This window comes from Polyodon spathula, chromosome 22, assembly GCF_017654505.1.
Source record: "Polyodon spathula isolate WHYD16114869_AA chromosome 22, ASM1765450v1, whole genome shotgun sequence".
NCBI classification, from domain to species: domain Eukaryota; kingdom Metazoa; phylum Chordata; class Actinopteri; order Acipenseriformes; family Polyodontidae; genus Polyodon; species Polyodon spathula.
Genome location: NC_054555.1, coordinates 27648775 through 27898693, shown reverse-complemented (window position 1 = coordinate 27898693; position 249919 = coordinate 27648775). Strand labels below are relative to the sequence as shown.

At 41.7% G+C, this 249919-nt stretch overlaps 14 protein-coding genes and 1 pseudogene across 29 annotated transcripts in view; 12 read left to right on the top strand and 3 right to left on the bottom strand.

Moving 5' to 3' along the window:
* The first annotated feature begins 6521 nt into the window (after positions 1–6521).
* Positions 6522–35240, top strand: LOC121297518 (serine/threonine-protein kinase TAO3). Of its 2 annotated transcripts, XM_041223870.1 has the most exons (20): positions 6522–6593; positions 11655–11843; positions 12486–12557; positions 13031–13132; positions 13338–13383; positions 14123–14219; positions 14495–14608; positions 14974–15065; positions 15587–15680; positions 17140–17221; positions 18760–18927; positions 19559–19756; positions 22697–22831; positions 25607–25843; positions 28552–28680; positions 29358–29561; positions 30888–31133; positions 31338–31550; positions 32525–32707; positions 34001–35240. In XM_041223870.1, exons 2-20 carry the CDS (start codon positions 11712–11714, stop codon positions 34157–34159), a joined length of 2703 nt encoding a protein of 900 aa, XP_041079804.1. In that variant the 5' UTR covers positions 6522–6593; positions 11655–11711; the 3' UTR covers positions 34160–35240. The 2 variants fall into 2 exon arrangements, with proteins under 2 accessions (XP_041079804.1, XP_041079805.1); XM_041223871.1 differs by lacking the exon at positions 6522–6593 and having other exon boundaries at positions 30894–31133.
* A 2020-nt stretch (positions 35241–37260) lies between these two features.
* On the top strand, positions 37261–45475 carry LOC121297519 (V-set and immunoglobulin domain-containing protein 10-like). Of its 2 annotated transcripts, none has more exons than XM_041223873.1 (9): positions 37261–37568; positions 38995–39303; positions 40869–41174; positions 41597–41887; positions 42180–42467; positions 43104–43217; positions 43460–43472; positions 43652–43788; positions 44070–45475. In XM_041223873.1, exons 2-9 carry the CDS (start codon positions 39006–39008, stop codon positions 44132–44134), a joined length of 1512 nt encoding a protein of 503 aa, XP_041079807.1. In that variant the 5' UTR covers positions 37261–37568; positions 38995–39005; the 3' UTR covers positions 44135–45475. The 2 variants fall into 2 exon arrangements, with proteins under 2 accessions (XP_041079807.1, XP_041079806.1); XM_041223872.1 differs by having other exon boundaries at positions 37261–37682.
* Positions 45476–45570: 95 nt separating this feature from the next.
* LOC121297521 (WD repeat and SOCS box-containing protein 2-like) lies at positions 45571–52102 on the top strand. Of its 2 annotated transcripts, none has more exons than XM_041223875.1 (9): positions 45571–45782; positions 46515–46686; positions 47113–47369; positions 47854–47985; positions 48983–49083; positions 49207–49379; positions 49766–49846; positions 50035–50157; positions 50267–52102. In XM_041223875.1, the coding sequence occupies exons 1-9, from the start codon at positions 45734–45736 to the stop codon at positions 50484–50486; spliced, it is 1308 nt and encodes a 435-aa protein (XP_041079809.1). In that variant the 5' UTR covers positions 45571–45733; the 3' UTR covers positions 50487–52102. The 2 variants fall into 2 exon arrangements, with proteins under 2 accessions (XP_041079809.1, XP_041079808.1); XM_041223874.1 differs by having other exon boundaries at positions 49742–49846.
* A 505-nt stretch (positions 52103–52607) lies between these two features.
* LOC121296878 (replication factor C subunit 5-like) lies at positions 52608–60691 on the bottom strand. The gene is made up of 11 exons (XM_041222768.1): positions 60543–60691; positions 59760–59824; positions 59132–59268; positions 58699–58778; positions 58286–58359; positions 57694–57853; positions 57377–57458; positions 56956–57085; positions 56564–56641; positions 54800–54854; positions 52608–53087 (listed from the first exon to the last, which is right to left on the bottom strand). The coding sequence occupies exons 1-11, from the start codon at positions 60587–60589 to the stop codon at positions 52991–52993; spliced, it is 1005 nt and encodes a 334-aa protein (XP_041078702.1). The 5' UTR covers positions 60590–60691; the 3' UTR covers positions 52608–52990.
* Positions 60692–62413: 1722 nt separating this feature from the next.
* On the top strand, positions 62414–136834 carry LOC121297441 (kinase suppressor of Ras 2-like). The gene is given in 22 exon segments (XM_041223767.1): positions 62414–62674; positions 71310–71450; positions 72237–72387; positions 81786–82287; positions 92969–93171; positions 99612–99681; positions 101254–101337; positions 102219–102286; positions 102580–102612; positions 104435–104553; positions 107655–107759; positions 107762–107831; positions 108489–108530; positions 108953–109019; positions 110311–110359; positions 110679–111046; positions 116876–116972; positions 117765–117898; positions 125514–125648; positions 127805–127934; positions 128667–128800; positions 132153–136834. Coding segments are annotated over 22 exon segments (2886 nt in total). The 5' UTR covers positions 62414–62497; the 3' UTR covers positions 132160–136834.
* A 12174-nt stretch (positions 136835–149008) lies between these two features.
* Positions 149009–175443, top strand: LOC121296840 (nitric oxide synthase, brain-like). The gene is made up of 30 exons (XM_041222684.1): positions 149009–149177; positions 152031–152117; positions 152336–153171; positions 154972–155089; positions 156724–156861; positions 157426–157553; positions 158180–158342; positions 158714–158805; positions 159334–159475; positions 159843–159982; positions 160720–160894; positions 161586–161687; positions 161987–162181; positions 163035–163120; positions 163421–163565; positions 164642–164746; positions 165011–165069; positions 165374–165490; positions 165877–166051; positions 166446–166584; positions 166888–166966; positions 167085–167281; positions 167830–167999; positions 168249–168459; positions 168970–169057; positions 169427–169548; positions 169946–170094; positions 170296–170490; positions 171150–171268; positions 171458–175443. Exons 3-30 carry the CDS (start codon positions 152468–152470, stop codon positions 171471–171473), a joined length of 4269 nt encoding a protein of 1422 aa, XP_041078618.1. The 5' UTR covers positions 149009–149177; positions 152031–152117; positions 152336–152467; the 3' UTR covers positions 171474–175443.
* Positions 175444–178212: 2769 nt separating this feature from the next.
* On the top strand, positions 178213–183133 carry LOC121297063 (leucine-rich repeat-containing protein 74B-like). Its single transcript, XM_041223073.1, has 7 exons — positions 178213–178246; positions 178814–178956; positions 179225–179357; positions 179926–180132; positions 181305–181414; positions 181731–181838; positions 183098–183133. Exons 1-7 carry the CDS (start codon positions 178213–178215, stop codon positions 183131–183133), a joined length of 771 nt encoding a protein of 256 aa, XP_041079007.1.
* A 787-nt stretch (positions 183134–183920) lies between these two features.
* Positions 183921–190214, top strand: LOC121297329 (protein NipSnap homolog 1-like). Of its 3 annotated transcripts, XM_041223588.1 has the most exons (11): positions 183921–184141; positions 185361–185491; positions 186035–186080; positions 187243–187337; positions 187769–187839; positions 188313–188453; positions 188968–188999; positions 189231–189325; positions 189646–189729; positions 189926–190014; positions 190127–190207. In XM_041223588.1, the coding sequence occupies exons 1-10, from the start codon at positions 184053–184055 to the stop codon at positions 189988–189990; spliced, it is 849 nt and encodes a 282-aa protein (XP_041079522.1). In that variant the 5' UTR covers positions 183921–184052; the 3' UTR covers positions 189991–190014; positions 190127–190207. The 3 variants fall into 3 exon arrangements, with proteins under 3 accessions (XP_041079522.1, XP_041079523.1, XP_041079521.1); XM_041223589.1 differs by having other exon boundaries at positions 185364–185491; positions 189926–190214; XM_041223587.1 differs by having other exon boundaries at positions 189926–190214.
* Positions 190215–194815: 4601 nt separating this feature from the next.
* Positions 194816–205124, top strand: LOC121297325 (cytosolic arginine sensor for mTORC1 subunit 1-like). Of its 2 annotated transcripts, none has more exons than XM_041223580.1 (9): positions 194816–195359; positions 198196–198266; positions 200157–200350; positions 201793–201928; positions 202235–202355; positions 202697–202810; positions 203190–203272; positions 203647–203741; positions 205037–205124. In XM_041223580.1, exons 1-9 carry the CDS (start codon positions 195247–195249, stop codon positions 205103–205105), a joined length of 996 nt encoding a protein of 331 aa, XP_041079514.1. In that variant the 5' UTR covers positions 194816–195246; the 3' UTR covers positions 205106–205124. The 2 variants fall into 2 exon arrangements, with proteins under 2 accessions (XP_041079514.1, XP_041079513.1); XM_041223579.1 differs by having other exon boundaries at positions 194819–195359; positions 202232–202355.
* A 378-nt stretch (positions 205125–205502) lies between these two features.
* spring1 (SREBF pathway regulator in golgi 1) lies at positions 205503–227115 on the bottom strand. Of its 6 annotated transcripts, none has more exons than XR_005947151.1 (8): positions 226534–226626; positions 225719–225875; positions 225167–225318; positions 224828–224941; positions 224368–224652; positions 217764–218066; positions 217507–217637; positions 205503–205579 (listed from the first exon to the last, which is right to left on the bottom strand). XR_005947151.1 is itself a non-coding variant. In XM_041223585.1 (6 exons), the coding sequence occupies exons 1-5, from the start codon at positions 226624–226626 to the stop codon at positions 224569–224571; spliced, it is 600 nt and encodes a 199-aa protein (XP_041079519.1). In that variant the 3' UTR covers positions 223939–224044; positions 224555–224568. The 6 variants fall into 6 exon arrangements, 3 of the variants coding, with proteins under 3 accessions (XP_041079519.1, XP_041079520.1, XP_041079518.1); XR_005947153.1 differs by having other exon boundaries at positions 217764–218060; XR_005947152.1 differs by lacking the exons at positions 205503–205579; positions 217507–217637; positions 217764–218066 and adding an exon at positions 223939–224044.
* Positions 205683–215578, top strand: LOC121297327. Of its 2 annotated transcripts, none has more exons than XM_041223582.1 (3): positions 205683–205762; positions 213716–213852; positions 214195–215578. In XM_041223582.1, exons 2-3 carry the CDS (start codon positions 213721–213723, stop codon positions 214687–214689), a joined length of 627 nt encoding a protein of 208 aa, XP_041079516.1. In that variant the 5' UTR covers positions 205683–205762; positions 213716–213720; the 3' UTR covers positions 214690–215578. The 2 variants fall into 2 exon arrangements, with proteins under 2 accessions (XP_041079516.1, XP_041079515.1); XM_041223581.1 differs by lacking the exon at positions 205683–205762 and adding an exon at positions 212553–212972.
* Positions 218192–219776, top strand: LOC121297062 (leukemia inhibitory factor-like). The gene is made up of 3 exons (XM_041223072.1): positions 218192–218216; positions 218355–218533; positions 219390–219776. The coding sequence occupies exons 1-3, from the start codon at positions 218192–218194 to the stop codon at positions 219774–219776; spliced, it is 591 nt and encodes a 196-aa protein (XP_041079006.1).
* rnft2 (ring finger protein, transmembrane 2) lies at positions 226735–234054 on the top strand. Of its 2 annotated transcripts, XM_041223578.1 has the most exons (11): positions 226735–226813; positions 227202–227287; positions 227922–227971; positions 228241–228716; positions 228807–228883; positions 229032–229132; positions 229895–230048; positions 231589–231738; positions 231997–232062; positions 232377–232478; positions 233109–234054. In XM_041223578.1, exons 3-11 carry the CDS (start codon positions 227925–227927, stop codon positions 233241–233243), a joined length of 1308 nt encoding a protein of 435 aa, XP_041079512.1. In that variant the 5' UTR covers positions 226735–226813; positions 227202–227287; positions 227922–227924; the 3' UTR covers positions 233244–234054. The 2 variants fall into 2 exon arrangements, with proteins under 2 accessions (XP_041079512.1, XP_041079511.1); XM_041223577.1 differs by lacking the exons at positions 226735–226813; positions 227202–227287 and adding an exon at positions 227294–227496.
* A 4036-nt stretch (positions 234055–238090) lies between these two features.
* On the top strand, positions 238091–248289 carry LOC121297061 (annotated as a pseudogene).
* Positions 248290–248363: 74 nt separating this feature from the next.
* LOC121297517 (calcineurin B homologous protein 3-like) overlaps positions 248364–249919 on the bottom strand; it is a 9780-nt gene continuing 8224 nt past the window's right edge. Inside the window, exons 7-8 of one of the 3 annotated variants that reach the window (XM_041223868.1) lie at positions 249901–249919; positions 248364–249463 (exon numbers count right to left, since the gene is read on the bottom strand). The exon at positions 249901–249919 is cut by the window's right edge and continues 29 nt beyond it. In XM_041223868.1, the coding sequence (XP_041079802.1) occupies positions 249386–249463; positions 249901–249919 (97 nt within the window). In that variant the 3' untranslated portion in view covers positions 248364–249385. The other 2 variants (XM_041223867.1, XM_041223866.1) reach the window with 2 other exon arrangements.

Sequence of the window (249919 nt, the reverse complement as noted above, 5' to 3'; positions counted from 1 at the left end):
AAGAGACCTGTGCAAGGTGTGGAGCACATGGAAAACGAGCCTCCCCTGCACGTTCTGGTCATTTTCTGATGTGTTCTGGGTTATGGCGAGTGAGAGGACACTGTTAAACTCAGAGTGGATAAACAATAAACTTGCTTGTATTTATTACAACGCAAACTGAAAGCTGCCACAGGGAAGGGAAATATGACTTGTGTTGCCTCGCAGTTTCACCTTGTCTGGGTAACAAGCTCTGGTGTGTCTTATTAAACTCACAGTGAAACCAGGAATGGATCAAACTGCTCTGCAATGAGAGTTTTGTGTCCAGACTTTGCAAATCCAGCAGCGACAGACTTTCAGTCTTTTCAGATTAGTTACTACTGTATCAGAGCCTTTCACTTAGTGACTGTACATCGGACCATACTCTGTCAGAGCCTTTCACTTAGTGACTGTGCATCGTACTATACTCTATCAGAGCCTTTCACTGAGTGACTGTGCATCGTACCATACTCTATCAGAGCCTTTCACTTAGTGACTGTACATCGGACCATACTCTATCAGAGCCTTTCACTGAGTGGCTGTGTGCATCGTACTGTGCATACTACTATCAGAGCCTTTCACTGAGTGACTGTGCATCGTACTATACTGTATCAGAGCCTTTCACTGAGTGAATGTGCATCGTACCATACTGTATCAGAGCCTTTCACTGAGTGAATGTGCATCGTACCATACTCTATCAGAGCCTTTCACTGAGTGACTGTGCATCGTACCATACTGTATCAGAGCCTTTCACTGAGTGAATGTGCATCGTACCATACTCTATCAGAGCCTTTCACTGAGTGAATGTGCATCGTACCATACTCTATCAGAGCCTTTCACTGAGTGACTGTGCATCGTACCATACTCTATCAGAGCCTTTCACTGAGTGACTGTGCATCGTACCATACTCTATCAGAGCCTTTCACTGAGTGATGTGCATGTGCATCGTGACCATACTACTCTATCAGAGCCTTTCACTGAGTGACTGTGCATGTGCATCGTACCATACTCTATCAGAGCCTTTCACTGAGTGAATGTGCATCGTACCATACTCTATCAGAGCCTTTCACTGAGTGAATGTGCATCGTACCATACTGTATCAGAGCCTTTCACTGAGTGACTGTCCAGCGTACCATACTCTATCAGAGCCTTTCACTGAGTGACTGTGCATCGTACCATACTCTATCAGAGCCTTTCACTGAGTGACTGTGCATTGTACCATACTCTATCAGAGCCTTTCACTGAGTGGCTGTGCATCGTACCATACTCTATCAGAGCCTTTCACTGAGTGACTGTGCATCGTACCATACTCTATCAGAGCCTTTCACTGAGTGGCTGTGCATCGTACCATACTCTATCAGAGCCTTTCACTGAGTGACTGTGCATCGGACCATACTCTGTCAGAGCCTTTCACTGAGTGGCTGTACATTGGTAAGGTTTGGTAAATTCTTATTTAAAAGGACATTTCCTGTTTCAGAGTATACTATTGCCAAATAGGGCAGCTATGTGTAACAACTCATATTTTTAGAATAGACTTTTTTTCGTAATGCTCTAGCTTGCGGTACTATGAATTTAATAAAGATGTTTTTAAGATGAGTGTTTCTAATGAATGCGGTTTCCACTGTATACTCAAGCCACCCAGGAGCATTGCACCTTTCCACACCTCAATCAGACATGCAATTACAGTAAAACAGACATCAAGACGCCTCATGGAATAGAGTCAATGCAGCGCTCCTAGAACCAATGCAAGTGATCCGGTTTACAAGGCTCATTGTTTTTGAATTGGCAACTGACTTTGTGCATTATGTACAGTTTGTCATGAGGGTTTATTGATCTATTACTAATATGTTTTTACAACACATAAAAAAAAAAGAGTAATAAATCATGTTTTGCAATAAATATTCCCTGGACTAAAGACCAGATTAATACAGTGTTTGGCACCAGTTCATTTAAGAGCACCTTCTGTATATGGACTATGGACATCAATATCCAGGAATGAGCCAAAAACAGGAAGTGCATTGTTTACAGGAGCTGTCAGACAAACAGAGCTCACAGTATGGTGTGTGCCCTCTCTCTCTCTCTCTCTCTCTCTCTCAGGACAGCTGCATACATTATGATGACACCTCTGTAGTAACATTTTCCATTGTGTAGTAGTTTATAAGCATGGAAACTGTTCTTCATCATCAGTATGATCTGTGTAAACTCATAATCTGAATTGCACTGCTGCAGATGGTAATGTGTTCACAGGCACTAGGTGTGCTGGGAGGCAGTGTCAGCCAGGTATGTTGCTCTGTTACTGTACATGCAAGAAGAGAATTCCTTGGGTTCACAAAACCAGTGTAAGCTATTTGCTGTAATGCAGTGTCTACTCTAAGCTTCACTTAGAGAGAGGATATAGAACAAAATGGAATTCCGAAACTCACATGGTGTTCTGTACGGGATCATTAACGAGGGATCGTCTGCATTGCAGAGACAACGAAAAGTAGGGAAGTTTCAGTTTCATGTACTCTGTCTACACTCCTTAGTGCCGCACAACACCCCTTTAACTTAGATATGCAGGGATGGAAAGAAGACTCCTATTGCATAGCACTTTCCTTTTTGAATTACCAGTCCAGTTCAGAACCTCAATGTGCTGTGCCCGTCGGAGCTGGCAGAGCACTGTTTCTGTGGCTTAGTAAACTTGAAATAACTAGCAGCATTCAGAAGCTACACGTGATGTGTGTTTTTCTAATGTCTGATATTTTCCAGTCAACAGAAATGAATTCATGCTCACCTCCTGGTGCTGTAAGAAGACTACGTCTGTAGTCGGGTTCCACTTGTTTTCTTTGGCCAAGGTGTCTCCAATCCCCCCTACTTGCTTCAACTCTGTCAATACCCCTGCAACACAACACCTAGAAAACCGTGTTTACTGTATACAAGACATTCATGTTGAGAGAGCCAGCTGACACGCAGCTGTGCAGGATCAGCTGTAGCGTCAGTTTAGCACGCTTCCTGCTGCGAGCGGTCAACTCGGAGGGTTAAGGGAGTGGAAATGCAACAGCTACTCTACAGCACAGGGGAATTCATTCTGTGCCGCTAAGTTTTGCCTGCCCGTTTTCAACACTCCCCAAGGGACACGGCAAGTGGCAGCTCTGCCCGTTGTAGAATCCAGTCTCCTCGTTCTTCCGAGCGCCGTGTTCTTGCATTCTTGAACTTGGTGGGTGTGCAAAAAACTTGACTGCTGTGCAGGGCTGTTGATTTTCCACTGTTGGAAATAGCAAGTTGTTGAACATAATAATGTTGATCGTTAAAATAAGCACATTAATAAATATTACCGATATTGCTTATTTTTTATTAAAGCCAAGATTTTCAGTCCAACTGTTTTTGTTTTAATAGTAAGTAAAGCACCCGAAGACACTTCAAAGCTGTCGTAATGTTTCTAGACATCGCTTGCCTCATTGCTGGCATTAAAATAAGCAGGAACACTTTATTAGATTACAACAGTTCTGAAAACAAATGTCCAGCACAGTTATGAGAGTCGTGTTTCCAGTCTTGCACTGATGCTGTAGTTCAGTCTACACATGAAGGTGTTTTGTCTTATTGTTTTGTCTTATTGGAGTAGATAAAGTTAACTCCAGGGAAACATTTTAAAAGATTTTAAAATGAGATCACACCAGTAAGGGAGACTGGTGTGCTAAGTTTATCAAATGTTTCCTTTTCTTCAAGCTGAATCCTGTATGCAGTAAACAGCTGATACTACACTCTACTGAATACCCAGACACTAGTGCACCCACCCTAAAAACACACAGGCACATTGGGTGCTTCAAGACAGTGTTTACACTACAGTAACTATAGGGAAAAACACATTGTCAAAAACCAGAGCTATTTTTATGCCTGGTTGAGACACCGACTAGTTTTACTCGTATCCCTCTATAGTCACGAAACCCCACCATACCAGCTGCAGCACTATTTAAATCAGAAAGCCCTGTCGATCACCTCTTCAGAGCCAGCCAACATCGGATGAAAAACTTGAAAGGGGGCCCTGTTGGCAAAGAGATATTTTAAAGAATGTTTTTCTGGCGTGTTATTGAAGAAGCCAGCATCAGTGCTATGACGAATACCACATTGCGTCTTACCCCTAAGACAGAGAATTCGTAGAGATGTTCTGAAAGTGTCCCGGTCGTTTTGAAGCTCTGTCAACAGGTTTCTGGGTAATCTTGTTCTTAATTTTGCTTTTCCCCATCTTCATAGTCCTGCCTCACTTAAACTGAGGGGACACAAAGCCACTTTGCAACTTGGAGCTTGGTTTCAGGGCACCACACTGCACACCACGGGAGACTTGGGGTTTGATACAGCAAAGCTGCCTCAAACTAGGTCTGGAACCAGGTCTCAAGCCACAGTTCCTGACAGTGTGGCTTCTTGTTCCCTCTGCTTTATTCCACAGAACTGAATCCCCTGGAACATGCATCCAGTACATGCGCAATGCTCAGTGCATCTCGTTAGTCACATCTCATCTGCTTTTGTGCTTCGTTTGTTTGTAATCTGGTTAAAAGATGAATCAGTGAAGGGATGCTTTCAGTCTGATGCAAAGGACACTAACAAATCTGAAGCGGCTTATCTAGAATGCTTGATTATTAAAAAGACATAAGCTGCTAAGACAAGCTGGCTGCACAAAAGTCCCATTTTAAACTGAGTTGATTATAAACTGCATGCCCACTTTACTTTGGAAGCCATCGTTCAGTCTGCGCAGACAGATGGTTTGTGCAGCGACTCGAGCACGTTTACCCCATTGATCGTGCTTTTATGGAAGACGTTTGACCTGACTGCAATAATCACTTCCAAGTGTAACAGTCCTGCTGTGTAAGATCTGCTGTCTGACAGCGCTGCAGTTTAAACTGAGGCCTCAGAGATACTGGGAGCAGCACCTTGCTCATTAGCGATTTTAATCTCCTCCCTTCCCCACAGGAGCATTCGGGTTTGTAGAGCAAAGGCTTGAAAGCTGTGCTCAAGCATTAAGTGGACTGTAGCTACTTTGTCGTGTTTTAGATGTGTTCATTATTTATCTGAGAGAGTTATGTTTTATTTAAATTGGGAAGTGTTGGAACGGACTGTGTGTTGATCAGACATGTTTTCTTTAAGGTGGTCATAGCTCTCTCTCTCTCTCTGTATTTCCCATGCTCAATAGTGAGAGAGAGGAATTTGTAGAACGTTTTGTTTCTGATCATTTCAGAAGCAACTGCACTATGTACGGAAAACCGTGGTTCTGTTCAATTGATCTGAAGTGGTGGGTCTGAATCGCACCACGGTTTAGATCGTTACTGTAGGAAACAGGGATTAAAATAAGAGTCTTATTGCACAGCAGTTTATGCAAATGGATCAAACAGCTACCCATCCCTGTGATAGTGCATTTCTGTGTTAATTATTGAATGGCTGTATTTAGATCACCACTGTTTCGACTTACTAAATCAGTTTGACCACAACTGGTTTCTCCTGATCAATATGAACAAGTCTTTTCCCGTAAATACAATCTCAACTTACAGTACATTTATCCTGTCTACTCTGTCCTGTAATACTGCATGCTTGACACAAAGCAACTGCAAACAGAATCAACTACATTCTATATCTTGGAGTTATCAGCTTCAGCGAAGTGCTACCAATTACCAGACAATAACCTTTTACAGGGAACCGAATTAGATGTGGTTTCCTGTTTCAAAACGAAGCTTGCACAAGGATCAGGAGTTTACCTCTAACCCAGGCTCCTTTCTTCAGTAATCCTCGGCTCTATTGGAACACCTGTCTTGGCAACAGGTACAGGTTTCAATTCACAAGCTGACAACGTTGCAGAGTTGATTTGATTGGTGTGTTTCAGGGGGAAACAAGATGCGATCAGTCTATTCAAGACCACAGAATGCGATGTGCGATCTTACACAGATTTGCGTTTCATTTGGCGAGCAGTGATTTGGACGGTGAACAGCTATAGTTCAAGTCTAGTGTTTTCTGGTGGGTGATTTCAGGTGGGAGTGGGAGTAAGCTATAGGGTACTGGATATACAACATTCAATTTGCTGGTTTCTAACGGGTCTGTTGTTGGTGGCACCTCTTGGCTTGGGCAGCATATTACAGTTTAAAAGAGATCGCAGCATGGCTTGCAGTGGTTTGTATCTCTCTCTGTTCTCTTTGAGGCAGACACGTTGTTATTGGGATTAACCACGGCTCCAAGTGAGTAGTGTAACTATTTTAATAGCAGCCTGTCAAACAAGAGGGATTCAAGAGAGGTCTTACTGTAAATTAAGGAGCTGCACAATTGTGCGGTGTTATAAACAACAAAAACGCTGGAGCCGCTGACAGCGCATCCCGCTTTGCAGCCTTGATTAGCACTAAACTAACTCTCTCATATTTTAGAAAGAATGATTTGTATTAGTAGCATGTTCTGGGCTGCTTCAAACCCTCCCGGATTTAGTAAATTATTTGCCTTGGTTCTGATTTTCAGTTGCATTGACTATTCTCTTAACTTCTTCCTTTTCTGTTTCTAGAGTACTGTGGTGTGTGCCGTTTCCAAAGGACAGCCTGCTGAGGATTTCCATATATTTACATTTTAAAGTAAGTGGAAACTTTAAGCACTACAGCAGTTGTATAAATTACTATGAGATGAAGATTAAGATCAGTGAACTCATTACGACTGCTGGCTGTGGCCGCTTTTTATTTTACTGTGCATTTTAAAATACTAACATGCAAAGGGCCTCATTTATGAAAGGGCTCTGAATGTAGCTGTAATGTGCACCATAAATCTAAATTAACTGCCCCATTTACTAACAGAGAACTCATTAAGATACATGCAGTAGCGTGCACGCTGCATATACTGCGAGCTGTAATTTACTCTGATGTCCAAGACTTCTCTGTGACCACCATGATATCAAAAGCCCCAGCAGTCCAGCTGTATCTTTTGGTCAGTGGCTTATTGTGAAGATGGAGGTGGCTTAGAGTGACCGGACAGGAGCGATCGACAGACTCAGCTCTCCGCAGGGGACATGCAGAGGCAACGCAAACTGAAACTAGTTAGATATTCTAGTGGAGGAGCTTGTTTTAATAATATATAATACTTGATAAGTATACTTATTATAATAATAATACCTGTTTGGTCCAGCGTTTTATTTAACACTCTATTGTTTGTACCAATGTATTGATCTGTAAATTACAGTTCTAACATTCATTCACTTTTCTTAACGCTAAATATAACCTGTTACTTGCAGGCGAATTTCACTGCTCACTTTAATGCAAGTAATGCCTCCTTGATGCCAGATAGATTTCAGCCCAGAAAAATCATTTTAAATAGTGCGCCTATCAGTGGTTAAAGCCTGCTTTCCAAACTAACTGATGATCGCTTTAAGGTGCACACTGTGATTTATCGGTGAACATGGTGTGAATAAAGCTTGTCTCATTATTCAGAGCGGGGTGCCTCATTTAAATACATTATCATTACCATACAAATCACATGTTCATTCTGATTACCAGAGCGTGGCTCAGTAAAATCAGCGTGCGCCGGGAGATGCTCACGTGCTGCACACTTATTGCTTCGTGCCCGTTCGGAAATGAGGCCCAAAGGTTGTTAAATTGTGAAGTCAGTGCACTTTTAGGTAGGAGACTTGATTAAAGACAAATATTTCTACAAGACTTTGTAATTGTCATCGAGGTGCACAGTGCATGTCGTCTACTTGTTGCGCACCGCAATGAGATTTAATAACCCGTGTCTTCATCTCGGTTCTGCTCACATCTCTTTCCTGCTGCAATTTCCTGCAGCACTGAACCCAGTATTTATATCTTCACAGCCTGCTGTCTCATTGTGAGTGGTCTGACCCCGTGTAGCCTCTCCACCCATAATACGAAACTGGTCCGTTGTAGAAACCAGGTAGAAAGGAGTATCATTTAGGGATCACTCTTGTGTCATGCGCTGGGGACCAGGCTCTTCTAAGACTTTTTTGCTGTGGACATACGTCACTGGGTTTGATTGCAATTTGCTGTCTCTGCACAGTAACGTGTAATTAATGTCTCGTTTACATTAGAATGTGCTCGTTGTACATGTTAGATAATATACAGTAACAGAAGCGTTCTGGTAAACCGCTTTCCAATCCAGATTTGGCAAATGTTTTAACGTCTTCCTATAATTAGCAACTGCCGCATTAACAGAATTGCTCTTGGAAGTGCGGTAACTTGATATAGATTGTTAAACCCGTGACTGAGGCTCAGTAGTAAAAATGCTACCTGCTGTATCGCTCTTGAGGACGTGCCAAGTGGATATTCCGTTTTTTTATTCAGGCTAGGATTTGTTCCGTTTTTGTTTCCACGTTGCAGTTGTCAGAGTGGCTCTTTTGGAATGTGCTGCAGTGCTGCTGTTCTCCATCATGGAGGAGGCTGCATACACTGTTCAGTTAGCAGACCCTGGCATTGAAATGAGTTCCAAACAGCAGCACGATTCGGATTTCGGAATTCTCCCTGTGTCTTTCCAGCGAGTGCAGTTGGATAATTATCCAACAAAACCAAAAATGTGGCCTCTGTGTTCGTTACGTACAGAGCATAGCGTAGCTGCTTCTAAGCTCTTAACGTTTCTGTAATTCTGCACGGCTTATGAAAATGTGTTTGTATACCAACTAAGCAAGAAAGTGAAATCTCGGTCCACACGAGCCGCAGGGTGGAGGACACTGATTTATCTTTCTTGTGTGGGGGGTGACTAGAGTTTTGTTTTAATGAAGGAACAGCAGTGATTGAGTGTTCTGTGAAGCATAACTGTGTGTGTGTGTGTGTGTGTGTGCGTGTGGACAGCTGTGGTTCGGGTTAATGGAAATTAAGAAGGTTGTCGTTTTAATGGGACCACTCAACTGGAAATCCGTGGAGTTTTTCTTTTTAAAGGTTAAGTGATAAACACAACCACACCCTTTACGTTCCTGCCAAGAATTTCCAGCAGCGTTCACGCTGGCACATTCTGTGTTACAGTCTGGATGTAGTCATCTTCTGTGCATGTGTTTTGATTTGCCCCTTCATCATCATCTGCTTATTCAGATAGCTGGGCTGACTGGCTGCTTCACAAGCTGTTGCATTGAAATGTGTGTTATGCTGGCAATGCAGGCTGAAATGTTTGTCTGCTGCTCTTGGTTCCTGAGGGTTACACCCCTGTAAAACATGCCATAAGCAGCACAGCCTGCAAGGCGCAACCCTTTCTGTATCATTTTAGTAATCGGTGTGCAAAAGAACATTACAGTGGCATTGGTGGATTCTTTGTGTTTCTTCATGTAATCATGCAAACATTGCTTGTTCAGGTCAGGGATTGATGTTGGTTTTCCATGGCTGTCAAAGACAGTGCAACATACCATGTTCATGACATCTTCAGCCACCTGGTATTCCTGCAGTATGAAATATTGGAATCTAATGTCAGCACCAATGTGTGTGTGTGTGTGTGTGTGTGTGTGTGTGTATGTATGTATATATATATATATATATAAAGAAAAGTCTGTCCTTATTTCCACAGGCTTTTATCCAGACAGGAAACTATCAGAAATGAAATGCTAAAATGAGACGGAGACACACTTGATCTGAATATTGAATTTTTTGCGGCCCATTTTTATAGGTACGGTTTGTGTAGTCTGTGTTCAGCTAGTGTCTTGGTAAGCATAATGATTACTGTGTTTACCACGTAACCCTGAATTAAGACACAGTTCATGGTGCTCCCAAAAATAAACATTATATTATAAGGAGACTCTTTATACAGAACTGGTTATAAAATGGCACATTCGTGACTTCTATTTGCCCCACACTTGTTATCAGGCAGAACACAGCTAGCATGTTCTTGTAACTACAGCGTTATAGGGGAGGCTGTAACTGATCTAACGGTGCCGTATTATTGATTTAATCAAGGGCTTCTTTTGTCCGAACAATGTTTTTGTTATACTGATAACATGCTACAGAAATATAAAGCTGAAGAGCTCGTATTTCCTTCTATATCTAAAATGTATTTTGCATGCGTGGCACTCTATACCTGGCATACTCACTGTGTGGACTCGCGCAATGTGGTGAGCGAGCGGAGCGATGTAATATCTGCTCGTACTGGCACACTTCATGACAGTACCTGAATTACTAGACGTGCTCACAGGACAGGTCCGCTGTGGCTTCCTGGACCAGTCCTGCTATCTGGAGAACGTAGTACAGTGTGTGGCACAATCCATTCACAGGAACTGAGGGATTTGTTCTTAAAGCTATTGCTTGAACTGAAATGACCCTGGTTCTTGGGGAAATTATTTTCCCGTGGCTATAAACAAACTGCAGATTGGGAGATGGGTAAATTTGATGCACTTTAGTTGAAGATCATAGTTGGCACATACAGATCCACACTCAAATAGACTTTGAGCACGCTTTAAAAACATGCCAGTCCACGCCTCTCCGACAGTCTTGGGCGTTCAGAGGGTATGTACTGTACACACGCCCAGGATTTTGAGGTTTATGTAAAATGAATCTCTTTTAGACAATACTGTGGCGTTGTACTTGTTCGCCATTTAAAGACCAGGGATGAGTTGAGAAATCTAACAAAAGGAACCCTAAACACAAAAGATGGTGACTGTTGCTTTAAAAAGTCGTGTCTCGTTGTTCCTGCTGTCGCTCGCAGCCTTGCCTTCGAGCTACTCCTGCCTGCATTTCTTAGCCATCATGCACTGTTTTTAGCCCGTTGGCAGCTCAGCAGTCAGGTGTAAAACGCTGTGAGCCTCTTGTGGAGCCTCAGGAGCCTGTGTGGACGTGCTTGAATCACACGCAGGTGATCTGGCGCACTGCAGTGAGCCTTGTTAGTTTGGTTGTACTGCTTTTCCCAGGTCTAGAGCAGGTATGTTTTCTTGCATTGTGACGACGACGAAAAACATTGTGACGTGCAAGAATGGCAGTGGGTTTTATCTACACTGCTGGCTTCAAAGACGGATAATGGGCGGATACTTTTTCTGTTTAGTTGAGTATAGCATGGATTGCCTTTTAAATTGAATGTATTGCACGTTATTTCAGAATAAAGTTAATGTTTAAGTGTGTTCTTAAAAATGTTCAGATTTAATATATATGTATTTTTTTTAAATAAGGAAATGCTCAAAGTATATTTAGCATTTTAAATTACTTGGTAGTCTTCTTTGTTAAAGCTTAGTGTGCCTTAATGTACAGTCAAAGATGGGAGCTGAATTAGCCATCAGGTTGTGAGTGCTGCTTTGTTAAATCCCGGGGCGCAGTGGCCGCACAGTGTCACATGGTCTACCCTCTCACATGTTCCAGTGGGAAGTAAGCTTCAACGCACAGTACACTGTGCAATCATTGAGGACACATGCTTCACCCAATGCTTGTTTGTGATTTATGAACGACAATATGCCTGGCTGTTGTAGAGCAGGATTATCACAGACCAAAAGTACTGGGCTTTTTATTTGGTTTAATGTATACATTTGACAGCTATTGACCCTGTTTTTTTAAGGGACTTCTAAAAGGACTTTGTGTCACTGTACCTTTAACCCTGGATTTACTGTAGTAGTAGAGAGCAAATCTGAGACATGTAAGTGTTGGAAAGGGTTTTAACCACAAGGACTGTTCAGACTATCAATGTGCATTTTATTTATTTCGTTTCTTTTTTTTTGTTTGCATTTGCAGGTGCTGATTGCCAATGTCACTCTTGTCGATGACACCGCAGGCTGTGTTTTGGTCATAATGCCGTCCTCGTCACGGAAAGGAGCTGCGAAGGACCCGGAGGCAGCTGACCTATTCTTTAAAGAGGATCCAGTGGAGCTCTTTTCTGACTTGCATGAAATTGGCCATGGAAGTTTCGGGGCAGTTTACTTTGTGAGTAAATGTGTTGGTCAGGGCTGTATTACAAGAGGGTTCATTTTTCTTTCCCCGTTTAGTTTCATTTGCCAGGGTCGTGCCTGAGTTCATTAGAACAATCCTGTTGACTGCTTACCATTGTGCAGGATTAGAGTGGGAAAGAGTCTTTTTAAAGTCAATGCGGAGCACACTGTTTTGTCTGTGAATCCCTAGTGATCCACTGCTTGCTGTTAGCAGAGCCTGGTCACCGCAGTCACTGATTGTGACAGTAAAGAAGGATCATGTTGTTGTGATTAATTGGCTTGGGCAACAGCTGTGCTGATTACGCTGTAGTGGGTTGGAAATGGGGTTTACGTGGACAGAGAAGGGAGTTTGGATCAAAATATCTGTACCCAAGACTGTTCTGTCAAAAAGTGACAAACTGGTGTGCAGAATGTCCAAAGTTAATTCTTGAATTGGAAGAAAAATTATTATAAATGGACGAGTTCAAGGTTCAAAGTTGACTTCTCGTGCAACAGGTTTTCATTGATCAGTCACGGGTGTTGTAATTACCAGTATGGCAGAATTAATCATTAATCCATAATCATTATCGTCTGGTATGATTTTAATGGGGGGGGGGGTAATAAACGGGAGATGTTTATTTGCATGTGTTTTTTACAGGCCAGAAATTCTCGCACAAATGAGGTGGTGGCGATCAAGAAGATGTCTTACAGTGGGAAGCAAACCACAGAGGTGAGAGCCTGCTGCCTGGTCACCAGAAAACACAAGCAAAGCCTTTTCAGAGTGTGCTTTTCCTGCACTGGCGTTCTGTAGAGGGGCTTCTGAGTTCTGTTGCAGGGGGCGTCCACAGAGGTGACAGTGTTAAGGAAATGAGGGGCTTTCAAGGCATTTCGTATTCAACATCAGAAGTGAATACCTAAATTAGCAACACTGAATATGTGAGCTGACATTTTTAAGCTAGAATCTCCCTGGAAATTTGTAAAATTTATATACTGTTACATGAAAACAAATTCTGTTGCAACAACAGAAACGGATCAATATGTAGGAAACGTGAAGCATCCAAACTTTGTAGTATTACAAATAAACAAGGCATTTTACCCCCCACTTCAACTTCTGCTTGTAGCTCTGGGAGAATTCAAATCTACTGGTAGTAGTTGCTGTTGTTGTTGTTATTATTTTTATTTATTTATTTTTTTTACTTCTAGAAATGGCAGGACATCATCAAAGAAGTGAAGTTTTTGGTTCAGCTGAAGCACCCGAACACCATACAGTACAAAGGCTGCTACCTGAAAGAGCACACTGCCTGGGTAAGGAGAAATGTGCACACAGCGCCGCCCTTGTGTCGCACACGTTGCATCGCGGTTCCAAACGTTGTTCATCGAGAGGATGAAGTGCCCATATTATGCTTTAATTTCATAATGAAGCACACGGTTGGAACAAAGATAACCGTACAACAAAGTAAACATTAAAATAGACACAAAGGTGACTCCTTGTGCTTTCTCATTGTTTCAGTTGGTCATGGAATACTGCCTGGGATCAGCTTCTGATTTAATAGAGGGTAAGTTTATTTGTCCCTGCAGCCATTGAGACAAACACTGCTTTTTACTGCAGTGACTAAGCAGACTCTTCAGAATCAAACCTGGAGTTGCTTTCAAACCTGGGGCAAATTTACAAAAGGATTTGGAAGCTCTCGAGAACAATATGGGTCCTACTTTTTTTTTTTTGATGTTTCATACCACACCCTCCAGAACAGGGGTGCTTTTTAACACTTTTGATGTTCTGTAGTAAACCTTTGGACTATAAACATTCACGTCGGATTTTGTTAAACTCCCTCGTGAAAGGCCTGCGAACTGATCCAGTTTCATTGAACAAAACAAATCCTTTAATAAATGTTTTATTACTGCTGTAAAAACTGTAAGAGACTGGCAGGAGCAATGCACATTAAAAAAGAAAAATTGCTTTAGTGAACTAAAGTGTTTTTGGACCGTACTGTCTGTTTGTATAGGTTTGCATATTGATAATGGGGAGAACAGGAAATGAAAGCAGCAGTGCCAGTGCATGTTACATCTTTCAGTTGGAGATGTTAATGTAATGTTAAGCTTTCCCCTTGTTAATGTTAAGCTTTGCCCAGAGTCCCAAATTTGGTTTCCCAGCATTGACCACGTTTGGAGTGCAGTGGCAATAGATGTGCTAATAGATTGAGGACAGTCCCTGTTCAACATATTTAGTGTAATCTTCCCAGTTTCAGAGATTATTCACTGCTTCCTTCAATTTTTATTTTTATTTTTATTTTTTAGTTCACAAGAAGCCGCTTCAAGAAGTAGAAATTGCTGCCGTTACCCATGGTGCCTTGCAAGGTCTGGCTTACCTGCATTCCCATAACCTGATTCACAGGTGAGTGGATATCTTCACTGTTCATTCACGTGCTGTTTATAGACAGCGGGGACACTGACACGCACGCACGTTTGTGCAGCTGATGCTGTAACATAGAGAGTTTGTACTGACGACCGCGCCAGCAGTGTGCTGATTGCATTGAGGTGTGGTGCCTTGGCACTTTGACCATCTGAGCAACCCCCAGTTCTTCCACTTGTTTGAATTTTTAAGCGTTTCAGTGGATCCTTGGAAAAACTCAGCTGTTTTTAAAATTCTATTTGTTTTTCATCCTTTAGAGATGTCAAAGCTGGAAATATTTTACTGACAGAGCCAGGCCAGGTGAAACTGGCAGACTTCGGCTCTGCTTCTATAGCCTCTCCTGCCAACTCCTTCGTGGGAACGCCTTACTGGTAAGTGACAATCCAGATTCCCAACTGTCACCTGCACAACACTGTACAGAAATAAAACGCATCACTCAAAGAAGAGCGGGCCTGTGAAACAACATCTCTAACAGTGTGTGGGGCTGTAAGTCAGTACAATACCAGGATTGCTCCTAATTCGAATATATAAACGGTGACAGTTCAATTGAATAGACCCCAGTACAGTAAATCAACAACCAATCGTACCCTTACAAAAGTGTCCCCTAGTAAAAGCAAAGTGTGATAAAAGCCTGGTTACACATGGTGGTAACACATGGTATAACAATACAAAGAGCGTGATGGCGCTGAGCGATTACCATGCAGTTTATTGTGGTGTGTGTTTGTTTTTTTGACAGGATGGCTCCTGAAGTAATCCTGGCTATGGATGAAGGAGAGTACGATGGGAAAGTGGATGTGTGGTCTCTGGGAATCACTTGCATCGAGCTGGGTGTGTAGGAGACTGACTCTGCCTGTGCCATCCTTTCCTACTGTTACGATTGACGGGTCCCTTGATCTCTAAGGAAGGACCCGTACTCCAGTTGTGCTTCAGGGTTTTAGAATGCGTTACCGTTTTAGTGTTTAACTTCACAGCCAGTACTTTCACTTTCTGTGCTATAATCACACCACGCCATGTGCGTCGCTGAAGAGAGCGTCTCCGTTTCATTCCAGAAGCTTGGAATGGGACTGGTTTGTTTGTTTGTTTGTTTGTTTTTTGCTCAGATGTTCTGGCACAGAGTATTGAGAGAATGTTGTATGCAGAGTCTACCTTTTTTTAACTTTTGACTTCAAAAAGCAAGTCAGCCCTGACCCTAGAAGCACATTGTGAACGGTTCGGGTAGATTGCATAGGGATTTGAATAATTGAATAATGTAATGGTGACATTAATAATATGGTTAATTTAGCAATGACACAAGAGATTAGGAAACCCTCTTTGACACACCGGATTAAATCTGCTTTCTGTTTCTCAAGCTGAGCGCAAGCCTCCACTTTTCAACATGAATGCAATGAGTGCCTTGTATCACATAGCTCAGAACGACTCCCCTGCACTGCAGTCACATGAGTGGTAAGCGGACTTGTCTTTATTTTTTTTGTTGTTGTTTCTGCCCTGAGCTGCATTTTCGGGTGATCGTAGTCACAGACGAGGTTGAAGTGAAGCCTGCTATCTATCACCCAAAGTAATCTGCATGTTGGCTGTGGTCAGGATGCTGCTGCTAATGCATGGATTGCAGTTTAATAGCAGGGGCTGGTTCGGGGAGTGTTCTTGTTTCCTTAGTAAATAGGTCTGTGTGACTCGATGAATGCAGCACTGTTTACCTTCACATTGAAATGAGGTCGGAGAGGCTGTGGGATAATGGCATGGCTGAGTGGCAGTGAAACTGGCTGTTGTGCTCAATATCCATTTCACAGCATGCACAGTCACAGTGCCATGGCTGGTAAATACTACAGTACAAAAACAAGGTCATGACTGCAAGGGGGGATGCAGGGGGCGGGGGGGATACCAAAAATAAAATGACTTTTGACCTTTCGTGTGTTGGCCGCAGATAGAGGGGATATTAAGTAAGTGAATGTGAGAGAAAAAGCGAGAAATCTCTTTTATTACGAGACGAGCGAGTTTCAGAAACGCAGCGTATAATCTGCGAGGGCGTGCTGTGCAGTAGTGGATATCGTGACTTGCTAGCCTGCCTCTTGATATTGCACAGCTGAAGTGCCGACTGGTGTATCTTCCTCTTGGCACAGTGCATGTGGAAAGCAGAAGGGCAGAGCAGATGCTGCAAATGTGGGACCTCCGCTAACAAGCAGTGTGGAAGGTCTAGATTAAAGGCAGACATAGGGTCTCCAGAATAATCTTTTATTCAAATGTACTGTATTGCTGGGAAAAATACCTAATAGTTTAGATTAAAAATACATTATAATAATGTTTTCTGAAAACGTGACAATATGAAGTCATCTGCCTAGGTCGCTGTGCAAACTTTTTAGTTGCATCACCTCTCAGAATGATCTAAGGGCAAAGTGAATGCAAATATAACATTTGGACATGCTGCAATTCGCATAGTTTGACTTGAATTCATTATCTCCTGTGACCATTTTAAATATAATTTAAAAAATGTGTTTGTATGGTTTTAAGCTGATGGAAATTGATTTTTGAAAACTGTTCAAATTGAATCAGGTAGAATGTACAGTGTGTGTGCGTGTGTGTGTGTGTGTGTGTGTATAAAACAAGTTGAAGGTTTAAGTGTGTGTGTGTGTTTGTTTAATTCCATGCATTCCTTGTTCAAACAAGCAAGTCCTATGAATACACCAAGCAAATAAGAAGCAAGCAAAGCCAGTTTTATTACAAAGGTGAAATTCTGTAGACTAGGCTATTATAATAGAATACCCTTTTAGTCAAACAGTGTGCAGCATTAACAGATGAAATGTTCACCATCTGTGTCGTGCAGTTTGCAAGTCACTGTGGTTTTGTCCTGCGTACACCTGCACGTTTTCCCCTCCTTGAATCTGACTTTCCACGTGCATTTCAACAGGTCCAATCCTTTCCGAAGTTTTGTTGAGGACTGCCTACAGAAAATTCCTCAGGACCGACCATCTTCGGCTGATCTGTTACAGGTAAATACTAATTATTATTATTATTATTATTATTATTGACTAGAATCGCGATGGAAATATCTGTATCAAACAGTGCCTAATGCGATAGAGATCTGAATTGAAAACAAACTCTATTTAACTTTCCGTAATTGACTATATTCCAATTATTATCGCTTTGTGGTACATTAGTTAGAGTAAGTTGTACAGTAGCCTGTTTAAGTAAAGGACTGTCCTTCAGGCCATTATTTTGGTAATGCTTCCCTTCGGTGTGGATGTGGTGTCACATGGCAAGTTTATTTTTACCTTGTGAGGCAGGTAAGCAGTTTCCGAGATGAACGGCTGATGTTTGTAAGTAGTAGAGCTCATCTTTTCTTTATCAAGTGGCTGCTATAATGATCTTCTAAGTAGTTTAACTGAGCTGCCAAGGCTGAAGTCCTTGTTTACTCTGTGTGCTCATCATCACATCCCAAGCTGTTCATGAAGTGATACAGAAACACACCTCGCAGTCTCTTGCACGGCAAAGTCACTTTCTTCAGGTGCGTTTCACTGATCCAATCTGTTACACTTTCTTCAGGTGCGTTTCACTGATTTGTGTAAATTGTGCACCTGCAATAGGTGGCTGATCGCTCTGTTTTCCGAGCTTGCAGGTAATCCCTCATCTTTTAATAGTTTTATGTTCTCGGTCGTCTCGCTTCACAGCACAGCCTTCTAGTGCTGCCCTGCAAACAGGTTGGTCATTGTAGTGTAATTACAACGACAGGCTAGTGGACGTGATCCAGGAGATTAATAAGGTACACTCTTAATCCCAGTACGTACTGACACTAATATCTAATCATACTGATCTGTTTACATTTTCAGTAACAGTCGCCTTTATGTTGTAAAACAGTCACCTATTATTCGCAGAGCCTTATTGACTGTCATTGTCAGAAATGCAGGCTGTTTTTTTTTTTTCCCTTCTAATATTCATGCACATGCTTTGCTGTTGCATTGATATTTAATCTGCATCAGCTAGTTTCAAAGACCTTGATTAGCACTAACCTCCTCTACTGTTCCTAAGGTGAGGTTCCATAGTTAAACCAGCCGTTTAACATCTAGCAAATAACCATGCTGCATTGGTAAAGACCCCAGTTGCTTTTCTGATTGTTCAACAAATGCTAAATGATTTCAAAAAGCTTCACCTTTCTGGTATATTTGCAATGTTTAAGGCAGCGGATGAATACAAAACCTGCTGCAGCACATTGAGGAAAGAAAGAACATGTCAAAACGTACCTCCACTGGGATATAATAGCACATGGTAACGGCCAATGTTAAAAGAAAATGCCCCGTGTTGGTCTAGTACTGCAGGCCCTCTTTTTCAAGGATCAGTATCCCTCACGTGTAAGTGTTTTTCACTCTATAGGATGCAGAATGTGTTAGGACCGGTGTTTATGATGCCATGCAGAGCTTGTAGGGGTTTGTAGTTGAAATATCGCTTTCTTTTTGGTTAAGCGATGTTGTCCCTGCGTCATTTCTAAGGTATTAAGTCACTGATGGATTTTCTTTTCCTCTCATCCCGGCAGCATGCCTTTGTTATCCGGGAACGGTCCCCGACGGTCCTGACCGACCTCATACAGCGGACAAAAGATGCCGTCCGAGAACTCGACAACCTTCAGTATCGGAAAATGAAAAAAATCCTTTACCAGGAGAGGCACAACGGGCCGCTGACAGAGTCCCAGGAGGAAGAGGAGGTGAGGATAACGAACCGCCAGCACAAGACGATGCAGCAGACACCTGCACAGTTCATCAAGGTGGTCCAAGCTCTCGGCTCCTGAAGCCCCTTCCCAAGCGCAGGGAGAAAGCCTGCGAGGTGACCCGCTGTCCGTGTCACAGAGCGCAGCGCACCATGTAATCGAATGGCCTTGTGCTTGGGTATTCGCTGTTGTCTGCGAGATGTTTTCAGTAACTTTCGATTTCATATGTAGCCCATGCACCTGTTTCCCAGTATAACGCACCCCTGTTATAATGGAAGGTAAGTGCAAAGGAAATTTTCATTACAATACAGCAGCATGGTAAATTGTCACAGTAACATTGATAAAATATAGTGTTACAGTAAAGCCTTGTGTGTGGATGTGTAACATACAGTACTCTTGATAAAACTATCCTACATACAAGCACGTGCACCTCTCTCCCCTTATTAGCAAGTGTTATTTATGATATTTCAATTTTTTTTTTATAAACACTGATGAAGGCGCTAGCCTGGACTTTCACCTACTTCCTGTGGCGTCTTGCAGTGTTACAGTCCGAGTTCAGTGTTGTGTGCTGCTAGGACTAGGATTACGGCCCCCTTGCTGAGTGTGTTTCTGTTTGGGGGTGTTGCAGGACAGTGAACACGCAAGCAGCAAGATGAACAGCCTGGGCAGCAACCACTCCATCCCCAGCACGTCGGTGAGCACGGGGAGTCAGAGCAGCAGTGTGAACAGCATGCAGGAGGTGGTGGACGAGAGCAGCTCTGACATAGCCATGATGCACGACTACGACAGCACCTTGGAGTCTGAGCCCTCCGCCGTGCCCAGAAAGGTCAGTTCGGAGAGACCTGCATGGAAACTAAACCTGCAGAGAGAGGGTGCGCTGAGAAACTCGGGATGGAAATATAAAAAAAAAAAAAAAAAAGAAAGCATGCTACATAGCAGTTTGAGTCATTGTTTGTTTTGCTATGAGTTTATAAGACAACCCGAGCTTGTTACCTATACACTGTGGCTAATGAAGCTTGTAGTAAAACCTGGAATGGGTGAAACTGCTATGCAACAGGAGTCTCATTTCCATCCCTCATTTCCAGCACTACTCGGATAAGATCCCCCTTATCTCAGACGGTTAAAGGTGAAAGATACTCCACACAACTGCTGAATGCCTCTTTGTTTTTATTGTGAATTTCAGTGCTGTCCCTTTGTTTAACTGTTGTGTCATGAGTTCCAATCCTTCTTTAACCCTTGCTCAGTATTCTTTACTATTCTGCACGACTCAGACCTGCAGAAACGGGACTGCTGTCATTGTGTGCGAACAGAAGTCGGTGGATTTGAGAGTATTTCATCCTAACAAGGAGGGCTGCTCTGTAGAAGGCAGCGTATAAGCAAAGCAGATCATGTCCGTACCTCACTCTTCACTCGTGCTACTTATTCAGCCGTCCTGCTGATTTCCATGTGCTCGTCAAACACTGAAACTGAAACTGCAGAAACATCAATGTTTCTCCTTCACCCTAGAGCTGGAGAAGCCAGTTTTTCCTGTTGGGTTATCGACTGCCCTGCATCCTCCTGCACTTTTCCATTGTTTTTGTTAACCCTACATTGCCTCAACTGAGGTGTAAAGAACGTGTTTTTTTTTTTTTTTTTTTTTGTTAAAAATGATTTTACCTTTAACTTATTTTTTTTTTATGAATCCCAAGTTTAGCTTTGTCTTGCACGGGCACGTGGCAAACGTTGTGGTAGCAGAGCAAGCACCAGATTGCTTAGGCAAATGAAGGAAATATGCATTTGATTAAACTTTGCATGGGCATTTATTCCAAGGAGTTTTCCTGAATACTGCGTCATCCTTTTTTCAAGGTGATCTGAGCTGTTAAGATTATATCTTGGAAACGACATGCAAGCGTCGGGTGATGTTATGCATGGGTATTTGTTATTAGAGTTTTGCATGCAGTAGATTAAAAAAAACTGCTTATCCAATTGTGCGGAGAAGTTCTTTACACAAGTTCAGAGAGTATGTGAATATTTATACTTGAGTGTGGAGGTGGTTGTGCCTCAAGGTTATCTATTTTTCTTTGACTGATGGTATTAATTGTGTTTTACAGACATACAAAACCAAATTCACTGTCTCACGGGCTGGGAAACAATCATACGTTAATTCTGTATTGAAGGATAATTCTGGCAACTGTTAAATGTTGTTCTCTTTTAAATATGTTAGCTTCTTATATAGTGCAATTCAAAAGTAACAGTTAACGAATATGAAATCGTACCCAGACTACATCAAGATCTCAAAGTAACACTGCATGCAGTTATAATTGCTAGCCTAAAAACTGGAGTGATTCTACTTGTATGCTTGGGGCTTTCAATCACTAACCAAACTTGTTTGAATTCTGTACTGTGTATGAAATTACCAGCCCCTTTTATACCATCCTTTACAAAACAGAAACAAGTGCAATCATATTGATCCGGGTTGGAAAGAAGACTCCTATTGCATAGCGATTTCGCCCATTCCAGGTTTTACTATGAGCCCGATTAGCCACAGTGTATAGGTGACAAGTTCAGGTGTGTCTAATTCAACTCATACTAAAACCAGGAATGGGATCAAACTGCAATGCAATGGGAGTCTTAATTCCATCCCTGGTGGGAGCAGCAGTTATTATTTATTAGACCTCTGTAGTCAGTAAATGGGAAGAGAAAATATACAGAGAACATGACTCCAAACGAATTGAAATGACCACGTTGTTGATGTCATGGAAGAAGTAAGAACCGACAGGGTTTTGATGCATTGCCTTACAGGAAGGGGACATTGAGTGCCATTGTCCTCATTTGAGGACAGGCTACTCGGTAACTTTTAACTGCCGTCTCCCTGGTGTTTTAATTGTCTTTGACTATTTTGTTCCGATAACTTACTCTACTTTTGTGAAGTGCAAAAATTAACCCTAAATCTAACGGTTCATTCCGCAAATACAGCCCTCGAGAGGCTTCTCTGACACCACAGTATATAAGGATACATCTAAGTGGACTGTCCTCAAAACAGGATGCAGCAGATTGTAGCCAAACCGAAGGATTACGTTTGATTTTTAGAATGTGTATCAAATTACATAAATACAGCTTGTGTTCTGATTTTTCAAAGAAATTTGGCACTTAATGGGTTAAACATGTCACTGTCTCTTGAGAGAGAGAGAGAGAGAGAGAGAGAGGGGCATAGAAAGCGCTAGAATCTAAGCCATTATGTCCAGAAAGCAGCACAGCGCTGGTGTGACTGCTAAATCTTTAGAGAGATTTAAAGGGATGATGTCATTACCACCTTGCAATGTTCACAGAAACCCCAAACCTTCAGGACACTTCATTTAGCACAAGCCAGCACACAGAACTGCAGCAAACCTGGGTCTGCTGCCTTTGTGATTTCGTTCAGTGCAGATGCATGCCTCGCTTGGGGATACCTCGTACCTGTGACAGCGGCATGCTGAGAAAGATGTTAGATTTTCAATCGCTTGGAAAGTGTGTTGTATAATACCCCCCCCCTCCCATTTATTAATTTTTTTCTTCCGCGGTGGAAGAGTCTGCCGGAGGTTCAGGCAGCATCCCACTAGCGATCAGCTGACTGTTAGCTAGCCTACAATGTGTTGCTTATTGATTGTACTGTGCAGCTGCAGGGAGTAACAGAGGGCTAAAGGATGCATTTGAAACGGTGCCTGTGTAGACAGAGGGGTGAACGAGAGGCAGCCACAGAGGAAAGAGCACAGCCGGACTTTCTCCTTGTTTTCATGCATTTCTGCAGGATCATGTATTCGTAAGGGATGAAGCAAGCTACAGGGATCCCAGGCCTGAGCTGCGGCCTACCTTGTCTGTCCAGAGCCAGGCCCACAACTACAAGAACCGAGAGCGCTTTGCCACAATCAAATCTGCGTCTTTGGTAAGCATTTCCAGAGCCCCGAAAGAACGGGGTCGTCGTTTTTGAGGCCTGCTGTTGTCATGGCAACGAGGCCCTGTTTTAATAAGCACCTTGTTTGCTCCAATTGTGAACCAGCCGTGTTCTAAAAAAACTGCTTTTTATAAAAACCCTGGATTGGAATATCTGGAGCTCCAGTGCTTATTATTATTTGTATTTATTTATTTATTTGTTTTACTTAAATATTTGATTAAATTGTGTGTATTTATCTATGTGTGTGTGTGTATATATGTATATGTATATATATATATATATATATATATATATATATATATATATATATATATATATATATATATATATATAATGTGTGTGTGTGTGTAGTCCTTTATTTTAAGGTTTCTAATTGTTTGTGGGGGTGTCTGTTTATTTTCTAAATTACACCCTAGCTTTAATATGAAGTGAGCAGTAGAAGGCAGACCCAGTTGCGAATCTTCATTCCTGATATTGGCAGCGGTCGTGTTGTGGTTAATAAGCCTGAGAGGCGAGGTCAGCTCTGCAATAACCCTGCATATTAAAACAGTGATGTCACCTGAACAGCATGCATGCAAATGACTTCAGGTGGTGGGTCTCAGCCCTGCTCCGTTGAGTGCGAAGTTACAGATCCGGAAAGCAGTAGGAATAGGCAAGCATCCTTCGCTGCGTGGGAAGATGTGGGCAGCGCCGGGATCAGAGGTCGGGAGAACAGGCTTGCTGTCCCTTTGTCGCCAGGAAGCGCTGTGAAGGGTCAGGGATCTAGACATTATGGGGATGAAGCAATGCCAGTTCAGCTTGTGCTGTACCCAGATCACACAGGCTTGGCACTAGTTCTGCTTTCTAATTTTATTGGGGTCAAAAGGACCCCAATTTCAGTTGAGGTATTATCAGTACTATTAGTTTTACAGCGTTATTATTGTTGTCAGTATACCATTGTATTGGTAGGAGCATTAGTGTAGCTCGGGTTGTAATAGGAATACTGGTAAGTAATAAGTGTGATTCATACCAAATTACTGTTTGATATGCGGTCTATATACAGATCAATGTAGCATTAACCCTCTACGGCCCAGAGAATATTACCAGAACTATTTAATGCTTATCTTCTCAATGTCAAATATATATTGGACACTGGGCAGCAAAGGGTTAAGCTGGATTTGCAATTAGTTGTTACAGTGTTACAAAAAGAACCAGGCTAGCTCCTAATCAAAGCAAACTCTAACTATAGTGCTGCTGGTGATTAGGACTGAGCTGTATGCAAACTAGCTGGTGCAGAGGTGAAGGTGCTTTGCTGGGAGCTCTGGCTTTGTGCCTATTGGACTTGGGGTCAAAATAGCCATGACTAAACCGGCATTCTGTTCCTGCCAGCCGTGGAGCCATATTAAACAAGGTCTCCTGGTGTACGTTAACAAATGATTTGAAAGTGGCAGTGGAACGCTGTGCTGCGGTGGTCTCCCGGAAGACAATGGGAGGCTCAGAATCTCTCTGGGTTCTGTCACTGGGGTGGTGGCCAGGCCGTTCTGTATGGGTTATTATCATTGCTGTGATGACGTTAGTCTTTGTGCACGTGCTGGATTAAAGAAACTGGAGGCTGACGACGTTCTCTGTTTAACAGGGTGGAGTGGACAAGCTTGAACTGCAGTCGCCCATGCTGTACCCGCTCGTGTTCCTCGGAGAATTGTTTTTGTATCAAGCTGAGGGAACATGGAGCCGTGTAATCGTAGCGTGATCGGTAGTCATGCTAGTGTTGTAGCAGGAGGGTAGTACCGTCTCTACGACCGTTCAGTCGCTGCTGCATAAACCAGAAGATTGTGACGCTGCGACGATGGAACAAGAAGACGCTAAAATCAGCACCCTGCCTTTTAAATAGTACATGAATCAGTAGGGCATTCAGCTCATTTTTATTATTATTTTTATTAAATGATATACCGAATATTATTCATAGCCCTTAAAAGATCTATATTGTTTTTAAAGCGTGTGCCCCTACAAAAAAACAACAAACATATTTTAGGTTTGTGTCAAAATATAAATTATTCTTGCATTGTTCGCAAAAAACATTAATCCCGCTTCTCCCTATTATAATCCTCAAAGCTTTGTGTTCAGATTTGATCTCTGCGTTACTCCCCCCCCCCCCCCCCCCCCCCCCCCCCCCTTTTTTTTTTCTTCTTTATTTTTTCTTTGTACTTTGTAACACTTTGGGGTGTTACAGGGATCCTGGAGAGCGGGGTGCAGCGCAGGGCTTTGGGGTGTTACAGGGATCCTGGAGAGCGGGTGCAGCGCAGGGCTTTGGGGTGTTACAGGGATCCTGGAGAGCGGGGTGCAGCGCAGGGCTTTGGGGTGTTACAGGGATCCTGGAGAGCGGGGTGCAGCGCAGGGCTTTGGGAAACCACTCTGCCTTGTAATCAGGATGCTTGGCTTCAGAATAGCGTCGGGAAGCTATTAAAAACTACAGGACGAGGTTAATCCAGGGAAAATTTTATCCTAAAACTAGTTCTGAGTAGTGAAAAACAACATATAACAAATATATATGTAACTATTAATCTGTGCCACACAAGGTATGTGCTTCTAGGAATCGCCGTCTGCCGTTTTATTTGGTGCGTTTGTGTTTTTTTTTAATGGAAATACAGGCTGGTCTAGCAGCGAGTATGAGCTGTACTGTGGCTCTGGTGTTTAGGGTCGCTCTCTTTCTGTTGGGAACGTCCTGGTTCCCTGACTTGTGGTGCCTCTCTCTCTCTCATCCCCCTCTCTCTCCCTCTCCCTTAAAAGGTTACGAGGCAGATCCATGAGCATGAGCAGGAGAACGAGCTGCGGGAACAGATGTCAGGATACAAGCGGATGCGACGCCAGCACCAGAAGCAGCTGATCGCTCTGGAGAACAAGCTGAAGGCCGAGATGGACGAGCACCGCCTCAAGCTACAGAAGGAGGTGGAGACTCACGCCAACAACGCGTCCATCGAACTCGAGAAACTGGCCAGGAGACACGCCCTGTACGCCGACAAAGAGGTGGGGCAGCTGGGGAACTGTCATCGCGATGGGGGCTGGCCATTGGGGTTTATTGACGTTTTGTTATTTAGCAGCGATTTTAAGTTTGAGTTGGAACGTAACCCACAAAATGTGTCTTCTACTAGGTTGTGAAATAGAACAGGCTGGAGAACAGTCGTAGTAGAAGCATTATTATTATTATTATTATTATTATTATTATTATTATTATTATTATTATTGTCTGAGATTGAAGATCAAGGTGGAAGATAATGGGCCAGAGCATTGATTTTATTCTGCTAGTTGGTTCTTGCTTTATGTATTAGTGTCCTCATTGCTACACATAGTGTGTTGATCACGATGGTGTCTGCTTACTCAGTTATTGCAGTGCACTCCTACCAAGCAATCTTAAGTTTGTAAGAAGGGTCAGGTTAATTCTTAACTACAGGGGCTGCTTCATATTTGTGGCGATCATCCCTTGAACCACAAGCGGGTCCACAGCATGCAACGTGGATCCATTAGCGTCGGTATCCGCTCCTGTTCCATTCGTTTTAACTTTTAGGTTCTTGTTACGTGTTTTGGATTTGTGGATTTATTTTTTTGTGCTTGTCTTGTTTTGGATCATGGTATTGTTTTTAATATGCATGGATTGGTTTTGTGATGAAAGAACAAACCTCAGGCCTGAGTGGTAACCCATCTTTAGGAATCCAATTTATTACATTGCAATTCATCTTATATATTTTCTGTAAGCGATTTGAGCAGTGCATGAGTCAACTGTCAGTTGTGTTTGAAAGCAGCAAACAATGAAGCATTGACTATCGATTTAACAAAAAAAAAAAACTAGAGGGTTAATCACAGAAATGTGTTTCTTTAGTCCCGGTGTCTGCACTGGTGTAAAAGACAAAGCTTGCTTTAGTTGTATTGATAACGTTATTTGTGCCACCCACATTTCTGAATGAAACGTGAACGTAACATTCATTAGCATTAAGCAGACTATCACCTGTGCAACCAGACCATTTCCGTCTAGAGGACTAAGTAGAAGTGTTTTGGTTAGTGGACTGCAGTGCAATGCAATGAGTGGTTCGAGTCCTAGTCCTTCAGGGACTGCAGTGTACGTAGAGCACTGATTCGAATGGAATTCACCAGGCTCCTCTCAGTGCTGTGATCTACTCTCCCCCCCTTTCATAGCATCAGATAGAGGGCAAGGCTGAGGTGCACTAGCTGAGGAAAGGGAGAGAGGAGTCCTCCTATCGTTACCCTAACCTTGTGGGTCCTGCTTTTCTAATTCCAGCAGTGTCGCTGTTGTCACCTTAGCAGGCACTTAACATGCAGGATGCAATGCAACGAGAAACCCAGGCTTTATAAACTCCTGGCCTACAGCGGCTAATTCCATTGAAAGGTCTTCAGTTCCCCGACTCCCTAAATAGAGGGCACTGGCTTTCTGCAGTGGACAACTGCTTCTTTCCATTTGCTAGTAAATGATGGATTTCAAAGTGACAGGAGAAATAGTGTTAGATCAGATTAGGGTTTTTAAGACCAGCCTAATTTCGCAAAAAATAACACTTCCTTTCCATGAACAGAGGTCTCAAATCCGCCTCTTGTCAGGCAAGTAACTGCTGGAAAGCTCTTGTGCAATCTCCCTTGGGGAAGGGATTTGGGACGGGGGGAGACAGGGGATGTGAAACACCAGCCTCTTGACAAAGCACTGGTTGTGTGATTGTATCATTTCCTATGTGATGACATATCAAGAGCAGCCCAGCAGCTTCTTCCTGTGCGCGGCATGCAGTGAAAGCAGTCTAACACACTGCATTGAAGCATGCAGTGAAAGCAGTCTAACACACTGCATTGAAGCATGCAGTGAAAGCAGTCTAACACACTGCATTGAAGCATGCAGTGAAAGCAGTCTAACACACTGCATTGAAGCATGCAGTGAAAGCAGTCTAACACACTGCATTGAAGCATGCAGTGAAAGCAGTCTAACACACTGCATTGAAATGTCAAGCTAGCTGGCTTTTAAAGCCAGTGTTGTCATTTTCTCACGACAAGGTAGCGATTTTGTTGACACATTTCATTGCATTGTGTCTTGCATGTTAAGTGCTTATGTAGGGGCTGCTGTTCTCATTATAAAAATGAAACCAAATGGATGAAACCGGAAACACATTCAGTACTTCATTACGCTACATTAATGTGAAACCCAGAAGGAAGTTTCATTTTTGTGAAACTGGTTACATTCATTTAGAGATACAGATCTCTTTCATTTATTTATAAAATTTCTGCAAAGTGTTCCCAGACCTTGTACCTGTGACTGCTTGTTAATCAAAAGTGAAGGCTTGGCCAGTTTAAAAGCCCATTAAGTTGTTGCACAGAATAAGCCTGTAAATTAAGTCGATTTTACTGTGAACACGTTTCTCAGTGTGATTGAGATACACGAATGCCCTAACAGGGATCAATTGAATTCTTAAAGGAGAGGAGACAAGTTAGGGTAAAGCACTGAAAATCAGAAGCCCTAAATGTAATGCAGACATGTGGGTTGTGTGTTTTTTTTTTTGTTTTGTTTTTTGTTTTAGCAGGGCAACTTCTCGAGCTCCACAGAGTTCACACACACTGTTAAAGAGTGACCGGGGATATTCTCCGCTGCATTGCTAAAGAATCTCATCTGATTTGCAGCGTACTGCTGTGGAGCTGAAATCGAGCAGTAATGAGTGCTTTTTGTTTTTTTGCTGGTTTGTTAGATAAAAACAGCGTCAGCAGATGAGAAAAAGTTCCAGCAGCAGATCGTGGCCCAGCAGAGGAAGGAGCTCACCAACTTCTTAGATAACCAGAAGAAGCAGTACAAGATGTGCAAGGAAAAGATAAAAGAGGCTTGTACACTTTTCTTACTACCCACGGAGAGATAGACTTGCTGCTACAGAGTATGGAAAACAAGACTTTACTTGCGCTTTGAGCACCGCTTCAACACCGCCAGCATGTTCCCCTGCAGGCTTTTATAATTGTCTGTTACTTCAATGGATGAGAATGAATAATGGGGGATGATACTCCCAGAATAATCTGTATAAGAGCCAAAGCAGTCCTACTGTAGATGAGAGGCCTATAGAGAGGATCAGTATAAAACCTGGGGTGACTTTCTGGTCGTTTACAGATTCAGTTCAGTCACATTGGTGTTTATAAACAGTGCTGGATACTGAAACCAACCCAATACGCTATAGCCACAAATTGTAAGTGGTACAAGCAGTGGCAATGTTTCCACTCAATAAGGGACCTCCCTCTTCAGTGCTGAGGGAGCAGTGCAGGTTGCTATACAATCTCTGGCCTTTCTGTTTGAGTTGCCTAGTGCTAATTCATGAGCTACTGTCCCTTGAGCTTGAGACCGGCAGTAACACAGAGATTGAGGGTAGAACCGAGGTCTCCAGTGGAAGGGCCAGTCCAGTGCATTAACCCGCTGTGTGACCCACTGGTGGCTCCCAATAAAGAATGTACCAGGCGCACACAGAGTGGAGCCCTGTAGTGTAACGGCTGCCCTTTGGAACCTGTGTTGCAGGAGATGAATGAAGACCACAGCACACCCAAGAAGGAGAAGCAGGGGCGCCTGTCCAAACACAAGGAGAACATGCAGCACTCGCAGGCAGAGGATGAGGCCCAGCTGCTGAGTCAGCAGAGAGTGTACTACGACAAGAACTGCCGCTCCTTCAAACGAAAAATCATGATCAAGAGGCACGACTTCGAGCAGGAGCAGATACGAGAGGTATTCACTTTACTTGCTGGAGAAGAGGGGAAGGGGGGGGGGTGTCTTATTTTTTTTTAACCAATTTTACTTCATCCTATCTCAAGGTATAACTATCGGACACTCAACAGCGGTATATGAGATGAGTATTGTTTTAACTTGTATGGACAAGAATAAGGCAGTGGTGAAGTTGTGTTACTGTAAGGCGGCAATTGTGTGTTTTTTTTTGTTTGTTTATTAATTTTTTTTTTTTTAATGGTCTCTACCCTAAAATTCTAGGTGATGCATAACTTTTGGCCACATCTGTACTATAAGTGTATTCATTGCTATTATTTTTTCATCATTGATCTCAGCCACTAGACACATTCTGTTTTTTCTTGTACAGTATTTTGCCTGCAGTAGCAACAGACCAAGCTAGATAGTAATATAGATGCTTGTTTTACGCCAGCGAATTGTAAGAAAGTCCATTGTTTGTCAGGAATGGAGCAGGGGGCACTTTTTGCTCTCATGGGTTGAGTTTTGTGTCGTTACCCTAAATGCTTTTATCCGCAAAGAAGATTAGAAACTTAAAAACTAGGGAGGTGTGCAGAAATCCCGAAATCTGAGAACATCTGCCTCTACGCAAAAGCAGGAAGAAACACAAACCCCTCTGGAAACCACATATAGAGTCCGACAGAAAATGAGAAACCAGTGGAGCACACCCCTCCCATGACAGATTGATGCTGTGTAACTGGGATCCCTGTTTGCAAGTGTGTTTCAGTCACAATGAGCAAAGCCGTACATCTTAAATACTGTGATAAAGGGCTGAATGGACTGGCTGCTTCCAGAAACGAGGTAGCATGAATTGCTGGTAACTAAACTCAGTCCCAGTAGTCCTGGGTCTGCTTTGCGGCCCCATGCCCTGTTTACAGTGGTAGATGTTTCAGAGCCACTATTTTCGGCTTCAGAGCCACTATTTTAAAACAGAAATAAAGGACCTTTATTTAGTAACAAGTGGAAGCGGCCAAGGCACATTCTTCAGCGAGGAGGAAGTACAGTTTTATTTGGTATAAAACTAGCAAGAAACAGCTTTGTAGCAGCCAGGAGAAGGTACAGTGTTGCTCTCAGCCCTTCTTCTAGCCCTTCTAATTTTAATACCTTTTAAAACATTTTGTTTAAAGTCCTTCCACTTGTTGCTATGTAGGGTCAAACAATTTCTAGATGTTGTTTATGGGTGATGTTGACGGTTGATGATGGTGATGTTGGTGTTTGATGTTTTCTGATTGGTTAGTGTTGGTGGTTGTTGATTGGTTGATGGATGGTTGATGCTTGATATTTGTTGATGGTGACATTCCTCTCTCTACAATGAACCAGGAACTCAATAAGAAGAAGACCCAGAAGGAGATGGAGCACGCCATGCTGATCAGACACGACGAGTCCACCCAGGAGCTGGAGAACCGGCAGCTGAAGACGCTGCAGAAGCTGAGGATGGACCTGATCCGCCTGCAGCACCAGACTGAGCTGGAGAACCAGATTGAGTACAACAACCGGAGAGAGAGGGAGCTGCACAGGAAGCACGTCATGGAGCTGCGACAGCAACCCAAGAACCTGAAGGTACTGCTGACCAGCAATCCAACCCAGCCTAGCCAAACCATCCCCACACCAACCCCTTGCAACCCCTTGCAACCCCACAGCAACCCCTCACCACCCCACACTAACCCACACCAACCCACACCAACCCCTCACCAGCACGCAACTCGCAACAAATTGCTTGTACCTTCCGCCACATGACGTGTCCTGTAACCGTCCCTTCGACAGGTCTTGGAGATGCAGATTAAAAAGCAGTTCCAGGACACGTGTAAAGTGCAGACAAAGCAGTACAAAGCGCTCCGGAATCATCAGCTGGAGGTCTCTCCGAAGAGCGAACACAAGACCATACTGAAGGCACTGAAGGAAGAGCAGACGCGGAAGCTGGCCATTCTGGCAGAGCAGTACGAACAAAGCATCAATGAGATGATGGCCTCGCAAGCAGTAAGTCCTTATGTTGTGATGAGTCTGTACTGGCAGTTTTGTTTAACTGTGTTTTCCCAGATGCACTTTTAGCCATTAGGGCTTTGCTTGACAGCAGGGGTGGCCAATCCTAGTCTTGGAGAGCCACAGTCCTGCAGGTTTTCAGGGTCTCTTTAAATCATAATCGCCTAAAGACCTGGGGGGAAAAAAAGTGAGTGTTCCTCAATTACGAGAATAATTGATTCAGTGAAGTAATTGGCATAGAAATCAGAAGACCCTGCTGCTCTCCAGGACCAGGGTTGGCCACCCCAGGTTTAGAGCATAGCCCAGGAATTAACATCCTTCAGTAGGCAATCCAGTCTCTGCTGTGAGAATGGATCTAATGGGATTGAGCATATTGCGCAGCAGAAGAGACTGATGAATACTCGCAGTATATATTAAACTGTTATTTTATATGATTGATATGCATCAACTCCAGTTTTTAAATAGAGTTGAAAATAGATCACAAAAATGAATTGTTTAGTATTACAGCAGCCCCCCCAGGAGTGATTTATCACCCTTCGCAAAAATAAAGACCACAAGCAATACTAAAAGAAACGAGTCAAATTCTTTGACAGACGTTTTGACTCAAAGTTTCTAGCAAGGTCTTCACTGATAAAGACTTCTAGTAGAAACATTCGTCAGAGTATTACTTGAGGTATTATTTTGAGTTTTATAGTTACGGTAATAACCACTGGAATAATGCTTATTCCTGGATGATGTTAAAGTAGCAACCTTGCTTCTACTTCATCAGAGATCTGTAAGGTCGGTATCATCTGAGTTGCTTGTGTTGCTATCATTGCAAGAGTCCTGAGCACACATGAAGCATTGACACCTCTGCAAACGTGCAGAGGAGGGAAGAACAAGCCGCTCTTAGTCGTAGAGCATGCAGGTCTGTTTGCGGACGCTGTTGTCAGTTTTGAATGGGACCCGGGCTAATCCTGTTGGTTTTGCAGCTGCGACTGGACGAGGCCCAGGAAGCAGAGTGCCAAGCATTGAAACACCAGCTTCAGCAGGAAATGGAGCTGCTCAACGCCTACCAGAGCAAGATCAAAATGCAAACCGAAGCGCAGCACGAGAGAGAGCTGCAGAAACTGGAGCAGAAGGTGTCCCTGCGGAGAGCCCACCTTGAACAAAAGGTATGTTTGCAACTGACACAAAGCAGCGCCGAGCCCACACAGCCCTGGATCCAATCCAAACTACAGTGTCGCCATGGCCTTAATAAAGAAACAGGGATTTCATTCAGGTGACAGTGGGCCCTATTCACGAAACTATATATATATTAAACATCCTATTAGATTTAAACTGTTTTGAAAATGATTGTAAACTTCAAATTGTAATGGTCAGGGTTTGTAAATGTGTTGACTGTTTGAGAGGATTAGACGTTTTATTGTCACTTTGTTTAATAGTCAAGCAGTGGATGTGCTCTCTCTGTCCCTGTGCTGCAGGGTGCAATACCTGCTCAGCAGCATTGCATGCTAAGCTTCTATGTATCTATAAGGCTGCCCGTCTCTCCACCTGCAAAAGCTATGAAATCACATGACTAGTACCCATTGGAATTAATTCTAACCAGTTAGGAATCTCCTTTTGCAGGTGGACAGACTCTTAGTACTTAGGACTTTTAAGACTTTCTTTTGAGTTTAATGTAGAAGCAGTTCTGTTTCGGTACTGGGAGCAATTCCCCTGATTTCCTGTTTATTTAGCAAACCTTTTCTTTTAACACCTGTCAGTGAGGTGCTGCCCTTGTGGAAATCTGTAGGAATTACTTACGGTTTCTGAAGATCTGGCGCCATCTGCTGTGCAGATGTAACATTACAGAATACATACAGGTTGTACAGACTGACCGAACTGTTTGTCTGGAGATTTTTTACATAACACTCTGCCCCTGTGGCTATGCATTTAGTGACACTTATAGGTATGTTAACAAGCATGTGTGATTGCTCAGTAATTGTGTGCTGTATTTACTAGAGTAACTGAGGTAGAAATCTTGATTTTGTATTGTTATTTAATAAGACAGTACAATACAATATAATAGTTTGTTTTTATATAGCGCTTCTCATGCGCAGCATCCCAAAGCCAAAAACTCAAAGCCATTGGCCAATCAGTCCAGTTCAAAGACAAGCACCTCAAACAGATTTTAAATGTGATTCAGAAACACTTGACTGCTCCAAAGGCAGGAGGCATAACCACTAAAGACCTGCCTAGCCTCTCCTGATTTTCAGAGCACTTCTAGGAACGACCAGAAGTGCAGCAGTCACTGATCTCAATTATCATCATCATCATCATCTTCTCATTTTCCCACTCTCTCTTCGTAGCTGGTAGGTTTTCTTCTTGCGGTCGGCTGCCCACCTCTCCCCAGTTCTGCTCCTTTTGCACCCAGGCTTGGGCGGAGTGCTTCGCTGATCTCACTCATGCTGTGCTTTCTCTTTCAGATTGAAGAGGAGCTGGCTTCACTTCAGAAGGAACGCACTGAAAGGATCAAGTACCTGCTGGAACGGCAGGAAAGGGAGATCGAAACCTTTGACGTGGAAAGCGCCCGACTCGGGTTCGGAAACTTGGTGACTTTGGACTATCCTAAGGACTATAGATGAAATAGATCTGCCATAAAAAAAATAAACCTTCGCCACTTCACACTGAAAGACGGGCTCTCTCCTACTGACGTCACCTCTGGGCTAGAGCCTGTACAGTCCTTAATAATCAGGGCACTCTTGCAATGTTACAAGTCAATGCTGGATAACTAGTGTTGTCTTTTAACACAATGGTGAAGTTTTGATGTTCATGTGCAATGATACTTTTGGTGAAACTGAAAAAAAAGTGGATGTGCATTGCTTAATGATCATGCATTAGAAATTGTCAGTCTGTGCAAAAAAAGACATTCTCCTGCAGCCTTATCTTCTACGCTGCTTCTATCTTGGTATTTGTTCATCAGGAAAAATTTTATTAAGATTGAGCAATTTGATACGTTTGAATATGAACTCATGATGTACATATCAATAGATACGGACGTTACTTCTGGGAAATTGTGATTTAACAAATGCTGGCTAAAGTAACTCGGGGCTCGCATTGAACTGTATCATAATAATGTTCTGCTGTAGCAGGATATGTGAATACCACACATGCGTCAAGAGACCCAGGCAGCATATAGGGCTTGGAACTGTTTGTGTATTTTGTGTATAGAAGGATTTATGGAGAGCTTTTACTTATTTTCATATTGTATTTTAACTGGTCCTCAAATCGATTTTTTAAAAATATTTTTTTGTTTTGTTCAGTATTTGGAGCTCTAGATCTTCTATTGGAATTTTCCATCCTAGATCATAGTATTGCTTTATCCACACTTTCAAGCTGTGTATTTTCTTACAATAAAATGAATCAGTACAATGCTTTATTATTGCATGCACTTTCAAAAGAAATTCAGGTTACATAAAAAAGCAAAGCATGAGTCTGTCAAGAGCTTCTAATTATATTTGTAAATAAAAGTGCTTACCATAAGTGTTTGATTAATTGAATTAAATGGTCAGCTTGCCATTGCATGCTGTGCTTTCAGCTCCATAGTCTGTATTAAGATTATTTGTCTAGCTTCCGTATTCTCCTATTGGAAGACACCCACAGAACACAAAGGAAGTTGGTTAATCCCTTCATGCATGACATATTGAATATAGATATACTTGTTTGGACACATAATAAATAGGTTTCATTTGAAAATGTTTTCCATTGCTTTATATGGGGGTAACGTTGCATCCGCATATGAGGTCATCATGCATTTGTGTCTAGCATGTGTCCCGGGTCGTGGTGTTTTATAGGTCTATAGATCCTATTTACATGCAAATGGATTTACAATAACAGAGGCAGTGTTGTGCACTTGAAGCCCCTGTCAGTAATCTGGGGCAGCAAAGGGCTCTGAAAGCTTTCGTCAGCGTGCCTGTGCAGAACTGGAAGTGTCAACGCTACCCCACACTGCTCTGAAAGCTTTCATCAGCGTGCCTGTGCAGAACTGGAAGTGTCAACGCTACCCCACACTGCTCTGAAAGCTTTCATCAGCGTGCCTGTGCAGAACTGGAAGTGTCAACGCTACCCCACGCTGCTCTGAAAGCTTTCATCAGCGTGCCTGTGCAGAAGTGGAAGTGTCAACGCTACCCCACGCTGCTCTACCCCACGCTGCTCTGAAAGCTTTCATCAGCGTGCCTGTGCAGAAGCGTGCCTGGAAGTGTCAACGCTACCCCACGCTGCTCTGAAAGCTTTCATCAGCGTGCCTGTGCAGAACTGGAAGTGTCAACGCTACCCCACGCTGCTCTGAAAGCTTTCATCAGCGTGCCTGTGCAGAACTGGAAGTGTCAACGCTACCCCACGCTGCTCTGAAAGCTTTCATCAGCGTGCCTGTGCAGAAGTGGAAGTGTCAACGCTACCCCACGCTGCTCTGAAAGCTTTCATCAGCGTGCCTGTGCAGAACTGGAAGTGTCAACGCTACCCCACACTGCTCTGTAGTTCTACAGGATTGCTCAAAAAGATACAAGTGCTGCTTTTGGCATTAATAAGGTTTGCACCCTTTTTATCCAAAATGCAAATGCATGATAGATTCATATGTCGACTGTTACACTAGTGCGACTATGCTGTCATCACAACCTGACCGTTTGAATCCTGTTTGCAGCACACTTGTAAAGGCAAGAAACCGTGTATTTTTATATAGCTGCAAAAGGGTCTTTGTCACTTTTAAAATTGTATTTTTAGCCTTGGAAAGCAATCCCGGGTTGTGATCTTACCGGTTCCTTTGGGAGGGCCAGAGCCCACGTAGTCTGACATGACACGCCCGCTGCTGATGTCATTACCCTTCATGTTAACAACAAGGAAATGGTGCCACTCCCTAAATTAAAAATAAAGCAACAATGACTTCTTGTGGCTCTCTTGCATTGGTTAACCCTGGACTGTCTGCTCCCATTCAGAGCTTGGGAAGAACAGTTTTGCTGCAGCTGCATGCCCAGTCTTTCCATGCATGGCCACCTGTCCAGTTTGAATCCGCAGAAAGATCAATACAGGCTTGCCTGCCCCCATCGCCGCCATACAGAATTGCTCCTGCTGCTTGCTGCAGTAAGGGGTTTAATGACACATTACAAATACACCCCTTCATGTTTTTTTTTGTTTTTTTTTTAAATCGCAGCTTGTTGCAACATTACATCATCTATTTTGAGCCTGAGATTCACCATGCAAAATATAGGTTGACTCCATTCAACTAATTATGTGACTTCTAAAGACAATTGGTTGCACCAGAGCTTATTTAGATGTGTCAAAGCAAAGGGGGTGAATACTTATGCAATCAATTATTTTCTGTTTTATATTTGTAATTAATTTAGAACAATTTGTAGTTTATTTTTCACTTTGACATTATGGACTTTTTTGTGTTGATTGGTGGCAAGAGCTCCTAATTAAATCAATTTTGATTCCATGTTGTAACACAATAAAATGTGGAAAAGTCCAAGGGAAGATGAATACTTTTGAGAGCCACTGTACTTGTTTGAAATTTGCTATTTATCAATATATTTGTGGAAAATCTCGAAATATGGTATCTCTCTCTCTCTCAAACACACACACACACAGTTGTCGAGACCCCACTCCAGTGTTGACGGCAGTATTGGGACGTGCATGTGTTTTTCTGTGGTCACCGTACCTTTAAGAGCAAGGTGGGGCTTAGGTGCGCTCTTGAAGCAATTAGGATCCGGAAGAACCGATGGCAGATCTGAGAAAGTGTGATATTGCAAGGATCGTAAATGTGATCGAATAACAACACAATGTAACGCACAGAAGCACAGCCGTGTTCGCTGTCGGTCACGATCACTGTGCACTTGCACACTTTATGAATCTCAGACTGGGTTGTGATTGCAGTTTCGGTTTGAGCGGTGCGGCAGCGCGAAGCACGTCCTGCCGGTTATTCGCAGGTGGCACCCGAGCGAGTGTAGCTGTGTGGTCTGCCTTTGTTGCGCAGGGAGGAATCTGAGAGAAGACAACTCGGTTATTATTATTTTTTTATATATTATTTTTAATTCTATATGAAAAGAATGATGTGGGGAGCAGCTGTAATAACCGTTGCCGTGCTTTGTCATGGCGTGCGCTTACGTGCAACAGGTAAGACCTGTTCCTTGTTGTGTGTGTGTGTGTGACGTGGGGGGGGGGGTGGGGGTGGGATGGGGTGGGGGGGGGGGTGGGGGGGGGGTGGGGGGGGGGGGGGGGGTGGGGGGGGGGGGGGGGGGGGGGAGTCTTTTTCACACACACTATTCACCGTTTACCCCTTTGGTCTGTCGTGGTCCACACGAGTGAACACCAGATTTCCTACACAATTCTGAAGTTACATTTAAAATACGTTGATATCCATTATTATTATTATTATTGTTATTGTTATTAATAATATTTTTTATTAATGATAATATTAGCTAGTTGTTTATTAAATAATTGCTTTTTAAAAAAATAATACATAACTAAATAAATGTTATTTGCTGTTCGTGTTGTTTTCAGCTAGCGTGCCTCATTCTGTGTACACGTGACTATATCACGACTATATTTTTTTCTGCTGAGTCGCATGATTTACTTCGCTCAGCGATCTCAATAAGTTTATTTATCCTACTAAAGCACAGTGCCCGCTAGCCAGCAATATCTCCATCACCGATAGACCATGACGATTTCATTGAACTAAATCACACAACAGTGCAAATTAAACATTCGTGGGCGGCATGTTTTATAATCTGAGGATCCACCTGTAGATAAAGCCAACATTCTCACGCGTTCCTCTGTTTTTGAGTCTTATAACAACTAAGCAGATAGATATAGATATACGTGTTTGGGCATGCATCACAGCCGCATAACAGCCCAGCGGGATCCCTCCTCTTTGCAAGGTGTTCCAGGGATGAATAGTGTCTCTGAAACAGGTGTTCTGGAGTCACTCATGGGGGTTGGCAGTGATTGGCTGGATTTGATTTCTGCATATTTTGTGGGCTGGTTGTGAAACAATTGCACGTTGTATATATAGCATAATATAGCAATGTATTATATGATCTTAAAGTGAAAACAATAACATTGTGACAGTCCTTAATAAAAAAAAAATCATAATAATAATTCTTACTTAAATTAGCATTGTTTCACCTGCCAATGGAAAATTCTGGTTGTGCGTGTAGAATAATAACTACAGTCGGTTTAATGAGGTTTATAACTTCGCTCTGGGAGTAAGGACTGCCCGCTACACACACACACACTATTAGAAAGACCTGAACCAGTCAGTCATCCTGCCCTGTAACAGCTACCTGTGATGGGGGTCCACTGCCTCGCCCAGCATTCCAGGTGGTGCGGACCCTCAGATGTTCATCCGTACTTCACAAAATCATCACTGAAAGATTCCTTGTACCGTACACGTGAACCTGCAGCTGGCTTTGTTCTCTTTCTGCAGATGCTGCTGAGATGGTGACAGTGGACAGGCTGGCGACGGTGGGAGAAAGCATGGTTTTGTCTTGCAACAACGCCACGGTGAATGCAACCCCTGGTGTAACAGAATGGTCAAAGGATGGCAGGCTTGTCCTGCGCCACAACTCTACCTCCACGGAGAAGTTTGTTGTGGACAGCCGCCTCTCCATTGTGAACAACAGGGACTTGCAGATCAGCAAAGTGTGGGGTTCAGACGAGGGCGTGTATGTGTGTAATGTAACGCCGTCAGACATCAAGGAGCAGAAGCAGCATGGTATTAAATTGGTGATAGTCAGTAAGTAAACTCAGGGTCAGGGTTACAAAGCTTTTTTTTATATTTCCAGTACAGGGAAAGTGCACCATTTTTTTCAGACAACTGTCCAGTTTGTATTCATACTGTAAAGGTAGGTTCAGCACAGCCAACTGTGTGATTCTTCTTTGAAAGCTGTCTTGCACTTTATCATCCTGTGAGTCAAGTCCTGATCTTGGTTTTAAATGACTTATTTAGGCTCTGATGCAGCTCAGTAAGCACGTACAACAACACCCTTGCCCAGTTACCTGCTAGTCACCTTGCCCAGTTACCTGCTAGTCACCTTGCCCAATTACCTGCTAGTCACCTTGCCCAATTACCTGCTAGTCACCTTGCCCAATTACCTGCTAGTCACCTTGCCCAATTACCTGCTAGTCACCTTGCCCAATTACCTGCCAGAACACTTTATTTTAAGGACATGCAGCAGGTATGAAGGAAACAAATAAGAAATGAAAAATGGAACACCTTTTTTTTTCTTCTTGCGGCCTCTCTCGCAGTACAAACCCGGGCAGAGCCCTGCTCAGCAGGAAGGTTTTCTTTGTGATGCTTACTCTGTTAGTGCTGCTCTGTTTCTGCCCAGATAACGTCCACAGAAACACAGTCATTGCGCATTGTCCAATGTAAAAGATTTGACTTCAGTACAACGTGCCCTGTGTCGTTAACTGAAGAACCATTTAAATAGATTACCCAGGGCCTCCAGGGGATGCAGTGGAAAGCGGAGGTGTGTTTGTAAGTACACAGATACCGCATCAAACTGTTTGTATTGAACAGTAAATGCACTGTTTGTTGTGGTTTTTTACTTGAATGATTATTTCACAAAATGGGCAGGGTCTTCAGTTTTCAATGCATCAGGGCTATGGGAAAAGCATTTCTACTCAACCAGGCACATCCGAATGATTTTGGTTTAGCCCCTAATGGGTTGCCAAATGTACAAGAGATGCAGTAATGAGAAATGAATGTCAGTTCTCTTGTTCTGCATGATCACAGCTTGATGAAGATGTCATATAGAACATACTCACCATGCTTAAACTGTGCTTTTAACACGTCGCTGCTCCTAATCTCAGATTTCCCAACAAAACCAGTTCAGATGATACAGGCCGATTCATTTACCATGCGTGCTTCTTTCTTGCAGTAAATCCATTTGACCCTGATTTTGATCAGCAGGACTAATTTTTTTTAACACTGTCCGATACCGGAAAGAGCAAGCTCGGCATCTCATTGACAGTTATGATAAAAAGAATAACATCATTAACAACTTAAACTAACAGTATACAAAAATGAATATGTTTCTTCTTTTTTCCCTGTTGGTTCTTTGGATATTAATATTTTAGAGGAATGCGTTTTGGAGTGAGATTTCCTCGGAGTAGTAGAATATTGCTGTGACAGATTCAAGAGTGTATTGAAACAGGACACACCTAGCTCTTGGCTGACCCCAGTGGACAGAGATTGGTTCTGTGATGTCATCAATGCAAGGGGTGTTTCTTGTTGTTTTTGTGGCACACGGTTCTCACTGCGGTGACGTTTGGGTCTCTGTTGATTTCTCTTTGCAGGTGGCCCAGATGCTGTATCTGTTAATATCACACCCGCAGTTGTTCTTCGCAATGGAACATATTACACAGTCCAGGGTTCAGAGGTCACCTATACCTGCTCCAGCCAATCCTATCCAGCACAGGAGCTTTCCTGGGTGTTTGAAGGGCTGGCGTCGAAGCCTGTTAAGGTCGCATCAGGGAAGGGAACCTCGCTTGGCTTCAAGAAGATAAATGTTATACCAATTGACCAAGGGAACTACAGCTGCTCAGCCAGAAACCCTGTTTCTAGAAAAACTGTGACGTCAAGCATTGCAATGCTGGTTTACTGTGAGTAGCTTTCAGCTTGTCTTTTGTCTTGTTTTTTAATCCTGTTGTAAAGGCCATTTGAGGAAGAGCCTTGATACCTTATTTGCAATGTCACAGCAACTTGAAGGCAACCCGGAAGAAGCCTTCTTGTTGAAATTTATTTAGTTGCTGTTAGTTTTTCTAAAGTTATAGAAACACTGTGCAGCTCTGGCCTAACACTGTGCATCACCTAGAATCTCAGGATTGAGAAATAATAAAAACTATATGCATGATTACATCATGTAATCAAAGACACTACAAAATGATATCACCATAATAGCAGTACAGTGTTTCACGTTAGATTTCTACAGGTCACACTTTTCAGTTCAATATGTTAACGTAGCATTATTCAGCAGGGTTCACTAGTCTTTTGGCCGCAGCTGTACCTTGTCTTTCATTTTCAGATTATCCGCGCCATGCACCCCAGTGCTCTTTTGAAACGGGGAGCAACGCCTCTGATTTGCTGCTGCACTGCAGCTGGACCGGGGGCTACCCTGAGCCCACACTGCAGTGGAAACACGACGACGAGGAGACTTCAGGAGACTGGCAGCCTGTGCTCGGTGCCTCTGCAGCGAACGCCAGCCTGGATGTGACGATGAGCAGGACCCAGCTGCACGACGGACAAGTGCTGAAGTGTGTGGGGGAGCACCCGGCCATCCTGCCCAGAATGGAAATCTCCTGCTCAGTAAAGTTAAGTAAGTGTTTAAGCCTTTTAGTCCTCAGTAATCTTTGTCGAGCTGAAGGTTGAACTTCTTTATTGAGTATGCAAGTGATTTAGACTGGGACCTAGGAGTCCCATGAGGTTTCAACATTTCCAATGGCATGTGTTGACATACGCCACTAAAATAAGACCTTGAGGTCCCGACAGGACTGAAAGGGCTCTTCTGAAATCAGACTTCATTTAAAAGGTTTCTTTTCAGAACAATGACAGTGTATGTTTGTGTCGGGTCATGCTAACTTGTCTGTGCCCATTGCTTACTGTTACAGAGGCTCCTTATCCAGAGGGAGAGCCCATGGTCACTGGGATCAGCAAACAGAATGTTACCTTAACCTGCCAGGACAAAGACGCCCGCCCTCCTCCTAAAATCACGTGGCTGAGGAGCATGAAACGGGAGGAGATCTTCCCCAGCTCCAAGTACATCATCTCTCAGGGCAAGGCTGTCTCAACCCTAGTAATAAACAGCTGCTCCAAGGAGAACGATGAGGGCTTTTACTTCTGTAGATCAGAGAACCCTGTGAGGGTGCGGGAGCTGGAAGTGCGTCTCTTGATAAAGTGTAAGAAAAAAGAAAAGACGATGAACCCTTTCATGCATGCATTATTACACATAGCTGGGAAAAAAAGCCCATTTGAAGTAGTTCTGGACAAATATGGGATAAAAAAGGCATCCTCCCATGAGGTCATCGTGCAACAATGGTAACACGCTCTCTATATGAGGTCATCGTGGATTAGTGTCTTCCACATGGCCCATGCATGAAAGGGTTAATGACCAGACCCTTTTTTTAATCTGCTCATTTCCTGATTTCCACATAATGTGATTTTTGTGCTCTTTCTGTTTTCCTGCTTTCCTGTGTTTACACATTTTTAAAAGCATTTTTTTAAAGCTATGTGTTTGAAATTGCAATACTAGTTTCTTCAATGCAACAAATAATTGCAAGGTGTGACTTCAGAATGCTGCTTGACTTGATAGCGCTTCTGTTGTGAGCCCAAATCACTCTGCATCCACTTTATGAATGCAAGAGGGTGATTGAACTTCCCTATAACAAGTCACGTTAGGAACTGTTTCCAGAAGCCTCAAGGTGTCAAATGAATTCTAGTTTTACATTTGCTTTTTTAATTTATACAATAGGGGAATGATCTCTGTAGTATTCAAACTGTATTGTAATTAACCTTTTTTTATTTACCTTCAACAGCTTCTGCATACAATGTTGGTGGATTAATTGGGGTAGTCCTTGCCATTGTAATTGTTGGTTCTGGGGGAATAATTGGTGCGTTTGTGTATTTGAATCGGGAAAGAATATTCCTCGGTAAGATCTATGTTTGTTTGGGTTTTTTTCCCATCTGATAGACCAAAGTACAGTTTCTATGTGATACGCAAAACGTTCTAATGTTAGCTCTCTGATTTCTTTACCCTATGCCTGTTGTAACCTTACATTTCATGTATATGTATATGGATGAGTTCTTTATGAAGATACAGCACAGAGAGATTCTTGTAACTTGGATTTTCCTGGTAGTACTAAAGCTTTTCCATTTGCTTTGTGTTTTTTAGGACACCCTGTTCGGTGAGTATCCCATACCCCTAATATTAATATGTTCTCATTGACTCTGCTCGCATGTAGAAGAAAAGGTTTGCATTCTAATATAATTCTGTATACAGTACGTGGAAGTGTGTATAGTTCATGCATCCTGCTGTTTGTTTGTAGACTGTGTTAAGTGAGTTTGTGACTGTGTCTGAGTGCAGGAGCGAGGAGAGGAACGATGTGCTAATGCTGGTGGACTCGGATGACGATGTCCCGTTTGAGGATGATATTTCAGGATTAACTTCGGTAATCAACGGGCACGCCACGCCAGTGTTGAACAACCACCACACTCCCCACGGTAACTACCCTATTATAACCATCACGTAGGCTGCTGTAGATACAAGCTGGTGTCACTCCACAGGTCAGAGTGACTACCCATGAGTGGGCTTACTGGCTTATATGGGTGAAGATGTGCTTGTAACTTGCGTAGCACCCTATGCTATACTGAGTGTGTGTGTGTAATATACAGCTATGTCTGCACTCAGTTGGTGTCGTGTGTTCATCAGTGCTGCCCTGTGCATTGACTGCGCTTGGGATAATGTCGGGTTGTAATGCTGTGTGCTATACCTTGCTTTCCAGCCGACCGTGAGGAACCACAGATCCACGACGAAGAGCCACCAGAACAAGATATCACAGACACATGAAGAAGACTCGGCCGTTGTCTTTTCTAAAAGCAGATGAACGCACAGCTGATCAGGGAGATTGCCTTTTGTTTGTTTTTAATTATTATTATTATTATTATTATTATTATTTTATTATTATTATTATTTTTAATAAATAAAACATTTTTATATTAATGGCAGTAACCGATTTGGAGGAAGGGGGAGGGGACGACGACGACAAAAACCCCAACTTTTGCACAAAATTTTAGCCATCATAACAGTATAGGGACTTGTGATTATAGTTATGCTTTTTATATTTCACTGTTGATGTCTTGTGGTAGATAATACGTGTGTGTGTGTATTTTAAATACAATTGCATTTTCAAGGTGTTCAGGACTGTTTATCTTATTGTGTATTCCTATCTTATATAATTGCACTGTAATTTATTTTCTGCATTGAATTGAAATTCACTTGTTGGTTCTGTCTGAGGGGCCAAGTGCTGTCTTTGTAGTAGGAGAAACGCACATGAATTAATCGGACCATGTTTGCAGAAGCAGTTGTCTCAGCACCCCACACCTGTTAAACATGCGTGCCTTGGTGCAGCCGTGCCGACACGGAAATCGCATTCTTCACAAGCTTAAACGTTTGTGAACAGGATATATAGTCTAAAAGGAACAAAACAATTGCAGCTCCATACACAGCGGTCTTGCAGGAACGAGCAACTCAATGATTTTCTGAGAATTTATTTAAACGTTTTTACTCATTTATTTTTATTTTTTTAAAATTGCGGTATGAAAATGTGCCATTTTTATGCATGCTATAAGCATGTGGATATTTATTATTTTATTTTTGAACTTAACAAAAAAAATCTTATTTGTTTTTATTTCATTATTTATTAAAACGTTCGACAAAAGTAATTTAGTTCCGTCGTTTTTCACGTTGGCTGCTTTATTTGGCTACACCTATTCTGGAGGCTGTGTGAATTATTTGTTTCCCTGTTTTGTTTTCCTAGTCAAAGGAGATCCTTCTGCGTTCATTTCTAATCTAATTTGAATACAAAATAAAGCGATATACTGTATGTGACAATACAGTAAATGAACTCGTATAGTGTTCTGTTTTACGTTAGCAGATGAAAGGAGGTAAGATGAAGAAGCACTAGACAGCATTACTGTCTTTATTTATTCTGTGTATCAGAGATAGGGAAGAACAGTGGTTGCCATGGATACCGTAAAACCACGTGCACGTGTCAGCTGGTAAAACAGGAAGCAGGTTCGTGTTGCACAATCGACTTTTGCACAGGGAAAATGAAACTGACATTTTGAGCTAACGCTGTGCTCACGGGTCTTCTAAAAAGTCGTGTTATTTAACGTTTTTTTTTTTTTTTTTTAAGAGTAGTAGGCTATACGTTTAGTTTCTCTCGTTAGGAATGGATGTTGAAGTCCTTCAATTCAATATCTATACTTTTGATCGGTGCAGTGCGAGCGCGACTAGGGGAGTCAGGGTAGAGGTTATCGCAACAGCTGCCGTAAAAAGTTGACAAGTTAGTTTACTTGTACTAGTTTGTTCTCAAGCCTTTCGCTGGTCATTGACTGCTAAAGACCACTCATTTACCTGCAGGTTCAAAGTAAAATCATCGTACACATGGAACTAATAATTAAACCAGGAACGAAGCAGGACTGGAGACAACCAGGTAAGCAAGGGGGCGTGGCGGAAAACAGTCTTTCGATTGTGTATTTCATGTTTGCATTCCTAACTGGACCTAATGTGCAGGAACTAATGCCGTGGACCATTCCAGTGTGGACAAAAAGACAAAACAAAACAAACAAACAAAACCTTAATTAAGAATGTGTCGTAAACGGTGTATAGTGGATTCAGAAAAGTAGTAGTAGTGTTGTTTTTTCGGGGTGACATAAAACAGAAACCACGTCGCTTTATTATGAAACTGTTGGATACTATTTGCAGCGTGGCTACAGTAGAAACGACTAGAATAGCTTCAACGTGGCAGACACGGAATACGGTGAAACGAGTGCTCAACCCAAAAGGGTTTTCTTTTAACTCGGATTTACTCGCATCGCGGTGCATTCTGGGATATGTAGTCCTAGACCTCTGAAAAGACAGTGGTCACCGTACCGTGGCCCAAACTGTCTCAGTGAGCCGGGATCCTCTTTTGCTACTCCCAATCCAGTTAACATAGGACAAAATGCAATAGATCATTTTGGATACCAAGCCATTATGTCATTATGCAATGCACACAAGAGGAGGAATGCAGCCTGGGAAGTGACCTCACCTTGATTTAATTATTTTAAATTCATAAAAGCATATGCTATTGCAGGTGACAGATTGCCATGTTCTGATTGATTGTATGTTCTGGGATGTGACGCTGCATGGTGACAGCTAGCTTCTTTTTCAATTCTCCAAACAGAGAAAGCAGTGTTGATTGGAGAGCTTATGCCAGTCCACCCTCAGCCCCTGGAGCGCAGGTCAGGCTGTGAGACTTGGAGTGCTGAGTTCTCCCCCGATGGTTCCTATTTTGCTTGGTCGCTGGGACACGGAATCGTGAAGCTAGTCCCGTGGCCGCTGGAGGAGAGCAGCGGGTAGGTCAGATTCCAGCTGTTCTACACGATGCAGTTTCTGCACCTCATGTGCGTGTGGGTGTATGTGCTTTAGTTTCAATTAGAATGTGTGTGAGAATCGATCATGTTAAATGTAGATTTGTGTACTTTGTTTCCTGGGTCCCATATGAAAACAAACTGGCTGCGCCACCTTAAGGGGATTTTCCTGGGGTGTGTGTGTGTACATTTTAAAATTAATAAATACAAATAAATTCATTTTGCATAATGAAACTTAAACATTTCAATTTTAGCTAATAATAAAATGCAAGAATGCAATTATTTTGTGGTTTATTGTGAAAGGTGTGAAATTAAATTCAGAAGCTATACTCTATCTATCTATCTATCTATCTATCTATCTATCTATCTATCTATCTATCTATCTATCTATCTATTCATTGTATTTTGCAGGAGCCCTACTAGAAGTGCAACACGGTGCAAGAATTACTTCTGTAATGCAGGATGGCAAGAAAATGACAACCCCAAGGAAAAGACCCTCGAGTGTGGACAGACTGTGTGGAGTTTGGCTTTTGGTCCACGCTCATCGAAGGACAGAACTTGCCACAGACGTGATTGTCAACTGGCATCGCTTTCTCATCTGTTCTCAAGCCTGGTTCTGGCCACAGGTCTTAATGATGGCCATATCAAAGTGTGGGAGGTACTAACAGGTAGGGAAAAGCAGAAACATTACCCTGCCTTGGCCAGGTAAAGAACAACTTCTAACTGCTGTAGATCAGAATCATGGTGTGTGTGTATATATATATATATATATATATATATAATGTAGTGTACATTGTAGAGTGGCATGCCAAACTCCTCTACATCACTCTGCCTCCCTGTATTCTGTCTAGACTGGAAGCAGTACACTTTTGTGTACATTTTCCATCCCACACAATAATGTGTTGCCTAAATGAGACCCCTGGCTTGTGTTGTTTGATCTATAAAAGCTGCATCTCCCAGCCCCCCCCCTTACAGTGTTTGTGTGAGCGCAGGTGTTCTTATTTTACTGTTCCATTTATTCACAATCTTACAGCACACTGGATGCTGGGAATTTATAAAACTCTAAAGAATGACGAAGATGGCTTCTGCTTTTTTATATGGTAAAGTTATCTGCTTGTGTTTTAATTTGATTTTATTTCGCTACCTCGGAAGGTCATCTCCTGTTCAATCTAACTGGACATCAGGACGTGGTGAGGGATCTGACCTTCGCCCCAAACGGAGGCTGGACACTTGTCTCTGGTTCTCGAGACCAGACGATACGAATTTGGGATTTAACAAAAGATGGTAAGATGCTGTTATAGAGAGGGGCAGTGTGTCTGTGCGTGTGTGTTTGTGTGTTCCACTGTCTTGTGGCATATTTGAGCTTCCATAGATCTTTTATTACTGAGGCTTCCTTACAGGAGAGCTAACCATGCCCTTGCCTTCTGTTAGCACTAGCAACGTCTCACAAGTTTGTTTTGTCTTGTATGGTATATTTTGCACTGACTGGCCAAAAAAAAAATAATACAAAGCTCCAGTATATTAATGTTTTCTTATTTGCCCTGCATGCAGCAGTTTTGGTAATCGCATTTTGAACAGACCCATTGATGTACATTGTAGGTTAACCTGCTTAAATGCATGCAAGTCAGATGCCAAAGCCAAGCATTTGGGGAAGCTATAAGAAAGGCTAACAAGATGCTCGGATACATTGTGAAAAGTGTTGAATTTAAATCAAGGGAAGTAATGTTAAAACTGTACAATGCACTAGTAAGACCTCATCTTGAATATTGTGTTCAGTTCTGGTCACCTCGCTATAAAAAAAAGATATTGCTGCTCTAGAAAGAGTGCAAAGAAGAGCGACCAGAATTATTCCGGGCTTAAAGGCATGTCATATGCAGACAGGCTAAAAGAATTGAATCTGTTCAGTCTTGAACAAAGAAGACTACGTGGCGACCTAATTCAAGCATTCAAAATTCTAAAAGGTATTGACAGTGTCGACCCAAGGGACTTTTTCAACCTGAAAAAAGAAACAAGGACCAGGGGTCACAAATGGAGTTTAGAAAAAGGGGCATTCAGAACAGAAAATAGGAGACACTTTTTTACACAGAGAATTGTGAGGGTCTGGAATCAACTCCCCAGTAATGTTGTTGAAGCTGACACCCTGGGATCCTTCAAGAAGCTGCTTGATGAGATTTTGGGATTAATAAGCTACTAACAACCAAACGAGCAAGATGGGCCGAATGGCCTCCTCTCGTTTGTAAACTTTCTTATGTTCTTATGTTCTTATTTCTTGTTTCTGCAGGTAAAACAGTCCATGTGCTGACTGGCCACAAGCAGTGGGTGTACTGCTGTCGGGTTTCCCCTGACTGCAGCATGATTGCCTCTGTTTCCGGAGAGAACTACGTAAGCACAGAATGGCTTGCATTGAAAACAGCAGGTTGGGGTGTTCTGTCTCGCGCCGCGTTCTTGTTGCCTGTAAACTGGCAGCCTCCGGAGCCCCACGCTCTCCTGTGATTTCTCCTGCAGGTGTTCCTGTGGAGCATGCGATCGTACACCTTCATTAGAAAACTGGAGGGTCACAAGAACTGCGTCATATCCTGCGACTTCTCGCCTGACGGAGCTCTGCTGGTGACGGCGTCCCTCGACACACAGGTGTACCTGTGGGACCCCTACACTGGGGAATCGGTCATGCAGTTAAGGTGAGCGAAAGTAAAGCACTGCCCGTGCCATGTACGAGTTCACACTCTACATTCTTACCCATTTGCAGTGTGTTCTGAGATTCTAACAGAGTCTTTGTTTTCTGGTACAGCAGAGTGCACTGAAAGCTGAACTTCTGTATGAAAAGAGACACCAAGGAGTTCTATCGCAGTGTAACGTGATGAGGGGTATTGCAGCTTTAAATCAAGCCCTCTGAGGCACAAGCAAGGCTTTGTTCTTTCACGGTGTTAACTGCAATTGAGTGCAGTTACATGTTATCTTATATGTTACTTTAGATTTCCTGTTTTCAGTCACTGGTGATGCAGTATCTGTCGCCGTCGTTATTATATTTCTATTCTTTCAGCCATTGTTTTCCTGACCTGTACAGTTATGCCGTCTGCGCTGTTTGTCTGAGGTCTGTGCGCTTCTCTCCTGAAGGCTTATACTTTGCAACAGTTGCAGATGACAGGTAGGGATGGTAAAACAATCCTTTATAAAATCTCAGAGTACTGCACTGTTGGGAATCTTTGATAACGAAAGCTGTAGCGCATAGACTTAAAACAACGAGAATTCTCACGAAAAAATAAACTTCCAAAAGTGAGTCGGAGATACTGCTCAATTGCATGCAGCAACTAATTGTTGTGATTACATTTCCAGGGACTTGAGGATTTGGGCGTTAGGAATGGACAGGCCAGTAATAGAAAGCCCAGTGCCGCAAAATCCTGTGACCAACGGCCTGTGCTGCGCTTTCTCACCACAAGGGGGAGTCCTTGCAACAGGGTAACCCGTTCTGCTTTGATACACCCATTGTATAGTTAAACCAAGGCAGTATTCCTGCTGTGCAGGGTTGGAGTCGGGTAGGTTTCTCACTCGCTTCTCATTGGCGCAGGACGAGAGATGGGCAGGTGCAGTTCTGGAGGAGCCTGAGGGTCGTGCCGAGTTTACGGCACCTGAGCCGCGTATCCCTCCGCCAGTCTGTGTCCTCCCATCAGGTGATGGCGCTGCCCATCCCCAAGAAGATGAAGGACTTTCTCACGTACAGGACTCTCTTAACATGCCACGAGAACAACTCTCTTCATCACTTGCAAGAAGTCATAGCCCTCAATTAATAACCATGGTTTCTGACAAAAAAGCACTTTCTTTTTCCTTAGAATGTTATTGGTAACAGTGAAATCTAGATTTTTTTTTTTTAATCTTTAATTTTCAAAGCATATATTGTAAATATTTTGAGATTAAGTATAATATTTCTTTAACAATATTATTATTCAATTTGTTTGTTTTCACTGCTGCAACACAAATAGAAAATCCCATAAGGGCAGGAACAGCTTTAAATCTATGTATTTATTTATATACTGAACTTCTTTACCATTGCACTCATGTCTTTGTCAAGCAGGCACTTCTGACGCAAACTAGCTTTTCTTTTAGTACGGTTTGCAGTGCAACTCTAGCATGTCTGAAGAAAAAGTCTAAAATTTTCATTTTGCAGTTTTGTTGTAGCTAGAAAATGAGACATGAAGAACGCACTGTATATTCAAGTTAAAACATGAAGCAAAAATTAAAACATTACTTTAAAAAAAATGTTAAAATAACTCTGAGAATTGAGGTGGAAAATAGCAAGTGATTGAGTGCATGCTCAGGGTTTCAATAAATCAGCCTTATACTTGGAGCGATGCGAGCCAGACCCTGTATTGAATCCCCCAGCAGACACTGCAGATTGGTACTTGTGCTGTCATCTTCTCTGCAGCAGCAGCCCACAGCGATGGCAACAGCATAGGCTTCAATTGTTCATAGCGGGGGCTCCTTATTCTCGAAGCAGCTTCCAAGAATGTGGCACATTGCATTGTGTGATTGAGGGGACTGTTGTTGAGGCACAGCAACTGTATTCATGCTGGCAAGATTAGACAGAGAACACGCAGGCTGCTGGGAATGCCTGCACCTTTGCTGGTTGTAAAAATTTGTAATTTAGCCTTTCGAAAGTGAACAGTGCCATGGAGGGCAGCCTGATCTTTCTACACTACTCGGTGAAACTGGTCTGTTGTTGTTGTAACCACTAGCGGGACTACTTCAGAACTTCTCTTAAGTTTCGCATTTTTCTGTTTAAATATTTCGACATTTAATACAGTTCACTTTTTGATAGATACCTGCCACTCAGTAATCTCTGGCATTTCTACACGGGCGGATGGACACACACTGACAGCTGGCCCTGTTTAATCTTACATTGTTGTCTACTTACTTTGAACAGCGACTGCCCAAGGAGTTTTGACAAGCTTAAGACAGCCTGCAAATAGAGCTGACACATTTCTCTTAGCAGGTTGAAAGAACAGAACTCAGTGTGAGCATTTCCTGCAATAAAGGTTGAATGTTATTTTTCACTCCACCCTTTATATTTAAAGTTGTTTAAAATTGTATTTATATATATATATATATGTTTTATGTCAACAGAATAAAGCAAGCTAGATGTTCATCCTTGTTAACAAAACCACGCCTGAAAAATAAACTGGGAATAGAAAGTGTATAAATTCACTGTTTAACTTTCCATAAATATTTGCTGGTATTTAACAGTGCAAATTATTTATACTAGATGCTTTCAGCACATCTAATATTTTTACAAGGGTGACGCACAAACCATTCGAGTGCATAGTTAATGAGAACAGAGTTCTAGTGTTGTGTACATGTGTCGTTTTCACAGATTCTATTCATATACATTAAATGCAGTGATTGAGAAAATGAATAAGCGTGTCAATGCTCTTTCTTGTACTGGTGTCATGTAATTTGTAAATCTACTGTCCATCATTACTCAGCAGGTTTCATTGGACTTGATGAAGCACAATTGGGTGATGCAAAACTTTTGGCCACCGCTGTGACCTGGAGTTAATGTTTGAACACTTTCTAAAAACTACCACTAGGTGGTGCACTCTAACAAATGAAGGGCACCTGACTTGATTTAAAAAAAACAAACAAACAAAAAAAAAAAGTTATTGAGAAGGTTCTGTGAGCAAGAGGTTCCGGTTTACATATGCAATATTAATTCAGGTCTCTGCAGCAGAGCTTACCTGCAGAAAAGTAGCTACATTTTAACACTGAAGCTGGGGGGGGGGGGGGGGGGGGGGGGGGGGGGGGGGGGAATTGTAGTGTAGGGGGGGGGGGGGGGGGGGGGGGGGGGGGGGGGGGGGGGGGGGGGGGGGGGGGGGGGTGGGGGGGGGGGGGGGGGAAAAAAAAAAACAAAAAAAAACCTGCAAAATGTGTTTTATTTATTTCCGTTGGACTAACATCAAACCCCCATATTGCAAGATATAAAACAAAAAAACCCAAAACAACTGAAGGTAAAGTATTGTAAAGCATGAAACGGTTCCTAATATATGCAGACACAAAGCATAAAATGGCTCCTGCTTCATCATCCTCTCTCTTTCTAAATTCCATGGGTCTTATTTTCAAAAATAGTTTTTTGTTGTCTTTCGTTAACTCCAACAGTAATGAACAAAACAGAATGCTCAAGAGACCTGCACGCACTTAAATGTTTGACACTAGTTTTGCAAGGTTGTCCAAACAGGAATTAAAGGTGGTCCCAAGCCTGCACCGGTCTGAAGAGCTGAAGGGAACAGTCCCATTCTAATCAGGCTTCAGCTGCCACCATGTCCCGCGCCACCTGAAACGCTGCGATCATGGAGCTCAGCTGGATCTTCTCGCTCGTCCCAGACGCAAGCCTGTGCCTTGGGTAACATACGAGAAACAAGCCCATCAATACATGCTTCGCATTAAAACATCCCACTCACTTGCACTTTATAAAACTTATGGAAAGTGTTTTTTTTTTAAAAATCAAACAGATTTTACACACGGTCCCCCGGGCTGCATGCTCAGTTAACAGTTTAGCACAGCCGTCTAAACTATGACGTGGTCTGGTGATGCTAACTTTCCCCATCAGACTCAGTTGACAAAAAGGAGCAAAAATCAAGCACTACAAAATACAAGCAAGCAACGTCAACTTGTATAGCACCTTCCCACTGGTAACACTGCGTCCCACTTCAAAAAAAATTACAAAATATATAATTCAAAATTATGGAAGAAAATAGGTTCAGCATTGAAATGAATGTTCATCCGAGAGTCCTGTCTGGTGACTGGAACTTTAAATAGGTAACGTAACCCAAACAAAATAAAACAAACAATGATAACAAAACAATAAAAAAATGAAATAAAAACCATAACCAACCCACACCACCAACAAGCTCTAAAAGAAAAAAAACATGTCATTTTGATTCTGATGAGCAGCAACAGGTTCACGTTTATATGAAACATAACTGAGCACAAACAAAACCGAAGAGTGTGTGAAACGAGGGCAGTACAACACAAGCCTTTAACAGTCTGACCACAACACCTCCCCAAGCAGGGCCGCAGGTAACACTTCACACGCAGAGTTAAACGTTGGTACTGGATGCCATTTCAAATTACTGCGACCCATTTAAAAGAAATCTGAATCATCAAACAGCTGCCATGGGGGCATAACAGTACCTCTTAGAAACGAGACCACTGCTCTGCTTCCTGTCCTCTTGGTTTAAAGTCTATACTGAAATACACACAAAACTGCAAGCTTAATGTCACTGAACTAATAATAATAGTAAATAAAAAAAAAACAGTCTAGCAATGAACACAGGTAACACACAGCTCTCTGGTATCATTCAAACAAGTATGAATGACACATCTGCAAGCTTGATCCATCACGGGAGCAGAGCTGTGCTCTGTGCTGGTGGTCGTCTGTAAACCGTGCCATCCCAGAATCTCTTCATGAGCCCGCTGGCCAGCGCAGCCCCGGCGCTGAGGGACGAGCAGCTTGTACAGGCAAATCCTTCTGCTTCCACCCAGCTGTGGCTGAACAATCGCTGTCATAGTGTGTAACTGATGCAAGGGCTGTCTGCAAAGGGGTATTGCGCAGGGGTTAAACTACGAGACACACGGGGCCAGTTGGTGGTTGCGATTTAAGAAGAACTTGGGATACAACCAACAACTAAAACAGGAGAATCAACCTCTAAACCAAAACCTGAACTCAGACAACCGCAGTGCCCTGGTGCACAGCACTTATAATAGCAGCACACAGGTTACTCAAAATGAAGAGATGTGAGTTTCACAATGTGGGGGGAGGAGGCTGGCAGTTAGGAATTGCTCATCTATACCAATCTCTTGATCTTTATCCCCTTGGTGTTTTTTTTTGTTCTATAATTGTATTTTCCCTTACCCAGGACCAGACCACACACTTGCTCCACTTAGCTTGCATTGTTATAAAAGCCGGTAGGAAACGGCGTGCCGCTGAAAGTTGAGAAGATGATCCATTATGTTCAGTAAGCTGCTCCTCCGAGCTAAATGTGCTCCCACTCACTGTGGAGCCACACCTTTTAAACAGTCATGGCATTCTACACACTGAAAAACTTACTCAATATTTGCCATCTTGATGAGTAAATGGATTCGAACTGAAGCTGGGAAATCAACTGTTGAAAAAAAAGAAAAATAAAAATAAAAACACATATTACAAACAATTTTTTTTAGATTTCAATTAGCAACCAGTTAGCAAAGGAATGCCTGTAAAGAACATCAATTTTGGGATATTAAGCAGACCACTTTTCTAAATGCACAATTGTACTGGAACTACAGCATCACAGTTATGGCACACACACATCTTCTATTCTACCCCAAGTAATTTTTAGAATCGTCGAGGCTCTGGAAGCAACAGAAATACACAACACAGCTGTGTAGATAAATGCACCACACAGAGCGTTCCAAACGGCCAGACAGGCTAACAGACTCTTCCAAACAGCCAAGGTGGATCAGGAACATGGAGAGGGCAAAACAATGGGCTTGTCTATTTTTCAAGACATTTGTTTTTTCTTAAATGCAACTGGGACATTTATTTTCTGATATAAAATCTGGGAAAAAATAAATAAGAATTTTGTCTTGATAAAAGGAATGTTGTAAATCTGAAAGAAAGCCACTCATGTTCGCTGCTTATAACCGATGGGAATTTTGATCTAAGACAACCTATGAAGCTAAAATACCTAACAACTTGTACAGCAAGCGCGCCTTCCCACAACGTTACAAAGTTACTCGTTTAAAAAAAAACAAAGGGGGGGGGTGGAAATTCTATTGAGCATCTGAAGAATAAAAGACTGCCGAAGAAATCCTTATTTTGCTAACTTCTACAACGCTGCCCTCTCCAAAGCCACCAGACGGCTCCTCCTACGAGTGGAACAGTATTGTTGTTATGGAAACCACAAAGTGTCTCCACGGAAACCACGCAAGAAAACATCCAGCGTCACCAGGCAGATGGTGTCAAATTCAGGCCTAGGCCTCTACTGGGTATTAGACTGCGGTCTGTTGTAACAAAGCCACTGTGTTAAGATTGCACCCTTGAGATAGGTATCATTTTATTTATTTATTTTATATATATATATATATATATATATATATATATATATATATATATATATATATATATATATATATATATATATATATATATATATATATATATATATACACACACACATACACACACACATATACACACATATATACATACACACATATATATATATATATATATATATATATATATATATATATATATATATATATATATATATATATATATATATATATATATATATATAACACACACACACACACACACAGTTGTCAGAGAACACTAAATACAGAATTGTGCCAGTTAAAACAAACTACAACTAAAAGTACTGAATTCTGAATGTCTGCGTCTGTCTGACTCACCCTTTGACTGTCTTAAAAGTCTCAGGCAATCTTTTGAAATCTGGATTACCTGCTACTTAATTAGCAGTCCCCTCACTGTATAGTAAACAGCTGAGGCACTGCCGGTAACACTGCACTGGTTCCCATTCACCTTCCCTGCAAGGGACTGGACTGGAAAACGCTCTGTCCCAGTCTCTCGATGAGAGCGACGAGGCAGGCTTTTATAAAACACAAAAAGCAAAATGCTTAGGCAGGACAGATGCCTTTGAATGGGATCTACCAAAATACCAGCGGTCTGGAGATCCTGCAAATGAATTAATACATGGAAATCACACGAAACATGACCTATCAAAACGTCTATCTGAATGCTTGGGGATACGCAAGAGTCACACAAGATGAGTAAGAGAGTGCATCTGATGAATATTAAAACCGTCACCTCTGTGCACCAACAGGTGGATCTCTGTCAGCACGTCATGCAACGCCAAGCCCTTCAGTGTTTTCAGCTCCATGATGTCTGCCGGCAAGAGAACGCTAAAGAACTTGGTTTAAACGAGCACGAGCAGATACAGCACACACAGCTGCTGCTTTTCTATAACGGGCTGTAATTATTTAAACCTGGTGGCTAAAAAAATAAACAAAATAGGGACACGTTTACAACAAGGAATGGGAGAGTCAACATTCTATATAGGAGGGGAATAAAAATTACATTATGAACAAAAAATAAGTAAATCAATTCCAGCATGGATTTGATCAAACAGTCCCATCAGATATGCCCGGTTTAGACTGCCGCCCTCACCCCCACACACGACCAAGGCTTGTAAAGGATACTATTGTACGCTGTGGAGAAATCCTGGTTCAGCATCCAGTCCAGAATGTTAGCAATGTCTGCCTTCAGAGGGTGACCTGTGCAGGTGTACACTGTATCCTCACTCACGGTTCCATAAGCCATGCTGGTACTCTGTTTGAGACAACGCAGTTGAAGACATTAATGGTAAACACACTCATAAGCCACGTCCCTAGTGCAACACGTACACTTAGAACGTCGCTGAGAGTGTGGATCTGCATTCAACGTCACGAATTCTAAACAATCAAACCACAACAGAATCTACATAAACAGATTAGATACGTTAATCCCAGCTTCGCTCGCAGGCCTGACAGAGCAGAGTGAGAGAGAAACACTCTCCACTGGATTAGTGGTAGCCACCGAACACACACACACACACACACTGACACACACACAATACTGAACCTGTAAAATGTTGAGTGATCGACGCATGTCACCGTTAGACAGGGTCACAATAGCCTTCATTCCATCTGGGGTTACATCAACACTGTGAAAACAAGTGCATTAGTAACATCCATTCCCTAGCACAAAGTGCTCTGAATCACCAGCATGCACACGTGACCATTAATAACACAACAGTCAAATAATTTGGATGCTCTACAGTGTAGAAAAGGCAGTCCAGGACTAGTGCCAGTCAGGGTCTGTGAAAGCAGAAGTCAAGGTTTCGTACAATACTACACCATGAATTGTGTTTAAAAGGGTCACTGTGCAACCCAGCTCACCTTTCCTGCTCTATAACATATTCCAGCCGGGGTACCATCTGCTCCTGGGTCAGGGGGCCGAACCGGAACCTCGTGCATCGAGACTGCAGTGCAGGAATGATCTTTGACAGGTAGTTACAGATCAAGCAAAACCTGGTATTCTCGGTGAACTTCTCAATCACTGGCAATAGAGAGGGAAGAACATGTAGGAAAAGGGTCTGGGAGAAAGTCCAAACACCAGATGAACAGCACGCACAGACCCCAGTTCAACACTCAGGTTTAACAAACCACATTAGGGACACACCAGCATAAAATACAAGATCTCCGGGAAGCAATTAAACTGTCCACACTAAGCTATAGGGCAGGGGTGGCCTTCCGCTCCTGGTCTTTGTTCCAACCCTGTTCTAAATAGTTTCATTGAACCAATTCAGCCTCCATCCAGACCCTGAAGTAGTTAAACACATAACGTTACCTGTTAAACCTGGAGTGGAATAGCCCTCCAGGACTGCGATTGGACACAGCTACCACAGAGGTTACAATCTCAGCTCCCAAGCCAGCTCCTCAGACCCGCAGTGCACAAGCAGCAAGCTGATGGTTCCACTACATTTCTTACCTCTTCTCAAAGCATTCTGAGCATCCTGGGTCATGGCGTCGGCTTCATCCAGTATAACTAGTTTAAATCCTCGACTGCAAAGGGTAGAGAGCATTCACTTTAGTGAACAGATGGGTATTAAATAATGTGCTTGGCTAGCAGGAAGCCCATCACAATGGAACATGGTGGAGCAGCACTGGCAAGCAGACATATTTTAAAACACAAACGCAAGGAGATGAACCCATTGTTTACTGCAATTAAGAACTTCTAGTCACATGCATGTTGCTTTAGATAAAACTACTAACTGTACCTAAAACAGGAAAGTTACAGTAACACTCCATCTAAATGCACAGGCTATGAAGGGAATCTCATTCACTCTACTGGACAAAGAACTCAACTTTGAGAACAGATCCCCCCAGTCCCGGTCTACATACTTAAAGATGGTCCTGGTGCTGGAGAAGCTGAGGATCGGACCCCGAACAACATCAATACCTCTGTCATCTGATGCATTGAGCTGATGAAATAATACACAGAGAACAACATTAAAACACTTCTCCAGAACACTGCTACAAAACAGGCACAGTTCAAACCTTCATATTTACCTCAAGATTGATGCTGTATTAAATACATTCAGGAACCATTTCAATCTGGCTACACACAAATGATTTCTGTATTTAATTCTTACTCAAAATACGACTTGATTACCTTTTGAAACAACTCTGCCCTTTTCTATTCTGACAGATCGAAGTGAAATAACGTCTCTATACTTCGCAGAGCCGTGCTGATGGGTCTCCTCACACATGGTACAGTGGAGGGCTCCCTGTATCCAGCGGATTGACTCCGTCACTAAATTTCACGCAGCATTACCTCCAGGACCATGGCGTTGAACTCTTTCTCCTTGTAGAGCTGCTTGGCACAAGCCAGGATGGTAGAGGTCTTCCCAGTCCCGGGAGGCCCATAAAACAGGAGATGCGGGAGCCTCTCTTCATTGATAAAGCGCTGAACTAAAAGAATAAAAAGGATTAAAAGAAAGGGTCAGATAAACAGGGATGGTAATAAAGCTCCCAGTTCACAGCAGTTTGATCCATTCCTGGTTTTGCGAGGAGTTTATCGAGACACACCAGAGCTTGTTACACTGTGGCTAATCAAAACTGTAGTAAAACCTGGAATGGGTGAGCCTGCTAAGCAATAGGAGTCTCATTTCCATGCCTGATTAACCTTTAAACAGGCTGTAAAAATAAACAGTTATTCAGATCAGTAGTGTTTGATCTACTCTGTTATCAGTTTCAGATTTATTATTATGAACTTTTCACCTTCCTTCACCACAGAGCTTCTGACACAAACAGTTTTGCATTTTCTGAGAGAAGTGTGCCCTGATCTACCCTCAGGAGCTCGGATAAAACAGACTTCCTTAACTCCCTGTGGTATACTCAGGTATGTGTTGTTAATCTGAATTAACAACGTCATCAAAACCTCTACAATTTACAAATATTACTTGTTCCTAGAATGTCCTGATGCGAGATCAAGTCCTTCAGCGTCTGCGGTCGATATTTTTCCACCCTTAAAAAAATAAAATAAAATAAAATAAATAAATAAATATTTTTTAAAAAAAAAAGTTATTGCACATTTAATCGTTTATGAACTGACAACTAGATTTAAACATAAAAAAGTAACTTGGACTGATTGATTTAAAAAAAAAAAATTTGGAAGATTTAGAAACTATATTAACATAAATTTAGATATTTTATTAAACATCTCACGTAATCAAAGAAACTACCGCAAATGTTTACCGGAAGCCACAACAGTCGTACTGTATTACTTCATGTTATATTTCAAAATGTGACATCGAAATCGAAAACTACAAACGGTGTGTAATTCACAATGTTAACGTAACATTATTAAGCAGGCTTCACTCGACTACACGAAGCAAAATGCGTTAATTCTAATATACAGGGTCATGCAATATGCAAACCAAAGCTGTACACAACGCATTAAACGCGGTCGCTATCAGACTTTACCTTTATTGTACTGTTAAAAATTATCTGATCGTACTGGGAGCTACAACGTGCAACACACCAGCCTATCTGCTCAGTCCACATATCGCAAGTACAGTGCATTTCGTAAATATGTACTACTGTCTTCAATCGCTGGCTTTAAAACCAATATTTGGTTTATTTCTGTATATCTGCCAGCGCGCATGTGTCGTACCTAGAGAAACGCTCCCATTAGTGTAGCGCTCTCTCTCTCTCTGCACATTAACTGGTAATATTGGACTTACCACGGAAGGTTTCTAGACTGCAACTGGCTATTGCAAGTTGAAGCCATTTTATTTTTTTATTTTAAGTGCTTTAAACGCAGCACAAAAGTGAAACAGTCTCCCGGGAAACTGCAGTTGGCGCGCTTTCCCAGTGAAAACGCACACGCCTTCTTTTCTCTGCTGTGCAAACTGCTTGATGGCAGCGCGCTAGCCAATCAAATTTAGTCTGCTAGCAGTGTGGGCGGGGCTGACTCCCGGAGCGTGTTTACAGGTTACTTAGCAACAAGGCCGTTAAGGGGACGTGTGTGCCTGAAACCTCACTGCTTGAATATCACAACTGGCTAGGTAGGGATGGTTTTTAAACTCACTTAAAGAAAACGATAACACTTATGTACACATCACAAACTATTACTTTATCCCAATTTAACAATAACACAGAAGTACTGTAATACAAATGTAAACATGGATTTGCTATTGGCGTCACCGTTAGCAACGCATTGCTAGCCCAGCAATCCAGTACTGGCAGCGGGCTTTCACCCCTGAAATATTGAGAATTACAATCATACATTGTATTGGCACGTACACGATATTTGCGTTCTGTTGAAGGAGTCATCATCCTTGTATTTCTTGTAATAATTGTAGCAACTCAATGGTATTTTGCATGCTCTGTATATTTGCCTCTCTCAATGGTATTTTGCATGCTCTGTATATTTGCCTCTCTCAATGGTATTTTGCATGCTCTGTATATTTGCCTCTCTCTCGTTATCAGTATAAATAATGAGATGTGGAAAGCAGAAGATTACCCCTCCCCCATTTTTCCTTCCTTCACAAGAGGTTTGTAGCTAACAAACAAAACCCATGAATATTTAATGTCTCGCATTCCTATTGGCTATATAGCTCTCAAGTGTGCAGTTTTGAAAGAAACACACTATAGCACACACGCCTTTTCATTTTTATGGTCCGACACGAAGTTCAAGAAAGTTCACAGTTTGCTTTCTTTATTACAATTCCTGTTCCTGTTTCACTTTCTGGTTCATTTTTACCTCGGCTGTATCTTCGGGGTCAAAGACTCACCACCACCACCACCAGCAGCAGCAGCAGCATGTCAGTCAAGAAGAGGGGGTGATTAATAAAAGGAGAGAGGTGTGTGTGTGTGGCCAGTGTCCAGATTCATGTCCCTGAGGTGTCTGCACTCAGATAAGCTTGTTTTCTTATTGGCCCTTTTATTTATTTATTATGGTCAATGAGTAGCTTCTTGGTAACTCTTGTTATATTTAGCTCACACGCTGGCAAGCTGAAAGCAGTGATCTCATTGCACCGAGGGAAGCCTTATTATCTCGCGAGAAGCCTCCCCTCTTCCCTCGCTCGTTGCTGCTGCCGCTGCCTCCGTCGCTGTTGCTGTGCGCTTGATTGACAGGCAACATGTCGGTGTGGCGAGAGAGAGCCGGGATGCAGCTGCTGTCAGAAGATACGGGAGCACCTGCGCACAAAGCATATACCAGCTCTGAATAGAATATTAAAGCACAGGTTCGAGTCTGCCCAATGTGCAATGCAAAACGAAATATATATATATAATATTTAATGGCAGGATACAGAAATCTGCATGGAGGTAACCGGAGGAAGCGCTCCGTTCTATTTTTTTCTCTCGCCTGAATTTCTTTATTATTGTCAGTCCTCAGCAGCATCAGCACCAACCCTACCTGAACTGCTCCGATCAAAGCAGTTGCTGTCTCTGACAAGAGATTAAAAGCGACGATTATAATGGAGTCGTCTTAAAAAAAAAAAAAAAAAAAAAAAAAATATAGTAAAATATATAGTATTTTTTTCTAACCATCATTTTTTTTTTTTTTTTTAATTTGGATCTATTTAAAACAAATTGGGATGTTTTTGTTTGTTCGTGTATTTATTTATTTTTATTAACGCAATTTACAACAACAACAAAAATAAATAAATAAAGGACCATTGGCAAGCAAACTATGGACGAGGAAAACATGACAAAAAGCGAAGAGCAGCATTTGAGTTTGCAAAAAGCCCTGCAGCAGTGCGAACTCGTTCAAAATATGATAGACATTAGCATCTCCAGTTTGGAGGGGTTAAGGACCAAATGTGCCACAACCAACGACTTGACACAAAAAGAGATGCGAACACTAGAGGTAAGCCGACATTAACAAGCCCTTAATCATTTAATATATATATATATATATATATATATATATATATATATATATATATAAGAATAGAATATATCAGCAATGAAACGGGAAAAAGATTCCCCATGTTCAATATATATTATATAGGAAACCTTTTTAATGAGTGTTGTTTCAGACAGATTGTTTTTTGTTTAATGTGTGCGGATTTGTTTGTATATTTGGGGTTGCTTGCAGTGATAAATTCAGTGTGCTGAAGTGAGCCTGCGCGTTCTGCAGGTGGTGGAAAAAAAAAAGGTGGCTCGAGAAGAGAATTGCAAGCCCGCTTTCACTGCCAAGGCCGAGGACTCAAATGTCTCCAGCGTTTCAAACGGCACAGCTAGCGTGTGTTTTTAACGTGTTGTTACGAGATAAGAAACGCAGCAGAGCATTTTCAGTGGTTCGATGTGAATTTACATTTGTAACACCGTTTTTTAAAATAAAAAAAATATATATATGTTACGTAATAAAATACGTGTAATTCAGATACCTTTTCTTTGGCGTAACATATAATGTACGACTTCTTCACTTTAACGCCTGTAAGTGGTGCATTATTTACATACAGCACAACTGTTCATCAGTCGTTTTAGCCACAGATTCCCCAGTGGGGTTGTGATGTAGGCGGGGAATTAAAAAAACAAAGAAAAAAACAAAAAATCCCAACGTATTTTGACAAAGATTCAAACCGAATAAGCGACCGTCTGATTAATTTCAGTAGTTTCAGTCGTGCAGTCTGAGGCAGTTGTTTTAAAAATTCCACTCATCTGTTGTGGGGCGAGCTAAGTTGAAAAGACACTTTATGAAACGCCGAGTCTAGGTGTTTAAAGTTAAAGAACACATTTTGCACAGATCACGAGTACCCTTTTTAGTTGCTATGTCGATTATCTATTGCATGTTCGTTTTATTTCTTAGATGTTATTAATTAAAAAGCACATCACATTCTCTTCATTATAGCGACTGCTGTTTCAGTTTACAGCAAGATGTAGAATTGTTTGCTCATTTTATTAAATATTTTTAAGTTCAGCGAGTAAGAGGAACTGCTAACCGTTTTACAAGTTCAACCTGCTGCACGATTTACATGTGACATGCTTGGTGGTGTTTTGATACACCAGGAGAGCGACACCTAGCGGTTGAAGATTTAAAAACTCACGGAAAATGGGTTTAAAAACAATATTAAGAGCCATATCAAGGTTGGTTTAACACCTGGAATGGATCAAACTGCTATGCAACAGGAGTCTTATTTCCATCACTGGCTACTAGCAGTTTGCATTTTCATTTTAGAAAGAAAAGTGTGTAACACAGTGGTAAAGGCTTTGCGAATATAGCCTGAAATCTTTTAAAGCATGAGCTAAGTTTTTTTACTCCTGTACTGTGCAGTGCAGTGGTAATGCAGTACAGGCATTATTTACTTTTGCTTCAGGTTTCTTTGCTAAGGGTTTGTCTTCCACAGATAGATGATACAAAGTGTGCAGTGGAAAAGCGTGGGAAACTGAAAAGATTAATGTGCCATCATCTTTACAGTGGTTTATTCCTAAATAAACTTATCAGAGTTCTGTCAAGCTGCCTGGACCCAACAACCATACACAAAAGGTTTTACACACTAATCGTCTATCACGGTGAACACTACAACTGACAGGAATTTACCCTGAAAAAAAATCTCCTAGACCCCCTGTAGACATTTCAGATTGGATTTCAGACACTAGCCTATGATTTTATACAGACTTTAACCTATACATTAATGTAGTTCGATGTGAGTTTATTTAACTGTACAGGCTTGCATGCACTCTACACCTTGTGGCAAATCTAAAACATTTTCATCTTACTGATGAACATGAGTCCAGCTTCAAACTAGGAACTTTGGAACCTCTTGGAATGAACATTCTTTTCTGACATAAACATGACATCGTCCACACTATTCCAGGGATAGAAGGAGGTCCTCTACTGTGCTTTTCCACGCTGATCTTGCTGCAGAGAGTAGCAGAAACACGTTTAGCTTCCAGACAGTTTAAAAAATGAAAATATGTTGAGAATCAGGTATCAAGATTTGAATAACAAGCAGGGTGTGTGTGCAACATGTCAGTAATTAAAAACAGCAGGTATTGCAACAATGCAGTTAAACCGGTCAGCCCAGCACACGTGAGCCAGTTTAACTTTTTGCATGTTTGCATTTGTGTGCCATGGAAATGTGCACATTGCATGCACACGCAGCTAGTTCATTGCCACGCAAGTAAGGTGGCCACCTTTGAATGGTGCATTCAGTCATACAAAATGAAGATATGGTCCTGGCATTGCTACACTTGAGTTTAAGTAATGTGGCTGAGGTCTGTGGCACATGGGATCAGTTGCAGTGAGAAGTGTTACTGTATTTTTTAGCACTGCATTCTGACTGCACTTTGTTACAGATTATTCTATTGCTGTGCTGCCCAGTTGTTACTGTAATTGGGTAGGAGGATAGGATGTGTGAAATGCAAAAACAAAAAGGTTAGCGAGCTTGGCCAGGGAAAGGTTACATGCGTGCACTTCAATGCTGCTTGCAAAAGTTTGCAAGCAACGTGTTGGGAGTATTTTTTTCTTGTGGTTGATCTGCATGCTGGGCTTCAGTAATGCCCTAGATAATCCTAAAGCAATCCATATTTTTCAAACTCCAACCTTTGCCGGCCAGATGACGTGCTTTTTAATTTCTTACTCTGAGTACCTCCTGAATAACTCAATCCCAATGTATTAAAATGACAATCTTTTCAATATATTAGGGATTCCAATGAACTGACTCCACCTGAGCTGCTCCACACCAGCCCTCTGTTAAAACCTCTTTCAGTCCTTTTGAGTTCTGAAGATCTCCCAGTGCTTTCGGACAGCACTCCATTAAGAACATGAACTCAATCTCTTTGGTACTCAGGGATTACTGTGTGGTGAAATCTTGAGTCAGATACTATGGAGAGGTGCTGAACTATATGACAAGTCACATGACCAGCTGTGCAGTTAGCTGCCTGTAGGCTGTAAAGGAAACATTTTGATAGCTTCTGTATCCTAGGCTGCCCCTGGGAAATAAAAAAAAAAGACTTATTAAATAATCAGTCTCTGTGTTACTGGTGACTGTGGGGGAAGAGTACAGCTGCAGAGGTCTGTGTGTCGTCTTTAAGACGTCAATCAAAATGCACAGTTACCCAAATGCTGAATCCAGGTAGCGTGCAAACCCAAATGACCAGGTAGAAGATCGTTCTCACCTGTTGGTTCAATGGGAATCCTGCCTCTACCGAGGTGCATGACGGAGGATCACGGAAGCCCGCAAAGCACAGAGAGCTTTCGAAATCCGTAAGCTTTGTTTATATCAGCAGCAGACCCAGATCAAACTGATTTGAACTGGGAAGGTGCCAGAACTTGATCTGTCCATCCCACACTGAGGGTGGGATTTACTAGAGGCAAGTGGGAAAAAATATATGTAGGCAGAACAGAAGGGCTGTGAGTAAATTATTCTGAAATACTGGTTGAGGAAATTGTATAAAAACGTGTTGCACTCAGGTGAGCCTTGATTTGTGTTTAACGCTGTGTTGCAGATTTGCTTGTAGACTGCAGAGTGAGATCCGTTTGCTGTTTGATAGACTCCTGGTACAGATTCAAACATTGCAATAGATGTACGAGCATCCAAACAGGCTTGAGGAGCGGAATTGTTGTGCCGGGTTTTCTATGCATTCCTCCACTGCACTGCGACATCATTTCAAACTCAATAGTACAACAGGAATGAGAATAAGACTCCTATTGCATAGCAGTTTCACCCATTCCAGGTTTTAATACCAGCATTATTAGCCAGTGTATAGGTAACAAAACCGGGACTGGCTCACACTGCTATGCAATGGGAGATTTAGTTCTATCCCTGTACAAGATTCCACCCACTTCTGGTCCTGCAGTCAAATAGCCTGAACAGGAAAGCACAGATTTCAAGTTTTATTAGCAGATTTCAACTGGATATGTTGCTCACTTATACTTGATCAGAAAAAAACCCTCAAATGAGAGTTTTCGCGAGTGAATGCCTTGTTTCTATCAAAGCGGCATGCTGATTTGATTCATCCTCCTCTGTACTGTGCTGTGGCAGTATAAGTGCTTGATTGCTGCCATCTGTTTCTGAGTTACATGCATGCTGATACTGCAAAACACCGGTCGATCAATGCAAACAGATCAATACCGTAGAACTGCTTGTGCAGCCAGATGAGCCCGGGAGGCAAGAGCAGAGCTGGCACTGCCCCAGGCCTGGGGTCTCTGAGTCCAGAGAACGCTCTGTTTGTTTAGTAGGGATTTACCTTCACTTGCTGGAAATTTGTCAGATTAACAGTTTGCACTCTGCGTATCTGATCTGTAAGCTTGCGTAGCCTCTGGCTGAAGGAGACTCTGTGTTTTCTCCCTGGAACCCACACTGTCCTTCCGTGAGCGTGGATTTGCTTGCAGTGTCCGAATGGGATTTCTCTAATTGGAGTGCTGGGTTAGCAATGGAATCAAACGTCTTTCACCTCTGGGATAGACACTCAGGTTCAGTGCACTGGCAGGGATGGACACTTCAGCTGGAGATGCCTGTGCATATGGGAACACTGATTAAAGTTAACGTGATGAAGAAATCACTTCTGTTTGAATTGTACTCGACTGTAATAGAGTAAAAAGCAGAGAGATCGCTCACATTTCTCAGTCAGTTTCTATATGGACTTTGCAACATACAAACCAGAAGAATCAGCTATTGGCTTTCTGTATCCCATGCAGGCAATGTAATGTTGAATCACATGTTAATCTATAAGTTAAAGTCTGTATAAAATCATAGGCTAGTGTCTGAAATCCAATCTGAAATGTCTACAGGGGGTCTAGGAGATTTTTTTTCAGGGTAAATTCCTTGCAGTTGTAGTGTTCACTGTGACAGACGATTAGTGTGTAAAACCTTTTGTGTATGGTTGTTGGGTCCAGGCAGCTTGACAGAACTGTGAAAAGTTTATTTAGGAATAAACCACTGTAAGGATGATGGCACGCTAATCTTTTTAGTTTCTCACGCTTTTCCACTGCACAGTTTGTATTGTCTGTCTGTGGAAGGCAAACCCTTAGCAAAGAAACCTGAAGCAAAAGTAAATAATGCCTGTACTGCATTACCACTGCACTGCACAGTACAGGAGAAAAAGACACATGCAGAATAGACCGTGGTTAACTGTCTTAAGAGCTGGCCTGTGCGTTGGCTCCAGTGGATGATGAAAGGGCAATCTATTAAAAGATATTTTTATTGGACTCTTAAGCTGTAATTGCGTTGAGGGCTCTCAGGAGAGGTTTTTAGAATGTGAGCATAATGTATCATTAATGATGTCCAGAGAGCAGTCCAGATCTTTACTACAGGATCCCCCGAGTGCTGTTGCCTTTCACTTAAACGTTGGTTCCCATGCAAACCGAGTAACTCAAAACTGAATTGCCTTTGCATTAGTGGTGTTCATAATTGTATTACAGTTTAAGGCCGTGCAGCTAAGTTGCTTCCTGTCCCCACGTCATTTTCTGGAACATATTTACAGTGCTGGAATGAAGGATGCTCTAGAACATATTTGCAGTGCTGGAATGAATGAATGCTTCTTTATGCTTGATACATTAGGTGACAGTATCTGCAAAGAAAGTGGGTTTTTTTTGCTGATAATAAAATGGCATAAATAAGAAAACTGCACAAATTGGTTACATGAAACTAGAGTTGCAATCCATAACTAGTTTCCTGTTGGAATGTGGGACTGGCAGTAATCAACAATCGATGCCTTGAGAAAGCCTTAGTGTTCATTCATGTGCATATGATTATACATACAACGTAATGCATACATTTGCATTAGATTCTGCACAAAACTCAACACAGAACAAATACAAGGAGAAGAGCTTTAGACTAGCAACATAAAAGTCCTGGTGATGAATAAGCAATTAACTGCATCTCTACATGAATCATTTCAGAGTTTAGAGGTGGTGCTGTTTGCTTGTGAATTTTATTTTGACAGTAATTGAACAGGGTTCTCCTGGTTGTATGAGTTCAGATTCTTTATAGTCTAATACCAGTATGCAAATTGTTGCAAGTTTAAAATAACTTTACTGACTCCGGTGTGGAAAGGGGGTTCTGAACAAACTGTTCCAGTGCAAGGAAACTCATCTTGTTAAATCCACCATGTTAGAGGGAAGGATCCCATTGACCTTCACAGGGATTTTCAAAACCATCTCCACGATACTTCTCTGTTGGGAAGCAACCCGTTTCTCGTGAGGAACTCCCGCCTCACAACACCGCACTAGCTCTGTCCCATCTCACAGAGGATTAGAACACACTGTCTGCCGTCACATAATGCTCCCAATTCCACAGTGCAAGGCCATCAAAGGTGTTATACTGCTATTGGTTTTGCAGTAACTTTACTGTAAGTTTTATTATGCATGCTTGCAGTGAGTAGATGAGTAGGGGTGCGTTTTAAATCATTACTGTGCATTGCAGGGATGGAAATAAGACTCCCATTGCACAGCGGTTCCTTGTTTTATTAGATAATAAGACACACCTGAGCTTGTTGCCTAAACACTGTGGCTAATCAAGTTCGTAGTAAAACCTGGAATGGGTGAAACTGCTAAGCAAAAGGAGTCTTATTTTTACCCTTGGTTTTGCATGAAGCATGTTAGTGAATGTGGAGCCTGCACATTTGTGAAGAGGTTTACAATTTATTCTAACCTCAGTGGTGTTTTCCCATGGAGCTCTACTGGTGTGCGTTCCACTTACGTATAGGGCTGGAACAATAATCAACTGGATATGATTGATCATTAATGGCGTCTTGCTTTTTATTCCAGTGCAAAACGATTACTACAAGATAGTTGTGTTTCAGACAGGTATCATATTCCTGGCAGCCCTCTAAAGGTCAAAATGTTTTGTGCGCATCTTGTCCTGTAGACAGCCTCCTTGTGCGCTGGATACAGGAAGAGAGAGCTGCATTCTGGCAGAGTTCTTAAATGAGTTCCATGTAATTCAACCAGGAGTTTCATTCAGTCTCCACCCTGTTGTGGGAGAGAGCAGTGGAATGGCTTTATTTTCAAAGCTGGCTTGTGAAAAACAGACCAGGGGATAAAAGACTGTATGTGACAAACTGCCAGATAATTAGTGGGAGTTATAACATGATTTTGAAGGTATTATAGTGGAGATTGTCGTGATCATTGTTTGCCGATAATCGAGAACTTAAAATGCTGTTATTGTCCAACACAATGGATACGGCTGTAGAGCTTGAAGTGGCTGATGGGTTCTTGCTTTCTAATTGTGTCATGATCTTCAGAGCAGATGGATTGTAGCTTTGAGGGTGTTGTTAGGGGACCTGAGAGTTTGTAAAAAGGTTTTTGGGGTGCAGGAATATTGGGATTGTATTAGGAATATTTCTGCTGGACGCGATTCTCCCTGTGGGGGTCTGAGGGTTAGATGCATTGTATCATTGTGATTATTGTGGTGTACTTTTAAGTATAAGGAAGGGTAAGGGTTTGGACTCCTGTGCTCTAGAAAGAAGAGCAAAACTCAGCTGGGTTCCACAGAGCCTGCGTGTCGCTGTTAGCTTCTTTACCAAACAATCTGGAACAATTCACTTTATTTAATCCTTTAAAATGTACCACATGTACTCTGAACTTACTGGCAGTGCAATGAGACGTGGGAACAGCCTCTAGTACAGTCAGAGCTGTATTACAGACCAGTTGTACACGGGGACCGCTTGCCTTCTGAGACCGCTGTAGCGACAAGGGTCACTTCAGAGCACCACTCCAGCGATCATTGTAAGCAGGTTTGAATGTGAATGGAGAAACCCCTGCTCCAGTGGCCGCACTGTGGCCGAGGGAGGTAGTGCAGCTCCGCAAGCATTTAAAAGCGTGACTGTCTGATTGCTGTCGATGTGTCCCTGTGCTGGTTACTGTACTGAAACCTGTGCTTTTACATGCGGTGTATAAATAATGTGCAGCAATTCTAAACCGCTCGTGTTTTCTTCAGAAGTGTTTTGCTGCCCTCTAGTGGCTATCTTGGAGTTGTACTGATTCCTCAAGGCTCCTCCATGTGCAAGCCTAGGACATTTACCACTGTGCTAAGCGTGAAGCGTTTTGTTATTGTAAACTGAAAGAACAAGCTGCTAATGATTAATTTAGCACAGTACTTTGTGAATGTGACTTAATTGCTGTGCATATTATTTTAATTTTATTATTATTATTATTATTATTATTATTATTATTATTATTTAGAGTATCACAAAATGAGCTGTTAAAAACCTGCGTCAAATGATACTACAAAATATCACAGAAAAGTCTCAACGGACGCTGGAAGACAAAGAGTCTGATCCAAGACCTGCAGAAATAATATCTGCACTGCCGCCTAGCTTCTGGCTATATCAGTGATGCATTATTCTTCACATTTCTATATTACTTCATATTTAGAAACACTTTGATAAGTCCCCCCATCCCCCGTCCCCCCAGATTACTCCACTGGGAATACTTTGCTGTCGTTCACAAAAACTGTAGTTGCAGTTTAGAGGTGTTCACTGTAATCTCTGCTGGTGCTCCTCACTAAGCATGCCAATGAGAACCTCGTCGCTTGTTTGTTTCTGTGTTTCAGGGCAAGCTGGTGAAGTATTTCAGCAGGCAGCTCTCCTGCAAGCGGAAGGTCTCCCTACAGGAGCGCAATGCAGAGCTGGAGGGCTTCCCACACCTCACACACTGGTTCCGCATTGTCAACATGCGCAAGGAGGTCACGGAGGTACAGCTAACATGGCTATGCCCTTTACACAACCCTATAGCAGCTGCCCTCGAAAGATAGCTGGGCTGTATAACTGTGAAAATGTAAATGCTGTCCTGCAAGTTTTTTGTTTGTGTTTTTTTTTGTTTTTTGTTTCATAATAGCATCAAGCAGCAGGAATTACGCTTAGATTTGACATGGTTCTGAATAAGAGAAGCACATCACGTGATCCCTAAAGCTGGGGGAGCAGCACGGTTACAAACAGTCTTCCAGAAATGGGGCAATGCAAAGACCTAGTGGCATTCGACAGAGGCGCGATAGATAGGGCAAGGCAAGCAGGCACCTCAGCATCAAGGACAGTGGTGTTGGTCGGCTGGTAGAAGACATCGCTCATCAGAGTGTGTCAGCAATGTGAAAACGAAGGGAAAGTGGCTCCCACGAGAGAGACAGCTGTGTCCACAAACAGTTTGTGACAGACAGGGAGAAAAGACGGTCAGAGAGGCTTGTGGGTCAAGTCTGAAATATGATTGACTGAATGGATTAGCAATCCATTGAAATAGCCTTCCAGCACCTTGTGGAGTCTATACCACATCCCGTCAAGACTGTGATCAGACAGCCTTCCAGCACGTTGTGGGGTGTGTACCACATCCCGTCAATGCTGTGATCAGACAACCTTCCAGTGCCTTGTGGAGTCTGTACTACATCCTGTCAATGCTGTGATCAGAGCCTTCCAGCACCTTGTGGAGTCTGTTTTGTTTAGTGCTGCCGTGTTAGTAACGCACCCCTCTTCTCTCGGTGTGGTTCCAGGAGATTGGTCCAGACGAGCTGACCCTGGAAGCCCTGCTGGAGATGAGTGATGAGCAGGTGTGTGAGACCGTGCAGAAGTACGGAGCCAGCAGTGAGGAGTGCGCTCGCCTCAACGCCTCCCTGTCCTGCCTGAGAAACGTCCATAAAGCAGGTAAGGAATTCGGGTTATTAGTCTGCCAAGCGTGCCGGCTCTCAATTCAACAATACATGTATAGCAATCGGTGTGGCAGGGCAGCTGATGAGTGTGACAGTTTATTTATAAAATGAACAATAAAAACAAAAGTAGGAACATTAATAACATTTGGAATTAGAAAGGACAACTAAAAAGCAGTTCTATTGTATAATAATAGTAATAATAATAATAATAAAAAAAAAAAAACTATGCTAAGTTTGTGAAAATGTGTTTCAGTCTTGCTTTAAAGCAGTAAGAGTCCCAGGTTCTCTTGACGGAATAAGGCAGAGAGTCCCATAGTGTTGGAGCCTTACAAGAAACGACCCTTCCTCCTGTACTGTTTCTATTCACCCTGGGATAACCAGCAGCCTCACCTCCTGGGATCTAAGAGTGCGAATAGGAGTGCATGGGGTCAGCAACTCCTTCGATAACTGGCTGCTAATCCACTGAGGGCTTTATACGTTATATGCAAAGGGTATTCGAAACTGCAAGAGTAAACCAGGCCAAGACAGGGGTTCACGTTTTCTGGTTTTAGTTGGTATACTTGCAGCGGCATTTTTGTCATATCAGCAGTATGTGCCAGAGAGTGTAGAAGAGTAAATGGCAATGGGTAGTTGAATTCAAATTGCACCCGTGGTATTGAAGAGCTCGGGTTTATCAGGTAAGCCTGTGCAGGGTGCGCTCAGGATCGTGGTACAGAAAATTAAAGGGACTGTGCCATTAGCGCATTTCCAGATACAGTGAAAACTGTAAAGTGTGACAGCATTGGGTACACATGGAATTAACTAATTGGTTACGCTATAAGGGTGACACCAGATCATGCGTCACATTTTAACAACAATTATTTATTAGTTCCAAATACCACTTTCCATTCTACAATACAATGCCTCCAGCATTAACAGAGAGAGGCAATTGATAAGAGTACCTGCCCTGGACAGAGCACTCTGATACTACACCGATGGTCCAGGTGCTCTGGAGGTATTGGGAGCTTCTCTGTGTCGCCTTTATCCCTGGTGTTTATACTGATGATCTAGAGGTATTGGGAGCTTCTCTGTGTCTCCTCTATCCCTGGTATTTATACTGATGATCTGGAGGTATTGGGAGCTTCTCTGTGTCGCCTTTATCCCTGGTGTTTATACTGATGATCTGGAGGTATTGAGAGCTTCTCTGTGTCTCCTCTATCCCTGGTATTTATACTGATGATCTGGAGGTATTGGGAGCTTCTCTGTGTCGCCTTTATCCCTGGTGTTTATACTGATGATCTGGAGGTATTGAGAGCTTCTCTGTGTCTCCTCTATCCCTGGTATTTATACTGATGATCTGGAGGTATTGGGAGCTTCTCTGTGTTGCCTCTATCCCTGGTATTTATACTGATGATCTGGAGGTATTGAGAGCTTCTCTGTGTCGCCTCTATCCCTGGTGTTTATACTGATGATCTGGAGGTATTGAGAGCTTCTCTGTGTTGCCTCTATCCCTGGTATTTATACTGATGATCTGGAGGTATTGGGAGCTTCTCTGTGTCGCCTCTATCCCTGGTATTTATACTCTAGTAGGCTCAGAGACTACAGTTTATTTCTGTTATCTTACTAATTATAACAGAAATGAGATATTCAGCTGTTACTCCACTCAAGTGCAACCAACCACTAACTACTCTCTTTTACAAGATCACTGTGGTTAAGAGTGAGAGCTGCTGTGAGTCTCTGCAGTATCTCCTGACTCTGCACATGAAGGAACAGCGAGAGCTGCTGTGAGGCTCTGCAGTATCTCCTGACTCTGCACATGAAAGAACAGAGAGAGCTGCTGTGAGGCTCTGCAGTATCTCCTGACTCTGCACATGAAAGAACAGAGAGAGCTGCTGTGAGGCTCTGCAGTATCTCCTGACTCTGCACATGAAGGAACAGAGAGAGCTACTGTGAGGCTCTGCAGTATCTCCTGACTCTGCACGTGAAGGAACAGTGAGAGCTGCTGTGAGGCTCTGCAGTATCTCCTGACTCTGCACATGAAGGAACAGAGAGAGCTGCTGTGAGGCTCTGCAGTATCTCCTGACTCTGCACATGAAGGAACAGAGAGAGCTGCTGTAAGGCTCTGCATTGTCTCCTGGTCTCCCCAGCTCATGTTAATGGAGTCTCGGGTGACAGCAGTAACGTCACAGTAGAGCTCATCAGGAATTCTGGCTTTACCAGCACATAACAAACCAGATACAATAGCATGCACTCCAGCCCCCTCCAGGATTATTAAAAGGTTGCAATAAAAAGTCCCATTGATCTTAAAACACCCTGGGAAAGGTCACACTCACAGACCACGTGCAACCTTTCTCTTTCGTGTACCGGCATTAGAAGATGCCATGTTGATGTATTACCTGGAGATTCAGCGGAGTGTGTTGTAGTGTCATGTCATTATTTTTTCAGCAGAGGGCAGCAGCGATTCATATATCGCTCAGAGGAACTTGATTCCCCAGCAGCAGTATGTAGAGCAGATACACATCACAGCAGCATGTGTGTACTAGAATTTAATACAAATGTATTTATTAAGAGAATGAAGACATTGTGGTACATATAAGAAATGATCATACCTGCCTTTTCGTGATGCAGCGTATACCCAGCGCATAAGATGTTCTCAACAATCACTTAGAGAATTGGGATAGTAACAGGAAGGTGGCAGTGGTGGGATTTGAGGTTTGTAATATACGCTCCAGATATTTTGGAATGAGTCTGATGCAGTACTTTATTACGACCGGAAGGTGGGGGTGTGGGCCTATACAGTATGCTCAGTTACAGCATATCGGTCTGTTGTACAGTGCATCCTCTCTAAAACCAGCCTGCCATCTACCACACTGCTCAGAAAACAACATTCCTGCCACATACAGAACACTGTGTACCTCTAAACCACCTCCTCCTCTAAAGCAGTGTTTTGGTGTTTTAAGCACCGATGATATGAAGGTCAGATTTTGTCTACCTTGCAGCAACACAGTCAGGACACTGTGCTGAGGATACTGTTTCTGATCCGTTCCACTAGAGGGAGCTCTTTGACAGTAATCCTGGTAATCCTGTTGAGAATTTGCTCAAAAAAGTGCTTTCTAATTATACTGGGAGGTGTGAAGGTAGTTTTAAGGTCTAGTTTTAAGGTTTTTAAGAGTGTTCCACTCTTCCACACTCTCTGCATATATAGAGAGAGATACTGTGGGAGAAAGAGACCCCAGACACACACAGAATGGTTGTAAATGCCATCAAAAAGGAAATAAAAAAGCAATTCAAATGAAGCTTGTTACTCTTTAATTAGCCAGTTCTGTTTGAGACAGAAGAAGTGGGGCATTTCTGGGGCACTGCTAGTTCAGAACCAGCACCCATCCCTCTGCAGAAAGTGCATTGCTTCATTTCAAGCCCTTCAATGTGAAGGGATGGGCGAGGCATTGGGGGTGGCACTGCTTTTGCTCCTGCTGCTAATGACATCTCTCTTCTCAGCTTCACAGACTCTGCGGAGAGACTAGCAACGCGCTCTGCCGCCTTCTCTTTACTGTAGGTGGGACTGTAACTAGGTTAGAGAAAGCAATGCAACGGGTATGCAAAAAAAACTCCTTTGGGTCTTTAAAAAACATAGTGCCATCTTCAGGGAATTGATTAATAAAAGCATGAAGCAAGCAGATGTTGCTTATTATAGGCTGTACCCGTAGGTGTAATCTACACGGGGGGGGGGGCGTCACTTTTTCAACCACTGGGAAATGTCCCCGTCACATTGCAGCAGTACTGAAAGGTGTTTCTAAATGACTTTTTCATATAATCATATAGTCAGTACAGCAGTCTCCACTGGGACCCAGCGGAAACGCTAAACTGAGGCAGGGTTGGCGCGCAGTGCATTGTGGGTGATCTCCAGCAGAGAGGAGAAAGCAGAGCCCCATAGTAAAGAAGGTTTTTTTCTTTTCTTTGTGAAATTTCTCAATTGTGATTCCGTTTCTGATGTCTATGGTCTCAGTTCTATATAAGAATATTTCTATTTGAACATGGGGATCTTACTTGCTGTGAAATACCACCCCCTGTCCTCCGAAGAGGGAGTTCGCGACTGCAAAGAGGCGCCAATCTGATTCAATCAAATTTATTTTTTCTAGAGCCACTCTGTAGCCTTGGCTATCCCCAATAAATGTAACTTTCTTTATTTGCTTTGTGGTGCTTGAATCCCCCCACAGTTAAAGTAGAAAAATCACTGCCCCATTGGTAAGGAGTCTGGCGATAATACTGCTGATTCTAACAAGAGGTGTGGTGATTGAACAGTCCTTTAATAGAGAGCTTGTCCTAACGCATTGAGATCCTCAGATCTGTCTCTGTGATGAAGGGGATTGACAGAGAGCAGCTGTAGTGGTGAACTGGTCAATGAAGAGAGTTTACATACATCAGTCTCTACAATATAATAATAATAATCCTTATTTTAATATAGCACCTTTCATAGTGGACCACTATCACAAAGCACTTTACAAGATACATGACTAGGGTGTGTGAGCTATGCATCAGCTGCAGAGTCACTTACAACAGCGTCGCACCTGAAAAGCAGAGCACAAGGAGGTTCAGTGACTTGCTCAGGGTCACACAGTGAGTCAGTGGCTGAGTTGGGATTTGAACCAGGGACCTGCCGGTTACAAGCCTGTTTCTTTAACCACTGCACCGCAGCTTAGCTTTGTAGATGAGGCTCTGCGTATATTTGAAACGCAGCAGGCAGTCCCATTAACATGTCAGGATTAGTGTATTAATATTGATGACTTTGAATTAGCACAGGTTAACCTTTCATGTAATCCTCCTTTCATTTCCACAGGCGATTGGGAACAATCCTAACGAGTCATGCTTGAGCTGTGCAGTAATTAGGATCAGACATTGTTGGGAAAAACGTGCTTGTTAGCTTTTTCACGTATTTAAAGACTATTGTTAATGCACAGTAAGTATGCCGATTAAGATAAATCCTTCTATAAATATGCAGCCATAAATCTTGCTCGTTTTCAGATTGCTTTGTCATGGTGTTCGAGCTTAACCCTGGCCTGATATAGACGCAATGAAAGCCTCTGTGGGTCAGGGGAAAAATCTATGCAGCTATCTCACCGTAACATAATGTGCTCACAAGGGTGAGCTTCTCAGATTATATCTTTAAACCTTAAGCTTACATTTCACACTTAAGCACCACAGTATTCTCATTGATCAAGCTTTTAGCTCTGGAACGCTGACTGTCTGTCCTGGATACATTCTGACAGCAACTAAAGCGTTCTGCGTAACTGGCTTGAGCAAATTTTAATTGAAGTTTAGTTAAACAGAGCTGTTGTGATTAGACTGCCAAACACCCAGGAACCTCAAGATGACTTGTAAAAATCACATTGCAACAGTGTGTGTTGAACAAAGCTACACAGGCACTATGCTGCGTGGAATTACTTTATTAGCTAGCACACCTGCAATGCTAAAATTGAAAAAAAGCTGCTTTATAAATGTTACTAATCACAATTTCATTTATTGGTTCTTGCTAGGGGTCATAAGGGAGCTGCAAATCTAAAGTAATTCTATAAATTCTATAAAATGAATTCACTTTGTAATTTTAAATGTACTTATACAGTTTATGATTTGTCTTTCGAAAAACGTATTGATGCACTTTTAAAAAATGACACGTTAAACTATGTGATCTTCCGTTATTGCTTCTGCCAGTGCCTGCTTCAAAGCTTACAGAGCAAACGTTCAGATATTTCAGCCAGTGGAGCCTATAGCCACAGCCACGCATGTGAAGCTGGTAATCAGGCGAAGTGCTCTTATAAACTTCCACGTGATCTTTTAGACAAGAGGAAAATGAAGGGGCAGGATTGTTCAGTCCCCATCCATAATCCCTGGAGCCTCGGACCACATTCTTCGGAAGAATATTTCTTTTGATTTAATTTATTATATGGCTCGGAATCTCATTTGCAGTCATTGCCTCTGACATTTTCTTTCATCATATTGAAAAAAAAAAAAAAACCCCAATGAAATAAAACCTTCACAGTCTTCCCACGATGAGGCTGGGCAGGACCCTGAGTGGAATTTATATTCTAAAACAAGCTTGAGTGCAAATTGCTTTGGAGATGTTGAAAGAGCATGGTGAGAGAGTGTAGTGTACTGTAGAGTTTCACAGAAGCCTCCTTACCTTCTGTTTGCTAGTCTCCTGTAGGTAGTCACACACAGACACACCTAGTAAAGCTACCTATCCAGATATCAATAACTAAGACGTTTTAACTTAGGAACTTGTCAGTAGTCTTAAATGGTTTATTATTCATTTTAGAATTATATTGTTTTTTTCTTCCTTTAGATAACAATTAACTTTCCAGTTAAGTACAAATGGTTTTATTGTTAGCTAAACGGCCTGTGTACGGCAGACTTCTGGTCAGGAGACAGACACTTCAGTATCTCTGAATCTCTATCTTTAGTTCTTTGAACGAACCTGGTCCAAACCCTTTGCGATTCTGTACACTGCAACAGCCATATGAATCCCTGCCTAATCAGATCCACAAGGTATAATCTGAAAGGGGCATGCAAAGTTTCTTTTCAGGTGTTTTTCATTATTAGACAGCATAATTAAAAATGCAATGATGAGCCTCATCAGTTATGAGACGTGTAGCAGTTAGGCTTGTGCCGGAGCTCTATCCCCCGTGCTTACTGAGGGCAAGACGTGGGGTACTTGAGTGATCATCTTCACAGAGTTTCACTGCAGAAGGGCAGCCAGGGTCTCGCTCCTCGAGAGCTCTTCATTAGGGGCTAATTGTACCCAGAAAATCCCCTCAGCTGTTCAACATGAGTCACCTAAACAAAATGTTTTATTCAGGAGGTCTGAGCAGCGTCGTGTTCGCAGGCAGAATTAATGAGAAGAGTGTGAGGCGCATACCTGGAGGCTGCTGGAACAAGGATCAGGGAGAGGAGAGCTAGGAGTGGGGAGAGAGGAGTGGGGAGAGGGGAGTGGGGAGCAGGGAGCGGGGAGCAGGGAGCGGGGAGCGGAGAGAGGGGAGACGAGCAGGGAGAGGAGAGCTAGGAGTGGGGAGACGGGAGTGGGGAGAGGGTAGCAGGGAGCAGGGAGCGGGGAGTGGGGTGAGGGCAGACGAGCAGGGAGAGGGGAGCGAGGAGCAGGGAGAGGAGAGCTAGGAGTGGGGAGACGGGAGTGGGGAGAGGGGAGAGAGGAGAGGGTAGCAGGGAGCAGGGAGCGGGGAGTGGGGTGAAGGGAGTGGTGAGCGGGAAGCAGGGAGCAGAGAGCGGGGTGAGGGGAGAGGAGCAGGGAGATGGGAGCAAGGAGCAGGGAGAGGAGAGCTAGGAGTGGGGAGACGGGAGTGGGGAGATTGGAGAGAGGAGAGGAGAGGGGAGCAGGGAGTGGGGAGCAGAGAGCGGGGTGAGGGGAGAGGAGCAGGGAGAGGAGAGCTAGGAGTGGGGAGAGGGGATCGGGGAGCAGGGATCGGGGAGCAGGGAGCGGGGAGCAGAGAGTTGGGAGCAGGGAGCGGGGAGCAGAGAGTTGGGAGCAGGGAGCCGGGAGCGGGGAGCAGGGAGCAGGGAGCGGGTAGCAGGGTGAGGGGAGAGGAGCAGGGAGTGGGGAGCAAGGAGCAGGGAGAGGGGAGAGGGGAGAGGGGAGAGGGAGAGGGGAGCAAATCATTGTTATTTTATGCAGTATTGAGTTGGCCCTGGGAAGCCGAGCCTGGGGAAAGGTTGCGGATGTTACCACACGCCACTGCTTCAGAGAGAAGGATCAGTGTCTTTCTGGCAGATGAGCTGTCACTGTCATGTTGATGGATACATTAAGGTATGCATTTCCATACGGCATCTATGAAATAATGTGGTATGCGCCAGATAGAGAACACACACACGGGCAAACAAACACACACACACACACGCTCACACACACACACACATGCTCACACACACACACACGCACACACACACGCTCACACACACGGGCACACACGCTTACACACACGCTCACACACACGGGCACACACATATACACACACGCTCACACACACACACACACGCTCACACAGACACACACACACATGCTGGTGTCATTTTTACAAAATACTGGTTTGAATTAAAATGTATGTACTTACAGCAGTCTTTAATCATAATTTTTGTGGTAAGATCTGCAGCGGTACTAAAATAAACTTGTAATAGAATGCTATTAGTCCATTTTGGTATTGCTACAGTATTCAGGTGTGTATTACTTCAATTGTTCTTGAAGGAACGTATGAATTGCATGATACGCAGTAGGAGGTCTATGCTATTAGAACCCTATTCCTCTGAATTTCAATTACTGAGTGCACTTCTCTGTGCTCCAGACAGTTTAGCGTATCATGTGAATGCAGAGAGAATTACAAATAATGACTGCTGGCAAGGAAAACTGGTTTCATTTTAATAGGAGGACAGAATTCACAGCGCTGTCATGCAGATAAGGGGTAGACAAATCAATTAGTACAGCAGATTGCAGTGTTTACATTTTACAAATAGACTGCGGTTACATTTGAGCCCTTGCTGATTAAAACTCTGTAATTAAGACCTTCGTTGTATAGCTACCAAGTGCAGAAAGTTTATGTACAGAAGACAATAGGTTTAGTGACAAAAACCTGTACAGCAGAACTGTGCTGCTCCGATAGGCACAGGCTACTCTTGTGGTTAAAAGCCTGAGATATTAGATTCTGAGTTTGATTACCCACTTCATTCCGATGCCAGCGCCTTCAGCAAGTCAATTTTACCATGTGATGGGAGTGCTAGAGTAAATTCAGCATGTGATGGGAACATGCAGTGCTAGAGTAAATTCAGCTCAGACACACACCATGTGCCACCAGGCAATGGCATAACTTTGGTTGTGTGTTGGGGTGGGGTTGTGGTAGTTTCTGTAGCTGGAGCATCTAGTAGTAAAATGATAAATAAACGTTCATTTGATTCAGATTGGCGCCTCTTTGCAGTCGTGAACTCCGTCTTCGGAGGACAGGAGGGGGTATTTCACAGCCAGTCTATGACAATAAGACCCCCATGCTCAAATAGAAAACATTTTTACAGTTTTGAGACCATAGACATTGGCAATGGTCATTTACAATTAAAAGAAAAAAAAAAACCCTTATAAAAACAGTTCTTCACTACCTGGCTGAGCTCTCTCCTCTGTGCTTGAGATCACCCACAATGCATTACGCCCCAACGTTGGCTCAGTTGATTGGTGTTTCCTCTGGGTCTTTGTGGAGACTGCTAGCGCTGATACCAACACATTATTGAGAAATCAAAGCGTTAGGGCTGCTGCAGTGTGCGGGGGGAGCCACTAATGCTGTTTAACCTTTTAGAAATAAGAGAAGTTGTGCATACTTTGTAACGGATATTATAAATAAATGGCTTTTTTTTTTCATTCTCCAACAGGAAGCAGCCATTCCAAGCAGGACTGGGCCATCCAGTGGCCAACATCCGAAACTGGGAAGGAGAACAACCCCATCAGCCAGCCTGAGCCCAGCCAGTGGATCCGCTTCCACCTGTCCCAGAGCCCCAAGGTCCAGTCCAAGTACAATCAGCACTACTGCCAGAGCCCGCAGAGCCTGGGCCCAAACTACATGCACGTGGACCGGCTCACGGTGGAGAGCTACCCTGGACTCTTCCCCCCCTTGGAAGGGCACCGCTCCTTACCTCCGTCCCCTCGGCAGCGGCACTTCGCCCACACCCCTCCCCGGACCCCCCCCGTGCTGGCCACCATGACGCCCCCGGGCACCCCGCCGGTGAGGAGGAGGAACAAGTCGAAAGCGCCGGGAACGCCCCCTCCCGCCTCCCGCAAGCTGATCCACCTCCTGCCCGGCTTCACCGCGCTGCACCGGAGCAAATCCCACGAGTTCCAGCTGGGGAACAGAGTGGACGAGGCGCAGACACCCAAGTAAGCATCGCGCGTCTACTCCATTCCGCTCTGCTAGGCTTGTGTTAGTCTCATTCATAGTTTCATTTTAATCCAATAAAATATCCAGTACAACCCTTGTCAAGTCTCTAATCCATACTGGGAAAATGCATTCACAGTAAGTGAAATGCCCCAGTATAAGTATACATTTTCTTTAACCCTTTCATGCCCAGCGACCTCACATGGGGACGGATACAAAATAAAACTCTCTTCTAGTCTTTTTGTGGAGACACATGGAAGACGCAAATATATGATGACCTCTTATGAGGATGCAATCTTTTCCCTATATAAAGCAATGGGAAAAATGTTCAATGAAAAATATATTTATTAGGAGTCCAGAACTACTTTAAGTAAACAGAGGACACACCATGTGGAGCGGGGTCGTTAGTACAAGGATGTTAATAGCCTCAAGCCCCTGGACTATGATTAAACGACTCAATTTAGGGCTGTTTTCCCTAAATCAAGTTCAGAATGGTTTTGTCATTTCGATTTTAATAAATGCAAGATAGATTCTCAGTGGCATTGAATATGAAAAAGTGATTCATTGCTCTAAACAAAAAATATGACCATGGTAATTACAGAAAGTGTGATAATAACCTAATTACTTAATGAAGTAAGTTATGCCTCATCAATGCAGCATATTGGAAAGCAGGGCCCATTGTCCTCCCCGTTTCAGGGGTGTGTTTGCGTTGGATTCTGCAGCGGTTCTGAATTGCCTCACAAGGATAGTGATAACAGAGGGATGAATGAGGGACAGCACTTTTGAAATGAAAGCCTTTTTTCTTGCTAAGGTTCCTAATCTCGTTGTGATGATGACTCCCAGGTACAGTTCCCATGAGCACGGTGTGGTACAAAGCAAAGTCAACGAAGTTCAATTTAGCACATGAGTGTGCCATTTCCATTAAAGGACCCTTGCCTGAGTGTCCAGTGGGAGTAGATGCTCATTTGTAGTGTCAGAGCGAAGCTACAGTTTCTTTCCAGCTTCTCATCCCCTAATTAATAGGGACTATGTGAAACGCTTTCTCAGCCCACATATTAGCCTCTTGACATTTCTGATTTTCTGCAGAAATGGACAGGTGACAGCATGCCCCTGTGTAATCCTCAGCTGCGTTCCTTAAGGTGTATTTATTTTTTATCTCTTTCACAAAACCTGCAGTAATGACAGGAATAATTTCTGAGGGTCAGGGGTCTCCCCATCAGTCGATTCCCGTCTCCCGTTTTTGATTCTCATTTTTGGGAGTGCTCTGATGTTTCGGCTTTGCTAACAGCAGCGTTGGATCAGCATGATCTAAAGAAGGATCAGAAATGTACGAGGTGGGCATAGCTCCGTTCTGATTACCTCTGTTCTGTCAGCTAGCAACAGCACCGGCTCTGAGGCATCCTGAATGAATGAAGCATCTGGGACCGCATTCTTCACTGAGGATTTCCAGCTCATTACTGTCCATGCGAGTTTCTGTGTGGCTTTGTCCATCTCTAGTCGTTTGTCAGCCTCTTTGGCGGATCCTGCATTTAATTAATCTGCCGCAGACAGACTCTGTAGCTGTCATTTGATCTGTCGATAGGTATTAGAAAAGTGATACCCGGACTAGCGCATGTGTTAATTGCCTCCGACGTTGCACTCTGATATGTAGGTCCAGAATGAAGCTATCGACAGCTGCTCTTGAGAGCAGATGCATTTGTGTTTTGTTTTTCTGCATCACTGTGAAATATTAAGTTCTAAAAGTATCAGCCCAGTTAGTTTTTTCTTGCTGTAATTGGAATACACATGCCATTGTCCCCAAGCATACAGAATCCAAAGAACAGCAAGCGGGCTAATTAGAAAAATATATATGGTCTTGGTATCATACAACCCTTAGATGGTGCTGCTGTGCTTGTGCAAGCTAATTCCCCTCCTGCACAAGTTGGTATAACGTCCATGCACTGGGGGAGAGTTATAATTATTATGTGGTCATCCTTGAGATACCGGAGGCTCCAAATCTTGGTTCAGATTGGTAATGGAAATGTCTTTATGTAGGTTACCTTTTGCTGGAGTTCTTTCTGTGGTGGTTAGTTATGCTAATGATAATAATGCAACAGTAAGGACATGTATTTTTACTGAATGGAACATAACATGCAGAGTGTGCTCGGTGAACAATGTGCAGTATCTGTGAGCCGCTGCAGTGCTTTTGAAGTTGAAAGGCAGTTTTTCTCCACGTCACCGTCTGTAATCAAATAACATTTGACCTCATTACTCTTTTTTCATCCATTCCTGTAGGACTTTAATTAATTTGTATTGTGCAGCATGTTAAATAACAGTGTTAGGAGGCTATATAATGGCTGGATTCTGATCCGGATGGCTGGATTCCGTGATTGACTTTATTACAGCAACGCTTTCTGTAATGAAGGGAGCTGTAATTTATTATTCCTTTAATAGCGTGCTGCTTATATTTAGAAAGGCGTTTTTCTTTCTTTCTCTCAATCCAAATTGAATCCCTTTGATCTGTGCGCTCAGAGGCAGTGTGCCATTCAGATCTGAACTCCGCAAGGCTCCGTGTAGGCAGCTTCGACTCAACAATTAGCATGTTCCCAAAGGCATGACGACTGTTTTGAGAAGTGAAGAGGAACAAGTTGACAAAGTTCATTATAGCTTTAGGCTTCAGGCGGGTTTCTCACATTTCTTCAACAGAAGCATGATTAGTAAGAAGCGGCCGGCATTCTCAGGGCGCCAGATACCTACGGTTCATTTACTCGCTGTTGAGTGTTTGGATGCTGCTGCTTACAGTGGACATCGTGTCCAATGCAAGTGTAAAGGCATGCTGGCATCACATTGATTTTTTTTATGACATTCCTTTTGAAAAGGCATTGCTAATTTGACCTTTCCTGTGGTTCTCAGTTGCTTAAACTGTGTTTTCCAAGACCTGTAGCTAAGGGAACATCACTGCTCTGCCCTGAAGCTTTTACAAATAAACATTCAGCCTGATGAATGGGTTAGCATGTCTAACCTGCATGGCAGTGTGTTAGTAATGGGGATAAACTCTGTTATTTACTCAGAACAAACCTACAAGTTGCAGGTTGACAGACTGCTGCTCTAGTCGCTTCCAGTATGCTGTTCAGGGGTTCCTAATAGTACGAGCACTCATTTGTAATGTTTATTAAGCCTCTTTTTTCCAGGCTTTCCAGGCTGAAGAGTAGAGTGAGGTTGAATTTTTAAGTACACCTAAAGAAAGACGGTGTTCTACACAGGCAGTACATGCACAGGGAGGATGATCTGCAGTAGTTTGAAGAATCTATATAAGATACAAAATAGCTTATCTTCCAATGATGTTTACCCCTGTATTTTAAAAAAAAAAAAGTGTTTTTTCTCAATCGCGACGCTAACCCAGTGATAATGTGAATTGCTTACAGAATAGAGAGTAAATAACATCTCCCTTCATCTACGACTTCAGCTTGGGTTTGCCTGTTTTTGTCTGTTATCACCCCTAGAGAGAACAGAATGAATTTGCAGCACACAGACTCGGGATCGGGACGAACCCACTGCCACTTACACTTTGCACCAAATAAGAGTGAAGGGCTCGCTGCTCATCTCATTTCTGCTGCTCCCTCAACAGCCCTTTAAACAGAGCGCTTCCCCTTTTATTAAAGTGCTTATTAAGACAATTTAGTAAAACTATTCTACCTTTTTTGCCTGGGTTTTACAACAGCTTTTACTATTAAAGCTTATTAAGATAGTACACCACAGGGAACTTTGCTACATATACTATATAATATGGTTATAGATGGCTGAGAACTGTGCAGATTGATTACCTGCACTGTTTACATCACTACTGTGATATTGACTAGCTGCTTCCACTGAGGCTTCAATTACACCTTGTCTCATTCGTACACAGCCGACTCAATCAAAAGCTGGCTCCCAAGCATCTCCTATCTCATACACTTTCATTCTGCGACAAGTCATTGCAGTTAACAAGATATGAACTGTAATCTAATCCTCCCGTGTTGATTTGTTATGATGGATTCAATGGAATCGCAGTCCTGTTTATTGGATGTAGCTCGGAGGGAACTGTAAATGGGTAGCGTGAATGACATCTTCACCCAAAAAGCAAGTAAACAGAAGCAGATGGCACACACTGCTGTAAACACAAATGCAGAGAGTTAGTCAACAAATTACATGTTCCTGGCACCAGGATACAATAGGAGGTCTTTTAGAAAACTGCTGACACCTGAAATGCAGGAAAGATGCTGTTTGAGCAGCTATAAAAACACACAATGGCAGGGTGTTCGATATCCGCACGCCAGGGGGTGTGGTGACGATAAACAGCCTCGTACTGCAGATTCTGCACCCTATTGGATCACCCTGGACTGTGTTATTGCACTTATAAAATGGCACTGCCACCTCACCCAGGTGGAGCTGTTGTTCAGCGAACCAGGGCAAAGGTGTGAGTGGTCTGTTTCTGGTTTGGTGTGCATGAGTCCTTTTCTGACTTGGAGTAAGCAGCTTGTAGTTCTTAATAGTTTTACATACAGTACACTTGCATGGCAACTTTGCATCCAGACCCACCTGCTTAGAGATTGCACGCTGTAGCTGTTTTGTCGACCCCTGCAAAGCTCTATGACATTAGGTGTCTATACAGTGATCAAGCCAGTGTTTGTGGTAAAGAAGCACAAAAACTCTTTCCTGTGCTTTTTAGGTTGGTATTGCTTTGCCTCTAAGGCTGAAGCTCAGGTAAGGTCGATAAAAAGGACATGGGAAGTTAAGAAAAATGCTCGCCTCCCTGGCTGTTTAAAATACTGAAACGACCCGAGGATGTTCAAAAGAGCGATGTGAAAGAAAAAAATGAAAAAAAAAGAAAACAAAACCACTCACAAAAAAGGGTTTTACTGCGATAATTGAATCTAAATGTATCTAACGCTGTGTAGCTTGGCAACTACGAAGAATAACATTTTTTACTCTTGCACCATTGTTGTACCCGTGAAAAAGAAAGAACGCAGTAAGTTCAAATGATAAACATCCTGAATTAGCTGGGGCTGGATATTTCAATCTGCTAGCGAACATATGAAAATGAAAAGCATATCATGCACATTTTATTCATATTTCATTTCCTTCCTGTGTAATAATGTGTGGGTTTCATATTCCTACACTTCTCTATTAAGTTTAGTTTGCAATTTTTTTTTTTTTTTTCAAACTGAAGAAAACTTATACAGGCATATTCATCCCACCAGGGACGTGTACAGACATCGTATCTCAGTGTCTCCTTCTGTCAGACACGCTCATCACAGACTGGCACACAGTATTCAGATTCTTTAACTTGTTTCCCATTTCTGGGCAATTATGAGAATAGATGCGGGCTGTCAGGCAGACCATAAAAATAAATGAAATAAATTAGTTCAGTTTTTGGAAAGAAAAGCCATTAATCTGAATGCTGTGAGTCCACACAGTCTATAACAAGGTGACACTTCATAGCTGTTAGTGGCACTTGGCACTGTGTGTTGTGCCTCAGAAATCTCATCACTGTTAATTGCTGCATTGGCATTCAGTCTCTGATAATGCTGCGTGGTAAAGGGGTATTAGCATGTGCTGCTGAGGAGGTAATACCTAACAGAGTCTATTCCCTCTAATGAAATACTGCGCGCCTCTACACGGCTGCAAAATTGAAGGCATGATTATGAATTTATATGAGTGTTTAGGTGCCCACTGTGTCGGGGTCTGGAATCCTTTTGTTGCTTGTGCATAATTGATTTCTTCAGCCCGGACGCTTGTGGAAATGGCAGCTGCGTGGTTAAGTGAGCGTCTGGGGAGGTTCAAGTGGCCGCAGTGATGTCATCTGCTTTAGGACGGGCAGTTTGGGATTTTTAATTTTGTTTGCGCTTTCGCCTTTCTTAAAGCCAGTAGCTGAAGTCCCACGAAAGCCTTGATGTTCCCTTACCATCTTCCTTCTTTATATTCCCTCACCGTAACTTCAATGGCAAAACAATTCAGGGGTGCCACCCCTGGGACCAGTCTCCCAAATATCCCATCATTGATCACAGTTGATGAACACAGAGGCGCAGCGCTGTAACACTAGAGCGCAGATCACATGTCCGTTCTTTATTCTTTATTATTGAAAGAGAACAAAGTTAAAAACAAAGCAACGTTTTGACTTTCATCGATTCTTGCATGGTTACATCTGCACAAAGGCAGCCACAAAGGTATGAGTCATTGGCCCTGATGTTGAGTCTGTTAGCTGGATCTGAAAGAGGGATGACCAGGGAGCTGAACGGGAATTAAACATGTTGACGGCAGCACAGCTCGTTCAGTTGTGACAGAATTTCAAAACACCTCCTCTCTGAAAACTGAGCAGCCGCAAGCCATGGAGAGACCATCACGGATACTGAGCATTAATAATCTGCAAGCAGAGAGAGAGAGCGAGAGAGAGAGAGAGAGAGAGAGAGAGAGATTCCATGTCCAAGTCAAGCACTTTGATTTGGTTCGGGACTGGCTTGCTGCAAGTTTTATGGTTCGCACCAAGAGCCAAAAAAAATTCTAATCGTCGATCTTAATCCATTAATTGTAATTTCTTGGATCATTTTTAACTGGCATCTGAATGGGTTAACGTTGAACTAAACGCTCATCTTTTAATCTAAACAGTAACGCAGCACAACACAGGCGTGGGGCACTTGCACTTACAGTTCTTAGTCCTTGGATTAAATGGCAGTATATCTAAACAGAATTGACAGCTACAGCATTGAAGTCGGGGCCCCTTTTGTTATGAAAAGCAAGCACTCAGACAGTGCCTGTGAGTCTTGTGGGGAGTATTTCTGTCTTCAAGAGCATGCACAGTAGCTCTTTTAATGGATTGGATCTCCTGGTCTTCATCACAAAACCATTTTAGTGTTCTGTCTTGCTGCTTACAGTATCATAGGCTTTATTTTTCACAGCAGTAAATAATGTAACAGAAAGTGGGTCCCTTTACCTGTACTGTTAGCATAGGATTCTTTCCAGGTGGGTGCTGTGAGCAGCACTTCCACCCACAGGTCGTGATGTGTCAGGCTGCTTCAGATACTGCTTCAGCTGTGTCCGCTTGCATTGAGGGGACGTGGCTTCTAATGTGGTACTGCTTGCACTGAGGGGACATGGTTGTTTGCAATTCTTTTTTTATTACCTATACTTTTGAAGGGTTGCTGTGAGGCTTGACAAGAGCAGCAGCACAGATTGGATCCCTGAGTATAGAAGTGGCTGAAAACTGAACTAGTAGCAGTGTTAGGGTGTCTTTGAAATGAATTGAAATGTTTCCAGGCAGAGCTTGGTTTTATCTCATTTCGGACTTGTCATAATGGCAGAACGTCTTATCTTGTTAGCAGATAACATGTGCCATGTACAACAGCACACTTCTGTTTAATAGCAGCTGTTTGATCAGTAGACTAGTCACGCTCTGCATTGAGCCTAGCTGCCTTTGGTTTGTGAAGCCCTGGATTTATCAAAGATAAGCCTATTGTATTTGATTGGTAAATAGATCAATTTGGAGTCCAGGGACATAGACATTGGACCTGAGGATGCTGCTAGCCAATAATATCCCCATTTAGCTGGATTGAGTTAACAGATCATCAATGTATGGCAATCCAATCAGAATAAATATTGCTCTGCATTCACAGTATTTATTGCCTGAACTTAGCATTTCCGGAGGCATTTTCCTCTCCCCAGCTGAAAAGTAAATTGAATTGAGCCTTAAGTGTCCAATCTCAATACTCCCTGGAAAGGTGTAAGAATCTAGCTAGTGCAGAGCTGGAAACCATCATGGCACAAAGTAGCAGCCTGAACCTATCAACCCACTGAACTCACATTCTGTAGAGGAGGAGTACTGTGTGTCACCCCCTCTCTAAGAGTGTCTCCTGTCATCCCTCAGAGATATTTAGCTTTAAATACATTTAGGAGCACAGCTGAAAGCATTGTAAATTGCCACTGACTCTGACAGTTATGACACTCAAGAGACCTCTCGGGATGTGCAAAAAATTCACCGCCAGTCACTGTTATTTCTTAAAACCAAAAGAGAAAGATGTTTCAATAAAAATGCACTTTGTGGGGAATGCTAAAACTCTGCAACCAACCACATGTCTTTCTTACTGGGAGCTCAGTTTATAGTATCGCCGTGACTTCTGATTGCACTGCTGTTATGGAAAACATTGCTGGAGAAACAGTTGATTTGACCTCAATGTTACTCACCCTGGACTGAGCTAAGAATAGGAAAGCAATTGATTTCAACAGCAGACATGTGCAGTAAATACAAATATATATGAAAATACAAATTAAATGCGCTTGTGGTTTCCTAGCCCTAGGAAGATGCCATAGAGTCTTCTTACAGTGTTGGTTTATTGCACACGAAGAAAAGAAATGAAACACAGGGTATTGTGACACCTCAGCTTAAAGAACTGTTGCCCGTTGAACTTATTTGGAATAGAATTGCCAGTGATATGCAAGGAACACAGCAAAGGAACTCAGACCATCTATGGCGGCATTTTCCAGACTTGCAGGATGACTCACTTGAATGGAACGAAACATTCCTTGCATTGATGCTGTGTGTGTTTCCAGGAGTCTTTTGCTCAGAGCTGAAGGTGGCTATTTTGGTGAACGCAGAATTCAAAGTAATATAAACTGATGGAACCTAGCTTGACTTTTAATAATGCACAGATGTGATTAGACGTGCCAGTTTTAGTTTTAATAATTTGTGCTGCTTTGACCTTGTTGTTCTTATTGATTTCCACTGTACTGTAAATGAGATGCCAGCTTGGTTTTGCAGGGGTTAATATTTAAATGGTAGTGTTTCATTATATGTAGTATTAATTAGCACATATATGTGCATTGTAACTATACCAGGACACATGTAATAAGTGTTTTGCTATAAACATTGCCACCCTCTTTTGTAATTACACATGCACAGTATATTCCCTTGTAAAAGTTTACCATACTGAAAGCACAGCAGTGTAATACAGTGTAGTGAAAGCATTGTAAGCCCAGGGAGATATGGTAAAGCATATTAATAAACATGGCATGCCATGCTAAACTATGGTAAATGCAGAGTATACCCATGGGAAAAGCAGGGGAAAATTGCAAAATGACCATGCAAACCAAACTCCACAAACTATGTGCACAACTATAATGTAATGAACTAATTACCATTTAAATCAAGCAAACACACACATCCTGTAGCATAACATATAATTTTCTTAATGCAGTGGGAAAAGGCTCATAGGAACACATGCTGACATGCATATGAAAGCAGTGTATGAAATGGATCATGACTGTAGGATCAGCCTGCTTTATTGAAATTCTTTGAGAAACAAAAACAAAATGATTGAGTTTGGATGCAATTGCATTTGAATCTCCGTCTCATCAAGTGTAAGCCAATGAAACCGTGTCACCTGATTAGCCCATGGTTATTATTCTTTACTGGGTTGGACATGATAGGTTGCAGGTGTCTGATGTAAATAATAATAGGCGATCTGGTAATAGCTTATGACTGGTAATTGCTGCCTGGAAAAGCAAACTGCTAACGTTATCCTCTTCAATCCTGAGACCGGGTTTGTTAAGAGAAAATGAAATTTGCTCGTGAAACGTGTTTTTTGGTTTACAATGAGACCAGAAAAACATACAGAATATGAGACTGATATCTGGGACCCCGAAATATTGAAGGTTCAGTATTCTGAATGCCTGTACCCGAGGACTCTCTGCCTGACAGTAACACGGTCAGTTTCAAATGAAGTGAGGAGGGAGTATCACAAACCAACGAAGGTGCTTGTAAGGGCTCTTAAACTACTCTAACAAACATTCTGAACAACTGCCAGGGCACATTTACTCCAGAAGAGGTGCTTTCCATTCTTCTTGTATAAGACTGGAAATAAATCTATTGATCTAGCAATCCTTTTCTCTCAATCTTACCATCTATCACTTGTATTTACAGATCGGCAGACATGGAGAGACAGAGTAACACAATTCGATTTTCAGATGTTATGCAGAGCAAATGATATGTATTTATTTTACTTAAAGAGCCATGAACTGGACTGATTATGTGCAACCCTCTGATTATTTTCTGATTTTATTTTCTGGTACAATACTAAGGAAACTAATTACATTTCAGGTAATTTGCAAACAAATGAGAAGAGAGATAATGATAGAGCACTGTAATGGTCCTCTCTTGCATTCCAGCAGCTTGTCTACACTTGGTGAGCAATTTCGATGTTGTTGTTTATTTAACAGAAGCCTTTATCCAAGGAGACTTACAGAGACTGGGGTGTGTGAACTAGCTGCAGAGTCGCTTACGTCAACATCTCACTCGAAAGCACAAGGAGGTTAAGTGACTTGCTCAGGGTCACACAGAGAACCAGGGAACCTCCTGGTTACAAGCCCTTTTCTTTAACCACTGGACCACACTGCCTCCTACGTTATAAATTGCTAAGGACTTGTTTGCACACACTGCAATTTCAATTCAATATGTTTTATTTATATAGCGCCTTTCGTACCACCATATCTCAAAATGTTTTACATGTTGGAAGCAGTAGTAAAAAACGACAAAATAGCAATAAATAATTCAAATAATAATAATAATAATAATAATAATAATAATAATAATAACTTTCACCACCAGTATAAGAATATGCATTGTCGCCTGTTTTTTTCCTCCTTCTTTCAATGCTACTATTTTTTTTTTTTCAGAACTAAGAAGAAGACCAAACCCCTGAATCTCAAGATCCACAACAGTGTGGGGAGCTGTGAGAACATCCCCTCTCAGCGCTCCCCTCTCCTCTCCCAGCGCTCCCCTCTCCTCTCCGAGCGCTCCCTGCGATCCTTCTTCGTTGGGTATCCCTCTTTCCTGCCCTCGACTCCGCCTGTTCACAGCGATGCCACTTTCTCTGCAAGTAAGTCCAGGTTTTACAAGTTCTTCGGGAGTGCGGTGGAAAATCCTGGCTTGGTGGAATTAAATTAAAACTGTAACGCTGACAGAGCCATTGAGATGCATCAGACATGTCATTTAACAGCCCTGTAGAGACCTAATCATTTAGATTTATTCATGGCTGGCGTCACATACCTTAATATATATAAACGGTATGTCTGGACAAAAGTCTACAACATAACATTTCTGTAGTGTCTATGGTAGTACTAAAGTATTCATATGGCCCCAGCTTTGTATTAACAGACAGATGTATGGAAATTCCAATGCATAGTCATTGCCTCTAAATGAAGTCTAACAATAAACACCTGGTCATTTAGTTAGTGTGATATACTGTGCATGCATATTGAGAAACAGATTTCACACAGGTTTGACATCACATTATGAGATCTGCACAGTGTTTCCTTACAAAGCTTCCAAAGGGAAATGGGATTCAGGTTTTGAATGTGGGTGGAAAAAGGATGGGGAAAGATATTACCTCATAAAACACTGGCTCTGCAATGATATTTAGTTCCTGTAATAAAATTTCGACTAACTTACTGTGTTATTAGGATAGTATTGACTGTAATTTTGCATAATCGGTCACATGGAAAATATAAAAGTTTCTGCGATTTAAAATAACAAAAAAAGCCACTTTCACTAAATGCTGCTTTCCACCAACTGCAGCCTTGCTCAAATCCAAACTAGGACATTGGTGTCTTTATAATTCAGGACCGCATCCTGTCAAATCACACTTCTGACTAGCTTCCAGAGAAGTATGAATAGATGGATGGCCAGAGCCTCTATCGTAGCCAAACTGCATTTGCATTTCTAATCATTTTCAAAGGCAACGTGCCACCGCATACAAGCTGCTAGTCTGGCCTCACATTAACATCGTGCCACCGGAAACGATAAAAGTGTCGCTCTCGCAAAATAGGGGCCTCGAGTGGCCCAAGATGTGAGTAGACTGTAAATGACAAAGACACTGTCAAAAATAAAAATAAAATACTGGTCCAGACGGAACCCTATAGTGTCAGTGCTAACACAAGTAATGGGTTCCAGCTCATTGCAAAGCGTGCATTGTGCTACTGTATAGATTGTATACTATGTACTATATATGTGCTTGTGCTGGATTCTCCCCCGAGCGCAAAAGAAGCCAAGAAGTGGCTTCAGAGAGTCATGTTATGCTTTCCGTGGATGTTTGTCCTGTGTGTGTTTGCTGGGCTGTCACCCTTTTTTATATTAAATTCTGTTTGTATTATATTATATTGTATATTAATATGCATTTACCTCATAACCGGAAAAGAATTGCTGAAATTGAATGCGACATTGTAGAGCAAAAACAAAAAATGATGAATTAATGCTATATTTAAAATAAAGGGAATTTTAAGTGGAAGCAATGTAAAACATATTGTAGTAAAAGGAAATAATAATAATAATAATAATTGAAATTCAGGAACCCATCATACCTGCAGATTGACCTGCAGTACTATTGCAATATAGCTGTGATTGTAATGCTGTGATAATCTTCACAACTTTGTATCTTTATAGAAAAAGAACTCATGTTCCTTTCCTTGATCAAGCAGTTTTAAAAAAAGAAAACAAGCCGACGTACTTCATGTGATGCTACATGAATCTCTGGGATTGAGCGCTCCCTCTCTTTGCTTCTGCGGGCTGCAGGAACGCCTGCTTTCTTCTCTGAGTAGCTGTAAGATAAACCAACAAATTATCTGGCCTTCTGCACCTGCATAACGAGGAGAGCAGACTGCGTTTCACTACCAGTTTTATTTTGGCACACCAACGAAACTGATATTTCTGAGGCCGTGCGCAAAGCATGCAAGAGCAGTGCCTGAGATGATATTCCAACATATACTGTCTGAAACGTATGGCATAAATGACCATGTTTGTATTTCTTCATATAACAGTAAGTATAAATGACTGTATCAAAAAGGTGCAAAGCAAAGCAATGCATCAGTGATGTTTGTAATGAACAGCACACAGTCCACGGTACAGCACAGTGTTTCCTTCATCTGTTTAGAGGTATTTATAGAGAATTTTTTTTTTCTGTAATATGGTACAAATTATACTTTCCGTGCGTTTCAATTTTGAAAGAATATTCGAACATGAAAAAAAAACCCATCACCCCGGCACTGGAAGATAGTAACAAAGTAAATGAATCTTATTTTGGACTCTTGAGCACATTTTGCTGTGCTGCGTTGTGTGGATGGTGCAGCATGGAATCACAGTCGTTCTGTGACTCTTTGTAAGGTGAAGATTGGGAGTTCTGTGTGGATGAACCAGGAGTGAGTCTGCATTGTCTGGCGGTAGTAGAGGCACTCAGCTTGTGTTCATCTCTCCTCTCAATTACATGGAGTCTCAGTGTGCCGTTGTTCATTACTGAGTGCAACTGGTTTAGGACTCAGGAGGATTATTATTCAAATCCTAGGCAGGCTTCTGAAAGTTGAGTTTAATAATCTCCTCTCCTATAACTCGCACTTAGTTAATTATACTAAATGTCAGAAGGACTGTTGCTTCTAATTAGACATATTGTAATCATCAGACTGAAGAAAGTGTATTTCTAAAAATGCAGCCCACCTTATTTTCTAACCTTTCCCCATTCCCACCCTGTCCACACGCTCAAGCGGGGGCCGGTTCTACTTACCCGTATGACCTCTATGGAGTTTGACAAGCTGCCCTGCCAAAACTTATAAAAAAGAACATTATGCATGATAGAATAGATACAGAGATACGGAGCTTAATGTGGTGTAATTACACACGCAGTGACTGAAGGGGATATTGAACAGCAGGGTAGGTTTTTTTATTTCGTTTACATTCCTGCTGGTGTGCTGTTGGGCAGCAATCACAGACATACATCTTTGTGGGATGAGTAAGGTACAGTATGTTTATCTTCTGAAGTAGATGTAATCAAATAGCACAGTACCTCTTCATGTCTTGCATTGGTTCCAGTTTTCTTGTCGCTATTAAATCAAGTGGTTTGGAGGACAATTGCCAAATTCTTTTATGAAAAAAAACAAAACAATCCCTTATTGAAAACTCTTACCATAGATTTGATGGCTCCGCTGATCAAAGAGAAAGTGTTTTTTTTTTTGATAGAATCCATAGTGAGAACAGGCGCTGTTGTATAACCCTTAGCCCTGTTGTGCTTATCTGAAACGGGTTCTATATCTGATCAGAGGCTTTGTGTGGGGAACGCTGCTCAACATGTAATATTGGTTTCTTCTGAAGAAAAGCATGCTGGGAATGTGTTAACCCATTTTTCAAAAGAGCAATCACTTCCCACTCTGATTTTAAAACTTGCTCAATCCCGACAGCCAGAGTCGGGCTCTGCTGACCAATGCCTTTGACCTTATTAGGACCCAAAGCAAGGCAATGCTAAGAAGATTGAGAATCAATTCAGCCCATGTTCGGAGTGACTGAACACCCACAGCTCTTGCAGGACACCTTCCCCCTCTGTGCATGTCAGGCATTCACGTGACTCATTTATGTGGGTACATAATAGAAATACACCAGTGAGGCTTCAAACGTAATGCTCACTACATTCTAATAACTTCCTTGTGTCAAAGGTGGCCACGCCTGTATATGGTTTCCATAGAGACAACAGCTATCTTAATAGCCTAAGAAGGTTTTTTTTGTAATTGAATATACATTCTTTATCTGATCTATACATTCAACCTAATTTATATTCCTGTGAATGCTAAACAGCTACACAGCGTTTAGGACACAAACCTCTACCTAGTTCTGGTGTTCAATAAAAGGTTTCCTTATTGATCTCATGATGCATGAGCACCAGAAGCAGCTCTTTTATCCACAGAGCCAGTTTTCTGTCCTGAAGACCGTGGCATATTCTTTTCTTTTTCTCTGCAGTTTGGCTTTGGGCTTCTGTTGAAAACCCTTTTGGTTTTGAACTCCCAGAAGGATCGGTCCAATTTTCCTCAACCTTGTGCCCGGCCTCTCTTTAACAGTTACCAGAAAATGCCTGAAGTTTAGGGCTTTATGCATCACACAGTTAGAAAGTAGTTTTTGCAAAATAATCTCCAGCTTCAGTGTTTGAAAGTGTTTTTCATCAATCGGGCTATAAATAATTATTGTTTAACCTTTTCCCAGAGGAGAAAACAAAACAACACTTAGATATCTGGTCTCTCAAAAGAGTACAGCTTCACTCGAGTGCTCGCCAAGATGTAATAACAAAGTACCTTCATCTGAAATTCAACCCCTCTAATGAATACCGAGGGTCTTAGTCATGAGCTCAATTAGAAAGAAGAACTAATTACTTTAATAAGGCTGTCTGTATAAAAGCATTGCTAATTTATTTAGATCACTTTTCTTGCTTAATTAAAATAATTAACAGGAAGTCAGGCTATCCTTGTTTCTTTTATACAGAAAAAAGAGTACAGTGGACAATGGAAGACGAGCAGTTACAAAACTTTCCCCATGTCCTCCATTTTGTAACAGTGACGCTAATTGTGAAGGATTTAGTTGTTTTTTTTTTTAACCCGGTTTTCTCCCTAATTTAGTGTGTCCAATTATTATCTGTATCCTCGGCTCACTGCTCGCAAACCCCCCGCTGACTCTGGGAATGGAGGCTGGAGCACGCGTCCTCTGAAACGTGCTCCTGCCAGTCCGTCATTATTCGCACTGCGGATCCACAGCGAGGCCACCAGACCAATAGCGCTGGAGGACAACACAGATCTGGCAGCTCCACTGCAGAACCACAGGCGCCCTGTCGGCCACAGGGGTCACTTATGCGCGGTGAGCAGTGGATTCCCCTGCCGACCTAAACCTCCTTACCCGGGCAGTGCTTGGCCAATTGTGCACCTCTCGAATGCACCTCCAAGTGCTACACCCCTTTGCGTTAGTGGCTGGCTCATCTCTGTGTATTAGCCACATTTTGACCAGACAAATCCTGCTTACACCAGCTCAGGTGAGGTCATTTTTATCGATGCTTTCTTAGACAAGAAAACATTGTTTCCCTGATAGCAGCCACGTAACAGCATGCTTCACACAGCTGCACTCCTAATTGTATTCCTGATCTTTTTAATGAACTCCTTACACAAGCACTGTTAGCCTTCATAACACGTCTTCAACTAATACGTCAGTCGTTTAAAAAAAACAAAAAAAACACTGATTTCAAATTGCAAAGGCTGAACAAACTAAGATAACGTGGTAGCATTCTGCTAAATCTTTTTTTTGTGGTTGCAGTGTGGGTGGTTTTATGTGTGCGGGCATCCCAGGTCAGATGGGATGTGGCCTCGACCTTCCCTAATGATGGTCACTCTTTCATAATTAGGGTAATGCATTGACTAGTATTGCCAGGTAGGGTTATGCCGCGTACGGGCAGGCGTGAGCTCAGAACGATCTATGTTTAAAACCTCTGAAACGTTACCAAACAAGGAGGCTGAGCGAGTGGTAAAGATGCTGTAGGTTAGTGCTGATAGCTCTGCCATTACTTAGCATTTTTATTGCTCCTTGCTTGTGCGTTTAATGAGTTCCTAAAGGTCTTTGCATCCACTTTACTGTCATAAATTCAAAAGCCCTCACACACCAGTCCTATGAGAAAGCACATTAGACAGCAACCTAAACAGTATAACCCTTTGTTCTGATCAGCAGTGGTTATAATAGCAGTTTAACTCAATGTGTGTGCATGCATGCGTGCATGTGTGGGTGTGTGCGTGCATGCGTGCATGTGTGGGTGTGTGCGTGCATGCGTGCATGTGTGGGTGTGTGCGTGCATGCGTGCATGTGTGGGTGTGTGCGTGCATGCGTGTGTGTGCATGCCTGTCCATTTATGCTGAACTTTAGTACATGCAGCGGTAAACAGTTTTTTTTTTTGATGATGACAGCGTGATCTTCTGAGTAAGAAATCGTTCCATAGCATCTCTTTAAAAATAATAAAATACAAAGCCCCAGATTTTACCATTTAAAAAACGTATTTCTGTGACCCCATGAGCGGCTTGACGACTGTGGTAACCCTGCTTCAGTAGGAGTTACAGTTTCCACACTATGACAGATGGTTTGCTGTTTTCGCAGTCACTTTCTTTTAAAAAGCAAGCACAGGAGCTAATGACCAAAGCCGTCATCTGTGCAATTTTTAGAAGTATCTATTCCGGGGAAACATTTCTTGAGTGAAATAAACAATTATCTGTACAATGTTCAATGTTTTCGAGTTCCTTAAACATTCACCTTGATTTCATTTCAATCTCATTGCTTTTCCTCTTCCAGTTTGATGCATTAAGGTTGTTTAGGTATTTGGAATAATACAGAAAAAAATGAAATGCTGTTTTATTCAGTGGTTTATTTTGTATCCATTTATTTCAATCAATTTGTTAAACCTGGCAGTGTCTCTGTCTCTGTTCCAGGATTTCAGTCCCTGGATTGTTAATCTCGGCTCTTGCTTTTCTCTCCATGCAGACACACTGTCAGTGCCTCGATGGTCTCCTCAGATTCCCCGTAGAGATCTGGGGAATTCAATAAAACACAGGTAACGTTTCACCAAGAAGAAAAACGCATCCCAAGCGAAATGTCATCCTAATTACTGTAGACAGCCTCGCTTGAGGTCAGTTTCATCACAGGCTCCCTGCATGTATTTCACCCTGACAGTGATCAATACGAGGATTTAAAAGAACTGCTAATTCATTTCTTACATATTTAATCGGGGACACAATGCTAAAGTTAGTTCTTAGTGCATGTGGGTGTTTTCTTCAATTCTTGACTGCAACCCCCCCACTCCCACCCCCAAAAGTAAAAAAAACAAGAAAAAAAAAATCATGTTTGTTTTTGTTAATGCATCCAAGATATGGAGAAAGTTTCTGATGAAATCATTTAACACAATTGACTGTGCATCAGGGCATGCAGGCTTATCTAGTTATCCTGATGACATATATATTAAGGAAATGCGGATTCCATAGGTTGGTAGAAATCTGTATGGATGGAGGGTTTAAACTAGTTCTGTACCTTTGACATCAATAATAAAGTGCCCTGTCTTTTGCTAGAATAGAAAACAATAGTGTGACGCTATCCACCCCCATTAAATCACAGGCTCTTATTGGATTAGCTATCAGTAGAGATTATTTTGAAAAGGAGCAGACACTGATATACAAAGTCAAAAACAAAGACAGTCTGTTTCATTTTAGGCTAGTCATTTATCAGCATGTCTGCCGTTTAAATATCATTTTTCTAGTAAGAGGAGACTATTAAATTTGGGATGAGGTGAAATGGAGGGGCCGATGACAATACGCCAATTCTGTCAAACAGCATTACTCATATTCTATTGCCTGCTGGTTTGACAGTATTAAGGTGAGTGATGGGAAGCATATCAGAGCTGAGCACTGCCACTCAGGCAGTGATGAAGGGACAGGCTGCTATGATTGCTAACTACTTTGTGAAAGAGGAGGAGTGCAGAGGTGTTTATTCATTGTTGCACATATTTATAATTTTTTAACAGCATGCTGTTGAATTAGTTTATGTCGGCTGTTGAAATACACTGTCGGGGTCTCTTTTCATCATCAGACTGAAACAGTAACGCTGCGCTTTATAAAACACATTAAGATCAGTTTGTTTGTATTCAATTAAAGAACAGATCAGGTACACTAGACTGGTATCTTGATGATTATTAAAGCACTTGCAATTAACATAATTAATCCCCAAAGTGTCGCCAATTGTTATGCAATTTATCATCAGAGTTAAAGGGGAGGTCGTTTTAACCCCAATATTCTTTTGGTTTTTTAGATTGATAATTCATTTTTTATAAAACAAAATACAATACTACTGCTACTACTACTACTAATAATATAATAATAATAGTAATAATAATAATAATAATAATAATTGCAAGCATATTGCTGCTTACTTCTACATATTCATATATATATATATATATATATATATATATATATATATATATATATATATATATATATATATATATTATATATTCTATATACATATATTTCTAGTCAGCTACTTTCTCTCATAGCCAGCTCCAGTGATATTAAATATAATGGTCCTATGGCAGTATAATGTGAGCTGCAAATGTCTTCTATTTCTCTGGCAGGTTTTCCACCAAGTACTGGATGTCACAGACGTGCATAGTATGTGGGAAAGGAATGCTGTTTGGACTGAAATGTAAAAACTGCAAGTATGTTCCAAACTTTAAATGCTAGGTTTTTTTTTATGTTTTTATGGTCTTTTCTGTTTCAGTGACTGCCTCCAAATATGTGGGGCAGCAAACCAAACGGATTCCATCTGTTAGACAGGTACACACAGTGTAGAAATGCCCAGGTAACCACAAGTAAAAGTGGACTGGAGACAAGTGAATGTGAATCATTTTTAATATCTTCATAAGGGGCTTGTGTTAATGTTAATGTGTTAATCTGTGTGGTGATATTTTAACACATGCATACACACAGAGACTCTGTATACAGAGAGCATGCTTTCTCAAAGTCAATGAAGCACGTGCTAGACAGGAGAAGAATAATTCTAATAATTCCCTGGGGATCTGTCACTATTGCAAGCATGATAATTAATTAGCATCAGATCTCTGTATCAGCGCTGGCTTCAGTGTTACCTCACAGGAAATTTCTTAATGGCATGGTCCTTCTGCATTGCCAAGGCTTTGAGAAAGGAAGCAAAGCTGACATTTCTGATACTGATATATATTTAATATTTGTTTAATGGAAAGTGAAAGTCTAATTTGCTCCCAGACCTGTGGCCTTGTGCCTTGAGCAAATAAAAAAAAACAAGTAACATCAGCAATTTGTATTTATTTATGCATCTATAGAGGTGTTTGCAAAGCCGAACGCGTTCGTTTGTATAATTTATCATCAGAGTGTTTTTTTGTTAGCACTTCGGGTAGGCAAGAGGACTGAAAGTGTCAGTCTTGGCAATTACTCCTTTAAACTGATCGTTTTGCAAAAGCTTTTGCAGTTGGCTTTATATTCATTTTCACTGATCTTTCATTCACTTTGACTGTGAATCGTCCCCAATATTTTAATTTGTTTTAAATATTTTGTCTTGTAGGTTGAAGTGCCACAACAAATGCACCAAAGAAGCCCCACCATGTCATTTACTTCTTATTCAGCGTGGAGGTCTGGATTCAACATAACTTTCTGGCTCAGTTAGAGCTTATTGTGTTTCTGTTACAATGTGACTTACTGTAATAGATTGGCAATATACGGTATAGCTGTTGATGCTGCCAAACTGTTAAAAACTTTAATTTAAAGACTTAAACTTGTGTCTAAGTTGTTTGTTACTAGTTAAAAAAAAGAGTGCAGATTTAATTACGATGTAAAGATCTTAATAAATCTGCCCCTTGTTTGTTTTAAGGAGAATTAACTGACAGCAGTATTGAGTGACAATGCATTTGTTTCTTTGAAATTAGGAATCCAGCAGGAGGGCAGCCACTTATACACAGGTATGGATGAGCTACAAAGCACACCGAACCCAACACTAACTCTGCACTGCTGCTCCCTTGCAGTTATGCTCACTCCAAAAGTTGCAATGAAAATAAAAGATCAGCCTCTGACTGCCAATGAATTACCAGATTTTGCACTAAGGCAGTGAGGAGCGGCATGATGTTGTTCCAGAGATTTCAAGACCTGTATGCATCCTGGCCTGTTCGTTCCGCATTATTTTCCCTCATTGCAGGTAAAAGTGAATAGGGAAATGCACGAGTAGCCACTTAACTCCAGTGAAGGATGCAGTTCAGTAAGAAAGAATGCCCCTGAGCCACTGAACTGTGCCAGCAGGGCAGCAGCAAAGTGCAGAACCGATCATTAGAAGCGATTGGTTGGTTGGTCTTGCTTTTTGACCCTAACCAGCCTCACTTCATGATATTCACTGTCTTGTTTGACCTTTGCCAATGGAAAACCCTTCAAGGAATGTCCGTCAAGTTTACTCCGTGGGCACCACAGATCTGATATCTCATTACCAGGAAATGACCGTATTTACATATACGGTCAATTTAAATAATGCACTTTGAACAACCTGTAGTGGCCATGCTGATGGAACTAATAACCCTATAAGGCATTAATTCCCATGCTGTGTGATATAGCTTCTCATTGGATCCAAATGAAGTCAGCCTCAGTTCATGATGTGCCTTCATACAGGTTTATCAGAAACATAGCAAAGTGCAAAAATACTCTGGTAAACTGTTTTATTGGTAGACACTTATTTTTATGTTATTTATTGAAGGTGTGTTGAACTAGGATCTCTTGAGTTTGAAGACGCTCCTGGACGATAGTAACTAGAGAGAAAAAAATATACACCAATCATTATGTATTGTATTGTATTGTATTGCATTGTATTCCATTGTATTGTATTGTATTATACACAATGCATTTGGAACTGAAGATGACTGTCTCTCTGTCTCTCTGATACTACAAATTCTGATTCCCATCATCCAATTTTCTCCAAGTTGAGATATTTTGCTACATTTGAAATGTCACTCTGAATGTCATACACATTTGAAACGTCACTTGAAATGTCATGTTTATTTTCCTTATTTTTGAGATTATTTTTTAATTGGGCACTTCACTTTGCCACGTTGTATGTAGCTCAATCTATATACCTGACATACACCAACGTGTGACTGTTCCAGCAGAGTGTTACAGCACTAGTGCTTAGCACAGAGAGAACACAAATCCAAACAGAAACAGAGGCGTGCAAAGAGCATGCCATCTCATGAGGATTCTTAACACACTATGACATGCCTCTTCCTGATGACTTCATGTAAGGGTTTACTGTAAACACGAGCGAATTCAAGTGTAAATTATACGTCAGCTAGCTTTAACAATACTTGGGTTTTGCTTACCCACCTTCCACTTCTAAAGGGCTTCTGTCTCTTCATTCCGAATTCTTTTAAACTGTTCCCTTCCCGTTGACACATAATTCTGCAACTGGGGCAATGTTTGTTCATATAAACTGCATTTATAATAGTCCATGTGTTTCTGCTTTTATCAGTTAATGAAAGATATGAAAAGAAAATGAGCTTAATATTTCATATCATAATGAATGACCTCAGGTATCTTAGAAGCTATTATTTTTTAATTACGCAAAGTGAAAAATAATCCTGTTGTTTTTTCTTCTTTATAATTGATAATAATGCCTGCCATGCATCTCGCTCCAGCCCCAGTGTCTCTGTCCAGGGAGGATATTGAAGCCCTTTACCTTCTCTCTCTCTCTCTCTCTCTCTCTCTCTCTCTCTCTCTCTCTCTCTCTCTGTTTAACTCCTACAGCACGTCTCGTTCGAACTGAATCTGTCCCCTGCGACATAAACAACCCCCTCAGGAGACCCCCCAGGTATTCAGACCTGCACGTCAGCCAAACGCTCCCCAAAACCAATAAAATTAACAAGGTAAGCCCCTCCGACAGCAGCGTGTGTTTCTGTGGGTTTCCATTGGAGTGAAGGGAGAGAGAGAGAGAGAGAGAGAGAGAGAGAGAGAGAGAGAGAGAGAGAGAGAGATCAGTTTTTTATGGGAGCACTGAGAGATCTTTGACTGTAGATCCATTACAGAATTGTAAAAAAAAAGCCAGTCTACTTTAACCCTTTCAGTGCCGCCGGGACCTCAAAGTCTTATCTTATTTTAACAATGTATTTCAACACATTCTCAGCTTTTTCCAGCCGAAAAAACAAAGTAGAGATCTTATTTTAACCAACACATCGGCCAGGGTCCGACATTACAATTTTCCCTTTCCAGTCCGATGTCGGACCCTGTCCAACATCATCAAAAAGATGTAAACCACAGGTCTCTAGTCGTTTTTTCTCTGGAAAAAGCTGAGAAAACATTTCAATGGCCGATTAAGACTGATAGGAGCCGAATGAAGCCGAAAAAATAAGGGCGTATCTCATGGCCCCATGCACCACAGAGATAACACGGACATAAATAAAGGAGATAGCTGCTTCTGCATCCAGCGCTCAAAGAATGTCACAGACACTTGGAGAGCTTTTTGAGATGTTATAGTAATAAAATAATGACTTGGATCGCATTATTGAGGAGTTTGGTTATAAAACGAGTGATCAGGAGAGGATTTCTCAGTATACACAGGTATGTGAAAAATACAGCGAACAAGGGTTGGGGCTTGGCTGGAGATACAGTATTGGGTGCCCTTTTGCGATTCAGTACCTTTTAAACCTGTTTTACTCTGAAAAAAAAAAAAAATTAAACAGTGCGTGTAAAATAAACAGCGTGTGTGAAAATAAATTGGACCTGATGCGCCTGACAAGTGCTGAATAAATGGACCGCAAAGGGTTAAGAAAGGCTGCAGGGTTGCATTCACGGCGTAAGCTGTGAGTCAGTTCCAAAAGGGAAAACCGTTATTGTGTGACCTTTTATATTCCAAATGAAATGTCTCCAGGGAGTAGATGCACCAGTCTGATCTCCTTGTGCTGTTGTCTATGCACGGCACAACAAGATAACCAGGGCCTGTTTTCAACCTGGCTCACCCCTGCCACCCCTGCGCTGACTCGGGAGAGATCAAGACAGAAACACACGTCCTCCGAAACGTGTGCCGTCAGCCGCCCGCTTCTTTTCACTATGCAGGCCACCTCAGAGCTACAACGTCGGAGGACCACACAGCTCTGGGCAGCTTGCAGGCAGGCCCGTAGGCGCCCGGCCAGTCTACAGGGGTCACTGGTGCGCAGTGAGCCGAGGACACCCTGGCCGACCTAAGCCCTCCCCACCTGGGCGGTACTCAGCCAATTGTGCGGCGCCCCCCTGGGACCTCCTGTCCACGGTGGGCAGTGGAATAGCTTGGACTCGAACCGGCGACATCCAGGCTATAGGGCTCATCCTGCACTCCACATGGAGCGCCTTTGCCTGGTGCACCTATAGGGATCCCCTTTAGCTCAATATTCTAACCAAAAAAAACCAAATGTCTTGATAGAATTCAATGTTTTTGCTTAAATAAGATACTGTTTGATAATCTCTTTTTTTGTGACAAACTTGAAGTGCACATTAATGACGCTCCTTTTAGCCTACTCAACTTAAAATATCTCCCTCTCCTGAAACATGTTAAAATGATGAAGGCCTGGCTATACTGAGATAAATAATTATGCATGCCTTGGGAACATATCAAACCGGTAATACCTGATTAATGCTGTTATATTTCTATTTCAGTGTGCATTCTGCAATCTGTTTTTTCAAAACCTGTTGATCAAATTCTTTTTTAGACATGACGCACTTTAAAATGGACATCAGTGGTCCAGTTTGAAAAAGCAAGACCTTTAAAACGTCTGTGGTCTTTAGGTTCTTTTTACATCTGTTCATTTCATGTACATGTTAATGGTGGTGGGGGTGTGTTATTAAATCAGGAGAGAGCAGATCATTTATTGAAGTTGTCAGGATCCTTGTTAAAAATACATCTGAAGAACTTGATGGAGCTGATGCGTGCACCCCAGCACATTCTCTTCCTGCCAAACTGTACTGTTAGAGAATCATGCCTAGTGGGGGTGTGCCCAAACCCGAACCACAAACCCCAAACCACACCAAAACCCAAACTCATTTCCAAAACTTCTAAACATTGCACTCCTTTCACATTCCTTGATTTGTTTTTTTACTTGAACAAAAGCAATTCTATTTATTAGTTGTATGACATATTAATAAAATAAAACACATGAACATATGTATAAAAAAACATCTCTGTTAAGATATTAGCTTTAAATAACAATTTACATCTTGGACAACCTGTACCGTTTTGGTGTTCAAAAAAGTGATTGTTTCTTTTCTAAATGGACAGCTTTTGAGCGTGCAAGCTGACTCTCCTAATATCTTCAGTACAGAAGCTAATATAAACAGATTTAACAGCCAACATCATTATGAAAGCTGGATGTAACCTCTAGAGAGGACAGTCATTAGACGCCAAGTATTTGATTTGTTATAATAAAAAATATGTAGCAGAGTGAAAACTGAAGATGCAATGTCTAATGTAAAAAGGAAGGAAAGTGTGCTGTAAGTAAAAAGCCTTCCTTATTAACTAATTCTGCAAAACAGGAGGACTGTAGTCAAAATGCATTTGCAGAGAAAGTGTACTCAGTGGAGCTTTAAAAGGTAATTTATTTTACATTGAAACTAATGAACTGGAGGATTCTAAGCAAAGAGCTATTTTATGACAGGGTATGCGCTAATGAAACAAGTTCAGATGTTAATGTTAAAGGAGCACAAAAAACAAGCTTCTTCTCACAAATGCACTGCAAATAGGCTTGATAATTGTGCTTATATTTACCACTCCAGTTAGTGAATATATTACACACGCACTTGCAAGGTACATATGAAGAAGGTGTTGCAATAACTGTTTAAAATGCCATCTAGTATTGACGGCACGGCAGCAGACAATAGCAGGTTCATTGGTATTAACAATTGTCGATTCTTTTTATCGCCGATGAAACGAAACACGTGGTTAAAGCCGGTGTCTGCTGAGGATGGCAAGCCTGTTTTAAAATGTCTTTTTTTCCCCTAGGATCACATTCCTGTTCCCTATCAGCCCGACTCCAGCAGCAACCCCTCGTCAACCACCTCCTCCACGCCGTCATCACCAGCACCCCCCCTGACGGGGAGTGAGGTCGCGGTGCGCCCCCCTCCCCCCTCCACCCCTCCCCACAATGCACCAGGCAGCAGAAGCAGTTCAACCTCACAGGTATTTGCTCTGAAGCTGTGTCCGTCATCTACTTTTTCATGACTCTGCCAGCTTCAGTTTTGTTATGTAGGACTGGCTTTGTATAACTGACAGACCTCCGATGCTAATGGCTGTTTCATGATTGCTTTAATAAAACCTGGCTAGGCAGCCTGGTTCTGTTTCCTCGGATATCCACTTGAGGTCTTGAAAAGATAGTGTTTGTACACACAAGCCAGTCTAATAAACAATATCAACTCTTCTCAATAATCTCATGAATCATATATGAGAAATCATCCAATCACAGTAAAGGATTTTTCAGCATGTCAGTTACATCTTAATCTTGTGTAAAGATGTCATCCCGTGCATAGAGTTCAAAAGTGAAGGCTTTATTTTTGTCATGCAGAACGGTAGTTCATGAGTACCGTCGTCATTTTTGTCACTTATCATATAAAGTAACACATGTGGTGTGAAGGGTGTCCCTTATTCTAATAGAAATGATTGTGCAGTTTGAGAAGCTAAAACTCGCCTAACAATCAGAGACACTGTATGCTGCACAATGTAATAACTTAGAATAAAGTCTTCAAAAGCTCACACTGAGCCTAAATGAGGACTCGCATTGAACAGTATTGACACTGGGGTTGATTGCTCTGCTTACAGTCCTATTTTATCTGTTTCCAGCTTCTCATTATTACAGGTACAAGCAGCAGTTCATTTTTCCAGGTAAGTGAGGTATAATTGCCCATTAATTCTTCCCATAATGCACTCAAACAAGCTTGCTCGTTTGATGTTACCTCCTCCCAGCCACAATCTAAGTGCCAGCTTTTTCTTAAGCCATGTTTTTTTTGTCCCTTAATTTTTGACATTTGGGACTTGGTAGTGATAATGAAGCAAGTCAGGCGACTTTCTTTTGTCCCGTCACTGTCTTTAACAGAGACCTAACCCTTTGATAAATATTTGACTAGCCGAGGCATGAATAAATTAATTCCGTTTCTGTTTAATTTCCTGAGATTTCAGGATTCTTGTTAAATAAGCGATGCGTTCCTGCTTTGAGGCCCCCTCTGATGGTTCGTGTTTCTCATTTGATGTAGAAATAAAGGTTCCCTTTGAGTTCCCTGATTCCTTCTCTCATTTCTTCTTTCCAGATGTTACACCAGAGGAGCCAAGTCGGGCTCCACAAGTCATTCTTCATCCTGTCAATTCTGACTCAGCGTAAGACAGTTTCTCACACATCTGCACCCCCTTGCTTAGCAAGCATAGCCTGATAATGGAGATATAGAGCTTTTGAGTCTTGCATCTTTTTAGAGAATCACTTATCCAATTGTGATTAACCTGGCTGGTTGTTGAGAGATTCTGGAGATACAAGGAGTGTCATCCACAAGTACATCGAAGAAGGCACTAGTCTACTTCGGTTAGTTTCCAGTGAGGGCTTGCATCATGAGAACCGCTTATTAATTTGTTGTAAAAAAAAAACAACAACTTTTAAACTGGGAAATGTGTTCCGTCCCTCTTGTGTGTTGACACAAAGGATTTAAATGGTTACCAATTTACTTTTGTGATGAAAATAAATTCATTTAACTTGTGGAAATCTTTCCTTCTCTTTTATCCAGTCTCCAGCAACCAGCTACACATTCCTGAACAGTATGGGCTGAGCGAGCAAAGGGAGGGAGGGAGAGGGGGTTGGCACTGACTGCTTGCATTTGTGCCTTTGGAGATTTGATACAAGAAGAAGATTAAAGAACCCACAACAGAGCCCTGTTGATCAGTGATGTATTAAATAGCAGTAACGACGAAAGCAGGCACTTGTTTGGTGAATAATAATGATGCTCCTCTGCCTCTGTGATTGAAGAAACAGACGCGCTCCACCTTAGAACGCCCCTCATATTGCCAGACACCCAGCACTGTCACGGATGATATTCTTAAGAAGGAAGATGGCCATGAAAGTTCAACAGGCTGCTTTTGAATTGTGATGTTTTTGCTGCAGTTTGAGATGTACAGTAAATGAGAAATGTTCCATTGTGCCATTAGCACAGGTTCCTATTTCTACAGTTAGCGTGGGACTATTGATGTAGCGGGCAGCACAGTGTGATACACCGCTGTTGCGGATTCTGTCCTGTCCCGTTGGTGAGATGAGGTTAAAAGCTCTATAATCACGCATGCAGACGAGTCCGGGATCGATTGTATTGTGGTTAAGGTGCTCGCTTGCAGTGCGCAGGGTTGCGGGTTCACACACGGCCTCCATCCTGTTACATTTCTATTTAAGCAGCCAGGGAGGGATGACATTACAGAACAGTGAATTAAACTTTTACTGCAGAGCACTGGTTTAGAAATAACCACTTCGGAATGAAAAGGAGCAAAAAGAAATGTCATTAACTTTCTTAACTTCATATATATATATATATATATATATATATATATATATATATATATATATATATATATATATACATACATACATATTCATACTATTCACCGCCTTTATGTTTTGTTTTTCAAATTTTAGCAATGAAGGGAATCCCCTGCTTCAAATTGAAGTTGAACCTACATCAGATGTGAGTTGGTAATTCAATGCAGGTTTATTCTGCAAAGTTCATATTGCATTCTGCACAAAATGCTATGCAACGTCTAATTCTAGCATTGATCGAATTCCGAATATATAGCATGCCATTCATATAATAATACACGTGTAATAAACTCCAGCTTGTCACACATACATTTTTTGCCAATTATTACAAAACAAAAACATGTGTGCATGCGTGGAATGAAAACCTTTGGTTTTTAGTGAGTGTGTGTGTGTGTGATATATGGCTGTTTATATGTAGATTGCATGGACCTGCCCCCCTGAATCAGGCTATGTCGGTGTGCTTGTAGAATGAAGATGGTAACGATGAGGCCGAGGACTCCGAAGATGAGTTTGAGGAGATGAACCTCTCTCTCCTGTCTGCCCGGAATTTCCCCCGGAAAGCCAGTCAAACCAGCATCTTCCTGCAGGAGTGGGACATTCCCTTCGAGCAGCTGGAGATCGGGGAGCTCATCGGGAAGGGCCGCTTCGGCCAGGTTTTCCACGGCCGCTGGCACGGCGAGATAGCCATCCGGCTAATAGACATTGAGCGGGACAACGAGGACCAGCTCAAAGCCTTCAAGAGGGAAGTCATGGCTTACCGAAACACCAGACACGAGAATGTTGTGCTTTTCATGGGCGCCTGCATGAGCCCGCCGCACTTAGCCATTATTACAAGGTAAGCGAGCCCGCGGTTCTGAAAAAAAATAAAGCGAAAAGATTCTCTAGTAAAAGAGCTACAGGTGGAATGAGCCAATCAGGAGCTCGCTGGATCGAATCCTGGTTGTGACGAATTGCCAGTCTTGGCTGGGGAACCCCAAGGAGCGCTGATAGGTCTTGACGCTCCCCACCATGCTTCAAAACGTGGATAAAATTGATCAGTTTAAAATAAGTTAATAAAAGACTTCTAAGACCAGTGTTCATAGTAGAGTCTGTCATGAAATAACCCAGCTTTGAGTTTAAACACTTGTGCAGGAATAGCAATGCCTATGGATTAGATTGCAGGGTTATTCGTTTTGGTTTTACTTGGATTTATAGCAATTAAACAATGTATATTTTGTTCTAAGGCGTTCTTGGAGTTGCATCATTTTGTCATGCTAATGAATTTGATGTGAGGACGACAGAAGACAAAGAAAGCTTCCCTTGATTGAGAGCTAATTGTGGGTCAGGAAAGGGCTCTTTAATAATCTGGTGTTAACTTGATGAAACTTGTTGTTGAGGTTGAGGCGGGATGTGGAGATGCTGTACTTGTGAATTAGCAGTTGAGAGCCTCTGTCTGTGGTGGTGTGTGAAACGCCAGGCTGAATCACACTGCCTTGTCAGAACCCTCTCTCAGGGGCCTGTCACCGGCTGGGATGAGAGCCTGTTTCGAGTTCCATACTCAATCAGACAATGGCTCTAAGAGGAGTTAGTGCCTAACTAGTGTGCACCTGGGACAAGGCTGAGAACAAACTAGAGCTGGATAGCTATCGATAGGTAATGAGTGTTAATTAGGGGGCTCTCTGTTTGCCATTTAGTGGTTTTTTTGTTTAGCTCAAGAGCCTATCAGTTGCAAAAGAGCCAACAAGTGTTTAAATTGATTCATTTTGTTTGTGCATGCTTTTGAAATCATTATCTTAACAAATGCTGTAATAGCGACGATAAGGCTTGACACGTTGATGTTTTTGCGAATTGTTAATTTCCATTTATGCAAAAGCATCATTAGTCAACCACTGCCATTTTCAGGATGGAACGACTATGGTTGACCTCAATGAACCCCTTGCTGTTCTTATTGTGTTCACACAAAGCTAGCTTTTACTCTTCAGTCAGTTTCCTTCTTGTGCTTTCAGAAGCAAACGGTACCAGCCACAGGTACCAAATTACCCACACTGCTTAAATTTGGTACAGGCTCATCTGTCTGAGAGAATAACAGCACCAGCAAAGATATGTTTTATTGTGCAACATTCTGCTTTTTGTTACAGAGCAAGCACTGAATGAGAATGTGAGCCTGAAATGAAAAAAAAAAAAAAAAAAAAAAAAAAACATAAAAGACGTCAGCGTTTCTCAGCCTGAACGCATCATTTGTCAAGCTCAGTAAACAGATCTCTGCGTTTACATGTAATTGAAAAATAATACAGTTTGCGTGGCCAATGCCATCAATAAAGTCTTAACAGGACATACCTTCACAAAAAAGAGATAATGCAGTTATCAGTGTCCATCTAATTGACTGAGAAATGAAGAAAAAAACATATTATCGACCATCTGGACAGTAAATGTAAAATATCAGAAAGATATTGTAGTAGGATGCGCCAGTGTCTGAGAAGCTATACGCAGTGCTATGAGAGGGTTTCGGCTTGGTACTCGTTGGATCCAGTTTGCAGCTGTGAAACAGCAAAACGGATCATCCTGGAGCTGATTATTATTTTGTTTCACTATGAAGAACTGCTTGCCTCACTGTCAGTCCTTGTCAGTACCCAAAAACTGTAGCCCCGATCGTCAGTTCGTGCAGGGTCTAACGCACCCCACTTATTTTAATAAGCAGGGGGGAGATCATTGCTATAAATCCAGGAAGTGGCACAGAGCATTGTGTAGTACAGGCTAGGCTAGTTTTGTAGTTAATGGAGCTTGTTGGAGGTTGTGAGTAATGTCTCACAGTGCAGGTCACACAGACACACAGGCAGGCAATACCTGCTGAAGATGTGCAGCGGAGAGACATTTCAATAAAGCCCTCACACAAAACACTTTTCTGCAGCCAGGTCAAAGTGGCTTGTTTTTTTTTCATAGTGTTTCTTTTTGAAACAGTGTTTGTTACATTTCTTTTGTAATGATCTTGTGTGTAAATTACCCCCCCCCCCCCCCCCCCTTACAATAATTCTGAGTTGTCAACATGTTATGTTTTAATTAAAATAAGGCCGTTTAATTGAAGTGTTTTTTGTTATATTACTCTTGTTCTGCTGTTCCAAATTTGTTCTGGATAAAAAATGTATCATTAAAACTCAGCCAATTATTTCAGTTCTCATTTCATGAAAAGCCAGTGGAATAAAAAGAAAAAATAATAGTTTTTAAATACGCACAGCATTTGGATTTCTAGTGTTTTTAAATATGCACAGCATTAGGATTTCTATTGCATGTATAATGTGCCTCATTGTAACCTGAGTTTCAGTTTATTGGTTTTTATTAATTAAATTTTTCAGTGCTTATTTTTACCTATTTTCGAGTTTTATGTAAATAGTTTTCTTTCTGGGGCTTTTCCTTTTTATATACTGTAGGAAATTTTTGACTATTTTCCAAAATTCTTGGACATTTTTTTCTGTCGCGAGCAAGAACATCTCGTTTTAAATCTCGCAAGCGTGTCATAATCCTCCAATAGAAATGTAGAAATTTGCTGCCACTCAGTAGTTAGGGAGGGTTTAAAGTATTCAGAACGAATCAATGCGAGATACAAGTCAGGAAGGCGGGACATTGCCCAACTGCATTGGGAAAGGTGTGTTTTGTAGGTTATTTATGTATTTTTTTCACGTGGAAAGGGGTGAAGTCTACGTGAATTGAGTAACCATGTCCAGTGTTTTTCCAGTGTTTGTGGATATACACCCATTTCATTTTTGTATCGGGGGTGTTTTATTGTTTTTTATCGGTAAAGCCGAAAATCAGAAGCCAATTTCCTGGGCAACCTTTAGCTTGAGATGCTAAAACAGTCTGAAGCTGCTGCAGACAATGTGAGATTGTTTTAGCATACCTTGTGTACAGTAGCTTCTTTGTAAGCTAAAACCTAATTGAAGTAATCTGGACAAGTGACTCATAAGATATTCAAACCTGAAGTGAGTGACTCATTCATTAAATGCATGACTGAAGTTGTCGCTTGCCAGAAAGATGTTTTTTAACAAGCACCTGATAGAATATAAGAGGAATAATTTGCCTGCACTGCCACTCTAACCACTGAGTAAGCTCAGGAAGCATGTATCACACTCTTTAACCATTTATTTCCCATTTTATTAAAGCACCACTGTGCTTTACCACTTCCTTTAGTAAAAGCCTAGGAAAGTGTAATAAAGTGAAAGCATGCCATAGCATAGGCAAGCATTGCAAAGCCCAGAGAGGTATGGTAAAGCATATTCATTTTTTAAAAAAACATGGCAGACCAGGGTAAACTGTTCTAAATGCAGAAAAGCTTGAGAAATCTGCTAAATTACTGCGCAGATTTACCATGATAAACGTTTATAAACCTGGTAAGAAGAGCTCCTCAGTAAGCGCTCAGAAAGCAACCCTCCAGATAGTTCCAAACTGTTGCATTAAAATGCAAGGTGTCTGATGTCTAGATACGCGCTGAACCAAAATGATAAAACACTTGGGCCAGTCCTAGTAACCACAAATCCAGCATTATCATTTTTAAGCAAGGACTAGGCGATGCAAATCACCCAACCAACTCGGGAGGGAGTCTATTAGCCTATACTGTATGCAACATTATACCCATGGCCACATGAGCCCATGTTCTGCAGCTTTCTGAACAGGTGCAAGTAAACAACAGTGTGATCAAAGCGTGTGCTGCTGCAGTGACGTACAGTCCAGGCATCCGGCAGCTTCCCGTAGAGCAGATGGGAATGAATTGAAGCCAGATTGCACTTCGTTGCACTACGACTGTCCAAAGGGACAGTCTTCAAAGCCCCAAGTCAGAGGAGTCGCGAGCAGGGCCTAAGAGACAGAAGAAGAAAAAATGATATTCTTACCAGATGCATCTCCAGAGCTACTTGAGGGAATGCTTTCTCTGTTCCAGCAAGCGCTTTGCAAGGAGAAGTTTCCAGGTGTGCCGGCTCCGCTTTACCCAGGGCGGCCACGGGGAATCATTCTTTTTTTTTTCCTGCTGAAAATGACCCAACAAATTGCACTTGACGGTCGGGGGCCCACAGTGTCGGTACTCTGACAAGGCCACACAGCCTCTTCCAGTCTTCCACCCTGGAGTCAAAACATGTCAATGCAGCTGTTTAATGTATCGTTCATCAGCATGTTTCCCTCCCAGTATAACTTGCTACGGATGCCCCTTGTTCTTGAATCCGTTTCTGTTTTTATTTTAATGAATGGTGTACTTTGCAAACCACGTGATGTACAGTAAGTCATGCTGACACACTCTTCCATGGCATGACACCTGTACAGGTGCCAAAGTGTCCTTCAGACTGGAATCCTAGACGTTTTGTTAGGTTCAATTGAGAGCCCCTGAGGCTTACTTGATGTTGAAATGATCGAGATTGGACGAATGCCCCAGTGGGAGGAGCACGATCTTAGGGAGAGTGTCGACAGCAGCAGGCTACCGGAACTTTTGAACATTCTAATAATTTCATTCTATCTGAGTTGAGTTCCATCGTGTCATTCTATCAGGTAGGCTTGTATTTGCCTGGACTCCCTGTATAAGAACATGGGAGCACAAAGGAATAGCATTGTTGAGGAGGCAGTTGTCTCTTCGTACACATCATATTCTATTAGGACCTGGGTTTCAAAGTATATTGTAATGCATGGCAAGTGGATACGTCATGGCATTAGGCACAGCAGGCTGCTGCGAAAGAATAAAGTTTATTTTATCCCTGCTGTTGTTACATAGATCAGCTCTCTCCTCGGGTCATTCATGAGCCATCAGGAGCTTAGCGTCACTGGGCTGTCAGAGCCCAGCGGTGTGTGCGTTTTCAAGACCTGTGGTGGAATTGCTCTGTTCAGAGTCGCAATTCGCCCCACCAACTGGGAAGGAGATCCCAGTGGGGTATCAGTCACATTTTTTCTTTTTGTTTCACATTAAACTAGGAATCATTTAAACTCTTCCATGTATATTTTATAACAGGATATCTTTTATAACAGAATATGCTGCCCTTACTATTTAACCCTATTTCTTTTCACAATTTAAAACATATTATATAAAAACACATCCGTTTTGTTCAGCTGAGAGGCTTTTGAAGGCAAGAAGAATGTGGTTAAAGATAACTTCTGTATAACGTGATTTCACAGCAGTAGAACAACATTCTCATTATTACAAGATGTGACCTGGGAAGAGAATTTGCATGAGGCTCTGACCTCTTCATGAGCTTTTTTGTGTTAAGACTTGATGCCAGACTACTTCTGTATAACAAACAGCTATCATTAATGGACTTGCCTGTACAGCTTTTGGAAACACTAATACTAATATGTACATCATTAAACCCTGATGAAGAGTGCTTGCTGACAGTTCTTTGTTCCACGACTTCATCACAATGAAATGCACAGTGGCATCTGTTCAGTTTACTGTATGTGAACAGTGACACATTAAAGTATCGCTGTCGTTTAAATCCTTCATATATAAACTTAGTTTTTTCACATTTTTGAAGACACTAAAATGCCCTGCTGGATGTTTGGTTTTCGATTTAATTAATTATTTAAACATTGGCAGTGTTGAAATCTGCTGTCAATTATAGCAATTGAATATTCGTCCATATCCTTGAGAACAATGTTGCCCGTACCCTATAAAAATGATGGCTGTTTGACTGGCACTTTCCCTTTTTTAATTCTCCAGTTTGTGTAAAGGAAGGACCCTGTACTCTGTCGTGAGAGATGCCAAAATCGTCCTGGACGTCAACAAAACCAGACAGATCGCGCAAGAGATTGTCAAGGTAAGAGAATCACAAAGAAATAGCGTGGTTGAAGGGTTTAATACAGACTTTTTATTAATTTGTATGATTCCATAGGAAATCATCTTGTTAGTTTAGACTTAATTGGATATGTATTAGGGAAATAATTATCTAGGTTGCAAACGGCTCGTGCACAGCAAATTAACATTTAAACACAAATTAGAGGTTTCAGTAGAGGCTTCTCGTAATTCTAGGGGGCGAGGCTCAGTTTGCTAATCCTATTGGTTCCTTAACCTATATAGTACAGGCTAACCTTACACTACTAGTTCTGCAAGTCTTTCTCCTCCATCTCCCCACTGCCTCCTTTACAACTGTACCTCCTTTCTGGGGTTTGGTGGTCCTCCATCACCCGGCTTTGGTGACCTTTGACTGACATTGGAGGTCGCACCTCAAACGAGGGCGGCTCCTATCGGTCTCGAAGACGAGATCCTGGGTCAAACAATTAGTCATCCCACACTACACTTTACATCTTACAATACTGAGCTTCGATCTTTGAATAGATAATGCATACTTATTCATTCCTTCTCTGTAACCAGAAAGGTAACCCATGGGTCACTTTACCTCTGAGGACTAAGAGACTGATGCATACAAACTGAGAGGTTTAGGTAAATGCACTTGGAGCACTTTGGTTCATGTTGGATGTCTGTTACAAATGTAATCTGTAAAGTGATGGCTAAACCACACAACAAGCATCCCATCTAGATCCTGGTTTTCTTCATGTAGAAATTACTGTAACTATCTATCAATTATATTATGTTCTTTACTCTGTTTTAGGGGATGGGCTATCTCCATGCCAAAGGAATTCTTCACAAAGATATGAAGTCTAAGAATGTATTCTACGACAACGGCAAAGTGGTCATAACCGATTTCGGTCTCTTCACCATATCCGGCGTCTTACAGGCGGGCAGGTAAAGCAAACCCTAATCACTTGAAATCCTGAGAGAAGGTTAGCAAGAGCAAATGGCAGATAAATTATTTGCTAGATAGAACATCGTAAAATTGTGATAATTAGCTATACCATGAAAGACAGCCCGGTCTTTAAAATAAATGAAAGAACTTGAGCATGAAGATGTGTTCTTTGAAGGCAGTGTGGAGAATGTTTGTTTGTCTTCCATGTCAATGAAGGGTGACGAGCACCTGAAAGCCCTTTCTTCCACCTGTATGAACAAAACATCATCTTTTATGAGAGGTGTTGGGTGCCTGACAGCTGTTTCCTTCCCAATGACAATGCAACCCTGTGCTGCTGAGAAGAACACATCTTTGCCTGGAGGCCTCTAAGTTCTCCTTATGTATATGTGTGGCTGTTGTTATGATCTGGCCAGAAACCAAAGCACAATAAACCCCCATATTTCACCCAGTGCTCCAATGGGTAGCTCATTGATCCCACTCTGCACCTGGTTGGCTGCTGTGCAATAAAAAAAAAAAAAAAAAAAATGTAACATTTCAGATTGGTGAGATCTTTTTGTATTTATTGTATGCAAAACATCCAAGAAGGAGACACAGTAGAGTACTTGCTGTGAATCTCAGAACTGTCCTTCTGAGAGGGAAATTCTACAAATGCCGAACTAGCGAGTAAAGAAAACACACTCTAAGCAGCTCCGGTGTATGGAAGCCTTGATTTTAATTCATTTAGGTCCGGAAGAAATTCAATTGGAAGGCAATCCTCTGCCCACTCATAAAGAGCCATGTTTTACAGTAATGACCAATCTCATACAAAACCCAACAAAACAGGCGACTGGATTCAATACATTGTGACAATTACATTGCATCTCTGGGCACAGAGCTCACATACGGTATTCTAGATACTCGCGGGATCAAAAAAAAATATGTTTGAGTAATTGCAATAACACTACTCTTATTGATTGCAGATAGCATAAACATTTAATCTGGAAAGACACTGAGAAAGTTATTTGAAGATATACAGACTCTATGTGTATAAATCAAAAATACTGAAGGCTTTGCATATGAAACTGGGCACTGATTCAGGAAAGCCTTTTGCGTCAATCTTTGTTTAAGGCTTTGAATTGGCTGATTCAAAATTAATTCACACGCTGAAATGCAGCCCAAAGAGCTTTTAGAAGCATAATTAAAATATAATGCGATAGCTGAGCTTTAAATCACTGTGATTCACCGTGCAATTATATATAAAAAAAAAGAATAATTTAATTGAGTTCTTAATCATTCTCCAATAAAACCGGAACTAAAACAGAATGCAGATTATTGTTCCCATTTTATGAAAAATAACCTAAATCCAGGAGCTGATTGTTCAAGAGGTAAATAAGATGTTCAGGAATTAGGAAGGCTTATTAAACCTGCTTTCCATGCTTTCCCCACGTTTATTACACCCTTCAGTTTTTCTTATGAAAGCTTTTTTTTTTTTTTTTTTTAAAGATTTGACACGTCCTCCTGTGTCAAATGGACTGGAAACGCACTGGCTGGAGGGAATGTCTGAAATATGAATATTTCCTAAGGCATTCCTTTAGTGAAAATAAATGTGATTTGTCAGGATTAGTCATTTGGCTTTCTCAGCTTTAGCTGCACTGAACTTTCCATTGTAACCTTTGATCTTTGGTGGGGGGGTGGTTGTTGACACCCTTGATACACGGTGTCTTCTCTTGAGTACTGCATCCTATTAAAAAATATATAACGCATTGCTTAAGAACTGCATTTCAGTATACTGTTAGGGATAATTGATTTGACGATATTCTTTATTAGATTAACTGTTACAAACAAGACCTCGAAAGCCGTGTGTTCAGGTGCAGATTTAAAGAAGTTATTTGTTGACATTTGCACAGCAGACTAATTGTCGGAATTTTGGAACAATAGAATTCTTATTTAGTGCAGAAAAAACATCTTTAATGGAATACTGAAGAGGGACACAGTAACAGCAGTGATGACATGTAGGGTACAGCAGGATAGAAACCTCTTTTCTCGTTTAACGAAACTTGGAAAACAAGCTTATTTAAATTTAACAGCCCTCCAGCCTCATAATGGGCTGCACTCAAGGCGATATTTCAATATGATTCCTGCAGCAGGCTAATGATATATAATGTTTGAAATGAACGTGTGTATTTTACTAATGCACCCTATGTAATGCATTCAGTGAAAGAGTATGATTTTTGTTCTTTTTTTTTCTTGTGTCGTAAAGACATCAGTTTTAAAGCACACTGAAAATTAAAGGGATATGTGTGGGTTGCCTTAATTCATTCTGCGTACGCATTCCTAAAGGGTCAGCTTCTCTCGCATGGATATTTATTTAATTTAGAAGCATGCTTCAGAAATGTATCAAATGTGTTGCTTTCACTTCAAGATCTGCTTGCCTTTAGAACCAATCGATGAATTCTAAAGGAGCACAGCTGGGGTACTGAAGCATGCCGTTGACAGACTCATCCAGAATTCTTTTCTTTTCCTGGGTTGCATGGTTGAAGGGATTAACATCATCTTTTTTTTTTATTTTGTAGAGCTGTCATCTGTTTTTCTTTGGACTCACATTTGGCTCGAGGGTGCTGTAGTTTCACAGCCCATGCATGTTATAAGTAGCGAACACGAGTTTTGGAAGACCTGCTTGTCATTGCATATAGAATTGGATCACCACTGGTGTTCCTGGCTTTTGTTTTGGACCCATATCATGACTGATGTAGCTGGCTTTCATGTGACGTTATTCAGCGCTAGCTCTTGTCGCTAGTAATTCCTGATAAAAACACTTTAATTACGTGACCCTTCTTACAGACAGTATTCCACAGGTGGTAGAGCACATTCCCCTGTATTGACTTGTTGGACTATCTGGTAACTACAGTCATTAATGATATGATAAAAGGTTCTGCTTCAGTGGTTCAGATGGAAACATGTTTCTCAGCTGTGTAACACTACAGCAGTCTGTGCCATGAGTGTCAAACTCAGTGACCACAGTGTCTTCTGCCCTTCGATTCACCCGAGCGCTCAATTACTTAATTAGAGTTGAGTATTGATCTCTTTATCTCTACCATCACAGTATAATGTAAAAGATAGCTAGAAATCAGAATTGTTTTTATGTAAATCTCAGTTAGAACAGGGGCCACTTTAAAAGAGTGGCTTCAATGTTGTAATCAGCTGTAATGTGTCACAACCAAGGGCCTTTTCACACAAAGGTTCGCTTGACATTTCACCATCAGCCACATATGAGTGCACCGGCTCCAACTGACTTGCTGATAGAAAAAGACCAGTGGAAGATATTTCAGGTGTTCTACATAGCAGAAGAAACTTTGAAAAAGCAGGACTCTGTAGATTGTTAAACATTATCTAAAGCAAGAGAGGCTCAGAAATTTGGTCAAGTCCATTTTAAACTAACCTACTCAAATGGAGGTGTACAGTTCGTTATCATTTATCCTGTTTAACTTGTTTCAAGTTCAGGGGGCGCTGTACACCACACTAATGTTATATATACAGTAAGCTCTGTGTACGTGCGTGCCAGTCAGATAGCAGTGTGCGCTCAGCAGTGTGTGGGGGTTTCACTTTGCACACCCTCCCAAGCATTTTCCATGCTGTAATGAAGGTGATTGTAATAGGGATTCATGTCATTGGGAGGCAAAGTGGTTCAGCCTAACCTCAGAGCCAGATTTTAACAGGCAGGCTTCTAATGAGGTGGAGTGCAACTGGGTAATTAGAGCTTTTGTGGTTACTTGAGTGATCAGATGATGATTAAGAGATCAGCAGAAAGGTGCTGTACTGTGTGGTGACTAGTAGAAATGCATCACTCCAGTGAATTACTGTACATTCAGTGCTGGAGAGGGGCTGGCAATTAGAAAATAAAATACCCTGTGGAAACAAACCAGCTTTTACTGAGGTAGGATCCAACTGATATCAAAGACACCATTTAAGTGAAGCTGTAGTCCTCGGTACGGAGGAAGGAACCAGAGTTAATAACTAATAACCAGTTTCTTTTTTTCAATCAAGTGTTTTACCATCTTTATACCGAGGTTTCTTTCAAGTTAATTTGAAGGTGTTGCCCTGTTTTGGAATGCTGCAGTGTGTGCCCTCACTCTTGGAATAACACTGTGATGTATGAAAGATGGGCATCGAACCCCACTTTCCCCACGTCCCTCTCTCAGCTATCAACTGTCCGCTCACTTGACATTCCACCATTCTCACAGGCGGTGAGATTTAATACAAAATGTTCTCCCTGCTGCTCCACCCCCTGGAATCTATTACTGAGTAGCACTGCCACCAATAGACTTTGCAAATAAAGGGAAACAGCTAGAGGTGTGTCTGTTCACTTTCAAGTGAAAGTGTTTGGCTTGCATCACTTTGATTCAGCTGGACTTCTGACCTGCAACTGGAATTGCATAGCTCATAGGTTTTGCTCAGGTATTTTAAAACGCAAATTTGATCTCAATCTAATAATGCCAAAGACCTGTATTTTCCACTATGGGCAAATTGTCCATTCGATAGTAAATGCGTAAATAGTGATTGTGTTCTCATGAGTGCTTTACCTTTAGGATACGACAGTGTCTCCTGTGAGAGACTAACAGTCCCGCAAGGTTAGGTGAGAGAGCGAGAGTTCAGTGGACATGGGGGACGTATGTTTTGTTATACTATATTATGTTATTAGAGACAGCGTGCCCAACACCTCTGTGTGTGTTGGATTGACACTGCTACAGAAGAGAGGTATGTGTAACTCGAGATCTAATGCAAGTCTTCAGGTGAATTCCCTGAATCGTTGTGTCTGTGTGTTGGTGTCTCATCGAACCTGCAGTCCGCAAAGGACAGCATGAAGTGGGCAAGCTATTTTAATGAATATCCTACAGCCCTGTCCACCACAAAGTAACGTTCAAGAGTTGCAGTGATGTCAGCCTTAACAGGAACTGTGTGTCCCTTTGCAGCTGCAGGAAACACCACACAAGCAAACTTGATTCCATTATCATCTCAAAAGACATTCACCAGTTATCATCAGACTCCGGCAAGCATGTGGATTGGATGACAAACACGTGTCCGTGCTTAACCTGGGCAATAATTGTAGCTTTGCCTAATCAAATAGAACGTACTGTAATCAAGTCATTTTAATTACAAGGTTTCTCATTAAATTGAATGTAACAGGAGGGCTTTTCCGAGAAGCTTCTCAGTTGTAATATGAACCCTTATTATAGTGGAGGTTATTTAGCCAGAGTTTTAGCCTTGAAATTTGACTTGGGATTCTTAGTTGCCGTAAAGATTGGCCCATTAGTTTACCAGTAGTATAAAAAATAAACGTTTTTAAATGTTAGACAGAAGTTTTGACAAGAAGTCTGTGTCAATGTTCCGATATTTCGTGAAGGGCTTCGTTCATAGTAGGTCGATTTCCCACAACAGCATACATGTCTTGTGCTTGCATTGACCGGCACAGTGTAATGTAATTAAAGCAGTCAAAGTAGAATGTACCTTGTGAGTTAGTTGGATTGCTCTTGTTTGGTTTGCAGGGAGCAAAGTCACTGTTTTTGACAATTGCTGACTAACAAGTCAGGTTATTATGAACCAGTTCCAAGCTGGGCATTGAAAGGAACCAGCCCTTGTCAGCTGGTTATCGTTGTCAAAAGTCCTGTCAGAAACAGTGTTCGTATTTCATTCAGGGATTCTCAGAGAGCCCCCCCCCCCTCCATTTACTGAGACAGGAGTTGTGTGGGATTGTGATGCAACACTTGTGGCTGCGCTGAAATGGAATATATTCTCGTTCAGAAATCCAGTCGATGGGACTCGTCAGTTCAGTCCAATTCCTGCTCCACGCGGGCAACAGGATCTGAACCCTTTGAGAATGCAAACGATCCGAGGCAGTGACACACACAGCAAAGAACATCACTGCGGTGCAACTTAGCATTCTGACAGTTTGTTAAAATGTCATGGGAATTATTTAAACTGATGAGAAGTTAAAAGCTGAGTTTGTTGGAAGTAGAAGTCTAGACTTTATTATACAGAGTTCTTACTGAATCTCATTTCACAGCAATGCATAAGGCACTGCAAAACAGTTTGACCGTCCCAGTCTTTAAACTGCAGTTAATCAAGCTTACTGTTTTGTAAAAACGGAAACTGGCAGATACAGCAATTTCTGAACGGGATGCTTATTGATGTTAGTAACTGACTTCTTGGTCGTTCACGAGTGGGGGGTGAATCAGATCGAGGTGTTTCAAAATTCAGTTTGAAACTGCATACACTGTCGGTGCCTATTGCTGAATCTGAGCAGTTTAAGTTCAATAGTAACTCAAAACTGTAATGTTCCAAACTACATGTTCCAAACTACATGTTCCAAACTGTAATGTTCCAAACTACATGTTCCAAACTACATGTTCCAAACTACATGTTCCAAACTGTAATGTTCCAAACTACATGTTCCAAACTACATGTTCCAAACTGTAATGTTCCAAACTACATGTTCCAAACTACATGTTCCAAACTGACATGTTCCAAACTACATGTTCCAAACTACATGTTCCAAACTGTAATGTTCCAAACTACATGTTCCAAACTACATGTTCCAAATTACATGTTCCAAACTGTAATGTTCCAAACTACATGTTCCAAACTACATGTTCCAAACTGTAATGTTCCAAACTACATGTTCCAAACTACATGTTCCAAACTACATGTTCCAAACTACATGTTCCAAACTACATGTTCCAAACTGTAATGTTCCAAACTACATGTTCCAAACTACATGTTCCAAACTGTAATGTTCCAAACTGTAATGTTCCAAACTACATGTTCCAAACTACATGTTCCAAACTACATGTTCCAAACTACATGTTCCAAATAATGTTCCAAACTACATGTTCCAAACTGTAATGTTCCAAACTACATGTTCCAAACTACATGTTCCAAACTGTAATGTTCCAAACTACATGTTCCAAACTAAATGTTCCAAACTACATGTTCCAAACTGTAATGTTCCAAACTACATGTTCCAAACTACATGTTCCAAACTGTAATGTTCCAAACTGACATGTTCCAAACTACATGTTCCAAACTACATGTTCCAAACTACATGTTCCAAACTGTAATGTTCCAAACTACATGTTCCAAACTACATGTTCCAAACTACATGTTCCAAACTGTAATGTTCCAAACTACATGTTCAAAACTACATGTTCCAAACTGTAATGTTCCAAACTACATGTTCCAAACTGTAATGTTCCAAACTACATGTTCCAAACTACATGTTCCAAACTACATGTTCCAAACTACATGTTCCAAACTGTAATGTTCCAAACTACATGTTCCAAACTAAATGTTCCAAACTACATGTTCCAAACTGTAATGCTTCCAGTGATTCTGACTGGTTCTTACGGCAGATTTTTTAATCTGGCGTTTAATTAGATTTTGTATGTATTCTGTGTTACAGGGCTTTCAGGTTAGCCGCACTCACAGCAGGTAGGTAATTGTTGCCTCCCTGTTTCACCGAATGTCAGGGCGTTTACTCTGAGCTGCAGACAGTAGCCGGCACCACCTTTATCGCAGCAGTAAAGCAAGGTTTCTTTGTGCTCTTTTCAAAGTGTTTTTCCTTCCATGTCAATCTTGTAGCAGGCGAGAGGACAAGCTGAGGATCCCCAGCGGCTGGCTGTGTCACCTGGCTCCTGAGGTCATCCGACAGCTTTCACCCGACACAGAGGAGGACAAGCTCCCTTTCTCAAAGCAGTCCGATGTGTTTGCATTTGGGTAGGTTCAAAGTGTTTATTATTATTATTATTATTATTATTATTATTATTATTATTATTATTACTGCTTGCTGCCACATGCTACCTACTGCCGCCCTCACTATGTCATGGTTTTCAAGTTTCTACAGCGCTTGAAAAGTAACATTTTAATCTCAGCATCTTTATGAGTCTACAGCACTGGAAATGTATTTGGTATGATTTCAGGTATAGATGGAATGCTGTTTAAGAAGTATATACTGTTCATGGTGGATCGGCCACATGCACAGGAAGTAACACATTCTAAACAGCATCTGATTAATACATTTCTAATGAAATCCTTTGTTGATGTTTCCTTCCTAAACAGGAGTGATTCAGCCTCTCACTTGGCACGACACATTTCAGTAAAGATCTGACGCCAGCGCTGTATACTGATTGCGGGCTGTACTCTGAAGCAAGCGAAAGCAAACGAGACAAACTAGCACGAAACAGCTTAACTAGGAATGCACACGTAATATCCTTGAAGCAGCTTTAAAAAGACCCAGAAAGGAAAACAGAGCAGGTTTATGATAACGATAACTGGTTTTATTGTTATTTATTTCACCAGGAGATTTACCCATTGAGGTCTCATTTACAAGGGGGTCCTGGAACTCAATACAAAGACCATTACAAAGTACAAAGAACCCAATAAAAACAGGTGTGGCTCAAAGTCAATCAGCAGCACACAGAGATCTCAGAGCAGTATAAATACGACCTGTGTGTGTTTGTTAATGTGGACTGAGGGAGAAGCATTGGCAGGAGGTTCTATGCTATTCCACAATACAATCTTCAGCTGCTGTGGGTTTTTTTTTTATCACGCTAAGCAGCTGGCAATAAATAAAATATATATTTTTTCTTTTAGTTTTTTATTACTTTTTCAAAAGCTGCTATAAGGATAGCAGCACCCTCATTTAAATTGAATCCAAGGGTGACTTCCAGGCACTCCTGCAGCAGCTGAAGCACTGTTCCGAGCAGTTTCTTGGTAATTGTATACCGTGTCATAAAAAAATAAAAAAAGTTAAATACTTTACTTTGACGTTGATTTCTAAAGGCTATTTAGGTTTGGTATGGGCATCTGTTTCTGTATGTACAATCTGGCTTTTAAAGGGCCAGTAAAGAATGAGACAGTTTTGTGAATGCTGTTAAATTACACTTAGCTTCTATGTGGAATATACTTTGAAGTGCATTGCCAGACAGCTTGATCTTATGCAAGTGATTGAAATACATTTAGCACACTCTACACCAACTGCACTAGCCTGGAATAGAAAGCGGAGTGAGGCGCAAAGTAAGTTTGCGGGCACAGTGCCTCCCACTGCACTGGTCTAATGACTCCTAACGCAGTTGCATTTTCAGATGTCACCACATGTGGATGCTGGTGGTTCTGGATGGCGCTCTGATTGAACGAGTCAGTGAGCTCTCGTTCTGTTCCAGCTTGCCCGCTCACGGCTGTCTTACCTTGGGGAAACCCTTTGGCACAATCCTTTGGCACATGGAGACAGATTGTAGGATGTTTTATTTTCACTGAGCTGCAGGAAAGCTCCGGTGCCGAAAGGTCTTAGTTGTGCAGACACCAGAAACGTTCTCTCTGTCTCTCCAATCACAAACCCACAAAGGTGCATTTTGAACCAGCCATTCCTACAGTATGCAGTGAATTGCTGTACCCAGCCCAGAAAGCATTGCAGAGTATTAATAATAACCACATGAAGAGGAGAGTAGCAGAATAAGCTTCTGTATTTAAAAAAGGGTTTTCTACAGTTACTGAGAAAGAAAGACTTATATACTCATATGCTGATGACCTCTTACTATGGTACACCAGAGTAAAAGCATATCAGAGTGTGGTAAAGCACAGTAAAATCACAGTGTATACATGGTAAATCATAGGCAAACATTTACAGATAAGTATACTGTGGTTAACCATGGTATAAACCAATTCATAGGACAAGCATGGGGATATCAAGGAAAAGCAATGTTCAGATATGCTATGGTAAACTTGGAAGACCAGAAAAGAGTTCTCTTTATATTTGAAAAAAAGAATTGGGTACATTTTGCACTAGAACTTTATAGCCCCCAAACTAATTTCCCCAAACAGAAGCAAAGGGTCACTTGCTGTAGAAGCTGTCATGTGCGTCTGTGTGCTTCCAGAACTATTTGGTATGAGTTACATGCACGCGAGTGGCCTTTCAAGAATCAACCAGCAGAGGCGATCATATGGCAAGTGGGAAGCGGAATGAAACCTAACCTCAGCCAGATCGGCATGGGGAAAGAGATATCTGTGAGTACAGCAGCACTGTGGCTGCCTGAGCATGTACCTAGTACCCCAGTATCTCTGTAACTAAAGAGACTGCGAGCAATGCAAGGTGTTTCATTTCTGTAGATAGCCTTGATAGTGTACAGCTTTGCATCACCTTACAGAATGAACTCATTTTACTTCATGAAGTCTAGTGAAACCTGCTGAATAATGTTATGCCAACATATTGAATTACATACCGCTTTGTAGTTTTCCATATACTTAACGAATAACTGGCAAAAACTGAAAAATGGGACATTTTGAAATCTAACATGAAATACTGTACTACTATTATGGCTTCCAGTAGGCTTTTGCAATATAATTTTGTAGTTTCTTTGATTACATGATGTTAAATAAAATATCTAAATTTATGTTCATATATATATATATATATATATATATATATATATATATATATATATATATATATAAAATTCTAGGTAATGCAACACTTTTGGTCACAGCTGTAGATACAGAAAAGAACCAGGCTGAACCAGGCAACAGAGTCCTGTATTTAGACTCACCTCTGAAGAGTGCTGACTCTATACTGTAGAGCCCTTTGCCCGGGTCCTGGCCTTTGAATAGTATTTAGATTTGATACTGCACACTGGTCTCTTTATGAATACAAGTCATAAGGATTTCATTTCAGAATTATTATTGTTATTTTTTTTTGCAGAGTAATGGCAATTTAAAATATAAACTTTTTTTTATTTCCAGGACATCCTGATTTTCTGCTGGGCATTTGAGCAGGAGGAGAGACTGAGCTTCTCCAAACTAATGGAGATGCTTGAAAAATTGCCAAAGCGCAATCGCCGCCTATCCCACCCTGGACACTTCTGGAAGTCAGCTGAGTATGTGAATGAGTTAGGAGGAGCAGACTCTTACACTGCCAAGCAGGCAAGCTAAGCTGAGTATGTGAATGAGTTAGGAGGAGCAGACTCTTACACTGCCAAGCAGGCAAGCTAAGCTGAGTATGTGAATGAGTTAGGAGGAGCAGACTCTTACACTGCCAAGCAGGCAAGCTAAGCTGAGTATGTGAATGAGTTAGGAGGAGCAGACTCTTACACTGCCAAGCAGGCAAGCTAAGCTGAGTATGTGAATGAGTTAGGAGGAGCAGACTCTTACACTGCCAAGCAGGCAATCTAAGCTGCCTAGACAATGTACAGTGTGTGTCTACACTATACCTATACATAAAAATTCAATGGTCACTGTAATTAGAATCCTTGCCATTTTCTCTGCTGGGGACAAACCATTCTTTTTCTACCACTGACTGACTTCATGGCAGATCTTGCAACAGCTATACACTTCCTTTGTTTTGTCACGAATCCCTGCGTACCAATTCTCTGGCAGGTACAGGCCTGTTGACAGAATAGATTTGCAGAAAGATAGTTTTAGTTGTCAACTACGCAGTGCAATTGTTTTTCTTAAAACTCTCCCAATGGGTTTTTGTTTCATGGTCATTTATGTTTTTTGTTTGAGACTTTTATTTGTGTGTGCGTGCTTGTGCGTTTGTGTGCATGCATGCGTGCGTGTTTGTGTGTGTGCGTGCATGTGTGTGTCCAGTGCATTTCAGTCATCAAGCTTTTGACCTATAGCTGCATACATAAAATGTTATATTTTTTGACGATGTACTGTATCTATAACATTTTATAAATATCAAACTAGCGGAACAAAAATATAAAAAATACCAGGTGAAATTCCTATTATACATTTGATACAGGATAAAGGTAATCAGAAACCGTTGAATGTTATAAGAAAAAATGAATGGACAGTTATATGATAAAGTAGCTATGACAAACTAACACATTAATTTAGATTATCTACATCAGTGGCTTTCAACCCCAGTCCTCGGGGACCCCTGTGTCTTCTGGTTTTCATTTGAACTGAGCTCGCAATTGCTTAACTAAGCCCTTAATTAAACTAATAAGTAGCTTAATTAAAAGTTGCAGATTTCAAATTATTTATGACATTTTATAGTTAAGTTAATGCAGTATAGATATCACTGATTAAAATGTGCACAAAAAAAAAAAAAAAACTGAACAATGTTGGGGATACATCTATAAATGAAGTAAGAAATGATTTAATGATACAAGAGATTTAACGGAGATCTTTTGCTGAATATGTCCAACTGTTTCACACTTTATGTTGGAGATGTATCTTATTGGTAATGGTACAATGCTTGTGATGTGCAGTAATGTTAACGCTTGTAATAAAGACAAAAATATTTAGATTTCCTGCAAGATGCAGCGGTTAACATGAATCTATAATCCACAATAATGTTCACGCGCGGATTTGTGGAAGATGCGTTGCAAGGTGCATTACAATTTTAAAGATGAGCAAATGAAATAGGGATGTTACATAATTAGTTTCCTGGTCATCATTCATAAAATAGCCACGATTGCCCAACTCAAAAAAGTAAGCTGTCAGTGAAGTGACAGACGTGCTTTCACAGCTGGCTGGACAGGTACAATGAGGTGAAGCAGCCAGCCCCAGGGTCAAGCAGTCTGTCAGTGGATGTGCTGGGAGATTAGCTGGGCTAACCCTGCTCCTACTCGTCACTCTGAGCACCAGACCACACTACAACACAATAGGAAATATACAGCATGTCTAATGAAGAACACTTTACTTATTTCATAAGGGTTCCACTTTGTTTTGTAATACTTACTGATAATTCAGTTGGTACATTGTCAATTGCCCTATGTCAAGAAGACTGATAAAGGCAGTTTCTGACTGAGGGTTGAATGCTATGGATGAGTCCAGTGAGGTACCTGTGATGGTGGGATTCACTTCTCCTGCCTCAGAGGTGCCTGCTTGCTCTGGGTGAGCTTCTACTTGATTGCAGGCTGGCCGGCGAGGGACCAAAGTTTGGCCCCTGCCTCGAAAGCCCTTGTGAAGTCCAGGCACTGAAGATGCAATGCTGGCAGCTCTGTCCTTTTCTGCCTCTGATTGGATCCTCCATTACTGCTTTCAGAACTGACCTCGGCTTTACTGCAAATGGAGACTAATTAGAAGTAGAAGCTGACATTTCTTTTTCACGTAACAGAAGAAACGATGCTCCTAATTTGTCTGGATTTAGCAACGAGGGGAGAAAGTGGACTTCAATCAGAAGTAACTTGCGGAGAACTGTGTACTGTGAAAATTCTCTGTTTTCAATTCTATGTATGTACCCTGGTTTTGGGGGAATTTTAATCCAGGGTGTAAAATGATTTACTTGTGACTTTGAGTCCCACCATATTCTCAATTTTTCTCTTACTCTTTATTTGAATGAATATTAGAACATTTCAACCCTGAAGTGCTCTCTATAGCACTGCACCCGCAGAGCCAGTACGCTGCTGCATATATAGCGATTTGCATGGGCTTCCAGCAGCGCAATCATAATGAAAAAGGAGTTAAATATCCTGATTCCAGTCCAGAACACAGGCCCTAGAGAGGCAGGGAGAGTGGAGGCGGGCGGGGGGGGTGAAGGGTTACCCAATGGCTAGGGGCGTTCCAAACCAAGCACTGGCTCTCTCCCTCTGCTTGGCATTGTCTCTCATCTACCGTGGGCAAACAACTGGAAAGTAAAGGCCTAATTGTTGACCTTGCCTGCCCTACAGCATTCCCTCTGAGCTCCGACTGGCAGACAGGGGAACAAACGATGTCTCTGTCTCTCCCACTCACACTGACCTTTGCCCCAGCTGACTGGCGCAGGGGTCAGCAATGCCCATGCAAATATTCTTTTAGTTTGTGGGGGGGTGTTGTTTTTTTTTTGGGAAAAGCACACACACACACACACTAAACTCTCAAGAGTTTAATATTGGAAGCCTCTAAAACTAAACACAAGCATACACATCATTTTTCAGACCTTGTATCATCAACATGTGTACCTCGTGCTGCTTAGTGGTCTTTTTAGAATCTGTGCAAACTGACATTCCAAGTCAGTGTGTTAGAATATTCTACCTGCTTTTTCCTGTAGATTATAAAAAGGCATTTCCTGACAAGGTGGTAAATTCTGCAATCTAAGTTGTCAGACTCTGCTGCTGGTAGCAGATTGTGACAGGGAGGCACATTGTGGCAGGGAGGCACGTTCTGACAAGAAGGCGCATTGTGACAGGGAGGCACATTCTGCCTGGCCGCCTGGCCGCTCGTTCCTCTGTTGTTTGAAGTGAGCCGGGAATGCGTACGTACTTGTTGACATGTTGCTATTTGTTTCCCATGCTGTAGGCTGTGACAGATTGAGTGATGGGACTGTGCCTTTCTTGCGTGATGCACCTCCCCCTGTGCTTTACTCCCTCCCCATCGGCCGTGGAACTCCGGAGGCCAAGAACCAGAGGGGGCCGCGGACTGAATCCAAAACAGGGAAGCCTCACCACTCCCCACCCCCAAACCTTCCCAAAAAATTACCTGGTTTTCCGACGCTGTATTTCACTTCTTTTGACTTCTCGTCTCGTGCCAGTTGTGTTAGTTTGTATTTCATTTCACGTGTGTGTTTTTTTTATACATATCATGTTTCAAATATAAAACATGTATTTATTGATGTATTTTATTTGATCCTCCCATATCCTTGTTTGCTCTGCATGCCTGTGTGCCTCAATAGGCATGAACATTGCACTACTATTCAGAACTCTGTGGATATCATGAATGCCTTCACTGTGAAATCCATGGATATTACTGTTTCGGAATGACATTACCACACAGTAATATGTGAAAGAAATGTTTTCTCCCATTTCAGGGACTCGTTTTTAATTTCTTTCTTTCCTTTTTCCTCATGTTCTGTGGTATTCACACGTGTGTGACTGCTGGAGTTTAGTTATTTGTTGGTTTGTTCTGTATAAAAGGTGTCTTTATACTCGTACGATTTGATTTGCAAATCAGGTTAGTGATGTGGTCAAATTTTATACTTGTATGGTTCTTGTAGATTTTACACAGATTTTACAGTAACTAATTGGCAAGTTTGATTTTCTTTGCCTTCATATTTCTGCATGATAACAAACACAGAGTGTGCTTTATCATATGCTGGCTAACATTGTGGTAAAACAGTAAAGTTAAAAATAATAATACTAATAAAATCCTCACACTGGTCTTTTTGAAGCTAATGCTCCTAGATCATGAACTCCATTTCCACTGTGATGTCAAATAATGTAACACTCTAATCTGATTTTAATCTAAGTGTATGGTTCTGCATAGCTATGTCTTACAATGGAGATGATGGCACCATCATGTTGGTTTAATCTAGACCCCCCCCCCCCCCCCCCCCCACTCCTCACTAAATACGAATGCCTACAGTTAACATTCAGTGTCAACTGCCTGTTTTAAATCATTTTTTCACCTGTGTCACTTCTTTCTGATTGATTGGTTCGTTAGTAATCAGTTCCCCATTCCAATTTTAATTCCCTCGCAGGAATTGGAATTGATGTTTTAGAGATTTCGTCATTGTCAGCCTCTTTCATATGATACCCATTTAATGGCATTAACATTGACTTCAGTGTAAAGTGATGTGCTGCCACTGTGAGAAGCTCATTTTGACGGAATGCTGCCAGTTGCAATTGTGATCAATGTGTTGGAATCGATTGAAAGGGGGTGGCAATGGGAGCCGGGAATTGAAAGACAGGATTGGACCCCCAGCTCTGGTTGGGATGCCCAGGTGAATGCTCTTCCCCTCCGCTAGTCCGTACGGGTAGTGCCAGTATTGCCACCTCATGTTCATTGGGATTGCACTGCAGGGCATCACACGAGTCAAAGAGTTTGTATTGCTTGCTAGGTGTCTTCTTTACCTGCAGATCATTCTGATGGTTATCTTTTAAACTGCAGTTTTAAGTGGGGATACCTCTGTGAGGTTATGAGTGAAGCTACATGGTTTTTGTAACGCTTCAGCTGCAGTGCCCTCACTAGCATCTGACTGCAAACAGTGGTTGCCGACTTACTTAAGTGAGATTGTCTCCTATGCTAAAATAACATTGTACAAAAGACAAGCTTACCACGTGCAGAAAAGGTGTGCGCTTCACACTGGCTTGCAATGCAGACATTAGGAAAAGACTCTTGAAAAATTAAACAGCCAATTAAAAAAGAGGCACACAAATGAAGGTTTAAAAGAGTTTACTAGCTTTTTTTTTTGCACTTTGGGAAATGTTGGAATGTTTTACTAGAGAACAAGGACAGGCTGGAGAAAACAAGGCTATGAATACAATTGTTTTGCACATTTACTGTGTTTCTGCTAAACTAATTTCACCGCATTAGAACTCAGATACTATATTAACAACATGTCATGTTCATCATGCTGTGTTTCACTCAGCGTTCCCATGACAACCTATGAAGCCCTAGAGATAAAAAAAAAAGAGAAAGTGATAGAAAAGGGCATTTGTTTTTCTTCTTTATGACAGATTATTAAGACTGAGAGTCTTCTCACAGTTGGAATGGTCTTTAAACCCAATTAAAAAAGGGCACATTTGAATTTGATCAGACTGTAGCATAAACCTTACCCAGCACATCTGTTATAATCGACACAGCTTTTCAAAAAATATGTATTTATTAAGAAGGAAAACATAAGATATTTATAATTATAGGCACATAGTTTGAAGTCTAAGGCATTGTCTAAAAGAGGATTGGAACAGTATAGAAATAGCAAGAAACTCCTTCAGAAAAACAGATTGCTGCTCTGTCCTGCAACGCCGTTTTTTCTTGATGCTTATTGAATCCATCTTATAATATGAATCCTTCCATAGTGTTCCAGCGGACTGTATGGGGCAGGGGGATTACTATTCACGAGGTTGTAACATGTGTAAACACTAGCTTGTGATACTGTGATACTCATTGTTAAACAATGTCAGTCAAACCTTGGCTTTTACCAGCCAAGTCTGTAATTATATCATATAAAACAATTGCAACAACATTGTAATTACAGCGTAGTTTTATTATTTCTACCGACACTACATAGACACTGGATGTGGGTCAGTGTTGCTAAGAACTGTAATAACATTTAAGTAGCACTTGAATGCAAGTCTCTTGGTCATTTTTTCCGAGCATGGTGATGGTGAGATGGCTGCATCATGCAGAGCGTGGCTTCATTATGGGGGGTGGAAACTGCAGCTGGTGCATAGAAGGGTTCAGTGGAACATCAGGGTTCTGTTTTAGCAAGGCAGAGATTCACTGCAAAACATCATGACTATTCATTCTTATCATAAGAACACTACTCATCCACTCAGCGTGCACTAGAGATAGAAACACTCATTTCATATTCACAAGCATAAGCACTGAAGACATTGGAAACAAGGGTAGCACACAAAAAGGCAACTGTTTACACAGAGAGAGAGAGAGAGACAGAGAGAGATAGAGAGCGAGATGCACACACATATACTCATTCACGTGTACATAAACACATACACACACTGTATATACAAGTCTTAAATAATATTCCTTTGAAGTGGGGATTCAGACCAGACTTCATTGCCCTGTCATCATAAACCTGTCATTTTGTTCTTGCATGTGCAATAGCTGTACCGTTGACGCTACAGGAAGACAAACAAACAGAAGTTATTAGGTATTAGGTATTAGGACACCTTTTTCTTGATCCCCTTGCTGTACTGTATAAGAGAGAGTGGAGGATAGTTTAGATTTGGGAAACTCAGCTCTCTTCTAGTCTTAATATAGGGACAAGTGGAAGACACAAATGCATGATTGCCTCGTATGAGGGTGCAGTTTTTTGCCCCCATATAAAACAATGGAAAAAAAAGCAATATGTGCCCCAAACCACTTTTTCATCTATTTTCAATATTTCTTGCATAAAAGGATTCATTTGAAATTTGAAACCTTTGTGCTTGAGAAGGTTTTTTTTTTTTTTTTTTTTTTTTTTTTTTTTTTGTAGCTATACCTCAATATTTTATTTTTTATTCCACATAAAAAAGTACTGTTGTACCTGTAAAGTGAAATCTGGGAGCATGTTCATGTTTTAGTTACATATTCATAATGAATATAGAGATTAAAGGCATGCTGCCTTCTGAATATTTTTCTAAATAGGGGTGGTTGCATCATATTCATGCACACATATCTTCAACTGGACTTACTTTATTAATTGACTTCAGAAATCACATTAGACCGATTTGTTACAAATGTATAATTATGGGCTTCATTAATTTAATATGTTAACTGAAAAGCATATTTTTTATACATAAAATATTTGAAACTGGAGACGGTGAGCTGTTCAGCTGATGTGTGTGGGTTTTATTTTGAACTTTACTGAAGGTTATCGTGTAACTTTACATTCGTTTCTGCAGCATGATTGTAATTACAGCACTCTGTGTCTGGACCCCTGCTGAAATGCTCTGTTGGCTTCAATTCGCTTGCAAGTCACTGTTTGAGGTCACAAGTGTCAGTAACTAGCATGTTTTTTGTGAATAGTGACTTTGAAAGCTTTGTCAAATGCAAAAGCCTACTTCTGTAAACTAAGAAAAAGTATGTTTTATAGTCTTAGCCTGTATAGTGCAACCAGCTTGATGTGAATTTTCAGTGTTACTTTTGATGACTGTTGCAGAATGAGCTGGGATGATTATCATCTTCAACAACTTAGCATCCTCCTCCTCCTCATTATCTATAGGGTTACAATTGTTATTATTATTATTATTATTATTATTTATTATTATTATTATTATTATTATTATTATTATTATTTGCTGTAAATGTGTTTGAAAGAACAATTGTCTCTGGTGCAAAGATGTGATGGGTCTCCTCTGTAAATTTGTACAGTAATGTTTATAAAGTTTTCTACACTTTACGAAAGTATTTATAATTTCAGCTGTTCTACTGAATGTCAGCTCTTTAAAACTGCAGATACTGTTTGTTACCATTGTGTGTTTTTGTGCCGCGTTTGGTGGGGTAATGATGTCTAAATTATTTATGCCAATAAAGGATTTGAGAACTGTTTCATCACATGAGTGTGTTACTGAAAGCTGCCCCCCCGGTATGGGTCTCACTGCCAAGACAATGCCTGGGGCTAGTCTTTGCCAGGTACATCTGATCTCACACTGCTCTGCAGACTGGAAGAGATTCATATGCACTGTAGGGTAACAGATGTATGTTTCACACCAACAGATACATACTGAATACTGACCAGTATGACTGAAACGTATGGTCCTGATAACTCTGCTGTGGCCTTAGTTGAATGCAAACCAGACACCAGAATCACAAGCCTCGTTACAACATTTTATAATCATTAGAAATCATGATACACACACACACACACACACACACACACACACACACACCCAGCTCGCACACACACACAAACAAATGTCAAAAGTAAAAAAAGTAAAAAAAAAAAAGATCTGAAGCAAAAATAACCCCTTCCACTTATATATGTGTAACAGAAAATAGATTATTTGATTATAAGGAGGTGTGTGTCAAAACACCTCAGATGAGAATCTAAAATCAAACAAAAAAAATATAATGCATTAAAAACACATATTTAGAAGAAGCAGCTAAGCCAAGTAGACAAGAAGACAAAACATCAGACAGAAAATGCACATTCTAGATTGACCCCATTATTGCAATTATATTAGATTCCTTAAAGACTGGATATACAAACAGAAAGTGATCAGTTGAAACTAATCAGATGACTGTAATTGCTGAGGGATATAGTTCATCCTGAGTAAGTAGATGAGAAACTAAACTCAGTTCCAATTAAATGGCAGGACACGGTCTTATATAATCTATGCATCACAGGCTACCATTAAAAAAACATTAAAAAACTTAACGACAAGATTGCAAGCACCAACGGCCTCCCTATCCGTCTGGAACACACTTTCCAAAAACCCTCTTTTTAGCTTCTCTGCTGACTTTGATCCTTGATCTACCTTCCTCTTTGAGTCAAAACCCTGGAGTAGCGCCAAGTCTTCCAAATGTCCCATTTTCTGAACGTGCCCTGAGATTCTTCTAAGCTTCTAGACACAGAAAGCGGCGAGGGTATGGAATGGGGTTGCCCGGCCATGTTGATGCTGAATCAGTGGGATCCTTTAAGACCTGACTTGACAAAGTTTTGAAATCAACCAACTGCAGCACTTGGAACTGGATGAGCACTGGTGGGCTGAAAAGTCACAGATTAAACGCAGAGCGCAAATTATATTAATACAGGCTTTACAAAAAGGTAAACAAAACAGAAGTAATAATATGAGAATATGGCTGTCTTCAGGCAGACGAGAAGAACACGCAGCTCCTAATTAATTTTACAGCAACTGGGGTTTGCTTTTTGCAACAGTGTACAGACTTACCAGCTAAAGTTTATAAGGCAGCCTACTGACACTAAACACCAGCTCTCCTGGCACTAGCTGGCAGAATCCCTCTGTAACTGGTTCTTCAGCTCTCTCTTTTATGTCCACTGCAGGCTCGATAAGGTCTAATTGACGGATGATAGTTATCGATTGCCATCAATTGGCAAATAGCGCAGACCCATCCAGACACCATTCCAATTCCAGGGGAGGCTGAGCACTACATTACGTCCACAATGACTCTTATTACCAAGAAATAGCACATAACACAAGCCAATGTGTACGAGCAACGCCACCCTAGACAGTGCAATAATGTCTCTCCTTACTCCTGCAGAGATGAGTCCTGTGCAGTGCTTATAAACCTTGGTGACAGTCCTGGAATTTTGTTGCTTATCATTTGGTGCCTCTACCTGCCAAGCAGTATTGCAGAGTAGCCAACTGACTTTATAATTACCCACGGAACAGAAATATACAGTAAACCCTGTGTATGCTCACCAGCTCCTAACAGCTGAATAGAAGAGAAGTAAATGACACGAATTTTGAATAAGCTACTATACTTGCCTCACAGGTACTTTATATAATTGACACATTTCCTTAACGAGGGCAAGCCTATGCAATTTCTATATAGAGTGAAATTAAAGTCAGATAACAACCTCTCCAAATTTATATACATAAAGATGTTTGCCATTCTACCGTCAACATCTTGCAATTGGATCAGCATTCTGTAATGACATCCTGCATGCAGTGGGTATAAAGAGGTGACACTTCCATAGCTAGCTGACAGGCCCGCCATTTGTTGCTGTGGCTCATGCAGAAGCAAGGCAATCTCCCTCAGGTGTCAACCACCAGATAGAAATATTGGCAGATGCATGATGTGCTTTCACCAACATACACGTACACCTCCATATTCAGTAAGGTTCAGCATTGAAGTTCTGGTTTCATGCACATAGCTGAGAAAACTTTGAAAGGAAAACATGCATTTCAACTGCTTTTCAGTGTTTTACATAACTGATTTATGAACACAAGGTCATTGCCCCAAATCTAATTGTGCAAACCAGCATGGATCAGATTAATTGACTGATAATTCTTAGTGTGACAGCACTGAAAGAGTGGATTCCAGTATGATATAGAAGCCACAGAAATGCTACATGGTTTTGTTTTTAATGAGCAACTGCACTTGCCAAGGAAAGAAAATGGCATTTTTAAGATTCCAATAGCAACTGTTTAGAAGGAGTCTAGGAAACAGAGACTGTAACTAGCAAGGGCTTGAGGTCCTCAATAAGTGAATGCTGCATGCTGTATTGAAAGCAGGGTAAAGTGTATTTAAGCATTGCATGGTAAATCACAGGAAAGCATGACCTTTTAAATATGATAAAGAAAGGTAGGAAGCATAGCACACTACAGCAGTACAATTTAGTATAAAATTAATGCATAACTGTAAACTTGTAAGGGTGAGCTAGTAAACTAGTGAATAGAATAAAAATGGGGTTAGTTTCAGGATCCATGAAAAGATATATGAATGTGTTATATAAGGATTATAAGGATGTTTATTGATTATAACTGGAAATTAAGTTTATATATTCAGCTTACTAATAGATTCCGTGTTGTGAAATGATGGTGCTGTAATGTATTGGTTTCAAAGGCATGTATTTGTTACCTTCTATTTTAATTCTAAAATGAGGTGGGCTGAAAAAAACTGTCTAAATCAAGCATGATAAATACACCCTTGACAGGCAAATACCTGTTCTTTGTGAAGCACACCTCACTGAAAAGCACAGCTCTGTTCCGTAACAATGCTTTTTCTCGGCTGGTAGCGCTATAAATCTGCACACAATTGCCTCAGACCGAATGCAATGCAAATTAATAGAAACCTATTACCTTTGTCTCTTATTGTCTCCCACTGACTACTGCAATAGACTGTTAATTGACTTTTGACACGCTGAGGCAGTGAGTTGTACAGTAACTCGCAATACAGAAAATAAGTTTTTTTTTTTTTTTAACAAAATCATGAACGCAATGCAAACAAGAGGTAAGAAAATTGATTTTAAAATGCTAAACTAATACACTTAGCCAGAGTAGCTCACTACTATATATATATATATATATATATATATATATATATATATATATATATATATATATATATATTGCTCACTGCCAGATCCCAAGGCAGCACAGTACAAGGTCAGTTATAGAGGCCCTGGAAAGAAACACAGTAACCATGCAAATGACAAAATTAATCTAAAGCTAAAGTAACACATGCAGAGCTAGATAGGCATGGTTACATTGAAGTTTAGGTGTACCTGCTTCTCACTGAACACGCTAATGATGATGGCATTGTTTCTTCAATAGGTGTTTTTCAAAAAACAAATTGCTCACTGAATAGCTATGCACAATCAACTGAATAGAGCTAAAATGAGCAGTATGACAATGGAAAAGCACGGGTCAGCGTGTAAACTCACCCAGACCGTAGATCTAAAACAGTCATGTTAGAACCTTTCTGTCGACCTAAAAACAATGACATTGTAGCACGCCATATGACACCCAAACAAGCTATTTTCATCAGGAGCATTCCACTTACAAGAAGCTCAAGAAGAAACAGGCGTTTGCAGAATATTTGACAGTGGAATTAAAAAAGCAATGAGTTTGATTTCTTTGGATGTGTGCATCCCTTCATTGTGGCTCAAAAGGATCTCTAACACAAAGTGCACAGTGTAAGTGCTCTTTGCATGTAAGGGCAGTTCTGAATCACTTAATTTATAAATAAGTGATATTTAATTTGCGATGAGGTGCTGCATACAGCATTGGATCCAGCAGTGCTCTCCCGGTGTTTATATGCAGAGCATTCAGAAGAGATCGGCACCTGTTTCTCTGGAGGACAGTGTTTGCATCTGAAGCATAGAGGCAATTCAATTTGTAATTATGTTTGTGCTTCCCCTGAATGTTCAACAAGGACAGGCACAGATTATAGAGTATAATATATAGATATAAACACCAGTATTTCTACACACAACTTCCTCTTTTTAGTATAGGATTCATAATTATTTTATGACACAAAAGCTCTTCAGGTGCTTGGAAAAGAGAACAATCCTGCCGCAAATCTCCTTGTGAATCTGAATAAACAAACAGGAAACATGGGGACAATAGCATGCTGTTTTGCAAGATCACACAAAGGCAGCGGAATACAGATCTGCTTTAAAACCTGCAGTCCAGTAAACGCATTGAAGTCCTACTGCACGGCTCCTGTAGCACATCACTGCTTAATGAATACAGCCCTGTGTACGCGCTGGCATTATCACCAAAGCAGAGCCATGTAACATAACAGCACTTCATTGGGGTTGCATTGGTTTTGATTTCCGCTCAGTCTGGGTGGAAGCCCATTGAAGCTGTGTCAGACAGTTCTGGGTTGCGTGACCATCTTCTGCTATGGATGCTGTTGTTCTCTTCTGGTAAGATAAGCTGTCCGCACCATAACTACCCATTCCAGCTGACCTGATCCTTTTGTGCAGCGATTAAGACTCAGTGGTGGGGGCTGCCTGCTACATCGGGGTCGTGACACAGCAGATGATTTTCACGTCATCACCTTGACCAGTCTTGTGTAGTATTTTTATAAGTCCCATTCGTCCACTTTGATGATGTCCACAATACATATCAAACTCCTTGACATACATTTAGTGCAGTAGAATGTTGAGGGCATGACCCTTGCATTCCAAACTACTCATTCCGGAATGTAAAAATGACGTTTCAATGCAATGCATTTATCAAATGGCACCACATCAGAAATGAAGAGCACAGTAGTATACAGTAAGTGACAATGCCCACATGAGCACAGTTTTGAGGACCACTGTCCTAGCCACTTCAGCAAAGAACCGGTTGGCTATCCCAAATAATGAATATATTATTTCCTTGTCGCCTTAGCTAACAGGACCTTCTTAAAACTGAATGAATCTGCTGTTCCATTAGAACTTTGCTAAATGTCTCTGCGGGCGTGACGAATGATCAGGATTTCTAAACACTGCCCTCAGTAATGGAGGTGTGTGCAGTGCAGTATTCGAACCTCACCCCCATGCTTGCTAACAACAACCGCATGAAGTATTCCACGGCAGGCGTCCTTCATCAAATAAGCAAACACAGTCACTGTGATTCGGGTCTCAATCATTGGGGTCACTGCGGAAGCCCTAATAATGACAGCCATCATGATGTCAAATGAGTTCCTTAATCCTGGCAGCTCAGTAATGCACTGTATGGCAGATTTTTTGATTTTGTTTTTTTTATGCCGTCTATAGATGCACATGCACCTGTCATACCCATGGCAGCTCTGGTACCCTTGCAGACTTGTTGTCAGTCTGTATTAATTTGAATGAAAATGAGTTTGTGCTATGTGATGGAGTCATTATGCCTGCAGCACTGGGGCTCCTGAGAGTGCTAGCCCTGGGCTCAGTGCTCCTTGGAGATGTTTAGCTCCTCAGTACAGGAAGTTTTCAAACCCCCATACTGAATATCGAATTCATAGCTAGCTCCGCTTGAAGTGACAAAAACAGTGAGGTAAAACTTCAACAAAGTCCACAGCACTGTTAGCACACGTGTAAACATCTCAGCAGACAGTATTTCATAGTATGAAAGTTCTTTGGAATTAGCCTCGAACATTTTTGTATTATTATTATTATTATCATTTATTAATATTTTTTATTGAAATACCCCCCCCCCCATAGTAATTTATTAGAAAGTCAAACTAGTTGAAAGTAAAATTAATACTTCACTGTGGAATGCATGAAAACAGTGCAATAAATCAATTTCAATTGTTACCAATGTTAATGTGTTTTCAGTTGTTATTATTATACAGATTAGTGGAGTCACATCTGCAGCTGGGTATTGAACTGTTTGCCTCTTCCTTCAGATTTATGGTATATTAGATTTCAACAGTAGATATTAGGAACAGCTCATTGAGCAGGTGGTACACATCAGTCCTGAGAATCACTGAGCAGTATTCCCAGACAGGGAGAAATCACTCAGCGAATAAGTAGCTGAATTCATTAATTCAGATATTTGCATAAATCCCAACTACTCATACAGGCAGGTATTTTATGAATTTTGTTAGTTACTGTAATAAAAATGGGGAATAATAATTTGGATTTTGTTAATATTTCTGCATGGTTTATTTGCAGTTAATTTGTCTCTTTTGGTACTGGGTCTTCTATTGAGCACGTTGGGTGAGCAAGATTATTGTAACGTGTCAGCTTAACATTTACATTGTATTGCCAGTTTCCTCTGAACTTCTACAATGCATTCTTATAGTGCACAGAGAGTATCTCCATTCTTCTCAATACAGTATAGGTAATTAACTTTCCAAGAACGTATTCACGCTCCAGATCAATTCATGTACTGCACCAGAGTGTTCACAATGTAACAACGTGATTCGACACTGCTGGTTCCTTGTGTTGTGCTCCTCACCCTATCTTAATGCATGATGATTCTGAATTAATGAAATTAACATTATCCTATTCTATGGGAATACAATACAAGCTATGTACTTGGAAACTGAATTATTGGTGTCATAAAAAATGATGCATTTGTGTGCTTCTTTGTCGGAACCTGCAATAGAGAAAATCTAAACTGAGCTTTCCCAATGTGATTTCATGTTTGTTTTTTTATTTGTTAACATACAGTGACAAAAATACTTCAAAAATAAATACAAAACAAATAACACTCATACCGGAGTTATCTTTTCATAGGGGTTGGGGAACAGAATGGCACAAACTGCCAACAACTTTTGAGGTCTGAATTGAAACAGGATAATGATTACAGAGCTCTGTTTATTCTGGAGTGTTTTGGCTCTCTCTTTTTAAAGCAAATGAACTATGCAGATGAACTATCGAAAGCAGGAGGTTCAGTTGTTAAAAGCAGGAAGGCAATGTCAAGTGGAGCTCTACAAGTTACTTAGCGTCTATTAAAGGTCTCTCATGGTCCTCGTTGAGCCCACACCTATTCTCAAGACAAGCAGTATATATACCATCCTCTTTCATTAGACTGTGTGAGAGGCAATAGCCATTCTCCCATGAACGTACTCAAACCATTGGACTCATATGAGAGAATGATGCACGTTGTCAAGGCTCAAAACTCCTCCAGATCAATTTCATCCTCCTTATTCATGCATTACACAAATAATCCAGGAAAATAGCTCATCGAACTGGCCCTGTCACATTTCAGTAACATTGGGTGTCAATGGACTTGCTGTAGGGGTGGAAATAAGATTCCTATTGCATATCAGTTTCACCCATTCCAGGTTTTACTACGAGCTTGAATAACCTCAGTGCATAGGCAACAATCTCAGGTGTGTGCCTTATTACACTCATAGTAAAAGCAGGACTGGACCAAACAGCTATGCAAGAGGAGTCTTATTTCCATCCCTGCCTGTACCATTGTCCAATAGTACAGGGTCATTGCCATTGTAGTGCCACGGCATTGCTGAAGATCACTTTGTACTGATGTGTGTCTCTATATTGGCAGTCAAGGCTGTTCCTCAGTGTTTCCTGCGTTAGTAAAACGAAAGGTTCTGGCATCTTGGCTGAGGTTTAATTTGTCTCAGCTGCTTATTCTGCAGGGGCATCTTTCACCACCCACACACAGACGCTCAGACACACCGTACACGTCCCACTGCCACCCGTGTGGCTTAGAAGTCTGTGATATTACACAACGTTGAACTTCTGCTTTTTAAGGGAGCGCACAGCTGCCCTTTGTAGATATTGTCAATTCTCTTTCTGCTGTCTTAGTTTTCTCCCTCGCTCAACTACTGTACAGCAAACACCTCCTTTTGACAAAATACAAAAAAAAACAAACAAAAAAAAAAAATAATATAATGAAATCAACATACATTTTAGTTTACGGCCTGGGGCATATCTGCATATTCAGCAGCACTGGTTAAAACGAATATCTAATTGTAAAGCTATTCTGCTAAATCTCTTTGAAATTTACAGACATTCATTTCCTTCACATATTTGTCAAAAAAAATCTGCAATATGAATCACTGTCTAAGAGGGTCCCTCCTGGGGAAAAACCCCAGCAGGGGAGAGGTACACTGAAGGGGCAGCAGTATTTAGATCATTACCCTAGAATACAGTGTCAGTTATCTAGTAGCTGCAGGGGGCATTAGTGCTGAATTGCTGCTCTATTCAGAGGAGACCTGATTGGATCTGTGAGGTTGATAACTGAAACGTTTTATTAGAACCATTTAACACGATGGTTGCAGTTAAATACGGGTGCCACTAGGAGACATCTGCTTCTAGGACCCTACATAGTAGTATTTTGATCCTGACTGAAACAGGCACCCATGCCTGCCTCCCAGTGCACACTGAATCTTCTTGTAACACTGTGCAATTTCTCTATTCTTTCTTCCACCTGCAGTATCCTAGTCTGACACCCCTGCTTATGAATCAGCAGATCTCAGTGTGTTTCCTGCAAAATCTCCTCAAACACACCAGTGAGGTCATCTCACAAAAAATTACAATAAGTGACGCTTTTATATTTTCCATAAATCCTGCATTTTATCAGGGAGCAGCACTGATTTTTTTTTAATGAATGACTTTGACTGTGCTTTGAACTCTGCTGAAAGAAGGGCAATTGCTACAACTCCTCTCGTGGCTGTTTCCTCCAGCTCTTTACTGTAACTTTCTTTCTCAAAACATAAGCTGGGAGAATGGAGAGGCAGATTATAAGGTACAGAATGAACAAGCTGTTTCTGTGTGATGTCATTTACAAAGCATTCTGTCAGAAAGCATGCCTCTCCTGCTTGGAAGATCTCTCTGGACTTGATTCTTGTATTGCAGAATGTTACACAGGTTCCAGTTGTACAAGTTCCAGGGATGCAAAGTTGGGAGTTTAGAAACCTGCAGATGCCAGTTATAGTTCAGAGACTCAGCCAAACACACAAGGCTGGGATCAGAGCAGATACCCAGATTTTCTGGATACCCAGATCCAGCTACAGCTCATTGGTAATCTAGATCTGACTGCAGTATACATTGTTTTCCTTCATGTTGTTGCTGAATAGTTGCACACCACTCTCACGCAATTTACAGGTCTGTGAATCCAGCACATCTAAGCAGAACATCACACTTTTCCCCATATGTCAAATAATCCATAATTATTCCATCAGTTCATTGTGATTCTTTCCCAGTTACGTTCATTCATGATATTTTAAACCTTTTTAAAATGAATAATACACATATTCTTTAAAAAAAAATACAGTTCTATTCCACCAATACATGCTACTTTTTTATAGATGATTGTATCAGGGGCAAAGTCTTTCAACACAATAATAATTGAGTGAAAAGGTGATTTATCTAAACATGCAAGGTTACTGATAAAGTTCAGGCATGTAAAAGAATAGCATTCTGTCTGATATATTCATTTCTCTGTATTGGAACATTTTCAGATATTTGTTTTTTGCACAAAGGACCTCGTCAATGTGATTGAAGCCACATCCTTCCTAAATTAAACAAAAAAATGTGCTACCTTGGGCAATGCATTACCCAGTCTCTCAAGCAAACATTTCCTGTGAAGAACCATGTGTTTTGATAATGCAATCGCTCATCATGTTGGAGTTTGTTCATTGGTAATTCAGGATTCCTGCAGTGCATCAACATGTATACGCTGCTCTAGGAAGTAGTAAAAGAAGCAATGATATTATGTCACTAAAACACAATAACCCTCTTGACAAATCAGATTTTCCTGGCTGCAAGATTTGACAGCGCTCATACATCTACGTCAAGATTGGAAATTGTTCCTAGTTGAGCAATCGGGTCCTCTTTCCTGTCATCCCTTATAAGCTCAGAGTAATCAAATAACTCTTTTTTGAAAAATTCAAGACATCCGCTACGTATTATTGTATAAACTTTGTTTTTGGGTTATCTCAGGTATTATTGCTACATAATAGAAGGTGGCAAATCAGTTGATTAATTCAGATTCAGAACGATGCCTCCAAATAGTGCCCAGCTGGAAATGAAAGGGCTGGGGTCATGACATCAGTGATCTACCCACCGCACTCCCAGTCTGGCCTCCGCCTGACCTCTTCAGTGGTGAAGTGGACAGGCAATTGAAACGAAGGCTTCCATACAGAATGGATCAGCTCTGCCATCATCCCAATGAAGCATGTTAAAACAGGGATGGGAATAGTACAGTAGTTCAATACCTTCCTGGTTTTACTACACGTTTACACAGCTAAGCCTGTTACCGATATACACCATGGCTAATCAAGCTCATAGTAAAACCTGGAAAAAGTGAAGCTGCTATGCAGTAGGAGTCTTATGTACAACCTGGCCGCAAGGACAGGAGCAGAGCTGTCCGTCCTCTTTGGGTAAGAGCCACGCTGAATACCAGGGAGTTCTTAGATAGCCATAAAAAAACATCACTTCTAGACACAGTGTCTACTCATGAAATGTGTTGCATGTGTGCTTAACACACTACATCAATATGCTGTACATAGACTGTACTTGCTTCAACCTTAGACTGCAGATTGTCCTTGCAGTCTTTTTTAAACCATTAAACTGCCGACTGGATACTACAAAAGTATGTGCTGGACAGCCCTGGTCTGGAGCATTGTGTATCTTTTACATTCTGGATTATGATCAAGACCAGTGAGGGGCTGTATCCCTTGCAAGGAAGGTTTAGCAAAAACATTTGAGAGCTGCCTCAACAGTATCAGGTATCACGTATATATATATATATATATATATATATATATATATATATATATATATATATATATATATATATATATATATATATATATATATATATATGCCTGCAGAAAACCTTATTGCAAAATATGATTGATATCCTTATTCTTTCAATTCATTTGATTGTGGGGAGGGCATGCACAATTTACCACTGTTTTCTGCTTGGATGATTTTGTAAAATAACGTAGCTCCAAAAAAAAGTTATGTAAGAGTTGGGCTCTTGAACACTGTGCGTTATCATGTGATGCAGAAAAAACTTTTTTTTTTTTTACGCCTTGAAAAATCAAGCACTGTCCTCGTCGCGGGAGACCAGGCTCATGGGTTAAGCAATAATAAATGCAATCCCTTTATTGTTCGACTGTTTGCAGAAGTGCAATGTTGTTACAGTACACCACTATGCATAGCTAAGGCTTCTCCCAAAGTGTCAATGAAATGTGTATACGCTGGAGAATACATCATTCAAGTTTCATCCTTACCTGCTTTCAGGTGTTCTGCGCCGTGTTTCTCCTGGGAGGGAGGTGGGCAAGTGATCAACTGGCATTAACAATGAACTGCGAGAATCTTTCATCACTGTGTCTCAAAATGAATAATTAACGAAGTACGTATGATAACGTTCCAGGAACAAGATAACCTGGACGTAATTATTATTATTATTATTATTATATTATTATTATTATTATTATTATTATTATTATTATTACATCCAGCGCAAAACCAGAGCAATCGTTACATTGAATACTTTACAAGTTGAGATTGTGTGCATCACCCAAGCACAACCCTCGTATTTCTACCAGTATATAACAAGAAAATACTACCAGGCGAGCCTCTGGGTTCATTTCTTAAAGGGAATTCAAAGTACTAGTGTTATAAAATAAGCTGCAAAGGTCTAGCCTTCTACTGGCATGACTGGCCACAGGTCGTTCTGAGTGAGACAATGTGATCCATGCACTCTCATAGCACTGGATGGACGTCAGGGCTAATTCGTCTCTGTGATGACAACACTAAAGGCTGCACATTATAAAATAAATGCCTGGTCACGATCTGGACTGAGCTCATCTCAGGGTCCCTGGGTTACATATTTATACTGCTTCCTTCTCTGAGGCGCGCACACTTACGCTGCTTTGTCAATGTGTCTGCTTGAAGTAGCTGGGAAGCTGCAGAGATCGAGATCACTAGTTTAAAAAGACAGACAACAACGGTACAAAGAAGACAAGCGGAGAGAAGGTGGAACATTTACCGCACTGAGCTTCATTTCTCGAAAGGTGAGTTATTGCCGTTGCTTTATGTCATTAATCTCAAAATAGGATATTTATTTGCGATTGGGAGAGTCTTCTAGTTTCATTATACTTTGACAATTTTAGGAGAGGCAAAATCGCGTTGAGATCATTTTAGACATTGCCATCAAGGTTATTCTTGACAGGTTTGCTGTACCTATGGTGTGCGATTATTTGGGAAACTGAATTTACTTTTTTTCTGTTTTGGAAGAACTTTACTGTCATTTTTGGATGTGAAATGTACTATATATATATATATATATATATATATATATATATATATATATATATATATATATATATATATATATATATATATATCATAGAAGCAGTTTTATTTCTGCAGGCACAAGCACTATTCCCCATCTGATCTACGTGTATAATTGAATATATTCCCATTGAGACAATATGAACACAATACGGTTTATTTTCAATATGTTAAAGTCTATACTTGGTGTGCTCTCGGTACAATACGAGTGTCTTCAATTGAACAATAGTAGTAGATTATTAATAGTTTCAAATGCATCAAGCCTTAATGAAGAACAATCACAAAAGCAAAATCCACAGTTCCAGGGTCGGTCATTATTTATATGATTTACATGTTAATATTTGTATTTTAAATTTGGAAGACGTTATAACGTATTGTACATTTATCCTGCTGCGAATATTGATATATTTCTCTGACTAAAGACTCAGTGGGAATCTAACACAGTACTACATGTACAAGAATGCTTGCAGAAACTTTCAAAAGGTTTCAAAAGTGTAAATACTAATACCGATAGTGCTCACAAACTATTGTTATATTCTGACGATGCTTCTCTTTTTTCTGTTGGTGTGTTTTGTGGGAACGCTTTTTGGTAGTTGTTACAGTAGAACGCTAGATCTACAGGGGCTTTTAATAAAGGGGTTTGATAGATTTGTAATAAATGAAAACACTTCGTGGGTCTCCCCTTTCTTTGGACCTCCAGTACTGAACTGGGTCCCTTCCTTTCTGGAGATACTGAATGTGCTTTTGGCATCACATTTTGAAGGTGATCCGAAAGAAGGAAGACGGCGAAAGTTCAGCGTAAAATAATGGCAGAAGGGAAAGGGTACAATTAAACACTGTTCATGTTTGAATACCCACATTGGAATATAAAGGGTCTGTTTTATTCGAGTCTTTTAAACGCTGACTGTATTAGTAATAATAATAATAATAATAATAATAATAAAATAATAATAATAATAACGGCAATTGCAATAACGGTAATTTTGTACGTTTTTTTTTTATTTTTTTTTAAAACATTGAGTAAATGTTGAATGTGTTGAAATTAAATGAATGCGCGCTGTATGTTAAGGGGCTTAGAAACGTTTAAAAACATGTTAGATATAACTTTATTATTGAATTGAAAATAATTAAATCTACACCACCTAAAAACAGCAAATCGTTTATTAGCACAGCATTTAATTGCATGGAAACACAGAAAAAAAAAACCGCTTCACGATTAAACAAAAAAGAAAAAGTGTTTTTGACAAGATACAAAATACTTGACACAAAAATGTGCATGTGGATACTGTACAGTGCAGTGTGAATGAGATGCATGTTGATATAATGATGATTTGAACTGTGAAATGAAAATCTAAGAGACTAAACACATCAAGAAAACACAGCTGTATCTATAGGAACGACATGCCTCGATGGTTAGCTAGCACGGTACTTTCCTCACCAAGCAGGGTCCAGTCTGAAATGTCGAGTTTCCTGAAGTAGAAGGACTGCGCTGACCATGGTGCTGAAATAGTGTCGCGGCTACAAGGTATTTTATCTTGCGCTTTGCTTCGGAGCTTAGGGAGAAAAAGGACACTTTCTATATTGAAATCAACACCTCGCGAATCAAAGTAATATATCTATGTATATGCAGGTGCCTTAAACCAAAGCGTTGTTTGCTGAAGAAAGCCTCCTGGGGTGTCGGAACGTAATAATATAACAGGTGTATAGTAGATAGGCTATTCATCACACACTGTACGTGTAAGGATCCCATTTCTGAAACGATCTTTCTCTGAACGCAACAGTAGAGCAACAGCTGTCCATGCAAAATACACCATCGCAGTAGCACAGAACTTTGCATTACAGTCAGCAGTTGCGTATTTGCGTAATTGCGTTAGAAAACTATACTATGTATAATTGCACAAATATCGTTTGCTTAAACATACCAACAAAGAGGTTTCAGGTTGCAAGAAAATGGTCAGAAAATAACTATGCGTAGTATTCCTTTGAACTGAACACACCAGCGCAGTGATACTGTGAGATCAAGCCTAGCCAAGAAATGTTAGCATGCAAACTAGAGTACAACAGCAGAATATCTCACTCACAGGTTATGAAACTCTAATGGCTAACAGCAACGGGGAATGGTACACAAGCAAAGTGAACGGCACGATTATGTTAGTACTGACAATTTCAGTTTCTTGTCTAGCTTGATTGATACAACTGTCATTATTTAACCCTATAAAGCAGTATGCAGTTCACCGGTACACAAAGCATGGCATGCCTATGAATTCTTTTTGTTCGTGTTATGCACCTAGATACAATATTTAAGTTACTGAACGCAATTACATTGTTTCCTTATATTGTTTTTGTTACTTGAAACCTATTTAAGCTGAATTATACATGTAAAACACAAACTGTGTTTATTCAATCATGCACGTTAGGACCGATGTAGATTGAACATGTAGCATGAAGCACATTATAAAATATGAGGTCCAACTTCAGTAGCTAGATTTGAACAGTCTGATTTGTCTGCTCATGCCAGTATTGTCAGAAAACAAAACCCTAAATGTCATTACATTATTTCCCTCTGACCCCAGCTCCATTTGAAGACCACTCTCTGAACCCTCCTTCTGCTAAGACTCTTTGATTCTACTTGGTGGATGTACAGTGTGCCTGTGGAATCAGTAAGGATAATCCTTAATACATCCCTGTCATGCTTAACAATCGCAATCTTCCACATTATGTTTTATACAATTTGGTTAAATATAGTCAAAGATATTGCTATCTAATAAGACTAGTTATTATCTCAATCACACTCATTCTAGACAATCACTGAGCTATTAACACATTCCTGTGACTCTCTGTTTGAGCCTCATTTAACATCTCTTTATTGTCTTCTCAGGAAAGACAAGCACCGTTCTGAAGAAGTGTGAGAAGAACCAACATGTGATTAAAACCTATTCTTATACCAATTCAAGTAACAGTTTCTTCAAACGCGTTTAACATTGAATCATCGTCCGCCTGAAACCTAACCATGGAAGATACTGATTTCTGCGTCCAGCAGCTGCAGCCCAATGTCATTTCGGTGAGGCTTTTCAAGAAGAAGGTTGGTGGCCTCGGGTTTCTGGTGAAGCAACGTGTCTGCAATCCTCCCGTCATTGTATCCGATCTGATCAGGGGAGGGGCTGCAGAAGAAAGTGGTCTTGTTCAAGTAGGAGATATTGTCCTAGCAGTTAATAACAAGCCTTTGGTGGAAATGAGCTATGAGAGGGCTTTGGAAATGCTGAAGAACATCTCTCCAGAGACTTACGTGGTTCTGATTCTGAGAGGCCCAGAGGGATTTAGCACTCATCTAGAGACTACCTTCACTGGAGATGGAAGATCAAAGACTAGCAGAGTCACCAGACCTCTGTTTCCGGTGCCCAAGGTTATCGATTGTTCTACACCAGCAGGCATGCAAAGTAACAAAGAACCATTAAGAGCTCTAGACCAGGAACCAAACCCCCTCATTCAGATCAATGGCGTTGAGTCCTCCTTGATCAGCCAAGATATTCTGAAAGAGGCTGATGGCTCAACAGATCACAGTCTCAACTCCCGTACCAATGGTGGGGCTGAAAATAATGACCTTCTCAAAGAAATTGAGCCAGTATTGAATTTGCTGAAGAAGAGTAAAAGGGAGATCAATGGGGAAGGCGTACATAAGACTGAGAAACGAGATGTGGAGGTCCAAGTGGGCAGGTAAGGAATATAATAAATATATAAAGGGCTATTTATAGTGAACATGTTGTTTATGGGATGTAGCACCTAGGGAATTGATAGGATTTCATTTTGTTAAATTATTAGCTTTTTAAATTGAATTTTAAATTCAGCAGTGCAAAAGGTATTGATTTTAAATAAGAGAATTAATGTAATGTTTCTAAATTACCTTATAATAATACTATACAAGAATAATTTGCAGTGGATAAATGTGAAGCCTGTCATTATGTATACTTATTTAAATGCTGTGAGGTCTTTATCTGAAGCCTAATTCTTACCTATTGTACATAGGAACACTCCAATTAAAAAAGTCACCAAGCCCTTGTATACTGCTCATGTAGATGTCAGTGGACTCCTGACAATTTGGAATATAAAATACTACATTTACATAGTGTGGTGCAACCACATTGTAAGATATTCAAGGGGAATCTTTTTCAAAGCATATTACTGTAGGTGAAATACTGTGGCTTTGGTTCTTGGTGTCTAAACAACTTTATATACTGTATAGAATTTGATTACCCTGCGAAGGTCCAGATGAAATCAGATGGCTGTGTATTTAGGTGAGAGTAGGGGTTCCTAATCTTATCACTTATCAATTGTGCCACTAGTAAGATGCAGTTGCTACACTAGAAAAAGAAATCACTGGCTTTCATTGAAAGAACTAGGAATCGTGTTTATTTCAGACTGGGACTTTGTAAAACTGAAATTGGGATAAAAAAACAAATTGTAGAACCAAGCCTTCCGCCTTCTGTTCTTAAAGAATAATGACGGGTGTCGCCTTTTGTGTTTTATGTCATCACATGAGAGCTTTCATGCTCTTAGACCAATAGAAAAGCTTATTTACCAAAGATCATGTCTAAAGAAAAAAAAATTGTAACTTCTTGGCAATGAAAATGAACTCCAGGTTGCTGGCACTCCATTAAAAGTAATCAGCTCTTGCTCCCTGAGCACGGTGCTGGTCGACAGGGCTTATTAATCGCTTGCACTTGTGGTACCAGGTTTTTACACAAATTGATTGATGCCCCCGGGTGTCTCAATCCCCTGCCATTGCAATCTTCACCTGTTTGTCACCAGTCTCTTGTAACACCCATAGACTGATAAATAGTGCTATGCCACACTGTTGTACTGTATTTGTCTGTGGCTTGGTGGGTTGCTCACACTACCACGCTCCTTTCAAACCCTGATAAATGCACTCAATGTGCTCCTAACTAACAATGCATCTAGTCCTAACAGTTTATAATGCACAGCAACAGCCTATCTTCATGAACACACCTTCAGAGTGTATTATGCATTATATGTGTCATAGTTTACTTGGCTGTGCTGCGCAAACTGCAGTGGCGCTCATGAGGTGTCAGTGGGTTAGAGCACTGACCCCCTGCGCGTCGTATCAAAGTTGAAATATCTAAGCATGCCAGAGAAAGCACTGGGAGACCCATTCCTATTGGGAAACCATAAGCTTGGGGTATACCTTGGTCAGGAGAATATAGTGTTTTTAGTTTCCTTGTGATCACCTTCATTCACCTAAACAGGCAAACAATGACATGCTACTGTATTCTAATTTCAAGCAGTCAACACCTTTGTGGTACACTTTCAGATGGCCTCAAGTCCAAAAGACTGTTATATGAAAAACACTCTGATTGCTGATAGATTAGGTAACTTTTTCCCATTATTTTAAATTATGATAGAAAGCCATAGGAGTCACTGCCAACCAGGTGGATTTTTCATACAAAGTGGCGTCCATTGCTTCAAAGAATCTGCAATGACAGTGTCGTGTGTTTACAGGGAGCTGGCTCAGGAATCGCTACAGCTGGCCGTGGACAATGACAGAGTGTTTGATGACCTGTGGGGAAAGGACAACATGCCAGTGGTCCTCAACAACCCTTATTCTGAGAGTGTGCAGGTACAGTGATAACAACACATACCCTTAGGGGTTTCTAGACAGGAAAGGAGTCTCCAATAATTGACATTTCAGGTTATCTTAATCCGGACGCCTTCTCCTTGCAGCTGGCTTCATCCCAGGAGGGTGGCTCCCAGTCTAGTTGCCCTGCTATCTGGCATCATGCTCATCTATTCATTCACCGCCCAGCTTTACATGAGACACCACTCCAGTGGATTGCTATAAATACATGTTAAAAATTGGATCTCAGTAAATAGAGTATGAAATCCTTCTTCATGCTCGGACACTGTTGGAATGTTGTATCAATTAACATCAGTTTACTGTACAAATAATCCTAACTCTATCCCTAACCCTAACCCTAACCCTAACACTAACCCTATCCACAACCCTAACCCTATCCCTAACCCTATTCCTAACACTAAACCTAACCCTAACCATATCCCTATTCCTAACCTTAACCCTAAGCCTGTCATCGTTTGTTAGTGGATTTCCACAGAGCTCAGTGTATGCTGTGGACGTGGCGATGTTGTTTATTCTGCTCAGAGTGCCATGTCTGAATCTGCTCAGTGTCTATTTCTGTCTCTGATTCCTCCTACAGCTCTCCTGCAAGCGAGACACTTTCATCTTAGTGACTTTCTCCTTTTCATTTCTTGAAATAAGTAACAGAGTTTTTAATATGAAGGCAGGGAGTAAAGCTTTCATATTTCACCCCTCCCTCCTCATCTAGCCACCCTCCCTCCCTTCCTACCAGACCAATATAGATCACTTTTCTGTCAGGTCAATTGGTGTTATTTCCTGTAGCGTTTAGCATTACAGAATAATTAGCCACATCTGCTATTCTTTGGTTACTTACTGAAAGTAATCATCAGCCATTATTGTGAAGTCCGAGAGCCGTGGCCAATCAAAACATGAGCTTCTCAGGATCTCATTGTGAGCCTTCTTAGACCTTGGCATGTAATTGTTAGAAAAGGCAATGCTTCTGACAGAGCATCTCTCCATTCCCTTTTATTTCTTGAGCAAGCACAGCAATTACAAAGTAATTAAGCCTTTTTTTTGGTAGCTATACTCACTTTAACTCCATTTCAAAATGATTGATTTCTTTTTATATACCCAAGTGCACAACAAGGCTCTTTTTTTGCGTGAATGAAGTCTGGTTCTATTTAATTTCCAGGGTGGATGAATTGCAATCATTCTTCAATCAATGGCTATACTGTGTAAAGATGCATCACTCACTGACAACTTTACCTGCTCTTTTTTGTAGTTGCACATTTTGCTCAATGATGTACTTTTCCTTTCAACACAATATTGTTAAACCAAAGTATTCAATTCATAGAAATCAAAGGGATTGCAAAATAATCTGCTTCAGACCGTCTTTTGTTTTGTATCTCATGGCTCTGCCCAGCTGCCTACATGTATGGTATGAAATGGGGTTTAGACAAAAAAATGAAATTTCAAACCACACACTGGATCCAAAACCTAGAAAGTTAACTTTTCTCCAGTTTACCGTTAGCGTGTCAACCTCAGCGATAATAATACATCATAAACAAATGATTTCAAACCAGGTCAGTCTAACAAAGGAACTCTACCATGTCTGTTTGGTTTTGAGATTAGAACTTGTGGTTTCATATCTTCTACAGATCTTGCCCCCAGGAAGAGTATCCCCTACCAAGAATTTGCCAAATGGCAGCCCGTCCAAGTCTCCTCGATTCATGAAGATAAAGAACTGGGAAACTGCCTGCGTGTTTAATGATACTTTGCATTTAAAATCAAGTAAGGTAAGGCTGATCTGTCTCAGGTTTATGCTAACATTAGCAGTGGCTTATATCTCTTCATTAATGCAGTGTAAAGAAAACCAAACTTCTATCATGTTGAGCAGTTGAAGAGGTATTTCTAATGTTGCCTAGCTATAGTGATAGCACGATCGAAATCTCACCTGACTGGGCTGCTCCTCCCTGCTTATATATGAAGCTGCTCTCCACAATGACTTCAGTCTAATGTTGCTGTTATTCAGTATCCAGGAGGTAATTGAAGGCAAATGCTGCATAGCGTAACAAGGCTGTCAACCTGTCCTTTTGCACTGACCCGCTGCGGAATAGTTCTCTGCGAGGAACTGGGTTGTGTTAATCACATGGCAAGTGGCTTGTCAATACAAAATATATCAATCTGAAAATGCATTACTTTTACATTTGAAAGTATATGGGTTTGAAAGGAGGCATATATATATATATATATATATATATATATATATATATATATATATATATATATATATATATATATATATATATATATATGATGGTACAATTTCTGCATTTTGTGTGTTTTTTCCCCCTATGCAGTTGCCAATCTGCACAGAACAGGTTTGCATAGGCTCTGTGATGACCCCAAACCAGCATGTGAGAACAAATGAAGAATTACTCCCACTTGCAACTGATTTCATTGACCAATACTACACTTCCATAAAAAGGCAAGACAGGCTCTATTGTTGACTATGACTAACCAGCTTTAAAATCTCCAGTTACAGCAGATTATCTTAAACTAGGGTTTTTAAAAGTTTCCTGCACTCAGGGTACCATTTTTCACTTCTTTCTCTTATTGTGCAGTTAAACTTTTGCATTTCATTTTATCACTTTAAATTTACAGTGTTATGTGGAGATGAGGAGATACATTGTCTCAGGATCTAGACATAACACATTTGTATTTTTTATGTCCTCAATGAGTCTGATTTCTTTGAAGGACAAAATCCCTTTCTAGTCTGATCGCTGTCCTGCTTTACTGATATTGTACACACCCGGTATTAATGGCAAATATATCCTTTGGAAGGGACACGCTGTTCAGCACAAAAGAAATGGGGGCCGATGGAGGGCTTTCTTGTTTGTTTTTAGAAATGATAGATCAGCGAGGAAGGTGCATCAATGAAAAGGTTACTGGTGTTAATTGCAAGCGGAAAATTGAACCTTTTTTTCAAACCTTAAAAAGTGTTTCCACTTTTGAAATACCAGTGCATCTTTTTTTTCTTCAGCTGCAATCAGAGAGGTGTGATTCTGACAGGCATTTCCTTTCCTGTGCTTTCTTTACTGCTTTCCCTCCCAGATTTGGCTCCAAGGCTCACGTTGACAGACTGGAAGAGGTTACTAAAGAAATTGAAGTTTCCGGGAGCTATCAGTTAAGAGACACTGAGCTCATTTATGGGGCTAAGCACGCCTGGAGGAACGCAGCCCGGTGTATTGGAAGGATTCAGTGGTCCAAACTGCAGGTCAGCATGGGCCTCTGTGTTAGCATGTTCATGCACATTCCTCTTTTTCAAAGGTTTCAATGCCTTTCAAAGGCAGCCCTAATTAACTTAGCATGAGAGTTGCATTTTTAACAGGGATCTATATCAAGGACGTTCACTATAAAGCAACGGGCTTCAGTGCTACGGATCATGGATCTGTACAAGAAGCAAACTGGAACTGCTGTGTTACAAAATAATTGTTGGGGAGAGTAACTTGTTTTTGGTAACACATAAACTCTTTCTTTGATTTTCAGTTCTGCCAGTTTCATTTGATCCGCAATTTCAAACTTATCTCCTGGCATCCAGGCACGTCAGTTCTAACTGCGTGTGGTACATCTTTTCTTTCTCTCCAGGTGTTTGATGCCCGGGACTGTACTACAGCTCATGGGATGTTTAATTACATCTGCAATCACATCAAGTATGCTACCAACAAAGGAAACCTCAGGTGCGTCCCTAGACTCAGGGTCCAGTACAGGACAGCAATGCCGCATTACTGCAAACAAATGCTTGCTTTACTATATTCTACATCCACTTCATTCTTGTTCCGCAAGGCTCTTTGTAGTCACTGAACATAAGTATGCATGGGTGCCAACCTGTGGGGTTGACGATCTGCTGCAATGTAATTCTATTTTAACATTATTTCAGTGCATTAATAAAACAACAAGAGGTTTTTTTTTTGTTTACCGTTATGATGATGCTTCTTGCATGAGCTCCATTGCAGATGCAACATGAAATCTTACTTTTAAGAAGTTCAGAGATCCCACTGGATCCCACTTGCAATATCACATTAACTTAAGTGTGATGTTCTGGTACCTCTGTCTTAATATAGCATTGTGTATCAGGGAACACCAGTATATGCCAGTGCATTACAAGTCAGTTCATTTGTATATGGATTAAACTCAGTAATGGACAGCTATAACCCGGAATCCTGTATTTCTTAATGCTGAAATATCAATGCATGTTTTGTTTTTAGATCTGCTATCACTATATTCCCCCAGAGGACAGATGGCAAGCATGACTTCCGCGTTTGGAACAGTCAGCTGATCCGCTATGCTGGCTACAAGCAGCCGGATGGCTCTATTCTGGGAGATCCTGCCTCTGTGGAACTAACTGAGGTAAACGCCTGGATATAAAGATAATATATTTTAACACATCTTACCTTGAACGCAGTCCTGTTCACAGTGGCACAGCACTCGCTTTGGGATTTTAAAATCATTGCACATAATCACATGACTCATAGGAGACACAATGATTGGGAAAGCAAGCTCCACCTACCTTTGGAACTTCCTTCCTTTGCTTAGTTTTGTAGTACAGGTTTGTTGCATGATAAACCCCGCAAGCTTTTTGAGCTAATATTCATGAGTGAAATTCATGGAGGAAGCGGGGAGGCTGACAAGTTAATTATTGACTGGATAGAAGTTGAATAGGAAGAATCAGCTTGAAAAGAATGTGTGCATTGATCCACAGTATTGTGTTGTGCAGATCTGCATTCAACAAGGATGGAAGCCGCCTAAAGGACGTTTTGATATCCTCCCTCTCTTGCTTCAAGCCAATGGCAATGATCCAGAGCTCTTTGAGCTGCCTGCAGATCTGATCTTGGAAGTGCATATGAAACACCCCAAGTAAGTGTGCACACTGGAGCCGTGCAGGATGAGAGCTCAGAGTGGGCACGGGGCGGGGGGTGCTTCTCCGGGTTGCTAGGGTGATGGATAGATGGCTTCTCTGCCACAAGCTCTGCAAATGGAAATGTTTCATGCTAAATGAGCGGGGGAGTCTCCTCATGTTGATATGGGAGCATGGTTAATAATAAAAGCAGGAACATCAATGCAGATCCTTCAGTGCCAGGCGTAAAGCTGGCTGCTGCCCAGAAACATGCGATAGAAGACTTTGACTCGCTGGCCGGCTTAAATCCTATGAATGATACAACTGAGCTTTATTTATTGCATGAAGCCATGAAACGCATTATTTAGAACCCACATGCTAAGCTCCAGTTTAAGCCACATTCCTACGTTCACTTGGACAAGTTTAATTCACAGAGAACAGCACAGATTGAATATCACAGCTTATCCTCGACTATCAAGTGAAATAATATTCTCTGGATATTTAGTTCCAGCGTTTTCAATGGGCAATGAAGTATACTTTCCAAGATGGCACATGCTGCTTTACTGCGTCTCAGTGTTGCACCGTACTGTGTTGGCCTGACAGTTCAGGACTGCAAACCAAAATCAGAGTCTCATAGGGTTGTGTGTTTATTTTCTGAAACCTTTGTAACAGTTCGGCAACTTGTGTGCTTTGCTGAAAAACCAGTGGTGATAAGAATGCATGAGGTGGTTTCAAACCCGTTTGTGTTTTGCGGCAGGTACGACTGGTTCAAAGACCTCAGCCTGAAATGGTACGGGCTCCCGGCGGTGTCCAGTATGCTCCTGGAGATTGGAGGTCTGGAGTTCACAGGCTGCCCCTTCAGTGGCTGGTACATGGGAACAGAGATTGGGGTCCGGGACTATTGTGACAGCTCTCGCTATAACATTCTGGAGGTACTGCGGGCTGTGGGGTGTCTGGTGTGGGTCTTTGAGGTCACAAGAGTCTGTTACTTAGACTGGGATGGGTGAATATTGTTTGCTGATCTGAAGTTATGGCACAGGTGCAGAAAGATGCCGAAATTAAGTTTTACATTTCAGTGTTTGTTCTGACTGATACCGTCAATAAAGAGCTTAGCGCTGCTGTAACAACTAAGTGTAAAAGAGAACAACAAAAAAAAACTGTCCACACATCAGCAAGTAATGAACTCTTACCCAGACGTGTATCCCAGCTGCTGGCCAGGTCCCATTTGTTTTGTGAACACCTGATCGTTTTCCTTTCGTCTCTTTTTACAAGCATAATAGAGGCACTTTAAAGTAATCATCTGGCTGATTTGAATTCACATGCAGCACTTTGCATATCAACTAAAATGTAAAACAGGGCCTTGATGAGAACACTGGAGACCCCTTAGTAAGATTTCAACTCCATCACCCACCCACATGTCAGCCTGATTAACATAGCGACCATACAAGAGGCACCAATGCTTTTATTTTATGAGGTTTTACATCACGCACTCTGAGGTCCCAATCATTGTAATCTGGAGCCATCATGCTGTTTAAAAGGACGCTTATTATAGATATGTGTTGATTTCTGTACGCTTTGGGTTTTTATAATAATATTACTGTATTTATGTCCACCACCTCACAGGATGTAGCTAAAAAAATGGGGTTGGATACCAGAAAGACATCGTCTCTGTGGAAAGACCAGGCATTAGTGGAGGTTAACATTGCTGTTCTGTACAGTTTCCAGGTAAGTATATTTGCTGTAAATCTGCATGGTCTTTTTTCAGCTATGCATTTTCCATTTTTTCAACTGCAAATATTGGACTGCATTGTGCCAGTGTGTATTGGTTATAGGCTTATACCACTGCTATATGTCAAAATATTGCAACACCCTGATAATCGTTCACAGCACTGAGCTACTGTTGCACCTCATTTCATTGTTCCAAAAACTTGATATCATTCCCCCTTTGCTCTGCACCTTTATCTTCGTTTCAAAATTCAATCCGGTTTGTTTCTATTTGTATTTTTTTTGGTTTGTCGCTGTAGAGCTCGAAGGTCACCATAGTGGACCATCACTCTGCCACGGAGTCCTTCATGAAGCACATGGAGAATGAGTTTCGGGTTCGAGGAGGCTGCCCCGGGGACTGGGTGTGGATCGTGCCTCCCATGTCAGGAAGCATCACGCCTGTCTTTCACCAGGAGATGCTAAACTATCGCCTGACTCCCTCCTTTGAGTATCAGGTAATTCGAATGAACAGTGAGCCCATAATTAGAACAAAGCATACGAATGAGAGGAGCGCGATGTCTGTCCAGTTCCTAGTGGCTGGCTGATCCCTAAAACTTTGTCAAGTCCTCAGGGATACCAGTGATACAGCATCAACATTGTGGCACACTTCCATGTGTCTCCTACCTTACTGTAACTTGGTCTCCACTTCATTTCCAACTTTGTCCTTTTAGTGTCCATTTTAAAAAACATCAATCAAGTTCCACCTCCACACACTGAAATCCCTAATGATCCCAGGGCTCTGCAGTTGGCTAAACATTTAGTACCATTCCAATAAAGATACTAATAAGAAACTCAGGCTACATGGGGACCACAGCGCTCACACAGGGTAGCCAGGCCACAATCCTTTCTGTCTGCCAAAAGCATAAAATGCAGCTTACTTTTTTTTTTTTTTTTTTTTTGATTATACCTCTCTATTTTGATTTAATGTAGTTTTGGGTGAGAGGAGGGCTAATTGTATTGTCTGCAAAGGAACCGTGTGGTTTCACTGCTAATGCACAAGGCAGTGCTTGAAGAAAGGAAGCAGAGCTATTAGTGATATAACGAGTCCTGCTCACAAAAAGAATATTAGCCGTGAATTATTTCCCTAGCAGCGACTATACTTTTAAACATCTGTTTCAATTCATTATATAGTCTGATCTTGCCGACTGTTCTTTCACACCAGCCTGAAAAGGTTTAATACATGTCAAATTTTAATTTATCACAGCAGATTAAAAAAAAAAAAAGATTGCAGCATGATAATGAAATAACAAGTTGAAAAAGATCCTAATGACTACAAGTCTGACTCTCATAGTGATCTGCCTGTTTTAGCCTGACCCTTGGAATACTCATGTCTGGAAAGGGGTTAATGGGACACCAACCAAAAAGAGGACTATTGGATTCAAGAAGCTGGCAAAGTAAGTCTGAATGAGCTGTTCTAATCATACTCCGAACCTTACTTTAACAAGACACACAGCTAATACACTATTCATTCTGCCTAAATAATGCAATTTAAGTGAGCACTTTTAAAGGCAAATCTTGTAACTGTGTAGGGAACTTGAACGTTGGATGTGAATTTCCTGCACATGTCATTTAATGAACTGGGAGTATTGGGTATTGTAATGTTGATGGGTTGTGGCTACTTTCAGAAGTTCTGTTTTTGTTAATTCACACGCAGTACAGACAGAAGTTTAATCAGTCTCGTTTTCTTTTTACAGAGCTGTCAAGTTTTCTGCAAAGCTAATGGGCCAGGCTCTGGCTAAGAGAGTCAAAGCGACCATACTGTATGCCTCTGAAACTGGGAAGTCTCAAGTCTGTGCAAAAACCCTGTGTGAAATTTTCAAGCACGCTTTTGACGCAAAGGTAGCTAAACTTTCATCAAGAATAAAAAAAACATACAAAAAATGTGTTATCTAACGTGGCAGAAAGACAGAGGGAGCATATTTGAATAATATGTGCAAAAAGAAAAAAAAACACTTAACAAATAATTCTGTGTTGCATCTCTAAACATACAGTACATACAGCTGGGTTTGATTGTTTCTTTTCATTTATTAAAAAGCACAAAACATAACTTGCCAATGTTAACTGAACAGCATTTATCAGACTTCAGTTTTCTTGTGAAACATTACAAAAGCCAGAAGGTATAAACGTTCAGTGAAGCCTTTTAAATTGTATTAAAAAAAGAAAAAGAAAGTGGTCATCTGGCCCCCCAGGGTGAGTAAAGGAAACGTCTTTTCAGCCAGACATTCTCTTTTAGAGTTACTCTTTTCTGACAGCTGGGGTGAATCAGACAAGTGAGAAATGTCTATTAGTGTCCTTCCTGTTTTAGCAGAGAGGACAGCAGAGTGAGGCTCTTCAGTGCCTGGAACATGCGCCCCACACTTACTAAGCCTCGGTGCTAGCGAATCTCCTGTGGTTCATTTTGTCTTGATTTAACAAGCTATCGCAGATTCTGGAACACACTGTGTCAATTAGATAAGCATTCTGAATGGTGTTCAAGTGAAATCTAAGGTCAAGCAAAGTGCATCCAGAAGTCTCTATACTGTGCCTACAGCGTACTGCCAAGCCTGTTCCCAAAAGACCCAACAATTTAAACAGCTGATATTTATGCTAAATTAAACATCATCAGAAAACACAATGCTCCTCTCACGAACAGGGGCTTACTGATTGATTGAGTGAATCCAACCTGAAAGACAAGCGCGTTTGAATTATTTAAAGTGGGAGCAACATTTATTCATCAAATCTAGTTCCATGAACTAATCATTTTTAATTAAATGAAAGCAATCCGTTTAAAAAATGTATGTGCATTGCAAAGAAATACAAATTCATTCAAATGAACCTCTAAGCCTATGGGATCTTTACTGCTGACATACAGACTGAAAATCCAATAGCAGTAATGCCAATACAGCTGCATCTTTCTATTGGTGTGTGCCATGTAGGTAATGTCTATGGATGAGTATGACGTTGTGCACCTGGAGCATGAAACCTTGGTGTTGGTGGTGAGCAGCACATTTGGAAATGGGGACCCACCTGAAAATGGGGAGGTAGGTACACAGACTAGTATTGCCAAGCCTGTGATTTCATTTGTTTCCATTGCAATTATACCATACCCTTATAAAAGCTTTCCTGTTGTTTTATTATACTTTTCTATATTTTAGTATGGGAAACTTGTATAAGGGGGACACCGAGGAGTCTAACAATGGAGGAAAACATTGCAACAATAATTTTAGTAGGCTGGATATAAATGTATCCCATTAGCAGGCTTTGTAAAAGAAGATCCTTTGTTCCCCCTTTTGTTTCACACATAGAAATTTGCCAGTGCTTTAATGGAAATGAGGCATCCACACTCCAGCTCTGAGGAGAGAAAGTAAGTACAAATTATAATGTGTTTCCTAAGCAGGCTTACTAAATTGATCATTGATGCCATGCAGAAATCATGTGAAGACATTGAAAAAGACTACTAGACGAAACATTTCTACTGCGTTTTAATGCTTACAACACAGGCTTCACTGAAATTAGATACAGCAACTAATTTCTTTCTAAACAGTTTACCAGATTATTCCCGTGTGCTCTGCAGCTTGTTTTCTTTGTTTAGCTTGTTTTTTTGTTTCGTGGTTTGCCCCCCCGTCAGATAATAACTTGCTGTCAATGTTAACAATCCCCCCTCACAGGAGTTACAAAGTGCGCTTCAACAGCGTCTCGTCTTACTCGGATGCTCGGAAATCTTCCAGCGATGAACCCGAGCCTCGAGATAACTTCGAAAGCACTGGGCCTCTAGCAAACGTCAGGTAAGACATCCACTCCGAGACTGGGACCCGAAAGGCAGCGGCTACATGCAACTTCAATAAATCCACGTGCATGGGTCAAAACTCAAAAGGGAGTGCGACGGCAGCCAAACTGCAAAACAGGTCTGCAAAAACTATATCTCTATTTAAACCTGCGTGATCTCCAGTAGCTGATTAATGTTTGCCATCTCATTACAGAAAAGCAAACAACAACTGGAGATTCAAGGGAGATTCTTGCACACACAATTAGTGTTGATCTAATCAGAGCACTTCTTGCCCGAATCATTTCCACAAAGTGTGATGGTTTAGAATCTCGTGCAGTAGAAGTGGTAAGACCAGTGCAGGACACCTGCTAATAAAAAAGAGTTTGTCTTGTCTTTAATTTGCAGGTTTTCTGCGTTTGGCCTGGGATCCAGGGCCTACCCTCATTTCTGTGCCTTTGCCCGGGCGGTGGACACTCTGCTGGAGGAGCTGGGCGGGGAGCGCATCCTCAAGATGGGGGAGGGGGATGAGCTCTGCGGACAGGAGGAGTCTTTCCGAATCTGGGCCAAGAAGGTGTTCAAGGTACTGTAGCGCTGAAGCATGTCTACGTGATCACCGACACAGTTTGGGACATTTGCAATGCATTCTGGAACTTGTAGTCCCATTTTTTTAAAGAGATAAAAGGTGTCTCACCTCATAGGGAAGCAAGTAAAGAAGACTGTCCCAAACTGTCCCAGTGAACCCATAGTCAGATAAAAGGACAGCTTTGTACTGCAGGACACTCTTATTAGGCTTGCAGAGAATGCATATTAGTAACAGGTGTTCTGTATATTAGTAACAAAATGACTTAATGATGCTCCACAAAGTATACTGTTATTGGACAATATTCAAAGTGCCTGAGTGCCACACCTCTATATATATGAATGTATGAATCCTACGTGGTTTTTGTCTCATGTCTGCCATGTGCTCTGACTAGGCGGCCTGTGATGTGTTCTGCGTGGGGGACGATGTGAACATCGAAAAGGCAAACAACTCCCTAATCAGCAACGACCGCAGCTGGAAGAGAAGCAAATACCGCCTGACCTACACAGCCGAGGCGCCTGAGCTCACACAAGGTACCTGCTGACGATTGCAGCGGAGTGTAAAAAGGCTGAGCTGCACTAAGTGAAAGCATGGTATAGTGAAGTTTGATTAAGGTTGATAAAAAAAAGCATGATTAGCTGTGATGCAAAGTGAAATCCTGGGGAAAGCACAATGGACAGCTGCTGCTTTTTATTGTTCACCTTCCAGTTGCACCAAAGATTGGTTATGCAATTATAGACCTCTAAAGCTCTGTATACCATGGCTCAAGACAATCTTACTGGAGACTTCCCGATCAACTCAATATTCAATTTACTTTCAATTTGCTTCACCAACAGCACTCCTCAGCATCCACAAAAAGAAGGTTTCTGGCGCAAAACTCCTGTCTCGGCAAAATCTGCAAAACCCCAAATCCAGGTACGTTCATCTATTCTAATTTTTGGAACATGGTTCACTTTATTTTTAGTATTGACCAAATATACGTGTTTCGATTAACCGCGCAAACGGTTTAAATGTGGGACTGTGCTCCAAACAGCAGCCGTGCCACAATATTCCTGCGTCTTCACACAAACAACAGCGAGGATCTCCGGTACGAGCCTGGAGACCACCTGGGGGTCTTCTCAGGGAACCACGAGGACCTGGTCACGTCCCTCCTGGACAAGCTGGAGGACGCCCCTCCAGTCAACCAGATTGTGAGGGTGGAGTTCTTAGAGGAGAGGAACACAGCTTTGGGTGAGTTACTTTCAGCACTTTTGTAGTAAGAATATAGATCTGATAGAAGAAGGAAACTAACAGCCTGGACCTCCAGCCAGGACTGTGTGTAAATGTGTAAAGACCAATTCAATTACAAGTGCTGAAATGTGAAGCCATTCACGAAACATTAAAACTGTCAGCCCCAGAACTCATCCAGGTTATTCCAGTACGTTTCTGGATTGGTTAATAAATGGGGGAGGGGGCTCTGTTTTAGCAATGGGACAATTTCTCAATGATAGTTTGCCCTCATTTCGTGTGTTGGCCCCCAGATTGTGTTTCTTTGTGAATTTGGCACATTCAAGTGGGAACTGCACAGTTAAGTTTACTGCGATAGTTTACATTTGTACAAATGTTTCTAAAATGTGGCTGGAGAGAAGCTGTGAGAAGGTTCAGGATGCAACGATACTGAGCAGGGATCATTTAAAAAACACATCAGCTCCCCGAGACTGGTTTAAAACAATGTACAGCATGACCTCGCTTACCGGCTAGGCATTGATGCTATTATTCTGTGGTTGGTTTCTTTAAAGGTGTTATTAGTAACTGGACAGACGAGAACCACATACCACCTTGCACCATATTCCAAGCCTTCAAATATTTCCTGGACATCACAACCCCGCCCAGCCCTCTCCTGCTCCAGCAGTTTGCTTCTCTGGCGACGAGCAACAAGCAGAGGAAGAAGCTAGAGGTTCTGAGTAAGGTGAGTTCTCCCTGGCGTTAGCTCAACAGGGATCGATTCTAACAATCCAACCACATATTTTGTTTCAACAAATGTCTAAATCTAACCATATGGTACAAGTGGCTGCATCCTTATCAGGAAGAACTGGACCGCATGGTAAAAGTACAGTAACCACAATGGCAAACTCCCATGCAACATTCCAAAGGTTTTTTTTTAAGGAAGCTGGGATCGTTTCCCTCTTTAACCAGTGGCCCGCGTCCTGTTTTCCAGGGGCTGCAGGAGTACGAGCAGTGGAAGTGGTGTAACAACCCCACCATCGTGGAGGTGCTGGAGGAGTTCCCCTCTCTTCAGATCCCCTCCACCCTGCTTCTCACACAGCTGCCTCTGCTGCAGCCCCGCTACTACTCCATCAGCTCCTCCCCTGACATGTACCCGGGAGAGATTCATCTCACTGTGGCTGTAGTCTCGTATCGCACAAGAGGTAGGAGGGCTCCTCCCCAGGGTCACTCGGGATTAGCAGTGGCCAAACAGTAACGCTTCACAGTGTGTTAAAATAATAACAGTTGGAATAAGGCTATTTATCAGCTTGCTAGGGTTGTGCCACTGCTCATAATTGCCTTTAAGAAGTATTTATCGGCAGGTAATAAACAATTCCATTCATTAATGTGTTGATTTAAAAACAAGAAAGGTTGTCCTTCCCTGGCTTTTACAACCAAGCACCAATCAATGGCATTAACTTCCACATTCAGTGTTTTAGAAGCTGATTGGAAGCGCCTTTTCCTCTCGTCCGGGGAGCTGAAATTTTTACTGCCGTACCGAGGCCGTAAACGGACAACGAAATTCATTGCCTTTGAGTTGTACTCGATTGTAAAGGCGAGGGAAGGACAGCTTTTCTTGTTTTGAAATAAACACATTGATGAATGGATTAATGTAATACCTACCGATACATACGTCTAGTGTGCGGTGAATTTCTGATCTGTTTCACTCACAGATGGTGAAGGACCTATTCACCATGGGGTCTGCTCCTCTTGGCTCAACAGGATAGAGACAGATGAGACTGTGCCATGCTTCGTAAGAGGGTAAGGGGCCTCCTTCCTATTAATAACACGGGATTGTCTTGCTAAACTTGTCCCTTATTTTTTGATGCACTGGTATAAATAATAATTGTTTTAATGCATTGCTTGGAGGAAAGCAAAAATCGTCGTGGTCCAATTCAGACCTGTCTAATCAAGTTGGGAGTGTACTTCTCGGACGGAGGTTTGTCAAACAAAGAGTGCAAGAGAAACTTTTTCTAGAGCCTGTTGTGGTTTAAATGTTTAGAATTCTTTGTCCTTGACATTCAGTGCGAGATCTACGCTCTCAGTGATGTCAGAAGTGTGGGTTACTGGTAATGGGTTCCAGTGAGGAAGTGCCTTAGAATTGTAATGATAGTAATGATAATGTTCTAGAGCGCCATCATTCCGGATGCCCAAAGATCCGAAGGTGCCGTGCATTCTGGTGGGGCCGGGAACTGGAATTGCTCCTTTCAGAAGTTTTTGGCAGCAGCGCCTCTACGATATTGAACACAAGGGTAGGTATCAATACTGAATACATGAATTCAATAGTAAGTCATTTAACGCAGCACATATCATGTAATAATCCTCAAAGAGAGAGAGAGAGAAAGAGAGTAGGAGAATAGTCAGCAGGGTGCACACACAGTTTCCACCACCAATTCAGGGCTAAATATAAGGCAGATTGCATTAACGCCTACCCAAGTGGCTCACTGATTTAAGTACAATGCATTACTGAACATTTGGAGTTAGATTTGACAGTCAAGTGGGGGCACATGAAATCATAGGCATCTGAATGATTTAGCATAAAGAAGTACTAAGATCAATGGACAGTGGCCTATTCTGATCGCCTATGCTACCAGCTACCCGAGTGTGCACATGTCTCTCCAATACATGTATGTTTGGTTCTTTTCTTAGGCATAAAACCAAGTCCTATGATTCTTGTGTTTGGCTGCCGGGAATCCAAAATCGACCACATCTATAAAGAAGAGACCATTCAAGCCAAAAATAAAGGTGTTTTCAAAGAACTTTACACAGCATACTCCCGGGAGCCTGGGAAACCAAAGGTACAGTGCTCTATTAATAAAGACCATCTGAACATCAAGGGTGCGCTCCCTTAAAACACAGAGAGAGAGAGTGAGAGAGATAAAGGGATTTAATACAAGTTGGACTGTATCGTTTCTTCTTGAAATTCACGCTAACCTTCTTGCATCAGTTGTATCTAAGCGCTGAACGGCATGTTGATAACGGCTCTCATTTGCTCTCAGAAATACGTTCAGGATGTTCTGCGGGAGCAGCTGGCCGAGCTGCTTTACAGCACCTTCAAGGAGCAGGGTGGCCACGTGTACGTGTGTGGGGACGTGACCATGGCTGGAGATGTACTGAAGACCATCCAGAACATCGTGAAGCTGCAGGGGAACATGCCCCTGGAAGATGCCGGCTTTTACATCAGTAAACTGAGGGTAGGTGACAACGAGACTTAGAGATGCAGCAATAAATCCCTTCACTGATCACTGATCATTGACCGAGCCTCAATTTAACATTCCCTGATCGCTGTCCTGATACTCTATTTGAAGCCTCATGCATATATTATATTACCAGCACATGTATGTTCTGTGTTGTATTGGAAGGCTTTCATGAAGACTGCATGTTACTTTTGCTTCTTGCTTTTTAATAATAATTGTTTCTCAATGCATTGCCTGTATTATAATACTATGTGTATGTTATTGTTCACATGTGTGTTTTCATTTGCATCTGACGGCTTTTTGTCGACACAAAACTTTGTCCTTGCTTTCGAATAAGAGTGAGCTCAATTATTCAAGTAGGACACGGATTGTTGATTGCACCTCTAACTTGGCTTCAGTATGGCTTTCTCTCAGCTGCAACTGCCATCCTCAGTAACCATGGAGAGAGAAGAATCCGTTCGCGTGGGGGAATCACAAGACAGAGCTCTCTGTGACGACCCGCCCACTCAGAATGCTCAGCTACAGCAGATTTCTATTGGCTGCTGTCATTGGACGTGATTACTGGACACAATGGATCCTTTCCCTCTGCTTGCGTTCCAGAATCTGCAAAATCGACACTCTGACCCTGATTATTATTATTTGTTTTGTTTTTTCAGGATGAAAACCGATATCATGAAGATATCTTTGGTGTCACACTGCGCACCTATGAGGTTACAAACAGACTCAGATCAGAATCTATTGCGTTTATTGAAGAAAGCAAAAAGGACTCTGATGAGTAAGTATTGCACACAGTATTATATAATGATACCACATCATTTACTAGTTATGGGTAGCAACATACTGTTTTTGTAAATTAAAATCCTTATAAATACATGTTCCCAGTCTTTTAACATTTCCCTCTTCACTTCTTTGCAGTCCTATGAATTCAATGGTCTTAATCTAAATGCCTTTCCTTGTTCCCCAGGGTTTTCTGTTCCTAGTACCACACAGAGTCTTTACCTTGTACAGCCACCAGGGGGAGCTCCTGGCGCCCAAGCTTCGCACTGCAGCTCATCAAGTATACTGTGCCAAGTTTTATACTGAAAACGTGCCATCACTATTTTCTACAGGAAATGCTTTGTACCTGTCCGGCTGTGTAGTCGTCCTGTGTCTTTTCTTTTTTAAATGCGTCTGCGATGACTGTTGCTGAGACAACGGATTTGGGTCTGCTCGAATTCAAGCACCGATTTATTGCATGAGAAGAAATATGTTATAGATTTACTAGTTTAATGTTACAATGTATGCCTTTACTTTAAAAAAAAAGAAATAATAATAAAAAGATTACTGGCCCTATTTACAAAGCTAACTTACCTGTACTTAAAGTTTTGTAGGCGTGAAACTTCTCTAGGCAATGGTTTAAGCTTTGTGAACAGGGCCATATATATATATATATATATATATATATATATGGTTATAACAGCTGGAAGTAAGGGCTGTTATGAAGGGGTTAAATCATGCTGTTCCATTGCTTATACAGTAGTATGTTTTTTTTTTGTTGCACGAATCTATTTATTTGGGGGTGACATTACAGCTAAAACACTTTGGTGGCTGAGGCTTTTATACTTAATACCCACATGATATAATTGTGCATTCTCTGAAGCAATGGTCTTGATTAAATCACCATGCAGTGCTGCTACACTGCTTCCTACAGAGATGTTATTTAATAGCACCGAAGTGCTTCTCTGGCTATAGAATCCGCTCTCTAATTCCGAGTCAATCCCAGTCTATTACTACTCAATGTGCAGTAAATGGATTGTTCACACAGGAGAGTCTTTCAATCACAGGATGTAATACAGAGTAGTTATAAGACACAGGCTATGGCTGTTGCCCATGCAGAGATCCTACAATCAATGCACAAACTTGTGATCTATGGCTGTGCAAGCCATTACTGCAACAGTTAAAGCTATGGTGAAGTTTAGGAGGTGGGACAATGCCCCCCTTTTACCCACCAACCAGGGACCCCAAGGCATGGGACCCTAACCATCCCTCGCTCACCAGACACCACAATCATTTCTTGCAAAGCGTTATTGATATCATCGAAGTGCATTGAGCATGGAAATCAGCTTAGAGATCAGACCACCACTTATGTCCACTGGAAAACCTAATTGAACTGGATTTGTTTGGTTTTGCAATCCTTCGTAACAGATAACCTTAGAGATGAGACCAACACTCTTGTTAAAAAGACTAAACTGAGACCTACAGTTAGTCATGACATTATTCCTACAGTATCGAACCAATGGTTTTAGTGGATCAGATAGAACAAGTGAAAAAAGCAGAGGTGATGAAAGCTTGCTGCAATTAGTGATGTGGAGCCTAATGCAAGCAGAGAGCCATCGTGTCCCACGGGCATTGCCTGATTATCCGTGAAGGAAGTCTTTTATTGGTAACTGTGAGTGTCAGCACATTTACAAATGCCAAGAGCGAAGGATTAGTGTGTCACGTGGTACACAGGCTGGTTGGAAAGATCAGTCAATCCGTGGACAATGTGAAGAAGGCAGCCTAGCAAAACCACTAGCAGCCAGGAAGTATTTGAGTATTTAAGATGTAATGTATTTATTTTATTGTATAATGTCGGTCTTCAAATGTATGTCTGTAAGGTGAAATAAACACAGTGATTATTATTTATTAAATTGTTAATAAATTTCATGAAAAGCATGAACGAAAACAAAAGATATCGATCCAAACTCACACATATTATTTAATATCAGCTAAAATAAAATCTTCAGAATATTTTCTTTGTCAAGGTTACAATGAATCTCTTCATGAACAGTGTTTACTGCAATGTATTCAAATAATTATTTTTTACTTGCATGTGTTTCAGTCTAATACGGTCTTGTAATGCAACTGAAAGCATGCTACCTTTCTCACGACTTATGAGTTGCAATGATGCGCGTTTATGTATAAAGCAGATCTTCTGTATTATAACCTGGGCGCATGTTTTATGCTGAGGCTATTCAAAACCCTCTCAGTAAAGATCAGTCCCCTGGATTCAATAATAATCACAAGGTCTGACAGCAAGTTTAATAGCTCCTGAAACTGTAAACTGAAACCAAAACGTACCCTAAACTAGTGTACCGGTAATAGGAACTAAACCTGCTACTGCTGAACTAAACACTGTAAAACAAGAACCATCTGCAGCAACACTGACATACAGAACTGCACGAGTATTTCTGGTCTATGACTACAATAATAACAGCAAAGTATTGGGTGTGATTTGATCAGTTGCTTTTACAACAGAAAAATAAACAGTACAACTACCTTTTCAGGCTTGGGTTGATCCCATTTATCTACAAAAAAACAACCAAAAAAAAAAAGCAAAGATTTCTAGCCCACAATAACTTCTTGTTTTACAATACCAGTTGTCTGCAGCTTATGGATAAACGTCACTCTTGCACGTTACTGGCGAGGTCAGTCGAGTCCTGTACAGAAGTGTGGCTTGTGTTGTCAACTTGCATGCCTGTAAAGTTAAACTGTTGTTTATGCATGAAAAAAAGGTGATGAATTACTGTCCAGCTTTGCCAAATTGCTTGGAGTCGAACAGAAAGTCATTGACAAGAGTGTATTGCAGACTAAAAGTGCAGAAGTCAGTGCTTGGTCCCCACCTTTACTCTTGCCTGCGCTTGGTAACTCACCTCTGTAAGTGAGCTGGTCTGACCACATGCATGCAGCTGCAGCCAGCTCATCCAGTATTAGTCAAACTGTATGTTGCTTGATCACCCTGCTAGCAGGCTATAAACGTGACAGAACCTGCCTTGGGAGATCTTTGATCTTTTCTACAGGGGCTGGGGGTGGGGCCGTGCTGTCCGTTTCCTACTGCTCGAAAACCTCCAATGAACTGAACCGTCTTTTACATTTTCATGTGTCCCTGCCATGGGGTTCCTACTCTTGCTTCGAGTGCACATACGCCCTGCATTTATTTAGACTGGGTTTATGAGGTGGTATAGCAGGGCTACCATATGACTTCATGTACACTAGGACAGTTTGGGACAGTTCAGGCTTTTCAACTCGCATCCCAATGCTTTCTGGTAAGTGTAGTGCTGCTGTGAAAGGTACCTGAGACAGGTAAAAGATACCAGAGTGCATTGCGATGTGAGTTGAAAAGCCTGAACTGTCCCACACTGTCCTGGTGTACATGGAGTCATATGATAACTAGTATGGGGTGCTCTGATGGCTACAACAGTTAGACATGTGAGGTGGCAGATTGAAGGTGTTTCCACTGGTATAGCTGGGGTTGCCACTTCTGAGGTACAAAACCCGGGACCTCTGAATGGAAGGAGGGTTGTTAAAAGTTTAAATGAACCAGGGAAACAGGGATAGGTGGCAACCCCAGGCACAGCACGCAAACACCATTTCAACAACTCAGTTGAAGCTTTGTGTGTGTTACAGCTTGAGGTTAAAATGTCTAATCCATAAAACTGTGGACTCCTTATTATGGGAATGTGTTTTTTTCCTTTTTCTTTTTTTCATTAAAAATATTTGTTAAAAATGCTATTTATTCTAATTTATTCTCCTGATCATTTTTACGATTATTTTTTTACATGGAATGAAAACTGTTTACACTCTACAATGTAAAATGTGCAAAAACATAATATATACAAATTCATAAAAAATGGAAATCTTTTTACAGATGTTGTCTTGTCCTCGAACGCATTTCTGAATCCTTGAGACTGGAAAATATGAGTATGAATGCATGGGGATGTGTGAAATAATAAACTACTTCAAACATTTACTCACACAGTAGCAATCTAACATTATAACCAACTCTACAGCACCTGTGCTTTACTCTTGTCTATACATTGGGGGGGGGGATGTGTGTTCCTTATGCTGCAGCTGCTATAAAGAGCCTATTCCTTGTGTCTTTGCTGTGAATTTTACCAACCTTGAACATGTGCCATTATATGTATATTTCAAATATTTAGCATTTTACTTAATAAAATATTTCTCTGTCTCAAAACCCTGATCAACGTTTTCTTGGCAAGGGGGTTTTTTTTTGGAGAGCCCTGAGTAAGTGTCTTTTTAAGTGCTTCGCCAGTGTTCTTTGGTTCTGTTGATTTGTCTTTGTGCGAATCAGAGAAGGAACTGGTACAGACGTTTTGCAAAAGTAAAAAAAAAAAAAGCAACTACTACCTATCACAGTAGATTTTCTCTACCTTTGAAAAACAGAATGTTAAAGTGAAATGTTCCATACGGTCCCAGACGTATTCTGAACCTTACATCCACATGGAAAATGAAGAAATAGCTCCGGTAAATCATTATAAAAAATACATCAGCAATAGGGTAGGTCTGCATACCTTCTCTTTTAATTTCAACAAGACCAGAGCTGGTCTATGAACAGTGAGAGGAAGTGGCATGTAGCAATCGGCTGGTTAGTTTTGAAACACTAACAGTTGATTTTTCCCTGTAAGAATTATTTGGCTCACACTGCTACACGCATCTCCCCTAGACTTGCAGTTCCTCATTCCACATAGAAAACAAGGCCAATGATTCCATGAGAATAGACTGGCTTTACACTACCACAAGCATATAGGGGGCTAAACAAAGAGACAGTAAGCTTTCAAAGAAAGGCTTCTGCCCTCAAAGCTATTCACATATTAGTGTTCATGAATTGGAAAGTACGAAACACATTTTTTTCCCCCGATTATGGTAAAGTATTTTTTGTTGTTGTACACTAGTATTTCTGGTGTAGTTTTATACAGTGCAACTAGACAGAAGCATTGGGTGACCAGACCTTCAAAGCGCAAAAGCGGGACGCATTGTTAAATAACTGATAAGACTTATTCAACCATTTAAATGTAGGCTGTTTAATGGTTATTTATTCATTCATTCACTGCAGATGCTATAAACTACGACATGCAGGGAGCAGTTGTTTACGTTATTTTGACAAAAGGTATTGTTCACATGAAGTGGCTGAAAACCGGGATTTTGAGAAAAATGTCTGGACACCTTGAACGTCTAATGGAGAACCGCGACTTCTGGTCGGGTCACCTTACACAGACGCAGGTCAATCACTTTGTATACCGTGTGCAAGTATTAGAGCCAGCGCGCTCATAAATCAATAGGCCTACATTTTACAAAACGTCAAGTCCTGTGAGCCACCTGCAGCGTTACCACAGCGACATGGCAACCTGTCAACTGCATGACAACATGTCAACATGAACATAGCCATTGCGCAACCCTCCACCTGAGATTGGCGTTTCAGAGGCGTTTCAGTTCATTGCTCCGCTTTCTGCTCTGCCATTTGTCAGGAACCGTGCCAATCACACCTCAGCAGAGGTTCCACCCCAGTGTTAAGGTAGGTTGAGAAGTTTACAAGTTAGCTGTGACTTCTGCTGAGATTTTCATTGTGTGAAGTTGTCAGGCTGCAGCTTGTGTTTCTAACTTTAAGTATTCAGTTACTTATCTTTACTGACAGAGAGTGTGTTTTTGTCCTTTAATTGAGTAGTTAGTTATATAGTGTTTGTAGGGCTGTTATTATCCCACAGGTTTGATAACTATTTGTTATTTGTTATCAGCTTTACTCAGTAAAGCTTTACTCAGTCTTTCTGGACACCATGGTTATCAGTAAGAAGCAGCTGAAAGAATCTGCATTGCCCCCTGTGCAGGAGGCGAGAGACGCAGAGCTGGAGCAGGAGAGTTCACAGGGGGGGAGCCACCAGCTGGGAGGAATAGCCAGCAGACCAGCCAGCAGACCCCGGAAAGCTTTTAGCCGAGGGAGCATATCAAGGTGGGTCCTGTAAATGGGTTCCCCCTCCAAATTGCTCAGCTGCTTTGTGAATGGGTGAAAGAGTTTAGTGTAGTTTTCAAAATGTGTTAAGCCCCACACTTAAACACATATTTAGTAAACTTTATGCATGCTAAGAGATTATGTTTATGCATGCTAAGAGATTATGTTCATGCATGCTAAGAGATTATGTTTATGCATGCTAAGAGATTATGCATATGCATGATACGAGGCTCAGCTTGTAATTTATTTATGACATGCTGATATGCATTAAGAAACTTGGTGTCTGTCTACTGCAGGGTTGTCCAAAGCTGTCTCTTCCACTCCTGGTCTTTGTTCCAACCCTGCTCTAAATTGTTTAATTGAACCAGTTAAACCTCCATCCAGACCCTGCAGTAGTTCATTATATAATTTTACTTGTTAAACCTGGAGTGGAATGGCCCTCCAGGACCATGATTGGATACCCCTGGTCTACTGTGAAGTTAGAATATATTTTTTTTATTTTTTTTATTAATAATGCAAAATGTTTACAGCAGTCTTTAATTAATTATTTTTTTAAATTAGAAAAACAACATGTTAATTTTACAACCAGACAACTAAGTCATCTACTTCACTGTCTCTCAATGACTCTCAAACATTCAAAGCCAAAACCTTCAAAATGGTGGCCAAAATCTGGCCAATGCTTATTTCTAGCGTAACGTTCCTAAGACATATTAAGGAGCTTCCCAGAAGTGAACGTACAGTTACTGCTGCAGGCTTCCAACTAGCCTAGCTAACACCTGTCCATCTTTTCTTTAGACGGTTTCCAGACCTGACAAAGCCTGGAGGTCCGAAAGAAGGTCCGTAGGTCCGAAAGAAGAGGCAGAGGAGGACTCTCCTGCTGAGCAGGAAGGGGAAGACCCCCAGGGGGCCGAGTTGAGAGAGAGCTCCGAGGAGGAAGCTACAAACCAGGAAGAAGAATGGGACACCGACTAGATGATGGACCAATAGATGGTACGAGAATCACAGCAGACTGAATCCGGTAGACTTGTTTTACTTTGTTTACGTTTGTTTGTATGAGATATTTTTATAAATAATAAATAAAAAAAAAACATTGTTGAGAGTACAAAATCTATGGGAGACATCAGGGCAATACTGTAATCACTCCAACCATCCCCCCAAACATTTAAAATTAGACACTTTCCTATTGCCATACCAACTGCTTCAGGTTTGTGGGCTGGTTAAAGTGAACTCCATGAGCAACTTACATCGCAGTGCATTCTGGTAAGTGTAGTCCTGATTCTCTCACAGAAAAGAGATCAGTGGAAGGTACCTGAGACAGGTTAAAGGCACCAGAATGAATTGTCATGTGAGCTGAAAAGCCTGAACTGTCCCAAACTGTCCCAGTGAAAATCGAGCCATATGGTCACCCTAAGTTTACCTGGAGAGAATGCCGGGGGCTGCACTTTGGGGTGCTCAGGGGCACATGTGTCCAGCAGGCAGGCTTATGAGGGTACACCGGTATGGGCGATTAACGCATCATGATGTTTGAATCAAACCTTTTTTTTATGTCTGCTCAAGATGCAAAGCAGCCCTACTCTGCCACAGAAAAGACGCTGTATGTAGAATCCTGCAAAATCTTCAGCGTGGTCCCAGCATCATACTTCCTGTGCCATATGCATGACCAAGAGCTCAGCCTGGTGCATCATGGACTGGGACCACAGGTGCAGTCACATCATGTTTCAATGTAACCCTTTCACGTACGTCTACTTCCCATAATCGTGTTCTTAAGATTTGACAGCAGTAGTTCAGGACTTCAATAACGGATCAAAGCTGCTGTGCTTATGCCAGCCCTCGTTTGTAACGTTGCCCCCACTGCATTGCAAGCTTCTCTTTCAATGTGCTGGTGTGGGTTAAGCCCTCTCTGCACCAAATGCATTAAAAAGCTGCTAAATGGCAACAGTTTTTTCTGTTGTGCTTTTCCCATTCCAGGGTGCCAAAGCTCTTTCAGTCCCCTTGGTAACCAATACCTCCGTTCTGAACTTAAATCTGAGTGATAATTGGCTTGAAGGGGGAGGTGGAGTGGCCATTGCAGAGATGCTGAAAGAGAACTGCTACATCACACGTTTGTTTACCAGGCTCTTTCGTGTAGAAAGGAATCAGAGATTGGGGTCCCAGTGTTTTATTTTGAAGCATTTGTTTTCCATCTGTGCTGTGTTCATTATTAATATATATATATATATATATATATATATATATATATATATATATATATATATATATATATATATATATATATATATATATATATATATATACATGTATGTTACTAAAATACATTCCCCACCAAAGCTTTCAATATTACATTAGAGTTGTAGGTCTCACAAAAAAACGAATAACCTGTGACCTACATCCACTGTCTGTACATGTAAAAATACACACAGTATATCCTAAGACAATACCTCATGGTAAAGAATACTGTAACTAAGCTTCATCACAGAAATGTAAATGTGCCGTATGGAAAGACAGAGGGACTTGTGTAATAACTGTGCTGAAGTGTTGTTTTTGATGAGAATCTTCGATGGTTTGCAGTTCTAATGTCAGCCTCAGTGGGGCAGTACAGCAGTGCAACCTTTTCACTCCCAGTCATTTTCTAAACGCTAACCCTCCAATATGCTTTACGCAATTTGCAGGAATCGACTTGTCAGACAGCAAGCTGGGATTAGTAGGTGCCCAGGCTATTTCTGCCATGCTGAAGGAGAACGTTACCCTGGTGGATATTAACCTGTGTGGGAATGAGTTTGATGATCATGCTGCCACACCCCTGGCTGAGGTTTTCATGAGCAACAACAAAGTGCAGTCCATGGACTTGAGCCACAACCTGATAGGAGAGGGAGAAGGTGCAGCTGAGCAGCGCCTCCTATAGGTCTCTTCACTACCTGAATCAGTTACTTTGTCTGGAAGGGTAGACTGCTTTTATATGTTAGCGGTTTGAAAATGTTTTAAAGCTGTTAATGGTTAATCACTGAAACATTCAACAACTATGAAACGATTAGAAGGAAAAAAAGAAGATACAGAACTTTTAGAATAGAATGGAACTGTGTTGAATATAAATGGCATAGCTTTGCTATTTAATTGATTTAATTGTAACTTCTGCACATCTACATCAATCGTCAGAATGAGAACATTGGCGTGAGACTGCTGAGGTGTAAAGCAACACACAGAGAGGCAGGAATTTAATTGAATTTTCAGCCATGTAAATGAACTGCGGTTTATATTATACGAGCTTTCTTAAATGGCTTTTCCATGTATGTCACTGCAGATCTTAGTGGATATGTGCTGCAAGTCACAAGTTTATTTTAACCAAACTATGGCTCAGCCATTTACATTTAAGAGTCAGACCCAAGCATGTGTTCAGGTCATTGACAAATTGCAACCCAATTATGTGAAAAGCAATACAATGCTATAAACTGTGCACAAGTGCATTTAATGATTGATGGATGAACGTGTATACATATCTAATCATTCAGTTCTGTACCAGTGCCTGGTGAATGGCGTGTTGCGTGTCATCTTTTAAATGTCATGTATTCTTTCTGTGTGACTGCACATTGCATTAATGCACAGTGGAGCAGGAGAACCTACGCAATCAGCAAGCTTTGCCCTCTGTCTAAATGAAATCATTATGACTGGCTGGCTGACTTTTTCAAATGAAAGATAAGCTAAAGAAAAAAAACAGTTGTACATTGAGTCATATAAACAAAGCATGAGTAACAATACACAAGGACCTGGTCTAGACCGATTGCAGTTTTGTGTATAGAGGGCAAGTTATCATTAACACGTCTACAATTGAAGGGATTGCTGTTTTTCAGAGTATACCTTTTCAAAATTCAACAAAAAGCAAATCAAGTTTAGTAAAGCAAACTGAAAGCACGGTAAAGCATGAACACACACAATGAAGTGCAGAGAGGTATGGTAGAGACTGCTCATGAAAACCATCAGAACCTGTGCTAAATGCACAGCACGGGCATGGTACACTTGTATACCGGTATTAACAGGTCTGTTCTGTTTACAGGGGATGTCTTGGGCAATGCCATTGCTGAAACCACTGGGATGAAGGAGCTCAACCTGAGCTGGAGCTGCTTTCGTGAAATGGGATCCATACCTATAGCAAAAGGCCTTGGGGTAACACTGCTTAAACCAAATAGTTTTTCATCCCCTGTAATTCACTCTCACACCCACTCTCAGTTGTGTGAAAATGTGCTCTAACTGCAAGAACTTGGCTTCACATGAAGAAACCTGTTTTTTTGCATGTCCATGACTAATCCATGAAGGGAGGAAGTGAGTATGCACAGCTATGAAACCTGCTGTGGTACGGACATGCTATGACAGCTCCCTTTCATGACACAAGGGGACGCACACTCTCTCCTCTCCATTACCTACAATTGCTTCCTGCCATGATTCATTGCCTTGTGACGCATGCCTTTTTTTTTTGGACTAGGCAAACATATTCCTTCGAGCGGTGGACTTGTCACACAGTGGGTTTGGAAAGACTGGAGCTGCTACCCTGGGAGAAGCTGTGAAAGTAAACAACGCGCTTGAGCATCAGGTAACTCCTGCAGCCTGGCCCTCAGACTGCACTAAACTGTGCTAAAAGCATAGCAACCAGTAGCATGGCAGACTTAAAAATGAGTCTGCAAAAACTCCCTGCCGTGATCGGTCATCCGATGACCAGGCAGACGAACACAGGAGTTGTGCAATAAATTTGGTTCTGCATTGGCTGGTGTACTTTTACTTTTCAAACAACAACACAACATAAACAAATCTACTGGCTGTCGGTTCAGGAGTTTCATAAACTTTAACCCAGGACAAAGTGCACACAAACATCCACTCTGCTGCTGTCCTAGGCTGATGTGGGTATCTCCCAGGCAGCACCTCCTTTATACACACGGCCAGTCTAAATGGGCAATTGTCCACTTTAGCCTGACCACTTCACAGTTTTTTAGGGTGTTTTGGCCCTCAAAAGGACCAAAGTTAAGTTATATATACTTCACTGTTCTATTTCAGTGATTTATATTAATAAAAACAAATTGAAAAACATCACTGAAGACTTGCCCGCACATTTTGCATGAAGATTAACACTGCTGGACACCTGCTGGCACTGCAGAGATCAAATCACGCTGCCACTCGTTAACTGCATGGTCTTCATCACATTTTCACCTTTACACATGGGCCAGCTAGGGAGCAGAGAGACACTTCCACAGATAATACTGAGCCTGAGGTGGGATTCAGGTGATTACCAAGGGCACGGTTAGGTATTGCAGCACCTGTAACCTCATGGCATTAGTGTAATGTGGAACTGAGTCAGGCAGTATTGGGACTCGGTACTTTTTTCTTTTAATTAGTTAAGTGTCTTTACTGTTAACTGTATGCATTGGTCATATAACTGTCACAAACATCTGTTTATTAACTTTCACCAACTCACACCAGTGTGCAGCTTTCCATGCCATGCCTGCTGGCTTCATCAGCCAGGAATGTGCACTGCTAAAGTGTCATTGCTGTATTTAACCTTCAGATTGCTAACATATATATATATATATATATATATATATATATATATATATATATATATATATATATATATATATATATATATATATTTCACCCTACAGTGCTTAGCTACACAAAGCCATGTCATTGATCTTACCTTGCATGCTGTGTTATTCACTGCTTGTCTCAGGTTATGGGATGTGGTGTGTGAATCAGACTAATAATTTATAGCAATGTGGATGTTCTTGTAAAATCAACAGGTTTGTTGAGTAGCTGGTAATAGTTGTGTCATGCTGTGCCTGTCTCTGGGATTCCCAGATTGCTGAAATCCTGGAGTTATCCCACAATGCGTGAGTCCAGGAACACAGCGATTGGAAGGAAATTTGTCTCCTGTTAGTCCATTAATCAGCACTGACTAGCTCACAGCTCCAGATATGAATCTGTTATTGTAATTTTTTCCTTGTTACTGTGAATAGAAAGTTATTTGTGTTGTCCTGGGTAAATATGAGACCTCAAACAACTGGTTAAAAATATTCCAGCTTGTCTCATGTTTACTGTGTATGACACCTATCAAAATTAGATTGATTGTATTTACAGTATAATCGTAAATCTCGAAACACTACTCACTTCTAAATCTTTTGCACTCATTTTTGTATTACTTTATTATAAATACATGTTAATTTGGATTCATATGTTGTTTTTTTCTGACTTTATGTAAATGAAAAGACACACATTTGCCCGTTTTCCCATTGGAAATAGTGATATTTTGAAATATCACTGTCCTGGTCACAAAAGCAAAGTTTGTGGGGAATAATAGCCATTTTCTATACTTTTGAGGCATAAGCAATTAGGAAATAACACTTACTACCCAGGAACAAAAATTGTGTTACATAGTGTTGTTTATGAATGATGCACTTTTCCTGTGTAATAGTAGTAAATCACTGTAAATTAAATAACCAAATGATCCCACCCTGTAACTATCCAGTCCTTATTGAAGTAGTGCATTAACAGTGCTTTTAAGCACTAGTAGTGAATGCCTTGGGTTAACCAATACCGCACTGCGTGCAGTCATAGCTGTGCAGAAAGCTACTCCTGTCGCTTGTTATTATTGCAAGGATCGCGTCACAAAAGCGTGAGTAACCTTTGAGCAGGAACTAAACACAGGGTTACAGTGACCGTGTGAAAATACACAGGGAACGCTGCTCGACAATTAATAAAAAATAAAACACAGAAAGACTATAAAAGAAAGATTCTCGTTTATAATCTGTGCAAGATGGCAGCGGCGACATGGTCTCTAAAGATATCAAAGCCCCAGCAGTTACTGCTGTGCAGGTATAAATTGGGATCGGTGATCTACAGCAGGTAAATACGTAGGCTAATATATTATGAGACAATACGTGCTCTTTAAAAAAATATTTTGAAATGAATAAATATTAAATATGATCTAATCTGTTGCTTACATACTTACCGTTCAACAGAGGTGCGTGGTGTAGACCCTTAAATTAAAGACAAAATCGATAAGGGTATGTGCAGGTTTTCAGAATAGACACAAAAACTAGAACCAGCAAAAAATAAAATGTTGCTGCAAGAGTCTGCGAGACTGTGGTTCTGAATGGTAAAGCTCTGGTGAGAATTTGTAGTTATTTAAATCAGATTAATCAATTGTTTTTCAGTTGTTATTATTTTTTTTTATTAATAACATAATGGAAACACCTACGCGTTAGAATGTGGTACGCGTACCAAAACATGACTGGTGTAATATCAGAAAGTGGTACACTGTCAAATTTTGGTACAGGTGCAATGAATTGCGATCTGATGGGTGTCAAACACAGGTGCATTTACCATTACTTACACATTCTTTTATTTGCAAACTTAAACTGGAAACGGAGACAGTGACGATGAGCAAGACAGAATGAGAAGTCCACTGCAAAGTTGCACAAGTAAAAAATGTACAAGACTCAAAATATTGCATATGATAAATATTTGCATACTATTTACTTATTGCTGGGAAAATATGATAAATTACATTAAAAATGTAAGAGACTGGAAAATATGATCCAAAATATGTAAACAGCATACCGTACCAGATTTGAATGGGCACTTCCCTGCTTTCTTAATTGTGTACCACTTTTTAGCGCGTACCTGAAAATAACACCACCCTGGTATTGAGGAAATGGGCCGCTGTGCTTCACTATGTTGAAATAATTCCCCTGACAACTGAACGAGCCACATGATTTCAAAGGGAAATAATAATAATCACAGTGCTTCACTGCCGAAACAGCATGGTCTTTTATGCATTTATAAACTGCCAGCACATCAGTATTTAGACAAGGCACATCTTGTATGTACTGTACACGCAAGCATTTGATTCATTTTGCATACCCAATTTGCCTATACTGAGAACACAGTATTTCACAATCAAAGTGACGCAATAATGACACAATAACAGTAAGCATTCAGGTAAAGTCCATTGCAATACAACATACAGTTTTGTGGCGATTTGCTCTTCTACTAAAAAAAAAATATATATATCTCTATTTTGACTGCAATGGTAAAACAGTGCTGTGTATTCTGATGCCAGCAGAGGTTGTGCCAGTAAGAGCAAGAAGGGCTGGCTCCAGTCTCTGTTTGTGCACAAGGTGGACCCCAGAAAAGATGCCCACTCCAATCTTCTGTCAAAAAAAGAGACCAGCAACCTCTACAAGATACAGTGTGAGTAGAGAGCACTGCACAGACAGGAGCCCACTCTGCGTGTGCACAGCTTTATAGATTACTGTTTGATTATAATGGGATTTCAGTACAGTGTGAGTAGAGAGCATCTCACTGCACAGACAGGAGCCCACTCTGCGTGTGCACAGCTTTATAGATTACTCTGATTATAATGGGATTACAGATTAACCTGCTGATTTGTAAGTGAAAATGTGAAGAGGACAGGTGAGAGGTGTTTTGTACAGTAGTTAGGGCTCTGGCATGGTGATAATGATGTTTCCAGTTCACCTCCACCACAGGCTTGTGCTCCAGGCACTTCACAAAGCCTCCTTGTCTCTTGCTAGTTATCTAACCTGTTTTTTTTCTTCTATTTGATAAGCCATGGTTCATACTTTAATTAAATGACAATGCCTCTGTTTATCTGCGGGCCTAGCTAGGGGCGTGTGTCACAAAGCAGACAGGCAGTGTGTTGGCTTGTGTCTATGTGCTTGTGGGTTTGTGCAGGGTTATATTGTGCAAGCCTGACGCTGTACTTTACTCTTTCAGTCCATAATGTGAAGCCAGAGTGCCTGCAAGAATACAACAGCTTATCGTAAGTAACCAGTCTGACTCCAGACACTTTTGTAGGGTCCGTCTTCTTCTTAAAAATAATCAGCCAGTCTTCTTCAGGTAAGTTTTAATCAAAAGAGTTTTATTCAGGAGCAAAGCAAATCCAAAGACAGCACAGGATGCAGACGCAACAGCACTGCAAGCAAATGTACAGGTCTCTGCAGGTGGACCCCGAGCAACAGAATAGCTGTTACAAGCATTAATATACGTGCCAAACACCTGCCCACTGAGAGTGGACCTCCAGCTAGAGGGAGTGGAAATCCTCTACTTTCACCAATGAACAGAGCGAGCCCTTTCACAGGAGGTGTGATAGCAGGTGTTTCGTGATGCTTACCTAACGTTACAGCACGTCACTTTTAGCAGAAGTAGGTGGTTTTAGAATCAGTTTTAAGGCTGCTACCAACCAGATGTGGCAAGCGAGACTTTGCAGTGCTGTGACAAAATGAATAGAACCTATACTTTGATAAGTATCTTTCACACCACAGGCGACGCGACAGGCGATGCAGGAGCGGCACTGGATTGAATACACAGGATTATTTTTGGTGATTTGTTGCATGTCAGCTAGGGCATTGATCAATCAGAGAACATCTTCAATGTACGCGGTCCATCAGCTCACTGGACCAAAATGACGGTGGAAAAAATCATCCTTGCTATGCAGAAATACCCAGAGCTTTATGACAAAGGTCATCGCAGCTACAAAGATACAGAGATGAAAGATAATATGTGGGAGTCCATTTCGAAGGAAGTGGATATTCCAGGCACCGTATGTATGATTTATTGCCATGTATGTTGAAATACCGTCAGAGAAGACACTCACACTTTCCACATCAGGTTGACGAATATGTACCGGTCTTGATCGTAGCTTTGTCAATAGCAATTTTGAACAGTTGTATAGATCTGGCAGTTTTCAAACCTGCCACATCGCCTGTGTCGCGTCTGGTGTGTATGGTCATGTCGTTGCGAAAGTTTTTGTCACCCAATTAAAAAGGCCAGGAAAGTCTCACATCTTTACTGTTATTACAATTTATATAAAACCTTGCACTTTGTACTGTACCATTACCAGGATGTGAAGTGAAACAAGCCCAGGGTCACAATCTCAATGTAATATTTCCCTTGATTAACCTGCGCTGTGCTTGTGTTTGCAGGGCGGAGGTTCAGAGCAGGCTGCACAGTGACCAGGACTATCCCTGTGAGATTGTGGGCAGCTGGAACACCTGGTACGGGGAACAAGACCAGGCTGGTGAGCGCACTTCACAAACTCAGCTGTAGGGGGCAGACAAGAGCAGTATCCTGAAATCATAGCAATATAGGCTATATGCACTCTAGAAACACCATGATTTAAAATAATAATAATAATAATAAAATAATAATAATAATAATAATAATAATAATAATAATTGTTATTATTATATTATTATTATTAAAAGGCATTGTTTAATTATAATATTTTTTCACATCATTAGTATCTTATAAAAGTTCCCCACAGTAATTATACTCTAGTTTACAGTGGTTTGTCATGTTTTTTATATGCATTACATACCTGTCTGGGATTCACCATGCTTTCACAATGCTTTATCACACTTTGCTATGCTTCTACTGTGGGAAACTTTTATTGGGGTTCCCTTGAGTTTGGATGGCACGATAGTGACCCCTGTTGTTTTCTTGTTGCAGTGCACCTGTGGCGATACTCTGGGGGTTACCCAGCCTTGACCAAGTCTTTAAACATGCTTCAGCACGATAAGGTACGAAACAGGGAGAGCTGTGTTCACTGAAGCATCTATCAGACCTCCTGCTGCTTTGTTTGAGGGGGTTGAGGGTTAGGGGTTCTCCGTTTAATAGGTATGGACTGGAACTTCATAGTTTGCGATTCTGCTAGTTTTATTGTGCTAATGTGATTTGTTTTAAAGTACTTTGCTCTTGTTAAATAACACTGACAAACTGAAGATGGCAATATTAGGGAGCTGTAATTTATTACCGCGCGTCAAGCCCATTGTCCTGGCAACAGCCTCCATGTGCTTGAGGAATGTGTAGGGCTTGTATCACATCCTCCAGCAAGTTTACACAGAGCTTTTTACCTCCATGAGCCCGGTCCAGCAGGAATCACTTGCACAGCATTGGTGTCATCTTCACCAGCAGCTTACTTAACTGCTCTCTGTCTGTCTGTCTGTCTGTGTCTGTCTGTCTCTCTTTCTCTGTCTGTCTGTCTCTCTCTCAGGAGTACACAGAGTTTCGGAAGGAGAGGAGTAAGATGCTGATCTCGCGCAGAAACCAGCTGCTCCTGGAGTTCAGTTTCTGGAACGAGCCTCTGCCCAGGGCAGGGCCTAATATCTACGAGCTGCGAACCTACAGACTAAAGGTAGAGCCTCTCATATAACTAGGCATGTGCAGGGAGGAGGTGCAACACCAGCCATATCAGAGGGCCAGCTATCAACTAAAGCACACGTTGATGCACAGCTGTATTCTATGATTCTCTCTGTCATTGCATTATAGGTGTGTGAAAATATAAGAGGTGCCATTTCCCTTACAGATGGTTATTGGGGATGCATGTGGTTTTGTTTGCATGGGTGAATTCAAGGTTTGTTTCAGCTAAATGTACTTCTGTTAAGAAAAAGCCATGTTGATATTTTGTTGATCTTCTTAAAAAAAAATCACATGCCAGAGGGTAACTTACAAGAGCTCGCTCCCACAGATCTGAGCCTGCAATTTAAACAGATTGCAGATAAATCTCTGAAACCATGTTCTCGTTTGTGTCCTCTGTGCCAGCAGTGCTGGATGTCAGTGTTACCAGTGCTGTTGCTTTAGGGCCCACCCTGGTGTCCTCAGCTCATCACGTTTCATGCTATTCTTACAAATTTGTATTTGTTTTCCAGCCAGGCACCATGATTGAGTGGGGGAACAACTGGTAAGTGTCAGTATCAGGTACCTGTACAGCAGGGGTGGGGTAAAGAAAACACTGCAGAGCAATTCACTCGCTTCACTTTTGAATGGTAAATGAGCCCAATCAACACCAGTGACCCTCACCTGCTTGTCAGCACCTTGTTTCTGTGGAGAGCTCGGTGTGAATAATGGAATAATGGGTTTGTGCAGCACTAGTGGGAGTGCTGGATGTTGAATATTCTCCCGCTTTCGATAGGGCTCGGGCGATCCAGCATCGGCAGGAGAACGAGGAGGCCGTGGGCGGTTTCTTTACCCAGATAGGAGATCTCTACGTGGTTCATCATCTGTGGGGTGAGCGAGCTGAACTCTCCTTTCAGTGCAGTCCCTTATAAAAGCATAGCACAGTGCAATAAAGCAGAGTGAAAGCATTGTAAAGAATAAAGAGGTACGGTAAAGCATAGTAAGGAACATGGCAAACCAGAGTACGCTATGGAAAATGCAGAGTATAACCATAGGGAAAGCATGGCGCAAAACTGCAAAAAGTGCAGTGCAAAAATACCCTTTTTAAACTTGTATAAGGGTTTGGCCATTTCAAAACTCAGAGAGAGTTTACATTATGCTAATATGCTGTTCTAGTTTTAATATTGATAATTTCGTGTTTTTTTTTTCAGCCTACAAAGATTTGCAGTCTAGAGCAGAGACAAGAAATTCTGCTTGGCTTAAACCCGGCTGGGATGAAAATGTGTACTACACAGGTAACGACACAGATGCTCCCTCACTCTCCATACTGTCTCACTGTGACCGGAAACCTTTCCATTCTCTGTCTCAGAGGGCCTTCCTTGGTTAAGGAAAAACTGACTCTTAAATAACTTTTGGGTTAAAACTTTGTGAAATGTACTGTTTGAAAATTTACATTTTGTATTTTTATTTTCTTTCTCTGTTGTCCTGCAGTGCCCCTGATTCGGAGCATGGAATCTAGAATCATGATCCCTCTGAAGAACTCCCCTCTGCAGTAACAACAGCAGACCCTGGCTCTATACATTCCACTGTGTCATTCTAATCAAACACGAACCCCGCCCCCAGACCGGCTCTATACATTCCACTGCGTCATTCTAATCAAACACAAACCCTGCCCCCAGACCGGCTCTATACATTCCACTGCGTCATTCTAATCAAACACAAACCCCGCCCCCAGACCGGCTCCACACATTCCACTGTGTCATTCTAATCAAACACAAACCCTGCCCCCAGACCGGCTCCACACATTCCACTGTGTCATTCTAATCAAACACAAACCCCGCCCCCAGACCGGCTCCACACATTCCACTGCGTCATTCTAATCAAACACAAACCCCGCCCCCAGACCTGGCTCTATACATTCCACTGCGTCATTCTAATCAAACACGAACCCCACCCCCAGACCCTGGCTCTATACATTCCACTGCGTCATTCTAATCAAACACAAACCCCGCCCCCAGACCGGCTCCACACATTCCACTGCGTCATTCTAATCAAACACGAACCCCACCCCCAGACCGGCTCCACACATTCCACTGCGTCATTCTAATCAAACACAAACCCTGCCCCCAGACCGGCTCTATACATTCCACTGCGTCATTCTAATCAAACACAAACCCCGCCCCCAGACCGGCTCTATACATTCCACTGCGTCATTCTAATCAAACACAAACCCCGCCCCCAGACCGGCTCCACACATTCCACTGCGTCATTCTAATCAAACACGAACCCCACCCCCAGACCCTGGCTCTATACATTCCACTGCGTCATTCTAATCAAACACAAACCCCACCCCCAGACCGGCTCCACACATTCCACTGCGTCATTCTAATCAAACACAAACCCCGCCCCCAGACCTGGCTCCACACATTCCACTGTGTCATTCTAATCAAACACAAACCCCGCCCCCAGACCGGCTCCACACATTCCACTGCGTCATTCTAATCAAACACGAACCCCGCCCCCAGACCGGCTCCACACATTCCACTGTGTCATTCTAATCAAACACAAACCCCGCCCCCAGACTGGCTCTATACATTCCACTGTGTCATTCTAATCAAACACAAACCCCACCCCCAGACCCTGGCTCTATACATTCCACTGCGTCATTCTAATCAAACACGAACCCCACCCCCAGACCCTGGCTCTATACATTCCACTGCGTCATTCTAATCAAACACGAACCCCACCCCCAGACCCTGGCTCTATACATTCCACTGTGTCATTCTAATCAAACACAAACCCCGCCCCCAGACCTGGCTCTATACATTCCACTGCGTCATTCTAATCAAACACGAACCCCGCCCCCAGACCTGGCTCTATACATTCCACTGTGTCATTCTAATCAAACACAAACCCCGCCCCCAGACCTGGCTCTATACATTCCACTGCGTCATTCTAATCAAACACAAACCCCACCCCCAGACCCTGGCTCTATACATTCCACTGCGTCATTCTAATCAAACACAAACCCCACCCCCAGACCGGCTCCACACATTCCACTGCGTCATTCTAATCAAACACGAACCCCACCCCCAGACCCTGGCTCTATACATTCCACTGCGTCATTCTAATCAAACACAAACCCCACCCCCAGACCGGCTCCACACATTCCACTGCGTCATTCTAATCAAACACAAACCCCGCCCCCAGACCGGCTCCACACATTCCACTGCGTCATTCTAATCAAACACAAACCCCACCCCCAGACTGGCTCTATACATTCCACTGTGTCATTCTAATCAAACACAAACCCCACCCCCAGACCGGCTCCACACATTCCACTGTGTCATTCTAATCAAACACAAACCCCGCCCCCAGACCGGCTCCACACATTCCACTGCGTCATTCTAATCAAACACAAACCCCACCCCCAGACTGGCTCTATACATTCCACTGTGTCATTCTAATCAAACACAAACCCCGCCCCCAGACTGGCTCCACACATTCCACTGTGTCATTCTAATCAAACACAAACCCCGCCCCCAGACCCTGGCTCTATACATTCCACTGCGTCATTCTAATCAAACACAAACCCCGCCCCCAGACTGGCTCCACACATTCCACTGTGTCATTCTAATCAAACACGAACCCCACCCCCAGACCGGCTCCACACATTCCACTGTGTCATTCTAATCAAACACGAACCCCGCCCCCAGACCTGGCTCTATACATTCCACTGTGTCATTCTAATCAAACACAAACCCCGCCCCCAGACCGGCTCCACACATTCCACTGCGTCATTCTAATCAAACACAAACCCCGCCCCCAGACCGGCTCCACACATTCCACTGCGTCATTCTAATCAAACACGAACCCCACCCCCAGACCGGCTCCACACATTCCACTGTGTCATTCTAATCAAACACAAACCCCGCCCCCAGACCGGCTCCACACATTCCACTGTGTCATTCTAATCAAACACAAACCCCGCCCCCAGACCCTGGCTCTATACATTCCACTGCGTCATTCTAATCAAACACAAACCCCGCCCCCAGACCCTGGCTCTATACATTCCACTGTGTCATTCTAATCAAACACAAACCCCGCCCCCAGACCTGGCTCTATACATTCCACTGTGTCATTCTAATCAAACACGAACCCCACCCCCAGACCGGCTCCACACATTCCACTGTGTCATTCTAATCAAACACAAACCCCGCCCCCAGACCGGCTCCACACATTCCACTGCGTCATTCTAATCAAACACAAACCCCGCCCCCAGACCGGCTCCACACATTCCACTGCGTCATTCTAATCAAACACAAACCCCACCCCCAGACCGGCTCCCATACTTACAACTACCACATGGGTGTATGTTTTAAAGACTTGGTGAAATGCCACAGCTAGCTGCTCATCTCAGATTCTCTGTGTTGTCTTAGATAAAACAGATTATCCCACAGGTGCTAATGTGAAATGTCTATAAATCCACGACGTGTTAAAGTATTTTAGTTGCGGGGGTCTCCGTGTGGCTCACCTGGTAGAGACACAGTCTCGTGGTGTGCAGGGTGAGTCACACAGCGCAGGTTTGCGTCCTGGGCCAGTCTTTGCTGGGGACTCTGAAGGGAGCGTCGCATCGGCCCAGACGCTCCTGTGAGTTACGACGGTAAAACCGGCAGGGACTGTTTCTCCTCATCGCTCTGCAGCGGACCCTGCTGGCCAGGCACCCAGTGAGCTCAGAGCGGACAACTGGAGGGCTGGCCTTTGTCCTCGAGAGACCGGTAGCTTTCTGACATCTGCTGTAGAGTTCCTGGGTGAAAAAGGAAGCTGGCTTGGTTGTAGGATTGGAGGAGCCATGTGGAGAATTGCTGCAGTGAGGAGAAAAGTGATTGGGCATTCCAAATTGGGAGACAATCAGGGGAGCAATTATTGGACACTCTAAAATTCTATATATCAATCTTAGTTGCAGTTAAACGGCCACATCAGGAGATTGTGACATTACAGCTGTGTTTAGCAGATGTTAATTGTGAAACACAAAATGTTGGGTAACCTAAAAATACCACTTGTGTGAAAGGCTGTAATTTACTCTGGACTTTGCCTCTTGTAGGCTTTATCAACTTTCCTTAATTTTGGAGTAAAAACACCAATCACATTCAGAGACTTTTTTGTTGTTTTGTTTTAGCGATATAATTGATAGGATTTTGAATAGTGTTTTTAGCACGACTGTCTTTGCCAGCTTGACCACAGAACCAGTACCGAGAAGTGATGCAAGGCAGCCCGTCTCTGTGATCATTCCCTTTGGAGAGCTGCCAGTTCAAACAGATCTCTGAAGATGGGTGTGTGTGTGAGGGCTGAATCCAGGTTACAGGGGGGTAAACAGCAGCAGTTACATAGTAACAAAATGAGCTAAACTTTAATCAAATGTGAGACACTCTACTGCCCAAGCTGGCAGCTTATCAGCATTACAGGTAATTACTCTCAGTTTGTCTCTAAGGAGAGGAACCGTGGAGTTAATCAGTCAGTGTGTGAATCTGATTCACACAGAGGTCCTTTGCTGGGATTTCTGATACAGGTCTGTTGATGACTCCTGGAAATATCTGGGAACGAGTGGAAAAAATGTGCTTCGTTAATGGCTTGATGCCACTCTCAGACTCATGACATGCAAGTGAAACTGTTAAGTAATAAATCAAGTCATTTTCAAGCAGTGGCGTGTGCATCTGTCATTATTAGCTAATATAACAGGCAGGCTTTTCCAGATGTTATTTCAGTACTCGCTGTTTGCTTGCTTGCAGGTTCTGTATGCCTTTGTTATTGAACTGTTATGTTGACTTCCAGACATCGGGTTAACAGTGACCCCTAGTGGTTAGTTCAGCAGCCATTGCTTACCCCAGTATTCGTCCTCTCCAGCCGATGGTTTTATAGAAGTGCTTGCTTGTTCTGTAACAAGCCTTCAAATGTACATGCACTTGTATTAATCAAATAGCGAAGAAACAATTAGTATTGCTACTGTCGTGTTATGTAAATTTTGGTAGGGTAAATACTATTAGCCAACAGTGTACATTTACCTGGAACGGTAAAGATGACATATGTGCATATAATAACAATACAAATTGATAAAAGCAATGTCCACACGGCAAGCACAGGATCTCATTGGTTTGAACGTGTATTTTAACATCACTTCCTATGAGAACCAGACCGAACTTATAACCTGAATAATAATTATAAAAAATACGCAGCGTTTAATGTAATATGATGGAATACACTGACATCACAATCAGATATTGATATGTCTATGCATTATTATTATTATTTATTATTATTATTATTATTATTATTATTATTATTATGTTGATTATAATGAGTACACAGTCATTAACAATAAAAACGATGTTTACACATTTATGAAAGTATTAATTTACCAATGTATGTGCATTTGTTCATGCTGTGTCAGATTAATAAATATCTTTTGAAAAAACAAGAACGTGCCCCAGTGCACACGCCTCGAGCTAAAGAGGAGATTTTTTTGTTTGTTTGTTTTATTTATTTTTCATATAAAACAAAACCCCTGTCGCTTTAAGGACGGAGGAGGGCGGAAACGATTCCAGGGCCGTGTTCATTTAAATGTCTTTTCTGCAGAGCGGTGTTGACGCGAGGTTCAGAGAGCTATCAGAAGCAGCATGCAAATGCATGAGATCGGCTTTCATATGGGGAAAACCGTCCAAAACTTCCTGGGGACCGGAACCGTGTTTGTCGTTTAATTATATATATATTTTTATTTCGCTCTGTTTTTTTTGTTTTTTTAAGGGCAATTCAATATGGATTTGCACATTTTGGATCATAGACTGAGAGTGACTAGCATCTGCAAGGAAGGTTTGGTGCATTTCACGCACTCGCTGATCAAACTCATGTTCCTCCGGAACAGAACGAGGTAAGCGTTGGTCACTATGGATTTTTTTAGGTCGAAAGTTAAATTCTTGTTATTTTTTATTTCCCAGATCGGACCTTTGCGATTTCAAAAAGTAGCCTGCAACTGAGTTGCGCCTTAGTAAGAATGTTAATTTAGCACATCACTAACTGCCAGTGAGTGAACGGGGCCTCTCTATCGTTAGGGAAGAAATTTCTAGAATACAAGAAATTCTGAAAGGGGCTGTTAATAATATTCGAGGGACTCTGTTTTAAGTGTTTACTAAGTTATTCAATTCATTGTCACGTGACAAGGGCTCCAAGATTTTTTTTTTAAATTCCAGACATCTGTTTACTTTGCAAAGCCGCGATTGGGTAGATGGTGCAGTAGGTCCGGTAAGATGGAAGCGGTTCAGTCATCAAAGGGACTCTTTTTTCACATTGCACCTTGTACTGCGCTTCACGAACTCTGCAAAGTGATTTGAGGTGTTTGACATGGAAAGCGCCACAAGTTAAACTGCTAAAGTTAATTTTTAACACATGCCCTAAATAAAACTGGCGTGCGCAGAAAGCATTCCCAGTAAACATTTCGGATGCCAAAAAAAACCCCAGCTTCTGTGAATTCGACTCAAGACGCGTTTTAATTTACGTGTATCCAAACTTTAACAAACATTTGATCAGGTAAATTCACGTGAACTAGATTCACTGCAGCTTTACCGTGCAGCTCTCTCATGGGAGGGTGGTGTTGTGTGCGGGAGAGGAGCACAGCTAAGCTGAACAGTGCTCAGAGAGGATCACAGGGGGCAGTTCAAGTACGGATTGCATGATCATTAAAGACATTCCTTTGCAAGACCTTGACAGTCATGGAACAGCACTGTCAGGTACACAGATGTCTTGTCTGATGGCTGTGTACGAAGCTGTTAAAGTTGTCGGAGGTGTTTCGTTACTGTTCGCCTGCAGGCAGATCATGTAGTTCAACAACATGTTTACCATTCTGCAACTTCATTGGAAGCAACCCCATTTGTCACAGTGGTGGCAACCTGCCACGTGGCTGTGCACAGGAAGAGCTGCTGCTTTGCAGTGCAAACAGGACCACTGGAATACTGAGGCACCTTCACTGCAGTTCCACTAGATCTTTCCCTGCCCGGTCATCTCTCAACTCTATGGAGTACCTACCTCTTTACAGCCATCTCATTTGTCACTGATCACCTGTCGGGTCAGAGACTTCAGCGTCTGTTGCCACCACAGTAGTGTAGCACATTATGAAAGTTTGGGTTCAAGCATGCAGTATAGTGTCCCCGCGAAGGTGACAGGGATGTGCATGGCATATTTAGTGCACAGTTTGTTGCAGAGTGAAGGCAGGCTGGAACAATGCAGCCTCTGATCCTGGAACAATGGGGCGCTTGATACCAGCCTGTGTGGACACAGTGTAGGAGGCGTCTCTCCCTAATGAGCCTGTGAGACTGGCGCCCAGTCTCCCATGACTGAAGTGAGGGAGAGAGAGGGATGTTAAAGCTTATCGGTGTCATTGATTCAAGTCACTACCACCAAGGGAGGGCTGCTTTTGTAAAGGAACGTGCTGTAAGAGAGTGTGCCTCAGCCAGCACAGGAGACTGTGTTTGGATATTATTCTCTACACCAGAGAATGGTCTGAACCAGTTGCATGTGAGAAATGAACGACACAGTAGTTGGGATAGGAATACAAATGAAGTAAAGCAAAGGAAAATATGTTTTTATTTTTCTACACTACCAAGTGCACCTTTTTAATACAAGACAAACAGGAAATCAACTCCACTAAGCTCCCTCTGACAGGACGTACAGCCCTACTGTTAGGAAATACAGTTCCAAGTGAGGTCAGAGGGCAACAGGAAGTGGCAGGGCGGAAACGACCAGGGCTTGCTGAGTTAGCGATTCGGAGGGAGCGATTGTTCGTCTCCGGGGGGGGGGATTAAACCTGCCCTTTATGGCGAGTAAGAGCTGCAGCAGAAACGAACACAGAGGAACAGCTGTGCAATAGAAACATACATTGCCGAAGACCCACAGAGACCTGTTTTCTCTCATGTCTTTCTTTATCTGGTCTGTTCTCATTCTGCTCAGCAGTGTGGACTTTCTGTGAGCTTCTGCTGCTGGTAGCACCTCCTCTATTTCATCTGTGTTGAAGTGTTTTCACTGGGACTCTTTCTCAAAATAATTCCGCACGTAGGCATACTTCGGCCTGAAATGACCCTTTTTATAAACGAGGCTGGGGTTTTGGATCCCCACAGAGCAGAGAGGTATAGTTCTGTATTTATTTTAGCTCTATGAAATCAAAGACCTTTTTAAAGGCTGACTGTTTCGTCAGGTGGGAGTCAATAATAAGCATTGATTAGCGTCTCTTGATTGAACCTCGGCAGCAGTTTGGCTTGCATGTCCTGGTTCATCAAGATCATTCCCTTTTTAAAATGATGAGGGGCTTGAATCCCAGCTGAAAGTAAGAGGAGCCCGGTGCAGTACAGGTGTTTATATTCTGAGGCCATGGTGAAATAAGAACCTTACCAGGGCTGATCATTCCTGCTAGGGCCGACTCGCATCAAAACATGATCTGAGCAACTTTAATCGTGTTGCCCTTGGTGCCCTGAGAAAATATTTGAAAAAACAAACAAACAAAACCCTGGTTATTTAGCAGACTGCAGGTGGTGACGGCAGGGTTGCCATCTGTGTAAATTCAGTATGCCTTCCCCTGACATTGCATGATGCTGATGTACAGTACAGTACCATGTCACTGCAGAGGCCCAGTCTGTACAGTGTTCTCCACAGCCTGAATCCCTGCTCCCATGAGTGCTGAGAGCCACAGTAAACTGTCCCTGTGTTGTTTTTTTAAGGTGTAAATTCTTCAGCCTGACCGAGACCCCAGACAATTACACAGTGGTATTGGACGAGGAAGGATTTCAAGGTAAAGTACCAGATTTCTTTTTTCCCCCTGTGTAGTTATGTAAGAATTTCCTGCTGTTTTGGCAAGGAGCAACATAAGCATCTAAAAACAGCTGATTTATAATAATACAAAAAAAACAACTCATGGACTGTTCTTTTAAACTATCAGGCTTCTTTTTGCAACCCTTATTCATTCAATTATTAATGGGACAGACACTCGCTGTCAAGTTTCAAAAGCGCGGTCCAGTCAAAGTAGGGTACTTTCATATGAAAAATACTAAATAATTCATCTTGATTAAACAATATTGCGTCCAATAGTTTTTCGATGCGCACTTACAGCGGGAGGCTTTTGAGGTCTTGAAAGCTATGAAATCCGTTTTATTTTGAATTTTCTGATTCTTTTTTTTTCCTGATTTTTTTTTTTTTTTTTTTTTTTTTGGTTTTAAAAATGTTGACCTGTGATGCCAGCTTGTATCTGGGGTAACTGGCAAACAGCAGTAACCAGAAAGCTTTCTACATGATACTCAGCCATTAGACTAGCTTTTGAATCTGCTGATGCCATGCACAGTTTAAACTCTGAAGACTAAACCGGGAGTTGTTGTCTATTGAATAGATGTACAGTGAAACTGCGAAGAGTGCAGTTCTCGGTTTAGTTTCTACATAAACAGGCGTGATGCCTCAGTAATTGCTGTGTGAGTTTCTTTAGTGCTCCCTGCACTCGCGTTTTTCCTTTTTCAGATAGTTTTTAAGTGTGTTTGTGCGGGCTGCCGTGTGATGTTCATTGCTGGTGAATGTTGTAAATAAATTCAGTGGTTGAGACAATGCATGCTTTATTTGAATGTGCTCTTCAAGGTTTGTGGGAGCGTGGGAGCATGCCCAGGAGAAAATACTGGATAACATTTATATTATTAATCGTACTTTTTGTTTTAAATCCGCTTTGTATTGATTTAAATGACAAAACTGGCCTGTAAAATGAATATAATATCTCAAACATTTTTCACTGCCTCCCAGCCCTTCGGCTATCAAAACTGTTGCTCAATCCTGTCCTGCAGTATTGCTTTACAAAACAGCAAGCTTGCTTGCACACACGCACACACACACACTGACACACATGGTTAGAACATCAAGTATGTGACGTTCAGTCTGCTTTTAGAACGTAAACACAAAGCGGACACTTTGTAGAGGCTGATGAACAGATCCGCTTGCGGATCAGATCGCGTTTCCAGTGAATCTGACCTGCCCTCTGACCCGAGTGACAGCTGAGCAGGTTTGCAGGGGCGCAGGTGGCTGCTGTGGCTCCTGACCAACTCCGAGACAGGCTGAGGATTGAGTAGGAGGGTGCAGAGTACCTCAAGCCCCCAGATTGAGAAGCTTGATTTAACCGCACCCTCCTGCTTTAAACCTTGCCGCCTGGTATCTGTTTATGTGTTTAAGACCAGCCTGCTATTTCTGTTTTGCACCTCCTAGAGGGCGCATGCAGAATAACAGTCAGGAGCAGACTTGCTGTGACTGTTTACTCAATGTATGGGAGAGGGGTGCTGTGTTTAAAACATCATGTTTTTTTGCAAAAGGAAACAAGTTAAGGTGAAATTGAGCTGCATTGGAAATGGGAGGTGCTACTTGTGTCTGATTTCTAAATTACAGTAAAGTACAAGTGGGCAAAGTTTAACTGAAAGTGTTTAATAGTTCTGGATGTTTGACAGGTTTCTGGATCGCTCTGTGAGTGGCTCTCTCTCTCTCTCTGCGAGTATGCGTGTGTGTGAGCGAGCACGCGTGTGTCTCTCTCTCGCTCTGTGTGTGTGTCTCTCTGTGTCTTCTCTCGCTCTGTGTGCACCTCTGTTTGTATCTCTCTCTTTCTCTTTCTGTCTCTGGTCCTGCTCTTATTCCCAGTCTCTCCTGCCTGTCTCTGCAGAGCTGCCCTCGTCGGAACATCTGCAGGTGGAAGGCGCCACCTGGCTGCCACTCAATGTGGTCTCCAATGGTAACGCCTCCAGCAGCTCCCAGGCCGTGGGGGTCACCAAGATAGCCAAGTCCGTCATCGCTCCGCTGGCAGAGCAGCACGTCTCGGTCTTCATGCTCTCCACCTACCAGACTGACTTCATCCTGGTGAGACCTGCGTCTCTCTGTCTGCCTCTCACTCGAGTATTCTCCTCTTTCTCTACTTCTGCAGGGATGGAAATAAGCCTCCCATTACATAGCAGTTTGAGTCAGTCCTGGTTTTGCTATTATGCAACCTTTTATTTAACCAAGTCCTGTTGAGATTATCTCTCTTGTCAAGGGAGATCTGGTCAAGAAGGTAGCATATTACAATAATAATAACAAAACAAATTGCAATGAGCACAATCAATACAAACAAATGAATCTAGGAGTTTAACAAGACACACCTGAGCTTGTTACCTGTACGCTGTGGTTAATCAAGCTTGTATTAAAACCTGGAATGGGTGAAACTGCTATGCAACAGGAGTCTTATCTCCGCCCTTGTTCTGGTAACCCTCTGGGTGCTAAGCAGTATAGTAAAGCAACTTGCGTTAATACAAGAAACCAGGTATTCCTAACCATGCTACCCTGATCACAGCTGTGGAAATACCACCCCACACCACCCCGTACCACCCCATACCAATCCCAGATGGTTAAATACATTTATAGCTCTGTTATTTGTGTTTGTTTTCCCAAAAGTAATTTTTAATTTGCAATGCACAATTATTAGGAAGAGTGTCAAACATATTTCTACAGAGTCTGCAGGTATTTGCACTTGCCCTTCTTTACTCTCCCTGCCGCTGGTTTTGCCTTTGCAGAGCTGTTCAGCTGGACCCCCTGCTTCTCACACTCTCTTGTTTTCTTCTTGCGGTTTACTCTGCCAAACCTTGTTGATCTGCTCTCCACCGTATGTGTGTGTTTTGAGAGAGCCCCGCCTCCTTGTGGTTTCTGTCTGTCTCTCTGTTCAGGTCTTATTAGTATGCTGTGACAAACACTCCACAGCAGCTCTATTTGCAGAAAGAAACAAAATGATCAGAAAAACTGTACAGATCACAGTATCTGAACGGCAAAGGAAGGAGATGAGCGATGGCCCTCTGAAGAGAAGGGGGGCTTGAAGACAAAACACAGATCTATTTAGTTAGCTGGTGGTCTTTTTAAAATTGTTTTCCTGGCTCAAGCAATTAAGTGTGCAGGAAGCGTTTCCATAACAAGGCGCTCTGGAATTCTCTCAAAGCAAAAACGCAGTTTAGGAAGAGAGTCTCCCTAGCTGCAAATAGTTTTATGAAAAGGTGGTGATGTTGCACTTTGCAAAAATCTGTGATAACATCTGCACACAGCACAATGATTTAGAAATGGCTGCTAGTGTCACACAAGTAGTAAGCCATGTGTTCATTTTGAGACACTGAAGTTTGTCAAAGTTCTGATCAGTTCTAGATTAATGCCACAAAACCCCAACAGGAGTGACTCTGTGAGTGTGCCGCCCCTCTGTGTATGGAGGAGCCCCTCCTATTCTGGCAGCAGGAAGGTATATAGATAGGGAGGCTGCTGAGTGACTGTGCTGTTTCCTTCAGGTCCGTGAGAAGGACCTGCCTGTGGTCATCCACACTCTGGAGGAGGAGTTCAATATTTACCGGGAGGAAGGGGGTGAGCCCGTCCCGGTGCACAGCAAGGACATGCAGAACGGCTTCCACAAGAACGGGAAGGAAGGTGAGGAGCCCCGAGGACAAACTGAAGCAGGGCTGAAAATTGGACTCCTGTTGCATAGCACTTTGAACCATGCTGGACTGAATTTAAAGCGTAGGGATCGCAGACTTGAGCAGGTGGTAATAACCTGGAGTCACTCCCACTGCTGTGCCTCTCTGGATGACTGGATTCAACCCTTTAATGTTTGAAGGAGGGACAGGCAGTATTTTAGAACACATCGCCTTGCTGTCGCCTGCCTGTGACTGTGTCATTACTGATTAAGTGCAGTGCTTTTATTTCCTGTTTGACTGAAGTCTTTCTTCTCAGCATTGAAGCTGACTGTGCACCCGGTCCTGAGCCCACAGAACCAGTTCTGTGTGATGAGTTTGGACCCAGACACCCTGCCTGCAATAGCCACCACCCTCATTGATGTGCTTTTCTACTCAAACAGGTGAGTCCTGCCCAGCGCTGGAGCCAAGGGGGGCCTCAGGGGGCTGAGCCCCCCCAGTTTAAATTCCAGAGATCAGAAATCTATTACAAATTATTAGTACAAGTTTTAAACACAAAAATCAAACTGTAACATTTGTAAGATGTGTATTTTTTGCAGATTCTTACCAGCGATGGCACCCGTTAGCAACCCCCTTTGTAGGGTCCGTTTTCTCACAGTATGTGACGTTTTTGAATCTGCCCGTTTCGAGGGCGGAGTCATATTGCAGAGCAATTTATTTGACTTGGGCGACCTGTCCCGTGTGTGTGTGTTGAGTTCTCTGGATCTTCTCCCTGTTGTGACAGCTCTGTGAAGGACGAGGCCCCTCCCACTCAGGGGCTGGACTGTATCAAGTTTTTCTCCTTCTCTCTGATTGATGGCTACATCTCCATCGTCATGGATACCGAAACGCAGAGACGGTGAGTAGGGCTGCAAATACCTATTAGAAATGTTTCCTGTGCGTGCAAACATCCTGGGGGGGGAATAGAAGTGACGTAAAGGGTGAGAAGTAACATTAACAAGCTGCTAAATATTTTTTTGTTCTACGTTTTACAGGAAATACCTTCTATAGTTAACAGCAAACTTAAATGTGTAAACACGCCACAACTAGAACCCCCTCTAGTGGTGCATCACTAGAACAGCCTCTTCCAGGACTGCTTGTAATACCCACAGCACTGTGTGCCGTAATCAGATGTCAAAGTTGTACGATCCCTATGTGCTGCACACATGAAGACATTCTGTGTTGCAGGCGGCAGATGCTGCTGGAGATTCTAAGCTGTGCTCTTGTGTCGCGTGCAGGTTTCCCACCAATCTGTTGTTTACCAGTTCCTCTGGTGAGCTCTGGAGAATGGTGCGCATTGGAGGACAGCCGCTAGGCTTCGGTGAGTGCATCTTCTCTGGGACGTCCCGGTAACATATCTTCACTTATGTCTTATCAACCATTACAGTATGAAATACACAGATCTCGCTGAAAGATGAAAAGTGTTACATATTGTATCATGTTTGTTACGTACTGCATCGTCTGATACAGGGTGTTAAAATACAGAGTGCAGGTCATGCTACTTGCAGCTCATCGTCTGTGCTGTTGTAGGCTGTGTCTTGATTACTGCTCATTTGAATCTGACATTTTGCATGGGTGATTTTCATATGCCGCAGACATGCTGTGGGAGAACTACAGCGTCTGCATAAAGCAGATGTGGGTGTGTTCTTATGTCGTTAACTTGCTCCTCTTTCCTCCCCCTCGCTGTGCTCTCAGACGAGTGTGGGATTGTTGCTCAGATCTCCCAGCCCCTGGCAGAGGCAGACATTTCTGCCTATTACATCAGCACCTTTAGCTTCGACCACGCCCTGGTAAGATTCTCTTCACTCCTTTCTATCATTGCCGCTGTAATGTTGTTACACTGTGACGGGTATGGAAATCCAGATCACGTTAATTAAAACCTTGTGTTACAATTTCTAAAACGACACAGTTTAGTTCAAGAATAAGTAACTGACCTAGACTGGCAGGCTAGGCTACACAGGAAACACAACTGGAAAACTAAATTAATAGTAAAACCAGTTTTGTGAATAACGCAGGACTGATTATAACATTTCTATTGTGATATTGACGTGTGTATTCAGTTTTATGGCACTAGATGGCAGTGTAGCTCACATGTTGAACACCAAAGCTTGTGCGGATTGCAGTCAGCCCACATCCCTTCTTTCCGTCAGAGCTATTTCTCTATGTGTGACGTTAGAACAGAAGAGTGTTTCTTGTGTAACTGACTCTAAGCACACAAGCCAAACCAGTGACCAGTGCAGTACTGCATTTATTGTAAAACAGTGTTTTGTAACATACAATTTTACATTGCATGGCAATCTGGGTATTTTTGCCACCAGTCGTGTGCCTCCCTGTCCCATGAGGTTGTCCCGTGCTGTAGATCTGGAGTCCTGCAGGAATAGACAGGGTTAAAAGTGGATGGAATAGCCTACCAGGTGAAGTAGTACACCCTAGCATCACCCCCTATAGAATGAACTCATTTTGCTTCATAAAGTTGAATGAAACCTGCTGAATAATGTTATGTTAACATACTGAATTACATGCTGCTTTGTATTTTCCATAAACTGAAATGTGACATTTCGATATCTAATGTGAAATACTGTACTATTAGGTAGGTTTTTGTGATGTAATTTTGATTAGATGATGTCAAATAAAAGATCTAAGTTCTGTTCCTATCGTCTCAATCCTGAAATTCTAGGTGATGCAGAACTTTTGGCAATAGCTGTAAGATCTAAAACACTGGGAACATAAAAACAAAAACACTTGTCTCAGTGCTTTTAAACAAGTTCCCCCAATAAGAGAAACTGTCTTTTTGAAGTGTTTAGCATTCTAACGATTATTGGACTGGCACAATTGAATCCATAGCCACTCCCCTTAATTTGCTTTCTCTAAGATAATCTATTCGTTTTGCAACAATAGCACACATCAAAGTAACCCAGGTCTCTTTGCTTTTGAAAAATGAAAGGTTTTATTTAAAAAGGAAAAATAGAAGGCATTAAAGAGTGGTATTGATAATACAGCCCCTTACATCTGCATCTCTTAAAAAGCACATGTGTGTTTTTAAACTTGTTCCCTCCGCTGACGCTCAGCTTTGTGCCCCTGGCAGGTTCCTGAGGAGGATATCAGCAGTGTGATCTCCATGCTACAGCAGCAGAGACTGGAGGTTGTGAGCTGACTAGTTCCCACACACAGAGAGAGAGACTGAGAGAGTGCCTCCTGGGGGCCTGGGGTTGCACTGCAGAACTGATATAATTATTAACTGTTTGCCTTCAGCCCTGCCTTGGAGGAGGAGAGAACACTAACTTGGCCAGGCCTTTCCAGGTCGAAAGGTGGTCCCAAGTCTTTTTGCATTGGGTCAATAGTTTGGTTTTCCTTTCTTTAATGAGATGGAAATTGGATCTCGCTGTCCTGGTTTCTTTGTGGTGTGCACTGGGCAGGATGGTTAATGGCAGGATGTAAACATTAGTGAAGAACCAAAAAAAACAAAAGCCCCAGTGCTTTAATCCAACCCCAGAAGAGGGCGCTGGTGCTGTGTATTTTATTGGTCTTGAAATAGGGAGGAGCCTGGAAATTCCAGCTGCGCAGATAAGCAGAACCCACATGGAAACGGGGAGAGGTGTTCCTTTCCATTCGGACTGTCCCAGAGACTCTGGAAAAAGAAATAGAGACCAGAGGAAACCGCGTGAAGTTTGGCCAACGTTTCTCCGAAAGCTGCCTTACACAGAGTTCAGGACTGCGAGTTTAAAGTTCTGGTCGGAATATAACACAACTTTATTTTGACCCAAAGCAGTTGCTGGTTTCAGAATTGCCACTTTGTTTTTTTCCCACACAGGTAAGGGTGGAAACCTTGTTGTGATTATTCTTTTGTACTAATTTTTATACTTTATCGTGATCTCGTGGGCCACGTTTATTGTGCCTATTTGATTGTATTTACAATGACACTTTATTTTGAAATGTATTTTTCTGAAGTCTCACTGTGCTATAGAGTGGACACAAACTGTGTGTTTTTGACCACAGATATTCCCATCTTTTTGCTTCTCTAGCCATGGCCCGAACTCCACACTTAAGGAGTTTCTAATGCAGTTGTGTTGCTTAAACCTGTTGACTAATACTGACCCATGGCAAGCATTATTTGTATTTTATAACTACATAGATAACCTAGTATTTGTAATTTTGAGATTCAATTCAGGAGTCAAGTTCACTGTCTTCCATAGGCAGTTATGAGGAGCAGTAGCCCACATTGAGACTCCACTGAACTGATACAAACTGGTCTGTGCGTGGGCACAGCGTTGGAGTGGATCGTTTGTTAGGAGCTGCACTTTGTATGAAGATTTCGCTGTTTATTTGGCTGGGGAGTTAATGCTCAGCAGCACAGCAATGTCTACCCAGTGTGTGTTAGGGTTTCAGATCCACTGCAGAGGTGTCCTATTTGTTTCTGTTTGTATAATTTCAGATTTTTGTACAAATAAGAAAAGTATTATGTACAACGTTTGTAAAGGTGCTGCTTTTTGTTCATTAAAGAAAGTTGAATTTATTACGATGGTCCAGTTTTATATTTGACTATTTTTTATTGTATAAATTATGAATCCCTGAAGTGTGTCTGTTTTTGAGAGACTCTTTGATTGGTAAACTTGAAAACCTCTTCACTCCCTGACACGCTTGCCTTGGGCTGAGTCTGTGAGCAGGTGCCATTTAAGCTTAATGGTGCCCTCTAGTGAGTGCTGAGTGAAGTGCGTCTCACACCTGTGTGTGCAACAGGTTTATCGGTAGGGCTGGACTTAATGTTACAAAACTACTAAGAAATAATTGTCGCTATTTGTTGATTGTGGCGTCATTTAAGTAATTTGATATGCAATTACACGTTTCTTGAACAATCACGTTGAGATTTGTGACAGTTAATAAAACTCAAGGTAAATGCATAGATAAAACTATAAAGAATGTTTTAGCCAGCGCCTCTTTCATTGTAAGCAAGCATTTGTGTTTTATAAATATAATGTTTGTTGTAAATTTGGATAAAGAATACATTGGCTTGTTCAAAAACATGAGCAGTGCTTTACACTGCTGTCTTATGCTGGAAACATTTATTGGAGCTGGAAGCTACAGTATATGTCTTAATAAACCATACTCCACACACTTGGGAAAACAAACCCAACATTGACTGTTTAGGGATGCACATGAGGGTGCCATTGCATAGCAGTCTGATCCATTCCTGAGTTAATAGGAGACACCTGAGCTTGTTACCTGTATGCTGAGGCTAATCAAGCTTGTAGTAAAACCTGGAATGGGTGAAACTGCTATGCAACAGGAGTCTTATTTCCATCCCTGCTGTTTTAATGGCAATTGCATATCAAACGAAGAAGTAGTTTGTTCCACATGAAATAAAGCTTTTCCATAAATACGCGGGGTCGTTAAATTAAGTCATAATGGTTTCTCGTTATCTTTTGTAAGGTTTTTAGTTTTTCCTTTTGAAAGTGGAAAGAAAGTAAAAGCTGATAAGGAGCGTGATGACGCGTCGCATGCAGTGGAAGCATCACATGGATGTACGTTTGCCAAATTAAGCGATAAGAAGAAAGGTCATGAAATGGCAAATGATCCTCATGCGTCTGCTTCCTGTTGATTAAGCAAGTCTGCGAGCAACACTTCCTGTCCAGCCAGGCTGTGTTGGGTGACGCTGGTCTCCAGACTTTGCTGCTTCATGTTTCCACTAGAAGCTTTAACCTCATTTGAGGACAGGCTGCTTTCTGTATTTAACTGGCGTCTGCCTGTTATTTTAATGTTCTCTCTAACTATATTGTGGTAATAAATGACTTGCATTTTGTTAACTGCAAAAGTTAAGTTTTTTAAATGTAAATTCATTCTGCAAATATGCTATCATGACGCGTCGCTATAAAATAAGAAACTGAAGCCTAAACATGAAACGTTTCATTCGGGTGTAGGTAACTTCCCTCCTACTTCAGTTATTTTTCTCCCTTTTTTAATATTAATTTAGGTATCATTTTCGTTCGTTTCTCTCAGTCTAGTGTGACGGTCACTGACCCATGACGGAGCCTCAACTCCTAATTCTGTCTGACTGAACGCCCTTCATGAGAAAGCGTGTTTGGGTCTGGTAGTTCCTGATTGTCGTAGGAAATGGCATGCGAGCAGCAGATAGTGAAGCTTCGTCTCTGAATGGCAGGGCTGGCTTGGCTTTCTTTTTACTGTCACTCTGAACTGATTTCAATGAAAAGAGTCTCATGCTCTTCCTGTGAAAGGGACTTTCATTTTAATTTACAATAGGTTTATCTGGCATCAATGGGAGACCTCAAGTTTGTTGAAACTGTCTGGATTGGTGAGAATGGGTTAGCCCGGCGAGTTCTAGGAACCACAAGGCTGAGTCTGAGCTCCGCGCAGCCTGTCTGAAGAGGCATTCGCTGGAAAGTACCAAGAACTGCTGGCAGTGCCTTGGCACTTTGCATTCTCAGGTAACCCGTCAGCACCTTGCTTCGTACTTTGTGGCTGTTCGAATTCCCCTAATAAAATCCTCTCGGCAGGTGTTCGGCTCTCTGCAGTGTCAGCTGCTTTTCAAAAGTGTGGAACAGGAAGCAGCTGAACAAAATACCCCTGCAATAATATAGGCCATCGCGATCTATGCCACAGAGCTGAATCACGGCACAGCAGTGCAGTATGAAGCCAAGAATAGTTCGCTGTTTATTAGTTAGCTGCCTTCAATTAGAAAAGCTACACCCCAAACCAGTTAGCCAAGGGTTATTGCAAAATGTTGGTGCATAAGCAGTATATCCAGATTGAACACAAACCACAGCGCTGTCATCCTGAATACTGTCTTCTCTAAACTGTTTGCACAAGAACACTGTGAAGACATCTTATGGAATCAAAAGCCTTGTACAAGCGATGGCTGCTGACGCAGTGGTTTTTGCTGCTTAATTATCATTGCACTAGTACAGATAGAATCTGTGCATTGCTGCAGTACATTGCATCCAACATCCTGTCAAGTCATCTAACTATTGGGTTAAAAAAAATCTCTTTTGACATTTTCAAATGTAACCACAAATATGGGCATCAGTGTGTAGTTTCCAATAACAATTCTGTCTGACAAAGTGCTTCAGGTTCATTGTATTCAGTACATTGTTGCAGACAGCTGTTGGGGGCCCAAAGACTATCTCCGAATGGCCCCTATGTCTGTTGTGTTATGAATAATTACACTATTTTAATTTACAATCGACTTGTGTGGCGTCAATGGGCGACGTCAAGGTAGTCGAAGCTGTCTGGATTAGTGAGAATGGGTTAGTTTACAGAGATAAGGGGCCAGACGAAAACGAAGGCTCTGCCTGCATCTTTTGCTGTGTCACGCTGCATAGCCAAAACTGATAACTACCACAGTATTGGAGAACCATTTTTGCCACGACAAGCAGACGGTTTCGATGATGAGGGGGTCAAAGCAGAGATGCATTTCTTTTGAGTTTGTATTCTGTCACATGCAATCAAAGGCACAGCAAAGGGTTAAAAAAGGGTTAGTGTAACACCCAATGCTTTTTTAAACTGTAATCATTGTTATAAAAGTTATACTACGCAAACCTCCAAAACCATCACTATTTGTGACCACCTCAGTATCCTCAAAGAGCTAAAATTGTTTATTTTTACTGTCCTGTGGTGTTTTTTTTTTAAGATATTTTTACTGTGCCAGAATCATATCCTCAGTCATAGCATATCTAGGAAAGGAGGAAAAATGATTCTAAACAGAGCCACTCCTTCCCATCCTCACCGCCTCTCCTACCACAGACCAGTAAGACCTCACTGTGTTGCTTTAATCACTGACAATTTCTCCCTCTGAGAAACAGGAACCTCTTTAGGGACTTGTGACTGAGAACTGACCCGTCTATATGAATGTGTTTGGAACTGGCAGGGAGGGGGTTAAATTCCTCCCTGCCAGGAAAACATGTGAGAATGTGGCTGGAGCTCTAATTGAATAATTAGTAATTACTGATTAATTGGGCTCCAGCCACAGGGGATAAAAGCCAGGGGAGAGGCCCTGGCTGGTGGGTGTTCTTTTGTTTGGGAGTTTTCTGTTTAGAAGAAAGGAGTGTCTTGTTTTAAAAGACCTGGAACCTGACCGTTTATTTTGTAAGTTCATTTTGATTATTTGTGTTTGAACTTCTTTTTGTTGACCCTTGTGCCTGTTTATTTGATTATTTTATTAAATAAATAATTTTATTTTTGACTCTATATTGTCTCTGAGCCTCAGCCCTCTGTCATCCTGTCACAGGACTCCACTGCTATTTTTAGAAACTGACCTGAGCAAAAAAGACTTGAGACAAACCCGTCACAGCACAGTCGTAGCATGTGCTTGGGGAAAGAAGTCTTTCAGATGCTTTGAACTGACTTTCAACCGCCTTCCATTGAGGAATGAGGCTGTCTCAAGTACTGCCATTGAGTTAAATGCACTCTGAGCTCAATTCATTGTTAGCAGTCTTTTTCTGGGAAAGATAAAACACCCCTTGGAAAGCAACCAAACAGGCAAAAAACAACTGCCATTTAATTTTGGAGCTTGTACATAGTAGCTGTAAATTGGCCTTTATAGATATTATATGTATATAAAAAAAATCCCTGTAGTGATGTAAATTTAGAGTAAATAGCTTTGACCTTCTAGCCCTGTGTCTGAGCGATCAAGGCCAGCATATTCACAGGCCCTGATGTGTCCCATCAACCCAGCTTGCCTGCTGAAGGGCAGTGCCTCCACCCCCAGTGCAGGGATCTTGGTTTTGAGGGCTCTAAAGGAAGTGATGCCTTTCTGAGCCACCTACACCACCTGTGCCTGGTTTTTACTCTGAGATTACAAGAGCAAAACTTCTACTTCCCTGTGTAAGAAGACACGCCCCTGCGCAGGGGTGTCCAATCACGATCCTGGAGGGCATTCCAGTCCAGGTTTAACAGGTGAAATGATGGATTTAACTAAACCAGGGACTGGATGGTGGTTCAATTAAACAATTTAGCACAGGGTTGGAACAAAGACCAGGAGTGGAAGAGCCAGCTTTGTCGTCCCCCCCAAGGATAACAAATGCAAAGAGACTGACAAGTTCTCCCCGAAGGGGAACCCCCTTCCCCAGGAAGCTCACTCAACAGGAAAAACTGATGATCATTCTTGTCTATGACCTCAGGCTGCAGCCAACTGCAACATTTCTCATCTGTCTGGTTTTGAAATAAGAAAAGGGTGAAACTGCGCTCTCTTCCTCTAAACACTCTTACCAGCTGTCTCACAAAACACTTGCAATACGTGACGGAAATCATAAGGTGGACTCCTGACGTTTGTAGTTAGTGACATCAGCACATTAACGACAGTCATTATAGTCATGAGCTACAACATTATTTAATTATAAACCCCATCGTAAATTCAAATAAAACCCCAGACTTCACATGAATTCCTCAGAAATAGTAACAGTGAACCTCCCTACAAAGTCATTGTTCCTGAATCATATCGGATTCCTGTGCCTCAGAACAGTGTAGGAGTTTGTCCCCGTTAGTCTTTAAGGAGCGTGTTACGTTTGAAGCACTTTAAAAATGCCAACTAGCTTTGTGTGTCTGGTAAAGTGAGATGCACGGCTCCTTCTTTACAAGCTGGCCCTTCATACTGCGGAGTCGGTTATAAGGTGGGCATCCTACCAGCACTTTCAGTGTTGTTATAAGATGGAACACAAGTACAATGGACTAGGGATCCCAGCTACAGCTTTATATGGTGCAGCACTGTAGAATAGAACCTGGAGAAACCAGGTCCTATAACCTCCAAGGCTAAGCCAGCTTATAACTAGTGTAGAATATGTTGTGGTAAACGGCGATGTAGTTATCTATTCACTGCAAGTTATCAGAATAGCTTGCAAAACCGCTTAAAACCAGCCGAGTCATAACTTGACTTTAACAAGGTCATCGATAACGATATTCTGTCAAACAGGCAAAAACCTCCACAGTGTGCATGCTTGTGGCAGGGCAAAAGTTGTGCATATACAGCACTAAACATTTAATTTCAATGTGTGTTTGTGTGCTGAGTAGGGAGAGTGTTAAAAACCCATCTCTGAGGGATACATATGGTGTTGCTGCAACTCCAGTTAAGACAAGCCCCCCATTTAAAGCTATGCATTTTAAGGTTCATGGCTGAGCTGCCCAATGGGAGAGAGGTTGCGCCCAGTCAAAGAAGGCAGCTCGATCCCAGGATAGCCGCCCATAGGCGGTGAACTCCAGGGCGACTCCCCAGCGCTAGAAACAAACTCCGACAGGGCGCAGTGTGGGTTGATCAAATCGTTGTCAATACTTTAAAATAATGGCTGCATATTCCTAATGCATTCCAACTGAATCCCAGAGGAATAATATCTGCATATCTTCTGCACTTCCTCTGAGTTCTGAAGCCATTCATTTTGAATTCAGCCCGTTAAATAATGTAGATTTAATAATCTGTATTCATTCCATGTTTCTTTGTAACAAATGATGTTAATCGCATGTATAATTATTAAGCATGCACTTACGCATGAATGAACACTTCTCACAATCCCCTGAAAGCAAGCCTTGTACATGTGATCAACATTTGTTACAAAGGAACATGTAATGCATACAGGTAATTACATCTCCTTTATTAAAACATGTTTAAATCCAAAGTCTGTGTCACATAATAATAAGAATTAATTGTTTTAAATTTCAAACTCCTTGTCAGTGATGTCTATGACGGTGAATAACTTTTAAATATAGCCTTCAACTACAGCGCACAGATGTTTGTGAAATATCCAGTTGTTTGCGTTACTGATTTCTAAGAACTTTTGCCCTATAAGGAGGCAGCCCCAGCGTCACTTCCTTGCGCTGATTTTATCTCATTGCGGTCTCCTGGTTTTGTCAGCCTTCCTCAAAAGTACCTTGTCACTCTCCCCACTGATCAGTAATAACTGTTACACAGCGCACTCAAGAGTGCACACAGACACACGCGCTCACGGACAGCACAGATCTCGGTTCCTTCGTTCCTCCTGCTAGCATGGTCCTCCTCTTGCATGTGATACCAGCCACATCAGGTAATTCTTAAGAACTTTCTTTTTGGATTGTTATCAATGACTCACAATGTCAGGGGACAGCAGCCTAGAGTGAGAGCCCTGCTGATTGGTTGAGTGATGAGCTGGAGTGTTTGGGAGAGACCCTGTGTCATACAGAGGGCTTCTTGTGCTTCATCGCTGCTCCTCTCTCTCTGATGCTGGGTGTGCTTCTTTCAAATTGAAATCTGCTGTTATTCTCAAGGGGGGTTGTATAACCAGAGGAGACTTAGTCATGGTTGGTCCATGATTTGTCAATGGCATAGTAATTACTAGAAACTAAAAGACCGCCCTTGTATATCCATGGGGTCTGCACTATAAGAAGGTGTCTGTGGACTGGCATGGCTCAGCAGGTACTGACCACAGCTGTGAGCCACTCAGACCCTCCATGGACTATGTATGTGTATTGTAGGGTAGGCAGGGGGCTGTAGTACCCAATCCCTTTCTGAAGATGTTCGATAGAAGACCTGGGAGATCCTGTCCTCCTGAAGGAACTGAAATATTTTACCACCACTGTGTAGTTTATTCTATGACTGTGGGAAGTGTGACTAATTTGTCATAAGATCTTGTCTGTTAATTTGTCTGGGTGCCAGTAATAATCCTGGCCTGTTATTGTTACCAAAGTTACGACTCAATTACACACATACAGAACTTAGACGCAACTAGTTCTGGTGACTTATTTTTGAAATGGCTAGTTTTTAATCAACTCCTTTGTATCTCTCTTTCAGCTCTGATGTACATACTTGTCATGTCCCGTGTTGCAAGACTAAGCACAGCCAAGCTGTGTGGAGCCACTGTTGTCACACAGAGCAGGAAATTAGCCAACTTCTTGCAGAATCAATCAGAGGATCTCCTGAAAACCTATGTAAGCACTTTAAAAACTAGCATCTGCTTGGGTCTGTCACATTGTGCAACTGATTAGTGCACCTCAGTGATGTTGTATGGGGTCGGGTAAAAGTGTAATGAGAGACTAATATTTGTCCTGTTATTCGCAATGACTCTCATGCTTATGAAGTAGCAAAAGTACAGTACAGCTTCGAACATATGCAATCAAACCTTTTAAACCTGTTAGCTACCATTGTCTGTCACACCAGCTATTAAGGCATAGGTGTGGAAGTGAGTGCCAACATTGCACTGTTAGCATCCGTAAAACACTAAAACATTCAGCATGTTTTAATTATTTTTTTAAAATGTGTTTTATTTCCAGATATCCAAGCAAGGAGAGGGGTTCCCCCAAACGACCTCTCTCTGCACGGAACAGGTGGAGGGCTTCCCAGAAGGCAACGTCTCAGACATGAAGCCTAAGGAAATGCTCAGCAGCATCTACATCACCCTCAGACACCTGGATGGGCATTTTCAAACCCTGCGCCAGCAGCAGCTCGGTCTGGTATCTCCCCCGTCTGACCCTCTGCACAAAAAGCTGATGGACACCCACAACCGCATCCAGGACCTCGCTGGCAACATAAAATGTCTGCTGGAAGAAGTTCCTCCAGAGATCTCCATAACCAGCTCTTCTTCCAGAAGGGACATCTTTTGGCAGAAGGTGGTCGGCTGCACGGTCTTAAGAAAATATTCCGAATTCCTCAAGCAAGTGGTAAGCGGATTAAGCCACGTTATCTCCAAAAGATCGGCAGCAAGAGGAAAGGGGATAAAGAGGATACAGAAGAAAGTGTTGAGGTTAGGTGTCTCCTCGCCATTATGAGGTTCTCTGTGAACCCTCCTAGTTGGACCAGAGTAAACTGGACAGAAATGACTGCCTTATCAGCACTGTTAGCAAAACAGGTTTATTTATGTAATTTATGTATTTATTTTGAAATATTTATATAGCGTATGATTCTGTCCAAGTGTAGGAGTGTATAAACCAGTGATTCAAATGCACTGATTTGATGGCAAGCTGAAAGATTTCTAAACGTCAAGCGATAAGCGTAGCAAGAATCCATTTAAAATAACAAGGTGGTCCCGAATGCCAGTTCAGCTTGCCACACTTGTTAACAGTTACAGCAATGTCCTGGATGTGTTTTGAATTGCAGATGGTCCATAAATGTGCTGATGCAAATCACTGTACTGAATGTAAGGATGGGCGACTTCAGTTTTAGGTCACCCATTTCTAAAATATCAGCCATATTGGCTAGGCCATGTTTGCAAACAGAAATGCAGGGATCTGTTTTATCACAATGCATGGACTGTAGAGTCACTTGGTTACTTTTTGTTGCTGCTGTGGGTAATGAAACCTTGCAAGAGCAGGCATGACAATTAGACATCATTCTACTGCACCGGGCTGCATCTGAGGCTAGGAGACGCAGGTAAACATGCAAACCCACTGACTCCTGGAAAGTCAAATTTTTATTGGGAGAGACTTCACTCTGCGGCTTACGCACTGTATCGCGCGTGCCTTTTCTTTTGAGCACCCTGCTCCAGGTACTAATAGCTATACCTTACAGTTTGAACCCAGGCCCCAGTGTGTGTTAGCCTGCAGGGCTCTGTGACCACTGCAAGTTTAATACCAATTTCCATTGCTGTTACTGTACCAGTACATGAATGTCATTTTCTATGTTTATTTAAATTGTTTGTTATTTATGCATATTTTTGTACTCCACTTGTTTTATTTATTTGTAATAAATATATATTTTTCATTTTGATACATGTTTCTGTTTCCAATGCTTATTCCATCCCTTGTAAAGAATGGCAACAGCATGGCTTTTGAACGAGGAGCTTTCCTTGATCCGATAGCCTGTATGACTCGGTGGTACTCATGTAGGAAAATATGAATGCCAAAGTGCAGTGGCTTCTTTTTACCAGAACTTCAGTGATCTGACCGTTCTTATATTTCCTCATATGAATGAGCGTTTGCTAGTTATTATTGTTATTACTGTCTGTTTATTTGGCAGAGCCGTTTATCTAAGGCAACTTACAGGTGCTATGGGGCAATACATGGTTACAGTGCAAAAAAACAGTATTTAAATCCAGTATGGGTTACAACAAGTGCAAATACTACCAAACTACAACATGAGATGCGGGACAACAAGTCAAGGTTAAAGCAACGTATAGCTACAATGACACAGTTCAAGCATTTTTAGTTTTGCTGTCTACAGTATCACTTCTAGCAGAACTTTGCATTAAGGAATGGCCTCTCAATGCAAGCTTGTGAATTGAAACCACACTGCTAGCCTCTTATAAAGATCATTTGTAGAGAGCCCTGGGGTCTCAGTGTTTCATTTCTTAACTCTAGGGTGAATGGTCCTCCTCATTTATGTGGTCATTAGCCAGTGTTTAACGTTTTCCAAAAACACGCATGGTTCTCAGATAAATGTAGTATGAAATGTAGTTTTAGTATAAAAGATAAACTAGCCTCTGACTAATTTAGATGTTTGACTCACACCGTAGCAGTTACCAGAACTGAGGAAATGCATAGGTTTTGTTTTTAATTATTGGTAATCAGGTAATAGCAGCATTGAAGAACTGAATGAAAATGAAAAGAATTCGAGTATATTAGAAATAAGAAGATAACATTTGAAATGCTGCATGGTAACCGCAAGATAAATCAAATCTATTAGGGTTTAAATGTTTTGTTTTCCACATTATATTGTTGTTTTGAGAAATTTGGACAGAGCATGTAATATTATATTTTTGCAAATACATCTGATGCTTTAAAATGCTTTTCTTGGAAATGTGATGAAGTCACAGATAGAAATGAGACTTCAACACATCCTTATGAGTCTTAAATATGCAAGAGGTTAGCAAGTGCATCTCTTGAATGCTAAGAAGTATTATCGAGAAGTTAACTTCATCTTACGGTTTAGTACATTGCACGTAGATGTTACAAATTCAAACGTAACACTTTATATACTATATATATATATATATATATAGATATAGATATTATATAATATATATATATATATATATATATTTTAAAACGACCTTCCACAAAAGCCAGCAGTGAAAGACTGGATGCAACTTTGTAGCAAATTTCATCATCTCATTTTACTGTATGTACATGTGTACTGATGTCAAACCCGAAATTAACAAAACCTGAGATGTTGAAATGGAGGATGAGATGCGCCTTGTGTAAGAGCGACTTACAATCCGTTAATGCTGAAGCGACTGCAAGTGTTAGTTTGCCACTTACAGCCAGAAGAAATATTTATGGACCTTTCCTGTGACGAGACACTGGGGCTCAGACTTTCTCAGCAACCTCTTTGAATTCCTGTGCGCAAAATACCCAGAGCTGTCCTACCCACCTTTGTGAATCCAAATTTTCTGCACTCACTTTACTACAAATACAAGGAGAGGACCCGCCTCACTGAGATGACCATCGGCTTTACCTCAACCACAGGGAGCCCCGTTTCAATCATCTGTGTTCATCCACGTAAGCTCACCCCTCCCATTAGGTAAATAATGTCATTTTTTAAAACAAAATATTATTATTATAGTTTATACCGTTGGCTATAAAACTAAGCAATGGCTATGTGTTGGTTGTGTTGACATTGCAATGCATGTTTTACTTTTTAATACTAACCATTCTACAGGAATACAGGGCAGTAAGGTGCCTCCCACATGCCTTGACATGTCTAGTGGGATGGACTGCAATCTGCCTGCCTTCAGAATTTCATCAGCGGCATTTTCTTATCAGTTGTGGTGAACCACTTTCTGTAAATTAAAAAAAAATAAAATAAAATAAAACTCTTGCTGTATACTTTTCCACTGGCATTTAAAAAAAAAAAAAAAAAACCACAAATGACTCAATAAAGATGACTATATAAAGGAAGATCAAACCTCTGCTCATAAAAGTTTGCTAACTTTGGCAGCTCATCTCCCAAGGAAATAGTCTTGGTTCAGTCTTGATGGGATCGACAGCAGGTAATCTGATCTCTCTATGCTTTTTTCTTTATTGTGGCAGGTGTAAGTTACTGTTTGTACACGAGTCAGATTCAGCAGGGTCAGTTTGAAATGGTTCTGTCAATTCTTTTTTGCAACACAGTTGAGTTTGTGGTCCGTCACTGCCCTGATCTCATTCATAATTCTGGGGTTTATTTTAGTTTTTATTCCAAGTATCCATGGGGCTCTTTAAACCTGTAACTGAACGGAAAGACATGTTAAGCAGTAGTAAAAATAAATGATTAAACTCTTAGGTAAGCAGAGACATCTTTTGTATATATTTTGTTTCAGTACAGTAGTATTTCCTTTGATGCATCATTTCAGGGATGAATCTTCAGATTGTCCTCGGAGGTAGAGAGAGAACACATAAGCTATACTGTACATTTAGAACCATCCTTTAACTCAATCATCTCGTATCTTTCCTCAGCACTGTAGCCCCCCAGTTTACTCCCTTTGCATTGCTTCTCACATGTCTTGTTTCTTTTCCAGGGTTCTTGGGCATGCTGCTAGTCGCATGCATGATGGCATCAACAGCGTATACAAAGCCTTTGGTACCAGAGAACTGCAGCTACAACAACACTGACATCCTCTGCCACAAGTCGGTACAGAACAGCAGGAGCGCTGTGAAATTACTGAGGGACCTCATGAAGGACCGGCTAGCATCCTATGTGAGTCTCTTTCTGCCTCTTGGTACATGGCTATTCTGTGGAGTGTAAATGGCTGCTTGAACTATGGAGGGCGTCCGTGGTGCTGCGGTAGGGACCACTGCTGTTTCATACTCCTAACTCGTACACTCCAAGCTAATGCTCAGCAATCAGTTTTTGCTCTGCTGTATTAAGAAGTGTCACTAGGGAATTTTATCGCATCCCTCATTGTGTCATGTGTTGAGGCCACTGAAGTATCGACCAGGTGGTGATTAATCACACAGCGCCAAGTGTCTGGGAATATGTTCTCTTTGTGCATTAGTTCTCCCAAGCCAAAGTCATATGAGTATTACTGCCTTATGGCGCAGCATTTTCTAATCAGAATTAAAGGCAGCTGGAAAACAACAATGGAATAATGTTAGATGTCGAACAGTTAATTATTTGAACCCAATTAGATTTGCAGTCTGTCAAGTAATTTGTAATGTTCCTGGGTTTTGTCTTCAGGTGGCCCCTCATGAACTAATTCAGTGTTGTCAAGTTTGGGGAGTGCGACCTGTCCAGTGACTTTGGAATGTGTTGGCTAATCAAGGCCAGAAAAGACAAATGCTGCAATGATGGCATGTTTTTTATGAAGCATGAAAGAAAAGGAAGACTAAGCGAATGTGCAGCACACTGTAAAGACATCCCATAAATAGTCTCTAGCTCAGTTTCAACAGCTAATATAGTGAAGTATAGACCAGTCTTTTAAACACAAAAGAGCAAAGATCAGAATCACAAAACTCCAATGTAACAACACTACATGCAGTGTATTGAGTAGCTCCACCTAGAATCCTTGCTGCAATCTCTCGTCTTCTAACAGTCATTACATTTTGCTTTCCAGCTGTCCTATAATGGCATTGGTAAGAATCAATGTATCTACACCGGCCTGGAGGACAGGTTCCTCCTCCATGCCGTGAATGAGAGTGAAAGGCTGATCGAAATCCAGAAGGTCCTGGTGTTCATCGATGCCAGCCTGAGGGAGATCACCAGAGAGCAGCGGGAGTTCAACCCGAACCTCAGAACATTCCACAGTGAGCTGGAGGGCACGGCCAGTCAAATAGCAAGCCTGGCTTCCAACGTGGCTTGCCTCATGTGTGAGCGCTACAGCACGCCAGTCAAAGTGGAAGTGCCACAGCTCCACCGCCCCCCAGGGGTATTCCGTCAGAAGCAGTGGAGCTGTTTGGTGCTCAGCAACTCTGCGTTGTTTTTTACACGGGACATCATCTAAGGACTGCAACAGGCACTGCATTTGAACTGGGGTCTCTGATCGTACAGATTTGAAACTCCGTGGGATGCAAAACACACACACGCACACACACACACAAAATATGCCAAAAGCAGTGTGTGTGGTTTTATAGTACATAAACGGCCGGTTACACATTTGATTAGCATTAATCTTGAACCATCTATCTAAGCTATTTTAGGTTATCATGGTTTGTGAAACCAGACGATTGTATTTGAAGCTGTTTGAGTTAGTATTGAAGCATTGTCCGATGCGCTTAATGTTTGGTATCTGAAATATATATTTTTTTTGTATGCATTATTTATTAATTTTTTTTTTTTTTTATTTATAAGCACTGAATGTGGATTTATTTTTTTATTAAAGTTTTTATGCAATGTATGATTCTGACAAAATGTTTTTTGTTTTTTTTTGCTGTCAATGTAAAACACTTGAAGCTGTCCTGTAGTTAAGACCATGTGAACAAAGACGCACTGATCGAAAAGGAAAAAGGAAACAAAGTGACTGTACTGTAAAATGAAACTGCTTCTCACACTGAACCTTCAGAGGACGCCCGTTTTAATTTTTGTTCTGAATTATGAGACAGAAGCTTTTTTTTTTTTTTTTTACTGAAATATCAAATGAAATCCTCTGTTGAAATGTTCCAAGAAGTATTATATGCAAAAAGGTTATTTAATAACAAAATATATTTTGTAATTGTTTTGTATTTTTATAAATAAAACATTAAAAAAAAAAAAGTTAAACAGGATTGTTAAAACAATTAGTTTTCCATGATTTATTGATTTAATGTCTAATTGTTTTTTGTGCAGATAGAGAAGGGGGAGTGAGCATCAGTGGGTGTCGGAATCATTCAAAGACAAACAGGGTGCAGACTCACATCACAAAGTTTCAATTAGCATCTCAAAACAGCTCACCTGAAGAAGCTAGTATTAAAAGCGATAGAGCATGAACTGTCTCCCACTGCCTGACATTACCCACACTTCCACGAACACCTCCACCCAAAACCAGAATTACCAGTATATTTAAAAAAAAAAAAAAAAAACATAGCAGGTGTGGCAGAAAGACAGATCATTAGAATTACTTTTATATACTTTGAAAACTCCCCACTTGTCTAGAGACATTGCTATGCTTTTTCATCTATAAGTTAAATTGTTTCAAATGAAAAGATTTGCTCGCTTACAGATCTCCGAGACACTGATTAGGAATTATCTGAACTTATCAAGTAGCTCAACCCCCCCCCCCGAAAGAACAGCTTGCGTGTGTTCAGACGTTCATTTCTATAAAGATTACCATTATGTTATATCTAGATTAAATCCAGCTGCATCAACAATTAGGAAACATTAAATGAAACAGCATATAGATTTCAGAGATACAAAACAGCGTGCACGTAATCTGAAAGCACTGCAGAACAGATTGCTGTGCAGGTTTAAAAAAAACAATCTTTGCAAAGGGGCACAGAGCACACAAGGGCTTTTACACACCCTGGTGCCAAACGTGAACTCACTGCAGCTGCAACGCATGGAGCGCTGCTGAAGTGAAAGTGATCTCGTGGATCTCGGGTTGCACCCGAAGGTGTGCTGCAGTATTTACGAACCACAAAAACCACTTCATTCTTGAGTATACTGACTTTCAATGAGACTCAACCAGATTTTGAGAGATGAAGATAAAGCTCAGTCCACCTTTCACCCTTCATGGCAGAATACCTTCTGCGATTCTTTCATATTCAGAAACAGTGTTACCAGCTGGTATGTTCAGCAATACTCGTGTAAGTTCTCAGGCTCCTTCTAAAGTTCCTTAAATAGTTCTGCACGGTGCAGTAAGCCATCCTTCTGGTGGTTTTTTCAGTTATCAATTCAACTCTGCAGACCTGAAATGAGGCACAGGGAAGATAACTCAACCCAGAACTGCAGGCCACTGTTGCTGTGCAACTTTTTTTGTGGAGTTTGAAATAAAGCGATTACTAGGAATTATTGAAAGTATGAATTCTTAACACTTACTGTGATCAGCAACAACTTCATTAATAATTAAGCCCAGGGGTGTTTGAAAAATATATTTTTTTTAATCATAAAATCAGTACTAAAATTTGACAACAGATCGTCAAGGTTTCCCTACCTCTCTCTCTATAGTTTCTGTATTAATCAATTATAGTATAACCCTGTGGTGATATACTTTGCATAAATGGAAAGTTTGAGTTTTTTTTTTTTTACCTGAAATATATAGATTTTAATTGCACTTGACTATCATAAGGTCACAAACCTGGAATTTTCTTCTCACACAGGGTTCTTTTAGGGTCAGAGCTAAAAATGGGTCAAAGGGAGCTTTGTCAGAATGGTGAAGGAAAGGAAAGATGACAATCAACAGAGGGCTGCTGTGGGAGCGGAGCGTGAGATTTCACTGTTCCTCCACCTCAGGGAGACCCCCCCCCACTCTCCCCCCATCCTATCTGACTAGCAGACTCACTGCAGAATAATTACACACAGCAGTGGGTGTGCGAGGGAGTTTTTCACCTCTCCTTCCTTGCAAATTTCTCTTCAGTTTCATTACCGTAAATAAGTTCTATTTAAATGTTTTCAATAAACAGAACAAACAGACGATGTTTTTCTTTTCTTTTTCTTTTCGGGAAACCCCCTTCTGTTTCAGGTAAGGTGCGCGGCTTTCTGAGTAAATAAGCTTTTCATGTCCTCTCTCTCTCTCTTTCTTTCAGCAGTGCACAACCTATGTGTCACTCTCCTGCCTCAGGGATGTTCCATTTCTTTGGGGTTTTTACACACCACAAGAACAGAGCTTCAGTCTGTTAGTACCCTGGCCATGCCGGTCTCATCATATTTGATTAGTTTCTGTAAATTCCCTGTCAAAACTGCCTTTAATGTAACATTTCATCACCCATTCTAATATAATAACAAAACCAAGCAGCCCCTTCTCACAAGCCAGAAAAAAAACACAAAGGTGGTCTCTGACCTAGATAGTCACCGAAGGAACGTCTACAAGTTTAAACTTCATGACGTTTATAGAAAACTCTGGCATGCCACAGTATGTAGAGTACATACGTTAAGCTAATTCTTAAGTTAATCAAGTCTTTGGTGACACACATTTATTAACCAAATAAGGTAACGAAATGTTTAAATGATAAAAGAAAAACCCCCATAGTATTTTAATAAATGTTTAAAACTAAAATGTGCTATTTTAGGAGGGCTGTGCATTTTTAAATTGTTTAATCCACTGTGCACTACAGTAATTCAGTACTGTATGTTCAAATGAATGGCACACTGTTAAGGCAAAATATAAAAGATCACTGCAACTACTAAGTGAAGTCTACCTTGTCATTGAAAAAATGCACCAGATAGTATAAACAGTGAACAACTGGTTACACCAAAGGGTTAAACAAATAAATCTACGTTCATCACCTCAACAAAAAATAAAAACAACACTGTGCTTGTAGCTTTCTTTCTTTCTATTCAGTATATCTACATCTGCTTGCCTTAATAAAATAAAATAAAAAAAAAAACGTTTGGTGTCAGGTGTCTGATCGCTGTACTGTTCTGGGCTTTCAAAGGTAGCTTGGCTGACATCCTGTGGTTCACGGCTAGAACATTCAGGTATGTGTATTGTTTCAGTCTTACTAAGGCTGTTGCAGTGGCTCGCCCGAGAAGTGAGACGTGACCATAGCAGACAATCTCTTATAGAAGCCAGGGACTGAAAGTGCAAAGTGATTAAGCCCTCTCCAAAAATGACAGTAATATTAAAAGGAACAGTTAAACTGTGGTAAGCTTTAGCATTACTGAGGTACAGATTCATTTCTTGAGTCGATCTCGCTTTGCTGACTTCAGTAATGCATACATAAATGAGTTTCCTTACTGCTCTTTTAATACACCGATTCACTTTATATACATTTTGATGCAGGCTGAAAACACAACTACACACATGCTGAAAGTTTTCTCACTGATTAAAAATAAAAAACTTTTTATACAGTCATTAATCAAACAATCAGAAACAAAACAGCACCACATACACATATGATCTGCATTACATTAATTTCTAATTAAAATGCAGATTTTTCTATTTTTTGCAGTCAAGAAGATGAATTGCTTTTGTATTATTTCCCTCGCCAATGCCACACTTATCCATGGCCCAAATAAAATCTTCCAATTTAGCAAAAAAGGGTCACATACAAGCAGCAGACACAGGGGTGGTGCTGTGGGAGCGCTCTGAATAGGACATGCTCCCCAGTGCAGAGGTGTCAAGTCCATTGTCTTCCCCTAACGAGACAACAAATTAATGAGCATCAAAGAAAATGAATGGCTGTGAACCAAAAACACCCACACCCTCTGGATTTCTGTCTCATGACAAATGGGCAAGCTGTTCTCTAGAAATCTACAACACTCTGAAGTGTGACATGCAGTGGATGGATGCCTCCGCTAATGAACTCCCTGACCTTGTTTTTTTAATATGTTATTAGAACAAAAGGTTCTGAAGGGCCATTCTGAGTTGAGTGGGTGTTCTACAAGACACTGTGCTGCAGTACTATTGAAGCTGAGATATTTATTTTGCTTGACATGCGTATGCACAGTACAGTCCCCACCTTTGACAGTGTAAACGCAAGCAGGAAAATCCAGTTGCAATTGTTCAGGCTCCATGTGGACAGGTTAACACTGCCTGGATCAGTCACAGCTACTTAAGAAATGAGGATGAGAAGGCGTTTCCCATGTGGTACTTCTTTTTACCAGTTCCTACACCTTGTGCCTGTACATTTTCCATCCTTGACTCACACAAGACTTCAGAACTAAATTGGGAGCAGTTCTGGTGGATTTTCCCCATAGCAGTACTTGGCCTTGGGATCTCTGTAGGTATTTTCATGCTGAACACTCTGTTGGGAAAATATAATGCCTTATGAAGTTAAACGTTACAATCGAAGCAACTGTATTCAGTTCAGATCTGTGCATCATCTCTCAACAGCGGTTTGGTCATCTGAAAATAGGATCCTGCTCAGAATACAGACTTGTGGCTTCTGTGTATGAAGTATTACACCAGCAGATGCATACCTGGGAAGAGGTCCTACACTTGGCCAGACACAGTTCAAAATGGTCCTTGACGGCTGTGAAGAGATTCTGAAAGCCTTCTGCTGCTCGATTCAGGAAGCGCTCCAGGAGCTGTTGCTGAAGGGGGATTCAAAAGAGAAATATAAGCATTGTTCCACACCAAGGCAATGCAACACAACTGACAAACTCATAACAGCTCTTCAACCATCCTGATGAATACATAAGAGATCACTAACAACAATCAGAATTAGCCTCTGCTTCTTTCCCTTACTTCAATGCACACAATAACATCTTCGTTGCACCTTTGTCAATTTAACAGTGGAAATCCAGATGCTTCAGTACCTTGTCTGGCTGCAGACAGCAGGAAACGCAGTACTCATACACACCGCAGCACCCATTGGACAAGCAGCTCTTGCAGAGATACTGGCTGGTGCTGGGGTTATTGACATTGCAGCAGCCATTCACCAGCAGATCCTCCCTCTGACAGACAAAACCTGAAGACCGGCAACACACAAATTAAACAGACTCAAGATTGTTTTCACAGGACACTCATGGCTGGTTCCACACTCTGATTAGCATTGATCTTGGACTATTGGCTACCCCAAGATTAGTGAGATTCCACGTCTGCAAATCCAGCCCTGTCTTCTCTACGTGATATTTTCACCAGGGAACTCAGGGTCTATTCCTTTGCTGCTAGCAGAGGTCTGGCAGAGGCTTGCAAAAGGAATAATCAGAAGATTGTGGGTCATGGCAACAGACTTGACATGAAATAAAAAACCTCTTCTCTAACGCTCTCCCTGAAGAGGCAAAGGAACGCGCCCTCAGCTTCATCGCAAGTGGGGCTTACACCCTCCTGGCCTGGAGCCCTCATTTGATCACAGGTGCTATTCTTACCCAGCTCGTCTGTGAGGAGAACCTTGCCCTGGATAGAGTTCCTACATCGGTTGATTTGACGGCTGCTGTTTCCCAAGTTAAAGTTAACTTTCCAGTCGATGCGGTGGTCAGGGTCCCGGGCTTGCAGAAGGGTCCGGTCACGTACGGTCCTCTCCTCCTACCAAAAAACACAATCTTTCAAACAGGGTTCTGTACTCAGGCTGACACATCAAGCCACAACCTAACACTACAACCTAAGAGAATGATGCCGTTCTGTGATCTCTGCTGCTGTGTAAACACACATCTTCAGTCTGCGTTGCTTTCCTGTAGACATTAAAGGCAGAACACTTCAAATTGGGAGCACTACCATACCAAGCATGGGCACAGCCTTTTGAATACAACAATACGCCTGCAACTGGTACCATGATGGTCATGAAGGAGTTGGCAAAACAATATGGAACATACAATACTCAGAACATTCATGTTTGTTTCATGCGCATGTATTTTTTAACTTGACAAAGCAAAGATCCTGCCGGCAGTTTTAGGTTACAAAAGAACCCCTTTTCAGTTTTGCACCACAGCACTGCTGGCCAGCTCTCGTGTACAATATTTAACTGATCAGTCACGCATTACATGAAAAAAAAAAAAAACTTTTGCATGACGCGTTACTATGTTGGACTTCGAGACCGATAAGAATCGATACCCAGCTATACATATCATACAAGGAACACATCCTTTGACTGCTTTTTTTTTGCTTCTTGAAAAACAAGGGGGCATATTCTGCAGCTGAACAAATGCCTATCCTGCGAGACGTGTACGGACAGTAATTTACTTGCCTGCTTGAGTGTGCTGGCCAGGAAGTAAATGAGGGACAGTCCAAAAACCACCCCGAGAACCCAGCGCTTCCTGAGAAGCTTGCGCACCACCATGGAGACGCTCTGCACCGTGACAGGCCGGGCGCTTCCTAAACTCGACTAACTGCTTTACTATCAATATTAAGAACAATAACTTCAATATGTTCTTCCACTATTTACAGAACGAATTGCAATGGGCACAACTAACCAGAATGAATTGATTAGAACTTCATGCAATATTCAAGCAACCCACGTCTACAGTGTAAGACCACGAGTATATTTTTATAACTCACTATAGCCTACTATTGAATTATTTACGATTTCGACAAATGACCATCGCATCGCTTTACAATAAACATGCCATGTTAATGTTACACCCCGTATTATAAAACAAAACAACAGTCTAGTTTTTTTAGGAGAAAAACGAATTGATACAAAAAAAATCTTCAATCCTCAAACATTACTCGTTCTTGTTGTTCTGCTAAAAGCACTTTGTTTACACGACTTCCCTTCTCAGCAATCGCCTTCCCTTTGAAAAAAACAAACATAATCCAACTCAGTATTGGTCTCACCCAGAGTCAGACGCTGATTGGTTGCTTGTGTATCCGGTTGTCCTCCTTCTCACTGCTGATTGGCTGTGTCTATTGCAGCTTTCTGACAGACCAGCTCTTGCAAGAAGAAAGGCGAAATCACGTGAGACGTTGCTGCAGCAATTTCTAGAGATAACATAGTTCAGGTATGGAGCAGGGAAGACAATGAACGACATGTTTCTCGTTTCCACTGCGTATAGCTTTTTGAAATGCACTTATGCGTATTAGTATTACAGCCAGGCACGATCTCTCGTCTGGATGCACGGTGGTGCTGGTTGTAGCATTATTGTTGAATGTGGTGAAAAATATAATAATGCAGAGATATAGCTACTTCTGTTTGAGAAAAATAATTAAGGTAATTGTTTTTGTAATTTTAATATATCTACCGCAGCCGACTCACCCGACATTCTTTATCGTGGGTTACTAGATAGAACAGCTGTTGCTGGTGTTATTGTATTTTGCATTGTGTGACTTGAACTAATTCTAGATTAATGTATGTATACCCGACCCATTCTGTAGGTGTTCAGAGTGCTTGACATTAGTTTACAATATTATTTAGTAATCATTATGTGTGTGTGCGTGTGTGCGCGTGAGTTTCCAGTCCTCTGTTGCTTGAGCCAACCCATTCTGGTATGGGCCAGAATCTTATTTGTGCTGCCAGCCGTCCATGTACAGCAAGACAGTTAATTTGTCCAAGAATGTGTTGTGATTTTGTACACGACAGATTAAACGCTATGTCTGTGTGTGTACACCAGTAACTCCTGATGCTCGACTTTACAGACAATGCAGAGGAGACACAGCAGCAACACTGATGGCGCGCCCCCTGAGAGGTACAGTACTGTTCACACACTTCTGGATTGGCTGTCTATTGCATGCTGCTTGTCAGTCCTGCTGGCATTAAATACTGCACCTGTACTTCCTTGTGTAGACAGCAGGTGCAACTCACCTTTCTAAGATTGCAGTATCCTTTTACAAAGGGGAACTTCCCATGCCCCCACGTGTAGCATATTGAGGAGAGGGGTGTCCAATTGGAGTGTATTGACATTGTTGTTATTGTGATAAATAGCTGTGTTTCTAGCTGTGTGGCCCTCTGATTTAGGACGAGGAGCCAGACGGTGGGCTCAGAAACAAGCCTGGATGAAGGAGGTGTTTTCGAGGGTCTCAAGCCAGAACCCCCCTCCACTCAGCAGCTCTTCTCTGGCCTGGTGGGCCTCCCCTCGGGAAACGTGTCGTCCGCTTCCTTCCAGGCAGCTGGTCTGGTCATGGGGTCCCCTCCGGTCTACATCCAGATGTCCTCTTCCTCCAGAGAGGAGGGCGCTCACCAGGCAGACAGTGCCCCCTACCAGCCACAGCACCACCACAACCACCACCACTTCCACCAGCCACCCCCTCACCGCTCCTCCCTACTGCACGCTGCTGCCCCGGATCGCCAGGGAAACGGGGAGGACGGACCAGAGGACCCGTCCACGCCCGCCCCAGCCCTGTCCGAGCTCCGAGCCGTCATCTCCTGGCTCCAGAAGGGCCTCCCCTTTATCCTCATCCTCCTGGTCAAGCTCTGCTTCCAGCACAAACTGGGTGAGCCACAGCCACAGCAGGCAGCTGTTCTCATGTATGCCTCGGTAATATAATGTGTTGTCTGAACACCCTCTGGCCCTTTGCTCACAGGTATCGCGGTGTGTATTGGGATGGCCAGCACGTTTGCCTGTGCGAATTCAACGCTCAAGCACCAGGTCTCCTTAAGGGCAAGTATATATTGTGAATGCGCGTCCCATGCTCACAGAGAGGTATAGGCTATGTGTCTATTAATTATTAAGAGTTAAGGCCTGGGTTGACTGTTGACTGGTGAGTTGTGCTAGTAATTGGAAGTTTGTTTTCTTTTCTCTATTACAGGAAAAGAGATCTGTGTTGGTCTCGTTCTGGATCGTGGCTTTCCTGGCTGGGAACACCTTTTATCTGTATTACACATTCAGCTCTGAAGAGCTGTACAACAGGTATATCACCAGAGACAATGACTGAAACAGCATGGAACTCAGTGCTGCCCCAGACACATTAATACTGGGGGCTTGTGAGACTTCATTGCATTATACAGTCAGGGCAAATTCCAAGCTGGCAATACTGATACAAACCGAGATTAATGGCTGTTCAGATTGGTGATGACTTAATACCACTCTTGCTTATTGTAGAGGGGGGAATAAATAAATTGATTATGTTTTCCTTCTTTTCATTAGTTTAAGAGCCATTTTACACTTCACCAAGTGGTCTGTCGTTGAAGTCTGTCATTTTTTAAAGTATACTGTAATCTGTCAAAGCTTATCGTTTGGGTCATACTCACTTGTCTTTTGAAAAGATAGAAAGAAAGAACCAGGAAAAACAACTGTAAATTGCCAAAAATGTTTCTTCTTTCTCACCTTGCATCATGTCTGTGTGTTTTATTTTTAATTTAGCATGTGTATTTTTTGGCGTTGTTTGTTTTCATTTTCCTTAGGTTACTTTTACATCTCTTCTGCTTGTCTAGCCATGTGAGTATTTATTTATTTATTTATTTATTTATTAATTAGTTTTTACATCTTGTTTTACATTAGCTCTTGTGTCACACGCTGTTAAAAATACCTTTTTTTGCATGACTTATAAATGACGTTCAGCTGCAGTGGTTCCTGTAATCGGACGTCCTCCCAGTCCGAAGCACCTGCTAAAACCACAGCCCCCAAATCTACTGTCCTTAGAGCAGAGCTCTCTGTTTTCTTCCCTCCTAGCCTGATCTTTGTGAAGCCCAATCTTGACGATGTAGATTTCTTCGATTTGATGTGGGTTGTGGGGATCACTGATTTTGTGCTCAAGTACTTTACGATGAGTCTGAAGTGCATTGTCCTCGTCTTGCCCCGAGTTCTCCTGGCTTTCAAATCCCGGGTAAGGAGGAGGGGGAGGGTCTATTCAGTCGATCTGAACAGCTCTGTATTTTTGCCTGGAAAAGTACAGGTTTGGTCCTAATTTAATATTTAAATGGTGCAAGTATTTAGATCATCCACTGTTCAATAGACTCCATTCTCTCCACACACATTCATCACTGTTGCCTATTAAAGCAAGACCATTGAGGGTTCTGTATGTGTGGTAAACAAACCCAGACACACACACTGACACACTGACACACTGACACTGACAAACCTACACACTGACACAGACACACACACACGCACACACAAGCTGACACTGACACAGAAACACACACATTTGCATTCCTATATTTGTGTGGACTTCTCATTGACTCTCACTATATTTTTATTTATTATTTCTAACTCCAGTCAGACAAAACTCCACACAGGGTGAAAGTCAACAACAAAGTCAATATTTTAACTTTTTTTTTTTTTTCTTTTTTTTTAAAGGCATATTTGGTTCTTAAAGGTGTTTTACAAAGTGGGGATGTCCCCACAGGGTTGTTTTTTCAGGAGTTACTGTCTTTTTGGGGACATTTTCTCAAATGTTGTCCACACATTGATAGTAATACCTGCCCCCACACACACACTGATATGCACGCACACACACACACACACACACACACACACACACACACACACACACACACACACACACACACACACACACAGAGACACTGACACACACACGGATGCCGACGCACACACACAGCAGCGTCCAATTGGAGTCTGTATGCTGAAACCATCTCAGATGCCTTTCAGATTGCGAACTCATAGCTCAGCATTTTTTTTTTTTTTTTTTTTTTTTATGGTTGGACTACAAGAACTAAACTGATGATTCAAACCACAAGGGAAAAGGGCATTGCAGCTCCCTGCAGCGCTGCGGTCGCTAGATGAATGCTAGCTCTCCCAGACACTTCAACGCATGTAGAGTTGGAATCAATACAAGCAACAGGAAGTTTACAACAGTTTCCCCTGGGGAACCTTCTCCAGCATGTGCCATACATCTAATGGGACTTGGGTCTAGGCATGGGATAGCACTCAGGAAAGCTTCTGTTAGAGCTCAGCCGTTCACACCCGGGTCGCCCCTCCTGGCGCAAGTCCAGAATTGGCTTTAAAAATCAGTGATGCAATCAGAATGGCTGCTCAGGGACAATAGGAAGATAAATTGCTGTCTTTTCAAGGCTTGTACCCGTTTCATTGTGGGCATGACTCCGAGGAAGGTGATTAATCCCTGTCGGGTAAATTACACAAAGCCATTTGGCTGAGCGAGCCACAGGGCCCCCTGCAGAAAGTCGCACAGTCAATATCCATCTTTATCTACACTTTACATACAGTTTAAATATGCTAACACTGTGTCAAGCTTTCAGCTCAATTCAGATTCAGCTGCCCATTGTCAAGGTCAGCTTCCGAGACAGTGGGCAGCAGATTAGCAAGCCATCGTCCCCAGTGAAGAGCTGGAAGATAGTGGTGTAAATGATATTGGTGGTGTTGTGTTTTGTCGTGCTGTTTTCCAGGGTAAGTTTTACCTGGTGATCGAGGAGCTGAGCCAGCTGTTTCGGGCTCTGGTTCCAATCCAGCTGTGGTACAAGTACATCATGGGAGGAGACGCCTCGAACAGCTACCTTCTCGGGGGGGTGCTTCTCATCCTGTACAGCCTGAGCAAGGCAAGGGCTGCTTAATGTACTTTACTGTATAGTCTATAAGCTCCATATACAGTACACAAGGTGGAGCGTGTACTGTGAAATCAGGGAGGTGCACCGCCAAGACAGACTCATTGCAACTGTGTGTGGGGCAAGCAGTTTTGTAGTGTCATGTATTTATTAAGAGCACACTTTAGGGAGAAGATGTTCTGTAGTGCAGAGTGCTAATGGTATCCTGGTATGGGTTCAGCTTTGAGCAGCTCTTGTTTCTTCTTGCTGTAGACCTTTGATGTATGTGGCCGTGTAGGAGCATTAAGAAAAGCTATGAAGATGCTGTGCATTTCTCAGGTAAGACTGCTATAGCAGGTACCTGTACCTGTTTCCCTAGTTGGAAATGTAAGCCAAGTTCAAACAATACGCTAAACTTACTGTAGCTTTACCCGGCAACTTCCTACTGTGTTGAAGTCTTCTATAGCTGTGGATGTGCCGTGATTGACACCTGCCAGCCCTTGTATTTGTGCTGCCTTGTTGCGGCAGGATCTGCAAGGTGATGGCATTCTATCAGTAATACCTGGCAAAAATAGCCTGTTACAGAGGTTCGTGTTTCTGGGGTTTGCCAAGAAAAACCAGCCTGCTTTGTTGTCTGCTGTGTTTCCTGACAGAGCTGCGGTGTCCGTGCCAGCAGCCAGCAGTGCAGTGAGGCGGGGGATGTGTGTGCGATCTGCCAGGCGGAGTTCAGGGATCCTGTGATGCTGATGTGCCAGGTAGGGAAGACGCTCACTCACCTGGTACTGCCACGGCAAACAGCTTGCAGTGAACAGGTGCAGCGGGCAGCAGACACTGGAATGATCTGGAGCAGAGGGAGTGGGGGCGTGCAGACTGAGCCAACATGCCCTGAAGTTTGTAGAAGTGCAAGAGTCTATTCTGCTGCATTATGTTTGATTTTAGAGTGCTTTAGATGTTCAACTTTGGGATTTCTTTATGGCAGGGATGTCCAATCACTTTCCTGGAGGGCTATTCCACTCCAGGTTTAACAAGTAACATTATATAATGAAGTACTTCAGGGTCTGGATGCAGGTTTAATTTGTTCAACACTTTAGAAAAGGGTTGGAACAAAACCCAGGAGTGGTAGGGCTATCTTTGGCCTCCCCTGCTTTACAGGGTTCCATTTTCTACCATTTTTCTTGAATACGTGAAAAGGACATTTAAATTAACCTGTGGTCGTATATATTTTTTTCTATTCAAGTGCTGAACTACTGCATAAATAATCCCGTGTGAACAACAAACAGACTCTGGTATAATGCCAAAGAATGAATACTGTTAATACTACAGTAATGCGTTATTTAATGGTTACGTCCTCTTGTCTTTCCCCCTCTCGCCTGGCTGTGTCCCAGCACGTGTTCTGTGACGAATGTGTGTGCCTGTGGTTTGACTGTGAGAGGACCTGTCCGTTGTGTCGCTCGGCTGTCATCGAGACCCTGCGCTACTGGAAGGATGGCACCACCTCGGCACACTTCCAGGTCTACTAGGAGCGGGACAGTTCTGCAGGGATGGGAAATCCTACAGCGTGCACTGTCATGCAGATCTGTGACGACCCCTGTGAAGTGCCCCACCCAGCCCGTTCCAGATGGTTGCCATGCTGAGGTGCTAGGGAGGCCACACCGCGGTTGATCCCTGGAGCCAGCGTTACACTTCAGCCATCAACGCCAGACCAATAGGAAAAGCACTCAAGGCTTGTCTATTACAGTGAAGCTACGCCCTGGTTGGTCCCCACCACTGCTGTCTCATTTTATCTGGGAGAAAGCAGAGTCCAATACTAGCAAGAAGTAAATAACAGCTACTGTCATGGAATAAAAATCATGACCACATACACAGTCCAGCGTTCCAATGCTTTTTTCAGACTCTGACAGGTCATTATCACACACACGTTAGTCAGTGGTCCTGAAGACTGACACCATGGCGATCCTTCTGGTCAGGCTTGTGGGGCATTAGCAGCGCTCTGAGAGGAAAATTAAAGCGAAACTAGGCTGATGTGCTCCTATACACTGAAGCTTCTGTACAATGAACCTTCATTCAAATGCTTTGATTTCTAGTAGCATTACTGGTTATTGGCTCCAATGCTACAGTCTCTGTTGTGTCTCTGATGTCAAACTGCTGTTAAATGCTCTGTGTTCTGCTCCACCATTGTAATGTATGCAGCATCTTGTTTTAGCTGCCTCTTAACACAGCTGCCTTAGGATTAAGTGTAAACATGTGGAAATTGGGAGTTAAACTATTTTCTTTGAATTTGTGTGCTTTTATTTATTATGACTGTAAAATAAACTTTTTTTTTTAAATCAACTGATCAGCTGGTCTGTATTTTTGTTTTATATTCTGGTATTTGTAATTAATGTTAATTGCAGTGTTATGTGCTACAAAACTCATCTACAGTTTGAAACTAGTATTTTAAGCCCAGTGTGATTTGCTGCCCCCTTGTGCTGATGCAGTAGAAGTACAAGCATTCTGGAATATTTCAAGGGATCCAAAACGGATGAACGTAGATTGCATTACTCAGGCTGACCCATTATTCTTTCCTTTATAAGTGCCTTGCGTTATATAATGTGCTAACAGCGCTGTGTGCTCACCATCAAAGGAGGAGAGCGCACTTTACTGGCGTGCAGAAAGTAAACCAGGACACTCGTAGGCTGAAACAGTAACAATCTCTATACACCCAGTCGAGAATGTAAATTCAAATACAGGGCATAACGTGGGGGGGAAATAACTTTATTTTCCAGATTTGTACAAAAAGACTTTCACATAATAATTATAAATATCTCCGGTAACATCTCAAGTAAGGGGGAAAAAAGAGATTTTAAAAAGCACGCAGTTTTACAGTAATAACGATTTAAAAACATTCACAGTTTATGTGACTAGTACAGTAGGAACATGCTGTAACTCCAATCTTTTTCTCCCTCTGCCCATTCAGTCTGAATCAATAATGGTATGCTTCATCGATATTAACAAAGTACTGTACACCTGTATGGCATTGCACAGCACTGTAGGGTTTCCAGCACCAGACTTGCGCATTATGATCAAGTTACGTTGTAAAAAAGAAGAGTCCTCGGTTTTTGGTATAGTGTTCCCTTCCCTCCGTTAATCTCACCCGCACAGGCTGCTTCAAGATCCCGTCGTGATGTAATGTTCTTGTGTCCTGCTGTAGGTGGTAATCTAATGGAAAGAGGTGATACTTTTGAAAGATTCTGTTCAACTGCTGAGAAACCTACAGGCTGCAGTATGCATGGTAAGTTAGCATTGCTTCGAGCAGGCGGGGTTTGGGGATTCTGTGGAGAGAATCTAACAGTTCTGACAGATTATAACAACTGGATTTCAAATATTTCAGATCCTAGTCCACTATGCTCGTAGCCTGTGTGTTGTAAACTAGTAGATTCTTACGCGTGGCTGCCAAGGGACATTCCATTCAATTTATGTATTTATTTATTGCAACATTGTAATATTAATTATGGCAGTTGGAAATTGTTGATATACTCCAGGTTCCCGTTTACAGCACACTACCTGGTACTTTTGAGAACAAGAGTGGTCCCGGTACTGAGGTGCACACTGTTTGGCGTCTGGCTGGCTGGCTGGCTGTGTCCATATTCCTTAAGACAGCTCCTTTTCCAGACTTGCGCAAAAGTCGCAAATTATTACAGAGCTCCAGTCAATCACAGTCATGTACTTACCAAAATATCATTTTTTTTGTTTGTTTTGCTGGCATCATGCGAGTATTTTGTTTTACAGTGCAAACCTTACTGTATGTTTCCTTTCCGCTTTTATTCTTCTCAAAGCCACTCCATGGAAATCGCACCCGTCCCTTCGACAATCTCCATTAGCACCACAAAGGCATCATCTAGCAAAACACAAACCCGAAAGACATCCTGGTGAGCCGCTTAAACAGAGGTGCTCAGGGGGTTACGGTGGTAACTCGGTGTGCATATGATACAGTTTAACATCTCTAATTTGACAAGTTTCATATTTACAGAATAGTAACACAGTACCACGCATCTGATTAATGAATGAAACAGAGATAAGATGGGTTACATTTTAAGTCGTGCTGTTTTATGTAGTTTATGTGCCATTCTTTTACAATAATTCATTATAAACATTTTTTTTTTTTGATAGTGGGAAACAAATTATTAACAAAACGTTAAAACTTAGACATTGCATCAAATCGTTTTAAAATACTGCTCAGGTTTCACAGACCGCGATTAGCGCTAATCTTGGACCACCTCGTGTTATTTAAGGCAATATGTTTTTGTTTTCTAACCGACAGGGGTAGAGACGTTAGTAAGCTATCTTACAGTGCAATTTACAATTTTTTTAAATTATTATTATTATTATTTTTTTATGAAAAGGACACGTCTAATAAATCTCTTTGCGTTTTTTTTTTCATGAAGTAGCCAAAAAATAAAGAAATATGTTATATATTTCTTTACCACATTAAAGTCATGCCACTAAAGGGAGTTGCACGCAATCTTTAGAATTCTAGAAAGTGTTTGTTTTCCCCTTCAGTGACGAATCCCGTCAGCTCCCTTGACAGCGGGTCTCAGGTGGCGTGCGTGATACCGGATTACCTCACCTGCTGCTGCTTACCTGTTGCTGGTTTCCCGGGTGTTGCAGAGACTCACGCTCCTAGTATAGCCGCCTACAGATAGCGCTTTCTGATCAGCATCACCACAGCGGTGATCTGGATGACCGTGCACACCGCGTAAAATCCTCGGATTAAGCTTTCGCTTTTCTTCAAAGCTGTTTTATAAGATGCGCTTTTTCTGTTTTCTCTGCTTTTCTCCAGGTGGTCCCCGATCCGTCTCAGTCGGGTGCCGAGGAGCTGAGTCCCAGAGCAGGGCTCAGTTCCCGGGGCGCTGCCGCACTCGTCCACAGCTGGCGGGGTCACGTTCACTGGGTGGCAACACATGTGTGTGTTTTTATTCTGTCGTCTTCCCTCGTTGAAAAGCAGTCCCTTTAGCCTCAGAGATCAAATCTTTAGTGTGTTTTGTTTCTCACGGCTCTGTTATTTATTAAAGTGTCACATGATGAGGGGGTTTACATCATCTTTTCCCAAAAGAGAAAGGTAATCATTAACTCCTCGAGTGCTTGTCGCTCCGTTAAGAATCGCTGTCACTGTGAAACAGGTGCGAATTACAATTTAATTGCGACCCGTCACCACTACGGCTCCTTGACGTTATGTTACACACTGAACCAGCATAAACAACGCGAATGCAGTGTATCACTGGGTCTCTTAATGTACATTTGTGTAAACACAAACATTGTATTTATTTTATAAGAGAATACATATAGATAATAGTAATATGCTACGCATTGCAGAATAAAGGCTTATAGAGAATGTCATAAATTCACATGATTCCTGTCTCCATATTGTTCTATTTGCTTTGGTAAATACATTGCCTTTTTGACTATTTAAATGTTGGGAATCTACAGTCATATAAATTAGTATGAGAGTATTGACAATACCTCTACAAAATGTATACATGTATCTGTTTTCATTGATTAGATTTTTGATCATTATAACCATTATAACACACACACACACACACACACACACACACACACACATATATATATATATATAATATATATATATATATATATATATATATATATATATATATATATATATATATATATATATATATATATATATATATAATATATATATATATATATAGTATACCAGGCACTCTTGAAAGAGGAACCCTAGCTGTGAAACCTTCTTTTCTTGTCGGAATGTTTGTATTGCAAGGACTGTCAACAAGAAGCTGCACAGTTCAGGCGGCATTAAAATGTTGCACGGATGGCACACAACAGTAATGTTCTGATTGGTGTTTTATAAAATCATTGGATTATAAAGTCATTGTTCTTGTAGTTTTGCTGGGAGTGAAAATCAATAGATCTGCAGGAGTTCCGGGAGAGAGAGAAATTCGCAGGCAGGGGGAGATGCAGGGAACCCTAAAACTTCAGACGAGACGCTAGGTAAACCAACTGGGGACTCCAGAAACACAGACACGTTACAAAACAGAGAGGGAAGCCGATAAAGCAGCGGTGCAAACATTCATTCTAGTGCATTACAGGGGACGTCTCATCAGTGAAACGGGGTCAGGTACCAGCAACGCTGAACAGACGAACAAGATCGGTGGGAGTTTGGTTTGTAAATGCGGTGCCCCGGGCATTGCAAGCGGACCAGCGCACCTGAACGAGGACGCTGGTTCAGGCTGCAGTCGGCTCAAATTAAACCGCGATGGGAGCTTGTTTTCGGGTTCTGAATCCGATGTACAGCGTGGTTCCACTATAAGAGCAGCAAGCAAAACCACACGGTTAAGCGATGAATCTCAGCGTATGACCGGTTTAAGGACTTGGCACAACCAACATTGAGAACACTTATTCAAAATGTGTTGACTCTTCACAATAGCCCTAATAGTCGCCTTGTACAATTGAAAACATGCATGTGCTAGCAATGTATTTATATATGTAAGGCTCCAATTATGGCAATTAATAAATCAATGAAAGGCATGACGATCAATAATTGATTAGTTGTTGCATCTTGCATGGTTGTCAGGACTGTGCTACTTTGGGAATCTGTTCTGGAATGATAATACCGAAGAAGTGTTATGAGGCCTGATGTATGCCCTGCTGTTTGTTTGGCTTGTCTGTTGTAGGTGAGTAAGGTGTGGAAGGTCCTTGCTGAAGATGAGGTGCTGTGGTACAGGCTGTGCCTGAAGGAGGGGCACCTGGCTGGAGCAAGTGTCTCTGACTCCCCCTGCTGGAAAGGCACACTGTGAGACTTCAGGCAGATGCAGGACACACTTCGATCCAACTGGAAGGTACAGGATTCACTTCTTTTAAGAGTATTTAGCTCTTAAATTACAGTGCACACCAGCTAATGTGTTTAAATAGATGAGCGTAGCTGTTGGTATTCTTATATTAAAAGTCTTGTCTGTTTGCCTCGCAAAACCGGGTTGGGGAAGTGAGGCAGCTGCAGTATGCACTGGGCAAGGTGCTGTGTGATGCCAGCTCTAGCAACGGACTTGTCATAGCTGGGTAAGGAGACCACTTACAGAAGCTCTTTGAAACAATTTTGCATTTATTGTAATTGACATACTTTCATTCTAATTGAAAACATTTTCATTCCCCATGAACAGAACCATGCTTAATATTTTTGGCCACCAGAGGCAGTGCATGCTATTATGATATCTACAAGCCAATGTTGATTTAAAAAAAAAAAAAAAAAGAAATTGTCAGTGGGGAACACTGTAAATGTATTAGCCATTATATTTAGTGTAGCTTATTAAAATCAATTGCCAGTTTGTGTATCTGATATCCTAATGAACACTGAACTAAAAGCCTGCTATAGTCTGATAATGCAATAACTCATAAGAGTAACAGGAGCCCTGACAATTCCCCTAATGAGCGAGCTGGCCCTATGGCTGTTAAAAGTGGGATGGATGGAAAAAGCCTGTAATGATACACACCCATGGAAAAAAAAAAAAAAACTTCAGCATGTTGTTATACCAGACATTGATCGACAGTGAGGTAACTGCATCAACCCTCTCCCCAAATTGCTGGGAGCTTCATAACCACTATCTGTGTCAGACTGTAAACAGGAGGCTTATTAGCGAGGTGTGTGTGTGTGCTGCTCAGCCTTACACCGAGACGCACAAAAAGTTCACTTTGAAAAGGAAAGTGTTAAAATAAATTAAACAAAACCCCCAGCTACACAGCAGGCGTCTGTTTTAAGTTTTGTCCGTTTGGAGTAATGTTTGCTAGCTGAACTGCTCTATAAAATGAGTGTTTCTTTTGCTTTTAATCACATGCTTTGTGTTTCTGTTAAACACAGGCCTGGTAAGGAGGTTATGGAAATGTTATATTGTGGTCAGCGCTACTCCTCTTTTTTTTTTAAAATTTTATTATTTATTTTTTTGTAAACTGTAATTTTCTCAGGTTGCAGCAGATCAATAAGTGAATTCTGTGCTCTGGCCTGAGCGTACAAGAGAGGTGCCAAAATACACAGTGGAGCAGTGCGTAACGTTCTAATTGCACTATTCTACCAACAGAGAGCTGCCTTAAATAACTGTGCCAGTCACTTTTGTTTCTTGCTTTTCTTTCATGTTGGCGGTTCTTTGTGGTACACCGCTGGCAGCCCTGCCCCCCTACCCTCTTCGTTTACCCTGAATTGCCTCCAGTAGACGTCCTTGTGAGCCATAAGTATCTGGCACAGGGGTGGTTACAGGCCCACTGTGAGGGCCTCAGCTGCTATCTAGGTCTAGTGAAAGCTTTTACACACAGCCCTTTTGAACACACCCACACACCCACACACCCACACACCGACACACAATACACGAGCACTGCATTACCTCACAGCTCTCTTCCATTTCCTGCCCAGTATTGTTTGTATTTGTCTTTTTTTTATGTATTTTTTAATATTTTTTATATATTTTGTATAAGTCTCCTGTTGCTTGTGACTAAGCTGATGTTGGTGAGCACAGCAGGGGTGGTTCTCCTGTAAAAAAAAAAACAGTAGTCCTAGTCCTATTGTGCCCAACACCTGCATCTCGGGCAGAGGCCAGCACCTTCAATAGAGCTTGCAAGCAGACTCCAGGAGGGCCATCAGCATCTTGGGCCTTGTGTCTTTACTCTGGTGCAGTGGCCCATGAATGTAGTGGGATCAGCTGGCAGCAGTTTCCCAGCTGGTTTCACATGCAAAACACGGATCTTGGATGACCTAAGACTACCTGCTGATCAGATCTGTGAAATAAACCGCTTGACAGATACTCTGCCAGCCTGGCTCTGCATGGGGGCTGTTGATTGTTTCAGTCATTGAAACAGTGTTGCTGTCTAGATGAATCTCTCCTTCCATCCATATACCTGGGTGCACAAGCTGCTGAATGTGCGTTTATGTAATATAAATATCACACACGTGTCACTAATATTAGGCAGTTTCCTTTCTTCACATCTCCGGTGATGTCCGTGTGCGGCCACATGTCGCCCACGTCAGAGTGAACGGAGCTGTGGCCGTCGCAGCCTATGAGGATGGTAAGCTTTGCACAGGGACACAGCCAAATAATGGCCAGGCCAGCCTATAAAAACAACAGGCGCTTATACTTGTCATGTGCTTTTGTGCATTGTTACGGAAAATTGAATGATACAATGTTGTGAGACAGGTGGGCTTATTTCTACAAATAAAACAGATGCAGCCTTGTTGTTTTAGCCCTCTGAAAGTAGCTTCATGTGCACTGAAGTTTGAATCTGCCCACAGAATATATAAAGCATTCTACTGAAAACAGCTACCGAAAGTGCTCCACTGATGTAATTGGGACAAGCTAGTGGGAATTCAGTGTTGCTTTAAAAAAAAAAAAAAAGGGGTTTACATATTGTGTATAGTTACAGGAGCCGTTTCTTGCCACTTAACCAGCAATTCACTTTAGTCTCGTGTACTGATTATGTCATCCGTCCCTAACCACGGTAGACTTAACCAATCCAGATAATAATTTCTTTTGTGTAATTAGGGTAATTGCCATTAACTGCATTTGGCCATTTATTCTTTCCAGTTGTCAGTTGCCCAACTGGGCCATTTTGTACTGCAGAGTTCATTGTGATGGAAATTAAATTGCACTTATGGACATCTGTGTAAACACTGGTCTCTAATTCTCAGAGAAGAGCGCTGGTGAGTGAAAGAAGGCAGCCCTATGGGGAGGCTGTGGAGGAAGATGGCTTAGCTGACATCAAAATTAAATGAAAGTGACAAACATGCCAGTGTATCAGTATTCTTCTGATAAGTGGCATTCTTAAACCGTGTTGACTGTCCGCACTAAAACAGAGAGACCCTGTCTTGCTTGGATTAAGTAGGAAGCAGCCTCTATGAGTTATGAGTTATGGAAAAGCACTGCTGTAATACACTGCTTATTGATTGCCAGGGCAAAGGCGTTTTATTTTCTCCCCATGGGGATGTAAAACAGAGAGGTGCTTCGTGTCAACAGTTCCACCGCAGTGGGAAAGCACATTAAATATTGATGGCAAAGCTGTAAGCTCAGCTGCTAGTGTGTAACGACTTGCTCTTCCCTCTGACTGGTCCCAGAAGAAGCTTTGTCCTCAATCATTCAGTGTAGTTCGTTCTTGTAAATTAGTCACATGGCTCAGTCTTGTTGTTTATGTTTGTTTACTTGAAGATAGGGGCTAGTACTTTAATAGAGGACTTACGTGGCATTTTAATCATTTCTATGCTGTTTAGAATTGTTATGGGTTATTTATTATGTTGCCCCCCAAATAGGCGCTTCTATTTACATTTTTTAATCGAGCCATTTGCGCCTCAAAGTCTGCATGTATTTTAGAGACAGACCTGTACAGTGCATGCATGTGATTGAGATTCCCTGTGCTGTTTTCTCAGGCATCGTGGATGTGTGGAGCACCGAGGCTGCTCGAGAGCCTGTCCATCATTACCAGCACCTGCAGAGGGTGCAGGGCCTTGCCCTGGGGGCAGAGGGGGCCATTGTGGCAATGGCCTCTGGCACCCAAGTGCGTGTGGAGTGCCAGACTGACACGGGCTACTGGGAAACAGCATCCAAGTGCCAACTTCAGATGCCAGTAAGTGTGCTTTAGATTTTCTGTCTTATTTTAAGGTAATTGAGAATTTTCTAAGGAAATCTATGAAATTCCCTGCTCAAAGGTACAAACTGTTTTATAGTTAGGAGAATCCCTCTTCATGTTTGATAACTTGCTAATAGAGCTGTGTGCCCTGGCAGGTTGAGTTTGTACAGCTAGTTCCCCTGACAGACGGGGGTCTCTTGGCTGTGGCTGCTGCTGCCGACACTGTCCACCTCCTGCAGCACAGGCAGGAACACAGCGTCCTCCACTGTGTCTATGGACATCCTGTCACCTGTCTGGACACCTCGTCCTCACTGGCAGCTGTGGGGGTCAAGAGCCATAGGTGGGCCATGAACGCCGGCAATAAGGTGAGTACGAGCCATCTCTGAATTTGGACATTTGGGTAAAGAAAAAGAAAAAGAAAAACGACCTGTATCACAATTGGTCTAACTCAGCAAAATGAAGAAGAATGAAGAAATGAGTAAGGCGCATTCATTTGCTGAATTTCATATGCATTGGGGCCTAACGCTCATTGAATTAATGCTGTACTTGGATGCAACCCTGTTGCAATGGTAGCTGCTCAGTGAAACTGGCTGTGATGTTACCTTTCAATCAGCAGTAGTAAAAGGAGAGATCACTGTGGTCTGCGTGCGGCGTTCCAGAGTCACCTCTAAGCAGGACACACGCATGGCTTCTAATCACATGGACAGGACTGAAGAGATCCAGATGGCTGCTACAGGCATTAGACAATGCTTTGGCCGAGGCTCAGCAAGTGACATCACTGGCGCAGTATAATTGTACTTTTGCAAGCAAATGAGAAGGGGCTTTCACAAAGTAAGTTTGGTAATGGATGGAGGGAATTAGTTCATGCTGAGGTGCACCCAAGCCAGGTGATTTAAAAAGTCCAAGAGACTAGTGGTTCGTGGCCAAGTCCAGCTTATAAGGGCCTGCCCACCACTGCAGCAGGGATACAAATCTCTCTCTCTTTCTCTTTGTGTGTGTGTCTCTCTCTCTCTGACTGCATGGCAGTTCGAGACACTCCAGGCTTTCCTGTGAGTTTAGCTACACCTGATCTTATTGAGCCAAGTAGTAGAGGTGAGAAGTGCAAGTGTCTAAGCTCCGTGTAAAGCCTGGACTAGCTGAAACTGCTATGCAATGGGAGTGTTGCTAGGTGACCACCACTGTCACCTTTTCTACATCCCTGTGTCGGGATAGCTTTGTCTATGGCATGCACACAGAAACGTTGTCTGCAGGGAGGAGCATTACGAGTATAAAGGCTGATACACTCGTCAGGTAAAAGTTCAGTGAAATATCTGCTTACAGTGAGGCTCCACGAAAGACTTGATTAACTTCATTTACTGGGATTTCAGAAAGTGCAAACCGGGGGTAAACACTGTGTTAGGACAGTGGGGTTACACTGCTGTCCACCAGAGAAAACACACCTGCTTGTGGGTTTCTCTGAATGAAAAAGGACTTCAGAGCACAGAAACCATGAGGGTGAAGAGATTGTTCTTTTTAATATCAAATAATTAATAAAACATGACAGTTGCAGCAAAACCAGAAACAAGATATAGAAGTAGCCAAGCATCAAAGGCAATATTGTATTTTGTGCTGATTTAGGTTGTTCGCTGACTATCTGCAGAACATGTGAAAAGCATTCATTCCTCTTAAAGACACTGCACACCTGAAAGAAAGAAAGAGAGAGATGACCAAATTGAACCTTTATGACTTAAGATTCCTGACTTCTGGAACATAGTGTATATAGAAATCATCAAATAACTGAAAAGCGGTCCTCTTGTAAACAGCACAGCCTGTATTTTCAGCTATCTGCTGCTGCCTGTGATGCTGCTCAGACAGAGGAAAGTTTGTGTGTTCAGTGAACGGCCCCCACCGGGCTGTCACTTTAAACTCCTGTTAGATATTTGGCTCCTGTGAAGCATCACACAATTAAGCATGTCTGGCGGCAACGCAGGAGATAAAACATCTGGCAGATTTTCAAAACTTGCATCATGCAAAATTAAACTGGTTTTTTTTTTTTTTTTTTGTTTTGTTTTTACTGAGATATGAATTATTCATCTGTGTTTGCTCTCCTGTCTCCCATTGTTCACACCTATGAGAGCAGAACATTAACCTGCACTTATATATATATATATATATATATATAACACATACGTACGGGTGACGGATGAGTTCCCTTAGTGGTTGCCTGGATCTCTGGGAAAATGAAGAGCATTTAATTATATTTATGAGGATCTTGAGTTCTAGAACCTGCTCCATTTTAGTAACACATCTTTAAATCTCACCCTTTGGTCTTTGGAGAGGGATAATGCATAGCGTTGTATATGCTCAAGATGTGTCTTACATGATAAGCCCTGAGAATGTATTTGGTCTGGCAGATCCAGGTGTACTGCTTACAAACTGGCCAGGCAGTGGTGGATCTGGGGAATTCAGCTGGAGATTTTACCTGCGTGAACCTGAAGGACAGCCCCCTGAACCTCCTGGTGTCTGGTAACAAGGACAGGCGGTAAGTCCTGATTAGTAAGGCCCCCCCAGCCAGAAAACTTTACTCTGTGGGTAGTTGATTATCTCTCATGGACAAAGCACTCTGGAACCTGTACTCTGGCCCAACAACTAAGCCAACATCTGCAGCGTGGGATGGATTAAAAACAAAGGCAAGCTCGTCAGCACGATGTGTGGCTGGCTGAACAACACCAGCAGAAAAGAAGTCTTGGCTTGTCCTTGAAATGAAACTCCTGTCGTGATTGTATCTGCATTCATTTTTCAGATCTTAGTTAGATGGCCAATGCAGGAAGCCATGTGTCCCACACACAGCGGTGGTCCAAATCTAATGGACGCTATCCCCCCCCCCCCCAACCTCACGGCCAAAAAATGAGATTTGCTTAACTGCTTGTGTGTGTGTGTGTGTGTTCGTTCGTTCGTTCTTTGGCCAGTTCACAAGTTTTTCTAGCCAAAAGAGAACAGGGAGATGGAAGGAATCATTTGGTGTTGCATTAGCGTGGACAAAGGCCACAGCCGAATGCGTTTCTTTCCCTTGGCCCAATTTTTAAGAGCTTCTTAAAAGAGCAAAGTTACAAATGGTTAACTATGATAACTGTGTGAAATGAGTGAATGCTAACACAGAAAACTGTCAGTTATATTTATTTTGTTCTTTGTCTGCATAATTAACCCTGAGTCCTATTAGTGCTGGAAGAGTTTCTTAAGCTTAGCTTGCTGATAGGATGGTATGCCATACCGCCTCCTTGATTCCTGTGAAGAGCGCTGGACTGGTAAGGGTTAATATTGTCCTGCTAACAGATGCAGCCCTCCTCTTTCAGAGCCACTTCAGGGCTATTGTCCGTCTCCTCTTCCTCTCCCAACACGCCTGACAGTTACATTTGAGAAACTTTGGATAGCGGCCGTGCGGAGTGGGGGTTCAGCTGCACATTGTTGATTCCCGAACAAAATTAATGAGCACAGATGGATGAAATATAGTGAGCATTTGTGGCTACTTTGGCGAGACTCCATTTATTCTCCAAACTGCTTTTTAAATTGTGTTTTTTAAATAACTTGTAGAGTGCCATGCACTGAGGGATGCTGGTTCAACAGTAATTGAAATCTAAATAGTCAGTTTATGCTCAGGTCGTTATATTTATGGATTAGAAACTGTATTATTATAGATACTAATTATATAAGATGTGAACAGTAGTACCACAGAGTAATTCCCCCCCCCCCCCCCCCCCCCCCCCCCCCCCATGTAACTGACGCTCCCATGTATTGTGTGCTTGCAGGCAGAGGAGTGATCTTCATGTATGACTTCTCGGTGGACACGTCAGCCTCTGATCATGTCCTTCCCATCTGCAAGTCGAGCTACACAGAGTCCACTGGCTACAACTACAACATCGGGTTAGCAATGCCGTATGACAAGCTCCTGACAGAGCCTGGCTCAGTGCTGTGACATCCCCAGAGCGCTTGCAGAAACAAAACACGTCCGGAGCAGTGAGGCTCTAGATAGCTCACTCAACCTGTGTGAGACAAGTCTCTCCTCCCTGCAAAGAGCATTGAAACAGACCAAAGGTTTTTCCTTCAGATGTAATCCTTACACAGAAGGAACATTTTATTTTAAAATTCATCTCATTGTTTAAAAATATTTAAGAATCTGTTCTGCATTCCCAACTAGCTACTGTTCTTGTAACACCTAAAAAAACCCCCATTATTACTGTATTTTTATATGTGCTAAAGGATCAGATTCCTGCCCAGTTGAAAATCCAGCGAGTGCACGCTATTCAAATTGCAGGTATGCATTTAAAAAGGGAAAGAGAAATCTGTGAAGTGCAGGAAGAAGCGTCGCTGTAGATACAGGTGGCGTTATAGTTTGGCTGTAGTTAAGACCTGTATTTTTATAATATTGACAGCACATAACCTGTTTAAATAATGATTAAACACTATGGACAGTATTCTCAAAGCGTTTTTGAAAGGAGAAAATTCCAATTAAATGATATATAAAACTGAGCAGCAAGCGACTTTAATGTGTGTTCCTATCAATAGCCATGCGTTGTAGTACTTGACTTATCTGGTTCTAATTAAAGACTGATGTAAACGCTTTGAAAATATAGCCCTAAGTGATTTGATACACTAAACTGTTCAGCTGTGTTATATTTAAGTATATTACTGTACATACATCATGCATTCTGAACAGGTTACTTGCAGCATACTGCATTTTATACAGAGCCAGTGCCTTTCCTAGTTTCTCCTTATTTTTTTACATTTCTACCCATCATTAATACTAAATATATGTTCCATTTTTACAGCAGCAGCCCTTTTAGGATTAAAGGAAGTCCCCCGGATGTTTTATGGTTTAGATTCCATGCCTCTCATTGTCTCAAGCCCAGTTTTGAACTGCCTTTCATGCCTTCATGTAGGGCAGGATTTTTCAACTCTATGGCTGAGTGCGCAACCCATACAATTCTGGATAATTAGAAAACTCCCCCTAATTATGAGGGACAATTATTGCTGTTCTAGGAATTGATGTGTTTAACGAAAAAGCTTACCTCAAGACTGGCTGCTTTAGAACAAACAGATGCACCAACAAACTCAAGAAGCATTTCTTGAGAGATCGCTCACAGCGATATCCACCTGGTGTGCTGCACACTGACGGGTTTTACTTACCCTGAAAGCTGGAACGTAGGAATTTATCAAACACATAATAAGGTTGCAGCATTAATAAATACATACCAAGCACTGGCATAAGAGTTGCACAACGCTTTTTTGATAAATTGACGAGTTACTACAACCCCAATCAATGCAGAATCAAACCACATTTCATTCAGCCAGCTCACATGTTCCTGAAGGCAGGGTTTTCAACCCACAGCCAGTTTGCAGTTTGGATAAAGACCCCCTCCCGTTAGATTGCATTGCAGGGGTCGATGCTGACTGTAAATCAGAAATGGAAGGATGTGAACTGCATGCAAAAAGAAACGATAGTGGAGTTTGTTTGACCGAATTTTGGAGAATGCAGAAGAACTATTTCCCAATGTAGCATATATTTGTCAGTTGTTACCAATTCTGTGGACACTGAAATAAGTGTTTCTTCATATGGACACATTTTCACAGAGCAATGTCAATCCATGGAAGAAGACCGGGTTAACCAACTGGTGATGCTCAAGTTTAACAGCAAAATATAATGACAAGAACTGAGAATGGATTTTATTTTGTCTTTCACACAAACATAAGTAACACTTATGGGCTTCTTATGCACAACCTTTTTTTTTTTTTAAAACGTTATATTCAAAGAACAAAACCAAGAAAAAAAAAAAAAACACACAGCTTACATATGTTACATAATCAAATGGCCAGATTCCAATAAATGGTTATAATATCTATACTCTATTAAAAAAACAAACAAACAAAAAAAACCTATCTTCTATTGATGAAATATATATTTGTGCCCAGTGAGATCCAGATATCAATATCAATATCAATATATCTATATATCGATATATTTATATATATTTTTTACAAAGTAATTTACATAAAAGTGTACTGGTAAATTAAAACCTAAAAATAATATAGAAAATGGTTAAAGTGATGAGTGCGCATTACATGCATTACTGTGGAGGCTATTGACCTTGTCAGAAAGTCCTGTGAAGGTTTGATCTGTGCAAAGTAAGCTGATTTCCTTAAAGCAAGGTAAAAGTGCAAACCAACAGCAAAAATGTTACCCAGTCGCAGTTTCTGTTCTTGTATTGAGCCAGTAGGGGTCAGTGTAGCCTAGGGAATGACTAACCCTACTGACTGCTGCAAGAAGAGATGTATTCACTTTACTGCATCCATTGTCAGTGGGTCCCTGGAAATGCACAGTAGTAGTGATAAATCAGAACAGGCTCTGTGTAGCATGCAGGTTATCTTGTCCTGTTGACATTTTCAATTACATTGCATCTAGTTCATAGCATCGGATTTTAAACTGTTGTCATACTCGGGGAGCTACATGGTTAATCCATGTTCAAGAGGCCACCCAGTAATGATTTCGACACAGCTCTGGTGCAGGAGTAGCGTGGGAACAAGGTACTATTGGAGTGGAGGGGTGGGAAAACGCTCAGCTATTTCTACTCTCATACATGGTTCACTTCTTCCCAGAACCTTTCTTTTGAAGTGCTTTGTGTGCCCTTTCCCAACCTTGCAAGGAATTCCATGCCGCAACTCTCAAAAGCGTTTCTTGGATTCGCTCCAGACAAAAATAACTTGTTGATGCAGACAGATTTTTCACGAAGGAAGGAGAGTTTTGCGTGGCAGTGTGCTAATTGTTAGTAGAAAGCTTATCAAAGCCTGCGGTTCCCTGAGAGAGACAGTGCCCCCATTTAGTTTGACAGGCAAACATATAACTCAACAGCAATGACCCGTTACATTAAGAACCTAAGGAAACAATCCTGCTACACCCTTGATGAACACCATCACCCCATAGTCACCAAGAACAAAGCAGACAGACACAGTCATGTCCCTACAATGCAGTTCCAATTTGAAACCTGAAGGTTCATCATGTTCCTCATTTGCACAGAGTGGTGTTGTCGATTTTTAAAAAGCGAACGTGCATCTTGGTCTCAATGTCGATGCCAGTCCACATCTAAAGAAAGAAGACAGATTTATCTAGTGTGCAGTGCCTTCCATTTCACTATCATTCCACACTAAACTGCTGTGTTGCAGTGCCTTCCATTCACTCCACATTGGAACACCATACTACATGAAACAGCATGGGCTATACTGGAGTGATTTAAATGGCAGCTGCTAAACTAGCTGTTAACAGCGTTGAGGAGGGCATTTTGTCTTGTACAATGCACGCAGTATGAAACTTTTTTTTTTTGTATGCCAAAGAATGAGAGGAACTATTTTTTTGTAGAAGGGTTCTCATTAAATAATGCCTAATTTAGTCTGCTGCACGAGCAAGATTTCTTTTTAAATCAGACAATGCTTTAGTCAAGGATTGAATCCATTCATTTTGACAAACAAGTCTTCGTTGCTAAAACCCAAGCTAGCCTGGGAAACGAAGAGTGAATAACAAACCTTTAGAAAGTCCTGAAAG

What these genes read in the sequence shown, in the direction of transcription:
- LOC121297518 (XM_041223870.1), top strand. Translation starts at nt 11,712, where the DNA reads ATGCCGTCCTCGTCACGGAAAGGAGCTGCGAAGGACCCGGAGGCAGCT. An exon ending in AGATGATGGCCTCGCAAGCA is followed by an intron (nt 31,551 to 32,524) that starts GTAAGTCCTTAT and finishes TTGGTTTTGCAG; the next exon opens with CTGCGACTGGACGAGGCCCA. An exon ending in GAGCCCACCTTGAACAAAAG is followed by an intron (nt 32,708 to 34,000) that starts GTATGTTTGCAA and finishes TTTCTCTTTCAG; the next exon opens with ATTGAAGAGGAGCTGGCTTC.
- LOC121297519 (XM_041223872.1), top strand. Translation starts at nt 37,607, where the DNA reads ATGAAAAGAATGATGTGGGGAGCAGCTGTAATAACCGTTGCCGTGCTT. An exon ending in CATTGCAATGCTGGTTTACT is followed by an intron (nt 41,175 to 41,596) that starts GTGAGTAGCTTT and finishes TTTCATTTTCAG; the next exon opens with ATTATCCGCGCCATGCACCC. An exon ending in AGTGCGTCTCTTGATAAAGT is followed by an intron (nt 42,468 to 43,103) that starts GTAAGAAAAAAG and finishes TACCTTCAACAG; the next exon opens with CTTCTGCATACAATGTTGGT.
- LOC121297521 (XM_041223874.1), top strand. Translation starts at nt 45,734, where the DNA reads ATGGAACTAATAATTAAACCAGGAACGAAGCAGGACTGGAGACAACCA. An exon ending in GCAGGACTGGAGACAACCAG is followed by an intron (nt 45,783 to 46,514) that starts GTAAGCAAGGGG and finishes TTCTCCAAACAG; the next exon opens with AGAAAGCAGTGTTGATTGGA. An exon ending in CCGCTGGAGGAGAGCAGCGG is followed by an intron (nt 46,687 to 47,112) that starts GTAGGTCAGATT and finishes TGTATTTTGCAG; the next exon opens with GAGCCCTACTAGAAGTGCAA.
- LOC121296878 (XM_041222768.1), bottom strand. Translation starts at nt 60,589, where the DNA reads ATGGCTTCAACTTGCAATAGCCAGTTGCAGTCTAGAAACCTTCCGTG. An exon ending in CAGTCTAGAAACCTTCCGTG is followed by an intron (nt 59,825 to 60,542) that starts GTAAGTCCAATA and finishes TATTTTTTTAAG; the next exon opens with GGTGGAAAAATATCGACCGC. An exon ending in TATGTTATAGAGCAGGAAAG is followed by an intron (nt 57,459 to 57,693) that starts GTGAGCTGGGTT and finishes TTGTTTTCACAG; the next exon opens with TGTTGATGTAACCCCAGATG.
- LOC121296840 (XM_041222684.1), top strand. Translation starts at nt 152,468, where the DNA reads ATGGAAGATACTGATTTCTGCGTCCAGCAGCTGCAGCCCAATGTCATT. An exon ending in TTCAGTGGTCCAAACTGCAG is followed by an intron (nt 158,343 to 158,713) that starts GTCAGCATGGGC and finishes CTTTCTCTCCAG; the next exon opens with GTGTTTGATGCCCGGGACTG. An exon ending in GGCGCCTGAGCTCACACAAG is followed by an intron (nt 166,585 to 166,887) that starts GTACCTGCTGAC and finishes CTTCACCAACAG; the next exon opens with CACTCCTCAGCATCCACAAA.
- LOC121297063 (XM_041223073.1), top strand. Translation starts at nt 178,213, where the DNA reads ATGGGACACCGACTAGATGATGGACCAATAGATG. An exon ending in AGATGATGGACCAATAGATG is followed by an intron (nt 178,247 to 178,813) that starts GTACGAGAATCA and finishes TGTCTGCTCAAG; the next exon opens with ATGCAAAGCAGCCCTACTCT. An exon ending in CTATAGCAAAAGGCCTTGGG is followed by an intron (nt 181,415 to 181,730) that starts GTAACACTGCTT and finishes TTTTTGGACTAG; the next exon opens with GCAAACATATTCCTTCGAGC.
- LOC121297329 (XM_041223587.1), top strand. Translation starts at nt 184,053, where the DNA reads ATGGCAGCGGCGACATGGTCTCTAAAGATATCAAAGCCCCAGCAGTTA. An exon ending in CAACCTCTACAAGATACAGT is followed by an intron (nt 185,492 to 186,034) that starts GTGAGTAGAGAG and finishes TTACTCTTTCAG; the next exon opens with TCCATAATGTGAAGCCAGAG. An exon ending in CGGGGAACAAGACCAGGCTG is followed by an intron (nt 187,338 to 187,768) that starts GTGAGCGCACTT and finishes TTCTTGTTGCAG; the next exon opens with TGCACCTGTGGCGATACTCT.
- LOC121297325 (XM_041223579.1), top strand. Translation starts at nt 195,247, where the DNA reads ATGGATTTGCACATTTTGGATCATAGACTGAGAGTGACTAGCATCTGC. An exon ending in GGACGAGGAAGGATTTCAAG is followed by an intron (nt 198,267 to 200,156) that starts GTAAAGTACCAG and finishes CTGTCTCTGCAG; the next exon opens with AGCTGCCCTCGTCGGAACAT. An exon ending in ACCAGACTGACTTCATCCTG is followed by an intron (nt 200,351 to 201,792) that starts GTGAGACCTGCG and finishes TGTTTCCTTCAG; the next exon opens with GTCCGTGAGAAGGACCTGCC.
- LOC121297327 (XM_041223581.1), top strand. Translation starts at nt 212,936, where the DNA reads ATGGTCCTCCTCTTGCATGTGATACCAGCCACATCAG. An exon ending in TGTGATACCAGCCACATCAG is followed by an intron (nt 212,973 to 213,715) that starts GTAATTCTTAAG and finishes TCTCTCTTTCAG; the next exon opens with CTCTGATGTACATACTTGTC. An exon ending in AGGATCTCCTGAAAACCTAT is followed by an intron (nt 213,853 to 214,194) that starts GTAAGCACTTTA and finishes TTTTATTTCCAG; the next exon opens with ATATCCAAGCAAGGAGAGGG.
- LOC121297062 (XM_041223072.1), top strand. Translation starts at nt 218,192, where the DNA reads ATGAATCTTCAGATTGTCCTCGGAG. An exon ending in TCTTCAGATTGTCCTCGGAG is followed by an intron (nt 218,217 to 218,354) that starts GTAGAGAGAGAA and finishes TTTCTTTTCCAG; the next exon opens with GGTTCTTGGGCATGCTGCTA. An exon ending in AGGACCGGCTAGCATCCTAT is followed by an intron (nt 218,534 to 219,389) that starts GTGAGTCTCTTT and finishes TTTGCTTTCCAG; the next exon opens with CTGTCCTATAATGGCATTGG.
- spring1 (XM_041223584.1), bottom strand. Translation starts at nt 226,626, where the DNA reads ATGGTGGTGCGCAAGCTTCTCAGGAAGCGCTGGGTTCTCGGGGTGGTT. An exon ending in TGGCCAGCACACTCAAGCAG is followed by an intron (nt 225,876 to 226,533) that starts GCAAGTAAATTA and finishes GTTTTTTGGTAG; the next exon opens with GAGGAGAGGACCGTACGTGA. An exon ending in GCTGTCTGCAGCCAGACAAG is followed by an intron (nt 224,942 to 225,166) that starts GTACTGAAGCAT and finishes ATCCCCCTTCAG; the next exon opens with CAACAGCTCCTGGAGCGCTT.
- rnft2 (XM_041223577.1), top strand. Translation starts at nt 227,359, where the DNA reads ATGCGTATTAGTATTACAGCCAGGCACGATCTCTCGTCTGGATGCACG. An exon ending in TCCTGTACAGCCTGAGCAAG is followed by an intron (nt 231,739 to 231,996) that starts GCAAGGGCTGCT and finishes TTCTTGCTGTAG; the next exon opens with ACCTTTGATGTATGTGGCCG. An exon ending in AGATGCTGTGCATTTCTCAG is followed by an intron (nt 232,063 to 232,376) that starts GTAAGACTGCTA and finishes GTTTCCTGACAG; the next exon opens with AGCTGCGGTGTCCGTGCCAG.